Here is a 243,157-nt window from a genome sequence, read left to right as displayed (position 1 = left end):
TTCGTTTATCGGGTGCGGGATTACTGGAAAGCACCTCCAGATCTGTTTCTTTACATGGACTTATTGTGGACTTCTCGTGGACTTGAAGGACATTATGGATATTTGATGTTGTATGCTCCCTGCTTTAATAAATCTCGTTGGATCGTCCCTCGGCCTGTTGTCCCTTCCTGCTCTGCCGTACACCCCGTCACAATGACATAATTTCAGTTGTTTCACACTTTTTTTGTTCAGTATTTAATTCCACATGTGTTAATTCATAGTTTTGATGCCTTCAGTGTAAATGAACAATTTTCATAGTCATGAAAATACAGAAAAATCTTTAAATAAGGTGTGTCCAAACTTTTGGTCTGTACTGTATATACTGCATTTTGTTATTCTGCGTGACCGACAACTACTTTGCCTGAAGCTACACAGCATAGAGTCTGTCAGTCCAGCATTATGAGGCCAAGGGAGAGAGCTGGAGTGACTGACGCTTCAGATCTACAGTAGCTCTTCAGCCCAAATTCCATATTAATTCATACAGGAGGAATGGATTGGCCAAGTAAAGATGTACTGGGCTTGTGTATAAGGCTACTTTCACACTAGCGTCGGAATCTCCCCGTCGGAATGCGTTGGGCAGAGATTCCGACGCTAGCGTTTGACGCACTGCACAACGGGTGCAACGGATGCATTTCTCCGGCGCATCCGCTGCCCCATTGTGAGGTGCGGGGAGGTGGGGGCAGAGTTCCGGCCACGCATGTGCGGTCGGAAAAAGCGGTCCGCCACAACACGGCGCAACCGTCGCACGACGGTTGCGACGTGTGGCAAAGCGTCGCAATGCATTTCTAATGTTAATCTATGGGGCAAAAACGCATCCTGCAAACAACTTTGCAGGATGCGTTTTTTGCCATAAACGACGCATTGCGACGTATTGCAAAAAATGCCAGTGTGAAAGTCGCCTAATAGAGGTAAATGCACATATAAATAGGTTAGTGGGGGACATCCTGCTCACAGATTCCATTTAACTGAGCGTGCAAAGTGGATGCTTTCATGAAAGTCTAATGACCTTGCTGAAGTTGAACTGCGTGGTGTTGCTTCTTCCTGCCTCCTCTTCACTGAAAAAAATACATTAAAAAAAATATATAATAATTGCAAATGTGTTTTAAAGGGAATCTGTCCCCACATCTGACCTATTAATAAGGACATACAGGTGATAGAATGCTGAAAAAAGTGATATCTGTGTGTCTCATATCAGATGTGTTGTTAATAAATAATCTTTTATCACTTCATGTAAATTACCTCTTCCAGGGTTTGGGGCGTATGCTGCCCAGAAGATACCACTACCTCCTCTCTATTATCCTTTCTCCTCCCACATGATCATAATGTCCCTGTGACATCAGGTGCGCAACCAGAGATCTTGCGCTTTTGCTTTCTGACTGCGTCGCTCCTCTTCACTGTTCCGCCCCTCTATGAGCATTAGCTTCACTTTTGTTCTGCGCAGGCTCCGGAGAGTCACTGTAAGACCGGGGTCACACTACCGTAGAATACGGTCAAGTGCTATGCGAGAAAATATCACATAGCACTCAGCCCAGTGTTAATCTATGGGGAAGCTCACATCACCGTTTATTTTCTCAGGCGTATTCGGCGTGTGTGTAAAATTGCAGCATGCTGCGATTGCCACCGAGACCTGGCCCAGACCAATGCAAGACTATTGGTGCGAGGAAACAAAAAACGCACTCAGACCATGCGGTGCTGCCAAGTTTTATGCACCAGTGTCCTTTGAAAAGCCGGCAATTCCTGTGCCACATACAGTAAAATCACGCTGACAGGTTAGAGTAGAATAGATAGAATAGATATACCGTATATACTCGAGTATAAGCCGAGATTTTCAGCCCAAATTTTTGGGCTGAAAGTGCCCCTCTCGGCTTATACTCGAGTCACGGTGGGTGGCAGGGTTGGCGGGGGAGAGGGCGCTGAGGCATACTTACCTAGTCCCGGCGATCCTGGCGCTCCCCCTGCCCGTCACACGGTCTTCGGGTGCTGCAGCTCTTCCCCTGTTCAGCGGTCATGTGGGACCGCTCATTAGAAAAATGAATATGGACTCCACTCCCATAGGGGTGGAGCCGCATATTCATTTCTCTAATCAGCGGTAACAGTGACCGCTGATAGAGGAAGAGGCACCGAAGACCGTGGGACGGCAGGGGGAGCGCCAGGATTGCCGGGACTAGGTAAGTATGTCATAGTCACCTGTCCCCGTTCCACACGCCGGGCGTCGCTCCATCTTCCCAGTGCCACTCCATCTTCCCGGCGTCTCTCCGCTCTGATTGTTCAGGTCAGAGGGCGCGATGACGCATATAGTGTGCGCGGCGCCCTCTGCCTGATCAGTCAGTGCGGAGAGACGCCGGGACCGGACGCCGGGAGCTGCAAGCAAGAAAGGTGAGTATGGCTTTTTTTTTTTTTTTTTTTATTGCAGCAGCAGCAATGGCACAGATTTATATGGTACATCAATGGGGCAATAATGAACGGTGCAGAGCACTATATGGCACAGCTATGGGGCAATAATGAACGGTGCAGAGCACTATATGGTACATCAATGGGGCAATAATGAACGGTGCAGAGCACTATATGGCACAGCTATGGGGCAATAATGACCGGTACAGAGCACTATATGGCACAGCTATGGGACAATAATGAACGGTGCAGAGCACTATATGGCACAGCTATGGGACAAAAATGAACGGTGCAGAGCACTATATGGCACAGCTATCGGGCAATAATGAACGGTGCAGAGCACTATATGGCACAGCTATGGGACAATAATAAACGGTGCAGAGCACTATATGGCACAGCTATGGGGCAAAAATGAACGGTGCAGAGCACTATATGGCACAGCTGTGGGGCAATAATGAACGGTGCAGAGCACTATATGGCACAGCTATGGGGCAATAATGAACGGTGCAGAGCACTATATGGCACAGCTATGGGGCAATAATGAACGGTGCAGAGCAGGGCTGCCACTAGAGATTTCGGGGCCCCATACTGGCAAATTTTTGGGGCCCCCTTGAGACTCCGCCCAGGCTCCACCCCAGCCCCACCTCCACACTCCACCCCTCGAACTGTCCACAGTCCCACCGCTCTCTCTTGGAAAAACTCCACTTCTCACCTATCACACATTAACAGTTCCCATCACCAGATCACACATATAGCCGGCAGCTTTTGTTTTGGCCAAAAGATTTTTTAAGCCGCCACCACAACAGGGTAGACACTTTTGGCCGGGCCCTACTCTACTGTAACCTATTAAATATTTGTTAAAATATGCAATACAATTTAGGTATATTTTTATTTATTTTTCAATGTTTAAAATGACCAATAATATCACATACAAGGAACAAATACCACAACACCATGTCCAGACCACATATTACCACCACAGTGATCGAATAATATCACATACAAGGAACAAATACCACAACACCATGACCAGACCACATATTACCACCACAAAGTGACCGAATACTACAATTCTGATCAGTAATTAAAAAGAAAGCACCATACTATCACCATAAGTGCCATTATACACAGATCTGTACTTAGTATGCAGTGTCTGTGTACAGATAATACAGTGATCACTAATGAAATTATACACAGGAGCTCTGTATATAGTATACAGTGTATAGTGTCAGTGTATAGGTAACACACTGACTCACCAGTGACGTCTCTAGGTGAAGTCCTTCATCTTTCATCCAGCACAGACCGCCATCATTTCATCCAGCCAGGGCTCGTCTCTGCAGGAAATAACACAGTTATATCGAGCTCCGCTTGTAGAATACATTACTTAATTTTTCACAACTTCTACATTACACCACATGAAGAAAAAGAGGCAACATAGTATCACTCTATACAGTAACAGGACCGCCCCCTCATTTAAAACAGTATACTCAAAAAATAAAATAAATACATCACTGCAGTAATAATATCCCTAATTTAGCCCCTATGGTAATAATATTCCCCATCCTGGCCACCGTGTGTCTCATTCCTGGCGTCAGCCATATGTTCTCCCATCCTGCCCTCATGAGTATCCATTCTGCCCCATATGATCTCCCCATCCTGCCCCATATGATCGCCCCATGTGATCTCTCCATCCGGCCCCATCTGTCTCCATCATATCCATCCTGCCCCATGATCCTGCACGATCTGTCTCCAAATCTGCCCCCAGTGTCTCCAATCATGCCCCATGTCTCCATTCTGCCCCCTATGTCTCCAACCATGCCCCTGTTTCTGCAATTCTGCCACTTGTCTCCAATTATGCCCCCTGTGTCTCCATTCTGCCCCATCTGTCTCCAATCCTCCCCCATTTGTCTCCAGTCATGCCCCCATGTCTTTCATCCTGCCCCGTGTCTCCAATCATGCCCCATATCTCCATTCTGCCCCGTGTCTCGCATTCTGCCTTAATGTCCAGCATTCTGCCCCAATGTCCAGCATTCTGCCCCCGAGTCTCACAGTCTGCCCCTGTGTCCAGCATTCTGCCCCTGTCACTGTGTCCAGCATTCTGCCCCTGTCACTGTGTCCAGCATTCTGCCCCTGTCACTGTGTCCAGCATTCTGCCCCTGTCACTGTGTCCAGCATTCTGCCCCACTGTGTCCAGCATTTCTGCCCTTGTGTGTCGAGCATTTCTGCCCCACTGTGTCCAGCATTCTGCCCCACTGTGTGTCCAGCATTTCTGCCCCACTGTGTCCAGCATTCTGCCCCACTGTGTCCAGCATTTCTGCCCCACTGTGTGTCCAGCATTTCTGCCCCACTGTGTCCAGCATTCTGGCCCACTGTGTCCAGCATTCTGGCCCACTGTGTCCAGCATTTCTGCCCCTGTGTGTCCAGCATTTCTGCCCCACTGTGTCCAGCATTCTGCCCCACTGTGTCCAGCATTTCTGCCCCACTGTGTCCAGCATTTCTGCCCCACTGTGTCCAGCATTTCTGCCCCACTGTGTCCAGCATTTCTGCCCCACTGTGTCCACCATTCTGCCCCACTGTGTCCAGCATTTCTGCCCCACTGTGTCCAGCATTTCTGCCCCACTGTTTCCAGCATTCTGGCCCACTGTGTCCAGCATTCTGCCCCTGTGTGTCCAGCATTCTGCCCCACTGTGTCCAGCATTCTGGCCCACTGTGTCCAGCATTCTGCCCCTGTGTGTCCAGCATTTCTGCCCCTGTGTGTCCAGCATTTCTGCCCCACTGTGTCCAGAATTTCTGCCCCACTGTGTCCACCATTCTGCCCCACTGTGTCCAGCATTTCTGCCCCACTGTGTCCAGCATTTCTGCCCCACTGTTTCCAGCATTCTGGCCCACTGTGTCCAGCATTTCTGCCCCTGTGTGTCCGGCATTCTGCCCCACTGTGTATCTGGCATTTCTACCCCACTGTGTCCAGCATTTCTGCCCCACTGTGTCCAGCATTTCTGCCCCACTGTGTCCAGCATTCTGCCCCACTGTGTCCAGCATTTCTGCCCCACTGTGTCCAGCATTTCTGCCCCACTGTGTCCAGCATTTCTGCCCCTGTGTGTCCAGCATTCTGCCCCACTGTGTGTCCAGCATTTCTGCCCCACTGTGTGTCCAGCATTCTGCCCCACTGTGTCCAGCATTCTGCCCCACTGTGTGTCCAGCATTTCTGCCCCACTGTGTCCAGCATTCTGCCCCACTGTGTCCAGCATTTCTGCCCCACTGTGTCCAGCATTTCTGTCCCCCCCTCTGTCCAGCATTCTGGCCCCCGTGTCCAGCTTTCTGCCCCCCCCCCTGTGTCCAGCTTTCTGCCCCCCTGGGTCCAGCTTTCTGCCCCCCCTGTGTCCAGCTTTCTGCCCCCCCCCCTGTGTCCAGCTTTCTGCCCCCCCTGTGTCCAGCTTTCTGCCCCCCCGTGTCAAGCTTTCTGCCCCCCTGTGTCCAGCTTTCTGCCCTCCCTGTGTCCAGCTTTCTGCCCCCCTGTGTTCAGCTTTCTGCCCCCCCCTGCGTCCAGCTTTCTGCCCCCCGTGTCCAGCTTTCTGCCCCCCTGTGTCCAGCTTTCTGCCCTCCCTGTGTCCAGCTTTCTGCCCCCCCTGTGTCCAGCTTTCTGCCCCCCCTGTGTCCAGCTTTCTGCCCTCCCTGTGTCCAGCTTTCTGCCCCCCCTGTGTCCAGCTTTCTGCCCCCCCTGTGTCCAGCTTTCTGCCCTCCCTGTGTCCAGCTTCCTGCCCCCCGTGTCCAGCTTTCTGCCCCCTCTGTGTCCAGCTTTCTGCCCCCTCTGTGTCCAGCTTTCTGCCCCCCCTGTGTCCAGCCTTCTGCCCCCCCTGTGTCCAGCTTTCTGCCCCCTCTGTGTCCAGCTTTCTGCCCCCCTGTGTCCAGCTTTCTGCCCCCCCGTGTCCAGCTTTCTGCCCACGTGTCCAGCTTTCTGCCCCCCCTGTGTCCAGCTTTCTGCCCCCTCTGTGTCCAGCTTTCTGCCCCCTCTGTGTCCAGCTTTCTGCCCCCCCTGTGTCCAGCTTTCTGCCCCCTCTGTCCAGCTTTCTGCCCCTTCTGTGTCCAGCTTTCTGCCCCCTCTGTGTCCAGATTTCTGCCCCCTCTGTGTCCAGCTTTCTGCCCCCCTGTGTCCAGCTTTCTGCCCCCCCCTGTATCCAGCATTTCTGCCCCACTGTGTCCAGCATTTCTTCCCCACTGTGTCCAGCATTTCTGCCCCACTGTGTGCAGCATTCTGCCCCACTGTGTCCAGCATTTCTGCCCCTGTGTGTCCAGCATTCTGCCCCACTGTGTCCAGCATTTCTGCCCCTGTGTGTCCAGCATTCTGCCCCACTGTGTCCAGCATTCTGCCCCACTGTGCCCAGCATTTCTGCCCCACTGTGTGTCCAGCATTTCTGCCCCACTGTGTACAGCATTCTGCCCCACTGTGTCCAGCATTCTGCCCCACTGTGTGTCCAGCATTTCTGCCCCACTGTGTCGAGCATTCTGCTCCACTGTGTCCAGCATTTCTGCCCCACTGTGTCCAGCATTTCTGCCCCCCCCTGTGTCCAGCATTCTGGCCCACTGTGCCCAGCTTTCTGCCCCCCCCCGTGTCCAGCTTTCTGCCCCCCCCCCGTGTCCAGCTTCCTGCCCCCCCCGTGTCCAGCTTTCTGCCCCCCCCTGTGTCCAGCTTTCTGCCCCCCCCGTGTCCAGCTTTCTGCCCCCCCCGTGTCCAGCTTTCTGCCCCCCGTGTCCAGCTTTCTGCCCCCCCCCTGTGTCCAGCTTTCTGCCCCCCCTGTGTCCAGCTTTCTGCCCCCCCTGAGTCCAGCTTTCTGCCCCCCCCGTGTCCAGCTTTCTGCCCTCCCCTGTTTCCAGCTTTCTGCCCTCCCCTGTTTCCAGCTTTCTGCCCCCCCTGTGTCCAGCTTTCTGCCCCCCCTGTGTCCAGCTTTCTGCCCCCGTGTCCAGCTTTACTGCCCCACTATGTCCAGCTTTCTGCCCCCCCTGTGTCCAGCTTTCTGCTCCCTCTGTGTCCAGCTTTCTGCCCCCCCCCCCTGTGTCCAGCTTTCTGCCCCCTCTGTGTCCAGCTTTCTGCCCCCTCTGTGTCCAGCTTTCTGCCCCCCCTGTGTCCAGCCTTCTGCCCCCTCTGTGTCCAGCTTTCTGCCCCCCCCCGTGTCCAGCTTTACTGCCCTGGGCTCATACAGTAGGTAACAGGGAACTTTTGGCAATCAATTGGGATTTGAAGGATGGCGTGATTTCTTGGTGGGAGCAGTTCATCCGGTTATGGTGAACACGGATCATAAGAATCTTGTATGTTTAGAAGCTGCAAAATGTCTAACACCCCAGCAGGCAAGATGGGCATTGTTCTTCACCAGGTTTGACTTTTTGTAATTTATATGCCCGGGAACTAAAAAATTAAAGGCAGTTGCCTTATCTCATTGCTTTCCTGGGGGAGGAAATAATTGTGAACCACAAAAATACAAAAAAGGGTGGTTATAGCATCTATATGTTCCGATCTTGAAAAGAGATTGTTGACGCTCAGAGAGATGCCCCTGCTGCCTGTGCATTAGGGAAACTGATTATACCTGTGAATCTTCCTCTAAGAATCCTTAGTGAACATCACGATTCGGTCTTGGCCGGACATCCTGTAACAAAGCCACCACTGATATTCTTATGTGGTGTTACATCAGGATGTCCAGGAGTATGTAGCTGCCTGCATAGTCTGCATGCATTCTAAGACCTCTCGTACTCATCCGTCGGTGTCCGTTGGAGATTCCCAGTAAACTTTGGACTTACTTGTTGGTCGATTTTTCACGGATCTACCCGTTTCAGCGAGGAAAACTGTAATTTTGCTGGTGGTGGATAGATTCAGTCAGATGTCTCATTTTATTGTGGCAGGGGGTTACTAATAACTTGAGGAAGATAGGGTCAAAATATAACAGTGTGGCTGATTGGAGACGTTTGGTGTGTCCGGACATGTGTGTTGGTGACTTGGTGTGGTTGTCCTCTAGGAACATTAAGTTGAAGGTTCCATCTTGGAAACTGGGTCCCTGGTTTATCGGTCCTTATAAGTATAACACCCCAGGTAACCGGTTGTTACAGTGGTATTGCCTTCCTCACAGGGAGGGTGATGCCATACTTGGAAGCTTAGGAAGGATCCCTTTAGCAGGTAACAAGTACATGCAACACTGTTCTGACTCCAGGCCAGAAGGGGGAGCTCGAGACCCGATTCAGGGGAACTTCCTTATATATTCTGGCTGGAGGAGGAATTAGTTGGTTAGTCTGTGAGACGAGATTGTGAGAGGAGAGAGAAGGGAGAGGAAGCAGACAGAGAGTCAGAGAGGAAAGCTTGGGCCGTGCAGACCCGTGGATCTACAGCTGGAAGGAGAGAGAAACAGCATTCTGTAGGAGACTGAAAGGGGAAGAGAAGCACTGGAGAAGTAAAGAGCTGCAGGGAAGCTGCGACTGAGCTTAAGGCCGGGATCACACATACGCGAGATATGGCCGAGTCTTGCAGGTGAAAACCCAGCTCTAGCGCCTGCACTCCGGAGCGGAGCGTGCAGCCGCACAGCAATACATGGAGCTGCATGTTCTCCACTCCGGAGTGCCAGCACCAGAGCTTGGTTTTCACCTGCGAGACTCGGCCGTATCTTGCGGATGTGTGATCCCGGCCTAATCCACGCTGAAGCGCAGAATTCCGGTAGCCGTAAGACCGAGATTGTGGGGGTCTCTATGCCCCACGGCAGAAACCAGCAGACAGGAGATAGCAGGTCGTCTGCCCACCATTATCACCCGAAGGCACACTAGCACATGGAGCCCGGAGTCATCCTGAGAGACCCCTGTAAAAAGGCTTGCGCTGCTTGCCATGCGGGTAGTGTCCTACCAACAAGGGGGGCAGAGAGAAAGTGAGGACCTTGTGTGAGGCCTAAGGCAGCAAGGGACTACAACACAGCGCAGAGAGGAAGACTTCAAACCATCCCCCCCCCCCTCCCTGGCTAGGGGGATTCCGGAGTCGCTTCCTAGCCGGCCGGACCACACCAGCACCTGTGATCTGTACCCTGGACTGTGGCTGCCTTACAACAGTAAAAATGTAAAGAGACTGCAACCTCGTGTCCGCTAGTTCTTTCTGGCACTACACCATCTTTATCTACTACACCGGGAGCCCTCAGGACCCAGCTTCACCTGTGGGGAGCCATACCATCCCTACTGCCATAAAATCACCCCAGTGGACCCCTTTAAGCAGCGTTGGTCATCCCTGATCAAATACCAAACAAACGTTATTCTTTATTCAATAATCCCTTTAATTTGGATGCCCAGGGCCACGGAGCAGGTCGCTGACACCGTGACCACCCCTTTAACAATCCCTGGACCCAGTACTGAGTATCTCCTAGGCCCTGGCGAGCGCTCCATAAGAATGTAGCCATTTGTAGCATTCCGCCTTGCTTTGCCACCTACCTTTAGGATCCATAATGTATTTCATTGATCTCTCCTCAAAAAATATGTTGCGTCTTCAGTACCATCACTGCTACCACCATCTTCTGTCATTGTGGATGGAGACTTAAAATTTCAGATAGCAAAAATCATGGATTCTCTTTTAGTTCAACGGTCGCTTCAGTATCTGGTACATTGGAGGGGATACGGTCCTGAGGAGAGGATGTGGGTACCAGCATTTGACGTTTATGCAACCAGACTGATCCAGTCCTTTCACGTTGCACACCCCAATAAATACGGTCCTGAGGTTCTGGGAGTCCCTTCTAGAAGGGGGGTACAGTCACAGGATTGCCACAACAGGGAGGAGCCAGAAGACCGCAGCATCTGATTGTTCTTACTCCTGCACTGAAAAGAAGCACTACACCTTTTTAAATTGTGCTAATTTCTTTAGGCCGTATAGGGGTTAATCGGCCATGTTGGGTGCTCGGGGAGTCTGATCTCTCAGCTGAGCACGGTTAGCCACTCCTATCCCCAACTTAATCTGGATCCTGACTGACACACATCGTCAGAGATAGCTTATGCTGCATGGCTAGGAGGATAGTTCTTTGGTGGCTGTATGAGAAGGAATTTGGTGGATTTATCTGTGATTGTTGCCTGGGCTTGTAATAGTGATATTTCCTTTACCTTCTCCTACTTAGGTTTTTTCCCACCCTCCACTCCCTGGTGGATTCTTCTGTAATATGTGAGTGAATAATTGTATGCCTGGTATTTTCAGTTGCCCTTGTTCATGTTACCTTGTTCTTCTGGTTGGTGTACTGCGGTGCGCAGCTGCTCTTCTCTTCCTTGGGTGGGTGAAGGGAACAGGCGGAGGTCAGATACAGGAGATAAGGCAAGGTAAGTGGCCCCGGCATCTTCACCTTCAGAAGTAACTAGGGGAATAGGCTTAGCTAGGATGCCCCCTATTGTTAGGGACAGGGAAGGAGCCCCTGGTCCCGTGTCACCCGACAACCGAGTCGTGACATATGGTTTGTGGATGTACTGGTAATATGTAGGTGAAGAATTTGGGGCCTCACTTATTTTCTGCCTGGGGCCCCACTTTGTCTAAAATAGGCCCGATTTTAATTGGTTGCTGCATAGCCACAATTAAATTTAAAACACTAACCACACTTTAATTTTATTATGCCTTTATTGTATTTAGAAACAATATTTTAAGAGTGCTGAAAGGAACATGTGAGCAAAAAGATAGTAATCCAAACTGTGCAACTTACTTGTTAAAATGATTCTTCACCTAAATGTATTTCTAAAAAAATTCTATGTATCACTAGTCAATATAAAAATATTTTCTCTTTATTTTTCCTTTTAGTGCTATATAATAGGCTGTAGTATTCACTTTTCCTTTTGATATAGCAGCCATACTTTTGACATGATTTATATTGCTTATATAGAGGCTCCTGTAGAGTTGGTACTGTACGCACAAGCATGACGGTACAGCTTAACTGTCAAGCCATGTAATCATCCCATCTCAGCCCACCGTAGTTACCATCTTTTTAGTATTCAATTTACGTGAAGACCCTCTGTTAATGTTTTTAAGTCTAGACATGCTACAGTATGTGCATTGAGTGTTTACAACCAAGTAAAATCAACTCACTATAGGTATTAGGTGAAAGCAGTAAAATATATCTGCTCAGTTACGGCATAGAAGCAATAGCATTAATAAGTTCATTGCATAATTCTCATAATAATGATGATGAAATACAAATAGAAATGGAATGTTCATCCTGTGTGAGCCAGAGCTCCAGCACCTTGACCAAATCCAAAGCCTTTTGGACCAAAATTCTTGGCGTAACATCCTAAAAAGGAAAAATATGCAATTAATGGGTTTTTCCCAAGAAAACATGTTGTTAGGTGATAACTAGGGGGTCCAACACCTAAAACCCCCAGTGATCATCTTTGATCTATGCTCTAATCAATGTCTATAGGACTGTCGGAAATAGCAGAGCTCTGTACTAAGCAGTCCCATAAACAATGAATAGAGCGGACACTGAGCATTCATATTTCTTCTCCATTCAGGAAAAGGACAAGGTTTTAGCAGACTGGACTCCTAACAAACCGAAAATTAGCCAAAAAAAACCACCAAATTTTTTGTTGTTGCCTGTAAAACTTTTCATCCTCATTTAGACTTCTGTTTTTCTCTTGAATGTGATAAAAAATGGACAGATTTTCATCAGTGTTTGTCCATGCATCAGTTTTTATCATCATTGTTCATTCAATGTTTATTGTATGCAAAAGCAAACTAAGGCTACGTTCACACATTGCTCTTTTGCTGCATTTTTTGTTGATTTTTAATGCAAATTGTATCTGCGTTTTGCAGTACCAGCTAAAGCTACGAAATTTCAGAAGTCTGCACACACATTGGTCTCTTTTCTTGACTGAATGTGAAAACTGCTGCTGAAAATCTGCGGTCTGCAATCAGATGATATCTCATTCTCGTGCATTCACCCAATGCAAAAGAAGGAGAAATTTTGTTCTCCATCTGTTCCTCACAATGTGCTCTGCTTCTTTCATCTGAGAGAACGGACCACACTATGTTGATCAGAGTGCTTTGCAGAAACTTGGTCCGCAAAAAACAGATATCTGAAAATGTCCATAGACTATAATACATATGTGTTCTATTTGAATGAGGCGAAGTTCAAATGAGTGCATGAAAAATCATTTGTCTTTCAACCAAAATATTTAATTTATATTGTCACCCATATGTTGATGGTACAGTTTTTTTAAATTTTACTGCAAGAAGCATTTACATTGTCTTGGTAACCAGGGGTTAAAATTAGCCAAAGTAAATCTGTGTTGAGATCGGAATTGTTTAAAGAAAAAAATCATACATTAGTTACATAATTAGTGACCGAGCCAATTTTAACCTTAATGACCAGGCCAAATTTTTACAATTCTGACCAGTGTCACATTATGTGGTAATAACTCTGGAATGCTTCAACGTATCCCAGTGAGTCTGAGACTGTTATTTCATGACACATTGTACTTTCTTGACACATTTTACTTTGTTAATGGTAAAATTAGGGTTATATGTTTTGCATTTATTTCTGAAGATATTGGAATTTTGGCTAAAATTTTAAAAAATTCTCAATTTTCAAAACTTTCAATTTTTATATATTTAAGTCTGAGAATGCTGTGCAACATAAATAATAAATAACATTTCCCATATATCTCCTTTACATCTGCATACATTTTTAAACGTCATTTTATTTTGTTAGGATGCTACAATGGTTAAAAGTTTAGCAGCAATTTCTCATATTTTCAAGACATTTACATTTTACTGCTTCTTTGTAGATCTTTGCAGATTTAAGTGGACTTTGCGGTACCTATGTATTGGAAAGACCCCAAAAGTGATACCATTTTAAAAATCACAGCCCCTAAAATACTTCAAAACTGCTGTCAGGAAATTGTTTAACCCTTCAGGTTTTACACAGGAATTAATGCAAAGTTGAATGAAAAAAATATATTTATTGGAATTTTTCCTCTAAGGGTGGTTTCACACTTGCGTTTTTGTCTGCAGCGTTTTTCTGCAAAAAAAAGCATGCGTTTTTTTTCCCTATACTTAACATTGAAAACGCATGCGTTTTTTTGTGTACGCGTTTGGTCGCGTTTTCAATCGCATGCGGTTTTTTTACTGCATGCGTTCATTTTCCAAAATGCAACTTGTAGTATTTTTGAGAGGCGTTTTTTGGACCCAAAAAAACGCATGCGTTTTCATGCGTTTTTTTTTGGACCAAAAATGCATTGGCGTCAATGGGGACGCATGCGTTTTTTTGTACATGTGTTTGCATGCGTTTTTTTGACGCATGCTTTTTTTTAACAAAGGTTGAATAGACTGTAGATAAGGTTGTCTAGACACTCATAAGCCTCCCCCATAGCAGCAGGGTTATAAAAGGAAGGTTGGGGGAAGTTTTTGGTCACTTCTCATCAGACTCCAAAGAAGACAAGACACTGCTCGGACGCATTGGTGGACAAGACCCAGAGCAATGTGAGTATATCCTAGCCAATGCATTTTTTTTTAATTTTTTGGATCTACATGTCCTAATTCCTTTTTTTTTTTATTTCAACATGCATCAGAATGTCTTCTGCGGAGTCTTCATCTGATGAGGAGTTTGAGCCACGTCAGTCAGAAGTGGATCATGTCAGTGAGGTTAGTTTTTTGTCCTTCAGCTTGGTAAGTATTGACTGTCACATCGACACAATTTGATTTTTTTTTTTTTATAGAGCACTTCAACTGAGGGACAGACGGAGCAGCGGAGTCAAGGTCCGGTGGGAAGACGTCAGCGGGTATGTATACAAGGCAGACTGTCCTCATTGTAATATTCTTGAATCTTCCTTTCTGTACCCTTGATTTTCTTTTAATTTTTCTTGTATGATCCTTTTCTGAAAGTTGACTTTCATATTCCTGCCCTTTCTCATCTTCTTTTTTTTTTCTTTTTTCCCAATGTGATTGAGCAAACTTATATGATTTTCTTTTACTTTTAGGTTTCACAACGGGACGACGACCGGATCGATAATGACCTCCTGATCACCCTGGTCCAGGAGCGAGTCCCGTTGTGGGACGGCCGGGATCCACAGCACGCAGTCAATAGTACGCTACGTCGGTTGTGGAGTGAGGTGGCCCAAGCGTTGTGGGATGGCTGGGAGAATGCCCCACCACGGGTCCGTAATGCATTTGGTAAGTATTGCACTGCAGTGTGAAGCAGCAGAAACCTTGGCCGGGCTCTCTTGACTGTGTGTGATGAAAGAAACTTTTTGGAGTTTCTGTCATCACACACAGTCAAGAGAGCACAGCCCAAAGTACTTTTTCTGACCATTATATGTTTTTGTTATTTCACAGTGGACAAAATAAGAACACGTTGGCGTTCCATGAAGGACCGCTTCAACAAGGACCTGCGTGCAGAGAAGAGTGCAGCTAGTGGTTCCGGAGCAAGGCACCGGCTCTACAAATATCACCGTGTGCTGGCCTTTTTAAGACCGGTCCTTCTCATGAGAATGTAAGTATTTCTTACATGCTTCCGGTTGTATTGCATTGACATAATCTGTGATTTTAAATTCCACAGGATGTACCGTCTTGTAATATTTTGGTATTAATTTTCTGTGCTCTTTTTTCACAGCACACACTGCACGACTGTCGCAACAGGTTCTGGAGCAGTCCTTCAGCCGGCAGCCACGGACCCGTCCCAGCCATCCAGCAGCGCAGCAGCAGGTGGGTCTTCCACACTCACTGGAGACCAGGGGGCTGGCCCATCAGGTCTTCCCCTTTCGCAGTCCTCTTTCACTGCACCCATATTTGCGGGCTCATCCCAGCAGCGACAGAGGGCTTCGGATAGGTCCCTCATGCCCGAGTTTTTGCACTTGAGCTCGGTTTTACACGAAGCAATCAAGGCTTTAGGTGACAGAATGGATGTGTCCCATAATCTCTTGGATTGCCGCATCCAGGATGTCGCCAAAAGCATTGATCAAGTTAAAGCCGACCTCCAGAAGCCAGCTCATCATTTTTTTAATCAAATTCAACAGGGCATGTCGGAACACCTTAGCCCTGATCTCCAGCTGAGTGTGATGCAGGCCTGCAATGTTGCTTTTGTGCAGGCTATGCAGCAGAGTCAGAGTTGTAATGTGGCGGCATATCCAACTGTGCCGTCACTGTCATGATTAACCAACATTCCTACCTCTGCTGCATACCACTGCACGGCCACCTCTATTCCCTCCACAGGTGTACTCCACTACAGCGCCAACACGATGACGAGTGCTGTTGGACATCCCACCGCCACCACCGTGACAACCGCTGCTCCGGCTTGGACCTCCTCCGCTGACACCACGATGATGCAGGACCCTGGCGTGGCTTATCGGCCCGGCCCCCTCCCGATGCAGCAGGAGCCAGGCATGGCATATCGGACCGGCCCCCCCCCCCCCGATGCAGCAGGACCGAGGCATTGCTTTCCGGGCAGGACACCACCCGATGCAGCAGGACCCAGGCCAGGCGTATAGGACGGCCCCCACCCCCATGCAGCAGGACCCAGGCATGGCGTATCGCACTGCCCCCCCCGCGATGCAGCAGGACCAAGCCATGGCTTTCCGGGTAGGACCCACCCCGATGCCGCAGGACCCTGCCAGGGCTTTATGTTCCCCCCCACCAGCAATGCAGCAGGACCCTGGGAGGGGTTTCGGTCACCCCCCTCAACGATGCACCAGGACCCTGGTATGGGCTTATGTTCCCCCCCAATGATGCACCAGGACCCTGGGAGGGTTTTATGTTCCCCCCCCCCCAAACAATGCACCAGGACCCTGGGAGGGTTTTATGTTCCCCCCCCCCCCCAACGAGGCACCAGGACCCTGGCAGGGCTTTATCTTTCCCCCCCACTGCGATGCAGTTGGACTCTGACATTGCCGAGCGCTCCACAATGGAGACGGACTGTGTTATTGTGGAGCCGGATCCTGACGTGTCTCCCGCCAACACTCAACAGCCAATTACCCAAAGAAGACATCCCCCTCCAAAAAAACCCAAAAGAAAACCCCCAAAACACACAAAAAACAAAAAACTCTGAGTATTCCTCCCCCATCACCTACCGATGTGTCTGTATTGTCTGTTGTGTCTCACCCTTCCAGTGTGTCTCAAGCCCCTCATGTGTTAAGCCCCATCCCCGAACTGCCAGACCCTTCCAGTTTTATTGCCCCTTCTCCTGCCACCTCTGCCTCCTCCACGGTGAGCCAGGCTTCAGTTCTCAACACCCCCCGGTTACGTCACTCAACCCCAAGCCGTCGCGGTACAACCCGGCGCGGTACCAAAAAATAAATTTGGTTGTTAAAACTCAATAAAAAAAAAAGTTTATTTGCAACAATTATGTTTGGTTTATTGTGTCTTTCACCGCTCTCAATACACACCAATAAACTTCGCCACACACTTATTCTTTTGGCCAAAACATATCTCCAGTAGTATAAAATACAAGACTACATCTATATGTGTTTCTTCAGTATACAGATATGAGTTGGCCAAAAAAATATTAGTTATTTCCATACTCTTATTATTGTACCTAGTGTAGTGTCACTGTACAAAGAGAAAATGGTGGAAATCAAGTTCAGTACTCAACTGAACCGGTCAGATGTCAAAATAGACACCTGACCTATTTAGTTGATTACTGACTTGTATATTCACCATATTCTATATAGCACATTATGTGACAATGGTTGTCAAACTGATGGGACAATGGTTGTCACACGCTACATATCTATGCTCACCTGGACAGGTGTAAGAAATTGTGAATTAATGAGCATGTATATGTTTATCATGAATTCATTATTTCTTACACTTGACTTGATGGGTATAGATAGCGTGACAGTCTTGACGCAATGATGTCAAGAAGATTACCAATAAATCAACATTTTTTTCCATTATTATAAGTATGCGGCCTGTGTTTTATATCATTATTTGTAAACCAAAATAGGGAGTGCAACAAGAGGTCAATTATGAAAAAAAAAAAATTACCTCATCATCTATCACCCACTCCTGGTTTTGGATTACAAAATATGTTATACATATCTACTGCCCATCTTTGGTCAACCTTTGTTTATAGAGGAAAAAGATAGGAGACATGGTCAACACAACCAACACTTAAGTTTATTAATTTGTAAAATTTGTATCTGTATTTAATAATTTGTAAAGATAAACATACAACAGGACATTTACACAACATTGTCCTGCCATGACACCCGTCCAATATCGGACACAAAATAGGCCGCAAATTGGTCCCGCATAAGACCAACGGCTGCAGTTGACCGCATCGGGTGATGCTGAAAATCAGGCAATGGGTGTGAAACTGGTTCATCAAGTTCAATGTGGGGTCGCTCCTTAGCCATTATATAATTGTGTAGAACCACACAGGCTTTGACCACCTCGTCCACTGTTTCAACGTTTAGATTGATGGCTGTTGCAAGAATGCGCCATTTAGCAACCAGAATGCCAAAGGCGCACTCTACGGTTCTTCTGGCCCTGGTCAGTCTGTAGTTGAATATTCTTCTAGTGTGGTCCAAGTCCCTACTAGAATATGGCTTAAGGAGATTTTCACACATCTGGAAGGCCTCATCCCCAACCATAACAAATGGCAGCGGTGGGCCTTGAGTGTTGGGGAGAGGCTGTGGAGGGGGAAAATTAAAATTGTTGCCATACACACGACGACCCATATCCGAGCTCTTAAAAGTCTGGGAATCATTGCCACGGCCAAAAGCTCCAATGTCCACGGCGATGAAGCGACACTCCGCATCCGCTATTGCCATGAGAACTACCGAAAAATATTTTTTGTAGTTAAAAAAACTCAGATCCGGTTCTGGCAGGTTTTATAATGCGGATGTGCTTTCCATCCACCGCCCCTATACAGTTGGGGAAATCACACACGTTGAAAAATTATTCAGAAATTTCCCGCCACATGTCCACGGTGGGTACTGGTATAAACTCCTCACGGAGTACATTCCATAACGCACGACAAGTGTCCACAACAATTCCGGACAGGGTTGAGATTCCAAGGCGGTATTGGAAGTGGAGGGAAGATAAACTCTCTCCTGTGGCAAGAAATCTAGAAGAAAAAGAAACAAAAAAAAACATTTAAAAATCGGCTCTTTTAATGGTGTGTTTAAAAAACAAAAAAGAAAAAAACAACATAAAAAACATGTCATAACCAAAAATTTGACGGTCATTGGTTTAGTTTGGGAACGTACCGTAATGTCACTAACAGACGTTCCTTAGGTGGAATCGCTCTACGGAGCCGTGTGTCCTGTCGCCGTATGGATCCTTCGACACGAGACAGTAAATCCCGGAAAGAATTTTGAGACATTCTCGTGTAATCCTGGAATTTCTCCGGGTTGCCATTCAGCTCCGCATAGAGCGTGTGATATGCTCCACGGCTCTCACGCACTTCAATGATGGGGTGCCTCCAAAAACGCCGACGCTGTCTCCTTCTCCATCTTTGGCGGTTTCGGTCTTGCTCCCAAGCAAAAACACAGGCAAGGAAAATCTTGAAGCTGAACTCCAGTTTGAAATAAAAGTTCTCCATTGAAAGATCCATCTTGACACCGGAAACAGTAGCAAGCTCTGAACATTTCTGTACCCCTAGGGTCTATATATTGAGAGACAATCATATACGCCCTCTGTATTCCCATTGGTTGTGTCTGGTAACCTTTTTTTTGCATTTTTTTTTTTTTTTTTTTGGAAACTGCTCAAAAAAACGCAAACGCATGCAAAAACGCATGTAAGGCTACGTTCACACTAGCGTTGTGCGCCGCTGCGTCGGCGACGCAACGCACAACGCACGCAAAAACGCGGCAAAACGCACGCAAAAACGCTGCGTTTTGCGACGCATGCGTCGTTTTTTGCCGAAAATCGGACGCAAGAAAAATGCAAGTTGTTGCGTTTTCTTGGTCCGAAGCTTGCGGCAAAAAAGACGCATGCGTCGCACAACGCAACAAACAAAAACGCATGCGTCCCCCATGCTAAACATAGGGGCGCATGACGCGTGCGTCGCCGCTGCGTCGCCCGATGCTAACCCGACGCACACTAGCATAACGCTAGTGTGAACGTTACCTTTACGCGTGTAAACGCTGCGTTTTTTTGACGCACGCGTTTAACGCGTGCGTCAAAAAAACGCAGCGTTTACACACGTTTACATGCGTTTTTGCACCATGCTTTTTTTTAAAAAAACGCATGAGTTCAAAAACGCAAGTGTGAAACCAGCCTAAAATGTTGCTTTTGTCCCAAATTCTTTCACTTTTACAAGAAATAGCATGACAAAAATGGACCATTCAATTTGTTACCCACTTTCTTCTGTGATCGCTGATACCCCATATGTGGTCAGAAACCTTTAGACAAATGGCAGGGCTCAGAAGGAAAGGAGCACCATTTGAATTTTGGTAATCAAATTTGGGTGAAATAGATTGTGGGCACCATGTTGCATTTGCAGGACCCCTAAGGTGCCTAAACAGCAGAAATCCCCCACAACTGACCATATTTTGAAAACTACACCCCCGAAGGAATTTTTTCCATGGGTATAGTGAACATTTTGGACTCCACAGGTACTACATAGAGTTTGTTAACCCCTTCCCGACCTTTGACGCCATGTAGGCGTCATGAAAGTCGGTGCCAATCCGACCCATGACGCCTATGCGGCGTCATGGAAAGATCGCGTCCCTGCAGACCGGGTGAAAGGGTTAACTCCCATTTCACCCGATCTGCAGGGACAGGGGGAGTGGTAGTTTAGCCCAGGGGGGGTGGCTTCACCCCCTCGTGGCTACGATCGCTCTGATTGGCTGTTGAAAGTGAAACTGCCAATCAGAGCGATTTGTAATATTTCACCCATTATAATGGGTGAAATATTACAATCCAGCCATGGCCGATGCTGCAATATCATCGGCCATGGCTGGAAATACTAGTGTGCCCCCACCCCACCCCTCCGATCGCCCCCCCCACCCCCCCGATCTGGCCGGTACACTGCTCCGGCTCCCCTCCGTCCAGTGCTCCGCTCCCCCCCGTGCTCGTGTCCGCTCCCCCCGTGCTCCAATCACCCCCCCGTGCTCCAATCACCCCCCCTGCACTCCGATCCACCCCCCCGTGCTCCGTTCCACCCCCCCCGTGCTCCGTTCCACCCCCCCCGTGCTCCGTTCCAGCCCCCCCGTGCTCCGTTCCACGCCCCCGCGCTCCGTTCCACCCCTCCCGCGCTCCGATTCCCCCCCCCGTGCTCCGATCCCCCCCCCCGTGGTCCCCCCCCACCCTATCATACTTACCGATCCAGCCGTGGTCCCGTCCGTCTTCTCCCGGGCGCCGCCATCTTCCAAAATGGCGGGCGCATGCGCAGTGCGCCCGCCGAATCTGCCGGCCGGCAGATTCGTTCCAAAGTGCATTTTGATCACTGAGATATAATCTATCTCAGTGATCAAAATAAAAAAAATAATAAATGACCCCCCCCCTTTGTCACCCCCATAGGTAGGGACAATAAAAAAATAAAGAAATTTTTTTTTTTCCACTAATGTTAGAATAGGGTTAGGGTTAGGGGTAGGGTTAGGGTTAGGGGTAGGGTTAGGGTTAGGGTTAGGGGTAGGGTTAGGGGTAGGGTTAGGGTTAGGGTTAGGGGTAGGGTTAGGGTTAGGGTTAGGGGTAGGGTTAGGGGTAGGGTTAGGGATAGGGTTAGGGTTAGGGGTAGGGTTAGGGCTAGGGTTAGGGCTAGGGTTAGGGTTAGGGTTAGGGTTAGGAATGTGCACACGTATTCTGGTCCTCTGCGGATTTTTCCGCTGCGGATTTGATAAATCCGCAGTGCTAAACCGCTGCGGATTTATGGCGGATTTACCGCGTTTTTTTCTGCGCATTTCACTGCGGTTTTACAATTGCGATTTTCTATTGGAGCAGTTGTAAAACCGCTGCGGAATCCGCACAAAGAAGTGACATGCTGCGGAATGTAAACCGCTGCGTTTCTGTGCAGTTTTTCCGCAGCATGTGTACAGCGATTTTTGTTTCCCATAGGTTTACATTGAACTGTACACTCATGGGAAACTGCTGCGGATCCGCAGCGTTTTCCGCAGCGTGTGCACATACCTTTAGAATTAGGCTATGTGCACACGGTGCTGATTTGGCTGCGGATTCGCAGCAGTGTTCCATCAGGTTTACAGTACCATGTAAACATATGAAAAACCAAATCCGCTGTGCCCATGGTGCGGAAAATACAGCGCTGAAACGCTGCGTTGTATTTTCCGCAGCATGTCAATTCTTTGTGCGGATTCCGCAGCGTTTTACACCTGTTCCTCAATAGGAATCCGCAGGTGAAATCCGCACAAAAAACACTGGAAATCCGCGGAAAATCCGCAGGTAAAACACAGTGCCTTTTACCCGCAGATTTTTCAAAAATGGTGCGGAAATATCTCACACGAATCCGCAACGTGGGCACATAGCCTTAGGGTTAGGGTTGGAATTAGGGTTGTGGTTAGGGTTAGGGGTGTGTTGGGGTTAGTGTTGTGGTTAGGGGTGTGTTGGGGTTAGGGTTGTGATTAGGATTATGGCTACAGTTGGGATTAGGGTTAGGGGTGTGTTGGGGTTAGTGTTGGAGTTAGAATTGAGGGGTTACCACTGTTTAGGCACATCAGGGGTCTCCAAACGCAACATGGCGCCACCATTGATTCCAGCCAATCTCGTATTCAAAAAGTCAAATGGTGCTCCCTCACTTCCGAGCCCTGACGTGTGCCCAAACAGTGGTTTACCCCCACATATGGGGTACCAGCATACTCAGGACAAACTGCGCAACAATTACTGGGGTCCAATTTCTCCTGTTACCCTTGTGAATCTAAAAAATGCTTGCTAAAACATAATTTTTGAGGAAAGAAAAATGATTTTTTATTTTCACGGCTCTGCGTTGTAAACGTCTGTGAAGCACTTGGGGGTTCAAAGTGCTCACCACATATCTAGATAAGTTCCTTGGGGGGTCTAGTTTCTAAAATGGGTTCACTTGTGGGGGGTTTCTACTGTTTAGGCACACCAGGGGCTCTGCAAACGCAACGTGACACCCGCAGACCATTCCATCAAAGTCTGCATTTCAAAACGTCACTACTTCAATTCCAAGCCCCGGCATGTGCCCAAACAGTAGTTTACCCCCACATATGGGGTATCACCGTACTCAGGAGAAACTGGACAACAAATATTGGGGTCAAATTTCTCCTGTTACCCTTGGGAAAATAAAAAATTCTGGGCTAAATAATTATTTTTGAGGAAAGAAAACGTATTTATTATTTTCACGGCTCTGCATTATAAACTTCTATGAAGCACTTGGGGGTTCAAAGTGCTCACCACACATCTAGATAAGTTCCTTTGGGGGTCTAGTTTCCAAAATGGGGTCACTTGTGGGGGGTTTCTACTGTTAAGCCACATCGGGGCTCTGCAAACGCAACGTGACGCCCACAGAGCATTCCATCAAAGTCTGCATTTCAAAACGTCACTACTTCACTTCCGAGCCCCGGCATGTGCCCAAACAGTGATTTACCCCCACATATGGGGTATCAGCGTACTCAGGAGAAACTGGACAACAACTTTTGGGGTCAAATTTCTCCTGTTACTCTTGGGAAAATAAAAAATTGCAGGCTAAAAGATCATTTTTGAGAAAATAATTTTTTTTTTTATTTTCATGGCTCTGCGTTATAAACTTCTGTGAAGCACTTGGGGGTTCAAAGTCCTCACCACACATCTAGATTAGTTCCTTTGGGGGTCTAGTTTCTAAAATGGTGTCATTTCTGGGGGATCTCCAATGTTTAGGCACACAGGGGCTCTCCAAACGTGACATGGTGTCCGCTAATGATTGGAGCTAATTTTCCATTTAAAAAGCCAAATGGCGTGCCATCCCTTCCGAGCCCTGCCGTGCGCCCAAACAGTGGTTTACCCCCACATATGGGGTATCAGCGTACTCAGGACAAACTGGACAACAATATTTGGGGTCCAATTTCTCCTATTATCCTTGGCAAAATAGGAAATTCCAGGCTAAAAAATCATTTTTGAGGAAAGAAAAATTATTTTTTATTTTCATGGCTCTGCGTTATAAACTTCTGTGAAGCACCTGGGGGTTTAAAGTGCTCAATATGCATCTAGATAAGTTCCCTGGGGGGTCTAGTTTCCAAAATGGGGTCACTTGTGCGGGAGCTCCAATGTTTAGGCACACAGGGGCTCTCCAAACGCGACATGGTGTCCGCTAACAATTGGAGCTAATTTTCCATTCAAAAAGTCAAATGGCGCGCCTTCTCTTCCGAGCCCTGCCGAGTGCCCAAACAGTGGTTTACCCCCACATATGAGGTATCGGCGTACTCGGGAGAAATTGCCCAACAAATTTTATGATCCATTTTATCCTACTGCCCATGTGAAAATGAAAAAATTGAGGCGAAAATAATTTTTTTGTGAAAAAAAATTACTTTTTCATTTTTACAGATCAATTTGTGAAGCACCTGAGGGTTTAAAGTGCTCACTAGGCATCTAAATTAGTTCCTTGGGGGGTCTAGTTTCCAAAATGGGGTCACTTGTGGGGGAGCGCCAATGTTTAGGCACACAGGAGCTATCCAAACGCGACATGGTGTCCGCTAACGATGGAAATAATTTTTCATTCAAAAAGTCAAATGGCGCTCCTTCCCTTCCGAGCCTTACCATGTGCCCAAACAGTGGTTTACCTCCACATGTGAGGTATTGGTGTACTCAGGAGAAATTGCCCAACACATTTTAGGATCCATTTTATCCTGTTGCCCATGTGAAAATGAAAAAATTGAGGCTAAAAGAATTTTTTTGTGAAAAAAAAGTACTTTTTCATTTTTACGGATCAATTTGTGAAGCACCTGGGGGTTCAAAGTGCTCACTATGCATCTAGATAAGTTCCTTGGGGCGTCTAGTTTCCAAAATGGGGTCACTTGTGGGGGAGCTCCAATTTTTAGGCACACGGGGGCTCTCCAAACGTGACATGGTGTCCGCTAAAGAGTGGAGCCAATTTTTGATTCAAAAAGTCAAATGGCGCTCCTTCCCTTCCAAGCCCTGCCGTGCGCCAAAACAGTGGTTTACCCCCACATATGAGGTATCAGCGTACTCAGAACAAATTGGACAACAACTTTCGTGGTTCAGTTTCTCCTTTTACCATTGGGAAAATAAAAAAATTGTTGCTAAAAGATAATTTTTGTGACTAAAAAGTTAAATGTTCATTTTTTCCTTCCATGTTGCTTCTGCTGCTGTGAAGCACCTGAAGGGTTAATAAACTTCTTGAATGTGGTTTTGAGTACCTTGAGGGGTGCAGTTTTTAGAATGGTGTCACTTTTGGGTATTTTCAGCCAAATAGACCCCTCAAACTGACTTCAAATGTGAGGTGGTCCCTAAAAAAAATGGTTTTGTAAATTTCGTTGTAAAAATGACAAATCGCTGGTCGAATTTTAACCCTTATAACTTCCTAACAAAAAAAAATTTTGTTTCCAAAATTGTGCTGATGTAAAGTAAACATGTGGGAAATGTTATTTATTAACTATTTTGTGTCACATATCTCTCTGGTTTAACAGAATAAAAATTCAAAATGTGAAAATTGCGAAATTTTCAAAATTTTCGCCAAATTTCCGTGTTTATCACAAATAAATGCAGAATTTATTGACCTAAATTTACCACTAACATGAAGCCCAATATGTCACGAAAAAACAATCTCAGAACCGCTAGGATCCGTTGAAGCGTTCCTGAGTTATTACCTCATAAAGGGACACTGGTCAGAATTGCAAAAAACGGCAAGGTCTTTAAGGTCAAAATAGGCTGGGTCTTGAAGGGGTTAACATTAGGTCGTCATACTGAATTTTTTTTTTCACAAAATGTTGCTTTAGCTCCAAATTTGTAATTTTCACAATTTCTCCCATACATGAAGATATCCCATATGGTCAAAACTACTGTTTGGGCACATGGCAGGGCTTGGAAAGGAAAGACTGCCATTTTGATGTTTGGAGCATAAATACGTATAACTTTCTCCATGGCTCCACCAGCCTCCACATCTTCCTGCTGCTCCGTGTTTAAAACCTGTTACTAGCACCTGAGGGGAGGACTGTGGAGCCGGAAGGAGGAGTCACTTAGGTACCCTCTATGCACACTGCGTCTGCCAAAGCCAAGCTGCCTCTGTTCAAGTTGTCCTTTGGGGCATTACTCATCAGATCCAGGGTTGGAGCCCCAGAAATAAGTGCCTAGTGATGCCCCTGGAACTATGTGTAGGAGTGCAGCTTCATCCTGGGCACTTTGTTGTGTTTAATTATAATTTTTCAAAGCAGAGTCGGGACATGAGATAACAGATGAGTGTCAGATGGGGAGAAGGGATTTATCCATAGTGATGTTAAAGTACCCCAACATGAGAGTGGAAATTTCACAGGATAGAAAGTATGGAAGACAGGTTGCAAACTGATCGAGTAACTGACAAGAGGGCGATACACTACGCGCAGCAAGAAAAGTGTGGAACTCAAAAGAAGGTAAGAAAAGCGAGGGTACTTTGGGGATAACATGAAATGCATATTTTTTTAAAGGAGCAGACTAACAACTCATCTGGTTTGTTCTAAGGTCTGGGAGTACGGGAAAAATGTAGGACCCCATATGAGAGAGCAGCAGTGGTGGTGTCCGACTGCTGGATCCTGGATTAAGAAAGAGCTAGAAAGTTGAGGGAATTTGAAAGGAAAAAGTAATGGATGTAGGAGAGTTTGTTATATACTGATAGTTAGTCCACAGAGCACAATTAAGGGAGAAGGCAAAAGGCATGCAAAGAATATTACTGAGATTAGCAGGGTTTCTGAGTTCAGCAGTGAAGGAGTTAAACCTAATATTACAAGAAGGGCCTGGGTTAGGAGTGATATCTCTTGATACTAGGAGAAGGAAAATAGAGAGAGAGTGAGCAGATGGTTCAGTGATTTGTGAGAGATTGTCTTGTGTTGTACAATGGGAGTGAAAGGGCAATAGATACGAGTGACTGCAGTAGCCAGGACATAACTGATACAAATATGAAGCGTGAATACATTTTGCAGCACAAATGAACTGGGAACATGTTTGTTTGAATGTGTTGCATGTCTTAGGCCGGTTTCACATTAGCGGCCTGCATGTTACCTGCGTACCTATCTTTAACATATGGTACGCAGGTCGTGCGGCTGTATGCGGATGCTTCCGCATGCATCGTTTTGACGATACGGAGAAAAAAAAAATTGCAACCAGCTGCGTCCTACGCTGATTGCTGCATCGTCAAAACGACGCATGCGGAAGCATCCGCATACAGCCACACGACCTGCGTACCTAATGTTAAAGATAGGTACGCAGGCCGCATGCAGAATTAGACGGAGCTAGTGGCGGAGGTGCGGCAGAGGGCGGGGCTTCACGGAGGAAGTCCGCAGCCCTCCGCAGCTCTTCAAAACGCTAGTGTGAAACTAGGCTACTTTCACACTAGCGTTAACTGCAATCCGCCGCAATGCGTCGTTTTGCAGAAAAACGCATCCTGCAAAAGTGCTTGCAGGATGCGTTTTTTCCCCATAGACTTGTATTGACGACGCATTGCGACGGATTGCCACACGTCGCATCCATCATGCAACGGATGCGTCGTGCTTCTGTGGACCGTCGGGAGCAAAAAACGCTACATGTAACGTTTTTTGCTCCAGACGGACCGCTTTTTCCGACCGCGCATGCGCGGCCGGATCTCCGCCCCCACCTTTCCGCACCTTACAATGGGGCAGCGGATGCGCCGGAGAAATGCATCCGCTGCCTCCATTGTGCAATGCGTTAAACGCTAGCGTCGGAATCTCTCCCCGACGCATTGCGACGGGGAGATTCTGACGCTAGTGTCTCATGCCCTGTCCAAATTCCATACTTAACTTCCCTGGCACTTCGATAAAATCTGCACAAGTGCCCCTACTACACAAATGATCAACTTTATATTCAGCAATGGCTTAAGTGAGATAGCCTTTGGTGACAAGTTATCAACATGGTACATTGTGAATCATGATAGCCTTTGCTACATCTGTAGTTCCACACAGCTGGGGCCATATTAGCTCTTGGTTGAACCGATAGGATTTCAGGTATTTTGGTTTCACAATGACACTTCACACTTTCAAACCACTACAACTTTGTTTTCTAAGGGTGCAGACTGACGGCCATATAAATCGGATAGAACCACAATGTATGGACGAGCCGGAGGCTCTTGCAACCCGAGTGTGACAGCTTCGTAGAAATGTATGACGCTGTCATGCTTAGAGCGGGAGATTGTCCAGCCAGTCTGTGCATTGCAATCAATTTTCCGTCTGATTTATATGGCTGTCTGACTATGCCCTTACAAAGAGCATTTGTCAGTTACGGTAAATCAGTGTGCACTTTTTTTTCAAATTAATAGGCACATGCTTGGGAAACAGAGTTTATGCTATCATATACAATTTCAGTATTCTCCCAGACAACAATACACAAACAATAATACTAGAACAGATATCAGTCATACAGACCATCAGAGTAAAGACCCTATACCTATAGGTTAAGATGCCTAATGTATTATGGACACTCCATAAATCCTAATCAAAACATCAAAAAATGTAGTAACCGTCCATTTAAAAAAATTTAACAAAGTTTTATTCAAAAGGCACATATAAATACAGGTAAATAAATATGTACATTATATGTATGAGGACAAGGTGATATGAAGGGCTCAGTGAGAACAGGGAGACGTTCTCATCCATAAAACTAGTATGGTGGATATGAGGAACGAACCATGGGAAAAATTATAACAATATCCTGCACCTGTCCTTCATTCTGTCTCACGCCGTAGTCCATGTCTGAGGGATAAACAGTTTTCAACCTGCACGGTGCCACTATGCCACTGTCCAGGCTGAGAACCAGTGGGGAATGAGCTGCTGTGAGTGCAGCATCAGTGACTAGCGGTGATATCATCGAGGTTACTGCCGCTCACTGAGGCTGCGTTCCAAACCGGGCCAATGAACTGTGGAAGGCGCAGGTTACAGTTCCTCTATTCTATGTTGTGCCCAAGAAGCTGGTTGTTGTCAGATATCTTCATTAGCCCCCATAATGTTTTGGCCTTGGGAATGAGGGTCCAGATACAAAACAGATGTCCTCAGTGATAGAATTCAAAGTCAATATTTGAAAATATGATCTGGCAGAGGAGAAATGTGCAGAATATTGTCTCAAACTGACGGTGTCACTGTTAGGCTGGCGACACACACAGCGTATGAAAATACGGTCCGTATATTACGACCGTAATACGCTGAAAAGTCCTGAAAATAGTGGTCCACAGCTCCTCCATAGGCAGGGTGTGTCACCGTTTTTTGCGCATGGCATCCTCCGTATGTAATCCGTATGGCATCCGTACTGCGTGTTTTTAGCGCAGGCTTGCAAAACCGACATACCGCTATACAAGGGATCCATGTGTTAAAAAAAAAAAAAAACCATATATACTGTATAATATATATATATATATATATATATATATATATATATATATATATATATATATATATATATATATATATATATATATGTATGTATGTGTGTATATATATATATATATATATATATATACACATACATACACACACACACACACACATACAGTAGACACATATATGTATATATATTATTGCTTCATACAGCGTGAGATAGCAGAAAGCCGGTAATTCAATTACCGGCTTTTGCTTTCTCCTTCCTAAACCCGACATTATATGAGACCTGGTTTACATACAGTAAACCATCTCATATCACCATTTTTTTTGCATATTCCACACTACTAATGTCAGTAGTGTGTATGTGCAAAATTTGGCTGTTCTAGCTAGTAAATTAAAGGGTTAAATGGCGGAAAAAATTGGCGTGGGCTCCCGCACAATTTTCTCCGCCAGAGTAGTAAAGCCAGTGACTGAGGGCAGATATTAATAGCCTGGAGAGGGTCCACGGTTATTGCCCCCCCCCCCCCCCTGGCTAAAAACATCTGCCCCCAGCCACCCCAGAAAAGGCGCATCTGCGCAAGCTTCATTTGCGGTGAGGCGCCCTCTGCTGGCTGTTCCTAGATCGTGGGAACTTTCCTAGAAAGCTCCCAGGCTCGAGATCATAAGAGGCGCCCTCTGCTGGTTGTCCTCATATGAACTCGAGCAAGGGAGCTTTCAAGGAAAGTTCCCACGATCTAGGAACAGCCAGCAGAGGGCGCCTCACCGCAAATGACGCTAAATATAGATCATTGACCTATATTTAGCTTCATTCGCCGGGGTATTGCAGACATGAGCAGCCTGCATTAGCGGAGCTCGTGTCTGCAAAATATTTTAACCCCTTCAGATGGATCTACATCGTTGGACCTTACAGATCCTCGGAAGGTATGTATATTGTTGGTTTATTATTATTTTTTATTTACAGATCGAGGGTCTTCAGTGAGTGGATTGAGAGTAGAATAAATTAATACAACAACCTTTGTGATTTTTTCATTAAATTAATTTTTAATAATGTGTGTGTGTTTTTTTATTTAACCCTTTACTAGTATAGCAAGGTGGCATTAACCCTTCATTACCCCATATCCCACCGCTACACGGGAATGGGAAGAGAGTGGCCAAGTGCCAGAATAGGCGCATCTTCCAGATGCGCCTTTTCTGGGGTGGCTGGGGGCAGATGTTTTTAGCCGGGGGGGGGGGGGGGGGCCAATAACCGTGGACCCTCTCCAGGCTATTAATATCTGCCCTCAGTCACTGGCTTTACTACTCTGGTGGAGAAAATTGTGCGGGAGCCCACGCCAATTTTTTCCGCCATTTAACCCCTTATTTTAATAGCTAGAACGGCCAAATTTTGCACATACACACTACTAACATTAGTAGTGTGGAATATGCAAAAAAATGGTGATATGAGATGGTTTACTGTATGTAAACCATGTCTCATATCATGTCGGGTTTAGGAAGGAGAAAGCAAAAGCCGGTAATTGAATTACCGGCTTTTCTCTCTAACAGCGCTGCGTATTCCTCGCAATTCACACTGCTGGTCCGTGTGTAATCCGTATTTTTGGGGCTTCCATAGACTTTCATTGACGTTTTATTTGTGCAATACGGTGACAAACGCAGCATGCTGCGATTTTCTACGGCCGTAGAAAGCTGTATAATACGGATCAGTTTAATACGGCAGATAGGAGCAGGGGCATATAGAATAATTGTGCCGTATTTTTTGCGAGTTTTACGGACGTAGTTTCTGCGCTCTTACGTCCGTAAAACTCGCAAGTGTGACGCCGGCCTTAAAGGTAGTATTATCCTGCTGTGACTTAGACGAGTGATGTTCCACTTATTTCATAATTTGGTAAATGTCTTCCAAACCAATATGTAAAGGAGAAAAATTGTGGACTACATTTGATAGTACTTCAATTCGGACAGCTTGTGTCATTGCTGGTGGTGCGTTATGTGACTTACCTATTTTTGGATGTCATTGTATGCTTTGTTTTTTGCATTCCACTGCCACTTTTTTACCATACATTTTTAATAAACTAGAATTAACTTTTATCTCTTTTCAACCACATTTGCGCTCAATAAATGACAGACCAAGAAATACTGGCTTCATGAAAAGGCCAAAAAGCAACAGTGGCAACAGACTGCAGTTGCAACAGCATTGGTGTAGCATGTGGAACACCCACCAGGGCCTTGGGGTACTTGGTACCGGGTCCAATACTCGGCGGCGGTGACCCAGTCCGTGGGCCTGGGCACCCATGTTAAAGGAAATGTCTTTAAAGGGGTTTGTTGAATAATAAAAGTTCATGATGCCACCTGTGGTAATAATAATAATAATCTTTATTTTTATATAGAGCTAACAAATTCTGCAGCGCTTTACAGTTCTGCACACATTATCATCACTGTCCCCATTGGGGCTCACAATCTAAATTCCCTATCAGTATGTCTTTGGAATGTGGGAGGAAACCGGAGAACCCAGAGGAAACCGACGCAAACACAGAAGAGAACATAAACTCTTTGAAGATGTTGTCCTTGGTGGGGTTTGAACCCAGGACTTTAGCGCTGCAAGGCTGTATTTGGTCAGGGATGACCGACGCTGTTTAAAGGGGTCCGCTGGGGGGATGTTATGGCAGCTGGGATGGTATGGCTTCCCACAGGTGAAGCTGGGTCCCCAGGGCTCCCGGTGTAGTAGAAACAGGTGGTAGGTGGTGCAGAAAGAAACGGAGGACACAGAGTTGCAGTCTCTTTACCTCTTTACTGTAGAGTTCAGGCAGCCACAGTCCAGGGTACCGGATCACAGGTGCTGGTGGTGGTCCGGCTGGCTTGGAAGAGAATTTGGAATCCCCCTTACCAGGTAGGGTTGGAAGCCTTTCACTACGCGCTGTGTTGTAGTCCCTTGCTGCCTTGGGCCTCATATTCTCTCTGTCCCCCAGGTTGGTAGGACACTACCTGTACGACAGGTAACTCAAGCCTTTTTACAGGATCTCAATCACGACCCGGTCTCTATCTGCTACTGTGTCCTTGGGTGTTAATGGTGAACAGGTGACTTGAAGTCCAGCCGTCTGCCGGTTTCTGCTGACATAATGTACTGCACAACCTCGGCCTTCCGGCTACTGGTATCTGCGCTCAGCGTGGAGGAAGCTCAGTTGCAGCTTCTCTCTCCAGCTCTTCTCTCCTGTGCTTCTCCTCCTTCTCGCTCTCTACAACGTATTCCGTCCTTCTCTCTCCCTTCCAGGAGCTGCAGCACCTCATGTGGCTGCACGGCCCCTCTGTCTTCCTGACTCTCTCTGTTCCTCTGACAGACTTTCTGACTAACTCTCCCTCCAGCCAGAATATATATATAGGGGAGCCACCCACAAGCTGGATCAGAGCTCCCCCTTCTGACCTGGAGTAAGAACATGTTGCATGTTTGTGAATACCTGATAAAGGGATCCTGTCTCGCTTCCAAGCATGACATCACTCTCCCTTTGAGGAAAGCAATGCCACTGTAACAACCAGGAACCTGGGGTGTTACACATGTACTTACAATAAATGACTTGTTAAAAAAAAGTTTAAGTACAAACGTGAATTAAAAAAAGGAATGTCTAACAAAATTCTCCTCTTATCCAAAAATATTGCATAAAAAAACAGTAGGATACAAAAAAAAACCCCAGCAGCATCAGGAGTGTGTGGTGTGCACGCATGTCAAGTTAGAGTAAAAGCTGTGCAAAAAAAGCTGCAGTTTCTGAAATGCACACTTTGTGACGCAGCCACAGTTATTTTTCTTCTTTCAGCGATATTGGTCACCTACTACTGCATGAAGCATGAAAAAATTGCAATTTAAATGCAGCCTAGGCACTCTAAAAATCATGATCTTCAATAACTGACAGCTCTCCTATCTCTCATTTACTGTGTTGACCTAGTGCTACATTCGCATGTAATACTATCGTTGTCCCTTTTCTCTCTGGTTTTGGGCAACCCACAGTTCATTCATGGGTTATATGATCCAGTATTCCAGTCATTGTTGTTTTTTGTGATATTTATTTGCGATCCAATATATAATGCTTTGGTCAGTAACTCAAACCTTCTCTAGATGTGCAGGCTGCATATAGGAGAAGGTTTTATGATACAGAAGCAGACGTGGCAAGGCAACATGATCGAATTAATGAGGTGCCTAACCTCTGAGGTCATGCCCCCTTGCCACTTGGACTTAGCTATTATACATGCTTCTCCTATATGCAGTCTTTATATCTTGAGAAGGTTTGAATTATTGACTGAAATATTATAGATTTGATTGCAAACCAATAAAACAGAAGACAGCAAACAAGATTTAAAGATGTATAAAAAGAGAATTAAAATGCTGTGATCCAAATGTATTGTTATCTCTCTAAATCACTTGTGAGGCCACATCTAGAATATGGGATCCATTTTTGGGCTCCCCATTTTAAAAAAGATATTTGGAAGTTAGAGTTAGTCCAAAGGTAGGGAACTAGATTACTACAAGCAGCAATGAGCAAACCTTTTAAGGTTCGGTTTGATTTGCCGAACCTTTAGACTGGAGTCACACACAACATATAAAAATACGGTCCATTTTTTTTACAGACCAAATACGCAGAAATGTTCCCTGAACAGTGATCCGTATGTCAACTGTAGGCTAGGTGTGGCTGCGTATTTTGCAAATGTCATCCTTCGTTTGGCATCCGCCGGCTTGCAAAATGGACATATCATGGATGCATGGGCTCAAATATTTATTATATATATATATATATATATATATATATATATATATATATCCCTTTTCCCCATAGTTTGTAAGCTTGCGAGCAGGGCCCTCATTCCTCCTGGTATCTGTTTTGAACTGTATTTCTGTTATGCTGTAATGTCTATTGTCTGTACAAGTCCCCTCTATAATTTGTAAAGCGCTGCGGAATATGTTGGCGCTATATAAATAAAAATTATATATATTGTTCTGTGGAAATTTGCATCGGATTATTTTTTCTACCATCTTTATTTGCTCATTATTGTTTTGGACTTATTTTTTGAGTACTTTTTGCTTTGTATATTTTCCAGTGTGGGCTATGGAAAAAGCTATGCCTGATTCGGGGTTTTTGGCATACACTAATGAAGATGGGGAAAGGATACTTGAGGGGGTGGAAAGTAATGCCACTTTCTTAAGTACACCATCGTTATATGACTTGAAAGTGAAATATGAAAATACTATAAGAAAATTAACTACAGCTCAATTACATCTGGTAACCCTTAGTGAATACTATAGGGTTAAAAAAATCCCTAGAGGTCTTCGCTCTAATATCCGTCCTAATCTTATGCTAAGTGATACGTCTTTTTGCGTTAAATTTGGTATGATCTCAAATAAATATGGCTTGGACATAATCCTCCTGAATATTGAGTATCTGCAGCAGGAAACAAAAAAATTGAAGTGTGATATATCATTGGTGGAAACGGAACTCAAAGGTCTGATGGGAGAGGAAGAATGGACTAATTTTAAAGATTCTGTAAATGTCAAAATTGACAAGTTGCGTCTTGAACTAGAGGATGTAAAACGTAGAAAATGGAACCGTGATATGGACGATTACAAAGATGGAAACATTTATAATTGGCAAAGAGATAATGCAGGCAATTGGAGGAAAAAAGGTTACTGGACATTGAAAAACGGACTGAATTGTTTTTATAATGAAAATTTGTTACCTCATGTTGATTTTTCTAGGAACGGACCCTATGAAAGAAAAAATGAAAATAGCAGGAAAAGGGGAGGAAAAAAGCATCGGCGACAACAGAAAAGAGAGAAAAGGGAAAAACAAGTCACCCGTAGAGAAACAGATGACAACAAGGAGCAAAGAACAGACTTAATTGTAAATATCTCAAGTAAGATCCTCACTGAAAATCAGGTATCAGTTTTGAATAAGGGGTTATCCTTTGGGCTAAGCACACATGTGGATTGGTTCCAACTTAATATGGACTTCCAGCAATTCTTCAGGTCTATCAAACTCAAAGAGTGGTTTTGGAATAAGCCTAATATAGAGAAACCTCTTAGCTGCAATTTAAGCTTACAACAACTAAATTTGAAGAAAACTAGTCACTTTATCCCACCAGATAATTCACCTGTTATTGAAGCCTTCATTTTGGCCGTCAATCATGATATAGAAAAGTTAAAAAAAGAATGTACTAACCAATTTTTGTACCCAAACATGACAGCAGGTGAAATGGAGGCTCTATATGAGTTGGCGCATGATGACGAAATAATCGTCAAAAGTGCAGATAAAGGTGGCGCGGTCGTCATCATGAATAAGAAAGATTATATTGATGAGATTGACAGTTGGCTGACCCGGAGGTGTACGAGAGACTTACTCATGACCCAAAATTTGACATTGCGAGGGACATTAAATCCATTTTGGATGGTGCCCTGAATATGCAAATTATTGACCAAGATATATTTGATTTTTTGACAGTTAAATTTCCCATCACTCCTGTGATGTACATACTACCTAAGATACATAAGTCTCTCGTGCATCCTCCGGGCAGGCCTATTGTTTCAGGCTGCGATTCCATTTTTTCCCACATTGGGATTTTTTTGGATAAGATCTTAAATCCAATCGCTAATCATACAGAGTCTTTTGTGAGGGATACCACAGATTTCCTTGAAAAGATTGGTGGGATTGAAGTGACGGGTGAAGTCATATTGGCTTCGTTCGACGTAATATCCTTATATACGTCGATTGAAAACAATAAAGGCTTGAAGGCAGTCAGTAGGAAGCTGCAGAACACCCAATATTCTGAGGGCACTAAAATGTTTGTTTTACAACTGCTTGAATTAATATTGACCAAGAACTACTTTTTGTTTGGAGATGTTTATTATTTTCAATTGCGAGGAGTTGCCATGGGCGCTAATATGGCGCCAGCTTATGCTAATATTGTCATGAGCACCCTCGAGGAGGATTTCGTCTATGTGTCTCCCCACTTCAGTTATGTTGCTGCGTGGTGGAGATACATAGACGATATCTTTCTGATTTGGACTGGCCCGGAGGATACACTGATTGAGTTCCATCAATACTTAAATACGGTTGATGACACAATCAAGTTCACCTTGGTACATTCAAATACAGATATTCAATTTTTGGATGTGAATGTGAAAATTGACAACAATAGATTGACCACTCAACTGTATTCTAAGATGACTGACAAAAATGACCTACTTCTCTTTAATAGTCAACATCCGAAAAAAACAAAAGAGTCGATCCCCTTGAGTCAACTAATTAGGGTCAAAAGAATTGAGAGTGGGGAGGAGTCTTTAAAAGAATCTATGGAAAATATCCTAAGAAAATTTTCAGATAGAGGTTATCCAAAAAACCTCTTAAAAATACAAAAAAGTAAAGTGGATTTATTAAAAAGAGATGACCTTCTTCAAAAAAAGCCCTCCAAAAAAGAACTGAAACGTATACCATTTGTGACGTCTTTCTGCGAAGAGAGTAACAAAATTTCAAAAATTATATATAAACATTGGGGAATGTTGTCCAAATGTTTACCACATGTGACAGAATTCTCCAATCCTCCAATATTCTCTTACAAACGTAACCGCACTATTGGTTCCACTATAGTTAAATCTGACATTGGACCCCTTAGAAAGTCCGGCCAAACAACTATATCCGGTCAAGATAGGAAAGGATGTTTCCCATGTCTATCATGCGTCAACTGTTCCCTGATGCTTAAAGGATCAAGTTTTCTTCATCCTATTACTCAAGAAAAATTTAAAATACAGTATTTCTTGACTTGCAATTCTGAATTTGTTGTGTACCTGTTGCAGTGCCCCTGTTCCTTATGGTATGTCGGTGAAACAACTTGTGATTTTAAAACTCGTATCAATCAACACCGACATACCATAAGGAAGGGGCGTATGGATTTGCCTGTTTCCAAGCACTTTGTAGAGAAATCGCACACAGAAAAACAACTACGATTTCGTATCATTGACATGATTCCTCCTCAGAGAAGAGGGGGAGATCGCGTGCGACTACTTAAAAGGAGGGAATTAGAATGGATCGTGAAACTCAATACACTAAAACCATATGGATTAAATGTAGATTTTAAAACGAATCAAGTCCTGTAAAATTTGGTAAATTTTCTCTTTTCATTTGTATGTGGGAAAATTGTTTTTAATTTTTTACATTTTTTTCAGATGTCCCAATCTATGAAGGGAAAGATACATCTTGCATGGAAAATGATGTCCCTTAGCAATTTTCCTGTTTCAAAATGAATACTCTGCAAAAAATTTCAATAAATTTTTGGATGGCACTCACCTGTCTTTATGGTTTATTGGTTGATAGTATCACGATAAATGTTTACTATGGTCTTAGCAATTAAGGGTATATGAGAACATTGGAGGATTTTTACCTCTTTATATTTGAGTCCTGACTTATAATATCCCTTGAGGTAAGGTGAATTGTTTGGATCCCTTGTGGACTTCTGTCCGGACCATTATGTAAATATGATACGATTAAGCCTTTTTTAGTAAGACATTGTGGGTGCGTCCTAATATACAGCCAATAGCACTTACTTTAACTCAACAAGTTTACATTGTGATCTTTAATATTGATATACTCATAAGACACTTATGTGGCTAGCGCTGTCTTGAATATAGAAATTCGCTATGAAATTGCAGAGTTCTCCTGTTTTCCTTTGAAATCAAGATTATTCCCTTTTCCAAAATGGCGCCGAGGTCCTCGGAGCACTAGTGCGCAGGCGCTGACCACAATGCGATGCGTCTTGGGTGAAATGCCATAGACATGCGCAGTGACTCCAGGAAGACGCCGAGAATTGTACACAAGCGGCGATTTGCCTGTAAGTGTGCTGTTTGCTTAATTATGTATTAGATTGGGACATCTGTGTAGGTCTAATTGCTTATTATGATATTTATGTGATATATATGGTGCACTGTACATGATGGTTATTGTCCAAATAGTATTTTGGAGAGATATGCACGTTGACACTGATGCACTTTATTTGGATATGAAACTCATTAGCACTATTGTCAGAAATGTAAATATTATTTTAATGATGATTAATAGAGAACATATGTATTATCTATATATACTCACTTCATTTGTATGTTCACTGCTTGAAAAAGGATTGGAAATCCGAAACGTTGCCACGCCGTCCAGGCATTAAAGCCCACTTTTTTCTATTTTTTTTGTGTGCTGTTTTCCTTTTTTTCATATATATATATATATACACACTGTATATATACCGTATATACTCGAGTATAAGCCGAGATTTTCAGCCCATTTTTTTGGGCTGAAAGTCCCCCTCTCGGCTTATACTCGAGTCATATACCCGGGTGTCGGCAGGGGAGGGAGAGCGGGGGCTGTGTAATCATACTTACCTGCTGCGGCGCGGTCCCTGCAGTCCCTGGCTTCTCCGGCGCTGCAGATTCTTCCTGCACTGAGCGGTCACATGGCACCGCTCATTACAGAAATGAATAGGCAGCTCCACCCCCATAGGGGAGGAGCCGCATATTCATTTCTGTAATGATCGGTGCCACGTGACCGCTCAATTACAGGAAGAAGCTGCAGTGCCGGAGAAGCCAGGGACTGCAGGGACCGCGCCGCAGCAGGTAAGGGGAGCGCAGCGCTATAATTACCTGCTCCTCGCTCCGGCTCCGTCTGCAGCGTCCTCTAGCAATGACGCTCAGGTCAGAGGGCGCGGTGACGTAGTCAGTGCGCGCCCTCTGCTGAGCGTCAGTGCTGGAGACGGAGCCGCAGAGGAGCAGGTAATTATTGAAAGCGCCGGCGTCCTGAGAAGAGAGGTGAGTATGTGATTTTTTTTTTTTTTTATGGCAGCACCAGCAGCATTCTAAGGAGCACCTATGGGGCCATAAAGGTGCAGAGCATATATGGGGCACAGCATTATAAGGAGCACCTATGGGGCCATAAAGGTGCAGAGCATATATGGGGCACAGCATTATAAGGAGCACCTATGGGGCCATAAAGGTGCAGAGCATATATGGGGCACAGCATTATAAGGAGCACCTATGGGGCCATAAAGGTGCAGAGCATATATGGGGCACAGCATTATAAGGAGCACCTATGGGGCCATAAAGGTGCAGAGCATATATGGGGCACAGCATTATAAGGAGCACCTATGGGGCCATAAAGGTGCAGAGCATATATGGGGCACAGCATTATAAGGAGCATCTATGGGGCCATAAAGGTGCAGAGCATATATGGGGCAGCATTCTAAGGAGCACCTATGGGGCCATAATGAAAGGTGCAGAGCATATATGGGGCAGCATTCTAAGGAGCACCTATGGGGCCATAATCAAAGGTGCAGAGCATATATGGCACAACATTATAAGGAGCACCTATGGGGCCATAATCAAAGGTGCAGAGCATATATGGGGCACAGCATTATAAGGAGCACCTATGGGGCCATAATCAAAGGTGCAGAGCATATATGGCACAGCATTATAAGGAGCATCTATGGGGCCATAATCAAAGGTGCAGAGCATATATGGCACAACATTATAAGGAGCACCTATGGGGCCATAATCAAAGGTGCAGAGCATATATGGCACAACATTATAAGGAGCACCTATGGGGCCATAATCAAAGGTGCAGAGCATATATGGCACAACATTATAAGGGGCATCTATGGGGCCATAATCAAAGGTGCAGAGCATATATGGCACAACATTATAAGGAGCACCTATGGGGCCATAATCAAAGGTGCAGAGCATATATGGGGCACAGCATTCTAAGGAGCATCTATGGGGCCATAATCAAAGGTGCAGAGCATATATGGGGCACAGCATTCTAAGGAGCATTTATGGGGCCATAATCAAAGGTGCAGAGCATATATGGGGCACAACATTATAAGGAGCACCTATGGGGCCATAATCAAAGGTGCAGAGCATATATGGGGCACAGCATTCTAAGGAGCATTTATGGGGCCATAATCAAAGGTGCAGAGCATATATGGCACAGCATTATAAGGAGCATCTATGGGGCCATAATCAACGGTGCAGAGCATTCTATATAGCACAGTTGTATATGGAGCAATAATGAACGGTATGGAGCATCTATTTTTATTTTTGAAATTCACCGGTAGCTGCTGCATTTTCTACCCTAGGCTTATACTCGAGTCAATAAGTTTTCCCAGTTTTTTGTGGCAAAATTAGGGGGGTCGGCTTATACTCGGGTCGGCTTATACGGGGTATATATATATATATATATATATATATATATATATATATATATATATATATATATATATATATATATATATATATATATATATATATATATATATATATATATATATATATATATATATATATATATATATATATATATATTATATATTTTTTTTTTTTTTCATAGATTTGCGGTGATGCGCCCCCTGGTGGCATAAACTTATATGAACTGTAACGTGGGACTTTTTCTGAATATTTTCCCATGCTAGAGTTCATATGAGTTTATGTCACCAGGGGGCGCATCACCGCAAGTCTACAAAGCTACGTTCCCCTGCATTCCATTCATTCCCCAGTTTTTACAGCCAGGGGCAGCTGCATTAGCAGGCTCCAGGATGGAAAATTATTTAACCCCTTCAGATGGGTTTACATCGTGGGACATGACTGTACGGCGAACAGGTATGGGATATTGTTGCTTTTTTATTTTCCCTTTTTTTCAGATGACAAGGGTCATCAGTTGGATTGAGAGTACAATAAAGATGTTAAAACCCCATGTGTATTTATTTCATTAAAGTACTTTATTCATAATGTGTGTGTGTTTTTAACCCTTTATTACTATTGGATTAATAATGGATAGGTGTCTTATTGACATCTCTCCATTATTAACCAAGCTTAATGTCACCTTACAATAGCAAGATGACATTAACCCTTTATTACCCCATATTCCACTGCTACAGGAGAGTGGGAGGAGAGTGGCTAAGTGCCAGAAGTGCCCTCTGGGGGAAGGGGGTGCTGGGGGCAGATGTTTTTAGCCAGGGGGGGGAGGGCCAGTATCCATGGTCCCTCTCTAGGCTATTAATATCGGGAGCCCACGCCAGTTTTTTCCATGATTTAACCCTTTATTTTAACACCTAGAGCTCCCAAAGTTTGCACACAGACACTTCTAACATTAGTAATAATAATAATAATCTTTATTTTTATATATCGCTAACATATTCCACAGCGCTTTACAGTTTGCACACGTTATCATCACTGTCCCCGATGGGGCTCACAATCTAAATTCCCTATCAGTATGTCTTTGAAATGTGGGAGGAAACTGGAGTATCTGGGGGAAACCCACGCAAATACAGGGAGAACATACAAACTCCTAGTGAGGAATATGTAAAAAATAAGGGATATGAAATGGTTTACTGTATGTAAACCATGTCTCATATCCTGTCGGGTTTGAGAAGGAGATAGCAAAAGCCGGAAATACCGACTTTTATGCTATCTAGCTCTGTAATATATATATATATATATATATATATATATATATATATATATATATATATATATATATATATATATATATTATATATATACACACACACATATATACACACATATATACACACATATATACACACATATATACACACACATATGCTATGTGTAGACATTTATTTTATCTATTCTATTCTAACCTGTCAATTTGATTTTACTGTACACATCACTGAATTACCGGCTTTTCTATGGAACACCGGTGTGTATTTCTTGCAAGTCACACGCATGGTTCGTGCGTAATCCGTATGTTCCTCGCCCTATAGACTTTCATTGTTGGAATGTTAGGGCATGTTAGGTTAGGCTATGGGTTGAACTAGATGGACTTAAAGTCTTCCTTCAACCTTAATAACTATGTTACTATGTTACTATGATTTTTTGCACAATAAGCTGACAAACGCAGCATGCTGCGATTTTCTATGCCAGTAAAATACAGCTGAGAAATATATGGCAGATAGGTGCTGCCCCATAGAGAAACATTGGTCAGTGTGCAATGCGTTGCTTTTGCGCCTCTCATATGTCCGTATTCCTCTCTAGTGTGACCCCGGCCTTAGACGTTCGCCGAACAGTTCCAATGAATGTACCCAAACCCCATTAAATTCAATGAAAGGCCAAACCAAATGTATATGTAACAACTTAAGGGTTGACAAATAGCGTCCCAAACAGCGGGATCCAAGAAGTATCGTTTCTCCTTGTGGAGAGTGACATGATAAGCATGTCGAGGTGAGGAGACTTAAAGCCGCAATGCTCCTCTGGGAACAAACAGCTAAAATTAGAGACAGACACCATGAAAAGTGGCATCAATTGACCCACAGTAGAAATTTGCAAATGGCACAGCAGTCAGCCATGAAAAAATGCATGAGGTATCAGACCCAGCATTTACAGCTCAGAATTGAAGTTTCAATGAGAACCAGGTGGTTAAAGGGAACCTATCAGCAGGATTTTGCACAGTAACCTACAGACAGTGTCAGGTCGGCGCCATTATACTGATTACAATGATACCTTGGTTGATGAAATCCTTCTTGTGGTTGTTTAATATTTATTTGCAGCTTTCAGTTAATGAGTTGCTCGTGTCTCAGGGCGGGCCTGTGGGGGGTTGGGGGGGGCGTTATTTCGTGCTCTGCTTACATATGCATCTGTATGGCTTATGACAAGTCACTGATCCCTCAATGACATGCCCCCTATTTTACATACTGAACATAATATGTATTTTTTAAAAATCACATTCTGCAGAGCACCACATGAAGGCCCCTGCCCACTGGCCGCCCCGAAGCACGAGCATCTCATTAACTGAAAATAAAGATTAAACAACAATCACAGGACGGATTTCATCAACTACAACTAAGCTATCATTGTAATCAGTATAGTTGCACCAACCTGGCACTGTCTGTAGGTTACTCAGCTCAATCCTGCTGACAGGTTCCCTTTAAGGGAATGGGGCTGCCCCCAGAAGAAGCGGATTGTGAAATGTGCTTTGGGATGAGGGAGAAAATGTCTGGTCTGTCCTGTATGTGATACCTCCTTGTTCTCACTAAGGTAACAGGTTTTCTATTTTTCCTATTTTTGCTTTAGTTATATGTGTACTGTATAACTGCGTTCCCGTGCGGTCGGCGATGAAAAAGAGGAAAGAAACCACTATAAGGTATGCACACCACCAGTATAAGTATTCTAAAAATAAAAAGCTTTATTGACAAAAATGATTAAAACAACCTAAAAACAGTACATCAAAAACCCTCATGAATCCCGCTTCTATATGAACCAATAAATGTGTAACAACTCACAACTAATTTCCACACAGAGTACTACGCATGGTAATCTTGTCTGCAGAATAAACTCAACACATAGTCACACAATAATGACAAGTGAAAATGAAATCACACCTGGGGATTTAAAAAGTGAATAAATAACCCCCAATGGTAAAGAGGTGTCAAATCAATTGTGCCAAGGTGTGTGTTGAAACCAGCCACACAAAATGTGTGTGCCATCCAAATGCCTATGCGTAAGTTTTTACGGTCCAACCCCTGGAGCAGGTGGGAGACACTGCTCACATGCATAGCAAGATGTCCTTTGGGAAAGATCCATGTTAGGAAGCCAGTGAGTGAGATTCAGGGTAAAACAGAGGGAAGAACCCAACGCGTGTCGCCGTTATCCGGTCGATGGGCACGTCAAGATCGTTACTCCATGCCAGCTGTCAATGTTTTTGCATTGGTTCAGTTCGCTCCTGGATCTCTCTGGTGACCTGCCTTCTCCCGCAGAAGCTAAGTTCCTGATAGTCATTATTTGTTCATTGTTTTCTTGTCCAGCTGGTTTTCATGATATTGTCTTGCTAGCTGGAAGCTCTGGGATGCAGAGTGGCCCCTCTGCACCGTGAGTCGGTGCGGAGGTCTTTTTTGCACACTCTGCGTGGTCTTTTGTAGGTTTTTGTGCTGATCGCAAAGTTACCTTTCCTATCCTCTGTCTATTTAGTAAGTCTGGCCTCCCTTTGCTGAAACCTGTTTCATTTCTGCGTTTGTGACTTTCTTCTTACTCACAGTCAATATATGTGGGGGGCTTCCTTTACCTTTGGGGAATTTCTCTGAGGCAAGGTAGGCTTTATTTTCTATCTCTAGGGCTAGATAGTTCTTAGGCTGTGACGAGGCGCCTAGGTCTGGTCAGGAGCGCTCCACGGCTATTTTTAGTGTGTGTGATAGGATTAGGGCTTGCGGTCAGCAGAGCTCCCACATCCCAGAGCTTGTCCTGTATGAGGTTTAACTATCATTAACTATATAACTGTCATTCCGGGTGCTCCTAACCACCAGGTCATAACATTTCACACACATCCGTCAGTACGGGGCCGTCGCAAACCGTCGGCCCGACGTACCGACTGACGTTGTGCTAATTAGCACAATGTGGGCAGCGGATGCAGTTTAACAACGCATCCGATGCCCATTATGAGTTGCGGGGAGGAGGGGGCGGAGTTTCAGCAACATGCGCGGTTGAAAATGGCGGACTCAACGCAAAAAAAAAAGTTACATGCAACTGTACGTGTGGCCATACGTTGCAATGCGTCGGCTAATGCTAGTCTATGGAAAAAAAAACGCATCCTGCGGGCAAATTTGCAGGATGCTTTTTTTCTCCAAAACGACACATTGCGACGTACGTCCAACGATGCTAGTGTGAAAGTAGCCTTAGTCGTGATGTCACTGTTACCCCAGCCATCAAACCAATGTGGATTGTGTTTACACCAGATCACGGCACCAATCACAGGCCGGCGGTCCGGCATTTGGTTTCAGGAGGTTTTTTTTATTTCCTTACAAATCCAGTTCCCTTAGGCAAATTTTTATTTTGGACAACCGCTTTAATACCACTTTAATCTTCAACTTTGGATTTATGTCCACTCTTATATTGATGTTACTTCTCCCAAATGTTCATGTATGCAGTAACTACGTTACAAAAATGTACCAAAATGTAGTATCTACTTACCTTTGCAGTAGATTTCCCCATCTTTATCTGCCAATGTTGTGGACTCCAAACCTTTCCCACACTTGGCACAACGGAAGCAGGCCTTATGCCATGACTGAAAGAGAAAGAATACCTTTAAGCCAAGTGAATTTTCTGAAGCAGATTTGTGACTAGCACAACCACGGCCACCACACTGTCAAGTTCATTGAAGGGAATCTGTCAGCTTGTTTTTACTCTGTAAGTTGAGAACAGCATGATATAGGGACAGAGACCCTGATTACAGCGATACTGTATATCACTTATTGGGCTGTATTTCGATTAAATTTGTGTTATCATTAGAGGACTAGTTGTCTTGTGACATGTATTCCTCCTACTTAACCATGCCCCTACGACTCATTTAAAGAAATCTACCAATGCTCAGTGTACACAGAAGCTGGCAATCATTGGTGTGGGTGGAATTTTACAAAGCTCAGTATTCAGAGAACTGCTAGATCTACAGCAGAAAACCAGTGATATAATCAAAATTACAACACACTTACTAGTAAGTGATACATCACTGGAATTAGGGTTTTTGTCCCTACATTATGCTACTCTCAAATTACATAGCAAAAACCTATTGACAGATTCCCTTTAAGCACTGCACACAGTAGTTATTGCAAGGTTTCAAAACTTCATCCGTCCTTTGAAAACCATTTATTCCTGTTTTCTCAGAAACCATATAAGTCATGTTAAGGGGTTGGTTCAGCAGTCTTGTATATGGTACAGACCCGTGGAAGCGCAGAGATAGCGCGAAACGGCCGTCGTCGTTACACTGCTCACATGAGCTCCTTGTTCACTCTCCCGGCCATGACATTTTAATGGATTTCCAATAAATAATAATTTTCTCTTGCAATAAGTTGATTTCCATGTGGTTTTCCGGAGGAGCACCCGGCAGCTTGAGGTGGAATTGGGACTGCGGTTCTGAATGAATGCACTTAATGTGCACAGAAGCTGAAGGTCTCTATGTGGAGGGTAGTGCCGTCCCCTTCTTTTTTTACTTTCCTTTCATGCTAAGAATCTCTTTAACCCCTTAACCCCCAGAGCTTTTTTTTATTTGACGTTTTGGTTTTTCACTCCCCTCCTTCCCAGAGCCATACCTTTTATTTTTCCGTCAATATGGCCATGTGAGGGCTTATTTTTTTATGGGACAAGTTGCACTTTTCAACGACACCATTGGTTTTACCATGTCGTGTACTAGAAAATGGGAACAAAATTCCAAGAGAGGTGAAATTGCAAAAAAAGTGCAATCCCACACTTGTTTTTTGATTGACTTTCTTGCTAGGTTCACTAAATGTTAATTTACAGAAAAAACCCATTCCTTAAAAAATTACCTTTTATTAATCATATATATAAAAACTGGTGCACACAAAACCATCACCAACACAAAGAAAACTTGATAAAAAAGCGAATGAGAAAAGCCTTAGGGGGTGCCTGTCCCTATAGCCTGATACTCACTGGCACCCTACCTAACAGCGGAGGTTGGCATCCTACAACCTACGTCGTGGCGCCCCCGCTCACCGTCGGCTGTCCCTTCTATTCTCAAGGTCCCTATAGGACAAGGGGTAGAAAAATAAAGAAATCCAATAGCAATAATGATAAATATGATGTATGCAAATTGTTAGGGGCCAGGTAAAGTAACACTAACCCTATATCCTGACCCTACCGCACAGCGGGGGTTGGCACCCTAAAATAGTCACGACATATGGCGCCCCCACTCCGACGGCTATCCCATGGCTCACCCTATAAGAAGAAGTAGAAAGTGCTGGAGTACAAGAAAATGTAGCACAGAGAGGGCCTATAATAGCAATATGGGTTGAGCTTCTAACTGCTATTTGTTGTAATTATAACAAAGTGCAATATTAGCAGTAATTCCTCAATGGGCCTATAACAGGGGAACTGATTGGCAATCTCGATATAAGGCCCCCCACCTCCAAAGGGACCCAGCCAAACAAAAGGATAGTTGTGTAGGAACAATGCCCCATAACATTTACCAACCCTGTTTTTCACATTCTTAAATCATCATAATACAATATGCCACACTATATGTATACATCAACATAACTCGACGCGTTTCCCCTCTTTTAAACTGAGGTTCATCAGGAGTATATACATATTATTAATGACTGCTACTTAGCTCCACAGGATTTGATGTCCATAGCATTAGTCATCTACACATAGGGCAGATCCCCTCCAGATAGTGTGCCTTGGCACAAACGCTTCGAGTTATGTTGACCACAGGGTGGCACTCATAGCAATCGTGCATCAACAACCATAGAGATCTCAAGGAGACCTCTGGTTGTCATGCTGACGCACTGATGACCCCGATCATTTGACAGGGGTTACCGGTGCGCGCATTTCTAGCTGGAAGCGCTTGTTAACTAGTTAATAGGCATGGGTGGATTGCGATTCTGCCCGCGCCTATTGCGGGCACAGGTCAGCTGTTCAAAACAGCTGACATGTCCTGGCTTTGATGCAAGCTCACTGCCAGAGCCCACATCAAAGCGGGGATGCTGCCATCGGACGTACTATTCCGTCCAATGGCAGAAAGGGGTTAAATTTCATATAAACCTCAAAAGAGCAGGTCATCTACCCTTGGATCCTTTCTCGTAGTTAATTTTCATGAGGCCTCAGTCACACATCCGTGTTAAACCAGGGCTTGGAAGGGAAGGAGCACCATTTCACTTTGGAGTGCAAAATTGGCTGCGAAAGATGGCAGACCCAATGTCGCATTTGCACAGCCCTTGAAGTGCTGAAACAGTGGAAACCCCCACAAATAACCACATTTTGTAAACTATACCCCACACGTAATTTATCCAGAGGTGTGGTTGTGGCACCCCAGGAGTTCGAGTACCACAGTAGTGCTGTCTTCCTCACGGGGAGGATAGTGCTATGTCTGGAGACAAGTGAGATTTCCTTTGGTAGGTTTACACACACACACACACACAACACCTTCCACTTCCAGGCCAGGAGGGGGAGCTCCAAGCCCTGTTTTAGGGCAGCTTACCTGACTAAAGATCTTGGTTTGGAGGCGGAGAGAGCTCAGTTTGTAGCAGGAGTCTGTGTGCGAGGACAGACAGGAGTGGAGCACAGAGGAAAGAGAGCGAGCTCCAGGAGGCCATGAGCAGGCCTCTGAAGAGTTACAGCGCAAGAATCCGGGTACCGGGAGCCCAAGGCATTTGTGGATTATAAAACACAGAGAAGAACCGGAGGGTATTGTTCTACAAGGACTTCGCCCATAATTACCTGTGGCACAGCAGCACCTAGGAGCCTGGAGTCACCGAGAACAGACCCCAGTTCACACGGCCCGAGCTGCCTGCCATACAGGTACCTGTCCTAGGACAGCAGAACGATTAAAGACCTTATTGAGACACTTGGTGGCAGCGGGGACCTAGAGACAGAAAGTGCAGAGTGGTAGGCTCCCACCTGACTTACCCAGGGGAACTTGCTTGTCTCTGGACTGCCCGGACTTCTCTGCCTGCCCTGTGGTCTGGTGCCCTGGATTGTGGCTACTGAAACCAACAGAAAACAAGGTAAAGAGACTGCAATCATGTGTCCTTGTTCTTCTCTGCATCTCTCACCATACCACCATCTACACACCGGGAGCCCTGGGGATATACTTCACCTGTGGATGGTATACCATCTAGCTGCCCTAACATCCCCCAGTGGACCCCCTAAAGCAGCGTCGGTCATCCTGACCGAATACCACAGGTGGCGTCATGAACATAAACTCTATCCCTTTAAAGACCTTTCCCTTTTACATGGCCGTCCTGGGCCACGGACCGGGTTGCTGCCACCGTGACATCCCCCCTGTGAACACCAGACCTGGTACCGAGTACCCCCTAACCCGCGGGGCGACTCATCTTGGCGTCATGAACAGGATCTACTGACCCTGAAAATTGGGTCATGTGCGCCTAAAGGACTGTGCTTAACAGTTTTGTGCCATAGTCTGTGTATTGTGAATTGCCGCCAAGATCCGCCATTGCCGCGCCACGTGGAGCGTGAGGAGGAGGGGGCGAGACCTTCGTGGGCGGAGCCAGCCAAAAAGAGCGTAAAGCAGGAAAACGGGTGCTGCGCTGCTGAGAAGAATGCTGGAAGTGAAGACGTCGCACAGCAAAGCCGGAAGAAAAGACGCTGCAAAGTGCCGAAAGGAGCACTGGAGGAACCGTCGCAGATTCTGGAGAGGAGATCCGAATTCTACCAGGTTAGCAAGGGGAAAGAGCCATGTCCTGTCCGGGAGGGGAGTTGGCGGCGGTTGCAGCCGCATACCTCATAGCACCCCCAGGCCCAGCAGCGGACGCACCTGCCGACCTAGTGATGCCCCTGGGTCCCGCGGAGAACGCAGCCGCTGTCACTGTACCGGTAATCGAGACCGCAGCTCTCATAAGCCGACTGGACACCACCACAGCTACAGCGGCCATCATGCCCTTGTCCATGCCATGCAGTCTGGCTCCCGCAATATTCTGGCGAACCACATATGTTCACCGATTTTAAAGAAAGACACTGTAGCCTGTTTGAAGTGTATCCCCTGACAGAGCATCAGAAGATTAATATTCTAACTGGCCAACTGTCTGGAGCGGCCCTGAGGGAGGTAAAATCCTGGCCGGATGTGGATGAAGGGACTGTGCAGCAGATCTTTGCTAAGCTCAAAGTTACTTTTGATACCCACACCGCTGCAGAAATAAAAATGAAGTTCTTCGGATGTAAGCAAAAAGCCCAAGACAGCATACGGGACTATGCTCTTAATTTGCAGGAGGCAACCCGGGCTGTTAATCAAGTAGACCCTAACAGCGTACAGGATGCAGATAAACTCTTGAAAGAGCAGTTCATTGAGGGGCTCCTGTCCCACACCCATAGGGCTCAATTACGTATCCTGGCTTTGCAGAACCCTAACCTAGACTTTGCGCAATTTAAGGACAATGCCATCCGGGTGTTACACAAATCTCCAACCAGACGCGCAATACCTCCTAGGCATCCAGCCCTCATGTACCACCAGGAGGTAGTGCCATATCCTCAAGTCCCTGCTGTGGCTGATGCCCAGGTCCTCGATGATGATTCTCCCGCAGGACTACATCTCCAGATGCAGGAGCTGACAAAGAACTTTGCAGCATTAGCCGGGACCGTGCAGTCCCTACAGGAGGCCCCCAGGAGAAGATCAAGCTGGCTTCCAGACCAGAAGATGTCCTCTGGCGACGACAGAAGAAGATCCCGCCGACCAGAGGAAGAGACGACGATCGCTATCATCAGGAGGGACGACCCATCTGCCGCCGCTGCAACCAGGCAGGCCACATTGCAAGGTACTTTCATTTAAACGATCAACCCCTGGGACAGAGGGCCAATCCCCAGGAGTAGGACGACCAGGCCCAAACAATTGGTGAGCCAAATACGTTGGAGGATGACCTGGTCTCCCCATTGTGATCGACGGTATCCCCATGAAAGCTTTGTTGGACACTGGTTCTCAGGTGACAACTATGCCTTACAAACATTACGCCTATATAAACGTTATTGGGCTGACACAGACATTACCCGTGGCCCTGATGATGATTTCACCATAGTAGCCAGTAACGGTCAGCCATTACCACAAGTGGGATACAAAGAGGTCACCATTAAAGTGGGACGGGTAGAGTTAAAGTCCCAAGGATTGTGATTGTTGATATTGATTGACGTGAATGTAACCCCATGATGACCATTGGCACTAATGTTATTGAAAATTGTCTGTCCAAGGTTATTGTCTTGTTACAGCAGGTGGCCGAAACAGCTGGTTCCAGTGAACAGAGAGTCTTACAGAAAGAAATCAGGGCTCTGTTACAAAGACAACAGGTACAACTGTCTGGTGGAGAAATTGGCAGAGTCACAGTGAGTGATCCAATCCCCATTGCAATACCCCCCAGAAGTGAAATGTTGATATGTTGTCGGGCATCAATAGGTATCAGAGGTAAAGACTACCAGGCGCTAGTAGAACCTGTGTATTCTGATAGTAGATCTACGATCCTGACAGCCATAGGGGTGGTTGAAGTCCACAAAGGGAGAGTACCAGTATGTGTTCTCAACTGCGGAGAGAAAGAGGTTCACTTAACCAGATATGTCACAATTGCCAAACTGTTTACTGTCAACAACAATGTAATACAGGTGGCAGAACCCTTGGTCCCGTCCACCCAGGCGGAGGACAATGGCTCTGCAGGTAGAATGGAAGATTGGTGTCAAAAATTAAACGTGGGCATTGATTCTACACCTGCACACGAGAAACAAGGGGCTTACAGAGTGGTTCAAGAGTATGAACGAGTCTTCAGTAAACACCCCCTAGATTTTGGGCAGGTATAAGGGGTACAATATCACATCCCCACGGGCAGTCAGCCACCCATTAAAGATGACTTTTAGCTTGTCAGCAACACACAGGAACCGTGGGGTTGAGCAGAGATTGGTAATGAGCTGGAGGTATAGGCTGGAACAGTGTGCCAAAAGTATGTTGCGAGAGATGAAGGAGGCTGGCGTAATCAGAGATAGTTGTAGCCCCTGGGCAGCTCCATTAGTCTTCGTCAGAAAGAAAGACGGCACCATGAGAATGTGTGTAGATTATAGGCAGATAAACCGCATTACACAGAAGGATGCATATCCGCTACCCAGAATAGAAGAATCCTTAGCTGCTTTAAAATCAGCTAACTACTTTTCTGCCTTGGATCTCACCAGTGGGTACTGGCAGTTTCCAGTAGCAGAGGCTGACAAGGAGAAGACAGCCTTCACAACACCGATGGGTCTCTCCGAGTTCAATTACATGCCGTTTGGACTGTGCAACGCCCCAGGAACGTTTCAGAGGATGATGGAATGCTATCTTGGACACAAGAACTTGGAAACTGTCTTGTTGTACCTGGACGACGTCATTGTCTTCTCCAAGACGTATGAGGATCATCTGAAGCACCTGGCCGAGGTGTTTGAAGCCTTGTCCAACTTTGGCTTGAAGGTAAAACCCTCAAAATGTCATCTGTCGAAATCCAAAGTGCAATACCTGGGCCATGTGGTGAGCTCAGAAGAAGTGGCCCCAGATCCAGACAAGATCACCGTCATCAAGAACTGGCCAAAACCCAGTAACCTCCATGAAGTCCGACAGTTCCTCGGGTTGGTAGGCTATTGCTGAAGATTTGTGAAAGACTTCTCTAAGATAGCTGCACCACTGCAAAACCTGTTAGTGGGCCAATCCAAGAAAACCAAGGGTAAGAATAGCCCATTTGACTGGGACGACGGGCTGGAGAGATCCTTCACTTGATTGAAGTTGGCTCTCACAGGAGAAGAAGTACTGGCCTACCCAGAATACGACCAACCGTTTGTGCTGTACACGGATGCCAGCAACGTGGGATTGGGAGCAGTATTGTCCCAAGTACAAAAAGGCAAAAAGAGAGTAATCGCGTACGCCAGCAGGAAGCTGCGCCCCACAGAAAGGAACCCCGAAAATTACAGCTCCTTTAAGCTGGAATTCCTCGCCATCATCTGGGCAGTGACAGAGAGATTTAAACATTATCTAGCCTCTGAAAAATTTACAGTCTACACGGATAACAACCCGCTGACCCACTTAGAGACTGGAAAACTCGGTGCTTTGGATCAGCGATGAATGGCTCGGTTGTCCAATTACGACTTCATCATCAAATACCGTGCAGGGCACAAGAATGCCAACGCAGATGCGTTGTCCAGAATGCCCAACCTACCAGACGTGGGAGAGGATCCAGAAGAACTTGAAGTAGAGCTGGCAGCGTTCCAACGCCCTGGGGCGACTCAATACTCTCATTATGTGAGAAAGACGGAAAAACAAATGCAAAGCCACGCTGAATCCGTTGCCCCACCATGGATGGGCAGAAACGCAGGATAGCGACCCCGTAATCCGTCTGGTGAAAGAACTTCTAACACAGGCAGACTCGCACCCTGGTCCAGATGATCCACAAGAGACACAGAGACTCTGGAAGGAAAAAGGAAAACTATTCATCTACGATGGTAAACTGTGCAGAAGAAACATTGATCCACGCACACACGAGCTAGTCTGCAGATAGTGGTCCCAAGACGAGATGCGCCCATGGTTCTAGAAGCGTACCACGACGGAGCAGGACACTTTGGATGGAAGAAATTGAAGAACCTGTTACATGGAAGATTCTACTGGCCTGGCATGAGGAAAACCATCGAAAAGTGGTGCCGTGAGTGTGGCCCATGTAACCTACGCAGAAAGCAACGTCACAGCCAAAGGGCTCCCCTACGGCCCATAGTCACCAAAAAGCCACTTGAACTGGTGGCCTTAGAACATGTGAAGCTGGATTTAACAGGGGGGGAATGTGGCACCCCAGGAGTTCGGGTTCCACAGTAGTGCTGTCTTCCTCACGGGGAGGATAGTGCTATGTCTGGAGACAAGGTAGATTTCCTTTGGTAGGTTTACACACACACACACACACAACACCTTCCACTTCCAGGCCAGGAGGGGGAGCTCCAAGCCCTGTTTTAGGGCAGCTTACCTGACTAAAGATCTTGGTTTGGAGGCGGAGAGAGCTCAGTTTGTAGCAGGAGTCTGTGTGTGAGGACAGACAGGAGTGGAGCACAGAGGAAAGAGAGAGCTCCAGGAGGCCATGAGCAGGCCTCTGAAGAGTTACAGCGCAAGAATCTGGGTACCGGGAGCCCGAGGCTTTTGTGGATTATAAAACACAGAGCAGAACCGGAGGGTATTGTTCTACAAGGACTTCGCCCATAATTACCTGTGGCACAGCAGCACCTAGGAGCCTGGAGCCACCGAGAACAGACCCCAGTTCACACGGCCCGAGCTGCCTGCCATACAGGTACCTGTCCTAGGACAGCAGAACGATTAAAGACCTTATTGAGACATTTAGTGGCAGCGGGGACTTAGAGACAGAAAGCGCAGAGTGGTAGGCTCCCACCTGACTTACCCAGGGGAACTGGCTTGTCTCTGGACTGCCCAGACTTATCTGCCTGCCCTGTGGTCTGGTGACCTGGACTGTGGCTGGGGGCCATAAACCTTTATGGAACAGCGTACAGGGCATACACTATGGAGCATCTTATTGGTGCCATAAACCTTTATGGAGCAGTGTACGGGGCATATACTATGGAGCATCTTATGGGGCCATAAACCATAATGGAGCAGTGTACGGGGGCATATACCATGGAGCATCTTATGGGGGCCATAAACCTTTATGGAACAGCGTACGGGGCATACACTATGGAGCATCTTATAAGGGCCATAAACCTTTATGGAGCAGTGTACGGGGGCATATACTATGGAGCATCTTATGGGGGCCATCAACCTTTATGGAGCAGTGTACGGGGCATATACTATGGAGCATTTTATGGGGGCCATAAACCTTTATGGAGCAGCGTATGGGGCATATGGATGGGAGCAGCAAATTAAAGAACGGGGGCGCAGGATGGGAGCAGCACATGACAGGATGGGGGCGCAGGATGAGAGCAGCACATGACAGGATGGGGACTGTTATGACCTGGTGGTTAGGAGCACCCGGAATGACCCGATAATTAAACCTCATACAGGACGCGCAGGATGGGTGCAGCACATGTCAGGATGGAGGCGCAGGATGGGTGCAGCACATGACAGGATGGGGACGCAGGATGGGAGCAGCACATGACAGGATGGGGACTGTTATGACCTGGTGGTTAGGAGCACCCGGAATGACCCGATAATTAAACCTCATACAGGACGAGCTCTGGGATGTGGGAGCTCTGCTGACCGCAAGCCCTAATCCTATCACACACACTAGAAATAGCCGTGGAGCGCTCCTGACCAGACCTAGGCGCCTCGTCACAGCCTAAGAACTATCTAGCCCTAGAGATAGAAAATAAAGCCTACCTTGCCTCGGAGAAATTCCCCAAAGGTAAAGGAAGCCCCCCACATATATTGACTGTGAGTAAGAAGAAAGTCACAAACGCAGAAATGAAACAGGTTTCAGCAAAGGGAGGCCAGACTTACTAAATAGAGGGAGGATAGGAAAGGTAACTTTGTGATCAGCACAAAAACCTACAAAGACCACGCAGAGTGTGCAAAAAAAGACCTCCGCACCGACTCACGGTGCGGAGGGGCCACTCTGCATCCCAGAGCTTCCAGCTAGCAAGACAAAATCATGAAAACCAGCTGGACAAGAAAACAGAACAAAATAAGACTATAAGGAACTTAGCTTCTGCAGGAGAAGGCAGGTCACCAGAGAGATCCAGGAGCGAACTGAACGAATGCAAAAACATTGACAGCTGGCATGGAGTAACGATCTGAGAGGAGTTAAATAGAGCAGCCAACCAAAGGATAAACCACGTCACCTGTGTAAGGAACCTCAGAAGCAGCAGCTTCACTCAAAGCCACCAGAGGGAGCCCATAGACAGAACTCGCCGAAGTACCATTCACGACCACAGGAGGGAGTTCGACAACAGAATTCACAACAGTACCCCCCCCTTGAGGAGGGGTCACCGAACCCTCACCAGAGCCCCCAGGCCGATCAGGATGAGCCAAATGAAAGGCACGAACCAGATCGGCAGCATGAACATCAGAGGCAAAAACCCAGGAATTATCTTCCTGACCATAACCCTTCCACTTGACCAGGTACTGGAGTTTCCGTCTCGAAACACGAGAATCCAAAATCTTCTCCACCACATACTCCAACTCCCCCTCAACCAACACCGGGGCAGGACGATCAACGGAGGGAACCATAGGCGCCACGTATCTCCGCAATAACGACCTATGGAACACATTATGGATGGCAAAAGAAGCTGGAAGGTCCAAACGAAATGACACAGGATTAAGAACTTCAGAAATCTTGTATGGCCCAATGAAACGAGGCTTAAACTTAGGAGAGGAAACCTTCATAGGAACGTGGCGAGATGACAACCAAACCAAATCCCCCACACGAAGTCGGGGACCAACACAACGCCGGCGGTTAGCGAAACGTTGAGCCTTCTCCTGGGACAATGCCAAATTGTCCACCACATGAGTCCAAATCTGCTGCAACCTGTCCACCACCGCATCCACACCAGGACAGTCCGAAGACTCAACCTGCCCTGAAGAGAAACGAGGATGGAAACCAGAATTACAGAAAAAAGGAGAAACTAAAGTAGCCGAGCTGGCCCGATTATTAAGGGCGAACTCAGCCAAAGGCAAGAAGGACACCCAATCATCCTGATCAGCAGAAACAAAGCATCTCAGATGTGTCTCCAAAGTCTGATTAGTTCATTCGGTTTGGCCATTAGTCTGAGGATGGAAAGCCAAAGAAAAAGACAAATCAATGCCCATCTTAGCACAAAAGGACCGCCAAAACCTCGAAACAAACTGGGAACCTCTGTCCGAGAAGATGTTCTCTGGAATGCCATGCAAACGAACCACATGCTGGAAAAACAATGGCACCAAATCAGAGGAGGAAGGCAATTTAGACAAGGGTACCAAATGGACCATCTTAGAGAAGCGATCACAAACCACCCAAATGACCGTCATCTTTTGAGAAACAGGGAGATCAGAAATAAAATCCATGGAAATATGCGTCCAGGGCCTCTTCGGGATCGGCAAAAGCAACCCACTGGCACGAGAACAGCAGGGCTTAGCCCGAGCACAAGTCCCACGGGACTGCACAAAAGAACGCACATCCCGTGACAAAGAAGGCCACCAAAAGGATCTAGCCACCAAATCTCTGGTACCAAAGATTCCAGGATGACCAGCCAACACTGAACAATGAATCTCAGAGATAACTCTACTAGTCCATCTATCAGGGACAAACAGTTTCTCCGTAGGACAACGGTCAGGTCTATCAGCCTGAAACTTTTGCAGCACACGCCGCAAATCAGGGGAAATGGCAGACAAAATTACCCCTTCTTTAAGAATACCCGCCGGCTCCGGAACACCCGGAGAGTCAGGCACAAAACTCCTTGACCGGGCGTCAGCCTTCACATTCTTAGATCCCGGAAGGTATGAAACCACAAAATCAAAACGGGAGAAAAAGAGCGACCATCGAGCCTGTCTAGGATTCAACCGTTTGGCAGACTCGATATAAGTCAAATTCTTGTGATCCGTCAAGACCACCACACGATGTTTAGCTCCTTCAAGCCAATGTCGCCACTCATCGAACGCCCACTTCATGGCCAACAACTCCCGATTGCCCACATAATAATTGCGCTCAGCAGGCGAGAATTTCCTAGAAAAGAAGGCAAAGGGTTTCATCACCGGGCCATCAGAACTTCTTTGCGACAAAACAGCCCCTGCTCCAATTTCAGAAGCATCAACCTCAACCTGAAAAGGGAGCGAAACATCTAGCTGACAACACAGGGGCAGAAGCAAAACGACAATTCAACTCCTGAAAAGCCTCTACAGCTGCAGAGGACCAATTGACCACATCAGCACCTTTCTTAGTCAAATCAGTCAACAATTTAGCAATACTGGAAAAATTAGCGATGAAGCGGCGATAAAAATTAGCAAAGCCCAGGAACTTCTGTAAGCTCTTCACAGATGTCGGCTGAGTCCAATCGTAAATGGCCTGGACTTTAACAGGGTCCATCTCGATAGTAGAAGGGGAAAAAATGAAACCCAAAAATGAAACCTTCTGAACTCCAAAGAGACACTTTGACCCCTTCACAAACAAGGAATTCGCACGAAGGACCTGGAACACCATTCTGACCTGCTTCACATGAGACTCCCAATCATCCGAAAAGACCAAAATGTCATCCAAATATACAATCATGAATCTATCCAGGTACTCTCGAAAGATGTCATGCATAAAGGACTGAAACACAGATGGAGCATTAGAAAGCCCGAATGGCATAACCAGGTACTCAAAATGGCCCTCGGGCGTATTAAATGCCGTTTTCCATTCATCACCCTGTTTAATTCGCACAAGATTATACGCACCACGAAGATCTATCTTGGTGAACCAACTAGCCCCCTTAATCCGAGCAAATAAATCAGACAGCAGCGGCAAAGGATACTGAAATTTGACTGTGATCTTACTAAGAAGGCGGTAATCAATACAAGGTCTCAAAGAACCATCCTTCTTGGCCACAAAGAAGAACCCTGCTCCCAATGGTGACGACGACGGACGAATATGACCCTTCTCCAAGGATTCCTTTATATAACTCCGCATAGCGGCGTGCTCTGGCACAGATAAATTAAACAGACGGCCCTTAGGAAACTTACCACCAGGAATTAAATTAATAGCACAGTCGCAATCCCTATGAGGAGGTAGGGCACCAGATTTGGGCTCTTCAAATACATCCCGGTAATCTGATAAAAACTCAGGGACTTCAGAAGGAGTAGATGGCGAAATTGACAGCAATGGAACATCACCATGTACCCCCTGACAACCCCAGCTGGACACAGACATAGATTTCCAATCCAACACTGGATTATGGACCTGTAGCCATGGCAACCCCAAAACGACCACATCATGCAGATTATGCAACACCAAAAAGCGAATATCCTCCTGATGTGCAGGAGCCATGCACATGGTCAATTGAGTCCAGTACTGAGGCTTATTCTTGGCCAAAGGCGTAGCATCAATTCCTCTCAATGGAATAGGATACTGCTAGGGCTCCAAGAAAAAACCACAGCGCCTGGCAAACTCCAAGTCCATCAAATTCAGGGCAGCGCCTGAATCCACAAATGCCATTACAGAATAGGACGACAGAGAGCAAATCAGAGTAACGGACAAAAGAAATTTAGACTGTACCGTACCAATGGTGGCAGACCTAGCGAACCGCTTAGTGCGCTTAGGACAATCGGAGATAGCATGAGTGGATTCACCACAGTAAAAACACAGCCCATTCCGACGTCTGTGTTCTTGCCGTTCAGCTCTGGTCAAAGTCCTATCACACTGCATAGGCTCAGGCCTATGCTCAGAGGATACCGCCATATGGTGCACAGCTTTGCGCTCACGCATGCGCCGATCAATCTGAATGGCCAAAGACATAGACTCATTCAGACCAGCAGGCGTGGGAAATCCCACCATGACATCCTTAAGGGCTTCAGAAAGACCCTTTCTGAAAATTGCCGCCAGGGCACATTCATACCACTGAGTAAGCACAGACCACTTTCTAAACTTCTGACAGTACATCCTGACCCTGACACAAAGCCAGCAAGATTTTCTCTGCCTGATCCACTGAATTTGGTTCATCATAAAGCAATCCAAGCGCCAGAAAAAACGCATCAACATCACGCAATGCAGGATCTCCTGGCGCAAGGGAAAATGCCCAGTCTTGAGGGTCACCACGTAACAAAGAAATAATGATTTTTACCTGTTGAACGGGGTCACCAGAGGAGCGGGGTTTCAAAGCTAGAAACAGTTTACAATTATTTTTGAAATTCAAGAACCTAGATCTATCCCCAGAAAATAAGTCAGGAATAGAAATTCTAGGCTCTAACATAGGATTCTGAACCACAAAATCTTGAATGTTTTGCACCCTTGCAGTGAGATGATCCAAACAAGAGGACAGACCTTGAATGTCCATATCTACACCTGTGTCCTGAACCACCCAAAGGTCTAGGGGAAAAGAAAGACAAAACACAGTGCAAAGAAAAAAAAATGGTCTCAGAAGTTCTCTTATCCCTCTATTGAGATGCATTAATACTTTTGGCCAGCTGTACTGTTATGACCTGGTGGTTAGGAGCACCCGGAATGACCCGATAATTAAACCTCATACAGGACGAGCTCTGGGATGTGGGAGCTCTGCTGACCGCAAACCCTAATCCTATCACACACACTAGAAATAGCCGTGGAGCGCTCCTGACCAGACCTAGGCGCCTCGTCACAGCCTAAGAACTATCTAGCCCTAGAGATAGAAAATAAAGCCTACCTTGCCTCGGAGAAATTCCCCAAAGGTAAAGGAAGCCCCCCACATATATTGACTGTGAGTAAGATGAAAGTCACAAACGCAGAAATGAAACAGGTTTCAGCAAAGGGAGGCCAGACTTACTAAATAGACAGAGGATAGGAAAGGTAACTTTGTGATCAGCACAAAAACCTACAAAAACCACGCAGAGTGTGCAAAAAAAGACCTCCGCACCGACTCACGGTGCGGAGGGGCCACTCTGCATCCCAGAGCTTCCAGCTAGCAAGACAAAATCATGAAAACCAGCTGGACAAGAAAACAGAACAAAATAAGACTATAAGGAACTTAGCTTCTGCAGGAGAAGGCAGGTCACCAGAGAGATCCAGGAGCGAACTGAACAAATGCAAAAACATTGACAGCTGGCATGGAGTAACGATCTGAGAGGAGTTAAATAGAGCAGCCAACCAAAGGATAAACCACGTCCCCTGTGTAAGGAACCTCAGAAGCAGCAGCTTCACTCAAAGCCACCAGAGGGAGCCTATAGACAGAACTCGCTGAAGTACCATTCACGACCACAGGAGGGAGTTCGACAACAGAATTCACAACAGGGGACGCAGGATGGGTGCAGCACATGACAGGATGAGGGCGCAGGATGGAGCAGCACATGACAGGATGAGGGCGCAGGATGGAGCAGCACATACCAGGATGGAGACCATATACCAATATAAATGCTCGCCACCCTGGCGTAGAACGGGTTCAATAGCTAGTACAAATATAGTCACACAAACAACAGAGGTAAACATCAGGGAGTGGAAGATTAGGAAGAAACAAGTAGGAGATGGAGGGGATTAGTACACAACCAAAACCTCATAACAGTCTCATATATATCCACCAAATGCCTTCTCAAACAACAACAAATCACCATCTCCTAAACTATGCAGCAATGATGCTACTCTGGCAATGAGTACTAGCCAGGCCCCAGAATATATAGGAGAGGGGAGTGGCTAACAGTGAACAGCTGAGATCCCCAGATCTACGTCCTTCTAAAGAACCTAATAACTGTAAGATACAATATTGTTCTGCTCCAGGAAGACACCCAGGCCTCTCTTGAACCCCTCGACTGAGTTCGCCATCACAACCTCCTCAGGCGAGGAATTCCAGATTCTCACTGCCCTGAATAAAATCCTCTTCTATGTTGGTGGAAAAACCTTCTCACCTCCAGATGCAGAGAATGCCCTCTTGCGTCTCTCACCTTCCTTGGTATAAACAGATCCTCGGCGAGATATTTGTATTGTCCCCTTATATACTTATACATGGTTATTAGATTGCCCCTCAGTCGTCTTTTTTCTAGACAAAATAATCCTAATTTCGCTAATCTATCTGGATATTGTAGTTCCCCCATCCCGTTTATTAATTTTGTTGCTCTCCTATGTACTCTTGTTCCATTATATTCTCCCTGAGCACTGGTGCCCAAAACTGTACACAGTACTCCATGTGCGGTCTAACCAGGGATTTGTACAGAGGCAGTATAATGCTCTCATCATGTGTTTCCAGACCTCTTTTAATGCACCTCATGATCCTGTTTGCCTTTGCAGCCGCTGCCTGGCACTGGCTGTTCCAGGTAAGTTTATCATTAACTAGAATCCCCCCAAGTCCTCCATGTCAGATTTACCCAGTGGTTTCCCGTTCAGTGCGTAATGGCGATATTGATTCCTTCTGTAAGGACTTGGACTGTACATCTGTTTCTGTCTGCTGTTGCCCTCAGTTCTGTTACTTTTGCCCTTATCTAAGATGGAGTCACTGGCCTCACAGGGGGCCATCTTGTTTCCTGTCAGATTTTCCTTGTTCCTGTCTGTGGTGTATTTAAGGGAGCTCTGTATAGATACTCATTGCTTGAGTATCTTGTTCCTGACTTGTGATCAAGCTGGAAGAACTGCTGTCTTGCTGGTTTATTCGTTACTTTGGGATACCCGTCTGTTTCCGGATCTATGTGTCTTCGCCGTAAGACTTGTTTCTCTGGATCTGTGCTGCACTAATCTCTGCTGCTGGACTGCTCCTTGCTAGGAGGCCTGCTCTGGTCTCCAGGTCTCTGACCTGACATACTTGGACTTCCACGGTCTGTACACGTGCTTACTGCCTATTCAGCTCTGTCTGCTACTAGCCTGCTGTGTCATAGCTGTTTACCTGCATACCATCATAAATATTCTTGAACTCGTAACCTGTTGTCTCTTGGCCTCTTTTCTGACCCATGATACTGATCTCCACTGCATTTATTACACCTTCTTCCTATGTGTATAACCTTACATTTATCATTGTTAAACCTCATCTGCCACCACTCGGCCCAAGTTTCCAACTTATCCAGATCCATCTGTACCAGAATACTATCTTCTCTTGTATTGACTTCTTTACATAGTTTTGTATCATCTGCAAATATCAATATTTTACTATGCAAACCTTCTACCAGATCGTTAATAAATATATTGAAGAGAATAGGTCTCAACACCGAACCCCAGTCACAGCGACCCAGTTAGAGAATATACCATTTAAAACCACCCTCTGCTTTCTATCACTAAGTCAGTTACTTACCTATTTACACACATTTTCCCCCAGACCCAGCATTCTCATTTTGTGTACCAACCTCTTGTGCGGCACGGTATCAAACGCTTTGGAAAAATCGAGATATACCACGTCCAATGACTCACCGTGGTCCAGCCTATAGCTTACCTCTTCATAAAAACTGATTAGATTGGTTTGACAGCAGCGAATCCTCATAAATCCATGCTGATATGGAGTTAAACAGTTATTCTCATTGAGGTAATCCAGAATAACATCCCTCAGAACCCCTTCAAATATGAGCTTCTAAGTACTTCAAATCAGTGAAGGAGTAGGAGAAATCGGATGCCGCTGTCTTTTCAGCTCCTCTCTCATGCGTTAATCCCGTGACACAGTATTTATCTAAAGGTTTTACTAAAGCAGCAAGAGCTGACTTTTAGTTGTACTTACATTTCCTCCTCCGATAACTTTTTCGGCAGCATACACAGACTTCGAGCAACGTGGACAAACATCAGCATGTGACGCTTTCTGAGCAAACTTAGAAGCATTTGGGTTGTTCGTCGGCTGGAAACTGGAAGCCCTGAAAAATTTACCAAATTTAAGTATTGAAATAAAGTAAAATTCCATTAATATAAAAGAATTTGAAGAGGACCTTTCACCAGTTTTAGCATGCTAAACTGGCCACATAGTACAATAGTGGCTGGAGTTCAGTAGCTGCAGAGATCAGGCCTTAGACCAGAGCTGGCTATCATTACATCTAACAGGAGAAAGTATGTCCTAATCTTCTTGGGACATATTATTTTTTCCCCTGCATGATACCTCACGCGTATGATTGGTGAATGCTGTGCATAGGACAAAGTATACGCCCTCAGATAAAAATTTATTCTAACATCGCCTTGGACTTATAATAAATTATAACATAAATTTTACAATCTAATATCTCTGCAACAGAGATGAGAAAAAAAAATGATGATTAAGGGGTTTTCCAGGTTTAACAATTTTTACTTCACAAAACAAGAAAATGAGCCTCTCTGCTGCTGCCCTTAGTGTTCCTTGATAAGGCTGCAAAATGTCAAAACTGATACATGTGACCACTACAGGCTCAGATTTCATGCAGTAGACCACTGAGCCCAGTAATTTTCTGCAACAGTCACAAGCCCAGGTCTTCCACTTGTCTCTTTGTTTACACTCCAAGAGGAAAAGGAGGAGTTAGTTAGTGGCCGCAGCATTGACCATTGTGTCACCATTGACATGTGATTTGTTTATTTTGGAACATATGACTTATATGTCTCATCATAACTAAGCTTTTATTGTTTATTTTGCCCTCCTTAATATTTGTTTTACATATACAAGTAATAAAAACATATCAAAAATAAAAAAAATTGCTATAAAAATGTTTGAAAGGGATGTCCCAGCTGTTTCATGTATGGCACATTAGCACCTATAAATATGATACACAACTGTAAAATAATTTAAACATTTTTTTATTGAATCTCAGAAACTCAAATACATGAAGGGAGAAAAAAATAAAGGGGAAGGCAAAATCAGGTAGAAAAATTTTGCAGGGAGGTGGGGGTAAATATGCACCAAACAATTACAATAACACCAATGATAACCAAAAATTATCCATACATAATTGATGATAGTAACAAATAGTAATCAATGAATATTATAATATAACAAAAAATTTATTCATCATGTAGGAACAATAAAACAATTTAAGGTGCAGAGTAATAAAAAATAAATAAATGGTAGACAATCAGATGCTGAAGCATAAAATACTCCCAACAATAAAATAACAATAAATAAATAAGGCTGGCGTGTACTGAAATAAAATATTTCCCTTTGGTAGCGACCCACAATGTCAAGGGAACTCAAAGCAAAGCAGTGCAATCAGTGAAAAGTGCCAATGCGTAATAGAAAGTGCATATGCAGGAAAATAAGCAGCAGAATACTGACCAGTAGTGAGACCCCACAGCAGACCAGACCTGCCCGACACCTGAGATTTGATGGTGACTGCACCGCCGTGTCACGCTGAGGATTGCCAGGCCTTTTGGCTCCACTTGGCTCTGTGTTACTTCACACAGGCTGAAGCTTTGCAGAGCCTCCTGCTCAGCAAGTTTGCAAACCAAGAATGACACACCCATCCCTTTACTGCAGGGTTTTTACAAGGAACCTGTGGCCATTTGTAAGACGTGGTCGGGAGAAAGCGGACAGCACCACTACCATCCCATAGTCCACTCCTTTTAACAGGTCAGTTAGGGGTGCTGATCTCCCCGCAAAAATGGGTATAAACCAGAGGTAGAACCCAATGTTGTTGAGGAACACCCTTACCTGTTTGGTACTTAACGGTTTGGGCCAGTTTTGGATGGCATCAATCTTATTTATTTGGGGTTTGATAACCTCGTGTCCAATCACATAACCTAAGTACCGGGCTTCCGTGAGTCCTATCGCACATTTCTTTGGGTTCGCTGTTAACCCTGTGATTCGGAGAGACTCCAGCACTGCTTGTACCTGGGACAGGCGGGTATTCCAGCCAGCACTAAAGATGACTGTCGTCTACCGATGAGTATTTATGATGAGGTTCTAACACTATGTCCATCAGGCTCTGGAATGTGGCCGGAGCCTCATGTAATCTGAAAGGCAAGATGACATAGTGATAGAGACCCTCTGGTGTTATAAAAGTGGTCTCTTCTTTCGCCGATTCTTTCACTGGGACCTGTCAGCAACCTTTGGTGAGATCAAGCGTGGTGAAGTACTGGGCCTCCCCCAGTCTCTCAATTAGCTCTTCCACCTGGGGCATTGATAGAGGTCAAATTTTGACACCTCATTTAATTTTCTGAAGTCATTACAAAATCGTAATGACTCATCTGGCTTTGGAATTAGCACAATTGGCTAGCCTACTCACTCCGGGACTCCTTGATGATTCCCAACTGAAGCATTTACTTCACTTTGGTGGCGATGGCTTGCCTCTGGGCTTCTGGTACTCGGCATAGTATCATCCATACCCTTACATGGGGCTTGGTGACAATGTCTTGCTGGATCACCGAGGTCCACCCCAGCAGCTCTGAGAATACATCCATATTCTGCTGCACCAGAACCCGAGTCTTCCGTAGCTGCTGTTTGCTGAGAGTCATTTATTTTAACCTTACCCCGGGTGCAACTTTGGGCGAGGCTAGAGGGTTCCCTGTTGGTACAACTGTAGTCACCTCTATGACCAAATATTCCTGATCCTTCAAGGCTTTTAACAGGTTTACATGGTACAGTTGTTCCGGGTTGGTACATTCTATAATTTATTTCTGCCACCTTCCCCTGTATCTAATATGGCCCTTGCCACTTGGCCATGAGTTTACTCTCTGTGGTGGGTAATATTATCAACACCCAGTCCCCTTCTTTAAGGGACCTGACCGTGGCCCTTTTATTATATGTGCAGCTCTGCGCAGCCTGGGCATCCATTAGATGCTCTTTTACTATGGGCCTGACTGCCGCAGTACGGTTCTGCATGCTTGCCACAGGCTCGATCACACTTCGATGCAGCATTGGCTCCTGTTCCCACGTCTCCTTAGCCACATTGAGCAGTCCTCTCGGATGCCTGCCATACAATAGCTCAAATGATGAAAAACCTGTGGACTCCTGTGGTACCTCGCAAATAGCGAACATTAGATAGGGTAATAAAATGTCCCAGTTTCTCCCCTCCTTGGAGACCACCTTTTAAGTATGGATTTAAGGGTCTTATTAAATCTCTACTAACCCATCGGTTTGTGGGTGGTACACGGTCGTGCGTAGCTGTTTGATCCATAGCAGCTTACATAGCTCCTTGGTCACCTTAGACATAAAAAGAGTCCCCTGATCTGTGAGGATCTCCTTTGATAGCTGAAGGCAACAAACCATGGCAAATAGCTTGCGTGCTATTAGTTTTGCCGAGGTGTGACAGAGAGGTATCGTCATTGGGTACCGTGGCATAGTCCACTTTGACCAAAATATGCTGATGGCCATGGGTGGATTTCATTATGGGTCCCACCAAATCCATTGCTATCCACTCAAATGGTACCTCTATGATGGGCAGAGGTACCAATAGACTCTGGTAGGTCGCGATGGATGAGATTAGTGGACACTCTGGACACGTGTCTCAGTGCCTCTGGACCTCCGCTGCAGTGTGCGCTCCTGCGTCTTTTTGGTCCCCAAGTGCCCTCCCAGCAGGTGGGTGTGAGCCATTTCGAGCACCGCCTGACAGTAGCATTGGGGCACTGTCAGTTGTTCCACCACCTCATCCCTGATTCTATACACCCTGTATAACAACTCCTGGTGTATAGCTATGTGGGGATAAACTGCCTCAGCACCCGGGTGCTTGGCCACTCCATTTATCTCTATCACCCTTTCTCGTGCCTGGGCCAGAGTGGATTCCTGGTAATTTCTAGGGCATTTCTGAAGGCAAGGAACAAGGATCGCTTTCAATTATTACAACCACACTAGCGTTGTACCTCCAAACCGCTTAGCATCCTTATCACCTACAATAATCAGTGGTAAGATGTTCGGGGTATTCTGTCCAAGTATTGGGGTATCCTACTCAATGAACCAAAATTAACACCTCATAATGCATTACAGGGTGCCTTGTGGCCAGAAAGGTGAAGTGTCTTAAGCAGAGATGTCAAACTGCATTCCTCGAGGGCTGCAAACAGGTCATGTTTTCAGGATTTCCTTAGTATTGCACAGGTGATGGAATCATTCTGTGCAGGTGAATAAATTATCACCTGTGCAACACAAGGAAATCCTGAAAACACGACCTGTTTGCAGCCCTCGAGGAATGCAGTTTGACACCTCTGGTCTTAAGGACAATCTCAGCCAGAGCCACTTTACATGGTCTACACAAAAACTCAATAGGGGGTTTCGTCTATGTGGCACTTTTCACTGTGGAGGCTGTAATATTTGCCCTTTTATTATTGGATCTAACAGGATTTCGTTATCTATTTTTCCCTTTCAGATTAAGTCTAAAACCTACTTCAACTGCAAATCTAGAAATTTGGTCTACACCTTGATTTGTGGATGTCCAAAGATCTACGTGGGACAGACCATGCACGAATTGAGAAAGAGGATACAACATTTCTCTAATATCACAAAAGCTAAGAAAGATAAGGACAAAAGGTAAAACCTTGACCCCAGTGGCAGCACACTTCTTATGCCAGCATGGTGGCAGCACAACTGGGGCCAGAATCTTGGGTTTGGATTCTATACGGACGCATATTAGAGGTGGCAATGTCACACTTGAATTATTGAAATGTGAGTCCAAATGGATTTATAATTCACGCAGTTTGACACCTTCAGGATTGATCGAAGATCTATTATTTACAGGTTTTTATAAGTAGCTGTAATATTGACCTGAATTTTAAAGTTCTCTTTGTTCTGTTTTTTCATACTAGATAAAAGAAGCAAGATATGAGAGACTATACTCCACATGAATCTTCTATGACCTTTTTGACCTTGTCTTTTCTAGATGCGACACTCTTATTCCTTCATGTCCACCATCTGATCAGCACATTGCAAAAAAATAGGCCTGGTAGTGTTATGGACGTTTGTTTGATCCTGTCGTTAATTTTGTGTCATACATCATGATTTGAGCGACAAATCTTAAAATGGTTGTGGCCCTTTTTATTTTTATTTTGAGGCCTATCTGTGGTTTTTGTGATCAGCATACCAAAAATAGTGTCATTTTTGGTCTATAGTATTGTTTTTGATTGTTTGGAGACCACTTGACTGCTCCCTCACATTTGTGAATATCTTGATATCATTGCTAAATGAGAACGATTCCTTACTATTGCTTGGATTTATTTATATTTGGCCATCATCAATACCTTACTCTGTACCTTCAGGTTTATTGGCATTTGTCCAAATTCACCATCTTGTCTCATTGAAATGAGATTCTGGAGCTTTGCAGTCATTCGGATGTTTCCCTGTATGGGACATACTTTAGGGCACATGCCAATCCGTGCCCATCTTCTCAATATCTGGTTCATTAGTTTGGCGGACTTATTGATTGATTTTTTTAATAAATATTTATATTGTATAACACATTTACTGCTGATTTAATTTTCTATTGAAATGTTCTATTTATTCAGCTTTTGAATTTTTTTCTATTTTTTTTTTAACGCCATTCACGTTACATTTACATTAGGCTGCTATGGTTCAATCGAGCACTGGTATCCTTTTGGTTGGGTTTATTATTGATACCCCGGCCTCGAGTGACATCTCTCACGTTTGTGCAACAGAGATATTACAAATAATTATGGTTTATCATTGAGTACTTTAACAATAAATTATACTTTTGGTACATCTTTTACTAAATTCTGACATGTGTGTCTACATGCTATCTGCTCTATGCCTATTGTGCCTGTGTATTGCCTATTTATTTATATCCAGTGCTGTGGTGCAGACGGGCTGGGCGTACATAGAGACTCTGCGCATTAACCCGCAGTCCATAGGTTCAGCTGTCAGGGGGCAGTTGGCAGCCACATGTCCGGGCCCTTGGCATCACCAACACCTTATAGCAGCTGCACTACTGGACCTCGGGGCCAGTTTAGGGGAAACAGGACTTTTGCCACCCTCGCTCTCAGTACAGGCTTGGATCTGATTAGCCCAAACAGAGGGTTGTAGACTTTTCCCCGGCCCCTGGCCTGTGGTGCCCGATGTGACAGCCAAAGTGGAGCAGTGTCCTCTATAAAGCCTTGAGTGGCCGTATACCGATCAACTAGTCCAATCACCTGGTCCAGAGTGCCTGGGTTGCCTTGCCTCACCCAACGCTGTATGGCTGCTGACAGAGCTCTCACCAACCAGTCAACACCACCCTCTCTACCATCTGGAACTGGGTTAAAGTCTCAGGCTGAAGACATTTTTTTACCAGCTGCAACAAGTCATAGGCCTGAGACCTGGCAGGGTGAGACTCAGCAAAGGACCACCCCTTGGGCCCTCAGATATGTATTAACCCCCAGTCAGGCAAGGATCTCACCTCTTAGTTTCTCATAGTCTAGGGCATCCTCCCGACTGAGGTCCAAGTAGGCCTTCTGGGCATCTCCCATCAGGAAGGGGGCCACCACTTCAGGCTCTCCCTCTCTGCTGTGCATTCAAACATGGTGAGGAAAGCCTCCAAATCATTCTCAGGACTTATCTTCCTCAGCTCTGACAGGACTTTTTACTGTGCCTCTGAACAGAAAGTGGTTGCTGGTGTGGACGACTCTCGCAGAGCCACGATCTGCTGCATCAGCAGGTGTTTTGTCTACTGCTGCTGCTGCTGCTATAACTGAAGCTGCTGCTGCTGCTCCTGCTGCAGTTGCTAAGTCAGGACCAACTGTTACAAAAGCTCCTCCATTTTGTCGGCAAGTTTGTGCTGTAGCATTGCAGGCTTAATCACTGGCATGCAGCATGCTTTGGAGTATGCCTCAGTTCACATTACCGGCATTCTCAAACCATATGTAGTGCAGCGGGGTTAGTGCAGTGTGACAGACAGGCAGTGACCACAGGAAAGTTCAAAACAAATGTCTTTAAATGTCCAAAGAAACAACTGGAAAATAAAAGTTATCCTCCGGATCGCAGCCGGGAAACAAGACAGCCAGTAACCGAGACCGGTTGCCGTGGGTGACTGCACCACCATGTCATGCTGAGGGGTGCCAGGCCTTTTGGCACTACTTGGCTCTTTGCTACATCACACAGGTTGAAGCTTTGCAGAGCCACCTGCTCTGCAAGTTTGCAAACCAAAACTGACACACCCAACCCTTTGCTGCAGGGTTTTACAATGAACCTGTGGCCATAGGCCACTTGTAAGAAATGGCCAGGAGACTCTAAATGTGCTCTAAATTTTGCTCAAAATTTTTGGCGAGAGGTTATCCTGGGAAAGATTTTCTTATAGGAGAGGTACACCTGTGCGTCAAATTATGTTGTGTATATGATTGTGTGCCCTTGTGGGCTCACCTATGTGGGCGAGACAACCATGGAGGTTAGGGCCCGCATTAGTAAGTACAAGAGTACTGTTAGGACGGGTTTAACGGAATTACCGGTACCAAAACATTTCCTTGAAGATAAACACTCAGTGAATCAGTTGAGGTTTAGGGTTATTGATAGTGTTCCATTACTTAGGAGGGGGGGGGGGGAGATAGACTGCAGTTACTTAAAAAGAAGGAATTAAGATGGATCTATATGTTGGGATCCCTACAACCTAGGGGCCTAAACATAGATTTTAATTAATATTATTATTATTTATTGTTATAGCGCCATTTATTCCATGGCGCTTTAGATGTAAGGAGGGGTATACATAATAAAAACAAGTACAATAATCTTAAACAATACAAGTCATAACTGGTACAGGAGGAGAGAGGACCCTGCCTGCGAAGGCTCACAATCTACAAGGGATGGATGAGAATACAGTAGGCGAGGGTAGAGCTGGTCATGCAGCGATTTGGTCAATCGGTGGTTACTGCAGGTTATATGCTTGTCGGAAGAGGTGGGTCTTCAGGCTCTTTTTGAAGGTTTCGATGGTAGGTGAGAGTCTGATATGTTGTAGTAGAGAGTTCCAGAGTAGGGGTGATGCGTGAGAGAAATCTTGTATGCGATTGTGGGAAGAGGAGATAAGAGGGGAGTAGAGAAGGAGGTCTTGTGAGGATCGGAGGTTGCGTGCAGGAAAGTACCGGGAGATGAGGTCACAGATGTATGGAGGAGAAAGGTTGTGGATGGTTTTGTATGTCATGGTTAGGGTTTTGTACTGGAGTCTCTGGGTAATGGGGAGCCAGTGAAGGGATTGACAGAGGGGAGAAGCTGGGGAATAGCGGGGGGACAGGGGGATTAGTCGGGCAGCAGAGTTTAGAATAGATTGGAGGGGTGCAAGAGTGTTCGAGGGGAGGCCACAGAGCAGGAGGTTGCAGTAGTCAAGGCGAGAGATGATGAGGGCATGGACTAGGGTTTTTGCAGATTCTTGGTTGAGGAATGAACGGATTTGTGAAATATTTTTGAGTTGAAGTCGCAGGAAGTGGAAAGGGCTTGGATATGTGGTTTGAAGGAGAGATCAGCGTCAAGGATTACCCCGAGGCAGCGAGCTTCTGGGACTGGGGAGAGTGGGCAGCAATTTACTGTAATGGATAGGTTCGTTGGGGGGGGGGGGGGTGTCACGTGAGATGGAGGACAGATGATGAATTCTGTTTTGTCCATGTTAAATTTCAGAATTCTAGCGGTGAAGAAGGATGAAATAGTGGACAGACATTGAAGGATTCTGGTTAGTAGGGAGGTGATATCTGGTCCAGAGATGTAGATCTGTGTGTCATCAGCACAGAGATGATACTGAAAGCCATGAGATTCTATGAGTTGTCCCAGGCCAAAGGTGCAAATGGAGAAGAGCAGGGGCCCTAGGACTGAACCTTATGGGACTCCGACAGATATGGGGCGAGGTGAGGAGGTGGTGGGTGAGTGGGAGATGCTGAATGTCCGGTCTGTTAGGTACGATGAGATCCAGGATAGGGCCAAGTCTGTGATGCCAAGGGATGAAAGGGTCGGTAATAATAGGGAATGGTCCACTGTATCAAAGGCTGCCGACAGGTCCAGGAGGAGGAGGAGGAGGACAGAATAGTGTCACTTGCTCTTGGCAGTTAAGAGGTCTGTTATGAACTGGTGATTCAGAACCACAATGGACCTAGTGGTTAAGAGCGACCTGATAGTTACTAACATAGGACGAGCTCTGAGACGTGGAAACTCTGCTGACCGCAATCCCTAATCCTATCATACCACACAAGAGGTAGCCGTGGAGCGCTCCTGATCAGACCTAGGCGCCTCGGGCACAGCCTGAGAAACTAGCTAGCCCTGAAGATAGAAAAATAAGCCTACCTTGCCTCAGAGAAATTCCCCAAAGGAAAAGGCAGCCCCCCACATATAATAACTGTGAGTAAAGATGAAAATACAAACACAGAGATGAAATAGATTTTAGCAAAGTGAGGCCAGACTTACTGAATAGACCGAGGATAGGAAAGATAGCTTTGCGGTCAGCACAAAAACCTACAAACAACCACGCAGAGGGCGCAAAAAGACCCTCCGCACCGACTAACGGTACGGAGGTACTCCCTCTGCGTCTCAGAGCTTCCAGCAAGCAAGAAAAACCAATATAGCAAGCTGGACAGAAAATATAGCAAACAAAAGTAACACAAGCAAAACTTAGCTTATGCAGGGCATACAGGCCACAAGAACGATCCAGGAGAGAGCAAGACCAATACTGGAACATTGACTGGAGGCCAGGAACAAAGAACTAGGTGGAGTTAAATAGAGCAGCACCTAACGACTTAACCTCGTCACCTGAGGAAGGAAACTCAGAAGCCGCAGCCCCACTCACATCCACCAGAGGAAACTCATAGACAGAACCAGCCGAAGTACCACTCATGACCACAGGAGGGAGCTTGACCACAGAATTCACAACAGAGGTCATTGGTGACCTTAGTAAGGGCAGTTTCAGTGGAGTGGTGTGACCGGAAGGCAGATTGTAAGCGGTCAAAGAGGGAGCAAGAAGAGAGATGGGGGGACAGTTCAAGGTAGACGTGTTGTTCCAGTAGCTTGGAGGCATAGGGGAGAAGTGATATAGGGCGATAGCTAGATACAGAGGATGGGTCAAGAGAGTGCTTTTTGAGGATAGGTGTGATGGAAACATGTTTAAAGCTTGAGGGGAAAACACCAGTTGTTAGTGATAGGTTGAAGAGATGGGTTAGGGTTGAGATGAAGACTGTGGTGAGGTTTGGGATGAAGTGGGATGGGTGTTGTGAATTCTGTTATCGAACTCCCTCCTGTGGTCATGAATGGTACTTCGGCGAGTTCTGTCCATGGACTCCCTCTGTTGGCTGTAAGTGGTGCTGCTGCTTCTGAGGTTCCTTCCACAGGTGACAGAGTTTATTCGTTGGCTGGCTGCTCTATTTAACTCCACTCAGATCGTTACTCCATGCCAGCTGTCAATGTTCTTGTACTGGTTCAGTTCGCTCTTGGATCTTTCTGGTGACCTGTCTACTCCAGCAGAAGCTAAGTCCCTGCTAGTTATTATTTGTTCATTGTTTTCTGGTCCAGCTTGCTATCATGATTTTGTTTTGCTAGCTGGAAGCTCTGGGATGCAGAGTGGCACCTCCGCACCGTGAGTCGGTGCGGAGGTCTTTTTGCACACTCTGCGTGGTCTTTTTGTAGTTTTTTGTGCTGACCACAAAGATACCTTTCCTATCCTCAGTCTGTTTAGTAAGTCTGGCCTCCCTTTGCTGAAACCTGTTTCATTTCTGTGTTTGTGACTTCATCTTTACTCACAGTCAATATATGTGGGGGGCTGCCTTTTCCTTTGGGGAATTTCTCTGAGGCAATGTAGGCTTTATTTTCTATTTCTAGGGCTAGTTAGCTCTTAGGCTGTGAAGAGGCGTCTAGGCCGTGTTAGGTACGCTCCACGGCTATTTCTAGTTGTGTGATAGGATTAGGGGTTGCGGTCAGCAGAGTTCCCACTTCCCAGAGCTTGTCTTGTGTGAGTTTAACCATCTGGTCGTTCCTGGTGCTCCTAACCACCAGGTCCATAACAGATGGGATCGGGTCAAGTGCACAGGTGGTGAGATGTGATTTTGAGAGTAGAGTGGAGAGTCGATCTTCTGAAATGGTGGAGAAGTTGGTTTTGGAGGTGGAGGGCTGGGAAGTCGGGATAAAGGGCTCTGGGGGTGATTGACCAAAACTGTCTCTGATGTTATCAATCTTCTGCTTGAAAAATGAGGCAAAGTCTTCAGCTGAGATGAGTGGGGAGGGAGGAGGTGCTGGGGGATGGAGGAGACAATTGAAGGTGTTGAATAACCTACTTAGGGTTGTGAGACAGGGAGGATATGAGAGATGAGAAGTAGGTTTGTATATCTGTAGCGAGTGTGGTCTTGAAAGTAGTGAGGGATTGTTTGAATGCGATGAAGTGCTCATTGGAGTGCGGTCTTTTCCATCTGCGCTCAGCAGCCCTGGAAGCTCGCCTCAGTTCTTTGGTCAGGCTGGTGTGCCAGGGCTGTCTGTTGATTTTGCGAGCTTTGGTATGTGTAAGTGGGGCAGCAGATTCCAAAGCTGCAGCTATTGTGGTGTTATATAGAGCGGCAGCGTCATCCGCATTGTGTAAGGAACTTATATCTGTGAGAGGGAGTAGGGATTCAGAGAATGAGTGTAGGTCAAGGTGTTTAAGATTTCTGCGAGGGTGTGAAAGTTTGTGGGGTGGGGATTGTAGACATAAAGTGGAGAGGGAAGAGAATGTGAGAAGGTTGTGGTCAGAGAGAGGAAGAGGTGAGTTAGAGAGGTTAGATAGGGAGCAGAGGCGGGTGAAGATGAGGTCCAGTGTGTGGCCATCATTGTGGGTGGCTGTAGAAGACCATTGAGTGAGGCCGAAGGAGGAAGTGAGAGATAGAAGTTTAGTGGCAGCTGAGAGGGAAGTGTCAATAGGGATGTTGAAGTCGCCCATGATGATAATAGGGATGTCCGCGGGAAGGAAATGAAGTAGCCAGGTGGTGAAGTGGTCAAAGAAGGTGGTGGCTGGCCCTGGGGGGCGGTAGATGACAGCTAGTTGGAGGTTGGAGGGGGAGTAGATGCGCACAGAGTGCACCTCAAAGGAAGGGAGGGTAACAGAGGTTGGCAGTGGGATTGGGGTGAAGGAGCAGGTATCTGACAGGAGAAAACCAACTCCTCCGCCATGTTTGCTGCTGGGGCGGGGGGTGTGAGATAGGTGGAAGCCACCATACGAAAGTGCAGCAGGAGAGGCTGTGTCAGAAGGGGTGAGCCAGGTTTCGGTGATGGCGAGGAAGGAAAGTTGGGTAGTAACAAAAAGATCATGGATGTAGGAAAGCTTGTTGCAGACTGAACGAGCGTTCCACAGAGCTCCTTTTAGTGGGACTGGGGAAGCGGGGGCTGGGTGAATGGGTATAAGGTTAGAGAGGTTACGGAAGGTTGTGATAGAGCGTGAATGGGAGGTAGAAATGACTGTGGGAATGTGGTGAGGAGGACCAGGATTTGGAGAGATATCACCAGCAGTGAGAAGGAGCAGAGAAAGTGTTAGCAGTTGGGGGCAGGAAAGGGTATGAGAGGCTGTCTGTGTTTGGAGACAGAGGATTGTATGTTAAGGAATAGTTTTGAGGAGGAGGTGAGGTGGATGGGGAGGATTGAAGAAGAGATGAACAGTTCTTTACTAGGAATAGGGATTAGGTGATTTTGCAGAAAGTGAAGAATTATAGGGGTGAAAGTGAAAACAAACAGAAACATTGTTTTCAGTGACTGGCCAGTTACCTTCAGTTCCCTTCGGGTTCAATTCTGGTTTTAATTCTAAAATTAATCTTCACACTTCTAGGACACACTTATAGGAATTACACTGCAGACTAAAGTCATTGCAGACTTTTGCTATGCAATATATGTACAACTAAGTGCATTCAGGTGTGAAGCAGAGGGGAGTGGTCTCTGCTCATCTTCGTCAGAGAATTAAGGGTGGACCAGATGCATACAATCAAGCATTGAGTAAACAAGCTCATAAATAACACAGGGTAAGCTGGGGTTAGCTGAAATGCATACCATGTGGAAGCTAGGAGCAGAGGGAAGTCTATGTGCAAAGCTGGGTGATGTACTATGTGCACTTCATAGACGGAGAGCAGGAGAGCTGGGTGGATGAACATACCATGTGAAAGCTAGGAGCAGAGGGAAGTCTATGTGCAAAGCTGGGTGATGTACTATGTGCATTTTAATTTACAGACCTGTGTTTTCTAGAATTACTTTTTCATGATCTGGGTAGTGTACATTGGTGGTTGTTTTTATTTGATTTTAAGTATCTCTTCCGCTGTTTGGGTTTTATATATTCACCTTATTTTTGTTTTTCAGGTGGTTATTGGTACAGTCGGCTGACAGAAGGACTGGGGCCCCTGAGGATGATTTACACAAAATATATATTATAATTGAGATACAGATGAAGGTGTAGATATAGGATCCACTCCTTGTGCCCTCCTACTGTTTTTTGCGGTTTCTTTTGAATTATATATAGCATAGGTTAAATGTGCGACATATGATGTAGTTCTATCCTTTTCCTGAGGTCTTTATATGCTTTGATTCCTTTAATATGTGGTTTATCATAGATCAGCAACGGTGTTTGCGGCTTTGTTGTTGTTTACCCATGTCACCTAGGTGATCCGTCATGGCCGTGGTCACGTGATGCTGCTGATAGGGATGTGGGCGAGCACTTTTGCTGGTCGAGTCCTCGCTGCGTTCATGCGATGCGGTCTCTTCCGGTTTAGTGTGCGCTTGAGCGCCCATGATGTGGCTTCTTTTTGACGTATGGCTGGTTGGCGGACCGCTGTAGATGACGTGGGGATGACGCTGATATATGTGGACATGAGGGAGGTATGATATGTGGTACCCTATTGGTGGGACTATGAACACCTTTCTGTATAGAGATCGGGGATAGGCATTTGATACATTTGGGCGCCGTATTGATATGAGACCCATTGGTTTGTCCTATTTTGAATAAATTAATATGGATCCCCACGGATTGGGTGACTATCTCTATGGAAACCGTTGATCCACTGTGCCGATTGGTTAGAGGGACTATAAATATGTTGTGAAACACCGAATGTATGTATATTATCTATATTATGTATATGGTGAATATATCAGCGGTTGTTGATTTTTATCTTATGTGTGTCTGCCGTTTGTTATTATATTTCTATATGTGATATGTTTATTGTGGGAGGTGGCTTGATAGTGATTGGTGCACTGTGTGGCATTCACACTATTTAAAGCTGGTCCTTCACACTGTATGTTATGCTTGAGAAAGACCTTTATGGTCGAAACTTTGCTCTGATATGGCAGAATAAACTTGCTCTTTAATTACTACACCTGGATGGAACGCTGGTCCTTTACTATTTCTGGTGGCCGGGAGGAAGCGGAACGCACCACTACCATGCTGTAGTCAGCTCAAAAAATAAAAGCACATGGCAGGCTTTCTTAAATCTGCCTTGGGCAAATAGTTTGCCCAAGACCAACACTTACTTTTATTTTGCACTGCAATCACAGCTATGCCTGTGACAGCAATGCACTCCTGCGGCCTCAGTATGCTTCTGTGCACATCCCGGGGGACATATAACACTAGTCACTGCCTCACAAGTGTGACTTTGCTTTTCAAAGTGCCTTGCAAAGGTTAACTTACTCTTCTGAAGTGATACCCAAGCTTTCTCCTCGGTCCATACTTAGGGTTCCGGCTCCTTGTCCAAATCCATATCCTTTGGGGCCATATTTCTTTCCATAGCATGATTTACAATATATTTCATTTCCATGAATAGCAACTGTAGTGCTGTCAAGATTCTTCTTGCATACCACTGCAAAGAAAAATAACAAAGATAGTGCCAAACTGATCTCAAATTTATATAATTCAAAAGTTATCATTTTAAGCAAATACATTTGCAAGGCAAAATATTATTTATTAAATATATGTGTTATGTATATGCAATGTGCGTTAGTTTAGATCACTGCTGAACTTATCTGACAAGTCAAGTCCGCAAATTGTGGATATGACTGACTTTGTGTGCAGTTCCATGTGCTCGTTTGCTTAGCACTCCCTAGAATTAACTAATTTGGCTCCACCTTTGATTTATATTATGGAGCATCTTATTGGAGCCATAAACCATAATGGAGCAGTGTACGGGGGCATATATTATGGAGCATCTTATGGGGCCATCAACCATAATGGAGCAGTGTACGGGGGCGTATACTATGGAGCATCTTATGGGGGCCATCAACCTTTATGGAGCAGTGTACGGGGCATATAATATGGAGCATCTTATGGGGGCCATAAACCTTTATGGAGCAGCGTATCATCAATATATCTTCCCATCCACACCAGATTATCTCTGAATGGATTTGAAGATATATAGATAAAATTCTCTTCCCAGGTTGCCATTACAATATTAGCGAGTGAAGGGGAGAATTTTTTCTCCCATACTTACACCACTAGTCTGTAAAAAATACCTATTGTCAAACATGCAATAATTATGACTCAAAAGAGGAATTTAGTTGCTTCAAGTATAAAGCTCACATAAAACCTCCGAATAACTGCTATATTTCCTGAGATAGAAGGATAAACATTTGAGAGCTACATTGTGGAGAATAGAGGGATACAGACTAATTACATCACACGAAAACCATGTCAAACCAGCATCCCACTTAAAGGGACTCTGTCACCTGAATTTGGAGGGAACAATCTTCAGCCATAGGGGCGGAGTTTTCGGGTGTTTGATTCACCCTTTCCTTACCCGCTGGCTGCAATATTGGCTACAATCTTCAGCCATAGGGGCGTAGTACACGCCAGCACAAGGCAATCTTGCCTTGGGCAGGCGTGTACTATTGAGGACAGAGAATGAACTTCAATCCAATATTGCAGCCAGCGGGTAAGGAAAGGGTGAATCAAACACCCAAAAACTCCGCCCCTATGGCTGAAGATTGTTCCCTCCAAATTCAGGTGACAGAGTCCCTTTAATCTGGTGTGGATGGGAAGATATATTGATGATCTGGTCTTTGTGCTGAAAAATATGGAGGATGATGCCCAATCTTTTCTCAAATATTTAACCCCTTAACGACCACCGATACGCCTTTTAACGGCGGCCGCTAAGGGTACTTAAACCACAGCGCCGTAAATTAACGGCGCTGTGGAAAAAGTAAATAGCGCCCCCCAGAGTCTGATTTTCTCAGGGGTCTAGCCGAGACCCCAGAGAACATGATTCGGGTCGGTTTTACCGACCCCGCTTTTGCGATCGTCGGTAATTAACCGTTTACCGGCGATCGCAAAAAAAAAAAAAAACGCGATTTCTTTTTAATTTCTCTGTCCTCCGATGTGATCGCACATCAGAGGACAGAGAAATGGGGTCCCAGGTAGCCCCCCAATATTTACCTGTCTCCCCCGGTGCTCCTCGTGGCTCCCGATGGGCGGCGCCATCTTTTTCCGGCAAAAAAATGGCGGGCGCATGCGCAGTGCGCCCGCCGGCCGGCACCGGGAGAATCTTTGGGGTCTTGGCTGTCGGGGGTAGCCGAGACCCCAAAGAACATGATCGGGGTCAGGTTTACCGAACCCTGTTTTGCGATCGCCAGTAATTAACTGTTTACCGGTGACCGCAAAAAAAAAAAGTAATGTGTAATTCTCTGTCCTCTGATGTGATTGCACATCAGAGGACAGAGAAATAGGGGGATTCGGGGATCATGCCATACTTACCGGTGTCCCTGGGTCCTCCTGCTGCTCCTCCTGGCCGCCGGCGTCTTCATGGCAAAAGAAAATGGTGGGCGCATGCGCAGTGCGCCCGACATCTGTCGCCATCTGCAGGCTGGCAGGAGAAGAGCAGTTGGGGCTAAAATTAGGGTTAGGGTTATGGTTAGGGTTAGGGCTAGGGTTAGGACTAGGGTTAGGGTTAAATTTAAGGTTAGGGTTGGGGCTAAATTTAGGGTTAGGGTCGGGGCTAAATTTAGGGTTAGGGTAGGGCTAAATTTAGGGTTAGGCTTCTTTCACACCTACGTTGGTACGGGGCCGTCGCAATGCGTCGGCCCGACATACCGACGCACGTTGTGAAAATTGTGCACAACGTGGGCAGCGGATGTAGTTTTTCAATGCATCCGCTGCCCAATCTATGTCCTGGGGAGGAGGGGGCGGAGTTACGGCCATGCAAGCGCAGTCAGAAATGGTGGACGCGACGTACAAAAAAACATTACATTGAACTTTTTTTGTGCCGACGGTCCGCCAAAACACAACTGATCCAGTGCACGATGGACGCGACATGTGCCCATCCGTCACGATCCGTCGGCAATACAAGTCTATGGGCAAAAAACGCATCCTGCGGGCATATTTGCAGGATCCATTTTTTGGCCAAAACGACGGATTGCGACGGATGCCAAACGACGCAAGTGGGAAAGTAGCCTTTGGGCTAGGGTTAGGGCTAAAGTTAGGGTTAGAGTTGGGATTAGGGTTAGGATTAGGGTTGGTATTAGGTTTAGGGTTGGCGTTAGGGTTACGCTTGGGATTAGGGTTAGGTTTGGGATTAGGGTTAAGGTTAGGGTTGTGATTAGGGGTGTATTGGGATTAGGGTTAGGTTTGAGGTTAGGGTTGAGATTAGGATTAGGGGTGTGTTGGATTTAGGGTTTTGATTAGGGTTTTGATTAGGGTTGACATTAGGGTTGTTTTGGGGTAAGGCTTGTGATTATCGTTAGGGTTAGTGATTAGGATTGTGGATCGGGTTGGGATTAGGGTTAGGGGTGTGTTGGGGTTAGGGTTGGAGCTAGAATTGGGGGGTTTCCACTGTTTAGGTACATCAGGGGGTCTCCAAACACGACAGCCAATTTTGCGCTCAAAAAGTCAAATGGTGCTCCCTCCCTTATGAGCTCTGCCGTGCGCCCAAACAAAGGGTTACCCCCACATATGGGGCATCAGCGTACTCGGGATAAATTGGACAACAACTTTTGTGGTCCAATTTCTCCTGTTACCCTTGTGAAAGTAAAAACTTGGGGGCTACAAAATCTTTTTTGTGGAAAAAAATATTTTTTATTTTCATGACTCTGCATTATAAACTTCTGTGAAGCACTTCGGCATTCAAAGTTCCCACCACACATCTAGATAAGTTCCTTGGGGGTCTAGTTTCCAAAACGGGGTCACTTGTGGGGGGTTACTACTGTTTAGGTACATCAGGGGCTCTGCAAACGCAACATAATGCCCACAGACCATTCTATCTAAGTCTGCATTCCAAAACGGCGCTCCTTCCCTTCCGAGCTTTGCCTTGCGCCCAAACAGTGGTTTACCCCCACATATGGGGCATCAGCGTACTCGGGATAAATTGGACAACAACTTTAGTGGTCCAATTTCTCCTGTTACCCTTGTGAAAATAAAAACTTGGGGGCTACAATATCTTTTTTGTGGAAAAAAAATATTTTTTTATTTTCACGACTCTGCATTCTAAACTTGTTATGATCTGGTGGTATAGGAGCAACATGAGACGAGCTCTGAAGGAAGTGGTACCTGTACTGACCGCAGTCCCTAAGCTCAACACAACACTAGAAGTAGCCGTTGGATGCTCCTAACACTCCCTAGGCACCTCGTCACAGCCTGAGAACTAACTACCCATAAAGATAGAAACAGGAAAACTATCTTGCCTCAGAGAAAATCCCCAAAGGATAGATAGCCCCCCACAAGTAATGACTGTGAGTGGAGAGGGAAAAGACATACACATAAAGAAACCATGATGAGCACAGGAGGCCAGTCTAGCTAGATAGGATGGAATACTGTGCGGTCAGTATAAATCACTACAAAAAATCCACACAGTTTACAAAAATCTCCACACCTGACTAAATGTGTGGAGGGTAAATCTGCTTCCCAGAGCTTCCAGCATCACTGAATTAATTCATACTGAGAAGCTGGACAAACATAGAAAGCACAGAACGTATAAGTCCACAACCTGTGGACAGAAAAGAGCAAGCAAGGACTTAGCTTTGCTGAACTGGTCAGGATAACAGGGAAATCCAAAGAGATGTGAATCCAACCAGGAACCATTGACAAGTGGCACAAGCTGAAGGAAAGAGCCAGCCTAAATAGCCGAGCAGAATAGACAATCAGTGGAAGCAGCTGCTGACTGCTAAATCCAAGGAGCAGCCATTCCACTTACAACCACCGGAGGGAGCCCGAGAGCGGAATTCACAACAAAACTTCTGTGAAGCACTTGGGCATTCAAAGTTCTCACCACACATCTAGATAAGTTCCTTGGGGGGTCTAGTTTCCAAAACGGGGTCACTTGTTGGGGGTTACTACTGTTTAGGTACATCAGGGGCTCTGCAATCGCAACATAACGCCCACAGACCATTCTATCAAAGTCTGCATTCCAAAACGGCGCTCCTTCCCTTCCGAGCTCTGCCGTGCGCCCAAACAGTGGTTTACCCCCACATATGGCACATCAGTGTACTCGGGATAAATTGGACAACAAATATTGTGGTCCAATTTCTCCTGTTACCCTTGTGAAAATAAAAACTTGTGGCTACAATATCTTTCTTGTGGAAAAAAAATATTTTTTATTTTCACGACTCTGCATTCTAAACTTCTGTGAAGCACGTGGGCATTCAAAGTTCTCACCACACATCTAGATAAGTTCCTTGGGGGGTCTAGTTTCCAAAATGGGGTCACTTGTGGAGGGTTTCTACTGTTTAGGTACATCAGGGGCTCTGCAAACGCAACATAACGCCAGCAGACCATTCTATCAAAGTCTGCATTCCAAAACGGCGCTCCTTCCTTCCGAGCTCTGCCGTGCGCCCAAACAGTGGTTTACCCCCACATATGAGGTACCAGCATACTCAGGACAAATTGGACAACAACTTTTGCGGTCCGATTTCTCTTGTTACCCTTGTGAAAATAAAAATTTGGGGGCAAAAATATCATTTTTGTAGAAAAAATGTGATTTTTTATTTTCACCGCTCTACGTTATAAACTTCTGTGAAGCACCTGGGGGTTTAAAGTGCTCACCACACATCTAAATAAGTTCCTTAACTGGTCTAGTTTCCAAAATGGGGTCACTTGTGGGGGGTTTCCACTGTTTAGGCACATCAGGGGCTCTCTAAACGTGACATGGCGTCCGATCTCAATTCCAGCCAATTCTGCATTGAAAAAGTCAAACGGCACTCCTTCAATTCCAAGTTCTGCGGTGCGCCCAAAAAGTGGTTTACCCCCACATATGGGATATTGGCGTATTCAGGAGAAATTGCATAACAAAATTTATGGTTACATTTCTGTTTTTACACTTGTGAAAATAAAAAAAATGGTTCTGAATTAAAATGTTTGTAAACAAAAAGTAAATGTTCATTTTTTCCTTCCACATTGTTTCAGTAACTATGAAGCACGTAAAGGGTTAATAAACTTCTTGAATGTGGTTTTGAGAACCTTGAGGGGTGTAGTTTTTAGAATGGTGTCACACTTTGTTATTTTCTATCATATAGACCCCTCAAAATGACTTCAAATGTGATGTGGTCCCTAAAAAAAATGGTGTTGTAAAAATGAGAAATTGCTGGTCAACTTTTAACCCTTATAACTCCCTAACAAAAAAAAATTTTGTTTCCAAAATTGTGCTGATGTAAAGTAGACATGTGGGAAATGTTATTTATTAACTATTTTTCGTGATATATCTCTCTGATTTAAGGGCATAAAAATACAAAGTTTGAAAATTGCAAAATTTTAAAAATTTTCACCATATTTCCATTTTTTTCATAAATAATCGCAAGTAATATCGAAGAAATGTTACCACTAACATGAAGTACAATATGTCACGAAAAAACTTTCTCAGAATCAGCGGGATCCGTTGAAGCTTTCCAGAGTTATAACCTCATAAAGTGACAGTGGTCAGAATTGTAAAAATTGGCTCGGTCATTAAGTACCAAATTGGCTCTGTCACTAAGGGGTTAAACAACAATGATTATAATATCCAATTTACTGGTTTTCCTGAGAAGTCACAGATTGATATTTTAGATGTAACATTTGTTTCTAGTATTGAGAAGAACAGGGTATTGGTACTCCCTTACCGAAAATCAACTGCTTCAAACAGTATACTGGCAGCTACATCTTGCCACCCCCCACATGTTATGAGAAACCTACCTGTGGGTGAACTCATCAGGACTAAACTCAATAGTTCGGATGATTCTATATATATATATAAGTGAAAGTAAAAAAGTTTGCAGCAGATTACAAAACCGAGGTTACCCTAAATGGTGTTTGGAAAGAGCCCATTCGATTGTCAGTAATATTAGCAGAGACTCTTTTCTTAAACATAAACGTAAGAAAAATAAAACTGATAATATTATTACATTCACCAAGGGGTACAGCCCACAATTTAACCAGATCACTGACATAATACGGAAGTACATACCTATTTTGCGACAAGATACAATTCTCAGAAATATCTTGGATAATCACATGGTCCGATTTGTGCCAAAAAGAGCAACTACATTAAAAAACCTTTTGTCTCCCAGCGTATTTGTGGATGTAGAACGAGATCAAAGGAAAAACTGGCTTAGTGCCGTTGGTTTCCACAAATGTGGAGCTAACGTGTGCAAATGTTGCCAGTATGCTACAAAGGATACATTTTTTTCCTCTTTTACAAACAAAAAAGTGTTTCCAATACGCAGTTTTATAAATTGCAATACGGACAATGTTATTTATCTAATTCAGTGCAATATTTGTCAACTTCAATATGTGGGTTGTACCATGAACCCTCTGAAAAAACGCATCCGTAAACATTTGTCCGATGTGGTTAATTTGCCTTCAGCAGGTTTCTCTGCAGTTTCACGACATTTCGCCAATAAGCATAATGGGGATCTAAAATCTTTTTCCTTCAAAGGAATAGAGAAGGTGTCTAAGCCCGTTAGGGGGAGCAATTTACATGAAAAAATCCTGGCAAGGGAAAGTAAGTGGATTGTTTTACTGGAAACTAGAGTGCCATGTGGTTTAAATAGCAGCATGGACTTGATAATGCAATATTAAATATATATTGAGATGTTATAATAGAAGCTCTATAGTCACAGTAATTTATTTAATATGAAATAATTCCACTATTTACCAACTTTTTTTCTTGTTTTGTGCTGTGAGCATCTAAATATTTAATATGAATTTTTTTGTATCCTATAGATATGGTTGATTTTAATTTGTATTTAATGTGGATTTTAATCATTTGTTTTTTTCATGTTGTTGAAATCCTTGGGGAAGGATCAATACCGCAAGGGGTTACTGTTGGCTATGGGGTTAACCGGGTTAAATCAAATCTATTGGAATTCTCTATACACACCTGTGACACCCAGCAACTCACATGGGCTTTTTTTTTTTTCTTTTGCTTCCCTATACTACATATGCGGTCTTGATTCAGTACTCATTTGGACCTGGAGGAAGACACATGTGGTGTCGAACACATGTCATCCATAAGGGATTGAATGTATGCAATATTGTATATTTTACTCTACCATTGGACTGATCGCTGGAGAAACAAAAAGTTTTTTCTCTTTCTCTCTCTCTCTCTATATATATATATATATATACATACAGTATACTGGATATATATATATATATATATATATATATATATATATATATAATTTTTTAATTCTTTTTGTGACATTGGATAACCCCTTGTAACACAAATACACTAATCCATGCCTTGCTACAACAGCTTACAATTGGTGCTTGTCAAATTATCACATTCTTTCTGGCGCCCTGTCATTCATTTCCTGCTACAATGTCACATGGTAGCAAAGGTAGAGCTGTAATGCATCAAGTCATATTACTTTACTGCAAACTCTGTCTGATGGGTAAGAGAGCTGTGTGAGCCTTCCCACTGCACTGACAGTATGAACTACTAGATGGTGGCCCGATTCTAACGCATCGGGTATTCTAGAATATGCATGTCCACATAGTATATTGCCCAGCCACGTAGTATATTGCCCAGCCATAGGCAGCATCAATAGTAAGTAGTTGGGGACATACAGGGTTAATAGCAGCAGTAACGGAGTGCGTTACACTGCGGGCCGTTACCGCTGCCATTAACCCTGTGTGAGTGGAGGGGATTATGGAGCGGGCGCCGGGCAGTGAGTGCAGGGGAGTAGGGAGGGACTAATCAGACTGTGGCTGTCGCTGATTGGTCGCGGCAGCCATGACAGGCAGCTGCCGTGACCAATCAGCGAACGAATAACAATGACAGAAAGAAAAACAGACAGACGGAAGTACCCCTTAGACAATTATGTATATAGATGTAATATGCAAATTGCCTCTTCTGAGAAAAAGAGGACTTAAACTCTATAGCGCCACCTGTTGGAAGTAGCGATCCTACAAGTCACAATCAACTCTTTAACGAGTCGTGCAATATAACTTAGGAGGCAATTTGCATATTATATTTCCCAGAGGAGCATTGCACGGCAAATAAGCCTCCTTACCTTGACAAGCCAGAGATGGTATGTCACTCTCCATAAGGAGAAACGATACCCCTTAGACCCTATGAACTATGTAGCAATTACAAGTTAGATATCTCTACTAATGTTATACTAAAAAAGATGTGCCTTTTATAATTTCTATGAATAGAACACAGATAAATAGTTAACCAATGCTGGCTTAGAATGCTAATATATACGGTACTTTGCAAACTAGGCCAATTGTTCACACAAATAGTATGATAGCTGTAAGTCTACAACTAAAGTAGTCTAGAACATTGTTTATCTCAATATTACTTTCCCAGCCAGTAAGCATTTAACTGCTGTTGGAATCAGGTAAAAGAGAGCATAGTATGACACTCCACTCGGTAGTGCTGGTACAGGTATTGGTAGCCTTAAACGGAACCTGTCACCTCCCCATGTGTTTTTAACAAAAAAGCCAACTTGTGCAGCACTAATGCTGCATTCTGTCAAGGTGGTTCTTTTAGTTCTGGTCCCTGCCAACGCTGCAATAATCGCTTTTATAATGTGCACCTCATACCTCAAATTAGACCTGGGGGCAGGTCTTTCTCCCGTAACACAGACGCACATTGAACGTTTTTTTGTGCCGACGCTCCGCCAAAACACAACTGATCCAGTGCACGACGGACGCGACGTGTGGCCATCCGTCACGATCCGTTGGCAATACAAGTCTATGGGCAAAAAAACGCATCCTGCGGGCACATTTGCAGGATCCGTTTCTTGTCCAAAACGACGGATTGCAACGGAATGCCAAACGACGCAAGTGTGAAAGTAGCCTTAGGGCTAGGGTTAGGGTTGGGGCTAAAGTTAGGGCTAAGGTTGGGGCTAAAGTTAGGGTTAGAGCTGGAATTAGGGTTAGGGTTTGGATTAGGGTTGGTATTAGGGTTAGGGTTGGCATTAGGGTTACGCTTGGGATTAGGGTTAGGTTTGGGATTAGGGTTAAGGTTGTGATTAGGGGTGTATTGGGATTAGGGTTAGGTTTGAGGTTAGGGTTGAGATTAGGATTAGGGGTGTGTTGGATTTAGGGTTATGGTTAGGGTTGACATTAGGGTTGTTTTGGGGTAAGGGTTGTGATTATGGTTAGGGTTAGTGATTAGGATTATGGATCAGGTTGGGATTAGGGTTAGGGGTGTGTTGGGGTTAGGGTTGGAGCTAGAATTGGGGGGTTTCCACTGTTTAGGTACATCAGGGGGTCTCCAAACACGACAGCCAATTTTGCGCTCAAAAAGTCAAATGATGCTCCCTCCCTTCTGAGCTCTGCGGTGCGCCCAAACAGTGGTTTACCCCCACATATTGGGTATCGACGTACTCAGGAGAAATTGCACAACAACTTTAGTGGTCTAATTTCTCCTGTTACCCTTGTGAAAATAAAAATTTGTGTGCAAAAAGATCATTTTTGTAGAAAAAATGCGATTTTTTTTTTTCACGGCTCTACGTTATAAACTTCTGTGAAGCACATGGGGGTTCAAAGTGCTCGCCACACATCTAGATAAGTTCCTTAAGGGGTCTAGTTTCCAAAATGGTGTCACTTGTGGGGGGTTTCCACTGTTTAGGCACATCAGGGGCTCTCCAAACGCGACATGGCGTCCAATCTCAATTCCAGCCAATTCAACATTGAAAAAGTAAAACGGCGCTCCTTCACTTCCAAGCTTTGTGGTGCGCCCAAACAGTGGTTTACCCTCACATATGGGGTATCGACGTATTCAGGAGAAATCGCACAACAACTTTTGTGGTCTAATTTCTCCTGTTACCCTTGTGAAAATAAGAATTTGTGGGCGAAAAGATCATTTTTGTGTAAACAAAAGCGATTTTTTATTTTCACGGCTCTACGTTATAAACTTCTGTGAAGCACTTGGGGGTTCAAAGTGCTCACCACACATCTAGATAAGTTCCTTAAGGTGTCTAGTTTCCAAAATGGTGTCACTTGTGGGGAGTTTCCACTGTTTAGGCACATCAGGGGCTCTCTAAACGTGACATGGCGTCCGATCTCAATTCCAGCCAATTCTGCATTGAAAAAGTCAAACGGCGCTCCTTCACTTCTAAGTTCTGCGGTGCGCCCTAACAGTGGTTTACCCCCACATATGGGGTATTGGCGTATTCAGGAGAAATTGCATAACAAAATTTATGGTTACATTTCTGTTTTTACACTTGTGAAAATTAAAAAAATGGTTCTGAATTAAGATGTTTGCAAAAAAAAGTTAAATGTTCATTTTTTCCTTCCACATTGTTTCAGTTCCTGTGAAGCACGTAAAGGGTTAATAAACTTCTTGAATGTGGTTTTGAGAACCTTGAGGGGTGTAGTTTTTAGAATGGTGTCACACTTCATTATTTTCTATCATATAGACCCCTCAAAATGACTTCAAATGTGATGTGGTCCCTAAAAAAAAATGGTGTTGTAAAAATGAGAAATTGATGGTCAACTTTTAACCCTTATAACTCCCTAACAAAAAAAAAATTTTGTTTCCAAAATTGTGCTGATGTAAAGTAGACATGTGGGAAATGTTATTTATTAACTATTTTTCGTGACATATCTCTCTGATTTAAGGGCATAAAAATACAAAGTTTGAAAATTGCAAAATTTTAAAAATTTTCGCCATATTTCCGTTTTTTTCATAAATAATCGCAAGTAATATCGAAGAAATGTTACCACTAACATGAAGTACAATATGTCACGAAAAAACATTCTCAGAATCAGCGGGATCCGTTGAAGCGTTCCAGAGTTATAACCTCATAAATTGACAGTGATCAGAATTGCAAAAATTGGCCTGGTCATTAAGTACCAAATTGGCTCTGTCACTAAGGGGTTAAGGTACCTTCACACTAAACGACGCTGCAGCGATCCAGACAACGATCCGGATCGCTGCAGCGTCGCTGTTTGGTCGCTGGAGAGCTGTCACACAGACAGCTCTCCAGCGACCAACGATGCCGGTAACCAGGGTAAACACCGGTTTACTAAGAGCAGGGCCGCGCTTAGTAACCCGATGTTTACCCTGGTTACCAGCGTAAAAGTAAAAAAAACAAACGCTTCATACTTACCTTCCGCTGTCTGTCCCCGGCGCTCTGCTTCTCTGTACTGGCTGTGAGCACAGCGGCCGGAAAGCAGAGCGGTGACGTCACCGCTCTGCTTTCCGGCCGCTGTGCTCACAGTGAGTGCAGGAAAGCACAGCGCCGGAGGACAGACAGCGGAAGGTAAGTATGAAGCGTTTGTTTTTTTAACTTTTACGCTGGTAACCAGGGTAAACATCGGGTTACTAAGCGCGGCCCTGCTCTTAGTAACCTGATGTTTACCCTGGTTACCAGCGAAGACATCGCTGAATCGGTGTCACACACGCCGATTCAGCGATGTCAGCGGGAGAGCCAGCGACCAAATAAAGTTCTGGCCTTCTAGCCCCGACCAACGACTTCACAGCAGGATTCTGATCGCTGCTGCGTGTCAAACTGAACGATATCGCTAGCCAGGACGCTGCAACATCACAGATCGCTAGCGATATCGTTTAGTGTGAAGGTACCTTTATGCAGTGGATCAACAGAGTGGCAACCCAGTAGTCAGCACTATTTCTAATGCTAACAATACGGTATTTTGTTGCAGATAGTGCAGCAAGAAGGTGCTCATGTGTCAGGTGCTTCTGCAGCACCCCAGGTGGCAAGCTGCTGCAGTGATTAAAAAAAAAAAAAAAAAAGTGGTTAGCACTCACCAAACCCGATGCTGTAAAAAGTCTTTATTTGGACATGGACATGGAGAACATGATGTCTGGAGGATGACAGCTGTTTCGCGCTACATGCGCTTCCACAAATCCCGATGTCAGAGGGGGGAAGTGAGGCAACTAATAAAGCAGCCCTAACACCTCCCCACTTCTGACACCACACCTGACACCTCCAATTGAACCAACTGTGAAACACCTAACACATTACTGGACAATATAGCAAACAAAGTGTATAATATAAATAAAACAAGGATACAGACGATTCATAAAACAGTATAAACAGTAATTGCAATAACGGCAGGAAAAAAAACTCACAAGAAGACCGACATGTCGATCTTCTCATTAACCCCTTAATCCCATATGACGTACTATCCCATCCAGGTGACCTGGGACTTAATTCCCAGTGACGGGATAGTACGTCATATGCGATCAGCCGCGCTCACGAGGGGAGCGCGGCCGATCGCGGCCAGGTGTCAGCTGCCTATCGCAGCTGACATCCGGCACTATGTGCCAGGAGCGGTCACGGACCGCTCCCGGCACATTAACCCCCGGCACACCGCTATCAAAGATGATCGCGGTGTGCCGGCGGTGCAGGGAAGCATCGCGCAGGGAGGGAGCGTGCTTCCCTGAGACCATCGGTACACGGTGATGTACTCACCGTGTACCGAGCGTCTTCTCCCTGCAGTCCCCGGATCCAAAATGGCCGCCGGGCTGCATCCGGGTCCTGCAGGGAGCAATTCCGGGTCAGGATCAGGCTGCAGCTGCAGCTCTAATCCTGCCCAGCTGTATGTCAGATCACCGAACTGACAGAGTGCTGTGCATACTGTCAGATCGGTGATCTGTGATGTCCCCCCCTGGGACAAAGTGAAAAAGTAAAAAAAAAAATTTCCACACTTGTAAAAAAAAAAAAAAAAAAAAATTCCTAAATAAAGCAGAAAAAAAAAATATTATTCCCATAAATACATTTCTTTACCTAAAAAAAAAACAATAAAAGTACACATATTTAGTATCGCCGCGTCCGTAACGACCCGACCTATAAAACTGGCCCACTAGTTAACCCCTTCAGTGAACACCGTAAGAAAAAAAAAAAAAAAACGAGCCAAAAAACAACGCTTTATTATCATAACGCTGAACAAAAAGTGGAATAACACGCGATCAAAAAGACGGATATAAATAACCATGGTACCTCTGAAAACGTCATCTTGTCCCGCAAAAAAAGAGCCTCAATACAGCATCATCCCGCAAAAAACGAGCTGCCACATAGCATCATAACCAAAAATTTTAAAAAGTTATAGTCCTCAGAATAAAGCAATGCCAAAATAATTATTTTTTCTATAAAATAGCTTTTATCGTATAAAAGCGCCAAAACATAAAAAAAATGATATAAATGAGGTATCGCTGTAATCGTACTGACCCGAAGAATAAAACTGCTTCATCAATTTTACCAAACGCGGAACGGTATAAACGCCTCCCCCAAAAGAAATTCATGAATAGCTGGTTTTTGGTCATTCTGCCTCACAAAAAATCGGAATAAAGAGCGATCAAAAACTGTCACGTGTCCGAAAATGTAACCGATAAAAACGTCAACTCGTCCCGCAAAAAACAAGACCTCACATGACTCTGTGGACCAAAATATGGAAAAATTATAGGTCTCAAAATGTGGAGACGCAAAAACTTTTTTGCTATAAAAAGCGTCTTTTAGTGTGTGACGGCTGCCAATCATAAAAATCCGATATAAAAAACGCTATAAAAGTAAATCAAACCCCCCTTCATCACCCCCTTAGTTAGGCTAGGTTCACATTGCGTTAATGGGTTAACGCTAACGGACAGCGTTGCACGGCGAAAATGTCACAATTAACGCCGTGCAACGGGTCCGTTAGCACAACCATTGACAGCAATGTGATTTTCGCGTGTAGCGCATCGCTAGAGCGTGCCATTTTCGGCTCGCGCTAGCAAGGTGCCATTCTTTTGTGGCGCGCCTCAGACGCTGCTTGCAGCGTCCGCGGCGCGCCCGAGGTCCGATCCCCGATCTTCCAGAGCGGGGACGTTAACGCGACCACTAAACACGACACCTAAAAAGACATTGCGTTAGCGCAATCCGCTAGTGCTAAACGGATTTCCCTAACGCAATGTGAACCTAGCCTTAGGGAAAAATAATAAAATTAAAAAAAATGTATTTATTTCCATTTTCCCATTAGGGTTAGGGCTAGGGTTAGGACTAGGGTTAGGGCTAGGGTTAGGGTTTGGATTACATTTACGGTTGGGATTAGGGTTGGGATTAGAATTAGGGGTGTGTCAGGGTTAGGTGTGTGGTTAGGGTTACAGTTGGGATTAGGGTTAGGGGTGCGTTTGGATTAGGGTTTCATTTATTATTGGGGGGTTTCCACTGTTTAGGCACATCAGGGGCTCTCCAAACACGACATGGCGTCCGATCTCAATTCCAGCCAATTCTGCATTGAAAAAGTAAAACAGTGCTCCTTCACTTCCGAGCTCTCCCGTGCGCCCAAACAGGGGTTTACCCCAACATATGGGGTATCATCGTACTCGAGACAAATTGGACAACAACTTTTTGGGTCCAAGTTCTCTTGTTATCCTTGGGAAAATAAAAATTTGGGGGGCTAAAAATCATTTTTGTGGGAAAAAAAAGCGTACTCAGGACAAATTGAACAACAACTTTTGGGGTCCAATTTATTCTGTTACCCTTGTAAAAATACAAAGCTGGGGGCTAAAAAATCATTTTTGTGAAAAAAAGAAGAATTTTTATTTTCACGGCTCTGCGTTATAAACTGTAGTGAAACACTTAGGGGTTCAAAGTTCTCACAACACATCTAGATAAGTTCCTTGGGAGGTCTAGTTTCTAATATGGGGTCACTTGTGGGGGGTTTGTACTGTTTGGGTACATCAGGGGCTCTGCAAATGCAACGTGACTCCTGCAGACCAATCCATCTAAGTCTGCATTCCAAATGGCGCTCCTTCCCTTCCGAGCTCTGCCATGCGCCCAAACAGTGGTTCCCCCCCACATATGGGGTATCAGCGTACTCAGGACAAATTGAACAACAACTTTTGGGGTCCAATTTATTCTGTTACCCTTGGGAAAATAAAAAATTGGGGGCGAAAAGATCATTTTTGTGAAAAAATAAGATTTTTTATTTTTACGGCTCTGCATTATAAACTTCTGTGAAGCACTTGTTGGGTCAAAGTGCTCACCACACATCTAGATAAGTTCCTTAAGGGGTCTACTTTTCAAAATGGTGTCACTTGTGAGGGGTTCCAATGTTTAGGCACATCAGGGGCTCTCCAAACACAACATGGCGTCCCATCTCAATTCCAGTCAATTTTGCATTGAAAAGTAAAATGGTGCTCCTTCCCTTCCGAGCTCTGCCATACGCCCAAACAATGGTTTACACCCATATATGGGGTATCAGCGTACTCAGGACAAATTGGCCAACAATTTTTGAGGTCCAATTTCTTCTCTTACTCTTGGGAAAATAAAAAATTGGGGGCGAAAAAATCATTTTTGTGAAAAAATATGATTTTTTATTTTTACGGCTCTGCATTATAAACTTCTGTGAAGCAATTGGTGGGTCAAAGTGGTCACCACACATCTAGATAAGTTCATTAGGGCGTCTACTTTCCAAAATGGTGTGACTTGTGGGGGGTTTCAATGTTTAGGCACATGAGGGGCTCTCCAAACGCAACATGGCGTCCCATCTCAATTCCTGTCAATTTTGCATTGAAAAGTCAAATGGCGCTCCTTTCCTTCCGAGCTCTGCCATGCGCCCAAACAGTGGTTTACCCCCACATATGGGGTATCAGCGTACTCAGTACAGATTGTACAACAATGTTTGGCATCCATTTTATCCTGTTACCCTTGGTAAAATAAAACAAATTGGAGCTGAAATAAATTTTGTGTGAAAAAAAGTTAAATATTCATTTTTATTTAAACATTCCAAAAATTCCTGTGAAACCCCTGAAGGGTTAATAAACTTCTTGAATGTGGTTTTGAGCACCTTGAGGGGTGCAGTTTTTAGAATGGTGTCACACTTGGGTATTTTCTATCATATAGACCCCTCAAAATGACATCAAATGAGATGTGGTCCCTAAAAAAAAATGGTGTTGTAAAAATGAGAAATTGCTTGTCAACTTTTAACCCTTATAACTTCCTAACAAAAAAAAATTTTGGTTCCAAAATTGTGCTGATGTAAAGTAGACATGTGGGAAATGTTACTTATTAAGTATTTTGCGTGACATATCTCTGTGATTTAAGGGCATAAAAATTTAAAGTTGGAATATTGCGAAATTTTCTAAATTTTCGCCAAATTTCCGTTTTTTTCACAAATAAACGCAAGTTATATCGAATAAATGTTACCACTAAAATGAAGTACAATATGTCACGAGAAAACAATGTCAGAATCGCCAAGATCCGTTGAAGCGTTCCAGAGTTATAACCTCATAAAGGGACAGTGGTCAGAATTGTAAAAATTGGCCCGGTCATTAACGTGCAAACCACCCTCGGGGCTTAAGGGGTTAAGTCCCAACGGTCCTTGTGCATTTGTGCGTATGATCCACATCGCTTCTTTTCTCAGAAGAGTCCTATTCAAGTCTCCGCCACCAGGTGGCAGTGAAACTCTTTCTAAACCTGCAAACGAAAGCAACTTAACCCCTTAAGCCCCGAGGGTGGTTTGCACGTTAATGACTGGGCCAATTTTTACAATTCTGACCACTGTCCCTTTATGAGGTTATAACTCTGGAATGCTTCAACAGATCCCAGTGATTCTGACACTGTTTTCTCGGGACATATTGTACTTCATGATAGTGGTACAAATTCTTTGATAGTACCTGCGTTTGTTTGTGAAAAAAACGGAAATTTGGCGAAAATTATGAAAATTTCGCAATTTTCCAAATTTGAATTTTTATGCAATTAAATCACAAAGATATGTCACACAAAATACTTAATAAGTAACATTTCCCACATGTTTACTTTACATCAGCACAATTTTGGAACCAAAATTTTTTTTTGTTAGGGAGTTATAAGGGTTAAAAGTTGACCAGCAATTTCTCATTTTTACAACACCATTTTATTTAGGGACCACATCACATTTGAAGTCATTTTGAGGGGTTTATATGATAGAAAATACCCAAGTGTGACACCATTCTAAAAACTGCACCCCTCAAGGTGCTCAAAACCATATTCAAGAAGTTTATTAACCCTTCTGGTGCTTCACAGGAATTTTTGGAATGTTTAAATAAAAATGAACAATTAACTTTTTTTCACAAAAAATTTACTTCAGCTCCAATTTGTTTTATTTTACCAAGGGTAACAGGAGAAAATGGACCCCAAAAGTTGTTGTACAATTTGTCCTGAGTACACCGATACCCCATATGTAGGGGTAAACCACTGTTTGGGCGCATGACAGAGCTCGGAAGCGAAGGAGCGCCATTTGACTTTTCAATGCAAAATTGACTGGAATCAAGATGGGACACCATGTTGCGTTTGGAGAGCCCCTGATGTGCCTAAACATTGAAACCCCCCATAAGTGACACCATTTTGGAAAGTAGACCCCCTAAGGAACTTATCTAGAGGTGTGGTGAGCACTTTGACCCACCAAGTGCTTCACAGAAGTTTATAATGCAGAACCGTAAGAATAAAAAATCATATTTTTTCACAAAAATTATCTTTTCGCCCCCAATTTTTTATTTTCCCAAGGGTAAGAGAAGAAATTAGACTCAAAAAGTTGTTGTCCAATTTGTCCTGAGTGCGCTGATACCCAATATGTGGGGGGTAACCACTGTTTGGCCGCATGGGAGGGCTCGGAAGGGAAGGAGCGCCATTTGGAATGCAGACTTAGATGGAATGGTCTGCAGGTGTCACATTGCGTTTGCAGAGCCCCTAATGTACCTAAACAGTAGAAACCCCCCACAAGTGACCCCACATTGGAAACTAGACCCCCCAGGGAACTCATCTAGATGTGTTGTGAGAACTTTTAACCCCCAAGTGTTTCACTACAGTTTATAACGCAGAGCCTTGAAAATAAAAAATCTTTTTTCCAGAACATCCCCCTGACAGCACATTGGAGGACGTCCTCCTCCTCCTTGCAGGGACAGGAAACACAACACGAGAGCTTTTCCTCAGTGTTTTTCCTGTCCCTGCATGGACGGACACACGAGAGAAGGAGCGCTATACTAGCGTGAAGACTCACCAGTCCGGAGGCTCGGGGGATCGTGCGGCTAACGCCAATATCCTTTCCCCGCTCCACTAAGCCCCAGGCAGAAACTTCCCGGTGGGGAGTCCCTCTGCCATAAAGACCAGTAGAGCGGATGAGCTCCTGGGTCGAACCGCTTCCTCCCGGTGGGGGGCTCTCGGTTCGGGCGCCAGGAGAAGAGGCGCCGCTAGAGGATCCGGCAGCAGCAGCAGCGTGCGTTCCACTGTGTGGAACGCGGAAGTAGGACTAATAAGACAGGCGCGATACTTCCGGTGTCAGGCGCAGGTAAGGTGACGTCACATCCGGGGTCGGGGCCATCTCGGCGTGCGTTCCACCTGGTGGAACGCGGAAATGAGCAGGCTTAAGAGCGCAAAGAGGGGCTCTCGCAGATATTATCCAATGCTTCCTCTGGTGGTAAGAAGCGCTAGAGGGCATCCCTGGAGAAATTGGCTACAGGACACAGTAAGGTCCGTACGACCAGATTGCTGCAGACATGCCGGAGTCTAAGGGTGAGTGCAGCAGTCGCTGCTATATCCCTTTTTTACATCTGTTACCATAAGGATCTCTTACTTATAGTGGCATTTCTCCACAGAAGATATGGAGAACAGGAATGAGGAAATGGGGGTAAGTGCGCAATGCGCAGAGTACTCAAATATACGCCTGCACACACTGAGCCATTCTTGTCCTTATTATTACATTTAGGATAAAGAGGCCAGTCAAGCTTCCCTCCCTCAGTCTAAAAAGTCTGGCAAGGTATTGACTAAATCTAAGAGGTGCTCTCTTTGTAACACAAAACTGTCAGAAACATACAAGAAGGATCTGTGCAGCTCTTGTATTAAGAAAATTGTCAGAGAAGAACAACCATCAATGTTGTCCGAAATGAGGAATATAATCCGGGAGGAGGTCCAGAATTCCTTAGCTTCAATGTCACAACGGGAAGTGTACAGTCCGGGCCCGGCTCGTAAAAGACCAAGGAAAGATCCAGAACAGGAGGATCAGGATGGTTCGTCGGAGGCGGAATTAGAATATAGAGGTTCTGATCAAGAAGAATGAGAACTGCCAGTAGAAGAACAAGAAGGGAAAAGGTACTACTTTCAAGTCGAAGAAACAGAAGAACTGGTCCAGGCGGTCAGACGTACTATGCAGGTGAAAGAAGATCCACAGCCGAGATCTAGACAAGATCAGATGTTCGGAGGGCTCACATATCAGGAACGGACGGTGTTCCCGGTGAGTGAACACATACGTAAGATGATCTCACAAGAATGGAAAGATGCGGAGCGAAGATTGGTGATGTCCAGAGAGTTTAAAAACCGTCTTCCGTTTGATTCAGAAGAGATCAAGACATGGGAAGAGATTCCGAAGGTAGATGTCCCTTTAGCCAAGGTGGCAAAGAAAACATCCATACCTTTCGAAGATTCATCTAGTCTTAAGGATGCAATGGATCGCAAGGCGGATATCCTTTTACGTCGAGCCTGGGAGACTTCAGCAGCTTTAATAAAAACTAACATCGCAGCTACTTCTGTAGCGAGATCCATGTTCCTGTGGATGGAACAGCTGGAAGAACATTTAATTAATAAGACTTCACGGGCGGATATAATTGCTTCTCTGCCTATCATTAAGTCAGCCACGGCCTTTATGGCAGATACATCAGCTGAATCTGTGAGATTTGCGGCTAGGAATAGCTCCTTGTCCAATGCAACACGAAGGGCTATTTGGCTTAGATCTTGGTCGGGGGATAATGCATCCAAAAATAAATTATGCGCCATTCCATTTTCAGGTTCCAGAATATTTGGTCAGGCTTTAGATGACATCCTAGAGTCAGCAGCTGATAGTAAAAGAGGGTTTCCCGAGGATAAACCCAAGAAGTTTCAGCCCTTTCGGAGGAGGCCTCTCCCCCCTCCCCCTCCCCCCCGCAGATTTCCAGAGTATAGAGAACAATGGAGATCAGGTAGAGGATCCTTTAGGAGTTCCTACGCTCAGAATAGAAGGGGTAGGAATTCCTTGTTCGGTTCTGGCTATAGACCAAGGAAACAATGACGCCATAGGGATAGGCGGGAGATTAAGTTTCTTCCTCAAACAATGGAGTCAGATCTCAGACAACGATTATGTCCTCAAGATAATCTCAGAGGGTTACAGAATAGAGTTAATATCCCGCGTACCTCAAAGGTGTATCTTACCAACAATGATAGCCAAAGATTCCCCTATGTTTCTAGACCTACAAAAACTGTTCGACTCCGGGGTTATAGTTCGGGTTCCTACTCCAGAAATAGGTTCAGGTCACTATTCCTCTCTTTTTTCTATTCCAAAACCGTCGGGGGAATCCCGTACAATAATAAATTTAAAACCTCTGAACGTTTTCGTCAAATACAAACGGTTCAGAATGGAGTCGATCAGGTCCATCATTCATCTTATAAACAAAGATTCGGTAATGTGCACTCTCGATCTGAAGAGTGCGTATTATCAGGTCCCGATACATCTCTCTTCTCAGGAGCTTCTGAGATTCTCGGTAAGTCTCCCGGACATGACCTGCCACTTCCAATTTCAATGCCTCCCTTTCGGTCTAGCATCCGCCCCAAGAATTTTCACCAAATTGGTAGCAGAGGTGGTGGCTTTCTTAAGAAACCAAGGAATAACAATAATTCCATACTTGGACGATTTTCTGGTTGTGGCACGATCAAGGGCCATTCTGCTACAACACAGAGATCGGGTCATAGCAGTATTAGAGGAAATAGGATGGGTGGTCAACAGGAAAAAGTCACATTTAAAGCCAGAATCCCAGAAGATATTTCTAGGAGTACTCTTGGATTCTACAACCAGGCAGTCCTTCTTACCAAGGGACAAACGAACCTCATTAAAAAAGATGATCTTAGAATTCCAAAGAAGTCCAGTGACGATAAGAGCAGCTATGAAAGTCTTGGGGAAGATGACAGCATGCATTCCGTGTGTCAGATGGGCTCAGGCTCATTCAAGGCCTTTACAAGAACAGATACTCATGGTATGGGATCGACGTCGTTCCACATTAGACAAGAGGCTAGAGCTATCAATGAAGACAAGAAGATCACTACGATGGTGGATCCAGGACTACAATCTAAAAAAGGGCATCCCTTGGATATCAACCCCTTGTGTGATAATCACCACAGATGCAAGTCAGTGGGGATGGGGAGCGCACCTGGAAGGAAAATTCTTTCAGGACAAGTGGCCCGAGGAGATCAGTCAGATGTCGTCAAATTACAGAGAATTATACGCAGTCTGGGAAGCTCTCAGAAGAAACCGTTCACGCCTAAAGGACAAACATGTAAAAATCCTATCCGACAATGTAACAGCGGTATCCTTTTTGAGGCATCAGGGAGGTTCCAAACACAAAGCGCTTCAAGGTCTAGCGCAGAGAATATTTGCCTGGGCAGAAGACGTTGTCTTATCTATAACAGCAGTACATCTAGAAGGGTCACAGAACATACTAGCCGACTATCTAAGCAGAAAGAAAGTTTCTCCAACCGAATGGGAACTAAGTCAAGAAATGTTCCAAATTCTTTGCCACCGTTGGGGAACGCCCAGGATAGATTTATTCGCCACAAGGAAATATTCAAAGGTTCCCAGATTTTATTCCCTCAACCCTCTAGACATGCCGGAAGCAGTCGACGCCTTAAGTCAAGCATGGAGCGAACCTCTGTATTACGCATTTCCACCAATAGCACTTATTCCAGTAGTGCTCAGGAAGATTCAGGAAGACCAGGCAACAGTGCTGACGATTGTACCATTCTGGCCAAAGAGAAGTTGGTTCCCATTGTTGGGGGCCATGGCAACGGAAGACCCTATCATACTCCCGTCATGGAAGGATATAATTCATCAAGGGCCTGTTTTACACCAAAACCCGGAGAGACTGCATCTATCAGCATGGATCCTGAGAGGGACATCTTGAAATCCAGAGGTCTTTCAGATGAAGTAATTACAACCATCCAGGCTAGTAGGAAGCCTGTCACCTCAGCCATCTACCACAAAATCTGGAAAAAATTTTGTATGGGAAGTGGCGGGTCAGCTGTGATTCCGGGGGTCTTAGATGTTCCTAGAGTCTTAAAATTCTTACAGGCAGGCTTTGACTTGGGGCTCAGGCCAGGTACAATTAAAGTCCAGATCTCGGCCCTTAGTACTTTTCTGGATTATCCATTAGCTTCCCACCCCTGGATAATCAGATTTGTGAGGGCTATCCAAAGATTACGGCCTACCTTGAGACAGCTAGCTCCCACATGGGACTTAAATTTAGTCCTTAGGGCTCTATGTAAAGATCCCTATTCTCTAGAGGAGGACATGCCTATTTCAGTTCGTACCTGGAAGACGGCCTTCCTAGTAGCGATTACAACAGCTAAACGCGTAGGGGAAATTCAGGCTCTATCAATTAAGGATCCATATCTTCAAGTCAGAGAGGATCATATAATCCTAAAATTAGACCCAGCTTTTATCCCAAAAATAGCTTCAGCAAAAAATCGAGATCAGGAAATAATTTTACCTTCCTTTTGTGAGAACCCTTCTAATGAAAAAGAACAGGCTTTACACTCCCTGGATGTTAGGCAGGCAGTATTAAACTATCTAGAGGCCACTAGCTCCTGGAGGAAGGATTCTAATCTTTTTATCCTATTTGGAGGTAAGAATAAAGGTAAAAAAGCTTCCAAGGCGTCTATAGCTAGATGGATTACTACTATAATTTCAAAAGCCTACGCATCAGAAGGGATAGCGTGCCCAACAGGGATTAAAGCTCACTCTACTAGGGCTGTTTCAGCATCATGGGCTGAGCGAGCAGGAGCGTCACTAGATCAGATTTGCAAGGCAGCAACTTGGGCCAGAGTAAACACGTTCTGTAAGCACTATAAGCTAGACGTAGTAGCAGCTCAGCAGACGTCTTATGGGAGGAAAGTTCTCCAAGCAGTTGTCTCACCCTAAACGTAGTTTTCTTTGGTATTCTCCAATGTGCTGTCAGGGGGACGTCCTGGAAAATGGGTATTATTACCTACCGATAATTCGGTTTCCAGGAGTCCATCCTGACAGCACCGTTATTTCCCCCCCTATGCATGCCAGTTCATATGCTGTAATATGTTTGGTCAAATAAAGTTTTCAAAAGTATATCTATCCATGGTGTGGTACTTGTCAAAACACTGAGGAAAAGGGGGTGGAGTGGGACCTTTTAACCTCTCGTGTTGTGTTTCCTGTCCCTGCAAGGAGGAGGACGTCCTCCAATGTGCTGTCAGGATGGACTCCTGGAAACCGAATTATCGGTAGGTAATAATACCCATTTTTTCCCACAAAAAATATTTTTTAGCCCCCAGTTTTGTATTTTCCCAAGGATAACAGGAGAAATTGGACACCAAAAGTTGTTGTCCAATTTGTCCTGAGTACGCTGATACCCCATATGTTGGGGTAAACCCCTGTTTGGGCACACGGGAGAGCTCGGAAGGGAAGGAGCACGGTTTTACTTTTTCAACGCAGAATTGGCTGGAATTGAGATCGGACGCCATGTCGCGTTTGGAGAGCCCCTGATGTGCCTAAACAGTGGAAACCCCTCAGTTATAACTGAAACCCTAATCCAAACACACCCCTAACCCTAATCCCAACAGTAATCCTAACCACACCTCTAACCCTGACACACCCCTAACCCTAATCCCAACCCTATTCCCAACTGTAAATGTAAATTAAACCCTAACCGTAACTTTAGCCCCAACCCTAACCCTAACTTTAACCCTAGCCCTAACCCTAGCCCTAACCCTAATGGGAAAATGGAAATAAATCCTTATTTTAATTTTTTTTTCCCTAACTAGGGGGGTGATGAAGGGGGGTTTGATTTACTTTTATAGCATGTTTTTTAGCGGATTTTTATGATTGGCAGCCGTCACACACTGAAAGACGCTTTTTATTGCGAAAAATAATTTTTGCGTTACCACATTTTGAGAGCTATAATTTTTCCATATTTTGGTCCACAGAGTCATGTGAGGTCTTGTTTTTTGCGGGGCGAGTTGACGTTTTTAATGATAACATTTTCGGGCACGTGACAATTTTAGATGGCTTTTTATTACGATTTTTGTGAGGCAGAATGAGCAAAAACCAGCTATTCATGAATTTCTTTTGGGGGGAGGCGTTTATACCGTTCCGCCTTTGGTAAAATTGATAAAGCAGTTTTATTCTTCGGGTCAGTACGATTACAGCGATACCTCATTTAAATCATTTTTTTATGTTTTGGCGCTTTTATACGATAAAAACTATTTTATAGAAAAATAATTATTTTTGCATCACTTTATTCTCAGGACTATAACTTTTTTATTTTTTTGCTGATGATGCTGTATTGAGGCTCTTTTTTTGCGGGACAAGATGACGCTTTCAGCGGTACCATGGTTATTTATATCGGTCTTTTTGATCGCGTGTTATTCCACTTTTTGTTCGGCGGTATGATAATAAAGCGTTGTTTTTTGCCTCGTTTTTTGCTTTTTTTCTTACGGTGTTTACTGAAGGGGTTAACTAGTGGGCGAGTTTTATAGGTCGGGTCGTTACGGACGCGGCGATACTAAATATGTGTACTTTTATTTTATTTTTTTATTATTATTTAGATAAAGAAATGTATTTATGGGAATAATATATATATATTTTTTTCATTATTTAGGAATATTTTTTTTAATTTTTTTTACACATTTGGGATTTTTTTTTTTTTACCTTTTTACTTTGTCCCAGGGGGTGACAGTACAGATCGGTGATCTGCCAGTTTGCACAGCACTCTGACAGATCACCGATCTGTCTGAGAGCAGTGCAGCTTTACCAAGTGCCTGCTCTGAGCAGCCACTTGGTAAGCCACCTCCCTCCCTGCAGGACCCGGATGCCGCAGCCATCTTGGATCCGGGTCCAGCAAGGCGGAAGGAGGTAGGAGACCCTCGCAGCAACACGATCACATCGCGTTGCTGCAGGGGGCTCAGGGAAGCCCCCTCCCTGCGCGATGCTTCCCTATACCGCCGACACGCCGCGATCATGTTTGATCGCGGTGTGCCGGGGGTTAATGTGCCGGGGGCGGTCCGTGACCGCTCCTGGCACATAGTGCCGGATGTCAGCTGCGATAGGCAGCTGACACTCGGCCGCGCTCCCCCCGTGAGCGCGGCCGATCGCCTATGACGTACTATCCCGTCGGTGGGAATTAAAGCCCACCCCACCTCGATGGGATAGTACGTCATATGGGATTAAGGGGTTAATATCAGCATTGTGAAACTGTCTGACATGATGAATGAGACCTGTTGGTGCACAATCGGAGACGCTCCCAGAGTAACAATTGGTTGTCTGAGAGCATTCTAAAAGGTAATTACAAGTGCGGGCACTGAAATTTTTGCCCCTACCATCTAACTTGAAAAACATGTAAAATAGGCCCTATCGACCATCGGGTATGGGATTTTCTCTTGCAGAAGCACACATGTAGTGTATGCAATATTTTGCCCTTGCGGCTTCTACTATATAGGTAAAACTTTTCGCCCACTTTTTGTGCGCATACGGGAACATTTTAACTCTGTACGAATCGGCAAAGGGGTCCCTCGTCTCATTCATCATGTCAGACAGTTTCACAATGCCGATATTAAAGGGACACTGTCACCTGAATTTGGAGAGAACAATCTTCAGCCATGGAGGCGGGGTTTGGGGGTTTTTGATTCACCCTTTCCTTACCTGCTGGCTGCATGCTGGCTGCAATATTGGATTGAAGTTCATTCTCTGTCCTCCTTAGTACACGCCTGAGCAAGGCAAGATTGCATTGTGCAGGCATGTACTACGGAGGACAGAGAATGAACTTCAATCCAATATTGCAGCCAGCATGCAGCCAGCGGGTAAGGAAAGGGTGAATCAAAAACCCCAAAACCCCGCCTCCATGGCTGAAGATTGTTCCCTCCAAATTCAGGTGATAGTGTCTCTTTAAGTTGCTTTCGTTTGCAGGTTTAGAAAGAGTTTCACTGCCACCTGGTGGCGGAGACTTGAATAGGACTCTTCTGAGAAAAGAAGCGATGTGGATCATACGCACAAATGCACAAGGACCGTTGAGACTTAATGAGAAGATCGACATGTCGGTCTTCTTGTGAGAGGTTTTTTTTCCTGCCGTTATTGCAATTACTGTTTATACTGTTTTATGAATCGTCTGTATCCTTGTTTTATTTATATTATACACTTTGTTTGCTATATTGTCCAGTAATGTGTTAGGTGTTTCACAGTTGGTTCAATGGGAGGTGTCAGGTGTGGTGTCAGAAGTGGGGAGGTGTTAGGGCTGCTTTATTAGTTGCCTCACTTCCCCCCTCTGACATCGGGATCTGTGGAAGTGCATGTACACTCGGAACCACTCGGATCACCAGGAACAGGGGATACAGACCTCCATATCACAACAAACGGATGAAACAACGCAAGTGATCCCGTCATCAACCAACAGTGATGGTGAGTCTGATGTTCGGGTTAAACATGATTCATTGCAGATTGTCAACTTGTCTCAACACCAACTAACACCTATTGAAACTGCAGTATTAAGCAGGGGTCTGACTTTCTCGCCGGCACAACGGGCTGATAATTTCACTTTGATCAAGGATCTTTTCTTATTCTGTAGGAAAATCGTCCTCCAGGTTTTGCACATACAACCACAGGCGATTTCCTCTCTTGATCAGACTGAACATGGAGTTTTTCAAGATCTGATGGAGCTCCTACAAGAGGGTGAATCTAACACAGGTAGGCGTAATTTTCCTCACAAGAACAAATCCACTGTGTGTCCACCCCTGTCCACTATACCAGCTGTCAAAATCTTCTTCGAGATGGTCAAACAAGATATTGAAGCACTCCCCCCTAGGATAGGCCTCATGCCTAATTTGACTACTCAGGAACGACGGGCTCTATCTGACCTACGGTCAAATAAAGAATTCTTGATCAGGGAGGCGGACAAGGGGGGTAATGTTGTCCTGTGGCCCCATAGCTTGTATCTCGAGGAAGCAAGTAGACAACTTGGTAACCAGCATTTTTATCGAAGACTCCCCTCCAATCCTACGGGGGTTTTCTCTACGAAATTGAGAGCTCTCTTGGATAGGGCTTTTGAACTGGGGGTTATCAGTGTTCAGGAACGGGACTTTATTTGGGTAGAGGAACCAACTACATCTACGTTCTATATGCTACCCAAGGTTCACAAAGATTTGAGTAAACCCCCAGGCCGACCTATCGTGTCTAGTATTGGGAGTCTGTGTGAGAAGGCGTGTATTTACATTGATTTTTTTCTACAGCCATTTGTGCTTAAATTGCCTTCTCACATTAGGGACTCCTCACACTTTATCAGCATATACAAAGGGTTGGATTTATCATCAGGGGAGATTATGGTTACCTGTGACGTGGAATCCCTTTATTCGAATATCAGTCACGATGATGGCCTACAGGCAGTCATGTTTTTCCTCGATCAACAAACCAATTCTGACAGAATGCATGACTCCTTCATTATTGATTTATTAGATTTTGTTTTGAGACACAATTTTTTCTTATTTGACAGAACCTTCTATATTCAAACATCAGGCGTGGCAATGGGAGCGCGCTGCGCCCCAGCTTTTGCAAACCTTTTTTTAGGGTGGTGGGAGCACACTGTCGTCTATGTCTCTAATTTCTTCATCAATAAGGTACGGCATTGGTCGCGATTCATAGACGACATTTTCTTTATTTGGTCAGGCTCTATTGAGGAATGTCTGGAATTTCTGGACGTCCTCAACCATAATCCTTTTAATATTTTTTTGACTCACCAGTTTTCTTCTGTTGCAGTGCAATTTCTGGATCTTGAGGTTAAATGTCAGAATGGCAAATTATCTACTTGTCTCTATCGCAAGCCCACAGCGGTTAATAGTCTGTTGGAGTATCGTAGCTTCCATCCAAAACATACGAGGGATGGCATTCCGAGGGGACAATTCCTCAGGGCACGACGAAATTGTACCGATGACGAGGATTTTCGTAGGGAAGCCCATGATCTTACGGAGAGATTTAGGAGGAGGAATTACCCCAAGAAATGTATCTCTCGGGCCTATCAGAGAGCAAAAATACAGACACAGGACACCTTACTGGTCCCTACAAAGAAGGAAACGGACAAATTTGTGCGCTTCATTACCGGATACCATACTCAGTGGAACCAGGTAAGGGACATCCTGAACAATCACTGGAGAATCCTGACTGCTGACACGCAAACAGCGCAGGTGATCAGCCCACGACCCTTAGTGACCGCAAAAAGGGCTCCCAATTTTAGGGACATACTTACGAGGAGCCATTATTCTAGGTCCATGCATTGCAGGACTGTCACCACATCTGCTCCCGGGAGCTGCGCTGTCATAAACACTTACGTTTCTTCAGGCTTTTTGCCTGTATCCATTCTGCTGTTTTGACCTTCCATTTGCACATGCTCAGTGTGTTATTCAGGACACTTTCATTTTCCCTTCTTCCTGGTGAGTCACTTCCGGTTTTCCGGCCCCCATGCTCTGCCAGCCATACCTGACCTGACCACACAATTGATTATAAGGTATTTAAGCGCTATTGGGGGTATTTGCACTACTTCCCCTGACGAAGCTGTCCTAGAACAGCGACACGCGTTGGGCTTCTCCTCCGGTCGCATTTGCCCTGTGACTATTCAGCCTCACAGCCTCCTGCAGCAGGATTTATCCTATGGTGCTTTCTCCAGCACTATTTTCACCTTTTGACCACTCCTAGGATCAGACTATGCAGGGTGTTTCAGGGTATATATTTGGACATCCTCCCCTGTCCCTTTCTCTGGATATCTAGGGCAGTTTATTTTATCTGCTCCTCTGGGTCCATAGGGGTTTTTTGCTGGAAGCTGCATATTGTGGTGGGGTGTTGCATGCTATTTGCATGCTGTGTGGCTTGTATTATGCTTGACTGTGTGCATAATTGTTGTTATATGGTTGTATACAGCGTGTTCATTCCAAATTTTGACTATATATAGTTACATTAATAATATTAAGTGCAGAGGGCAGGGACACGTCTGTAAGATTTCATACGTTTATATATCTATGTATATTTTGGCATACAGTGTTCACAGGGGCATCTGCACGGAGGTTATGTGTGATTTTAGATGTTTTTAATTATGTTCCCAATAAAGCTTATATTATTTTTATCATAACTTTGGTGGTGTGCAGATATTTTGATGGCTCTTGTTTCTTGTGCTTTTGTCAGTTTGCATTATTAGCCATCAGTCTTGCACCCCCTCTATATATCTGCATATTGCAGTGGTGCGTCAGCTATCCCATATGTTACAGTGCATGTACACATGTAGCGCGAAACAGCTGTCATTCTCCAGACATCATGTTCTCCCTGTCCATGTCCATGTCCAAATTAAGACTTTCTACAGCATCGGGTTTGGTGTTGTGAATTCTGTTGTCAAGCTCCCTCCTGTGGTCATGAATGGTACTTCGGCTGCGGCTTCTGGGTTTCCTTCCACAGGTGACGGGGTTGGTTCGTTGGCTGGCTGCTCTATTTGACTCCACTTAGATCATTGCTCCATGCCACCTGTCAATGTTCCAGTATTGGTCTAGTTCTCTCCTGGATCGTTCTTGTGACCTGTCTTCCCAGCAGAAGCTAAGTTCCTGCTTGTTTTTCTTTGTTTGCTATTTTTCTGTCCAGCTTGCTATTTTGATTTTTGTCTTGCTTGCTGGAAGCTCTGGGATGCAGAGGGAGCGCCTCCGCACCGTGAGTCTGTGCGGAGGGTCTTTGCGCCCTCTGCGTGGTCTTTTTGTAGTTTTTTGTGCTGACCGCAAAGTTACCTTTCCTATCCTCAGTCTGTTCAGTAAGTCGGGCCTCACTTTGCTAAATCTATTTCATCTCTGTGTTTGTATTTTCATCTTTACTCACAGTCATTATATGTGGGGGGCTGCCTTTTCCTTTGGGGAATTTCTCTGAGGCAAGGTAGGCTTTATTTTTCTATCTTCAGGGCTAGCTAGTTCCTTAGGCTGTGCCGAGTTGCATAGGGAGCGTTAGGAGCAATCCACGGCTATTTCTAGTGTGTGTGATAGGATTAGGGATTGCGGTCAGCAGAGTTCCCACGTCTCAGAGCTCGTCCTATAATATTTGTAACTATCAGGTCATTCCGTGTGCTCTTAACCACCAGGTCCATTATTGTCCTTACCACCAGGTCATAACAGTACAGGTGGCCCAAAGTATTAATGCATCTCAATAGAGGGATAAGAGAAGTTCTGAGACCATTTTTTTTTTCTTTGCAGTGTGTTTTGTCTCTCTTTTCCCCTTTACCTCTGGGTGGTTCAGGATACAGGTGTAGATATGGACATTCAAGGTCTGTCCTCTTGTGTGAATAATCTCACTGCAAGGGTACAAAACTTTCAAGATTTTGTGGTTCAGAATCCGATGTTAGAGCCTAGGATTCCAATTCCTGATTTGTTTTTTGGGGATAGATCTAAGTTTCTGAATTTCAAAAATAATTGTAAATTGTTTCTTGCTTTGAAACCTCGCTCCTCAGGTGACCCTGTTCAACAAGTGAAAATCATTATTTCTTTGTTACGGGGCGACCCTCAAGACAGGGCATTTTCCCTTGCGCCAGGAGATCTGGCATTGCGTGATGTTGATGCGTTTTTTCTGGCGCTCAGATTGCTTTATGATGAACCAAATTCAGTGGATCAGGCAGAGGAAATCTTGCTGGCTCTGTGTCAGGGTCAGGATGAGGTAGAGATATATTGTCAGAAGTTTAGGAAGTGGTCTGTACTCACTCAGTGGAATGAATGTGCCCTGGCAGCAATTTTCAGAAAGGGTCTCTCTGAAGCCCTTAAGGATGTCATGGTGGGATTTCCCATGCCTGCTGGTCTGAATGAGTCTATGTCTTTGGCCATTCAGATCGATCGACGCTTGCGTGAGCGTAAAGCTGTGCACCATTTGGCGGTATTATCTGAGCATAGACCTGAACCTATGCAATGTGATAGGACTTTGACCAGAGCTGAACGGCGAGAACACAGACGTCGGAATGGGCTGTGTTTTTACTGTGGTGATTCCACTCATGCTATCTCCGATTGTCCTAAGCGCACTAAGCGTTTTGCTAGGTCTGCCACCATTGGTACGGTACAGTCGAAATTTCTTTTGTCCGTTACTCTGATTTGCTCTTTGTCATCCTATTCTGTTATGGCATTTGTGGATTCAGGCGCTGCCCTGAATTTGATGGACTTGGAGTATGCTAGGCGCTGTGGTATTTTCTTGGAGCCCTTGCAGTATCCTATTCCATTGAGAGGAATTGATGCTACACCTTTGGCCAAGAATAAGCCTCAGTACTGGACCCAATTGACCATGTGCATGGCTCCTGCTCATCAGGAAAATATTCGCTTTTTGGTGTTGCATAATCTGCATGATGTGGTCGTTTTGGGGTTGCCATGGCTACAGGTCCATAATCCAGTATTGGATTGGAAATCTATGTCTGTGTCCAGCTGGGGTTGTCAGGGCGTACATGGTGATGTTCCATTTTTGTCTATTTCGTCATCCACCCCTTCTGAAGTCCCGGAGTTTTTGTCGGATTACAGGGATGTATTTGATGAGCCCAAATCCAGTGCCCTACCTCCTTATAGGGATTACGATTGTGCTATCAATTTGATTCCTGGTAGTAAGTTTCCTAAGGGCCGACTGTTCAATTTATCTGTGCCAGAGCACGCCGCTATGCGGAGTTATGTAAAGGAATCCTTGGAGAAGGGTCATATTCGCCCATCGTCGTCACCATTGGGAGCAGGGTTCTTTTTTGTGGCCAAGAAGGATGGTTCTTTGAGACCTTGTATTGATTACCGCCTTCTTAATAAGATCACAGTCAAATTTCAGTATCCTTTGCCGCTGCTGTCTGATTTATTTGCTCGGATTAAGGGGGCTTGTTGGTTCACCAAGATAGATCTTCGTGGTGCGTATAATCTTGTGCGTATTAAACAGGGCGATGAAAGGAAAACAGCATTTAATACACCCGAGGGCCATTTTGAGTACCTGGTTATGCCATTCGGGCTTTCCAATGCTCCATCAGTATTTCAGTCCTTTATGCATGACATCTTCCGAGAGTACCTGGATAAATTCCTGATTGTATATTTGGATGATATTTTGGTCTTTTCGGATGATTGGGAGTCTCACGTGAGACAGGTCAGAATGGTGTTCCAGGTCCTTCGTGCGAATTCTTTGTTTGTGAAGGGGTCAAAGTGTCTCTTTGGAGTTCAGAAGGTTTCATTTTTGGGTTTCATTTTTTCCCCTTCTACTATCGAGATGGACCCTGTTAAAGTCCAGGCCATTTATGATTGGACTCAGCCAACATCTGTGAAGAGTCTGCAAAAGTTCCTGGGCTTTGCTAATTTTTATCGTCGCTTCATCAGTAATTTTTCTAGTGTTTCTAAACCGTTGACTGATTTGACCAAGAAAGGTGCTGATGTGGTCAATTGGTCTTCTGCAGCTGTGGAAGCTTTTCAGGAGTTGAAGCATCGTTTTTCTTCTGCCCCTGTGTTGTGCCAGCCAGATGTTTCGCTCCCGTTTCAAGTCGAGGTTGATGCTTCTGAGATTGGAGCAGGGGCTGTTTTGTCGCAAAGAAGTTCTGATGGCTCGGTGATGAAACCATGTGCCTTCTTTTCTAGAAAGTTTTCACCTGCTGAGCGCAATTATGATGTTGGCAATCGAGAGTTGTTGGCCATGAAGTGGGCATTCGAAGAGTGGCGTCATTGGCTTGAAGGAGCCAAGCATCGCGTGGTGGTCTTGACGGATCACAAGAATTTGACTTATCTCGAGTCTGCCAAACGTTTGAATCCTAGCCAGGCTCGTTGGTCGCTGTTATGGCTGGCAATCAGGCAACACAGCGTGCAGTAATCAGCGCACATACAGAGATCTGGCAAAAACCAAAAACAATAGGACGAGCTCTGAGACGTGGAATCTCTGTAGACTGCAGTACCTGATCTATCCTCACACAACTATAAGCAGCAGTGGATTGCGCCTATCACTACCTATGCAACTCGGCACTGCCTGAGGAGCTGACTAGCCTGAAGATAGAAATACAAGCCTGACTTACCTCAGAGAAATACCCCAAAGGAATAGGCAGCCCCCCACATATAATGACTGTTAGCAAGATGAAAAGACAAACGTAGGAATGAAATAGATTCAGCAAAGTGAGGCCCGATATTCTAGACAGAGCGAGGATAGCAAAGAGAACTATGCAGTCTACAAAAAACCCTAAAACGAAAACCACGCAAAGGGGCAAAAAGACCCACCGTGCCGAACTAACAGCACGGCGGTGCACCCCTTTGCTTCTCAGAGCTTCCAGCAAAAGTTAATAGCAAGCTGGACAGAAAAAACAGAAAACAAACTAGAAGCACTTATCTAGCAGAGCAGCAGGCCCAAGGAAAGATGCAGTAGCTCAGATCCAACACTGGAACATTGACAAGGAGCAAGGAAGACAGACTCAGGTGGAGCTAAATAGCAAGGCAGCCAACGAGCTCACCAAAACACCTGAGGGAGGAAGCCCAGAGACTGCAATACCACTTGTGACCACAGAAGTGAACTCAGCCACAGAATTCACAACAGTACCCCCCCCTTGAGGAGGGGTCACCGAACCCTCACCAGAACCCCCAGGCCGACCAGGATGAGCCACATGGAAGGCACGAACAAGATCTGGGGCATGGACATCAGAGGCAAAAACCCAGGAATTATCTTCCTGAGCATAACCCTTCCATTTGACCAGATACTGGAGTTTCCGTCTAGAGACACGAGAATCCAAAATCTTCTCCACAATATACTCCAATTCCCCCTCCACCAAAACAGGGGCAGGAGGCTCCACAGATGGAACCATAGGTGCCACGTATCTCCTCAACAACGACCTATGGAATACATTATGTATGGAAAAGGAGTCTGGGAGGGTCAGACGAAAAGACACCGGATTGAGAATCTCAGAAATCCTATACGGACCAATAAAACGAGGTTTAAATTTAGGAGAGGAAACCTTCATAGGAATATGACGAGAAGATAACCAAACCAGATCCCCAACACGAAGTCGGGGTCCCACACGGCGTCTGCGATTAGCGAAAAGCTGAGCCTTCTCCTGGGACAAGGTCAAATTGTCCACTACCTGAGTCCAAATCTGCTGCAACCTGTCCACCACAGAATCCACACCAGGACAGTCCGAAGACTCAACCTGTCCTGAAGAGAAACGAGGATGGAACCCAGAATTGCAGAAAAATGGAGAGACCAAGGTAGCCGAGCTGGCCCGATTATTAAGGGCGAACTCAGCCAACGGCAAAAATGACACCCAATCATCCTGGTCAGCGGAAACAAAACATCTCAGATATGTTTCCAAGGTCTGATTGGTTCGTTCGGTCTGGCCATTAGTCTGAGGATGGAAGGCCGAGGAAAAAGATAGGTCAATGCCCATCCTACCACAAAAGGCTCGCCAGAACCTCGAGACAAACTGGGAACCTCTGTCAGAAACAATATTCTCAGGAATGCCATGTAAACGAACCACATGCTAGAAGAACAAAGGCACCAAATCAGAGGAGGAAGGCAATTTAACCAAGGGCACCAGATGGACCATTTTAGAAAAGCGATCACAGACCACCCAAATGACCGACATTTTTTGAGAAACGGGAAGGTCAGAAATGAAATCCATCGAAATATGTGTCCAAGGCCTCTTCGGGACCGGCAAGGGCAAAAGCAACCCACTGGCACGTGAACAGCAGGGCTTAGCCCTAGCACAAATTCCACAGGACTGCACAAAAGCACGCACATCCCGTGACAGAGATGGCCACCAGAAGGATCTAGCAACCAACTCCCTGGTACCAAAGATTCCTGGATGACCGGCCAGCACCGAACAATGAAGTTCAGAGATAACTTTACTAGTCCACCTATCAGGGACGAACAGTTTCTCGGCCGGACAACGATCAGGTTTATTAGCCTGAAATTTCTGCAACACTCTCCGCAAATCAGGGGAGATGGCAGACACAATGACTCCTTCCTTGAGGATACTCGCCGGCTCAGATAACCCCGGAGAGTCGGGCACAAAACTCCTAGACAGAGCATCCGCCTTCACATTTTTAGAGCCCGGAAGGTATGAAATCACAAAATCAAAACGAGCAAAAAATAACGACCAACGGGCCTGTCTAGGATTCAAACGCTTGGCAGACTCAAGATAAGTAAGGTTCTTATGATCAGTCAAAACCACCACGCGATGCTTAGCACCCTCAAGCCAATGACGCCACTCCTCGAATGCCCACTTCATGGCCAGCAACTCTCGGTTGCCCACATCATAATTACGCTCAGCAGCAGATAATTTCCTGGAAAAGAAAGCACATGGTTTGAACACTGAGCAACCAGAACCTCTCTGTGACAAAACCGCCCCTGCACCAATCTCAGAAGCATCAACCTCGACCTGGAACGGAAGAGAAACATCAGGTTGACACAACACAGGGGCACAGCAAAAACGACGCTTCAACTCCTGAAAAGCTTCCACGGCAGCAGAAGACCAATTAACCAAATCAGCACCCTTCTTGGTCAAATCGGTCAATGGTCTGGCAATGCTAGAAAAATTACAGATGAAGCGACGATAAAAATTAGCAAAGCCCAGGAATTTCTGCAGACTTTTTAGAGATGTCGGCTGAGTCCAATCCTGGATGGCCTGAACCTTAACCGGATCCATCTCGATAGTAGAAGGGGAAAAGATGAACCCCAAAAATGAAACTTTCTGCACACCGAAGAGACACTTTGATCCCTTCACGAACAAGGAATTAGCACGCAGTACCTGGAAAACCATTCTGACTTGCTTCACATGAGACTCCCAATCATCTGAGAAGATCAAAATGTCATCCAAGTAAACAATCAAGAATTTATCCAGATACTCACGGAAAATGTCATGCATAAAAGACTGAAAAACAGATGGAGCATTGGCAAGTCCGAACGGCATCACCAGATACTCAAAATGACCCTCGGGCGTATTAAATGCCGTTTTCCATTCATCTCCCTGCCTGATTCTCACCAGATTATACGCACCACGAAGAACAATCTTAGTAAACCAACTAGCCCCCTTAATCCGAGCAAACAAGTCAGAAATCAATGGCAAGGGATACTGAAACTTAACAGTGATCTTATTAAGAAGGCGGTAATCAATACACGGTCTTAGCGAACCATCCTTCTTGGCTACAAAAAAGAACCCTGCTCCCAATGGTGACGACGATGGGCGAATATGTCCCTTCTCCAGGGATTCCTTCACATAACTGCGCATAGCGGTGTGTTCAGGCACGGACAAATTAAATAAACGACCCTTAGGGAATTTACTACCAGGAATCAAATCGATAGCACAATCACAATTCCTATGCGGAGGTAGGGCATCAGACTTGGACTCTTCAAATACATCCTGAAAGTCCGACAAGAACTCTGGGATGTCAGAAGGAATGGATGACGAAATAGACAAAAATGGAACATCACCATGTACTCCCTGACAACCCCAGCTGGTTACCGACATAGAGTTCCAATCCAATACTGGATTATGGGTTTGTAGCCATGGCAACCCCAACACGACCACATCATGCAAATTATGCAGTACCAGAAAGCGAATAACTTCCTGATGTGCAGGAGCCATGCACATGGTCAGCTGGGCCCAGTACTGAGGCTTATTCTTGGCCAAAGGTGTAGCATCAATTCCTCTCAACGGAATAGGACACCGCAAAGGCTCCAAGAAAAATCCACAACGTTTAGCATAATCCAAATCCATCAGATTCAGGGCAGCGCCTGAATCCACAAACGCCATGACAGAATACGATGACAAAGAGCACATTAAGGTAATGGACAAAAGGAATTTGGACTGTACAGTACCAATAACGGCAGAGCTATCGAACCGCCTAGTGCGTTTAGGACAATTAGAAATAGCATGAGTAGAATCACCACAATAGAAACACAGTCTGTTCAGACGTCTGTGTTCGTGCCGTTCTACTTTAGTCATAGTCCTGTCGCACTGCATAGGCTCAGGTTTACTCTCAGATAATACCGCCAGATGGTGCACAGATTTACGCTCGCGCAAGCGACGACCGATCTGAATGGCCAAGGACATAGACTCATTCAAACCAGCAGGCATAGGAAATCCCACCATTACATCCTTAAGAGCTTCAGAGAGACCCTTTCTGAACAAAGCCGCTAGTGCAGATTCATTCCACAGAGTGAGTACTGACCACTTCCTAAATTTCTGACAATATACTTCTACATCATCCTGACCCTGGCATAAAGCCAGCAGATTTTTCTCAGCCTGATCCACTGAATTAGGCTCATCGTAAAGCAATCCCAGCGCCTGGAAAAATGCATCAACATTACTCAATGCAGAATCTCCTGGTGCAAGAGAAAACGCCCAGTCCTGTGGGTCGCCGCGCAAAAAAGAAATAATAATCAAAACCTGTTGAATAGGATTACCAGAAGAATGAGGTTTCAAGGCCAAAAATAGCTTACAATTATTTCTGAAGCTCAGGAACTTAGTTCTGTCACCAAAAAACAAATCAGGAATCGGAATTCTTGGTTCTAGCATCGATTTCTGATCAATAGTATCTTGAATCTTTTGTACATTTACAACGAGATTATCCATTGAGGAGCACAGAGCCTGAATATCCATGTCCACAGCTGTGTCCTGAAGCACTCTAATGTCTAGGGGAAAAAAAAGACTGAAGACAGAGCTAAGAAAAAAAAATGATGTCAGGATTTCTTTTTTCCCTCTATTGGGAATCATTGGTGTGGCTCCTTGTACTGTTATGGCCGGCAATCAGGCAACACAGCGTGCAGTAATCAGCGCACATACAGAGATCTGGCAATAACCAAAAACAATAGGACGAGCTCTGAGACGTGGAATCTCTGTAGACTGCAGTACCTGATCTATCCTCACACAACTATAAGCAGCAGTGGATTGCGCCTATCACTACCTATGCAACTCGGCACTGCCTGAGGAGCTGACTAGCCTGAAGATAGAAATACAAGCCTGACTTACCTCAGAGAAATACCCCAAAACTAATCCCAAACTGTTCTTCAACTATATCAATAGTAAAAGAATAAAAACTGAAAATGTAGGCCCCTTAAAAAATAGTGAGGAAAGAATGGTTGTAGATGACGAGGAAAAAGCTAACATATTAAACACCTTCTTCTCCACGGTATTCACGGTGGAAAATGAAATGCTAGGTGAAATCCCAAGAAACAATGAAAACCCTATATTAAGGGTCACCAATCTAACCCAAGAAGAGGTGCGAAACCGGCTAAATAAGATTAAAATAGATAAATCTCCGGGTCCGGATGGCATACACCCACGAGTACTAAGAGAACTAAGTAATGTAATAGATAAACCATTATTTCTTATTTTTAGTGACTCTATAGCGACAGGGTCTGTTCCGCAGGACTGGCGCATAGCAAATGTGGTGCCAATATTCAAAAAGGGCTCTAAAAGTGACCCTGGAAATTATAGGCCAGTAAGTCTAACCTCTATTGTTGGTAAAATATTTGAAGGGTTTCTGAGGGATGTTATTCTGGATTATCTCAATGAGAATAACTGTTTAACTCCATATCAGCATGGGTTTATGAGAAATCGCTCCTGTCAAACCAATCTAATCAGTTTTTATGAAGAGGTAAGCTATAGACTGGACCACGGTGAGTCATTGGACGTGGTATATCTCGATTTTTCCAAAGCGTTTGATACCGTGCCGCACAAGAGGTTGGTACACAAAATGAGAATGCTTGGTCTGGGGGAAAATGTGTGTAAATGGGTTAGTAACTGGCTTAGTGATAGAAAGCAGAGGGTGGTTATAAATGGTATAGTCTCTAACTGGGTCGCTGTGACCAGTGGGGTACCGCAGGGGTCAGTATTGGGACCTGTTCTCTTCAACATATTCATTAATGATCTGGTAGAAGGTTTACACAGTAAAATATCGATATTTGCAGATGATACAAAACTATGTAAAGCAGTTAATACAAGAGAAGATAGTATTCTGCTACAGATGGATCTGGATAAGTTGGAAACTTGGGCTGAAAGGTGGCAGATGAGGTTTAACAATGATAAATGTAAGGTTATACACATGGGAAGAGGGAATCAATATCACCATTACACACTGAACGGGAAACCACTGGGTAAATCTGACAGGGAGAAGGACTTGGGGATCCTAGTTAATGATAAACTTACCTGGAGCAGCCAGTGCCAGGCAGCAGCTGCCAAGGCAAACAGGATCATGGGGTGCATTAAAAGAGGTCTGGATACACATAATGAGAGCATTATACTGCCTCTGTACAAATCCCTAGTTAGACCGCACATGGAGTACTGTGTCCAGTTTTGGGCACCGGTGCTCAGGAAGGATATAATGGAACTAGAGAGAGTACAAAGGAGGGCAACAAAATTAATAAAGGGGATGGGAGAACTACAATACCCAGATAGATTAGCGAAATTAGGATTATTTAGTCTAGAAAAAAGACGACTGAGGGGCGATCTAATAACCATGTATAAGTATATAAGGGGACAATACAAATATCTCGCTGAGGATCTGTTTATACCAAGGAAGGTGACGGGCACAAGGGGGCATTCTTTGCGTCTGGAGGAGAGAAGGTTTTTCCACCAACATAGAAGAAGATTCTTTACTGTTAGGGCAGTGAGAATCTGGAATTGCTTGCCTGAGGAGGTGGTGATGGCGAACTCAGTCGAGGGGTTCAAGAGAGGCCTAGATGTCTTCCTGGAGCAGAACAATATTGTATCATACAATTATTAGGTTCTGTAGAAGGACGTAGATCTGGGTATTTATTTATTATGATGGAATATAGGCTGAACTGGATGGACAAATGTCTTTTTTCGGCCTTACTAACTATGTTACTATGTAAAGGAATAGGCAGCCCCCCACATATAATGACTGTTAGCAAGATGAAAAGACAAACGTAGGAATGAAATAGATTCAGCAAAGTGAGGCCCGATATTCTAGACAGAGCGAGGATAGCAAAGAGAACTATGCAGTCTACAAAAAACCCTAAAACGAAAACCACGCAAAGGGGCAAAAAGACCCACCGTGCCGAACTAACAGCACGGCGGTGCACCCCTTTGCTTCTCAGAGCTTCCAGCAAAAGTTAATAGCAAGCTGGACAGAAAAAACAGAAAACAAACTAGAAGCACTTATCTAGCAGAGCAGCAGGCCCAAGGAAAGATGCAGTAGCTCAGATCCAACACTGGAACATTGACAAGGAGCAAGGAAGACAGACTCAGGTGGAGCTAAATAGCAAGGCAGCCAACGAGCTCACCAAAACACCTGAGGGAGGAAGCCCAGAGACTGCAATACCACTTGTGACCACAGAAGTGAACTCAGCCACAGAATTCACAACAGGTCGCTATTTTTCTCCCGCTTTGATTTTGTGGTTTCGTACCTTCCAGGTTCTAAGAATGTGAAGGCTGATGCCCTGTCAAAGAGTTTTGTGCCCGACTCTCCGGGTGTTCCTGAGCCGGCGGGTATTCTCAAAGAGGGGGTAATTTTGTCTGCCATCTCCCCTGATTTGCGGCGGGTGCTGCAAAAATTTCAGGCTGATAGACCTGACTGTTGCCCAGCGGAGAAACTGTTTGTCCCTGATAAATGGACTAGTAGAGTTATCTCTGAGGTTCATTGTTCGGTGTTGGCTGGTCATCCTGGAATCTTTGGTACCAGAGATTTGGTGGCTAGATCCTTTTGGTGGCCGTCTTTGTCGCGGGATGTGCGTTCTTTTGTGCAGTCCTGTGGGACTTGTGCTCGGGCTAAGCCCTGCTGTTCTCGTGCCAGTGGGTTGCTTTTGCCCTTGCCGGTCCCGAAGAGGCCGTGGACGCATATCTCTATGGATTTTATTTCGGATCTACCTGTCTCTCAAAAGATGTCGGTAATTTGGGTGGTTTGTGATCGCTTTTCTAAGATGGTTCATTTGGTACCCTTGTCTAAATTGCCTTCCTCCTCTGATTTGGTGCCATTGTTTTTCCAGCATGTGGTTCGTTTACATGGCATTCCGGAGAACATCGTTTCAGACAGAGGTTCCCAGTTTGTTTCGAGGTTTTGGCGTGCCTTTTGTGCTAGGATGGGCATTGATTTGTCTTTTTCCTCGGCTTTCCATCCTCAGACAAATGGCCAGACCGAACGAACTAATCAGACTTTGGAAACATATCTGAGATGCTTTGTTTCTGCTGATCAGGATGATTGGGTGTCCTTTTTGCCATTGGCTGAGTTCGTCCTTAATAATTGGGCCAGCTCGGCTACTTTGGTTTCGCCGTTTTTCTGCAATTCTGGTTTCCATCCTCGTTTCTCTTCAGGGCAGGTTGAGTCTTCGGACTGTCCTGGTGTGGATACTGTGGTGGATAGGTTGCAGCAGATTTGGACTCATGTGGTGGACAATTTAACATTGTCCCAGGAGAGGGCTCAACGTTTCGCTAACCGCCGGCACTGTGTGGGTCCCCGACTTCGTGTTGGGGATTTGGTTTGGTTGTCGTCTCGTTATGTTCCTATGAAGGTTTCCTCTCCTAAGTTTAAGCCTCGTTTCCTTGGTCCGTATAGGATTTCTGAGGTTCTCAATCCTTTGTCGTTTCGTTTGACCCTTCCGGCTTCTTTTGCCATCCATAATGTATTCCATAGGTCGTTGTTGCGGAGGTATGTAGCGCCTGTGGTTCCATCCGTTGACTCTCCTGCCCCGGTGTTGGTTGAGGGGGAGTTGGAGTATGTGGTGGAGAAGATTTTGGATTCTCGTATTTCGAGACGGAAACTCCAGTACCTGGTCAAGTGGAAGGGTTATGGTCAGGAAGATAATTCCTGGGTCTTTGCCTCCGATGTTCATGCTGCCGATCTGGTTCGTGCCTTTCATTTGGCTCGTCCTGGTCGTCCTGGGGGCTCTGGTGAGGGTTCGGTGACCCCTCCTCAAGGGGGGGGTACTGTTGTGAATTCTGTTGTCAAGCTCCCTCCTGTGGTCATGAATGGTACTTCGGCTGCGGCTTCTGGGTTTCCTTCCACAGGTGACGGGGTTGGTTCATTGGCTGGCTGCTCTATTTGACTCCACTTAGATCATTGCTCCATGCCACCTGTCAATGTTCCAGTATTGGTCTAGTTCTCTCCTGGATCGTTCTTGTGACCTGTCTTCCCAGCAGAAGCTAAGTTCCTGCTTGTTTTTCTTTGTTTGCTATTTTTCTGTCCAGCTTGCTATTTTGATTTTTGTCTTGCTTGCTGGAAGCTCTGGGACGCAGAGGGAGCGCCTCCGCACCGTGAGTCTGTGCGGAGGGTCTTTGCGCCCTCTGCGTGGTCTTTTTGTAGTTTTTTGTGCTGACCGCAAAGTTACCTTTCCTATCCTCAGTCTGTTCAGTAAGTCGGGCCTCACTTTGCTAAATCTATTTCATCTCTGTGTTTGTATTTTCATCTTTACTCACAGTCATTATATGTGGGGGGCTGCCTTTTCCTTTGGGGAATTTCTCTGAGGCAAGGTAGGCTTTATTTTTCTATCTTCAGGGCTAGCTAGTTCCTTAGGCTGTGCCGAGTTGCATAGGGAACGTTAGGAGCAATCCACGGCTATTTCTAGTGTGTGTGATAGGATTAGGGATTGCGGTCAGCAGAGTTCCCACGTCTCAGAGCTCGTCCTATATTATTTGTAACTGTCAGGTCATTCCGTGTGCTCTTAACCACCAGGTCCATTATTGCCCTTACCACCAGGTCATAACAGTTTGGTGAGTGCTAACCACTTTTTTCTTTTGCTTTTGAACTATATATCTTTTTGGTTGAGCACCCCTTATGCCCATGCATTGAGTAGGAGGTATAGGGGCTGGTACAGCATATTGTAGCACGCCGATAGGTGATCGCGTATGACAGCAGTGCGGGTATACTTTGTTTCTTCTTTTTTAGGCTGCTGCAGTGATATTGCTTTTCCTTCGGGGAGGGTAATGTCATGCTCAGAAGCAATGGAGTTCTCTTCACCAGGTAAGGCACACACATGCAACACATTCCGAATTGAAGCCAGAAGAGGGAGCTCAGGACCCGGATTCAGGGGAGCTTCCCTAGGCTTTATGTATCCTGACCTGGAGGAGGAGCTAGTCAGTTGGTCCAGGGAGACCAAGCAGGACAGTCTGAGAGAGACACTAAAGTAGAAGGAAGTCTGGAACTGAGTTCAGATAAAGAGGCCTGGCAGCCACGAGGGAGCTGCAGCCTCTGGAAGGAGGGATAACCTGGAAGGGTTGAATGTGGAGTAGCCAGAAGGGAAGGAGCAAAGGAGAGAAACAGGACTCGGAGGGGAACTGTGACCATGCACCATCAGAGCTATAGTGCAGAAGCTGGGTACCGGGAGCCCAAGGCCTTAGTGGAACTGTACGACACTTGGCAGAACCAGAGGGCACGACACTACACGTTAACTGCCCGCACCATGCCTGAGACGCAGCAGCACCTGAGGAGCCCGGGGCATGATAGATTCCCTGTAAAAAAAGCACAAGCTGCCCGTCATGCAAGTACCTGTCTCAGGATGGGGGAATAGAGGAATCTGCAGAAAGCTTCAGGCAGAAGGGACTTCATTTACAGCAGGCGCTAGTTGGAAAGGCTCACGGACCTCTACTGGAACAAGGCAACTCTCAGTTGCCTTTGAGCTAGCCGGACCACCTTCACCCGTGCCTGGTGCCCTGGACTGTGGCCAGCAAACGACAGTAAACCAGGTAAAGACTTACAACTGTCTCCTCTATTTATTCATCGGCATATACCATCATCTGAGCCACTCACCATAGGACCCCTGGGGACCCAATTCACCTCTGGGAAGCATAACACCCATGCTGCTACAACATCCCCCAGGGGACCCCTCTAACGCAGCGTCTGTCCCACTACTGACCAAACACCACAGGTGGCATCACTTTCAACATTTTCCCCTTTAAAGATCGTTCCCCTTTAGCGTTGAGCTCCAGGGCCACAGACCGGGTCACAGCCACCGTGACATCCCCTTTAGTAGCCGACCGGACCCAGTACCGAGTACCCCTCTGCCCTGGCTGGGCGACTCACTTTCATGAGCTCCAAGTCCATGGTGTGTTAGTGGCAGGGTAACACTCAAGCTTGCTTCCTCCATCCCCTCCCGCCAACCACCGACAACAGAGGGGTATTATTATCCTTTTCATTTCCTGACTGTTGCGCACCCATCACCTCTTCCTCCTGATACTCTTCCATTTGTTGCTCGGCTCCAGCAACTTCACACACAGTTTTTCTGGTACCATGAGACCCCCTCCATCACTGTAATCCACCCTCCCATGGCACCCGACTGTGTGACAACAGTCTGGAACTTAGAAATATTGTTATCCCTTCTGCAACCTCCTCTGCTTCCACCTCTTCCTCTGGGACCAACACCTCCCCCTGCAGACTGTTCAAAGTGTGCTCCAGCATGCTGATGACTGGAATAATGATGATGATGATGGCATCATCAGTGCTAACTATCTTAATAGCCATTTTGAAACTGTACAGAAGGATGCAAAGGTCCTTCATGTGTACTCACTCTGCAAGCGTTATTTGCACCTCGTGTGTAGTATGTTGTCCCAGGCTATGCAAAAGGACATATTACACCAGGGCTTGTCACTATTGCCACAGTCGATGCAACATGTGGTCAATGGAAATCCACCATGTCGGCACATCACATATCAAATGGTCAACTGGTATGCCGAAAGACCTCTGTAGCGATGCAAGTCGATGACCTGTGGGATGCAAACAGCAGAATTGAAAACACAGCGACCACGCTTTTTGCAGCAGCGCACCCAGGCCAGGAAAGTGGCAGAATGTGGTGAGCCCTGGCTGCACAGTACATAGGTGGGGGGATATTCTCTGCACTGTTGGAACATGGCTCTAATTAAAGGAGAGGTTGAGGGGGCAGGTGGAGGCCCTAGAGGAGATGGAGGAGGCAGAACAAGTAAAGGAACTGTTAGATGCAGAGGTTTGTCCCACAAGCCTTGGGGATTCTAAAACTTGCGGAGTAGACCCTTGCCCCCGTCCCCCCACAGCGACCAGAGTCAGGCAGTGCCCAGTTAAAAAATGTAATGTCCCTGGCCATGTTTGCTCTTCCAAGGTTCATTGATGAAATGCACCCTGGCAGACATAGATTTTTTAAGGAACAGGTGATGTTGTCAGTGACATGCTGTCGTAGCGCAGGAACAGCTTTCTTAGAGAAGTAATGGCAACTGGTACTGGGGGACTACAATGTCCATCATCTTTTAGAAACCGCCTGTATCCACCAGATGGAAAGGCAGCATTTCCATGGCCAACAAATTGGAGATGGTGGAATTCAAGCTCTTAGTTTTGGTATGTGTAGGAGGAAACTTTTACGTATCCACAAGTGCAGGACCGAGGGCTGGCTGCTGTGCTGAGAGTGGGTGAAGCAGGGTGAACACAGCAAACTGCTGGACTGTGAGTGCGGTGCAGGCAGAGATGTTGTTGTGGATTGAGAAAGACGTTGTGTGAAACAAAAATAGCAGGCATGTTCACTTCCGCAAAAGTTGACAGGCTTTCACTCACCCCAACTGTAGGGGATAAACAAGTGGATGTTCTGCAGCCCGAGTCCGGTGTGAGTACACTTGCAATGATGACGGAGGAAGAAGCAGCAGAAGCAGTTGATGGGATGGGCGCTGGGTGGCGAGGCCCTCTAGCCTGCCTTTTTGCACCATATGGTTCCTAAAAGTATCACATGTTGATCGCGCATGTGCCCGTTCATGCATGTAGTAGTCAAATTATTGCATTTTTTGCCTCTACTGAGTCGTTTTTTTTCAAAGGTCGCAGATAGTGTTAGTTGGGTCATACTATGTGGTCTCATAAAAGGCCCAGGCTAGGCAACCCTTACCGCCCCTGTGAACTGCAGACTCATGACCTCTGCTGGCCACAGCCAGAGTTGTGGCTGAGGATGCAGCGCTTGTCTTGGTTGTATCATTCCTTGTCTGTGCAGCATCTTCCTCCTCCTCCATCTCCTCTGCTAAGCTGTTCAACTGTGTGGCTCTGGGTTCACACCAAGTGGGATCTATAACATCATCAACAGCTCTGTTCTCCCACTCCTTGCCCTAAGAGTCATCCTCCTCCTCTTCCTGCCCTGACAACACAGTGCAGTACACGTGTATCTGAGTCTCATCAGGATCCCTTCCACCCCAGGGGTTATCGTCTGGTATGAGGGTCTGGATTCTGCTCTGACCCTACTTTGTCCAGCCCCTAATCCAAAAAAAAAAATTGGGGCATCAGTGCAAATGCTTTCCTCCTCTGGATTCTGTGAATCTTTGGAGCAGACCTCTGTTGCCCATGGAATGTGTGAACACCTCTGCAGACTCACCCATCTGTTGTTCACCAGTCAATTGGCTGGTGGGAGAGTTGTGACACAGGAGGGAATCGGGGTAATTGGGGCGCCACCTCTGAGGATTGTACTGTGTGTGATGTTAAGCTAGAGGAAGAGGAGATGCCATTTGATGCAGCACTTGCTATCCACTGGAGCACATGCTCTTTCTGGTCCTCGTCTACAATGCACACTGCTGTGCGGCTGTCAAAGAAAGGGAGTCAAGTAGCCTGTCTAGTAACAGATCTTGACAGTTGTCTTTGGATAGGACGAGACGGTGTTTGCTTAGAAGAGCTTTCAGTAGTATTACCAGTAGTGTTGAGCATTCCGATACCGCAAGTATCGGGTATCGGCCGATACTTGCGGTATCGGAATTCCGATACCGAGATCCGATACTTTTGTGGTATCGGGTATCGGTATCGGATACATAGAGATGTGTAAAATAAAGAATTAAAATAAAAAATATTGATATATTTACCTCTCCGGCGGCCCCTGGACTCAGCGCGGGTAACCGGCAGGCTTCGTTGTTCAAAATCAGCACTTTTAGGACCTGAGAATCACGTCCCGGCTTCTGATTGGTCGCGGGCCGCCCATGTGACCGCCACGCGACCAATCACAAGCCGCTACGTCTTTGAAAGTCATTAACGCGCTCATTTTTAAAAATGAGCGCGTTAATAGCTTGCGGTGATGTCGCGGCTTGTGATTGGTCGCGTGGCCGCGACCAATCACAAGCCGCTACGTCTTTGAAAGCCATTAACGTGCTCATTTTTAAAAATGAGCGCGTTAATAGCTTGCGGTGACGTCGCGGCTTGTGATTGGTCGCGTGGCGGTCACATGGGCGGCCCGCGACCAATCAGAAGCCGGGACGTGATTCTCAGGTCCTAAAAGCGCTGATTTTGAACAACGAAACCTGCCGGTTACCCGCGCTGAGTTCAGGGGCCGCCGGAGAGGTAAATATATCAATATTTTTTATTTTAATTGTTTATTTTACACATCCCTATGGATCCCAGGGCCTGAAGGAGAGTTTCCTCTCCTTCAGACCCTGGGAACCATGAGAATACCTTCCGATACTTGATGTCCCATTGACTTGTATTGGTATCGGATATCGGTATCGGCGATATCCGATATTTTTCGGGTATCGGCCGATACTATCCGATACCGATACTTTCAAGTATCGGACGGTATCGCTCAACACTAATTACCAGCTAACCCACGTACATGTCGAACATGAAGCCTATTCCCCCTTCCACCACAACCTCATATTTTCCCTTCATGTTGTATGCACCTTTCTAGGCAGCTGTTTCACAATGAAAAGTGTAAGAAAATCCACGTTCCAGCTCCTTAAAATAATTAGCTTCTATAATCAATCCATTAAAACTTGTTAGTGAACATACAATCCTTGCACATCCAGGATGCAAACAGAGAAGACAACAGGATAGAGCGGCACGTTTGATCAAAAAGATCTTAATCCATGCTTAGTTCTATGTCCGCAAAAGAATGTCTTTTTCTAATGTCCATAAGCCTATCATGACGGCTCAATTGGACACATGATCCACCGCAGGTCCTGCATTTGATCAAACCAAATTAAGTTCCGGACTCATTATTTATACGAAAAAACAATACTGAATACATTCAAAATCATGTATCACTATTGATAATATAAAGTTTAGGATGTTTATCCTAAACTTTAAATTATCAATAGTGATACATGATTTTGTTTCTCTTATTAAGGCCATTTGGAAATCTAATCTGCAGATTGTATATCCAAAACGCCTCCCTAGTTAGGAGGCGTCTCTTAATGTCACCTCCCCATTGGGGATTCTTTACTACCTCTGGCGCAGTGGTTAGCACAGCAGCCTTGCAGCGCTGGAGTCCTGGGTTCAAACCCCACCAAGGACAACATCTGCAAAGAGTTTGTATGTTCTCTCCGTGTTTGCGTGGGTTTCCTCCGGGCACTCCGGTTTCCTCCCACATTCCAAAGACATACTGATAGGGAATTTAGATTGTGAGCCCCATCAGGGACAGCAATGATAATGTGTGCAAAATGTAAAGCGCTGCGGAATATGTTAGCGCTATATAAAAATAAAGATTATTATTATTACTACCTCTATCCCTTGAATTGTCATAGCTGATATCAGTCCTTCATGGTGGGTAACAAAATGTTTCGCCACCATTGAAATATTCCTATTACTACTGTTATGATTATTCATATCTCTTAGGCTACGTTCACATTAGCGTTGTGCGCCGCTGCGTCGGCGACGCAACGCACGCAAAAACACACCAAAACGCACGCAAAAACGCTGCGTTTTGCGACGCATGCGTAGTTTTTTGCCAAAATTTGGATGCAAGAAAAATGCAACTTGCTGCGTTTTCTTGGTCCGACACTTGCGGCAAAAAAGACGCATGCGTCGCACAACGCAACAAACAAAAACGCATGCGTCCCCCATGTTAAATATAGGGGCGCATGACGCATGCGTCGCCGCTGCGTCGCCCGACGCAAACCCGACGCAAACTAGCATAACACTAGTGTGAACGTAGCCTTATGGTACCTCTGCCTGCACCCCAATATTAGCCCCTGCACCCCAATATTAGCCCAAATGATTTTGATTAGGAAATGGGGTCTGGTACCTGCACAACCATATTAGCCCAAATTATTTTGATTAGGAAATCTTGCCTTGTGCATGTACAACAATATTAGCCCAACAATTTTAATTAAGAAATTGCGACTCCTGCTTGCACCTAAGTTTTAGCCCAAACTATTTTTATTAGGAAAAAACGATTTTGATCAGGAAATGGGGCCTGGTGCTTGCACCTCAATATTAGCCAAAATGATTTTGATTAGGAAATGTGATCTGACTGCAAGACAGTATTAACCAAACAAATTTTATCAGGAAATGAGGCCTGGTGCCTGCACTCCTTTATTAGCCCAAATTATTTTGATTAGGAAATGTGGACTCCTGCCTGAACAACACTATAAGCACAAACTAGTTAGATGCTGGAATGTAGATTTCACACAGGATCCTATCAAACTATATGACAACTTGCAGCAGGAGCAGCCTCTCTGTGCTGTTACACTGAGAAAATTACACCAACAAAACCACATGTACATGTTTTTATATGGAGAGGGACATGTGACTACGGCAGCCAATAATAGAAGGCCTTGTGTCTGGACGTTGTAGATTGTTCCGCCTCCCTGATTGGCTGCCAAACTCTACATACATTAAGTTAAAAAAATACAATCTGCTGCTCCTCTTACCTATACTCACCCCTCCTTTCATAAAACACATTCCCCCGCTTAGCATATATCACCACTATCCTAGCCTGTGAAGATGTGAGGGTTTTGGGTTGTAATAATCACCTGGGCAGGTTAACGATGCAACTATTTTTTATTCCTAATGTCCATGGTTGTACAACAAATCCAGGTAGATGGCCAAAATACAATGTTCTAAGTCCACAAGTGCACTACCTGGGATTTGTAGTGCCACTACCCCATACCAGGCGATACACAATGTCTCCCACAGCTTTGGTATTTCCAGCCTGTATAGTGCCCAGTCACAGCCTATGTTCCTCCAGATGATGGATATCATGACCATAGCTCATGGATACCCCTTCAGCCAACAACAGATCTCTAAACTCCATAGGCCACCCAGCCATGTCCTAAAGGATGCCATCCTGGAGTCTCTCCCTTTGAAGCCACTCTCCCCTCCCTGACTAAACATGTGGCTTCTTCCTCCCACCTTGGGATCAGCCCCCTGTATGGGCAGAAGTGTACACAACCTCTCCCTTAAAAATTTGCTTTTAGCTCAAAGAATGAAGTATATTCCATAAACCAGTCACTTGGGACTGCATGTGAGACCCCTGTAGTGATGGCTCCCCTGGGTCTACTATCCCCATCCACACAATTGTTGGAAGCACAATGGCTTGAGACCCTGAGATACAGATGAGATTAACAGAATATTATATGTAAATGTAAAGCAATCTCCCGTCTGGCCTTAGGTACACATAAGATCCAGCCTGCATGCCTTCTTCTGCTTGCTGTCACTGAATGGAAACATTGATTCCTGAAGATAAACTGATGAGCAAGTAAATCACTAATAAAACACAGCAAGTAAATAGCTAACAAAACACAACAATAGTGGCCCGTGCTGGAAAAGTTTGCATCCCAGAGAGCTGTGGACTCCACTCTAGGGGCATTGGTCCAATAGTGTTTAATCCATGGCCAGTTCCCTACAGCAGTAGAAGCAGCCTCTCTGCACTGTTAGGCCGGCCTCACCCTAGCGAGTTTTACGGACGTAAGAGAGGTGCAGAAAATACGGATTGCACAAGGTACAATGCATCTCTATGGCCAAGCTTCTACCTGCCGTATTTTACGGATCCGTATTGTAGGGGCTTCTACGGCCGTAGAAAATCGCAGCATGCTGCGTTTGTCACCGTATTGCGCAAAAAAAATCGCCAATGAAAGTCTATGGGGGCGAGAAATATACGGATTACACACGGACCAACAGTGTGACTTGCGTGAAATATGCCAGACATCTCCAGACATCGCCAGGTGCAAGGAATTGAGCCAAGCCCTCAATCATGAATCTCAGACATGCTAATTAGCTCAAAAAGCCACACAGACATCCCGGAAGTCTGGTGCTCGCCTCCACAGAGTTCCAAGCAGCATGGCATCCATCATTAACGTGGATATGCTCCTCATCCTGGTCCAAGAAAGGCCAGAAATATGGGACCAGCGGGATCCCAACTACTCCAACCGGGCCAGGAAAGAGGCAGCTTGGAGGGCCATCTGTGGGCTCCTATTCCCCAATTATGCCCAACGGCCACGTGCGGAGCAGACAAGTCTATACACTCATGTATTCACAAGATTGAACTTTACAAGATGCTTTCCCTACATGATTACTTGAGCAATCATTTTTATCTTTATATGTCATTTATGGCCATTTTTGGCATTTTCTAAAGCTGAGTAACATGCAGAAGTGTTTCTGGACATAGGTAATCTGGATCTTGCCCTGCTAAATATTTTATGGGCCTCATACCCCGTCCAGAGGGTTGTTGTCCCTTGTCTTATTTTGACATAATTTCGCACATTAGGCTCATTATTGCACAAGGCATTTTCCTTTCCTATCCTATCTTACCTAATGTCTGTTTGCAAGAACAGGGTTCTCTCCCCTCTCTACCAGTTTACTGTCAAGTTATTAACTGTGTGGACCTCTGCATGTAACCCCTTTATCATCTGCATCACCATGGAAATTATTGTGCTATAACAAATTTTTACACAAAAATACAAAATATGACTGACAACTGGAATAAGCTATGTTCAGAATGATATTGAACAATATTTCTGACCATGTAATTGCAGTGGATGATGTTATGACACGATGGCGCAGCATCCGGGACCAATACCAGCGGGAAAGACAGCAGCGAGCAAGAAGTGGGTCAGCAGCCCCTCTGAAGAAGCGCAAATATATATATTATGACCGTCTTTCCTTTTTGGATGTCAGTATGGATCTTAGGCAGTAAGTAAAAACCTCTCAACACATTTGCAATGAAACTAAATCTTAGTCTGTTTTGTGGTTTAGGGTTATAACATTGCGAATTCCATGTAAGGATGTGTCAATATAGTGCAAACAATAATGTAAACAAGCATAAATTCCAAAAGGGTCCTGGAGGAGAGAGGACCCTGTCCGCCAAGCATCCCAAGCTCCAACAAGGGATGGGTGAGAATGTAGTATGCGAGTTTAGAGATGTTCAGGCAGTGTTTTGTGGGATGGGTTGTTACTGCATGTTATCTGATTGTTTGAAGAGGTGGGTCTTCATGGTTTTGGTCTAGCTTGAAATGGTATGCCATATTATGATGTGTTGTGATAGTGTTTGATACATTTGTGGGGATCCACAAGACAAATCTTGTATATTCTTGTGTGAATATGAGATAAGAGGGGAGTAGAGAAGGAGATGTTGTGCTGATCTGAGGTTGTGTTTTTTGTGTGTTAATATTGCTCACAGATGTGTAATTAAACAATGTCCACAAAATAATTACCTTTTATTGTTTTATTAACAGAACACAGTCTAACCTCACAGAGAGGGAAACCGGATCAGAATCTGAGGCTCTCATAGATCCTGTAAGTGTGGAGGAAGAGGTTGCAGGACCATCTTTGGCTTCATCAGCATCCATCCTTGAGGACCCATCAGCATCATCAACACTGCAGGCAGCAGCAAGTGAGGAAGATGCAGCACCACCACCCTCAGCAGCACATGATGCGGAAAGGCTTGAGGAACATGGCCAGAGCAGCAGCCCTACAGGCCCACTGGTGTCATCCCCACAGGCAGCTGGGCCTTTACAGAGATCCCGCCGAAGGAGAGAGCTGGAAGCCAGAAGAAGTGATGTTGATGCCGGGGTCCTCAATTATTTGGCCAGGGCAGCCACGGATGATGGCGAGGAGGCCTTTGCCCGCAGCCTTTCCCCTTATCTTAGACCCCTTCCCCGTGAGGTGAGGCTACGTGTGAGAGGGTGTATGCAAATCCTGATTGATTTAAGCACCCCTCCAAATAACCCTTTTGAGGTTTTTGAATATCTGGAGCGAAGGCAGCTTGGCCAAACCAACCTCTTGCGCCTTCAATTCCCTCAACAGGAGCACAATCAATCAGGATTTGCAGCACCTACTCCACGTATGCCTCCACTTCAACCCCTCCCACCCCAAAATCTACAAAGGCCATCAGACTACCAAATGGCAGGCTACAACCCCCAATCCCAATATGGCCACTTTTCCAGACCCAGTGATGTTGGCTGGTCCCAACCTGGGTTTGGACAGCATGGCCATTTTGGGTTGGGGTATGATGCAAGGCAATCTGTACGTCAGCATGATGCAAAGAGACAATTGGCTTATGGTCACCACACAACTGGCCAATATGGACAAGGCCAGTATTCTGGGCCACAAGCCACTGCATCCTCACAGGATGAACTCCCATCGGCCCAACAAAGGCCCCCTAACCAGCTGTCAACATCTCCCCCACCAACTTACAGGGATCTGTAATTGTTTTGTGTTTTTGCAGTTTTTTTATTTTATTTTGGTAGCTGGCTACCATGTTAATTTTGTGTTTGGCCACCATTTCCCCTTTGTCGTTGATCCTTGTTAGAAAGCAACCCATAAAAAAGGGTTATACAAACCATATGCCTAAAATATGGTTTAAAGATAAAAAAAAAGGGTTGCTATGTTAGTAAAAACTTATCACCAAAGCCAATTGATGTTTGTGGATTAACCCCTTACCGGCATCGGACGTACTATACCGTCCGATGCCGGCTCCCCTGCTTTGATGCAGGGCTCCGCGGTGAGCCCGCACCAAAGCCGGGACATGTCAGCTGTTTTGAACAGCTGACATGTGCCCGTAATAAGCGCGGGCAGAATCGCGATCTGCCCGCACCTATTAACTATTGGTAAATGCCGCTGTCAAACGCAGACAGCGGCATTTAACTACCGCTTCCGGCCGGGCGGCCGGAAATGACGTCATCGCCGACCCCCGTCACATGATCGGGGGTCGGCGATGCTTGTGAATGGTAACCATAGAGGTCCTTGAGACCTCTATGGTTACTGATTGCCCGTCGCTGTGAGCGCCACCCTGTGGTCGGCGCTCACAGCACACGTGCAATTCTGCTACATAGCAGCGATCAGCAGATCGCTGCTATGTAGCAGAGCCGATCGTGCTATGCCTGCTTCTAGCCTCCCATGGAGGCTATTGAAGCATGGCAAAAGTTAAAAAAAAAAGTTTAAAAAAATGTGAAAAAAATAAAAAAACATAAAAGTTTAAATCACCCCCCTTTCGCCCCAATCAAAATAAATCAATAAAAAAAATATCAAATCTACGCATATTTGGTATCGCCGCGCTCAGAATCGCCCGATCTATCAATTAAAAAAAAGTATTAACCTGATCGCTAAACAGCGTAGCGGGAAAAAAATTCGAAACGCCAGAATTACGTTTTTTTGGTCGCCGTGACATTGCATTAAAATGCAATAACGGGCGATCAAAAGAACGTATCTGCACCGAAATGCTATCATTAAAAACGTCATCTCGGCACGCAAAAAATAAGCCCTCAACCGACCCCAGATGATGAAAAATGGAGACGCTACGAGTATCGGAAAATGGCGCAATTTTTTTTTTTTTTAGCAAAGTTTGGAATTTTTTTTCACCACTTAGATAAAAAATAACTTAGTCATGTTTGGTGTCTATGAACTCGTAATGACCTGGAGAATCATAATGGCAGGTCAGTTTTAGCATTTAGTGAACCTAGCAAAAAAGCCAAACAAAAAACCAATGTGGGATTGCACTTTTTTTGCAATTTCACCGCACTTGGAATTTTTTTCCCGTTTTCTAGTACACGACATGCTAAAACCAATGATGTCGTTCAAAAGTACAACTTGTCCCGCAAAAAATAAGCCCTCACATGGCCAAATTGACAGAAAAATAAAAAAGTTATGGCTCTGGGAAGGAGGGGAGCGAAAAACGAACACGGAAAAACGAAAAATCTCCCGGTCATGAAGGGGTTAATCATTTTTGCATCACACACATATTCAGAAAACATAAACATATGGTCAGTAAGGAAACAAAACACACACACAGTACTGTTTCAGTGGATGAAAATAGTATATTTCCCAAACATATCTTTAAAATAATGAAATCACAACTGAGAAACAGCATAATCTTGCCAGGGAGTAGAACCCTGAGGAGAAACAAAAAAATTGGTCAATACATCCCTAACTTTTATGCCAGAAAGGGGACGGCGCGGAGGAGGGCCATGTGGTGTTGGCCTAATTACACTACGCAATATGTGTTCATCACTACCATCTGAGAAGCAATCATGTATGCGGGTATAGTTGTGCAAAATTACTGATGCTTTGATAATTTCATTTACTGTAGCCTCACTGAGCTGTATGGCAGTCTGCAGGACACGCCATTTGGCCACCAGAATACCAAAGGCGCACTCCACCAGTCTGCGCGCCCTAGAAAGGCGCAAATTAAATATCCTCCGACAGTGCTCCAGGTTGCGCCGGGGATAAGGCCTCATGACGTGTCTGGTGAGTTGGAACGCCTCATCTCCAACCAAAAAAAAAGGCAGTGCTTCTGCAGTGGAGCCTGGGAGTTGTTGTGGTGGTGGGAGGTCTAACTGGTTGTCACGTAGCCGCCGACCCATTATAGACGAATTGAAGACCCTAGAGTCTCCACTTCGGCCATAGGCCCCAATGTCTACAATTATAAACCTGTAGTTACTGTCAACTACAGCTAACAGAACTACAGAGAAAAACTGCTTATAGTTGTAGAATTGGGAGCCAGAGTTCGGCGGCTTACGTACCCTAATATGTTTCCCATCCACCGCTCCAATGCAGTTTGGGAAGTCACAATTGACCTGGAACCCACGGGCTATTTTGAGCCAATCAGCCTGTTTTGGCTCAGGCATCACAAGGTCCTTAAGTCTATCCCATATTTGGTGACAGGCTAACCGCACAATGCCAGAAATGGTGGAGCGGCCAATCAAAAATTCAAGGTGGAGACCCGCAAAGGACAATCCAGTGGACAGGAATCTGTAAGTGAAAAAAAAAAAATAAGGTATGTTTCAAGAGTGAGCACAAAACATGAATAAGCACAATCATATTTGCATTTGTCTGATACTAGATTAATGCTGGAAAGGAAAAAATGTCCTTAAGGGGCTTAACTATAACAGTTACGTCACTTTGTCACATCTGCTTGGGACATAATGTACACATATTCCGGCAAAAAAACAGATTAAAACCAAAAAAAAAAAAAAAAAAAAAGATCATCAACATACAGTATGTGAGGATGTAGAATACATACCGTAACGTGAGGAGAAGACGCTCCTCAGCGGAGATAGCTTTGCGTAGCCTTGTATCCTGAAATGTTATTCCTGGGCGTAATATCTCCAACAATCTGTCAAATGTTTGTATTGTCATGCGACAGTAGAGATAAAACTTTTCAGGATGTTCCCGCAGAGCTGTATATAGCCGATGAAAATGGCCTTTAGTGAGGCGTTTAGTAAGAAGAGGATGCACCCACATTCTTCTGCTCCTCCTTCGCGGATCCACAATCACAGGGTATGAGTGCCCAAACCGACGAGACAATAGCCAGTTAAACAAAACCCGCTGCGTTGGGGTGAACTGCAGGTGGTCAGACATAGTACAAATGTTACCACAACACTACAACAGTTGACAAACCACAAAATGACCATATGGGAGTGAGCCACCTGTTGTAGAGGCCTTAAATAGGGTTGATGAGGGTAATTTAAATCAATTTTAGCCTCCAAAACCGTTAAATGTCCATTTTGTCAGGTTGCGTGAAAAATACGCATTACGGTGGGCATACGGATTACATACGCAACATTACATACGCAAAATACGTGACCACACCTTGCCTACGGAGTTCTTACGGATCACCGTATTTCTAATTTTGAGGCGTATTACGGCCGTAAAATACGGACCGTATTTTTCAACGCTGAGTGTAAGGCCGGCCTTATACTGACAAAATGGCGCCAGCAAAACAACATGTCCGCTTCTTATATGGAGAGGAACTTATGACTTCAGCAGTCAATGACAGAAGCTCTTGTGTCTGGACGTTGTGGATGGTTTTTGCGCCCTGATTGACTGTTAGACTCTACACACATTGAGTTAAAAAAGAAAAAATTATAGTCCACGGCTCCTTTGACCTATACCCACCCCCTCCTTTCATAAAACACGTTGTTCCAGCTCATCATACAGCACCACTCTCCTAGCCAAAGTCCTAACAAAAGCATAGGTGGAAACGCGATCATTTACAGGACTGCGTCCGAATTTAGCCGACTTTGAGGAAGAATGCTTGGTAAGTCGAACATGGATTCAAATGAGCTACGTGCTGAATTTGAGATTGGCGAATGTTTTCCGAACAAGTTCCCTCATCTTTAATTTTTACCATCAGCATGTTGAACTTTCCTATACATCCATTGTTGATACTTTTTATACTGTATGCATTTTCATCTTCAACATTTCTGATGCGATCAGTAGTCAAGGGTGGACCACTTCAATTTAGTCAAAGTATATCTAGCTCACAGGTAGGAGATCGATATAGAAACAACAGGAGATAGGGTATGAGACATGGGTATCTCCCATCATTAATGGTAACACCATGGTAGAGGGAAGTAGACAGAAAACCCTGGCATTTTAGGGGCAGGTAGTAGGGTTCTCTAGGGATACATCATTTATAAAAGAGGGACATACTTTTTCAACTATAACATAAACCAGAGTTAATGCTTTTAATTGAAAGCAAGGACAATTTATGCCGTTAAATGGAAATGAGAAGCTGCAGAGGAGTGTTTTTCTTATGTTTCAAGAATAAGAAGAGTACATTTTGTGCAATCTGGATGTCTTCAACTATGTTGTGTGACCTGAATGATAAGTCAAACTATAATGAGTGAAATCATAATGTAAATTATATAAAAACCTTTCTTCAGTCTAATAAAGTGGGACACTTTTATACCAGACTCTGTGTGGATTCTGTCCAAAGGGCTCATGAGCTCTTATTAACACATCAGGAATTCTCCATGATATATGCTATCCATGGAGTAGCCAAAATTCCTATGACAGACTCTAAAGGTACCTTCACACTGAACAACTTAAGAACGATATCGCTAGCGATCCGTGACGTTGCAGCGTCCTGGATAGCGATATCGTTGTGTTTGACACGCAGCAGCGATCAGGATCCTGCTGTGACATCGTTGGTCGGAGCAGAAAGGCCAGAACTTTATTTCGTCGCTGGATCTCCTGCAGACATCGCTGAATCGGCGTGTGTGACGCCGATTCAGCGATGTCTTCACTGGTAACTAGGGTAAACATCGGGTTACTAAGTGCAGGGGCGCACTTAGTAACCCGATGTTTACCCTGGTTACCGGTGTAAATGTAAAAAAACAAACACTACATACTTACATTCCGGTGTCTGTCCCCCGGCGCTCTGCTTCCCTGCACTGTCAGCGCTGGCCGGCCGTAAAGCACAGCGGTGACATCACCGCTTTGCTTTACGGCCAGCCAGCGCTCACAGTCAGTGCAGGGAAGCAGAGCGCTGGGGGACAGACACCGGAATGTAAGTATGTAGTGTTTGTTTTTTTTTTTTTACATTTACACTGGTAACCAGGGTAAACATCGGGTTACTAAGCGCGGCCCTGCGCTTAGTAACCCGATGTTTACCCTGGTTACCAGGGGACTTCGCATAGTTGGTCGCTGGAGAGCTGTCTGTGTGACAGCTCTCCAGCGACCACAAAGCCGCTGCAGCGATCGCCATCGTTGTCTAGATCGCTGCAGTGTCGCTAAATGTGACGGTACCTTAAGTGGAATGACCTGGCCATTCACAATCAGTTCTGTACATCTCTTTCTGACTAAATTAAGAATAATTTAGTACAGGTACCAACTCTAGTCTCCCTTGAATCATCCATGTCCATGGTAAGCTGTCCTAATAAGTGGCTGCATGATTGCAAACAGAAATGCAGTGCTCTTTCAACACCTAAACCTAAGACTTCCGTACACACCATACATACTGAGGAGCCCATGCAGATTGGGTTACTCAGTCTCATCAACAAGGAGTCAATTGACGATAGTTCGATCTTTGTTGCTACTATAGAGTCTCGACATCAGATATGTGCCTACCCGAGACAACAGCCCCCAGTAAACTATTTTTTTTTAAATATAAAATTTCAAATCACCCCCCCCACACACACACACACACACACACACACACTCATCCCATTCAAAATAAAGCAAATAAAGAATAAATAAATAATACACATACAGCTCTGGACAAAACCAGCTAGACTCTCAAATAAACAGAACCAGAAAAGACTCAGATTGAAACAAGCAGGTTCCTATAAATCACTAAAATATAACTTTTAATAGTAACTAGTTAAAAAATAGAGCAAACATATAGTGCTAACATAAGTGAAAGGTGCAAACGTACAACACGAAAACACATATAAAAACACAAATAAGCATATCACCACCAGGGCAAAAAAACCATCTAGTACCTCAGTTAGTAACTAGTGTCTCATACAGGTTAAGCCGGAAACTGTGAATCCGTATCTGTCTAGACCCCACAGTTTTGGGCCTCCACCTATATAGTACAATGGGATAATGCACCAGAAGATACTATATCACAAACTCCAGGTAACTGCTGTTGCAGTGAACATCTATCCCTAAAAAGGCGGTGTCCTCATATATTATTGCTCATATACCAACAGTGACCCTGTGGCCATATAGATGCCCTTAGTAACAAAACATTTTAGGCATAATACCACTAATGTCACGTGCGTATTATCAAGCATAGTACTCATCTGCTCTCTGCCGATCACCCTCTGGACCTGGTGCAGTGCTGAGTATGAGTGGCCCGTCGGATCGGTTTTCCTGTTCACGACAGCATTATTTCCTCTGCGTCCACCTCACTGTAAAGTGCCTCCCGGCGCGTTTCTTATCCACTATATTCATCAGGGGATTATGTCACCTTTACATTTCTTGGCTGAGCATGACGCTCATACAGCTCTGGCAAAAATTAAGAGACCACTGCAAAATGTTCAGTTTGTCTGATTTTTCTCTTTATAGGTATATTTTGGAGTAAAATGTAAGTTGTCCTTTTAGTCTATAAACTTCTGACAACATGTCTCTGAATTTCCAAGCAATACATTTTGTATTTTTTTTCTGACAAAGAAAAATGGTCAAAATAAAAAAAAACCAGTGCTTTGAGATCTCAAATAATGCAAAGGAAACAAGTTCATAATCATTTAGAAACAACAATACTAATGTTTTAACGCAGGAAGAGTTCAGAAATCAATATTTTGTGGAATAACCATGATTTTTAATCACAGCTTTCATGCGTCTTGGCATGCTTTCCACCAGTCTTTCACACTGCTTCTGGCGCAAAAACGTAAGCAGTTCTTTGTTTGATGGCTTGTGACTATCCATCATCCTCCTGATTACATTCCAGAGGTTTTCAATGGGGTTCAGGTCTGGAGAAAAAAAAGTCAAAACACCACAAATACGTTTTTTGGGTCGCTGCAACTTTGCATTAAAATGCAAAAATGGGCGACCATATCTTTCACAGAATGGTATTAATGAAAACCTCAGCTCATGGCACAAAAAATAAGAGCTCACCCAGCCCCAGATCACGAAAAATGGAGACAGTAGAGGTCTCGGAAAATGACGCAATTTTCTTTAACAAACTTTGGTTTTTTTTTCACAATTTAAATAAAAACAACCTATACATGTTTGGTATCTACAAACTTGTAATGGCCTGGAGAATCATAATGGTCAGTTTTAGCATTTGGTGAACATGATAAAAAAAAATCTAAAAAACTGTTGTGGAATTGCACTTTTTTGCAATTTCACCGCGCTTGGAATGTTTTTCCTGTTTACAGTACAAGATATGGTAAAACCAATGTTGTCTTTCAAAAGCAAAACTCGTCTCACAAAAAACAAGCCTTCACATGTCCATATCGACAAAAAAATAAAAAAGTTACGGCTCTGTCAAGAAGGGGAGCAAAAAACAGAAACGCAAAAATGAAAAAGGGCTGCGGCGTGAAGGGATTAAACATGTACAGAACACAGATACCAACAGTGTGCTGTACGTGTTTTTCATGGCCCTTGTCATCTGGGCTGATGGATATATGAAGATCATCATAGGTTATATTGGGTATGTGTATTATCCATGAAAAAAACAGATGCTACACGTACCAGAAACACATATATGTGAAGGGGGCCGAAGCAACAAACTTATTGTTCCATATGAAATAACTGTGGTCATTAACCCAGTAGCCTTCCACTTGAAACTTCCTACATTCTTCCGGATAGAAAATGTGTTTCACAAATCCCTGCTGTAATGAGCTTGGTGCTGTGGGCTTTTGGCAGGGCCACATCCTATTTACACTCTCAGCAACTGTGATATATATATATATAGCAAAAGTTCATTTAAACTTTTCAGACCCGTGGTATCTCCTTATTCATAACATAATACACAGTGGTACTCTTAAAGTGTGAGAACGAATAATCACTGATTAAAACCAGCTATCATGATACTTTTGCAGTTGTGGAACAGTATGGACACGTGAAGCTCTTAAGTTGAAGCCAAGGTTGGAAGGCTGTCAGGACACACCATTAGTTTGCCCAGTCTAAAATTCTCAGCTGTGCTTAAACCATTTGAACAACATATACATGAAATTACATGAATTCATAATCATAATATATTTTTACTGGTATATTGTGGAATTTGAATTCCACAAACAGCACGTCATTATTCATTACAATACGAACTAATGACTGTATAACTTATTTATTGATTGTACAATAATTGAAACAGCTAAAGAAAAGATATATCTCGCAGGGTTATACAGAAAAGATATGAATAATTTCTAATATACAGCAGTTGATAGTACGTATAGTTTATATGATTATAAAAAATCCGAGATGAATAAGTGAAAGATGGATATTGATAGTGTGTGACCCCAACATGCTCAGAAATAATTTTTAGGGTAACAAAAACAATCGACAACTGTGAGTAGAAACACAGCAAATACATTTTTCACTAGTTAAATTCAAAGTGAGCACATGAACTTCGCTGACATTTCCTATATAAAGATCACAATGGAGGAGTTGCAGACTACCAGATGTCAGACCAATTGTGACAAACAGCCTCCTGAATAACGAGAGGCGGGCGGTGATTGGAAAAACTTCTACTCTAAAAAGTGTGCAGATAGTTTCATTGTCTATGATCTTTACAAGAGAAGAAAATGTCCAGCTTCACCGAATCCGTCAAAAAAAAGTCTTCTTTATTCACAAACTTAAACATGGAGGATACAAACTTCAGCACAAACCATATGGGTAAGAATCTCAATGCGTTTCTGGAGACTAAGCTCCCTTAATCATAACATGTCTCCAGAAATGCATTGAGATTCTTAACCATATGGTTGTGCTGAAGTAATGTAATTATGTAGTGGTTTTTTTTTTTTACATTTACACTGGTAACCAGGGTAAACATCGGGTTACTAAGCACAGCCCTGTGCTTAGTAACCTGATGTTTACCCTGGTTACCAGTGAAGACATCGCTGAATCGGCGTCACATGCCGATTCAGCGATGTCTGCAGGAGATCCAGCTGTTGCGTGTCAAACACAATGATATCGCTATCCAGGACGCTGCAACGTCACGGATCGCTAGCAATATCGTTGTGAAGTTGGTAAGTGTGACGGTACCTTAACTAACATGAATGTTGTTCAAGGTGCCAACTGGGCGCATTCACATACGTTTTCTATGCAACTGCGTTATATTATGTAACTAAGTAAGCATTATTTGAATGGGTGCATGCCGAGAACATTGAACTGGTGCCCACAGAGTTTGTTCTTGCCTATTGTTTTCTATTAGTTGGGCATTATCCCTAACAGGAATGTTGTGCATGGCACAGATTGGATGCATGCAAATATTTTCACTGCTGATATGGCAAACACTAAGCACCAGTCCTTTGTAATATTCATCTCCATTTTTGTGGAATAACATGTTGCTTATTACATATGTTCATTTAACAGTGAGAGGTATATGTATATAGTACTCTCCTAGTGCGCAACATGGGGCCACATTAGTGTTATTTTCATTGAATTGTTAAGTGTGAGTGGGCATTACTGTGGGAGTCTGTGATTTAATGGCATTTGAGCACTGGTGAGAGCTGGTTGGCTTAGGCTACTTTCACACTTGCATCAGTACGGGTCCATCGCTAAGCGTCGGGCCGACGTACCGACGCACGTTGTGAAATTTGTGCACGACGTGGGCAGCGGATGTTTTTCAATGCATCCGCTGCCCATTCTGAAGTCCGGGGAGGAGGGGGCGGAGTTCCAGCCGCGCACGCGCGGTCAAAAATGGCAGACGCGACGTAAGAACGTTTTTTTGTGACGACGGTCCGCCAAAACATGACGGATCCGTTGCACGATGGACGCGACGTGTGGCCATCCGTCGCGATCCGTCGCTAATACAAGTCTATGGGGAAAAAACGCATCTTGCAGGCACTTTTGCAGGATCCGTTTTTTTCCCAAAACTACGGATTGTGACGGATGCCAAATGACGCAAGTGTGAAAGAAGCCTTAGTCCAACCACTGGAGCCAGGTACATTTGTGCTCAAAAGTTTACATACACCGGCAGAATTTTTGCTTTCTTGGCCTTTGGATATTTGGGCTGTCATTATGATTTAAAAAGAGATAACATAGTAGTTTGACAATAAATAAATGGCTTCACTCAACTACTAACCATGAGTGGAGAAAAAGTTTTGGTGTTTACATTCATATTCTCTGGAAAAAGGCGAAGAAAGCAAACATTCTGACAGGGTGTGTAAACTTTATGCTGGCATTTTGTTCATAACATAATCTGCATTAAAACTAAAAAAGCTATCCTGCAATTTTTACACTGGCCACTGTGTTTTTTTTACACTCTAATGCCACGTTGAGTATTTGGTGAGTTTTTTTTTACCTCAGTATTTGTAAGCCAAAATGCTGAGAAGGTGCTAAATACAGAAGTGGTGCACTTGTTTCTATTATACTTTTCCTCTGACTATTCCACTCCTTGTTTGGGCTTACAAATAGTGAGGTAAACTCACCAGATACTAAACCTGTGCACGTGGCCTAATTGTTTCAGAAGATCCATATGTACATTAGAAGCAATGAAAAGACTCTAAACATATAATGAATGGAATACGTTTGTGACAAATTTTGCAACTTTTCAAAAAGTCACAAATGGTAAATCAGGCCCAAACATCTGAAAACCTTAAACTCCACCTAAAGTTGCTGTAGCATGGCTAAAGGGTTTGTAGTCGATGGGAGGTATGTGCCACCTAAGTGCCTGGTTGCTGTAATGTAGCCCGGAGTATTCCTTTCTTGCACATAATCTTGTATATGTGTTTCAGGACCTGTGGTAATGTCAGACCACATGGCTAATCATGTGATGGGTTACTGGGTGGGGTTAGCTCTTTATAAGACTGGCTAATCCTTTACACAGCAGATATGTGTGGAGGTGAAACCCTCCTGAGTGTGTTACGGCTTCCGGACTGAGCCGGATGAACTGGACACTTGCTTTTCTTTGCCTGAACCAAAGGCCCATTTTGCTTTCTGTTATTTGCCACATGGTTTATGAAGCAATAAACCCAGTGAACTTTAAAGGAACACGTCTCCTGAGTGTCAGCCGTCGCAGCTGAGTGAGTGAAATCCTTATAATTGGTGGAGAATGCGGGCAGCGTTCCCAGCGGAGACGTGAGTTTATTTTTGAATGTCCTGGGTCAAGGCTGTTGCAAGCCAGCAAGCATTGCCGGAGAAAATGGAGGACCTGCTGAAACACTTGGTCCAGATGCAGTCACAGCAGGAGAAAAGGCAGAGCCAGCAGGAGCAAAGGCAGCAAGAGACCAACAGGCTGTTGATGCAGCAGATACAACAGAGCCAGCAGGAGCAACGGCAGAGTCAGCAGGAGCAACGGCAGCAGAGCCAGCAGGAGCATCAGCAGCAGATGCAGCTTCTGGCAACCGCCATCCAGGGCAAGGCGAGCGCCCCAACCCCAGGTTTGGCTGATGACACCCACGTCCGGAAGACGGTAAGACGCGCATTGCAGAAAATGACTCCCGGGGATGATGTTGAGGCCTTCCTGACGGTGTTTGAGAGGGTCACTGAGAGGGAAAAACTTCCGCCAGAGCAGTGGGCAGAGTTACTTGCGCCATACCTGACGGGAGAACCCCAGAAGGCGTACTATGATTTGACCTTGCAGGATGCCAAAGAGTATCACAAATTGAAAGCCGAGATTCTCGCACGTTTGGGGGTGACACTGACTGTCAGGGCACAGCGAGTTCACTCCTGGGGCTATCACCGGGACAAACCACCTCGTTCCCAAATGTTTGATCTGTTGCACCTGGTCCAGAAATGGCTGCAGCCAGAATCCTCTGCGCCTGCACAGATGGTAGAACGGGTGATGATGGATCGGTTTGTCCATTCCCTCCCGAGGCCTATACAGTCTTGGGTTGCCAAGGGTGATCCCCAGAATGCCGACGAGCTGATCGGACTGGTTGAGAGATACCAAGGGTTGGAAGGCTCCTTCGGGAGGCAGCCCATGCCGTACTGGGGGTCCCAGAAGGCAGCTGAGTCCCAAAAAGGGGTGGTGCGTCCAAGGTCACAAAGGGCGGGGGAGGTGGTGCCCAAGGTCCCCACGGGTGATATTATTTGTTGGAGGTGCCACAAGCCAGGACATATAGCTGCCCGTTGTTCCCAAACCACTGAGCAGATGGACTGCAGCATGGGACGCCGTTGTTCATACTATGCGTATCCAGCCTGTAGCGTGAACTCTCCATCCAACGAGGGACCTCAAGCGTGTCCCATAAAGGTGAACGGTCGAGCAGTAACGGCACTGTTAGACTCGGGGAGCCTAGTGACCCTGGTGAGGGCCACTTTTCCTCTCCACCTGCTCCCAGGAAAGAAGGTCGGAGTGCGGTGCATACATGGTGATGCAAAGGACTACCCTATGGCCAGGGTGGACATTGAAACGGCATGTGGCACTGAGTCCCACATAGTCGGCGTGGTTCAGGACTTGTTGCACCCTATAATTATTGGCCGGGATTTCTGTTTGTTTTGGGATTTGTGGGGAAATGGTTCTGAGCTCCCTGGCAGGGAACCAGTGAACCCTGGAAGGGTATCGCCACACCCAGAGGCAGACAGTTTTCCTTTTTGTGTTCTGGTTGGGGATGAGGAGGAAGTATCCCCTACATCTGACATTCTGGAGTTAGAAGTTACCGGTGAAAATTTTGGGACTGCCCAACATAGGGACCCCACTCTGAGGGAAGCCTTTAATAATGTCACAGTTATTGACGGAGTGGTACAGGAGCCGGGGGCAGACACAAGATTTCCCCATTTTCTGTTGAGGGGGGAGTTGTTGTACCGTGTCACGAAAATACGGGAGGAGTTGGTAGAGCAGTTGATAGTGCCGGGTCCGTATAGACGGAAAGTGTTGGACATGGCCCATTCACACATCTTGGGTGGACACCTGGGGGTGGAAAAAACGCAGGAACGGGTTGTGCAGAGGTTCTATTGGCCTGGGTGTCACCGGGAAATAGTGAACTATTGCAGGTCCTGCCCTACATGTCAGCTAACTGCTCCTACTCCTCATTTCCGGAACCCCCTTGTGCCACTGCCCATTATTGAGGTACCGTTCGAGAGAATTGCCATGGACTTGGTCGGTCCCTTAGTTAAATCAGCTCGGGGCCATCAGTATATATTAGTCATCCTGGACTATGCCACACGCTATCCTGAGGCAATTCCCTTGAGAAATTCTTCCTCAAAAAGCATAGCCCGCGAGTTGGTCCATGTCTTTTCCCGGACAGGTCTGCCAAAGGAGATCCTGACTGACCAGGGTACACCTTTCATGAGCAAGGTGATGAGGGAGTTATGCAAAGCCCTGAAGATCTCCCAGTTGAGGACCTCGGTGTACCATCCCCAGTCAGATGGCCTTGTTGAGAGGTTTAACAAGACACTAAAGAGCATGCTGAGAAAAGCTATAGAGAAAGACGGTAGAGACTGGGATTGTCTCTTACCCTATCTGATGTTTTCCATTCGTGAAGTTCCACAGGCCTCCACAGGGTTCTCACCGTTTGAGCTTCTATATGGCCGACATCCACGAGGACTCCTGGATATAGCCAAGGAAACCTGGGAGGCCGAAGTCACACCCCACAGAAGCGTCATTGAGCATGTGGCCCTGATGCAGCAGAGGATTGCAAAGGTGATGCCTATCGTGAAAGAACACCTCCAAGCACAAGAAGCTCAAGCCAGGGTCTACAACCGGTCTGCAAGAGTGAGGCAGTTCAATCCGGGAGACCGAGTTCTTGTGTTAGTTCCAACGGTGGAAAGCAAGTTCTTGGCCAAATGGCAAGGGCCATATGAGGTTGTCGAGAAACTTGGTGAGGTAAATTATAAAATTCACCAACCAGGAAGACGGAAACCATTCCAAGTTTACCATGTCAACCTCATCAAGCCATGGCAAGATAGAGAGCCGACAGCAACTCCATCATTGTTAAGCAACCCAGAAGGTGAGGTTGGAGCGGTTACTATAGCAGAGACGCTATCAAAGACCCAGAAACAGCAGTGCCGGGAGTTACTCCAGAAAAACAGGGACCTGTTTTCAGAATTGCCAGGATACACGAAGGTCATAGAGCACGAGGTCCTAACAGAGCCACATGTGCGGGTGAATGTGAAACCTTATCATATTCCTGAGGCTCGTCGAGAAGTTATCTCCAAGGAAGTGGAGCGTATGTTGAGGCTTGGGGTCATTGAGGAATCCAAGAGCGGTTGGTCGAGCCCAATTGTCCTGGTCCCAAAACCTGATGGAGAGTGGAGGTTTTGCAACGACTATCGGAAGTTGAATGAAGTCTCCAAGTTCGACGCTTATCCCATGCCCCGTATTGATGAGCTCATCGAAAGGCTTGGGCACGCCAGATATATATCCACCTTGGATTTGACAAAGGGGTATTGGCAGATCCCCATGGCACAGGAAGCCAAGGAGAAGACGGCCTTTTCGACACCTGATGGATGCTTCCAATATGCCCGGATGCCGTTTGGCCTACAGGGAGCTCCGGCGACCTTCCAGAGGGCTATGGATAGAGTCCTTGCACCCCATAAGGCCTACGCTGCTGCGTACCTAGATGATATCGTCATCTTTAGCCCGGACTGGGAGAGTCATCTGGAGAAAGTCCAAGCGGTGTTGGATGCTATAAGAGAGGCCGGATTTACTATAAACCCGAAGAAGTGCGCCTTGGGTAAAGAAGAAGCTAAGTACCTTGGATACATAGTGGGTCATGGAGAAATAAAACCCCAAATCAATAAAGTGGAGGCAATCCAAACATGGCCAAAACCAGTTTCCAAGAAACAAGTTAAAGCCTTCCTGGGAATCGTGGGATATTACAGGAGGTTCATCCCAAACTTCGCCACGATGGCTGCGCCTCTGACTGACCTGCTAAAAGGGACAAAATCAGTAATGGTTAAGTGGTCCGAAGAAACAGAGTCAGCCTTCCAAGAAATGAAAAACGCTTTGTGTAAGCAACCCGTTCTGATGGCCCCAAACTTCAAGAAAGAGTTTATTCTTCAGACAGATGCCTCAGATGTTGGGGTGGGAGCAGTCCTTTCCCAAGAACTACATGGGGAGGAGCATCCTGTTCTCTATCTGAGTAGGAAGCTGTCCTCATCTGAAAAGAACTACTCAGTCGTTGAGAAGGAGTGCTTGGCCATAAAATGGGCAGTGGACACATTGCGGTACTATCTGCTGGGACGTAAATTTAGACTGGTATCTGACCATGCCCCGCTTAGGTGGATGAGAGAAACGAAAGGAAGAAATGCTAGAGTCACCCGTTGGTTCTTAGCCCTGCAGGACTTCAGTTTCCATGTGGAACATAGGGCCGGAAAGCTGCACGGTAATGCGGATGCCCTATCGAGAATCCCTTGTTTAGTGGGGGAAAGTGCCAAGCCCCACGGCTTTAGGCAGAGGGGGGAGGTATGTAGCATGGCTAAAGGGTTTGTAGTCGATGGGAGGTATGTGCCACATAAGTGCCTGGTTGCTGTAATGTAGCCCGGAGTATTCCTTTCTTGCACATAATCTTGTATATGTGTTTCAGGACCTGTGGTAATGTCAGACCACATGGCTAATCATGTGATGGGTTACTGGGTGGGGTTAGCTCTTTATAAGACTGGCTAATCCTTTACACAGCAGATATGTGTGGAGGTGAAACCCTCCTGAGTGTGTTACGGCTTCCGGACTGAGCCGGATGAACTGGACACTTGCTTTTCTTTGCCTGAACCAAAGGCCCATTTTGCTTTCTGTTATTTGCCACATGGTTTATGAAGCAATAAACCCAGTGAACTTTAAAGGAACACGTCTCCTGAGTGTCAGCCGTCGCAGCTGAGTGAGTGAAATCCTTACATTGCAAATCTGTTGAATTAAATTAAACTTAGAAAAGTTTGCAAATAAAAAGATGAATTTAGCACAAAAAAAGGCACAAAACACTAAAAACTAGACCAAAAGATAGGAGAGAATGCAATAATGAATTGGACCTTGTTTTTGTTTTTTAAGACATCCAAGACACAGCATAACAGTGACAAGCGGTGACGTCACTGAAGCTCCGCTCCCAGAGTTTCAATCATTCACACTGATAATTCCCCTAGATATGGATTACTGTGTGGCACTGACTGTACGCCGGACAGGTATGGATATATTGGTTGGTTTATTTTTTTACTTTTTTCCAGGAGATCGAGGGCTTTATTTCATTAAAATACTTTTTTCTTACTGTGTGTGGTGTTTGATTAACCCTTTAACAACTATAGGATTAGTAATTGATAGTTGTCACGGTGGCGCAGTGGTTAGCACTGCAGCACTGGAGTCCTGGGTTCAAACCCCACCAAGGACAACATCTGCAAAGAGTTTGTATGTTCTCTCAATGTTTGCGTGGGTTTCCTCTGGGCACTCTGGTTTCCTCCCACATTCCAAAGACATACTGATAGAGAATTTAGATTGTGAGCCCCATCGGGGACAGTGATGATAATGTGTGCTAACTGTAAAGCGCTGTGGAATATGTTAGCGCTATATAAAAATAAAGATTATTACTAAGGCGGCTTAATGTCACCTTACAATAGGAAGGTGACATTAACCTCTCATTACCCCACTTGACACCGCTACAGGGCAAGTGGGAAGAATCGGGCAAAGCTCCAGAATTGGCGCATCTAATAGCTGCGCTTTTTCTGGACAGCTGCAGGCTGCTTTTTATTAGGATGTGGTGCCCATATCCCTTACCAGCCTGAGAATAGTAGCCTGCACCTGTGAGTTTTGCCGGGTTGGTTGTAAAATATAGGGGGGACCCCACGTCGTTTTTTTTCTTTCATTCATTGTGTCCTGCTCGTGCTGCTCGCTGGCACAGCAGGGGACAAAAAAAAGGGAGATATGACATGGTTTACTGTATGTAAAAACCATGTCTCATATCATGTCGGGTTTTGGCAGGAGAAATGAAAAGCTGGTAATTGAATTACCGACTTTTCTGCTATATCGCCCTGAAGTAAAAAAAAAAAAAATATATATATATATATATATATATATATATATATCTATGTTTCGGGTCGGATTTCACGAAACCCGACTTTGCTAAAAGTCGGCGACTTTTGAAAAGTGCTGATCTGTTTCGCTCAACCCTAACTGTCAGCACACGTACCGGAGGCACTGACGTGTGAAACCGGCCTAATAAAGGTTCCTAAGCAACTATGAGTGTTTATTGTGATTGCAAACCTGCTTCTTATCAATTATGGCGTAAAATCATTTTCACTTCCTGATCAGAACAGAATCTCCAGGGTGTTAGATCACTTTGAGTATGTTAAGAAAAAGTTATACTTTAATAATCTTAGTAATTTTCTTATTTCAGAAAATCTATGGTATTCTACTCATTGTAACGTGAAAACTTCAATTACTGCAATAAATATTATAATTACAACAGGAAACATTTTTTAAAGAAAAAATAGTAATTAATGTGCATGGCAATGGTTTTAATCTCTTTGTCAATTAACTTCTATTCTAAAAAGAAAATTAAATATAGCAATATTTCCTTGTAGATAGTAAGCTTGCGAGCAGGGACCTCACTCCTAATGTCACTGTTTAAATTGTCTGAAAGGAAACCTGTCACCCCCAAAATCGAAGATGAGGTAAGCCCACCGGCATCAGGGGCTTATCCCTTTAACTTGTATTGAATTTATTGTCTGTACATGTCCCCGCTTAATTGTAAAGTGCTGCGAAATATGTAGGTGTTATATAAATTAAAATTATTATAATTATTAATATAATAGAAGACAACTTACTGCACAAAAAGCAAGATTTGTGGAAACTTCCACCTTCACATTGTACTTCCTCTGCAAAGTAGACAGATGTATTGCACACTGAACATTTCTTTCCTCCACCCCAGTTGGGCATTTTTCTGTAAGAAATATATTTGATAACAGTGATAAAATGTTACTTAAAGCTTGCTTACAAACTTTCATGCATACTGTTCCATTTGACAATTTAAGGAAAAAGTAAAAAAAAAAAAGATTTCTTACTATATAAAAGTAACCAAACACAAAAATATACATGTTTGCTGTAACCATACATATAAAAGCCAGTGTTAGCAGGATTATTCCATACTTAAAAACTCCTTTTGAATTGCGCTAATGTAATGTAAAATTAATAAACAGGATGCTCACATCCTGACTGTTCAAACTTAGCACTTAGTCCCCTGTCAGTCTCCTGGTATCAACAGCTAGCAGGGGCAAGTAAAAAAAACCCTAGTGTTTATACAATGCTCTTCAATTCCTTACTTTGCTCTCTGGCTCTATATGGGGGCTTGATCTTGTGGGAGTTGCTTTGCGTGTGACAAATGTACTCATTGCATTGATTCCTCATTACATAAATTGCACAACCTAAGCTATACCATAATTCATGCCCTTGAGGACTCACTGCACATACAGCAGTGTGAAAAAATGTTTGTCCCTTTCCTAATTTCTTATTCTTTTGAATATTTGTCACACTATTTCAGATCACGGAATGAATGTAAATATTAGACATAGATAGAAGAAGTAAACACAAAAGGAAGTTTTTAAATTAAGGTCTTATTTATTATTAAGGTAAAATGAAATCCAAACCTACAGGACCCTGTGTGAAAAGTGATTAGTTAATTGGGAAGTGTCTTTGGGAAGCTGAATTCAAATTCCCAAACCACACCCAGGCCTGATTACTGCCAATCATGAAATTACGTAAATAGGACCTGCTTGACAAAGTAAAGAAGAGCAATAGATCTTCAAAAGCTAGACATCATGCCACGATCCAAAGACATTCTGGAACAAATGAGAAACAAAGCACCATCTATTGCGGCAGTCCCAAACATTTAATCTGCTCCTGTCCAGAAAAAACGTGAAGTCCATTGGGGAGGCTACCTTATGCAAGGATTACTTCTTTCCTCCCATGACTCTATATCTGTTTCGTGTGGCAACATCGATTTAATTGAACTGGCTTATCTGGATTCTGGTTTCATAGGAATTTTATTCAACAAGCCACAGTGGAGTAGTATTCCCATTCAATGTCTGTAGAATCCTTTGGTGTTATAATTCGTGAATGGGAGACCTCTTTCTGAGACCATGCTTTTAGTTACCGAGCCTGTGGAACTTCATGTAGGAATGCTATTGGAGAAGATTCCTCTCTATGTGCTGTCAGGTTTGTCTCATACTCTTCTTGTCAGTCTGCCAAGGCTACGAACACAAGAGCCTATCTTGGATTGAAAATCTGGAAAAGTTCCCCTTTGGGGTTAGGAGTTCCATTAGAGTTTTCTAGTTCCAAATCATCCTTCTCGACCTCCTGCTACTCTATTAAATTTATGTAGCTTGCCTTCTGCTTATTGGATGTATGCTGATGTCTTTGACAAAAAGGAAGCTGAGATGCTAACACCTCATAGGCCGTACAACTGCTCTATTGACCTTCTTCTTGGTTCTTCTCCTCCACGAGGCCAAATCTACCCCCTGAATCAGGCTGAGACCCAAGCCATGTCCAAGTATATCAAAAAGAATATTGACGAGATTTATCTGGAAGTCTTCCTCCCTGGCTGGAGAATCTTCTTTGTAAAGAAAAAGGACAGGTAACTGACTCTGTATCGATTTATAAGGGACTCAATCAGATGATGATCAAGAATAAATATCCTCTGCCCATCATTTCAGAGTTGTTTTATCTTCTCAAAGGCTCCAGAGTCTTCACAAAACTTGACCTACTGGGGGGGGGGGGGGTCATGTGACCGCTCACGCGACCAATCACAAGCCGCGACGTCATCGAAGGTCCTTAATGCACTCATTCTTAGGGACGGAAGCATGGCGGTTGCAGCGGTGACAACCAGGGCGCGTCCGAGGGTAAGTATATCAATATTTTTTAGTTTTATTCTTTATTTTACACATGAATCTTAATCCCGATACCGATTCCCGATATCACAAAAATATCAGAACTCGGTATCGGAATTCCGATACCGCAAATATCGTCCGATACCCAATACTTGCGGTATCGGAATGCTCAACACTACTGGTGAACGATAGCTTCCAGGACCTCCCTTCATGTGCGAGGTAGTTTACTTGGACAATGTTTTGGTGTTTTCTCCTGGTCTGCTTACTCACAGGAAGGATGTTCACCAGGCTCTGCAGAAATTAAGGAAGAACCATCTGTACACGAAGTATGAAGTTGATCTTCGAGCAGACCTATTTTCCATTTTCTAGGGCATTAAATTTCTGATGCCGATCTGGATCTCAAGAAGGTGTCCACCATACTGAAGTCTCCCTGTCTTGACGGTCTGAAAGCTATCCAGTAGTTTCTCGGATTCACTAATTATTACCACCAGTTCATTCTGCATTTCTCCTCTTGGACTGCTCCTATTTATGCCCTGACCTGCAATGGGGTCAACCCTAAGGTATGGACTCCATATGCAGAGAACGTCTTTGTCTCATTAAAACAGGCCTTCTCCTCAGCTCCTGTGCTGCATCAACCAGACAATAATAAGCAATTATTTTTGGAAGTGTATACTTCTTCCTCTGAGGCCGGCTGCATAGTGACCTGTTTTTTTTTCCGCAAATCTTATCAGTTTCTGAATGCAACTACTCGGTAGGCTATTGAGAACTGTTGGCAATAAAACTTGCGCTGGAGGAGTGGCGATTTTTTTTTTTTTCCTTAAATGAGCAATGCATCTGGTGGTTATTTACTCTCTGTATACCAGCTATTCCTGCCTCCACCTGCCATGCCAGTCTGTATACCAGCCATACCTACCTGTTCCTGTCATGCCAGTCTGTTTACCAACAGTACCAGCATGTTCCTGCCGTGCCAGTCTGTACAGCAGTCGTACCTAAAGGTACCGTCACACTGGACGATATCGCTAGCGATCCGTGGCGTTGCAGCATCCTGGCTAGCGATATCGTCCAGTGTGACACGCAGCAGTGATCAGGCCCCTGCTGTGATATCGCTGGTCGGGGCAGAAAGGCCAGGACTTTATTTCGTCGCTGGCTCTCCCGCTGACATCGCTGGATCAGCGTGTGTGACGCCGATTCAGCGATGTCTTCGCTGGTAACCAGGGTAAACATCGTGTTACTAAGCGCAGGGCCGCGCTTAGTAACCCGATGTTTACCCTGGTTACCATCGTTAAAGTAAAAAAAACAACCACTACATACTTACCTACCGCTGTCTGTCCTCGGCGCTCTGCTTCTCTGCTCTGGCTGTGAGCGCCGGGCAGCCGGAAAGCAGAGCGGTGACGTCACCGCTCTGCTTTCCGGCCGCTGTGCTTACACAGTGCAGAGAAGCACAGCGCCAGGGACAGACAGCGGTAGGTAAGTATGTAGTGTTTGGTTTTTTTTACTTTAACGATGGTAACCAGGGTAAACATCGGGTTACTAAGCGCGGCCCTGCGCTTAGTAACCCGATGTTTACCCTGGTTACCGGCATCGTTGGTCGCTGGAGAGCTGTCTGTGTGACAGCTCTCCAGCGACCAAACAGTGACGCTGCAGCGATCCGGATCGTTGTCGGTATCGCTACAGCGTCACTTAGTGTGACGGTACCTTTACTAAAACTGCCGCGTTTCCCAGTATTTCTGTTGTGACTGCCTGTACCTATCAAGTCCATCTAGTCTTGGCTGTTCCATCTGCTTGCCCCTTTGGGGGTCAGCTGCCGTGCATCCAAAGTCAGTCCTGGAGTAGCACCTGGCATCCATCTGAAGCTAAGTATAACCTCACCATAGATAGCAGATGCCATGTCGTGTTTTCAGAGCTCATGAAGTGCCTAAACTATGGAAATCCCTAACAAGTGAGCCAATTTTGGAAACTATACCCCTTGAGGAATTTATCTACAGGTGTGGTGAACACGTTGAATTCACAGGAGCTTCAAAATGTTTTTATAACATTAAGCCATGAAAATTAAAATTAAGATTTTTCCCCAAAAAATGTTGCTTTAGTCCCACATTTTTCATTTTTACAAGGGTAACAGGAGAAAATGAATACAATACATTTTGTTGTGCACTTTCTCCTGAGTACAATGATGCCCCATATGTGGTGGAAATTTACTGTTTGGGGACATCACAGTGCTCAAAAGGGAAAGAGCATCATTTTACTTTTGGCTCAAAAATGGCCTGTAATCCATTGAGGATGCCATGTCGAGTTTGCAGAGCCCCTGATGTGCCTAAACAGTGGAAACCCCCCACAAATGACACCATTTTAGAAACTGCACCTCTTAAAGAATTTAACTAGAGGTATAATGAGCATTTTTATCTTTCAGACAATTCACGGAATTATATACCAGTGTGCTGAGTAAATAAAAATTATGATTATTTCCACTAAAATGTTCTAATTTTTAATTTTCAAAAGAGATAACAGGAGAAAACGAACAAGTTGTTACACAAATTCTCCTGAGTACACAAATTCCCCAAATGTGGTCAAAAACTACTTTCAAGGCACAATACAAAGCTCAGAAACGAAGGAGCGCCATATTACAGTGCAGATTTTCCTGTTATAGTTTGTGTGTGGCACATTGGTAGAGAAAAGCAAAAAAAAACCGTCATAAGTAACCCCATTTTAAAAATTACCTCTCATTGAATTCATGTAAATGTGCAGTGATCATTTTGACACTACAGGTGTGTCACAAAAATAAAGCAATAAAGAAAAAATAATTTCATTTTTACTCCAAAATGTTGTTTTAGCCCCAGATTTTACATTTTAACACATGGAAATGGGTAAAAATGGAACCAAAATTTGTCACACAATTTCTGCTGAACGTAGCAACACCCCATATGCAGGGCCGGACTGGGACTAAAATTCAGCCCTGACATTTGAAGTTACACAGGCCCACTTGTCACATGGTGACTGTATAATATCTTTGTACACTTGTAGGCAGCTCCGGTTTTAGGCAAAGTGGGGCCCTAGGCAAAGTTTAGAATGAGGCCCCAAATGCTAACATATTGCACATCACACAAAAGCATTTCGGTTGTATTTACAAGCGCTGAGTTCAGGCCGCTAAATGAGTTTGATCAACAATACTGAAGTTGTTCAACGCTTGTTTCCCAGCCTCTTTCCACCTGCTGAGGAATAATGATGGGACAGAACGATCACTAATAGATCACTAACAGATCACCATACAGTATTATGTTGTCAGCAGCACATCTACAGTTTACACAGGCGATGTGTTGCTGAGACAATTGTTTTTGCTGAAACAAAAATCATCTGAATATGCAGTATTTTACTTGTTTAGTAAAATACACCCCATAGTCCTCCATATATTATAATGTGCACCACAGTCCTCCATATAGTATAATACACTCCCTATAGTCCTCGATATATTAAAATACACTGCTCAGTAGGGTTGAGCGACTTTTACTTTTATAGGATCGGGTCGGGTTTCACGAAACCCGACTTTTTCAAAAGTCGGGTCGAGTGAAATCGGCTGATCCTATAAAAAAGTCGGGGTCGGCCGAAACACAAAACCCAATGCAGCGCATTGGGTTTCCAATGGTTCCCAGGGTCTGAAGGAGAGGAAACTCGGTATCGGAATTCCGAGACCAGATTCAGAAGATCGCCGACCTCATGGCCGACCCCACACAGGGGTCAGTGTTGTGAATTCCGCTCTTGGGCTCCCTCCGGTGGTTGTAAGTGGCACTTTTGTGAGTTCTGCTCTTGGGCTCCCTCTTGTGGTTTCTAGTGGTATGGCTGCTCCTTGGAGTTAGCTGTCATCAGCTGCCTCCACTTATCGTCTCTTCTGCTCGGCTATTTAAGTCTGGCTCTATCTTCAGCCAGTGCCGCTTGTAAATGGTTCCTGGTTGAATTCACATCTCTTTGGTGTTCCCTGTTATCCTGACCAGTTCAGCTAAGCTAAAGGTACCGTCACACTAAGCGACGCTGCAGCGATACCGACAAGGATCCGGATCATTGCAGCGTCGTTGTTTGGTCGCTGGAGAGCTGTCACACAAACAGCTCTCCAGCGACCAACGATGCCGGTAACCAGGGTAAACATCGGGTTACTAAGAGCAGGGCCGCGCTTAGTAACCTGATGTTTACCCTGGTTACCATCGTTAAAGTAAAAATAACAACCACTACATACTTACCTACCGCTGTCTGTCCCCGGCGCTGTGCTTCTCTGCCCTGTGTAAGCACAGCGGCCGGAAAGCAGAGCGGTGACGTCACCGCTCTGCTTTCCGGCTGCCCGGCGCTCACAGCCAGAGCAGAGAAGCACAGCGCCAGGGACAGACAGCGGTAGGTAAGTATGTAGTGGTTGTTTTTTTTACTTTAACGATGGTAACCAGGGTAAACATCGGGTTACTAAGCGCGGCCCTGCGCTTAGTAACCCGATGTTTACCCTGGTTACCAGCGAAGACATCGCTGAATCGGCGTCACACACGCCGATTCAGCAATGTCAGCGGGAGAGCCAGCGACGAAATAAAGTCCTGGCCTTTCTGCCCCGACCAGCGATATCACAGCAGGGGCCTGATCGCTGCTGCGTGTCACACTGGACGATATCGCTATCCAGGACGCTGCAACTTCACGGTGTGACGGTACCTTAAGTTTTTGCTTGCCCTTTTCTGTCCATAGATTGTGGACTTATCCATTCTGTGCTTTCTATGTTTGTCCAGCTTATCAGTGTGAATTAATTCTGTCTTGCTGGAAGCTCTGGGAGGCAGATTTGCCCTCCACACCTTTAGTCAGGTGTGGAGATTTTTTGTAAACTCTGCGTGGATTTTTGTAGTGTTTTATACTGACCGCACAGTATTCCATCCTGTCCTATCTATTTAGTTAGACTGGCCTCCTGTGCTCATCCTGGTTTCATTCTGTGTATGTCTTTTCCCTCTCCACTCACAGTCATTATTTGTGGGGGGCTAATCTATCCTTTGGGGATTTTCTCTGAGGCAAGATAGCTTTCCTGCTTCTATCTTTAGGGGTAGTTAGCTCTTTGGCTGTGACGAGATAGGGAGAGTTAGGAGCATTCCACGGCTACTTCTAGTGTTGTGTTGAGCTTAGGGACTGCGGTCAGTACAGTTACCACTTCCTTCAGAGCTCGTTCCATGTTGCTCCTAGACCACCGTATCATAACAGGTCGGGTCGGGTTTCATTAAACCCAACTTTGCCAAAAGTCGGCGACTTCTGAAAATGGCCGACCCGTTTAGCTCAACCCTACTGCTCAGTCCTCCGCATAGCATAATACACTCCTCATAGTCCTCCATATAGCATTTCAGTCCTCAGAGTGCTCCATATAGTATAATGCACCGCCATAGTCATCCATGTAGTACAATTCACTTCCCACAGTATAATGCACACCATAGTTCTTCATATAGTATAATGCATTCCCCATAATCCTTGATACAGTATAATGCAGCCCACATATAGTATAATGCAGCCACCACCCTACGGAATATAATGCAGCCACCCCAGAGTATAATGCAGCCACCCCATAGAATATAATACAGTCCACCTCCCCATAATATATAATGTAGCCCCCATAGAATATAATGCAGCCCCCCCATAGTATAACACAGCTTCCCCCATAGAATATATACTATTGTGGGGGTATATTATAACAGCCACATAGTATATAACACGGCCTCCCCTATAGAATATAATATACCCCCATAGTATATAGCACAACCCGCATAGCAGATAACACAGCCAACGTAGCAGTATACAGCACAGCCCATGTAGCAGTATACAGCACTGCCCACATCGTAGTATACAGCACTGCCCACATAGTAGTATACAGCACTGCCCACATAGTAGTATACAGCAGAGCCCAGATAGTAGTATATAGCACAGCCCACATAGTAGTATACAGCAGAGCCCAAACAGTAGTATACAGCACTGCCCACATAGTAGTATATAGCACAGCCCACATAGTAGTATACAGCAGAGCCCACACAGTAGTATATAGCACAGTCCACATAGTAGTATACAGCACTGCCCACATAGTAGTATACAGCACTGCCCACATAGTAGTATACAGCACTGCCCACACAGTAGTAAACAGCACTGCCCACACAGTAGTGTATAGCACAGCCCACATAGTAGTATACAGCAGAGCCCACATAGTAGTGTATAGCACAGCCCACAAAGTAGTATACAGCAAAGCCCACATAGTAGTGTATAGCACAGCCCACATAGCAGTGTACAGCAGAGCCTAGATAGTAGTGTATAGCACAGCCCACATAGTAGTATACAGCAGAGCCCACATAGTAATGTACAGCAGAGCCCACATAGCAGTATACAGCAGAGCCCACATAGCAGTATACAGCAGAGCCCACATAGCAGTATACAGCAGAACCCACATCTCTCCTCCCCCCCTAGAATGGCCCCACAGACCAGTAAAAAAAAAAAACACTCCTCACCTCCCCTCGTGCCTGCGGTGCTCCCTGCTCCTGTCTCGGCGGCTGCCACTGCACTGCCTTGCACACAGTGAGTACGCGCGCACCCGCAGTGTCAGAGGCAGAGCGGGGAATGATGGGAGAGGGAGTGTCAGGTGACGCTCTCTCTTCCATCATTGCATTCAACTGTACCGGCGTCATAGACGCCGGTATAGTTGAATGCGGCAGCGGCGGCGCTGCGGGAGGGGAAGGGTGAGTCGGCGCGCAGCGGCCCACTACTGGCACCGGCCCTTCTGGCATTTGCCAGAACTGCCCAATGGCCAGTCCGGCCCTGCCCATATGTGTCTGTCCAGTACTGCTTAGCAACACAGCAAGACTTGCAAAGGAAAGAGCACTACTCTTGGAGTACAGACAGAATCCCCCCTTAAGTGACCCCATTTTTTAAATTACACCCCTCTGAGAATTTATCTACAGGTACAGCAATCATTTTGCTTCCATTGGTATTTTACAGAAACAAGCGTCAATGGATGTTGCTGAGTGAAAATTGCAAATCTGCCATCATAGCACCAAGTACATTGTAGAGCCCATTCATTGTAGTGCTCATAGATTGTGCCCAGGTCATGCTTCTGGAGACACACATGCCGAAAATTAAGCGGGCTCTCCTCACTACAGTAATGCCAAACATGTGGATGCTAAATGTGGTTGAGGCACATTGTGTGGCTTATAAGGAGGGGGCCATTTGGATTTGGGAGAGCAGAGTTTTCTGCATTTCTTTTGGAGGAAGCCATTTAACTTTTATTTCACTTTTTTGGCACAGCATGTTGAAAAAATTTATTTTATTTATTTGTTTTACAGCATTCACTGAAGGGGTTATCTAGTGTGACAGTTTTCTAAAGTAGATTAGGCCGTTCTGGGTGCAGAAATTCCAGATATGTGTACTTTTTTGTTTTACACTAATATATGCATTTATTGAGGTAATTTTTTTTTCATTTTTTTTTTTTTCTTGATTTTGTGATTTTGTAAACAATGTTTTTACAATTTTTTAAAACTTTTTTTTTTAACTTTTTTACCTTGTCCTAGGATGGATCATCATCTTTTCCTGCCCTCATCACTGATCTAATACTCTTCAGTGCTTTTGCATTGCAGGGAGGCGTGTCACCTCCTGCTCTCGGCAGTAACTTATAGTCCACCGTATATAATAATGAAGGGGTTAAATATGAGGGGATGTTGCTGTGGCATCCCAGGAGTCTGGTTGCCACAGTGGCATTGCCTACCTCACAGGGGGGTGATGACATGCCTGGAAGCAAAAAGGGTTTCCCTAACCAGATGACACTTACATCCAACAGTTTCCTGACTCCAGACCAGAAGGGGGAGCTCTAAACCCAGTTTCAGGGGAGCTTCTCTATTAATTCTGGAGGAGGAGTGCGTCAGTCAAAGTGAAGAGAGGAGAAGTAAAAGAGAACCTGGGGGGTGGAGCTGGGAGCAAGCTCACCCCAGAGTACAGCGCTAGAAGCCGGATGCCGGAGTCAGTGGCTGACGGGTACAGTAGTCCCAGCAGCTAAATCCAGAGGGCAGGCATTGCAGTAGATCAGAGCCCGGAGCCATAAAGGAGCAACACCTGCAATTGGCCTAAGCTGCCTGCCATATCGGCAAGTACTTCAGAACAATAAGGTACAGAGGACTGAGCATAGCTTTAGGCAGTAAGGAGGCCTTGAAATCTATCTGGCTTAGTGAATCCTAAGTTGCTTCCAGGCTCCAGGGACCTCCATTGTCATCTGTAACTAGTGCCCCGGCCTGCACTTCATACCGTGAGTAGAAGTGTGGAAACTGCACCCTTCTGTGTCCTCAGAGTTATTTACTGCGCCATTCACCCTGCACTACATCCATCACCACCATCTTTAACATTATAAATGCCCAGGAACTAAGCTCCACCTGTGGAGTCACTGCTGCCGTGACACATCTCTTTAAGAACCGGCCCGGTACTGAGTATCCCCACGGCCTTGGCGGGCGCTCCATTACCAATGTTTATTTAAAGACTCCATAATAACAGGGTCTGTACCACATTACTGGCATATAGCAAATGTGGTGCCAATATTCAAAAAGGGGACAAAAACTGAACTCGGAAATTATAGGCCAGTAACCTTAACCTCTACTGTGGGTAAAATCCTGGAGGGCATTCTAAGGGATGCTATACTGGAGTATCTGAAGAGGAATAACCTCATGACCCAGTATCAGCACGGGTTTACTAGGGACCGTTCATGTCAGACTAATTTGATCAGTTTCTATGAAGAGGTAAGTTCCGGATTGGACCAAGGGAACCCAGTGGATGTAGTGTATATGGACTTTTCAAAAGCTTTTGATACGGTGCCACACAAAAGGTTGATACATAAAATGAGAATAATGGGGATAGGGGAAAATATGTGCAAGTGGGTTGAGAGCTGGCTCAGGGATAGGAAACAAAGGGTGTTAGTCAATGGAGCACACTCGTACTGGGTAGCGGTTAGCAGTGGGGTACCACAGGGGTCAGTATTGGGCCCTCTTCTTTTTAACATATTTATTAATGACCTTGTAGGGGGCTTTCAGAGTAGAATTTCAATATTTGCAGATAACACTAAACTCTGCAGGGTAATCAATACAGAAGAGGACAATTTTATATTACAGGATGATTTATGTAAACTAGAAGCTTGGGCTGATAAATGGCAAATGAGCTTTAATGGGGATAAATGTAAGGTCATGCACTTGGGTAGAAGTAATAAGATGTATAATTATGTGCTTAATTCTAAAACTCTGGGCAAAACCGTCAATGAAAAAGACCTGGGTGTATGGGTGGATGACAAACTCATATTCAGTGGCCAGTGTCAGGCAGCTGCTACAAAGGCAAATAAAATAATGGGATGCATTAAAAGAGGCATAGATGCTCATGAGGAGAACATAATTTTACCTCTATACAAGTCACTAGTTCGACCACACTTAGAATACTGTGCACAGTTCTGGTCTCCGGTGTATAAGAAAGACATAGCTGAACTAGAGCGAGTGCAGAGAAGGGCCACCAAGGTTATTAGAGTACTGGGGGGGTCTGCAATACCAAGATAGATTATTACACTTGGGGCTATTTAGTTTGGAAAAACGAAGACTAAGGGGTGATCTTATTTTAATGTATAAATATATGAGGGGACAGTACAAAGACCTTTCTGATGATCTTTTTAATCATAGACCTGAAACCAGGACAAGGGGGCATCCTCTGCGTTTGGAGGAAAAAAGGTTTAAGCATAATAACAGACGCGGATTCTTTACTGTAAGAGCAGTGAGACTATGGAACTCTCTGCCGTATGATGTTGTAATGAGTGAGTCATTACTTAAATTTAAGAGGGGACTGGATACCTTTCTGGAAAAGTATAATGTTACAGGGTATATACACTAGATTCCTTGATAGGGCGTTGATCCAGGGAACTAGTCTGATTGCCGTATGTGGAGTCGGGAAGGATTTTTTTTCCCCAATGTGGAGCTTACGCTTTGCCACATGGGTTTTTTTTTGCCTTCCTCTGGATCAACATGTTAGGGCATGTTAGGTTAGGCTATGGGTTGAACTAGATGGACTTATAGTCTTCCTTCAACCTTAATAACTATGTAATGTGATGTGTTATGGCCTCTCTGCTCTGACTGCAGAACTCTGTGTGATTTATAATGGACACATCTGCAGATTCATCTCAGGGCTTCAGCTTCCATCTAACAGGCAGGCAGGGTTGCAATATTGTTACAATTCAGAAGAGCTCAGGAGCTGCAAAAAATGTGCTTGCAAGAAGACAAATTTAATTCCTCCTGTTCTATGTTAGCTACTTGTCTCACACTGGTAACTCTCCCTTTTTATTTAAAATAAAGTCTGGAGGCAGAGTCTCATGCAGATCAGCGTTCGGCCCATAGCCTGGCATAGCTCATATACATGTAAGAAAACTGTGGATTTATCTGTAATAAAACATCAGATTGCAGATATTAAGGTATCATTTCATTCAGCTTCCTATGACCTACATGCCCATACAGATGGCTTAAGCTACTTTCACACTAGCGTTGTGTGACGTACGTCGCAATTAGGGTTGAGCGAAACGAATCTTTCATTTTCAAAAGTCACCGACTTTTGGCACCGTCGGGTTTCATGAAACCCGACCCGATCCCTGTGTGGGGTCGGCCATGCGGTACGCGACTTTCGCGCCAAAGTCACGTTTCAATGACGCGAAAAGCGCCATTTCTCAGCCAATGAAGGTGGACGCAGAGTGTGGGCAGCCTGATGACATAGGTCCTGGTCCCCACCATCTTACAGAAGGGCATTGCAGTGATTGGCTTGCTGTCTGCGGCATCACAGGGGCTATAAAGGAGTGTTCCCGCCGACCGCCATGTTACTGCTGCTGATCTGAGCATAGGGAGAGGTTGCTGCCGCTTCGTCAGAAGCAGGGATAGCATTAGGCAGGGTCCATTAACCCCCAAACCGCTTGTGCTGTAGCGATTTCCACTGTCCAACACCACCTTTTGTTTGCAGGGACAGTGGAAGCTACATTTTTTACCTCAGCGCTGAAGCTCATTGGGCTGCCCTAGAAGGCTCCCTGATAGCAGCATTGCTGTGTGTACGCCGCTGTGCAAACCAACTGCTTTTTTCAAAGCACAAATCCTGTCGTTCCTTCCTTTCTGCACAGCTATCTTGTTTGTTTGTCCACACTTTTGATTTAATTTTTGCAGCAGTCCACTCCTTGTTATTGCTGCCTGCCATACCTTGCTGAGATTACTGCAGGGAGATAGTAATTGTAGGACAGTCCCTGTTTTTTTTTTTTTTTTTAATTCTCCCTGAAAAATAATAAATAGTGGGAGATTAATCTTGGCATTTCTGCTAGAGTGCCAGTCCTGTGTGTGCCATCTCTCTCCAATTTTGGGACACAGAAAGCCTAGTGTGTAATACTGTCCCTGATTTCTTGGCAATTCTCCCTAACAAAAAAAAGTAGTGGGAGATTAAGATTGGCATTTCTGCTAGAGTGCCAGTCCTGTGTTTGCCATCTTTCTCCAATTTTGGGGCACAGAAAACCTAGTGTGTAATACTGGCCCTGATTTCTTGGCAATTCTCCCTAACAAAAAAAGTAGTGGGAGATTAAGATTGGCATTTCTGCTAGAGTGCCAGTCCTGTGTGTGCCATCTCTCTCCTATTTTGGGGCACAGAAAGCCTAGTGTGTAATACTGGCCCTGATTTCTTGGCAATTCTTCCTAACAAAAAAAAGTAGTGGGAGATTAAGATTGGCATTTCTGCTAGAGTGCCAGTCCTGTGTGTGCCATCTCTCTCCAATTTTGGGGCACAGAAAGCCTAGTGTGTAATACAGGGCCTGATTTCTTGACAATTCTCCCAGAAACAAAAAAAAAGTGGGAGATTAAGATTGGCATTTGTGCTTGAGTGACAGTCCTGCGTGTGTGGCATCTCTCTCAAATTGTGGGCCACAGAAAGCCTAGTGTCTGCAATACTGTTTTTTTGGTTTTTAATTCTCCCTTAAAAAAAAAAAATGGGAGATTAATATTGGCATTTGTGCTTGAGTGCCAGTCGTGTGTGCCATCTCCCTCAAATTGTTGGCCACAGAAAGCCTTGTGTCTGTTTTTTTTTTTAAATTCTCCCTGAAAACAAAAAAAATAGTGGGAGATTAATATTGGCATTTGTGCTTCAGTGCCAGTCGTGTGTGCCATCTCTCTCAAATTGTTGGCCACAGAAAGCCTAGTGTATGTTTTTTTTTTTTTTGGAGGGGGGGGGGTTTAAATTCTCCCTGAAAAAAAATAAATAGTGGGAGATTAATATTGGCATTTGTGCTTGAGTGCCAGTCGTGTGTGCAATCTCTCTCAAATTGTGGGCCACAGAAAGCCTAGTGCCTTTTTTTTTTCAGGGAGAATTTAAAAACCCAAAAAAAAAAAAAATTGTGGATGATTAACCCCTTCATGACCCAGCCTATTTTGACCTTAAAGACCTTGCCGTTTTTTGCAATTCAGACCAGTGTCCCTTTATGAGGTAATAACTCAGGAACGCTTCAACGATCCTAGCGGTTCTGAGATTGTTTTTTCGTGACATATTGGGCTTCATGTTAGTGGTAAATTTAGGTCAATAGATTCTGTATTTATTTGTGATAAAAACGGAAATTTGGCGAAAATTTTGAAAATTTCTCAATTTTCACATTTTGAATTTTTATTCTGTTAAACCAGAGAGTTATGTGACACAAAATAGTTAATAAATAACATTTACCACATGTATACTTTACATCAGCACAATTTTGGAAACAAAATTTTTTTTTGCTAGGAAGTTATAAGGGTTAAAATTTGACCAGCAATTTCTCATTTTTACAACAAAATTTACAAAACCATTTTTTTAGGGACCACCTCACATTTGAAGTCAGTTTGTGGGGTCTATATGGCTGAAAATACCCAAAAGTGACACCATTCTAAAAACTGCACCCCTCAAGGTGCACAAAACCACATTCAAGAAGTTTATTAACCCTTCAGGTGCTTCACAGCAGCAGAAGCAACATGGAAGGAAAAAATGAACATTTAACTTTTTAGTCACAAAAATGATTTTTCAGCAACAATTTTTTAATTTTCCCAATGGTAAAAGGAGAAACTGAACAACGAAAGTTGTTGTCCAATTTGTCCTGAGTACGCTGATACCTCATATGTGGGGGTAAACCACTGTTTGGGCGCACGGCAGGGCTTGGAAGGGAAGGAGCGCCATTTGACTTTTTGAATGAAAAATTGGCTGCACTCTTTAGCGGACACCATGTCACGTTTGGAGAGCCCCCGTGTGCCTAAAAATTGGAGCTCCCCCACAAGTGACCCCATTTTGGAAACTAGACGCCCCAAGGAACTTATCTAGATGCATAGTGAGCCCTTTAAACCCCCAGGTGCTTCACAAATTGATCCGTAAAAATGAAAAAGTACTTTTTTTTCACAAAAAAATTCTTTTAGCCTCAATTTTTTCATTTTCACATGGACAACAGGATAAAATGGATCCTAAAATTTGTTGGGCAATTTCTCCTGAGTACACCGATACCTCATATGTGGGGGTAAACCACTGTTTGGGCACATGGTAAGGCTCGGAAGGGAAGGAGCGCCATTTGACTTTTTGAATGAAAAATTATCTCCATCGTTAGCGGACACCATATCGCGTTTGGAGAGACCCTGTGTGCCTAAACATTGGAGCTCCCCCACAAGTGACCCCATTTTGGAAACTGGACCCCCCAAGGAACTTATCTAGATGCCTAGTGAGCACTTTAAACCCTCAGATGTTTCACAAATTGATCCGTAAAAATGAAAAAGTACTTTTTTTTCACAAAAAATTAATTTTTGCCTACATTTTTTCATTTTTACATGAGCAATAGGATAAAATGGATCCTAAAATTTGTTGAGCAATTTCTCCCGAGTACGCCGATACCTCATATGTGGGGGTAAACCACTGTTTGGGCACACGGCAGGGCTCGGAAGGGAAGGCGCGCCTTTTGACTTTTTGAATGGAAAATTAGCTCCAATTGTTAGCGGACACCATGTCGCGTTTGGAGAGCCCCTGTGTGCCTATGCATTGGAGCTCCCCCACAAGTGACCCCATTTTGGAAACTAGACCCCCCAAGGAACTTATCTAGATGCATACTGAGCACTTTAAATCCCCAGGTGCTTCACAGAAGTTTATAATGCAGAGCCATGAAAATAAAAAATAATTTTTCTTTTCTCAAAAATGATTTTTTAGCCTGGAATTTCCTATTTTGCCAATGGTAATAGGAGAAATTGGAACACAAATGTTGTTGTCCAGTTTGTCCTGAGTATGCAGATACCCCATATGTGGGGGTAAACCACTGTTTGGGCGCACGGCAGGGCTCAGAAGGGAAGGCACGCCATTTGGCTTTTTAAATGGAAAATTAGCTCCAATCATTAGCGGACACCATGTCGCGTTTGGAGAGCCCCTGTGTGCCTAAACATTGGAGATCCCCCACAAATGACCCTATTTGGAAACTAGACCCCCAAAGGAACTAATCTAGATGTGTGGTGAGCACTTTGAACCCTCAAGTGCTTCACAGAAGTTTATAACGCAGAGCCATGAAAATAAAAAAAAAATTTCTTTTCTCAAAAATGATTTTTTAGCCCGCAATTTTTTATTTTCCCAAGGGTAACAGGAGAAATTTGACCCCAAAAGTTGTTGTCCAGTTTCTCCTGAGTACGCTGATACCCCATATGTGGGGGTAAACCACTGTTTAGGCACATGCTGGGGCTCGGAAGTGAAGTAGTGACGTTTTGAAATGCAGACTTTGATGGAATGCTCTGCGGGCGTCACGTTGCGTTTGCAGAGCCCCTGATGTGGCTAAACAGTAGAAACCCCCCACAAGTGACCCCATTTTGGAAACTAGACCCCGAAAGGAACTTATCTAGATGTGAGGTGAGCACTTTCAACCCCCAAGTGCTTCACAGAAGTTCATAACACAGAGCAGTGAAAATAATAAATACGTTTTCTTTCCTCAAAAATAATACTTTAGCCCAGAATTTTTTATTTTCCCAAGGGTTACAGGAGAAATTGGACCCCAAAAGTTGTTGTCCAGTTTCTCCTGAGTACGCTGATACCCCATGTGTGGGGGTAAACCACTGTTTGGGCACACGTCGGGGCTCAGAAGGGAAGTAGTGACTTTTGAAATGCAGACTTTGATGGAATGGTATGCGGACGTCACGTTGCGTTTGCAGAGCCCCTGGTGTGCCTAAACAGTAGAAACCCCCCACAAGTGACCCCATTTTGGAAACTAGACCCCCAAAGGAATTTATCTAGATATGTGGTGAGCACTTTCAACCCCCAAGTGCTTTACAGAAGTTTATAACGCAGAGCCGTGAAAATAATAAATACGTTTTCTTTCCTCAAAAATAATTTTTTAGCCCAGAATTTTTTATTTTACCAAGGGTTACAGGAGAAATTGGACCCCAAAAGTTGTTGTCCAGTTTCTCCTGAGTACGCTGATACCCCATGTGTGGGGGTAAACCACTGTTTGGGCACACGTCGGGGCTCAGAAGGGAAGTAGTGACTTTTGAAATGCAGACTTTGATGGAATGGTATGCGGACGTCACGTTGCGTTTGCAGAGCCTCTGGTGTGCCTAAACAGTAGAAACCCCCCACAAGTGACCCCATTTTGGAAACTAGACCCCCAAAGGAATTTATCTAGATATGTGGTGAGCACTTTCAACCCCCAAGTGCTTTACAGAAGTTTATAACGCAGAGCCGTGAAAATAATAAATACGTTTTCTTTCCTCAAAAATAATTTTTTAGCCCAGAATTTTTTATTTTACCAAGGGTTACAGGAGAAATTGGACCCCAAAAGTTGTTGTCCAGTTTCTCCTGAGTACGCTGATACCCCATGTGTGGGGGTAAACCACTGTTTGGGCACACGTCGGGGCTCAGAAGGGAAGTAGTGACTTTTGAAATGCAGACTTTGATGGAATGGTATGCGGACGTCACGTTGCGTTTGCAGAGCCTCTGGTGTGCCTAAACAGTAGAAACCCCCCACAAGTGACCCCATTTTGGAAACTAGACCCCCAAAGGAATTTATCTAGATATGTGGTGAGCACTTTCAACCCCCAAGTGCTTTACAGAAGTTTATAACGCAGAGCCGTGAAAATAATAAATACGTTTTCTTTCCTCAAAAATAATTTTTTAGCCCAGAATTTTTTATTTTACCAAGGGTTACAGGAGAAATTGGACCCCAAAAGTTGTTGTCCAGTTTCTCCTGAGTACGCTGATACCCCATGTGTGGGGGTAAACCACTGTTTGGGCACACGTCGGGGCTCAGAAGGGAAGTAGTGACTTTTGAAATGCAGACTTTGATGGAATGGTATGCGGACGTCACGTTGCGTTTGCAGAGCCTCTGGTGTGCCTAAACAGTAGAAACCCCCCACAAGTGACCCCATTTTGGAAACTAGACCCCCAAAGGAATTTATCTAGATATGTGGTGAGCACTTTCAACCCCCAAGTGCTTTACAGAAGTTTATAACGCAGAGCCGTGAAAATAATAAATACGTTTTCTTTCCTCAAAAATAATTTTTTAGCCCAGAATTTTTTATTTTACCAAGGGTTACAGGAGAAATTGGACCCCAAAAGTTGTTGTCCAGTTTCTCCTGAGTACGCTGATACCCCATGTGTGGGGGTAAACCACTGTTTGGGCACACGTCGGGGCTCAGAAGGGAAGTAGTGACTTTTGAAATGCAGACTTTGATGGAATGGTATGCGGACGTCACGTTGCGTTTGCAGAGCCCCTGGTGTGCCTAAACAGTAGAAACCCCCCACAAGTGACCCCATTTTGGAAACTAGACCCCGCAAGGAACTTATCTAGATATGTGGTGAGCACTTTGAACCCCCAAGTGCTTCACAGACGTTTACAACGCAGAGCCGTGAAAATAAAAAATCATTTTTCTTTCCTCAAAAATGATGTTTTAGCAAGCAATTTTTTATTTTCTCAAGGGTAACAGGAGAAATTGGACCCCAGTAATTGTTGCGCAGTTTGTCCTGAGTATGCTGGTACCCCATATGTGGGGGTAAACCACTGTTTGGGCACACGTCGGGGCTCGAAAGTGAGGGAGCACCATTTGACTTTTTGAATACAAGATTGGCTGGAATCAATGGTGGCGCCATATTGCGTTTGGAGACCCCCTGATGTGCCTAAACAGTGGAAACCCCTCAATTCTAACTCCAACACACCCCTAACCCTTATCCCAACTGTAGCCGCAACCCTAATCACAACCCTAACCCCAACACACCCCTAACCACAACCCTAACCCCAACACACCCCTAACCACAACCCTAATTCCAACCCTAACCCTAAGGCTATGTGCCAACGTTGCGGATTCGTATGAGATTTTTCAGCACCATTTTTGAAAAATCCGCGGGTAAAAGGCACTGCGTTTTACCTGCGGATTTACCGCGGATTGCCAGTGTTTTTTGTGCGGATTTCACCTGTGGATTCCTATTGAGGAACAGGTGTAAAACGCTGCGGAATCCGCACAAAGAATTGACATGCTGCGGAAAATACAACGCAGCGTTTCCACGTGGTATTTTCCGCACCATGGGCACAGCGGATTTGGTTTTCCATAGGTTTACATGGTACTGTAAACCTGATGGAACACTGCTGCGGATCCGCAGCCAAATCCGCACTGTGTGCACATAGCCTAATTCTAAAGGTATGTGCACACACTGCGGAAAACGCTGCGGATCCGCAGCAGTTTCCCATGAGTTTACAGTTCAATGTAAACCTATGGGAAACAAAAATCGCTGTACACATGCTGCAGAAAAACTGCACGGAAACGCAGCGGTTTACATTCCGCAGCATGTCACTTCTTTCTGCGGATTCCGCAGCGGTTTTACAACTGCTCCAATAGAAAATCTCAGTTGTAAAACCGCAGTGAAATGCACAGAAAAACCGCGGTAAATCCACAGCGGTTTAGCACTGCGGATTTATCAAATCCTCTGCAGAAAAATCCGCAGAGGACCAGAATACGTGTGCACATCCCGAACCCTAAACCCTACCCCTACCCCTAACCCTAACCCTACCCCTAACCCTAACCCTACCCCTAACCCTACCCCTAACCCTAACCCTACCCCTAACCCTACCCCTAACCCTACCCCTAACCCTAACCCTAGTTCTTACCCCAACCTTAGTGGAAAAAAAAAAAATTATTTCTTTTTTTTATTGTCCCTACCTATGGGGGTGACAAAGGGGGGGGTCATTTACTATTTTTTTTATTTTGATCACTGAGATAGGTTATATCTCAGTGATCAAAATTCACTCTGGAACGAATCTGCCGGCCGGAAGATGGCGGCGCCCAGGAAAGAAGACGGACGGACCCCGGGAGGCCAGGTAAGTATAAGGGGGAGAGATCAGGGCACGGGGGGGGGGGCGTCGGAGCACGGGGGGGTGGATCGGAACACGGGGGGTGGATTGGAGCACGGGGTGGGGGATCGATGTGCGGGGGGGTGGATCGGAGCATGGGGGGGATCGCTGTGCGGGTGGGGGATCGCTGTGCGGGGGGGGGATCGGAGTGCGGGGGGGGTTGGATTGGAGCACGGGGGGTGTGATTGGAGCACGGGGGGAGCGGACAGGAGGACGGAGGGGAGCGGACCACAGATCGGGGGGCTGGGGGGGCGATCGGTGGGGTGGGGGCACATTAGTGTTTCCAGCCATGGCCGATGATATTGCAGCATCGGCCATGGCTGGATTGTAATATTTCACCAGTTTTTTAGGTGAAATATTACAAATCGCTCTGATTGGCAGTTTCACTTTCAACAGCCAATCAGAGCGATAGTAGCCACGTGGGGGCAAAGCCACCCCCCCGGGCTAAACTACCACTCCCCCTGTCCCTGCAGATCGGGCGAAATGGGAGTTAACCCTTTCACCGGATCTGCAGGGACGCGATCTTTCCATGACGCATACGCTGCGTCATGGGTCGGAATGGCACCGACTTTCATGACGCAGCGTATGCGTCAAAGGTCGGGAAGGGGTTAATATTGGCATTTGTGCTTCAGTGCCAGTCGTGTGTGCCATCTCTCTCAAATTGTTGGCCACAGAAAGCCTAGTGTCTGTTTTTTTTATTTTGGTTTTTAAATTCTCCCTGAAAAAAAATAAATAGTGGGAGATTAATATTGGCATTTGTGCTTCAGTGCAAGTCGTGTGTGCCATCTCTCTCAAATTGTGGGCCACAGAAAGCCTAGTGTCTGTTTTTTTGGGGGGGTTTTAAATTCTCCCTGAAAATAAATAAATAGTGGGAGATTAATATTGGCATTTGTGCTTCTGTGCCAGTCGTGTGTGCCATCTCTCTCAAATTGTGGGCCACAGAAAGCCTAGTGTCTGGTTTTTTTTTTGGGGGGGGTTTTTATATTCTCCCTGAAAAAAATAAATAGTGGGAGATTAATATTGGCATTTGTGCTTCAGTGCCAGTCGTGTGTGCCATCTCTCTCAAATTGTGGGCCACAGAAAGCCTAGTGTCTGTTTTTTTGTTTTTAAATTCTCCCTGAAAAAAAAAAAATAGTGGGAGATTAATATTGGCATTTGTGCTTGAGTGACAGTCCTGCGTGTGTGGCATCTCTCTCATTTTGTGCCACAGAAAACCGAGTGTGTAACATTGTGCCTGATTTTCCTTGCAGTCTCACCCACCTATAAAGGGATATCTAAATCCTACAAAAGTTTGAGTTCACCTTGTAAGTTGTTTTACAGTAACAAATACCATTACTTTGGTTACGTTTTTAAAACAATGAAGAAGTCTGGTGGAAGAGGTCGTGGCCGTGGGCGTTCATTGCCAGCTGGTAATGATGGTAGTGGTGGTGGAGCATCAGGTGGTCGTGGGAAAAACAATAATGCACCTAAGTCTCGAGTTGTGGAGCCAGGTTCGTCGTCTGGCTACACAAGGCCTCGAACGCTCCCTTTTCTGGGAGTAGGAAAACCGCTTTTAAAGCCGGAGCAGCAAGAGCAAGTTTTGGCTTTCCTTGCGGATTCAGCCTCTAGCTCTTTTGCCTCCTCTTCTGAAACTGGTAAATGTAAAAGCAGCGCGTCGTTAGTGGATGTTCACGCTCAGGGACAAGTCGCTCCATTTTCCTGTTCAGCAAAAACAACAACAGAGAAGGATGCGTCAGGCGACACAACGGGTTACTCCATGGAGCTCTTTACACATACCGTTCCTGGGTTAGAAAGTGAAACAGTTAACAGGCCATGAAAATTACAAGTTGAAGCGGACATGGAGGGCACAGATGCACAGCCACAGCCAGATTACTATGCTGTTCCTTTGACTCAGACCACCACATTGCCCTCGCAGTGTACTGATCCAGAATCAGACCCTGATGAGACTTTGGTGCCCCGTCACAAATAGGGTTGAGCGAAACGGATCGTTCATTTTCAAAAGTCGCCAACTTTTAGCTAAGTCGATTTCATGAAACCCGACCCGATCCCTGTGTGGGGTCGGCCATGCGGTACGCGACTTTCGCGCCAAAGTCGCGTTTCGTATGACGCGCTTGGCGCCATTTTTTTCAGCCAATGAAGGGGCGTGGGCAGAGTGATGACATAGGCCTTAGGGGCATGGACGCCTATCGCCATGTTGTCGCTTGTGCGCTGTAGCGATTTGCACTGTGTAACCCCAGCTTTTCAGTTCAGGGACGGACGGAGGGGGGAGAGGGAGAGAGAGAAGAGAGAGAGAGAGAGAAAAAAAAAAATTCCCATTGGCTTTGCATTGGGTTTCGTGTTTCGGTCGATCCTCGACTTTTCGCCATAATCGGCCGATTTCACTCGAGTCGACTTTTGAGATAGTCGGGATTCGCGAAACCCGGCTCGACCCTAAAAAAGTCAAGGTCGCTCAACCCTAGTCACAAACGCTATACCACCGGCTTACACGGTAACACAGACGAAGTTGCACATGAGATGGAAGAGGAGGTCATAGATGACCCAGTTGTTGACCCCGATTGGCAGCCATTGGGGGAACAGGGTGCAGGCGGCAGTAGTTCTGAAGCGGAAGAGGAGGGGCCGCAGCAGGCATCAACATCGCAGCAGGTTCCATCTGCTTGGCCCGTATCTGGCCCAAAACGCGTGGCAAAGCCAAAACCAGTTGGAGGACAGCGTGGCCATCCGGTTAAAGAAGCTCAGTCTGCAATGCCTGAAAAGGTATCCGATGCTAGAAAGAGTGCAGTCTGGCATTTTTTTTAAACAACATCCAAATGATCAGCGCAAAGTCATCTGTCAAAAATGTTCAACTACCTTAAGCAGAGGTCAGAATCTGAAAAGTCTAAATACAAGTTACATGCATAGACATTTAACCACCATGCATTTGCAAGCCTGGACTAACTACCAAACGTCCCTTAAGGTTGTAGCACCCTCGGCCAATGAAGCTAGTCAGCAACGCTACATCCCTTCCGTCACTGTAAGGCCACCATTTTCTGCACCACCTGCAGAATCTGTGCAGGTTTCGTTGTCAGGCCAAAGCAGTCAGGGTCAGGGAATCACCAGTTTCGTAGTAGGAAACACTGCATCTAGGGCACCGGCAAGAATACCGTCTTCAACCGTCTCTCAGTCTGCCATGTCCACTGGCACCCCCGCTAGTTCCACGATCTCCAGCTCTCCAGTCCAGCTCACCCTACATGAGACTCTCGTTAGAAAAAGGAAGTACTCATCCTCGCATCCGCGTACACAGGGTTTGAACGCCCACATAGCTAGACTAATCTCGTTAGAGATGATGCCCTACCGGTTAGTTGAAAGCGAAGCTTTCAAAGCCCTGATGGACTACGCTGAACCACGCTACGAGCTACCCAGTCGACACTTCTTTTCGAGAAAAGCCATCCCAGCCCTCCACCAGCATGTTAAAGAGCGCATCGTCCATGCACTCAGGCAATCTGTGAGTACAAAGGTGCACCTGACAACAGATGCATGGACCAGTAGGCATGGCCAGGGACGTTACGTGTCCATCACAGCACACTGGGTGAATGTGGTGGATGCAGGGTCCACAGGGGACAGCAATATTGGGACAGTTCTGCCTAGCCCACGGTCTAGGAAACAGTTGGCTGTAGCCGTTCGCCCCCCCTCCTCCTCGTCCTCTTGCAGAAGCGAGAGCTCGTCCACAGACCGCAGTCGCACAAAAACTCCATCCGCAGCTGCCACTGTTGCACACCAGGTGTCCCATTATGGGGCAGCTACTGGCAAGCGTCAGCAGGCTGTATGGGCTATGAAGTGTTTGGGCGACAACAGATACACCGCGGAAGTTCTGTCCGAGTTCTTGCAGAAAGAAACGCAGTCGTAGCTGGGCACTGTAGATCTTGAGGCAGGCAAGGTAGTGAGTGATAACGGAAGGAATTTCATGGCTGCCATCGAACTTTCCTAACTGAAACACATTCCTTGCCTGGCTCACACCTTAAACCTGGTGGTGCAGTGCTTCCTGAAAAATTATCCGGGGTTATCCGACCTGCTCCTCAAAGTGCGCGGACTCTGCTCTCATATCCGCCGTTCGCCCGTACACTCCAGCCGTATGCAGACCTATCAGCGGTCTTTGAACCTTCCCCAGCATCGCCTAATCATCGACGTTGCAACAAGGTGGAACTCAACACTGCACATGCTTCAGAGACTGTGCGAACAGAGGCGGGCTGTTATGTATTTGTGGGAGGATACACACACACGGGCAGGCAGTAGGATGGCAGACATGGAGTTGTCAGGTGTGCAGTGGTCGAAGGTACAAGACATGTGTCAAGTCCTTCAGTGTTTTGAGGAATGCACACGGCTGGTAAGTGCAGATAACGCCATAATAAGCATGAGCATCCCCCTAATGTGTCTGCTGATGCAAAGTTTGACGCACATAAAGGAGCAGACGTCTGCAGCAGAGGAAGAGGAAAGCCTTGATGACAGTCAGCCATTGTCTCGTCAGGCAGTGTACAGGACGAGGTAGCGGGCGAACAGGAGGAGGAGGAGGATGATGGGGATGAGTATTTTTTTAATGAGGAAGCTTCTCCGTGGCCACTGGAAATTGGTGGCGTGGCAAGGCCGGGTTCTGGTTTTTTGAGGGACACAAGTGACGTAGATTTGCCTGAAACTGCCCCTCAACCCAGCACAACCGCAAATTTGACAACTGGAACTTTGGCCCACATGGCGGATTATGCCTTACGTATCCTCAAAAGGGACACACGCATTATTAAAATGATGACCGATGACGATTACTGGTTGGCCTGCCTCCTTGATCCTCGCTATAAAGGCAAATTGCTAAATATTATGCCACATGAGAACTTGGAACAAATATTAGCAACCAAACAATCAACTCTTGTTCACCGTTTGATTCAGGCATTCCCAGCACACAGCGCCGGTGATCGTTCTCACACGAGCTGCAGGGGGCAGCAGACCACAGGTGTTAGAGGTGCACAAATCAGAAGTGGCGTTGGACAGAGGGGTTTTCTGACCAGGTTTTGGAGTGATTTTGCTATGACCGCAGACAGGACAGGTACTGCAGCATCAATTCAAAGTGACAGGAGACAACATTTGTCCAGTATGGTTACTAACTATTTTTCATCCCTTATCGATGTTCTCCCTCAACCGTCATTCCCATTTGATTACTGGGCATCCAAATTAGACACCTGGCCAGAATTGGCAGAATATGCATTGCAGGAGCTTGATTGCCCAGCAGCTAGTGTCCTATCAGAAAGAATATTCAGTGCTGCTGGTTCAATATTAACCGAAAAAAGGAATCGTCTGGCTACTCAAAATGTTGATGATCTAACCTTCATTAAAATGAACCACTACTGGATTTCGAATTATTTTGCCCCAACTTTCCCGGCTGACACCTAGCATTCCAATGAAAAGGTCTTGCTTCTGGACTGCTCTGACTGAGTTTTCCAATCTCATAATTTGCAGCAGCTGTTTGTCTAGCATACGACATGTTTACACCTCCCTAAATGGCCAAACTCCCCCCACGGGGCCGTGGTCTCGCCACTTGGCGCAAGCACCCGTGAGAGTGCCGTTTGTCTGAAGAGGTGGGTGTGCACGCTTTTGGTCGACGGCACTGCCACTGGGTCCCTCATAGTACAATAAAGTGTCTCTGGCGGTGGTGGCGCGCAACCAACGTCAGACACACCGTTGTAACATGAGGGGCCCAGGGCCTGTACTGCCGGCCACAAGACAGTTTCCCCCCCCCCCAGCTCAAATAGTGCTCTACGATTTGCAAAATTATCTCTCACAGCTCCACCAATGTTTAGTCTATACGCTGACATCCTTCAATGCCTGGCACTGACAATACCAATGTGTTGACATGTATGATGCTACTTAAAATAGTCTGGGGCAGTGTCCTATATTTACACCAGTAAATACTTTGTGCCAAATACTAGGTCAGAAACACAACAGAGGAACCCACCCCTGTACCTAAGTATGCCACCCTTTTGTTTTTTGTTTTTGTTGTATTGCGAGACATTAACATCTATTTATTTTTTGGGAGTACTAACTGTCAGACACTCATTACAATCGGCCTCCGCTGACAACACCAATGCTGCCTGTGTACCCCTGCAAGATAATTCCAAGTGTATAGAGCCTACTTTTGTTATGTTAGGCCTACTAAGCCTGTCTGCGGTCCCTCCTTCCAATAGTCCTCCACTGACCACACCACTGCTGCCCGTGTACCCCTGGAAGCTATTTTTAAGGGCCTACAGCCTACTTTTGTTATGTTAGGCCTACTAAGCCTGTCTGAGGTCCCTCCTTCCAATAGTCCTCCACTGACCAGACCAATGCTGCCCATGTACCCCTGGAACCTATTTTAAATTGCATTGAGCCAAATTTTTTGTTTAAGGCCTACTACCTGTGTCTGTCTGTGCCACTCAATCCAACTGTCTTCCTCTGAAAAAAGCTGAGCGTCAATAGTCTGGTTTTCAGCCTATAGGAATTTGAAAACTGCATTGGGGCTACTACTTCAGTAGGGCCTACTAACGGTGTCTGCCGCTCCAAGGTGTTCTCCAGGTTGCCTCTCCACAGCTTCGATCTTCTAGCTCTCGTTTAGTAGTTGTTGAAACAACATTGCATTAGGCCTACAAGTTGGGTCTGGGTTGTAGAGACGGTGTCTTCCGCTCCAAGGTGTTCTCCAGGTTGCCTCTCCATAGCTTCTATCTTCTAGCTCTCGTTCAGTAGTTCTTGAAACAACACTGCATTGGGCCTACAAGTTGGGTCTAGGTTGTAGAGACGGTGTCTGCCGCTCCAAGGTGTTCCCCAGGTTGCCTCTCCATAGCTTCGATCTTCTAGTTCTCGTTAAGTAGTTGTTGAAACAACACTGCATTAGGCCTACAAGTTGGGTCTGGGTTGTAGAGACGGTGTCTTCCGCTCCAAGGTGTTCTCCAGGTTGCCTCTCCATAGCTTCGATCTTCTAGCTCTCGTTAAGTAGTTGTTGAAACAACACTGCATTAGGCCTACAAGTTGGGTCTGGGTTGTAGAGACGGTGTCTGCCGCTCCAAGGTGTTCTCCAGGTTGCCTCTTCATAGCTTCTATCTTCTAGCTCTCGTTCAGTAGTTGTTAAAACAACACTGCATTAGGCCTACAAGTTGGCTCTGGGTTGTAGAGATGGTGTCTTCCGCTCCAAGGTGTTCTCCAGGTTGCCTCTCCATAGCTTCGATCTTCTAGCTCTACTTAAGTAGTTGTTGAAACAACACTGCATTAGGCCTACAAGTTGGGTCTGGGTTGTAGAGACGGTGTCTGCCGCTCCAAGGTGTTCTCCAGGTTGCCTCTCCATAGCTTCGATCTTCTAGCTCTCGTTAAGTAGTTGTTGAAACAACACTGCATTAGGCCTACAAGTTGGGTCTGGGTTGTAGAGACGGTGTCTGCCGCTCCAAGGTGTTCTCCAGGTTGCCTCTCCATAGCTTCGATCTTCTAGCTCTCGTTCAGTAGTTGTTGAAACAACACTGCATTAGGCCTACAAGTTGGGTCTGGGTTGTAGAGACGGTGTCTGCCGCTCCAAGGTGTTCTCCAGGTTTCCTCTCCATGCTTCGATCTTCTAGCTCTCGTTAAGTAGTTGTTGAAACAACACTGCATTAGGCCTACAAGTTGGGTCTGGGTTGTAGAGACGGTGTCTTCCGCTCCAAGGTGTTCTCCAGGTTGCCTTTCCTGAGCTTCTATCTTCAGGCTCTTGTTAAATAGTTGTTAAATGGAACAACTGCATTTGGCCTACTAGTTGGGTTGGGGCCTACTAACAGTGTCTGCCGCTCCTTGCTGTTCTCCTGGTTTCCTGTCCTGAAATTCCATTTTCAGGCTCTCGTTAAGTAGTTGTTAATGTTAGACTGCATTTGGCCTACTAGTTGGGTTGGGGCCTACTATCGGTGTCTGCCGCTCCTTGCTGTTCTCCTCCACTGAACAAAGCTGTGCCGCCTGTTTACTACTGTTGCCAATTTTGAACTGCATTTAGACTACTTACTGATTTGGGCCTACTCTCTGTGTCAGCCTCTCATTACAGTTGTCCTCCACTGCAATGCCCCCTGGTTAGCCCTGTTACCAATTTTGAACTGCATTTAGCCCACTTTATTCTTTGGGCCTATATCTGTGTTTCCTCCTCATCCTGACCATTGCCCAGCCAGTGATAGATGAGTCTGCTGGTACATTGACCCATAATGCAACATTCCCCGTGCACGCTACACAGCAAGATTGTGACCCTGCTGAAAGTCAGGTTCCTCTTCCCTCATACCATACCACCTTACACGGGGACAAAGAGGAAGGTGCAGATGAAAGTGCAGGTTCCTTCATCAGGTGGGGGGAGGAATACTAGTTGGCGACGTCACTGGCACAGGGCCCTTCATAGTACGCAAAAGTGTCGCTGCCGGTGGGAGGCGCCCCCGCCGTGCAAACACACCGCCGTACTTTGAGGGGCCCTGTGCCCGTGCCAATGCCAACGAGTGGGCCCCCTCTGCTTGCTCAGGATCACAGCACTTGCAAAGTTGAAATACTTACCTCTCCCTGCTCCACTGCCGTGACGTGGTCCAGATTTCCTGGGCCCACTAAATACTTGAACCAGCCCTACCCCCCACAACTTTAGCAAAATGACCCCCAATTTCCAATGCTTTACTATTATTATAAGGTAAATTAAGATTGACAAGCTTCAGTAACAAGAATCGATGTTTTTGCCATTAAAATGGGCACTGTACATGTTTTCCTGGCCTCCAATCACTGCCGACTATGCTCCCCCATTGACTTGCATTGGGTTTCGTGTTTCGGTCGATCCCCGACTTTTCGCGATAATCGGCCGATTCCACTCGACTCGACCGTTGAGATAGTCGGGTTTTGCGAAACCCGACTCGACCCTAAAAAACTAAAAGTCGCTCAACTCTAGTCGCAATGTGTCGTTTTGGAGAAAAAACGCATCCTGCAAATATGCCCGCAGGATGCATTTTTTTTTCCATAGACTAGCATTAGCCGACGCATTGCGACGTATGGCCACACATCGCATCCGTCGTGCGACGGATGTGTCATGTTTGGATGGACCGTCGGCACAAAAAAAGTTACATGTAACGTTTTATTGTGCGTCGTGTCCGCCATTTCCGACCGCCCATGCGTGACCAGAACTCCGCCCCCTCCTCCCCGGACATTACAATGGGGCAGCGGATGCGTTGAAAAACTGCATCCGCTGCCCCTGTTGTTCATTTATTTCACAACGTGCGTTGGTACGTCGGCCCGACGCATTGCGATGGGCCCGTACCGACGCAAGCGTGAAAATAGCCTTAGCAGGGTTGATCCTATTGAAAGATTCCATTTAAGGCTGCATCTATAAGAGAGCAGGCTCATTTGAGGTGAGGTGCAGACATGCGAGCCTCCCCATAATTATTTTCAAATATCACATCACTTGGTGTAGCACAGCAAAACAGGTGGGAAAATCACAGCCACTATAAAAGATGAGGGGGAGGAAAGCAGTGGCGATTTTAGAGATTTACAGATTGGCCTAAATAAAGGTATGGTCTACTACTGCAGGATTGAATATCATAGAAAATGTGATTGGTATTCTGACTCTGCGAATAATATTACATAGATGCAAGTGATAATGTGCAGGATCTGAGGTGTACCATTCATAGCAGCAGACCATGTGGCTACTAAGAGGTCCTTGAGCTATGGGAGCCCAGTGCTCAGCGGCATTGGCCCCCCGTTTTATCCTTAGGAAGCAGATACCATTGCTTGCTCCCTGCTACACCATTCAACCTGTGCAGCTGAGATTCAGCACAACAAGCATGATGATGCCACTAGATTATGCCTGCTGCGAAAGGCCTCAGTCCACACACTTCACATACCAGCACTGCAATCTTATATTCCTCCCAGCATATGCCCCATAGCCTGGAAGAATTAACATAAAGCAATAAAAGATGATTTTTACTGAGTAAGGCATCATCCAGGAGTCATACAGGTATGACTAACTTCAGCTGAATTCAACCTGTATGCCCATATCAATAGCTGAAAACTCAAATGGGGTAACAGATTCCCTTTAAAAGCTTGGACCTTGGAAAAAAATGTAAAACAGCTTGTGCATTGCTTAACAAAAAAAAACATCACAAGATACTCATAGTGACTCTTAGTTGTGTTAAATGCTGTGTTTATTGATCCGCTTCACTGACACATATAAGTCCCCCAGTGATCAAATTTGGTAAACCAGTAGGCTCTCAATAGCTGGTTATAGAGATCAGAGATGAGTGGCAAAGTTTAATGGTCTTTTACAGTCCCCGGTATTCAACTACATGTTATTTTTTTTAATGTTTAATCACACACAGGATTATGAGAATTACATCAGATATGGGGCCACAGTTAAAGACAGGTTGACAGTGTAAAGCATTGTAATAAAGATAACATGCAAAATATCATATATATAAAGGAGCATGACCAAGGTATATACTGTGTATGTATATATATATATATATATATACATATATATATATATATATATATATATATACTTAGTGTAAGCAGTGTAAAATAATTCATCTCAAACATAACAAGTAAAAGAGCCATTGTAAATACACCGATAAAGAATAATAATGTTAGTGGAAATATATCACAGACATAGCTGGACCTCCCTAGGAGAAGAGCTGCCACTCTGACGCACGTTGGGCCTGAACTTTCTCAGGAAGTCCTTGAGGTTGTAGTGTTTTGTTTTTAGGTTACTAACTGTTCCCGGCAGTCAATACATGGTCTAAGATCTTCATCGATCAACAAAAGAGAAAACTGTGCCTACTGATGACTTGGAAGGTTTGTTTGATGAACCATTTTTACAAACTGGTATGTAATCTTTCATGGTCTGACATTCTGGATACATTTTACCCTTGGAGAGATGGGAATTTGATCTCCGATAAATAAAACAATCATATGTTTTTTCAGATTTGGGCCATTAAAATAGATCAGCTAAATTTCAAAATGTATCAGGTAAACCACTGGGTATAGCTGTAGAGAGATTCTCAAATAAAGACATGCATTAGTTCTGACTCTTATTGCTTCAGCATACAATATCACCCAGTTAATAACAGCTCATGCTTATGTAATCAAGGTATGCCCTATACCACGGTTGCGGACAGATTTTCAATAATGAAAAATGACATACAGTACAGACCAAAAGTTTGGACACACCTTCTCACTTAAAGATTTTTCTGTATTTTCGTGACTATGAAAATTGTAAATTCACACTGAAGGCATCAAAACTATGAATTAACACATGTGGATTTATATACTTAACAAAAAAGTGTGAAGCAACTGAAGTTATGTCTTATATTCTAGGTTTTTCAAAGAAGCCACCTTTTGCTTTGATGACTGCTTTGCACACTCTTGGCATTCTCTTGATCAGCTTCAAGAGGTAGTCCCGAGAAATGGTTTTCACTTCACAGGTGTGCCCTGTCAGGTTTAATAAGTGTTATTTCTTGCCTTATAAATGGGGTTGCAACCATCAGTTGTGTTGAGCAGAAGTCAAGAAGATACACAGCTGATAGTTCTACTGAATAGACTGTTAAGCTGCTTTTTTCTTGCCATAATACAAATTCTAAGTAAAGAAAAACGAGTGGCTATCATTACTTTAAGAAATGAAGGTCAGTCAGTCCGAAAAATTGGGAAAACTTTGAAAGTGTCCCCAAGTGCAGTTGCAAAAACCATCAAGCGCTACAGTTCTATCAGCAGACACATCTTTACAACAACTGTTAAGAGGAGACTTTGTGCAGCAGGCCTTCATGGTAAAATAGCTGCTAGGAAACCACTGCTAAGGACAGGCAACAAGCAGAAGAGACTTGTTTGGGCTAAAGAACACAAGGAATGGACATTAGACCAGTGGAAATCTGTGCTTTGGTTTGATGAGTCCAAATTTGAGATCTTTGGTTCCAACCACTGTGTCTTTTTTTGATGCAGAAAAGGTGAACGGATGGACTCTACATGCCTGGTTCCCACTATGAAGCATGGACGAGGAGGTGTGATGGTGTGGGGGTGCTTTGCTGGTGACACTGTTGGGGATTTATTCCAAATTGAAGGCACACTGAACCAGCATGGCTGCCACAGCATCTTGCAGCGGCATGCTATTCCCTCCGGTTTGTGTTTAGTTGAACCAACATTTTTTTTTCAACAGGACAATGACCCCAAACACACCTCCAGGCTGTGTAAGGGCTATTTGACCAAGGAGGAGAGTGATTGGGTGCTACGCCAGATGACCTGGCCTCCACAGTCACCAGACCTGAACCCAATCGAGATGGTTTGAGGTGAGCTGGACCACAGAGTGAAGGCAAAAGGGCCAACAAGTGCTAAGCATCTCTGGGAACTCCTTCAAGATTGTTGGAAGACCATTTCTGGTGACTACCTCTTGAAGCTCATCAAAAGAATGCCAAGAGTGTGCAAAGCAGTCATCAAAGCAAAAGGTGGCTACTTTGAAGAACCTAGAATATAAGACATATTTTCAGTTGTTTCATACTTTTTGTTAAGTATATAATGTCACATATGTTAATTCACAGTTTTGATGCCTTCAGTGTGAATTTACAATTTTCATAGTCATGAAAATACAGAAAAATCTTTAAATGAGAAGGTGTCTCCAAACTCTTGGTCTGTACTGTAGATTAAAAATGTAAAGCACCAAAAATCAAGAACATCTCCTTAGTTATATACTTCATTAAACCCTAGGCTACTGAACAATGTATAAACAATAGCAATGATATTCTTAGGATATAATTTTAACAAGAGTAAGCCAAGATGCTTTGCCTCCTTGGCATCAACAAAATATGCTCCAGAACTGCAATCATTAAAGGCCTCATGCCACATTGTTTATCTTACCTAGATAAATCTTTACTAACAGGGAGCAATAATTTTGCAGAATCATAGGGAAATACCAGTCACCTTATTTTCCATGGGCTCCGCATTAAGGATAATAGGTAGAGATGAGCAAATATTTAAATGTTCGGTTCGGTTTACGATCTCTGAATTTGCAATATTTGCCGATTAACTCTATGTCAATGGGAGACAAAAACAAGCGCATGCAGAGCACCTTGTAACAGCCCCAAATGCTGCCAAAAACATGAAATGAAGGACATACAACAGGAAAGTGGCCTCAATTCACCCACAGTACAAACTGTAGCATGGCACTGCAGCAATCAGACAGGCATGGGGTATCAGAGTCTGGGACAGCATTTACAGCTTTCAATTGAAAGTCACAGTAAGACAAGGTGGGTGAGGGATTGGTGTAGGCCTCCTTTGCTTGCAGCCCTGATACCACATGCAACCCCTCTACCTGCTTTCATGCTCAGCCACATGCAGGTGGCACAAATATCACTTTTGTAGATGTAAGCAGGTTGCGGTATGCAGTGACAGACAGAAGGCAGAGCAAACGTTAACAAATTTAACAGTTTTAATTTAACAGGGAGTTAACTCCTCGCAGGAAGATGAAGGGTTAAACAGAGGAATAGCAGTCCAAATGTGGGGAATATGCAGGGTAAATAAACAAAGTAACAGTTCTGTGATGCACTTATCGGATCAGAAGTTCTTCAAAATGTAGGTACCACTTGGCGGTTGGTAGCGCTGTCAACGGCTGGCTCGGTGTTTGTCCAAGAAGATTCAGCAGGTAATAGCGGTCTGTCCTCTGGCAGCAGCGGTCGGTCTCTGGCACCTTTCACTGACCCCCTAGTCCATGAACAAGCCCGCAGCATGATCAGAGACCCGTGTGGGCGGGAAGATATATGCTGGTAAGGTGGGCCGCAAATGTCTGTCCAGTAACCGGTTCTCTCTCTGCGGCACGTGCGCTGTACTCACGGTCACAAATCGCACGACACCTTGCTTACTGCCAGCTACCAGGCCCGCTGCACTTCTCCCTCTGAAATCCATGATGGCGATGGCAGGAGTACACGGATGTGGGCCGGCGCAGACCCGGTGCTCAGGGGCCAGAGCACTTCTCTCTCTGTGCAGCACGCTGCCTGTTCCCACCAAGACTGACTGCTTCCGCACGCGCTGTGACTGTTGCCACCTAGTCACACCCCCTATTTCTGAGTGCAAAGGTCTGTCCAGTCTCTTACTCCTTCCCCCAGACAACAGAGGAGACAGTCCCGACAGTTCCGGACCTGGCATAGGATAGGTACCCGCGGCCCGGTTCTCCTCTTTACATAGACTACTATTGTCAGGAAAACTTAAGGATAGTAACACAGTTAGTTGAGTCCAAGGAAGTGGAGGCCTGCCGGTCTCGAAGGCATACTGATACAGGCAACATGCACCAACCAGGAGTGTTCATATTTCCAAACATTATTGGCAGACACCACCATAGTGGCATCAATTTCACCACAGTAGATATAGTATAATAGGGACCGACAGGTCTTCCAGTACGCTGAATCCAGCAGATGCACACCCAACCAGGCGTGTTCACATTTAAACAAATGAGGGCCTTATACCACAGAAGTGGCATAAACTTCACGAGAGTAGAAATAGCAAAATAAGGACCGACAGGTCTTCCACTACACCCAATCAAGCAGATGGACACCCAAACATGAGTGTTCACATTTCCAAAAATTATTGTCAGACTACAGATAACTGTTTGTTTGTTATCACCAGCCCTCCTCGATCGCAGTAATCCACCCTCCCTTGGCACCCGCCTGTGTGACGACAGTCTGGAACTTAGATACAATATTATCCCTTCTGCATCCTCCTCTGCCTCCTCCTATTCTTCTGGGACCACCATCTCGTCCCGCAGGCTTTTCAAAGCCTACTCCAGCATATACATGACCGGAATAGTGATGCTAATGACAGCGTCATCAGTGCTAACCATCATAGTAGCTATTTCAAAACTATGCAAAAGGGTGCAGAGGTCCTTAATCTGTGCCCACTCCGTAAACTTGGTATGCGCCCCATCCGTACTGCATTGGCACAGGCTATATGACATGAAATACTATGTCAGGGCTTGTTGCCGCTGTCAAAGTCGCTGCAACATGTGCAGAGTAGAATTCTACAGTGTTGGAACATCGCATATCAACCTATTAACTGGCATGGACAATGACGTCTGTATGTATGCAAGTCGATAACCTAAGGGTTGCAAATGGCGGAAATGAGCACACTGCTTATGTGCTTTCTGGAACAGCTCACCCAGATCAGGACAGTGGCAGAGAAAACGCTGTACCACCAGGTTGAGGATGTGAGCCATGCAAGACACGTGTGTGAGCTTGCCTCACCGTAGGGCCGCCACCAGGGTCGCATTGTTAATGGACACAGCCTTCCCTGTATGCAGGTTCAGCGGAGACAGCCATTGATCAAACTCAGCCTGGAGAGCTGTCCACAATTCTTTAGCTGTATGACTGCGATCTCCAAGGCACATCAATTTTAACACTGCTTGATTGTTGTGAGCCCTAGCCACGCAGTACAGAGGTGGTAGGGATTCGCTCTGCACTGTTGGAAAGCGTGTCTCATTAAGGTAGAGGTTGAGGGTGCAGGTGGAAGCCCTAGAGGAGATAGAGGAGGAGGCAGAAGCAGTGGAGGAAGTGTTAAATGTAGAGGTTTGTCCTGCAAGCCTTGGGGATTACAAGACTTGTGGAGCAGCGCCTGCCACACAGCCAACAGTCACCCAGTGCCCAGTCAGCAAAATGTAATGCCCTTGGCCATGCTTACTCGTCCAAGTGTCTGTGGTGAAATTCACCCTGGCAGACATAGATTTAGTTAAGGAATGGGTGATGTCTGTGACATGCTGGTGTAGCGCAGGCACAACTTTCTTAGAAAAGTAATGGCAACTGGGCAATGGATACTGTGGGACTGCGATGGCCATCAGCTTTCAGAAGTCATCTGTACCTACCAAGCGAAAAGGCAGTATTTCCATGGCTAACAGATTGGAGATAGTGGAGTTTAACCTCTTAGCTTTCTCATGCGCAGGAGGAAACAATATTTTCCGTGACCACAACTGCGATACCGTGAGCTGACAGCAGTGCTGAGAGAGAGCGGAGTACAGTGAATCGGACAAACTGCTGGACCGTGAGAGAGGTGCAGGAGGAGATGTTATGGTGGATTGCGAAAGTTGTGGTGTGCTTGTTCTCTGAGATGGATCTAAACCAGCAGGCATGTCCGCATCTATTACAGCTGACGGCTCTCAGTCAGCATGACTGGAGCGGGTAAAGAACCCTAAGTTCTGCAGTCAAAGACCTGCGTCTCAATAGTTGGCACGGGTACAGAGAAGGAAGAAGCAGCAGATGTGATTGATGGGGCAGCTAACTGTTGCTGAGGTCCAGTGGGATTCTGAGAGTAACGCATGTTGATTGCGCATGTGAAGGCTCATACATGTAGTAGTCAAATTATTGCACTTTTTAAAGAGTTAGGACGTGGGAAGAAGCAAGGAGAATTTGTTTGCCACCTCTGTGGACTGTACTGGGTGTGATGTTGAGGTGGAGGAAGAGGAGGAGAGGCCACTTGCTCTTTCTGGGCTTCATCAACAAGGCATAATGCTGTGTGTCTGCCAAAGAAATGTAGGGGAGTAGCCCATCATGTAACAGAATTTGTCAGTAGTCTTTGCATAGAACGTGACGTTGGTTCACTAGTGCTTACACAAATATTACCACCTAACCCATGTACACCTTGAACACCAAGCCTAATTCCCCTTACACCAGGGCTTCTCTTTTTCCAAGGCATGTTGCTCAGATACTGTGGTAGAAGCTGTTATGCTCCCGCATACCTCGCCGCTTGTGTCTTATACTTACCACGCTGCGGCGTTCCGGCGCGTCCCTGCTCGCTCCCGGTCTTCTCCTCTTCCTGCGCGCTCGGCTCCTGGTCATCCTCGGGTGCGCATGCACTGGGGTCGGTGGCGCACGCGAACATTCTCCTCGCTGATCCCGGGCCGCTCTCTCTGGTAAGCTCTGTGCTCTGGAGGACTTCCACCCGTAAGCTATTCCTCCATCTTCCTTAGCAGGCTACCTCTTCTCCCTGGCATTGCCTGATTGTCATGTGAGTTTCCATGTGACTCTGGCCCCACGTAGTCTTGTTGCTCCGTTCGCTGTCTTCCTGTATCAGCTGCCTTGCTGTACTGCTGTACTTTCGTTCCCTTGTGTTTTCCCTCCGCCTTCCTGATACCTGTCTCCCTTTCATTTTTCCCTTCCAGAGCATGCCAACCTGTGTCTCCTGTTTTGTTCCTTACTGCCTTGCCTTCGTCGTGTCAACCAGTCTGCGCTCCGAATCCCACTTGTCTGGTTCCCAGTAGCCTCTGTTACTCCCTGGTCCGTGTTTCCTTCATCTCATCCTGCCTGCAGTTTGTATCACTCCCTGAGTCGGATATTACTGCCTTCTTTACCATTTATGTCTGCATCTCGGTCCCGTCGGTCTCTCTGGTGCTCCTTCTGATGTTACCTGTTTTTCTGCTCTGTCCGTATTTCTGTGCTCCAGCTGTGTTACTCTCTTTCCCACACTTCTCCTTCAGGTACTAACTGCCGCAGCAGTAGTCTTCCTTGAACCTGCCCCAAACACTCCCTGTATAGGGGGTGGTCCACCGGGTCCACTCGCCCTTGGGGGGTTCGCTGTCGCGGTCTAGCGGGTCCACCTTTTGGAGTTCCTCGAGCGTTCTCATAGGAGCACAGTATTTGCAACAAAAAATTTGATTTTAAACTCTGCACCACCTCTGCATATAGCTGAATTTCAGTGACAGTAAATTACAAGGTGAAATATGGTGTGCTGTATTGCGTTAGTCACAGAAGAAAGAACTGTTTCAGTGTGAATGAGGCCTGTATGACAAAGAAGATATGCTACAAACAATTTTAAAGTTAGATGTCCCCTACTGTATGACGTTAAGAACACAAAGATGTTTTAGAGGCCTTTAGATCAAGCTTGTATAACACACTAGATGCTACAAACTATTTGAAAGTCAGGTCCTCTACTGTATGACAGTAGGAACATAATTTTTGGTGGCCTCTGGATCAGGCCTCTATAACACACTAGATTCTACAAAATATTTTAAAGTCAGGTTCCCTACTGTATGACACTAGAAACAGAAGAATTTTTTTGGTGGCCTCTGAATGAGGCCTCTTTAACACACTAGATGCTGCAAATTATTTTAAAGTCAGGTCCCCTACTATATGACGTTTAGCAACAGAAAAAATGTTTTGGTTATGTGCGCGAGATCTGCAGACAGCTTAATTTCAACCCAATAAAATGACGAAGTGAGATACGGCAGACTGTCAAACTTTTTGCAACAGAAAAATTCAATTTTTTTTCCATTTATCTTAGGTCTGCAGACAGTTTGATATCACCACAGCACTAAATGACAAGGAGAAATACAGCAGGCGGTTTCACATTTAGCTAGTGAAAAATTATTATTTAGAATGCTATATTCGTGCATGGAACACAATAGCAGCAGTGCACAACACACTTGTAGCACATGCATCCTGCAGGCTTTATCTGTGGCCAACAAAAAAAATGCTGGAAGGTAAATTTAACAGCCACACTGGACACTAGCTAGCTACACTATGTGACTGATATACAACCGCCTAGATAACTAGCTAAAATCTTACTGCTAAAAGTGCCAGTGTCAGGAGCAGCCTCTCTGCGCTGTTGCAGTGTCAAAATGGCACTAAAACAAGTTGTCCCCAATTTATATGGAGAGGGACATGTGATTTCAGCAGCCAATGAAACAAGCCGTGGTGTCAGGACATTGGGGATATTTCCTGTACCCTAATTGGCTAGCTGCAATATACACAAATAAAGTTAGGGGAAAAATCTTTACAAGAACGCCATGCCTCTGAGCTCTGCAAACCCCCTCCCCTCATCACCCACGTGCCAAACGCTCATGATACACCACCATTATCTTTGCTAAACCTTGGGTTTCAGAAACTTTTCAGGGAGATAATGCAGTAACTGGGCAGGAGCAGTTTCATGACCATGAAACTGCTTTGCCAGATGCTGGACTGACTGGGCCAAGTCTTGCATCTGATTCACCACCTTTTGGGGAGTATTCATATGTGGAGTAAGATACACTTTAACGTGAGTCTTTCCGTGGTCACATGGCAGATTCAAAAATGGCTTTCATGGGTAAGCTTAGCACAGGCCATACAGTTTACCAGATCCAAAAGGTTGATCTGTCATTCTCCATTTAACACTGTATAGAAATCTGGGCTTACACCGTGGTCTCTGGGTTGGGGACAATGAGTCAACTGCTGTCTGATGGCGCAAGCTGGCAGAAGTGATCAGTTAGCTGGGTCAAAAGGACTGTTACGGTACAAAATCAGAAGACATTAGACTAGTCAAGGAATGGGTCATGGTCTTTAACAAGAAAAAGCACTGAATCTACACAAACTGAAATATAGACACATAAATTAGACTTGCATAACTATATCTCACAGCTAACAGCAGTAAGCTGAAAGAAATAGTGGGGTGTGGTGCTGTACTATTGACCAAGGGAAGGACCAGACTCCAGCTGGATAATACACTCTGCCAGACTAGATGGCACTACAGGTCCTAGCCATTCCAGCCTCTGTGGCTGGTCAGAGCAGGAGCAGGTTTCAAAGGAGATGTGACAGCTATGATATGAAGTAGCTACACATACATTCACAAACAAAAACAAACATGTGATAACAGGATGCAGTTTGATCACAGAGTGTTTAGTTGCTAAATTGCACTAATAATACACCTATAAATAGGTATTTAAAACTAAAATGTGCCCTTATTAAAAAGATCTATAAGAAAAATAATAACACCCCCGGCATGGGTGGACATACCGCATGTGTAGCGTGTGCGGCTGCATCGAGGCCTGGAGGTGGAGAGGGGCCCCTGCAGGGTGGCTAATAATGAGGGCAATCTGGCCTGTTTATCCAGCTCTGAGGCTCTGGGGGTCCCTGGCCAGATTGCCCTCATGTGCGGCGGGCAAGGAGTGATTCCTGCAGCTCCACTGCCTACAAGAGAGAATAGCAGCAGAGCAGAGCTGCAGGGATCTGTCCTGCTTCCTGCTCGTGCTTCCTCTCACACAGACAGCAGCGGCGCTGGATGACATAAGAGAGGAATCTGCCGACGGTGATGCTTCAGCTGCGGGAAAGCGTGCGGACAAGTGAGAGGTGCTGTGTGTGTGTGTTTTTTTGTATGTATGTGTGTTGTGTGTGTAGAAATGAGTGGTGGTGTGCATGCATGCATAGCGCTGCAGGGAATTGTGCAGAGAGGTGAAGGGTGTTGTGTGTATAGGCAGAGGAGAGGGCAATGATGAGGGTAATGGGGAGAAGGCAATGATGGGGTGATGGAGAAGGCAATGATGGGGATGTGGGGGAAGAGGAAATGATGGAAGTGGTAGAATGGGCAAGGATGGGGATGGTGGGGAAGGAGGAAATGATGGAGATGGTGGACAGGGCAATAATTGGGGTAGAGGGAGAGGACATGTTGGAGGTGGTGGAATGGGTAAGGATGGGGATGTGGAGGAGGAGGAAATGATGGAGGTGGTGGGAAGAACAGTAATGGGGTGGTGGGGGAGAATGCAATGATGGTGGTGGTGGAAAGGGCAATGGTGGGGTGATGGGGAGAAGGCAATGATGATGGTAGTGGAAAGGACAATGATGGGAGTGGAGGGGAAGAAGGCAATGATGGAAGTGGTGGAGGAGAAGGCAATTATGGAGGTTGTGAAAAGGGCAATGATGGAAGTGATGGAGAGGGCAATAATGGGGAGGTAGAGAAGAAAGCAAAGATGGAGGTGGTGGAAAAACCAATGATGAGGTGGTGGGGGAGAATGCAATGATGGTGGTGATGGAAAGGACAATGACGGGATGGTGGGGGAGAATGCAATGATGGTGGTAGTGGAAAGGACAATTGTGGTGGTGGAAAGGGCAATAATGGCGGTGGTGGGGGAGGAGGAAATGATGGAGGTGGGGTAGGTCACGAAGTTGATTCACTATAATGTCACACATCTGTGCTTTTATTGTCAGTTAGTGCTTTGATACGCACTGTATATGCCTCTGTATGTTTGCACATTTGCACTGCACTTTATGTGATTTATGCTGACCTGTATAATGCTCTGCACTTTTTGTATTTCACATATTGAAGGGCAATGTACCCTTTTTTTTTTACTAACGTTGTTAAATATTTCTAATTATGCACATGCTTTAAATATATCTCCTTGCTCCCTTAAACTACATTGCTGCTCTTGTGTACCAACTCCTTGGCTATCCCTGACTATACTGCATTGCTGCTCTTGTGTACCAACTTCTTGGCTATCTCTGACTATGCTACCTGCCAGTGCTGCCCCTACTGATTGCAATACCACTACTCCAACCCAGGTCAGTCCATAACAAAATAATCTTGCGCACAAAATTGAGTCTTTTGCATCTCAACCGAGGCAACAAGTTGCTGAACTTCTGAGTTTTGGGGCCACATACCAAGAAAAATTTTCTAAGTTGTAAACTCAGTTGTTGGGTCAGCAAAAAGAAATTACTGAGTTAGGCTGGCGTCACACTATCAGTATTTGGTCAGTATTTTACATCAGTATTTGTAAGCCAAAACCAGGAGTGGAACAAATAGAGGAAAAGTATAATAGAAACATATGCACCACTTCTGCATTTTTCACCCACTCCTGGTTTTGGCTTACAAATACTGAGGTAAAATACTGACCAAATACTGCTAGTGTGACGGCAGCCTTAAAGAGGCAACTTCTGGATTTGCGCAACTGTGGCCTGGAATCAAACACACACATGCCACTGCTCGCAAAGTTCAGTGGGGATCGTTATCAATACCATGGGTTCCTTAATCAATGCCATATGTATTTTCAGATGCAACCTTCTCCATTTTCCAATATAAACAGATATAAGTGGGCACCATCGAACAAAAATATAATTATTCAGGGATCTCCTGATGCATGTCAAGGAAAGTCATGTGAACAAGAAGGAAAAAAAGTACATGCATACAAACAGGTATCACCCAGATATTTTAAATATAGATACAATTTTTTTAATTTCAAGACCAAAAAATACACACACTTGTGATAATTTACACACAAAACAATGATCCATAATGAGGAGTTAAATACTCTCAAATACCCATAGACCAAATTTGAATATAGTTAAATGACAAAATCAATACAAATGAGGACTATCTACTGAGCTGATGCTTGAATATATTGAGGGGTGCTGTTTTTAAAAGGGTATCACATTTGCAGGTTTTCCAATATATAGGGCCCCCAAAGTCACTTCAAAACTGAGTAGGTCCCTAAAAAATATATTTTGTAAATTTTCTTTTAAAAAATTAAAAATCACTTCTACATTTTTAAACATTCTAAAATGCTAACAAAATAAACAAACATTTCACAAATGGTGCTGATGTAAAGCAGGCACGAAAAAATGTTATTTATTAATGTTTTTCTGCTATATGATTATCTGGATTAAAGGGATAATCATTCAAAGTTTGAAAATTGCAAATATTTAGAAATATCTGTTTTGTGTTTATTTAAAAAAAAAAATCAAACTAAATTTACCATTATGATAAAACATAATGTGTCACGAAAAAACAATCTCAAAATCACCATTCCAGAGTTATTAACACGTAAAGTGACACTGGTCAGATTTAAAAAATTTGGCAAAGTGACCAAAAAGCGAATCAAGTCAGAAAAAACACTCTTTTCAGCATTAGTAATGCAAAATAGCTGACTACTAAAATACTGAATCCATATTATATTCCAAGTGTTCCTTCCCACAAAGCTGTAACCATTGACAGCTGTATTGTATCAGTATACGCACACGCTAGAGGCATCCACAGCCCCATTCCTATGTACTCTGTTTCCTTCTTGGACAGTTCTTTCCTACTATGCTGATAGGCTCCGGAAACTCCACGCCTATTCAGGAAGGCTTCAGAACCTCTTACTATGTCTATAAAAGGTAGCCTACATTCCACTGGAGTAGCTGGTTTACACAATCCCCAGTCCTTTCACGCCCAACTAGGAAACTAAGAATTTAGCAGCCTGCTACAACTGAGCATGAAAATGTTTCCTACATTTTATTACTATGCCATAATTTCTATTTGTTAAAACCTCAAGGAAAAAGTAACCGTTACAGCCAGTAAAATGCTATAATTCAGCCGTGGAGCAACTCCGCTTTTGCAAGCTATCATAACATGCACACATGACATATCATCTCTGTATCTATATCTGTCTGACTTATCGAGCAATAATCAAATATGTAAGGTTATGATACGTACCTGACTGTGAATGGCTTCTTAGGTTGTCTTGATCACTTTGCTGCCTTTGTTACAAAGGAGTGACTTGTCTCCTTTTAAATAGTGTAGTCCACAAACTGGTTGTGACCTTATAGGGGAAGAAAGGGGAAAAAAAATCAGACAGAAATGTACCGGAGGAGGGAGGTCAGACGAGACAGACACATCCTACACTGGCATTGCAGCAAGACGTAATTCTGCATTTATTATTGCAGATTATATCACAGCAGGTCTGTCAAATCTGAGTAAAAATAAAGTGCAGCACACAGCCCTATCCTACCTGCCAAAACTACAGAGACCATGGTCAGGATACGTTCCCACTAGGCATTTTTTTTCAGCATTTTTTTTTGCAGCAGAATCTGATCTCTAGGCAGGAAAGAAGCTGCAGAAAAAAGCATGGTTTTTCTTGTATTTTTTTTATACTTTTTTGTACGTGTTTTGTGGTGGTTTTGTCATGCTAGATCTGTCTCTTGTACATGCTGATAAAGTTTAGTGTTGAAAAAAAAAGTCCTATTACATAGAATCAGGTTTTGGCACAAAAAACGAAGCAAGGCATGATATCTGCGTTTTTGGTGCATTTTTTCACCACCCATTCAAGTCAATGGATGAAAAGCGCTGAAAGAACTGACACGCTCTATGTGCAAAAAGCCATGCAAAGCACAAAATACTGATGACAAAAAAACAATGAGAAATCTCATAGGCTTTGCTGGTACTGTAATATGGACCTGAAAATTAGCAGAAAAAAAACGCAGCAAAAACATCTAGTGTGACTTTGCCTTCAACCTAAACTTGAAAAATCCTTTATAAGTTAGTGGAGCCAACCACGCATTGGAACTCTAAACTGCAGATGTTGGAAAGGATTTATGAGCAGAAGAGGGTAGTTGTTGACTATCAGCATCAACAAGGCCGTCGGCATTCAATTCAGACTCCACACATAAGACCTCAGGAGTGGACATGGATGTCAGACATATGTACCATCCTCCAAAACTTTGAGGACTCCACTAAGATGGTAAGTGGCGATGATGCCATAATTAGCATCACCATCCTACTTCTCTGTGTCCTGAAATGCTCTCTGCTCACTATCAAAGAGGATGCATTGCAGGTGGAGATTGATGAGATGGAGCAAGGAATCATACATGGTGACTGCACAGAGCCAAGCCTCATATCATCCCAATGTGGATTGGGTGACAATGGGGAAGAGGAGGAAGAGGAAGAACAGGAGCTATTTTCATGCTCTATAGATGGTACTACAAGCACAACTGTCATACCGTTTGTTTAGCGGGGATGGCCTGAGGACAGGGAGGAGGAGGAGGACAGCATGGTCAGTCGTTCTCTTGGTGAGGAAACGGAAGTCTTGCCTGGTAGCAGTCTGGCATGCATGGCTGAGGGGGGTACTCTCACATGGACTGCAAAGTTTTGGAAGATGCTGAGGGAGTACCTTGATGATCGTACCAAAGTCTCCGTGATTCCTCTGTGCCTTATAATTATTGGGTATCCAAGCTGGACACGTGGCATGAACTAGCTCTGTACGCTTTGGAGGTCCTGACCTGCCCTGCCACCAGCTTTTGTCAGAGCAGGTAATTAGTGCCGCTGGTGGAATGCTAACTGATAAGCACATCCGCCTGTCAACTGAAAATGCTGACAGGCTGACTCATAAAAATAAACAAGAGCTGGGCCAGACTTCTGTACACCACCAACATAAACTCTACTCCAGTGTCTTTTTTTTTTGGTAACTCTATTGCCCTGCAGCTCTTCACACTCACACGTGGGTATACGCTTCCTGATTTCACCTATTTGCTGTTATCGTCCTCCACCTTCTCCTCATCCTAATCTTCCACCACCACTATGTCACCATGGTGACCGTGTTTCGTGATGCAACAGCCAAGTTATTGTGTTAAAGGGTGTTTTTGATGCCCGTAAAAAAAATGTTTACACAGTATGTTGATATGTTTGTCAGCCCATACACATAGTGTATGGGCATTACAAGTATAGGAGACCCACTTCTTTAAATTGGGAAAATAATATTTAGGAGGCCACACTCTTTGTCTCTTCAGACACCACCACTAGATCACCAGGGTGAACATGTTCCATGATGCATCAGCCACATTATTGTGTTAAAGGGTGTTTATGATGCCTGTAAAAAAATGTTTACACACTATGTTGATGTGTACCTCCCAGGGGCAAATTTTTTATGAGGCCCTCCTCCACGTTTTTTCCAAGGGAGATTGGAATGAGTCCAAATTTGGGGCAGGCCTTGCATTCACTGCATAGCCAAACAGTATGGGAGACCCAGTTCCTAATAATGAGAACTGTAGGGGTTTGCCAAATAGTATGGGAGTACCAACTTCCTAATAATGGGAACTTTGGTTTCATGTGGCCATCCACTACGTCGGTTCAAAGGGTTATTGGGGTGCGTGTAACTTTGGGGCAGGGCAGGCCTTGCATTCAATCCATAGGCAAACAGTATGGCAGTACCAAATTTCTAATAATGGGCACTTTGGTTTCATGTGGCCATCCACTACGTTGGGTCAAAAGGTTTTTGGAGTGCGTGTATCTTTGAGGCAGGGCAGGCCTTGCATTAAATGCATATTCAAACAGTATGGGAGTACCAAATTTCTAATAATGGGAATTTTGGTTTCAAGGGGCCTTCCAGGACGTCTGTTTTTTGAGGTTTTGGGGTGCGTCCAAATGTGGGGCAGGACTTGCATTCAATGCATAGGCAATAACAGTATAGAAGACCCACTGGTTAATATTGGAAACTACAAAGCATAGCTGATGGCTCTCTAAGAATAGTGAGGAACAACTGCTGTCCCTTTAAGAATATTAAAGTCCGCCTGATGACCCTCCTCCTTTAACAGTCCCTCCTTTGTAAATTAAGCAGGATGTGTCTGATGATGTGTCACACTCCACATGGCCAACTAAAGTTGTAAAATGTTAAAATAACATTTGCCAGTGAATGCATTTGTCTGGTTGAAAGCAATGCTAAAGTTGAAAAATGCATCACAAACGCTACATCTGAACATAGCCCAAGTGGTTAAGGAACATTTATTTTGGGGGTAATTTTTTTTGCCTTACATGCAAATCATTACTGTGGAAAGGATGTCCCTGAACATATGTCCCAGGAAAATCCATTTTGGCTTAGTTTTTGTATGTTTATTGTGAGCCTGGAAAAGTGGCATAGGACTCTGACAACATTGTTCAGAGCAGTGACCTGGGAGTTAGTCAGAAATGCTTCCAGGGGTCTTCCCCATGATGTTCCCATGTCTTTTGAGCACTTTTTTCATCAATTTTTTTTAGAACCTAAAAAGACCCCCAAGGGTCGCGGCAAAAATGCCCGTATGTCCCATAGAAAAATATTTAGAATTGAGAGTCCTCAGTGGTTGATACCTTTTAATGGCTAACTGAAAAGATGGTAACAAATTGCAAGCTTTCGAGATTACTCAGGTCCCTTCATTAGGCATAGACTAAGGTCGGAGTCACACATGCGAGAAACACGTCCGTGTCTCGCACGTGAAAAGCAAGCTCTGGCGTCGGCACTTGGGAGCGGAGCGTGCAGCTCCATGTGTTGCTATGCGGCCGCACGCTCTGCTCTGGAGTGCCGGCACCAGAGCTTGCTTTTCACATGCGACGTGTTTCTCGCATGTGTGACTCCGGCCTAATAGAAATTCTGAAGAATCACATATTTATACACAACACAGCACAGAAATAATGCCATAGATAAAACAGGTGACATGAAGCAGAACTACCATTATGTGAGTGATAAACAGTTTTGTCTAGGGTTGAGCGAAACGGATCGGTCATTTTCATAAGTCGCCGACTTTTGGCAAAGTCGGGTTTCATGAAACCTGACCCGATCCCTGTGTGGGGATGTCCACGCGGTCGGCGACCTTCGCGCCAAAGTCGCGTTTCATATTCAGCAGTTCAGCACCATTTCTCAGCCAATGAAGGTGGACGCAGAGTGTGGGCAGCGTGATGACATAGTTCTCGGTCCCCACCATCTTAGAGAAGGGTATGGCAGTGATAGGCTTGCTTTCTGTGACGTCACAGGGGCTATAAAGGGGCGTGAACGCCGACCGCCATCTTACTGCTGCTGATCTGAGCATAGGGAGAGGTTGCTGCCGCTTCGTCAGAAGCAGGGATAGTGTTAGGCAGGGAATATAAACCCCCAAACCGCTTGTGCTGTAGCGATTTCCACTGTCCAACACCACCTTTTCCTTGCAGGGACAGTGGAGGCTAGATTTCTGTGCATCAGCTCTGTAGCTTATAAGGCTGCCTTATAAGGCTCCCTGATAGCTGCATTGCTGTGTGTACGCCGCTGTGCAAACCAACTGCTTTTTTCAAAGCACAAATCCTGTTGTTCCTTCCTTTCTGCACAGCTATCTTGTTTGTTTGTGTGCAGCAGTCCTTTTTATTGCTGCCTGCCATACTTTTCTGAGATTACTGTAGGGAGATAGTAATTGTAATACAGTCCCTTTTTTTTTTAATACATCTTCAAGCCACTTTCTGCCCCTGAAACTGTGTAGTGTAAAACAGTGGGCCTGTATTTTTTCTGCACTGTCCCACACCTAAAAAGGGAGATTTATATTGCCAATCTGTGCATCTGTGCCAGTCCGGTCTGTGGTATCGGTCTGTCATTTTGTGCCACTGAAACAATACTGTAAAACAGTGGGCCAGATTTATTCACTAGTCTTCCATATAAAAACAAAAAGGGGAGATTAATTTTGGCAAATCTGTGCATCTGTGCCAGTCCAGTCTGTGGTATCTGGCTGTCATTTTCTGCCACAGAAACAATACTGTAAAACAGTGGGCCAGATTTATTCACTAGTCTTCCATATAAAAACAAAAAGGGGAGATTAATATTGGCAAATCTGTGCATCTGTGCCAGTCCAGTCTGTGGTATCTGTCTGTCATTTTCTGCAAACAGAAAATATACTGTAATACAGTGGGCCAGATTTATTCACTAGTCTTCCATATAAAAAAAAAGAAGGGGAGATTTTTATTTCCAGTGTGTGCATCTGTGTCAGTCCTGTTAGTGGCATATCTGTCAGCCACTGAAACTGTGTACTGTAATACAGTGGGCCTGATTTTCCCTGCAGTCTCACACACCTATAAAGGGAGATTTAAATTCACAACAATTTTGCGTCCACCTTGTAACTGGTTTTACAGTACCAAATACCGTTTGTTAGTTTGGTTACATATTTCCAAGAATGAGGAAGTCTGGTGGAAGAGGTCGTGGCCGTGGGCGGTCATTGCCAGCTGGTAATGATGGTAGTGGTGGTGGAGCATCAGGTGGTCGTGGGAAAAGCAATATAGCACCTAAGTCTTGAGTTGTTCAGCCACCGTCATCGTCTGGCTACACAAGGCCTCAAACGCTCCCTTTTCTGGGAGTAGGAAAACCGCTTTTAAAGCCGGAGCAGCAGGAACAAGTTTTGGCTTTCCTTGCTGACTCTGCCTCTAGGTCTTTTGCCTCCTCTTCGGAAAGTGCAAAATGTAAAAGCAGCGCGTCGTCAGTGGATGTTCCCGGTCAGGGACAAGTCGCTTCCTTGCGTTCTTCACCCAGAACAACAGAGAAGGATGCGTCAGGCAACACAACGGGTTACTCCATGGAGCTCTTTACACATACCGTTCCTGGGTTAGAAAAGGAAACAGTTAACAGGCCATGCCCATTACAAGATGAATCGGACATGGAGTGCACAGATGCATAGCCACAGCCAGATTATTATGCTGTTCCTTTTACTCAGATCACAACATTGCCCTTGCAGTGTACTGATCCAGAATCTGACCCAGATGAGACTATGGGGCCCCGTCACGAATGCTATAGCACCGACATACACGGTGACACAGAGGAAGGTGCACAGGACATAGAAGAGGAGGCAGTCCCTAAGCTCAACACAACACTAGAAGTAGCCATGGGATGCTCCTGACACTCCCTAGGCACCTCGTCACAGCCTAAGAGCTAACTACCCCTAAAGATAGAAGCAGGAAAGCTATCTTGCCTCAGAGAAAATCCCCAAAGGATAGATTAGCCCCCCACAATTAATGACTGTGAGTGGAGAGGGAAAAGACATACACAGAATGAAACCAGGATGAGCACAGGAGGCCAGTCTAGCTTGATAGATAGGACAGGATGGAATACTGTGCGGTCAGTATAAAACACTACAAAAATCCACGCTGAGTTTACTAAAAATCTCCACACCTGACTAAAGGTGTGGAGGGTAAATCTGCTTCCCAGAGCTTCCAGCAAGACAGAATCAATTCATACTGATAACGCTGGACAAACAAAGAAAGCACAGAACGGATAAGTTCACAATCTGTGAACAGAAAAGAGCAAGCAAAAAACTTAGCTTTGCTGAACTGGTCAGGATAACAGGGAAATCCAAAGGAGATGTGAATCCAACCAGGAACAATTTACAAGTGGCACTAGCTGAAGGACAGAGCAGGCATAAATAGTCAAGCAGAATAGACGATCAGTGAAAGCAGCTGCTGACAGCTAACTCCAAGGAGCAGCCATACCACTTGAAACCACAAGAAGGAGCCCAAGAGCAGAACTCACAAAAGTGTCACTTACAACCACCGGAGGGAGCCCAAGAGCGGAATTCACAACAGTGCCCATAGGGAGTGTCCTTGCAGGGGTTCCACCAATGCCCACAGCATCCCCATTAATGTTAGCATTCCCGCCATTGCTGTCTGCTGCCTCCATCTTGGTGACAGTACCCTGCTCGCAGCGCCACTTGAAGCGATGGCCGGGGGACCACCACAGTGCAGGAAGACTACTGTACACAAGATGAGGTGCAAACAACAAAGGATAGATTTATTGGGAGACAGGGAATGGAAGGGACAAGGAAGGTGCAAACAGGGGTTTACAATAACAAAAGATAATGCACATGAGTTATCTTGTCTGTAGAATAGCACAGTGCTTCAACAATTACAAACTCAGAGTCTGTCTAACAAGCAACTTTACACAACAAAACAAATATCAATGCTACTCTGCATATAACCTCCCTGGCCTTTACTACGCAGGCCACACGGCTACCGTGCTCTAACTACTGAAGCCTGCACTAGGCCCTAACAGGTGCACCAAACAGGAACAAACTCACGGTGATGTTGGGGACACAGGTCCAGTCCCAGGGGCCCCCCAAAATCCAAAACGGTGGTGCGCACGGATTCCTGTCAGCTCTGCAAAGCGTGGTCTTCTCCTTGCTTCTGGATCCTGGGGATGCTCCTGGAAGCTGTAAGTTCCCTTCTCAGTATCTTCGTGGCTTCACAAACTAGCACAGAACAGCCACCCTTTGCTGTAACCGGGAAAGTCTATTTAACAAACGCAGTTCGTCTCAAGCTGTGTAATCTTTCTTGCAGCCAAAGTTCTTTCTTGCGGCAGAACAGCACAAAGTTCTCTCAGTCTTCTCTAGAAACTTCCTCTCTCCACGCTGCTTTCAGTTCCACCCCTGCACACAGCACCAACCAGCTCATAACAACCATAAGAGTAGGGGAGAAAAGCAGAACATACCATCACACCAGACAAGAGGATGCAGCCTCTTAAAGTGATAGCGTGTTTCTTATTGTCCATAACAGCACCACCCTCTTACAACTACACTCTTCCTACTATGGAACACCTTTTCGGGCATTGCACGCTGTGCTACTTTCACTGGATGGCCACGCTGTCATAAAACTGTTTTTGTTTGACAAACGTTTTTGGCCAGATACAGGCCTGCCAGATGAAAGCTGTTGCGATGTAGATGGCTGCTGCGGATCATCCTCCTCTGCTTCTGAGCTACTGGCAGGGGCTCCCTCTTCCCCCAATGGCTGCCAATCTGGGTCAACAACTGGGTCATCTATCACCTCCTCTTCAATGTCATGTGCACCTTCCTCTGTGTCACCATGTAAGGTGCTATAGCTGTCGGGACGGGGCACCATAGTCTCATCAGGGTCAGATTCTGGCTCAGTACACTGCAAAGGCAATGTAGTGATCTGAGTCAATGGAACAGCGTAATAATCTAGCTGTGGCTGTGCATCAGTGCACTCCATGTCCGATTCATCTTGTAATGGGCTGTTAACAATTTCCCTTTCTGTAGTGTCGCCTGCCGCATCCTTCACTTTTGGTTTGGGTGAAGGACACAAGGAAGCGTCTTGTTCCTGACCGGGAGCATCCACTGACGACTCGCTGCTTTTATATTTGGAACTTTCTGAAGAGGCGAAAGAGCTAGAGGCTGAGTCAGCAAGGAGAGCCAAACTTTTTCCTGCTGCTCCAGCTTTAAAAGCGGTTTTCCTACTCCCAGATAAGGGAGCCTTCGAGGCCTTGTGTAGCCAGACGATGACGCTGGCTCAACACCTCGAGCCTTAGGTGCTATTTTGCTTTTCCCACTACCACCATATGCTCCACCACCACTATCAGTACCAGCTGGCAACGACCGCCCATGGCCGCTTCCATCAGACTTCCTCATTTTTGGGAAAATCTAACCAAAATAACAATCGTTATATGGAACTGTAAAACAAGGTAGAATGTGTATATAAACTTGTTGAGATTTTAAATCTCCCTTTTTTGGGGGGTGGAACTGAACCAAAACTCAGGCTCAGTGTATAACACTACACAATGTAAGTGGCAGAACGTGGCTGGCTGATGTACGATAAACTAACAGAACTGACGTAGATCCACTTTGTGACAATTTAAATCTCCCTTTTTGGGGGGAGACTGCACCAAAACTCAGGCCCAGTGTATAACACTACACAATTTAAGTGGCAGAACGTGGCTGGCTGATGTACGACAAACTAACAGAACGGACGTAGATCCACTTTGTGACAATTTAAATCTCCCTTTTTTGGGGGGGAGACTGCACCAAAACTCAGGCCCAGTGTATAACACTACACACTTTAAGTGGCAGAACGTGGCTGGCTGATATACAACAAACTAACAGAACTGACGTAGATCCACTTTGTGACAATTTAAATCTCCCTTTTTTGGGGGGGAGACTGCACCAAAACTCAGGCTCAGTGTATAACACTACAAAATGTAATTGGCAGAACGTGGCTGGAAGATATACGACAAATTAACAGAACTGACGTAGATCCAATTTGTGACAATTTGAATCTCCTTTTTTGGGGGGGAGAATGCACCAAAACTCAGGCCCAGTGTATAACACTACACAATGTAAGTGGCAGAACGTGGCTGGAAGATATATAAAAAAATACAAGGACTGTAGTGGAATCTCAATCTCCCTACAATGATCTCAGGACAAGTATGGCAGCAATAAAATGACAGCTGCACACAAAAGTGTGGTCAAATAAACAAGATAACTGTGCAGAAAGGAGCAACAGGATTTTTGCTTTTAAAAAAGCAGTTGGTTTGCACAGCAGCAAACAAACAGCAATCCAGCTATCAGGGAGCCTTATAAGGCAGCCTAATAAGCTACAGAGCTGATGCATAAAAATATAGCCTCCACTGTCCCTGCAAAGAAAAGGTGGCCACATGCCCCCGGAAGAACTTATCGAAACGCACGTAGAGGTTTCTTGCTGGTTCCGTGTGAGTGCACAGGAGGTAACTATGACTTTATGAATATACCGCAGTTGCATTCTGCTTTTGACCGTTTGATTAGCATTTACAACTTGGGTGCCAATTAGTATTTTAGTATCTTATGGTTTGGCTATATTATAATGGATTAACCTTGGTATATATGAGTATACAAGCTGTGCAGGTTGTCTTAACTTAATATCTATATATGTATGCACATGGGCACTTGAATATATAGTTGGACCATATTTGTAATGGATTAGCTGGTATATATCATTATACAAGCCTTATAGGCTGTTGGAGAAAACAGTTATATATCTATGCACATTGGTACTTTAGTATGGTCTATTCCTTCCTTTTTTAGGCAAATCATTTGGCCTGATGCCCATCAATCGGGCAAACAATAACTGGGGAATAAGCTACTTTAGACTTACCTCATTATTTACCATAATTGGGTTATTGTTTTTTGCACTCTACATGGAACTAGTTTTTGTTTTGGAGGCATTCTGTATATTATGAAAAATGTATTTTATGAAAATTGTACATGTTAAATAATGAACTTTTATCTCCGTTGTGTATAATAAATTATTTGGTTGAACTGAACATTCTGTGGCCCAATTAATTATCTTTGTAGGCCTCTTTTTGGTGTATCATTGTTCTGAATGTGTTCTATATAATTTTTGGACTAATATGTATAAAAGAAAAGGTGGTGTTGGACAGTGGAAATCACTACAGCACAAGCGGTTTGGGGGTTAATCTTCCCTCCCTAACTATATCCCTTCTTCTGATGAAGCTGCAGCAACCTCTCCCTATGCTACGATCGGCAGAAGTAAAATAGCGGTCGGCGTGCACGCCCCTTTATAGCCCCTGTGACGCCGCAGAAAGCAAGCCAATCACTGTCATGCCCTTCTCTAAGATGGTGGGGACCGAGACCTATGTCATCACGCTGCCCACACTCTGCATCCTCCTTCATTGGCTGAAAAATGGCGCTGAACGCGTCATACGAAACGCGACTTTGGCGCAAAGATCGCCGACCTCGTGGCTGATCCCACACTAGGATCGGGTCGGGTTTCATGAAACCCGACTTTGCCGAAAGTCGGCGATTTTTGAATTTGTCCGATCCGTTTCGCTCAACCCTAGTCATCGGATCCAATAAATACGCGCCTTGATTAGGTTTTTATTCATTTCAGGCCATTGAGCCATTTATTTTAATGTGGAAAGTCAGTGAGAAATGCAAAGCTATACGCATGACTTACGGATGTCATATGGAGACATAAATGTGAGAAAATCGCATCGCACACAGATGACCATACGGAGAACACTTGAGCGACTCTTGGCAGGTAGACTTGGACCGATTTTTCTGCACAGCAAGTCGTTCCTATGTAGCAGAGCCGATCGAGTTGTGCCAGCTTCTAGCCTCCCATGGAGGCAATTGAAGCATGGCAAAAAAAAAAAAAAAGGTTTAAAAATTATGAAAAAAATAAAAAATATATAAAAGTTTAACTCCTTAATCCCATTTGAAGTACTATCCCGTCAAGGTGACCTGGCACTTAATTCCCAGTGATGGGATAGTACGTCCAGCGCGATCAGCTGCGCTCACGGGGAGAGCGCAGCCGATCGTTGCCAGGTGGCAGCTGACTATCGCAGCTGACATCCGGCACTATGTGCCAGGAGCGGTCACGGACCGCCCCTGGCACATTAACCACTGGCACACTGCGATCAAACATGATCACAGCATTCCAGGGGCATAGGGAAGCATTACGCAGGGAAGTGGCTCACCTTGTACCGAGTGTCTCCTCCCTGCAGGCCCCGGATCCAAAATGGCCGCGGGGCTGAATCTGGGTCCTGCAGGGAGGTGGCTTACCAGCGCCTGCTGAGAGCAAGCGCTGGTAAGCCTGCAGCCCTGCATCTCAGATCGCTGATCTGGCACAGTGCTCTGCAAAGTGTCAGATCAGCGATCTGACCCTACAACATGATGTCCCACCCCCTGGGGCAATGTTATAAAGTAAAAAAATATATATATTCACATGTGTAAAAAAAAAAAAAAAAAAAAAATGTCCTAAATAAAGAAAAAAAAAATATTGTTCCCATAAATACATTCCTTTATCTAAATAAAAAAAAAAACAATAAAAGTACACATATTTAGTATCACCGATTACGTAACGACCCGACCTATAAAACTGTCCCACTAGTTAACCCCTTCAGTGAACACCATAAAAAATAAAAATAAAAAAATGAGGCAAAAAACAACGCTTTATTATTATACCGCCTAACAAAAAGTGGAATAGCATGCAATAAAAAAGACGGATATAAATAACCATGGTACCGCTGAAAACGTCATCTTGTCCCGCAAAAAACGAGCCACCATACAGCATGATCAGCGAAAAAATAAAAAAGTTATAGTCCTCAGAATAAAGCGATGCAAAAATAATCTAAATGAGGTATCGCTGTAATCGTACTGACCTGAAGAATAAAACTGCTTTATCAATTTTACCAAAAGCAGAACGGTATAAATGCCCCCTCCTCAAAAGAAATTCATAAATAGCTGGTTTTTGGTCATACTGCCTCACAAAAATCGGAATAAAAAGCAATCAAAAAATGTCATGAGCCTGAAAATGTTACCAATAAAAACGTCAACTCGTTCCGCAAAAAGCAAGACCTCACATGACACTGAATCCAAAATATATAGCTCTCAAAATGTGGTAACGCAAAAAAATATTTTTTGCAATAAAAAGCGTCTTTTAGTGTGTGACAGCTGCCAATCATAAAAATCCGCTAAAAAACCCGCTATAAAAGTAAATCAAACCCCCCTTCATAACTCCCTTAGTTAGGGAAAAATTAAAAAATGTTAAAAAATGTATTTATTTCCATTTTCCGATTAGGGTTAGTGCTAGGGTTCGGGTTAGGGCTAGGATTACATTTACGGTTGGGATTAAGGTTAGGGGTGTGTCAGGGTTAGGGTTGTGGTTAGGGTTATGGTTGGGATTTGGGTTAGGGGTGTGTTGGAGTTAGGGGTGTGGTTAGGGTTGGGATTAGGGATGTGGTTGGTATTAGGGGTGTGTTTGGGTTAGGGTTTCAGTCAGAATTGGGAGTTTCCACTGTTTAGTCACATCAGGGCTCTCCAAATGCGACATGGCATCCGATCTCAATTCCAGCCAATTCTGCTTTGAAAAAGTAAAACAGTGCTCCTTCCCTTCCAAGCTCTCCCGTGTGCCCAAACAGGGGTTTACCTCAACATATGGGGTATCAGCGTAATAAGGACAAATTGGAAAACAACTTCTGGGGTCCAATTTCTCTTGTTACCCTTGGGAAAGTAAAAATTTGGGGGGCTAAAAAAAACATTTTTGTGGGACAAAAATGCTTTTTTATTTTCACGGCTCTGCATTGTAAACTGTAGTGAAATACTTGGGGGTTCAAAGTTCTCACAATACATCTAGATAAGTTCCTTGGGGATCTAGATTCCAATATGGGGGTCACTTGTGGGAGGTTTCTACTTTTTAGGTACATCAGGGGCCCTGCAAATGCAACGTGACGCCTGCAGACCAATACATCTAAGTCTGTATTCCAAATAGCGCTTGTTCCCTTCCGAGCTCTGCCATGCACCCAAACGGTGGTTCCCCCCACATATGGGATATCAGCATACTCAGGACAAATTGGACAACAACACCTGGGGACCAATTTCTCCTGTTACCCTTGGGAAAATACAAAACTGGGTGTTAAAGATAATTTTTGTGGAAAAAAAAGATTTTTTTATTTTCACAGCTCTGCGTTATTAACTGTAGTGAAACACTTGGGGGTTCAAAGTTCTCACAACACATTTATATAAGTTCTTTGGGGGGTCTAGTTTCCAATATGGGGTTACTTATGGGGGGTTTCACTATTTAGGTACATTAGAGGCTCTGCAAACGCAATGTGACGCCTGCAGACCATTCCATCTAAGTCTGCATTCCAAATGGCGCTCCTTTCCTTCCGAACTCTGCCATGCGCCCAAATGGTGGTTACCCCCCACATATGGGGTATCAGCGTACTCAGGAAAAATTGCACAACAACTTTTGGGGTCCAATTTCTCCTGTCAACCTTGGGAAAATACAAATCTGGGGGCTAAAAAATAATTTTGTGGAAAAAAAAAAGAATTTTTATTTTCACGGCTCTGCGTTATAAACTGTAGTGAAACACTTGGGGGTTCAAAGCTCTCACAGCACACCTAGATAAGATCTTTAGGGGGACTACTTTCCAAAATGGTGTCGCTTGTGGGGCGGTTTCAATGTTTAGGCACATCAGGGGCTCTCCAAACGCAACATGGCGTCCTGTTGTGAATTCTGTTGTCGGGCTCCCTCCTGTGGTCATGAATGGTATTTCGGCTGGTTCTGTCCATGGAATTCCTCTGGTGGCTGTGGGTGATTCTGAGTTTCCTTCCACAGGTGACGAGGTTAATTCGTTAGCTGGCTACTCTATTTAACTCCACTTAGATCTTTGCTCCATGCCACCTGTCAATGTTCCAGTATTGGTCTAGTTCACTCCTGGATCGTTCTTGTGACCTGTCTTCCCAGCAGAAGCTAAGTGCCTGCTTGTTTTTCTCTGGTTTGCTATTTTTCGGTCCAGCTTGCTATTTTGATTGTTGTCTTGCTTGCTGTAAGCTCTGGGACGCAGAGGGAGCGCCTCCGCACCGTGAGTCGGTGCAGAGGGTCTTTTTGCGCCCTCTGCGTGGTCTTTTTGTAGGTTTTTGTGCTGACCGCAAAGCTACCTTTCCTATCCTCAGTCTGTTCAGTAAGTCGGGCCTCACTTTGCTAAATCTATTTCATCTCTGTGTTTGTATTTTCATCTTTACTCACAGTCATTATATGTGGGGGGCTGCCTTTTCCTTTGGGGAATTTCTCTGAGGCAAGGTAGGCTTTATTTTTCTATCTTCAGGGCTAGCTAGTTTCTTAGGCTGTGCCGAGTTGCATAGGGAGCGTTAGGAGCAATCCACGGCTATTTCTAGTGTGTGTGATAGGATTAGGGATTGCGGTCAGCAGAGTTCCCACGTCCCAGAGCTCGTCCTATATTATCAGTAACTATCAGGTCATTCCGTGTGCTCTTAACCACCAGGTCCATTATTGTCCTGACCACCAGGTCATAACAGTACAGGTGGCCCAAAGTACTAATGCATCTCAATAGAGGGATAAGAGAAGTTCTGAGACCATTTTTTTTTCTTTACAGTGTGTTTTATCTCTCTTTTCCCCTTTACATCTGGGTGGTTCAGAACACAGGTGTAGACATGGACATTCAAGGTCTGTCCTCTTTGATGGATAATCTCACTATAAGTGTACAAAACATTCAAGATTTTGTGGTTCAGAATCCGATGTCAGAGCCTAGGATTCCAATTCCTGATTTGTTTTTTGGTGATAGATCTAAGTTCTTGAATTTCAAAAATAATTGTAAATTGTTTCTTGCGTTGAAACCTCGCTCCTCAGGTGACCCTGTTCAACAAGTAAAGATCATTATTTCTTTGTTACGTGGTGACCCTCAAGACTGGGCATTTTCCCTTGCGCCAGCAGATCCGGCATTGCGTGATGTTGATGCGTTTTTCCTGGCGCTTGGATTGCTTTATGACGGACCTAATTCAGTGGATCAGGCAGAGAAAATCTTGCTGGCTCTGTGTCAGGGTCAGGATGAAGCGGAGATATATTGTCAGAAGTTTAGAAAGTGGTCTGTGCTCAATCAGTGGAATGAATGTGCCCTGGCAGCAATCTTCAGAAAGGGTCTCTCTGAAGCCCTTAAGGATGTCATGGTGGGATTTCCCATGCCTGCTGGTCTGAATGAGTCTATGTCTTTGGCCATTCAGATCGATCGACGTTTGCGTGGGCGTAAAGCTGTGTACCATTTGGCGGTACTATCTGAGCATTGGCCTGAGCCTATGCAATGTGATAGGACTTTGACCAGAGCTGAACGGCAAGAACACAGACGTCGGAATGGGCTATGTTTTTACTGTGGTGATTCCACTCATGCTATCTCCGATTGTCCTAAGCGCACTAAGCGGTTCGCTAGGTCTGCCACCATTGGTACGTACAGTCTAAATTTCTATTGTCCGTTACTCTGATTTGCTCTTTGTCATCCTATTCTGTTATGGCATTTGTGGATTCAGGCGCTGCCCTGAATTTGATGGACTTGGAGTATGCTAGGCGCTGTGGTTTTTTCTTGGAGCCCTTGCAGTATCCTATTCCATTGAGAGGAATTGATGCTACGCCTTTGGCCAAGAATAAGCCTCAGTACTGGACCCAATTGACCATGTGCATGGCTCCTGCACATCAGGAGGATATCCGCTTTCTGGTGTTGCATAATCTGCATGATGTGGTCGTTTTGGGGATGCCATGGCTACAGGTTCATAATCCAGTATTGGACTGGAAATCTATGTCTGTGTCCAGCTGGGGTTGCCAGGGGGTACATGGTGATGTTCCATTTTTGTCTATTTCGTCTTCCACTGCTTCTGAAGTTCCAGAGTTTTTGTCGGATTATCGGGATGTATTTGATGAGCCCAAAGCCAGTGCCCTACCTCCTCATAGGGATTGCGATTGTGCAATTAATTTGATTCCTGGTAGTAAGTTTCCTAAGGGCCGATTGTTCAATTTATCTGTGCCAGAACACGCCGCTATGCGGAGTTATATAATGGAATCCTTGGAGAAAGGCCATATTCGTCCGTCGTCATCACCGTTAGGAGCAGGGTTCTTTTTTGTGGCCAAGAAGGATAGTTCTTTGAGACCTTGTATTGATTACCACCTTCTCAATAAAATTACAGTCAAATTTCAGTATCCTTTGCCGTTGCTGTCTGATTTGTTTGCTCGTATTAAAGGGGCTAGTTGGTTCACCAAGATAGATCTTCGAGGGGCGTATAATCTTGTGCGTATTAAACAAGGCGATGAATGGAAAACAGCATTTAATACGCCCGAGGGCCATTTTGAGTACCTGGTTATGCCATTCGGGCTTTCCAATGCTCCATCAGTATTTCAGTCCTTTATGCATGACATCTTCCGAGAGTACCTGGATAAATTCCTGATTGTGTATTTGGATGATATTTTGGTCTTTTCGGATGATTGGGAGTCTCATGTGAAGCAGGTCAGAATGGTGTTCCAGGTCCTTCGTGCGAATTCCTTGTTTGTGAAGGGGTCAAAGTGTCTCTTTGGAGTTCAGAAGGTTTCATTTTTGGGGTTCATTTTTTCCCCTTCTACTATCGAGATGGACCCTGTTAAAGTCCAGGCCATTTACGATTGGACTCAGCCGAATCTGTGAAGAGCCTGCAAAAGTTCCTGGGCTTTGCTAATTTTTATCGGCACTTCATCGCTAATTTTTCTAGTGTTGCTAAACCGTTGACTGATTTGACCAAGAAGGGTGCTGATGTGGTCAATTGGTCTTCTGCAGCTGTAGAGGCTTTTCAGGAGTTGAAGCGTTGTTTTTTTTCTGCCCCTGTGTTGTGCCAGCCAGATGTTTCGCTCCCGTTTCAGGTTGAGGTTGATGCTTCTGAGATTGGAGCTGGGGCTGTTTTGTCGCAAAGAAGTTCTGATGGCTCGGTGATGAAGCCATGTGCTTTCTTTTCTAGAAAGTTTTCGCCTGCTGAGCGCAATTATGATGTTGGTAATCAAGAGTTGGTGGCCATGAAGTGGGCATTCGAGGAGTGGCGTCATTGGCTTGAAGGAGCCAAGCATCGCGTGGTGGTCTTGACAGATCACAAGAATTTGATTTATCTTGAGTCTGCCAAGCGGTTGAATCCGAGACAGGTCGATGGTCGTTATTTTTCTCCCGTTTTGATTTTGTGGTTTCGTACCTTCCGGGCTCTAAGAATGTGAAGGCTGATGCCCTGTCAAGGAGTTTTGTGCCTGACTCTCCGGGTGTTCCTGAGCCGGCGGGTATTCTCAAAGATGGGGTAATTTTGTCTGCCATCTCCCCTGATTTGCGGCGGGTGGTGCAAAAATTTCAGGCTGATAGACCTGACCGTTGCCCAGCGGAGAAACTGTTTGTCCCTGATAGATGGACTAGTAGAGTTATCTCTGAGATTCATTGTTCAGTGTTGGCTGGGCATCCTGGAATCTTTGGTACCAGAGATTTGGTGGCTAGATCCTTTTGGTGGCTGTCTTTGTCACGGGATGTGCGTTCTTTTGTGCAGTCCTGTGGGACTTGTGCTCGGGCTAAGCCCTGCTGTTCTCGTGCCAGTGGGTTGCTTTTGCCCTTGCCGGTCCCGAAGAGGCCCTGGACACATATTTCTATGGATTTTATTTCGGATCTCCCCGTCTCTCAAAAGATGTCTGTCATTTGGGTGGTTTGTGATCGCTTTTCTAAGATGGTCCATTTGGTACCTTTGTCTAAATTGCCTTCCTCCTCTGATTTGGTGCCATTATTTTTCCAGCATGTGGTTCGTTTACATGGTATCCCGGAGAACATCGTTTCTGACAGAGGTTCCCAGTTTGTTTCGAGGTTTTGGCGATCTTTATGTGCTAGGATGGGCATTGATTTGTCTTTTTCCTCGGCTTTCCATCCTCAGACAAATGGCCAAACCGAACGAACTAATCAGACTTTGGAAACATATCTGAGATGCTTTGTTTCTGCTGATTAGGATGATTGGGTGTCCTTTTTGCCGTTGGCTGAGTTCGCCCTTAATAATCGGGCCATCTCGGCTACTTTGGTTTCACCGTTTTTCTGCAATTCTGGTTTCCATCCGCGTTTCTCTTCAGGGCAGGTTGAGTCTTCGGACTGTCCTGGTGTAGATACTGTGGTGGATAGGTTGCAGCAGATTTGGACTCATGTGGTGGACAGTTTGACATTGTCCCAGGAGAGGGCTCAATGTTTCGCTAACCGCCGGCGCTGTGTGGGTCCCCGACTTCGTGTTGGGGATTTGGTTTGGTTGTCGTCTCGTTATGTTCCTATAGTAACATAGTAACATAGTTAGTAAGGCCGAAAAAAGACATTTGTCCATCCAGTTCAGCCTATATTCCATCATAATAAATACCCAGATCTACGTCCTTCTACAGAACCTAATAATTGTATGATACAATATTGTTCTGCTCCAGGAAGACATCCAGGCCTCTCTTGAACCCCTCGACTGAGTTCGCCATCACCACCTCCTCAGGCAAGCAATTCCAGATTATCACTGCCCTAACAGTAAAGAATCCTCTTCTATGTTGGTGGAAAAACCTTCTCTCCTCCAGACGCAAAGAATGCCCCCTTGTGCCCGTCACCTTCCTTGGTATAAACAGATCCTCAGCGAGATATTTGTATTGTCCCCTTATATACTTATACATGGTTATTAGATCGCCCCTCAGTCGTCTTTTTTCTAGACTAAATAATCCTAATTTCGCTAATCTATCTGGGTATTGTAGTTCTCCCATCCCCTTTATTAATTTTGTTGCCCTCCTTTGTACTCTCTCTAGTTCCATTATATCCTTCCTGAGCACCGGTGCCCAAAACTGGACACAGTACTCCATGTGCGGTCTAACTAGGGATTTGTACAGAGGCAGTATAATGCTCTCATCATGTGTATCCAGACCTCTTTTAATGCACCCCATGATCCTGTTTGCCTTGGCAGCTGCTGCCTGGCACTGGCTGCTCCAGGTAAGTTTATCATTAACTAGGATCCCCAAGTCCTTCTCCCTGTCAGATTTACCCAGTGGTTTCCCGTTCAGTGTGTAATGGTGATATTGATTCCCTCTTCCCATGTGTATAACCTTACATTTATCATTGTTAAACCTCATCTGCCACCTTTCAGCCCAAGTTTCCAACTTATCCAGATCCATCTGTAGCAGAATACTATCTTCTCTTGTATTAACTGCTTTACATAGTTTTGTATCATCTGCAAATATCGATATTTTACTGTGTAAACCTTCTACCAGATCATTAATGAATATGTTGAAGAGAACAGGTCCCAATACTGACCCCTGCGGTACCCCACTGGTCACAGCGACCCAGTTAGAGACTATACCATTTATAACCACCCTCTGCTTTCTATCACTAAGCCAGTTACTAACCCATTTACACACATTTTCCCCCAGACCAAGCATTCTCATTTTGTGTACCAACCTCTTGTGCGGCACGGTATCAAACGCTTTGGAAAAATCGAGATATACCACGTCCAATGACTCACCTTGGTCCAGTCTATAGCTTACCTCTTCATAAAAACTGATTAGATTGGTTTGACAGGAGCGATTTCTCATAAACCCATGCTGATATGGAGTTAAACAGTTATTCTCATTGAGATAATCCAGAATAACATCCCTCAGAAACCCTTCAAATATTTTACCAACAATAGAGGTTAGACATACTGGCCTATAATTTCCAGGTTCACTTTTAGAGCCCTTTTTGAATATTGGCACCACATTTGCTATGCGCCAGTCCTGCGGAACAGACCCTGTCGCTATAGAGTCACTAAAAATAAGAAATAATGGTTTATCTATTACATTACTTAGTTCTCTTAGTACTCGTGGGTGTATGCCATCCGGACCCGGAGATTTATCTATTTTAATCTTATTTAGCCGGTTTCGCACCTCTTCTTGGGTTAGATTGGTGACCCTTAATATAGGGTTTTCATTGTTTCTTGGGATTTCACCTAGCATTTCATTTTCCACCGTGAATACCGTGGAGAAGAAGGTGTTTAATATGTTAGCTTTTTCCTCGTCATCTACAACCATTCTTTCCTCACTATTTTTTAAGGGGCCTACATTTTCAGTTTTTATTCTTTTACTATTGATATAGTTGAAGAACAGTTTGGGATTAGTTTTACTCTCCTTAGCAATGTGCTTCTCTGTTTCCTTTTTGGCAGCTTTAATTAGTTTTTTAGATAAAGTATTTTTCTCCCTATAGTTTTTTAGAGCTTCAATGGTGCCATCCTGCTTTAGTAGTGCAAATGCTTTCTTTTTACTGTTAATTGCCTGTCTTACTTCTTTGTTTAGCCACATTGGGTTTTTCCTATTTCTAGTCCTTTTATTCCCACAAGGTATAAACCGCTTACACTGCCTATTTAGGATGTTCTTAAACATTTCCCATTTATTATCTGTATTCTCATTTCTGAGGATATTGTCCCAGTCTACCAGATTAAGGGCATCTCTAAGCTGTTCAAACTTTGCCTTCCTAAAGTTCAATGTTTTTGTGACTCCTTGACAAGTCCCCCTAGTGAAAGACAGGTGAAACTGCACAATATTGTGGTCGCTATTTCCTAAATGCCCAACCACCTGCAGATTTGTTATTCTGTCAGGTCTATTAGATAGTATTAGGTCTAAAAGTGCTGCTCCTCTGGTTGGATTCTGCACCAATTGTGAAAGATAATTTTTCTTGGTTATTAGCAGAAACCTGTTGCCTTTATGGGTTTCACAGGTTTCTGTTTCCCAGTTAATATCCGGGTAGTTAAAGTCCCCCATAACCAGGACCTCATTATGGGTTGCAGCTTCATCTATCTGCTTTAGAAGTAGACTTTCCATGCTTTCTGTTATATTTGGGGGTTTGTAACAGACCCCAATGAGAATTTTGTTACCATTTTTCCCTCCATGAATTTCAACCCATATGGACTCGACATCCTCATTCCCTTCGCTAATATCCTCCCTTAAAGTGGATTTTAGACAAGACTTTACATAGAGACAAACCCCTCCTCCTCTCCGATTTTTACGATCCTTTCTAAACAGACTGTAACCCTGTAAGTTAACTGCCCAGTCATAGCTTTCATCTAACCATGTCTCGGTTATTCCCACTATGTCAAAGTTACCTGTAGATATTTCTGCTTCTAGTTCTTCCATCTTGTTTGTCAGGCTTCTGGCGTTTGCGAGCATGCAGTTTAGAGGATTTTGTTTTGTTCCAATCTCCTCACTGTGGATTGTTTTAGAAATGTTCTTACCTCCCTTCTGAGTATGTTTTCCTGGGTCGTCTTTGTTCGAGTCTAATGTTTTTCTTCCCGTCCCCTCTTCTTCTAGTTTAACGCCCTCCTGATGAGTGTAGCGAGTCTTCTGGCGAATGTGTGTTTCCCAGGTTTGTTGAGGTGTAGTCCGTCTCTGGCGAGGAGTCCATCATACCAGTAATTCACACCGTGGTCCAGGAATCCAAATCCTTGTTGTCTGCACCATCGTCTTAGCCAGTTGTTTGCATCAAGGATCCTGTTCCATCTCCTGGTGCCATGCCCGTCTACTGGAAGGATAGAAGAAAAAACTACCTGTGCATCCAGTTCCTTTACTTTCTTCCCCAACTCTTCAAAGTCCTTGCAGATTGTCGGTAGGTCCTTCCTTGCCGTGTCATTGGTGCCAACATGTATCAGAAGAAATGGGTGGACGTCCTTGGAGCTGAAGAGCTTTGGTATCCTATCGGTCACATCCTTGATCATCGCACCTGGAAGGCAGCATACTTCTCTTGCAGTTATGTCCGGTCTGCAGATGGCTGCTTCGGTGCCTCTCAGTAGTGAGTCTCCCACCACCACCACTCTTCGTTGCTTCTTGGCTGTACTTTTTGCTGTCACTTGTTGCTGTGTGCCCTTTTCTTTTTTGCTTGCTGGTATTGCTTCATTCTTAGGTGTGCCATCTTCATCCTCTACAAAGATTTGATATCGGTTCTTCAGTTGTGTGGTTGGTGATTTCTCCATGGTCTTCTTGCTTCTTTTGGTCACATGCTTCCACTCATCTGCTTTTGGAGGTTCTCTGACACTTTTTGCACCTTCTGTGACCAGTAGAGATGCTTCTGTTCTGTCTAGAAAGTCTTCATTCTCTTTGATGAGTTTCAAAGTTGCTATTCTTTCTTCCAGACCCCGCACCTTTTCTTCTAAAAGGGCCACTAGTCTACACTTCTGACAGGTGAAATTGGATTCTTCTTCTGGTCGATCTGTGAACATGTAGCACATGCTGCAGCTCACCATGTAGGTTGTCACATCTGCCATGTTGCTCCTAGATCCTGCTAAATTGCTGTGTGTTTTCCTTCTTGTGTAATCTACTCAGCCAAGCTCTCTTGCAATAATGTCCTACAGGCAAAAATTTTTGGTTTGGTGATGCTTTCGAAGCAGCTGGTCCCGGCTGTACCCAACGATCTTCTAGCTTAGGGAGACTTCGCTTCTCCCAGAAGGCACCTGGAATATGCAAATTAGCCTCCTGAAGCTTGAATCCCTGGTTTGGTGATGCTTTCGAAGCAGCTGGTCCCGGCTGTACCCAACGATCTTCTAGCTTAGGGAGACTTCGCTTCTCCCAGAAGGCACCTGGAATATGCAAATTAGCCTCCTGAAGCTTGAATCCCTGGTTTGGTGATGCTTTCGAAGCAGCTGGTCCCGGCTGTACTCAACGATCTTCTAGCTTAGGGAGACTTCGCTTCTCCCAGAAGGCACCTGGAATATGCAAATTAGCCTCCTGAAGCTTGAATCCCTGGTTTGGTGATGCTTTCGAAGCAGCTGGTCCCGGTTGTACCCAACGATCTTCTAGCTTAGGGAGACTTCGCTTCTCCCAGAAGGCACCTGGAATATGCAAATTAGCCTCCTGAAGCTTGAATCCCTGGTTTGGTGATGCTTTCGAAGCAGCTGGTCCCGGCTGTACCCAACGATCTTCTAGCTTAGGGAGACTTCGCTTCTCCCAGAAGGCACCTGGAATATGCAAATTAGCCTCCTGAAGCTTGAATCCCTGGTTTGGTGATGCTTTCGAAGCAGCTGGTCCCGGCTGTACCCAACGATCTTCTAGCTTAGGGAGACTATGAAGGTTTCCTCTCCTAAGTTTAAGCCTCGTCTCATTGGTCCGTATAGGATTTCTGAGGTTCTCAATCCTTTGTCGTTTCGTTTGACCCTTCCGGCTTCTTTTGCCATCCATAATGTGTTCCATAGGTCGTTGTTGCGGAGGTACGTAGCGCCTGTGGTTCCATCCGTTGACCCTCCTGCCCCGGTGTTGGTTGAGGGGGAGTTGGAGTATGTGGTGGAGAAGATTTTGGATTCTCGTATTTCGAGACGGAAACTCCAGTACCTGGTCAAGTGGAAGGGTTATGGTCAGGAAGATAATTCCTGGGTTTTTGCCTCTGATGTTCATGCTGCCGATCTGGTTCATGCCTTTCATTTGGCTCATCCTGGTCGGCCTGGGGGCTCTGGTGAGGGTTCGGTGACCCCTCCTCAAGGGGGGGTACTGTTGTGAATTCTGTTGTCGGGCTCCCTCCTGTGGTCATGAATGGTACTTCGGCTGGTTCTGTCCATGGAATTCCTCTGGTGGCTGTGGGTGTTTCTGAGTTTCCTTCCACAGGTGACGAGGTTAATTCGTTAGCTGGCTGCTCTATTTAACTCCACTTAGATCTTTGCTCCATGCCACCTGTCAATGTTCCAGTATTGGTCTAGTTCACTCCTGGATCGTTCTTGTGACCTGTCTTCCCAGCAGAAGCTAAGTGCCTGCTTGTTTTTCTCTGGTTTGCTATTTTTCTGTCCAGCTTGCTATTTTGATTGTTGTCTTGCTTGCTGGAAGCTCTGGGACGCAGAGGGAGCGCCTCCGCACCGTGAGTCGGTGCGGAGGGTCTTTTTGCGCCCTCTGCGTGGCCTTTTTGTAGCTTTTTGTGCTGACCGCAAAGCTACCTTTCCTATCCTCAGTCTGTTCAGTAAGTCGGGCCTCACTTTGCTAAATCTATTTCATCTCTGTGTTTGTATTTTCATCTTTACTCACAGTCATTATATGTGGGGGGCTGCCTTTTCCTTTGGGGAATTTCTCTGAGGCAAGGTAGGCTTTATTTTTCTATCTTCAGGGCTAGCTAGTTCCTTAGGCTGTGCCGAGTTGCATAGGGAGCGTTAGGAGCAATCCACGGCTATTTCTAGTGTGTGTGATAGGATTAGGGATTGCGGTCAGCAGAGTTCCCACGTCCCAGAGCTCGTCCTATATTATCAGTAACTATCAGGTCATTCCGTGAGCTCTTAACCACCAGGTCCATTATTGTCCTGACCACCAGGTCATAACAGTACAGGTGGCCCAAAGTACTAATGCATCTCAACAGAGGGATAAGGCTGGGTTCACATTGCGCTAGGTGTGTCCGTCTAACGGACTCGTTTTTAAGTAGTAAAAACGCAATGTAACGCACATACTAACGCGCCCATAGACTTGCATTGTCTGACACATCGTGACGCATCCCTAAATTGGTATGCGTTTGTCACATAACGTTTTTTTTCTGACGGACCTTCAACGCGGCTTGCAGCGTTCTCGGGTCCGGCCAAGCTAACGCACTACTAACGGAAGCGTTCATTCTGCCATAGAAAGCTATGGCAAACGCAGTCAGACGCAAATCATGAAAAATTTCCAAATAGGACCACACGTTTTAATAGCGTTTGAGGGTGGTCACATGTGGTCATGTGACAGGAAATGTGATTTCGGCCATTAAAGGAGGAATATCCCACTCACACTAAAAAAGTCTCCTGCACATGACAGAGTGTTTTGCCGTAGCTCTTCTAAAATGTAAGTACATTTCTGTATATATATCTCAGTATACATCATGGGAGTCTGTAATGTCCGTCGGATGTGTGTGTACTAAAAATGTATTGCTTTGTTGCACACAGATGTCGGATACAGATGTCAGCAGCAGCAGCGTGTCTGCGATTTTTTCTTCTGAGTCGGTAGGCTTGCACTTTAAAAAACCATGTTGTGTGAATCTCCATTGTATTGAGCTAGGCATAACAATCCTGTTTATTCTTTTATTGTGAATAGGAGTCTTCTGAGCCCGTGGCTGCTAGACCTCCCCCCAAAAAACACGCTAAAACAACAAAGGTACATAGCACACATGTTGAATTTTTCAGGCATACATTTATTGATCCAATGAATGTTAACATTATTTAATGTTAAAATATTTTTTTTTACATTTTACATACACAATAGGTTGTGGCACACGGAGGACAAAAAAGAAAAAAGGTCCCTAGACGTCTGTCGTCGCCACAACTGCCAGAGGTAAATATAAAACTAGAAATATTCTATCCAATATTTACCAACAATCTATCTATTCACTTTCTATCTACTATACCTATAAACTATCTATCAACTATCTATCGCTCCATCTATTTGTCTATCTATAATCTATGTATCTATCTATCAATATCTATGTATCTATCTATCTGTATCTATCTATCTATATCTATCTATATCTATGTATCTATCTATCTATATCTATCTATCAATCAATATCTATGTATCTATCTATCTATATCTATCTATCTATATCTATGTATCTATCTATCTATATCTATCTATGTATCTATCTATCTATATCTATCAATATCTATGTATCTATCTATCTATATCTATCTATCAATATCTATGTATCTATCTATCTATGTATCTATCTATATCTATGTATCTATATCTATGTATCTATCTATATATCTATCTATTGCTATATCTATGTATCTATCTATCTCTGTATATATGAATATGGCCATCCAGTGAAATTGACACTATCAACATAACGTTTTGTGTTTACATAGTCCAAGTCAGCGACTAAAAAAAAAAAGATTGTCGTTGACGAAGAGCCATTGACTATCCACAATGAGACACTTATTAACCTTGTGGAAGCCAACCCCTCCATATGGGACCAGAGCGACAGCTCCCACCATGACATTGTGAAGAACCGCAAGTTGTGGGATCAAATAATCTGTCACTTTGAACACCCCCATACATGGAGAGGTCGACAACCTCAAAGAAAAAAATTGGTAAATATTGGTGACGTAACATCTGAAAATGTTTAAAAAAAAAAAAAATTTCTATCCTATCAACCTATCCACTTGTTGTCTGCTATCTATCTCTCAATTATCAACTATCTGTACACTATATATCTATCTATCTATACACTATTTCTAAACTATTTCTTATCTAACAACTATCTATCTACTATTTATATATCAACTATCGTAGCAAACTATGAACAATTTTTCCTATATCTTAAAACTATCTATGTACTATTTTTATATATATATATATATATATATATTTTTTTTTTTTTTTTTTTAATTTAAAGCCGATGCTGTCCATACCCGTTGGAAGTCCATCCGCGATCGCTTTGTCCGTGACTACCGGAACAGTCAGAATGCACCAAGCGGATCAAGTGGCAAACGGGTGACACCGTATGTGCATTATGACCAACTGCTCTTTCTTCAGAAAACAGTGTCTCAGCGCTCGTAAGTACAAAAAGGTCTGTGTGCGAGACTAAATTGTTTAACCCCTTAGCGACCGCCGATACGCCTTTTAACGGCGGCCGCTAAGGGTACTTAAACCACAGCGCCGTTAATTAACGGCGATGTGGAAAAAGTGTATAGCGCCCCCCACAGGCCGATTTTCTCCGGGGTCTCGGCTGCCGAGGGTAGCCGAGACCCCAGAGAACATGATTCGGGGGGTTTTTAACCCTCCCCGCATTTGCGATCGCCGGTAATTAACCGTTTACCGGCGATCGCAAAAAAAAAAAAAAAAAAAAAAAAAAAAAGCGATCTCTTTTTAATTTCTCTGTCCTCCGATGTGATCGCACATCGGAGGACAGAGAAAAGGGGTCCCAGGTGGCCCCCCAATACTCACCTAGCTCCCCCGATGCTCCTCGTGTCTCCCGGTGGGCGCCGCCATCTTCAAAATGGCGGGCGCATGCGCAGTGCGCCCGCCGGCCGGCACCGGGAGAATCTTTGGGGTCTCGGTTGCCTGGGGTAGCCGAGACCCCAAAGAGCATGATCGGGGGTCGGTTTTAGCGACCCCTGTTTTGCGATCGCCGGTAATTAACTGTTTACCGGCGACCGCAAAAAAAAAAAAAAAAAAAAAAGTAAAGTGTAATTCTCTGTCCTCTGATGTGATCGCACATCAGAGGACAGAGAAATAGGGGGATTCGGGGACCCTAGCATACTCACCTAGGTCCCTGGATCCTCTTGCTGCTCCTCCTGGCCGCCGGCAGCAGAACATGGCGGACGCATGCCCAGTGCGCCCGCCATCTGTCTCCATCTGCCGGCCGGCAGGAGAACAGCGGTTAGGGCTAAAATTAGGGTTAGGGTTAGGGGTAGGGTTAGGGTTAGGGGTAGGGTTAGGGTTAGGGGTAGGGTTAGGGGTAGGGTAGGGTTAGGGTTAGGGGTAGGGTTAGGGTTAGGGGTAGGGGTAGGGCTAGGGTTAGGGTTAGGGGTAGGGTTAGGGTTAGGGGTAGGGTTAGGGTAGGGGTAGGGTTAGGGCTAGGGTTAGGTTAGGGGTAGGGTTACGGCTAGGGTTAGGTTAGGGGTAGGGTTAGGTTAGGGGTAGGGTTACGGCTAGGGTTAGGTTAGGGGTAGGGTTAGGTTAGGGTTAGGGGTAGGGTTAGGTTAGGGGTAGGGTTGGGGCTAAATTTATCGTTAGGGTTGGGGCTAAATTTAGGGTTAGGGTTGGGGCTAAATTTAGGGTTAGGCTTCTTTCACACTTACGTCGGTACGGGGCCGTCGCAATGCGTCGGCCCGACATACCGACGCACGTTGTGAAAATTGTGCACAACGTGGGCAGCAGCTGTAGTTTTTCAACGCATCCGCTGCCCAATCTATGTCCTGGGGAGGAGGGGGCGGAGTTACGGCCACGCATGCGCGGTCAGAAATGGCGGATGCGACGTACAAAAAAACGTTTCATTGAACGTTTTTTTGTGCCGACGCTCCGCCAAAACACACCTGATCCAGTGCACGACGGACGCGACGTGTGGCCATCCGTCACGATCCGTCGGCAATACTATGGGCAAAAAACGCATCCTGCGGGCACATTTGCAGGATCCGTTTCTTGTCCAAAACGACGGATTGCGACGGAATGCCAAACAACGCAAGTGTGAAAGTAGCCTTAGGGCTAGGGTCAGGGTTGGGGCTAAAGTTAGGGCTAGGGTTGGGGCTAAAGTTAGGGTTAGAGCTGGGATTAGGTTTAGGGTTTGGATTAGGGTTGGTATTAGGGTTAGGGTTGGCATTAGGGTTACGCTTGGGATTAGGGTTAGGTTTGGGATTAGGGTTAAGGTTAGGGTTGTGATTAGGGGTGTATTGGGATTAGGGTTAGGTTTGAGGTTAGGGTTGAGATTAGGATTAGGGGTGTGTTGGATTTAGGGTTTTGATTAGGGTTATGGTTAGGGTTGACATTAGGGTTGTTTTGGGGTAAGGGTTGTGATTATGGTTAGGGTTAGTGATTAGGATTATGGATCAGGTTGGGATTAGGGTTAGGGGTTGGAGCTAGAATTGGGGGGTTTCCACTGTTTAGGTACATCAGGGGGTCTCCAAACACGACAGCCAATTTTGCGCTCAAAAAGTCAAATGGTGCTCCCTCCCTTCTGAGCTCTGCCGTGCGCCCAAACAGTGGGTTACCCCCACATATGGGGCATCAGCGTACTCGGGATAAATTGGACAACAACTTCTGGGGTCCAATTTCTCTTGTTACCCTTGTGAAAATAAAAACTTGGGGGCTACAAAATCTTTTTTGTGAAAAAAAAAAATATTTTTTATTTTCACGACTCTGCATTCTAAACTTCTGTGAAGCACTTGGGCATTCAAAGTTATCACCACACATCTAGATAAGTTCCTTGGGGGGTCTAGTTTCCAAAATGGGGTCACTTGTGGGGGGTTACTACAGTTTAGGTATATCAGGGGCTCTGCAATCGCAACATAATGCCCACAGACCATTCTATCAAAGTCTGCATTCCAAAAAGGCGCTCCTTCCCTTCCGAGCTCTGCCGTGCGCCCAAACAGTGGTTTACCCCCACATATGGCACATCAGCGTACTCGGGATAAATTGGACAACAACTATTGCAGTCCAATTTCTCCTGTTACCCTTGTGAAAATAAAAACTTGGGGGCTACAAAATCTTTTTTGTGAAAAAAAAAATATTTTTTATTTTCACGACTCTGCATTCTAAACTTCTGTGAAGCACTTGGGCATTCAAAGTTCTCACCACACATCTAGATAAGTTCCTTGGGGGGTCTAGTTTCCAAAATGGGGTCACTTGTGGAGGGTTTCTACTGGTTAGGTACATCAGGGGCTCTGCAAATGCAACATAATACCCGCAGACCATTCTATCAAAGTCTGCATTCCAAAACGGCGCTCCTTCCTTCCGAGCTCTGCCGTGCGCCCAAACAGTGGTTTACCCCCACATATGGGGTACCAGCATACTCAAGACAAATTGGACAACAACTTTTGGGGTCCAATTTCTCTTGTTACCCTTGTAAAAATAAAAACTTGGGGGCTACAATATCTTTTTTGTGTAAAAAAAAAAAATTTTTTATTTTCACGGCTCTGCATTATAAACTTCTGTGAAGCACTTGGGCATTCAAGGTTCTCACCACACATCTAGATAAGTTCCATGGGGGGTCTAGTTTCCAAAATGGGGTCACTTGTGGGGGATTTCTACTGTTTAGGCACATCAGGGGCTCTCCAAACGCGACATGGCGTCCGATCTCAATTCCAGCCAATTCTACATTGAAAAAGTAAAACGGCACTCCTTCTCTTCCAAGCTCTGCGGTGCGCCCTAACAGTGGTTTACCCCCACATATTGGGTATCAGCGTACTCAGGAGAAATTGCACAACAACTTTTGTGGTCTAATTTCTCCTGTTACCCTTGTGAAAATAAAAATTTGTGGGCAAAAAGATCATTTTTGTAGAAAAAATGCGATTTTTTTTTTTTCACGGCTCTACGTTATAAACTTCTGTGAAGCACATGGGGGTTCAAAGTGCTCGCCACACATCTAGATAAGTTCCTTAAGGGGTCTAGTTTCCAAAATGGTGTCACTTGTGGGGGGTTTCCACTGTTTAGGCACATCAGGGGCTCTCCAAACGCGACATGGCGTCCAATCTCAATTCCAGCCAATTCTACATTGAAAAAGTAAAACGGCGCTCCTTCACTTCCAAGCTCTGCGGTGCGCCCAAACAGTGGTTTACCCTCACATATGGGGTATCGACGTATTCAGGAGAAATCGCACAACAACTTTTGTTGTCTAATTTCTCCTGTTACCCTTGTGAAAATAAGAATTTGTGGGCAAAAAGATCATTTTTGTGTAAACAAAAGCGATTTTTTTATTTTCACGGCTCTACGTTATAAACTTCTGTGAAGCACTTGGGGGTTCAAAGTGCTCGCCACACATCTAGATAAGTTCCTTAAGGGGTCTAGTTTCCAAAATGGTGTCACTTGTGGGGGGTTTCCACTGTTTAGGCACATCAGGGGCTCTCTAAACGTGACATGGCGTCCGATCTCAATTCCAGCCAATTCTGCATTGAAAAAGTCAAACGGCGCTCCTTCACTTCTAAGTTCTGCGGTGCGCCCTAACAGTTGTTTACCCCCACATATGGGGTATTGGCGTATTCAGGAGAAATTGCATAACAAAATTTATGGTTACATTTCTGTTTTTACACTTGTGAAAATAAAAAAAATGGTTCTGAATTAAGATGTTTGCAAAAAAAAGTTAAATGTTCATTTTTTCCTTCCACATTGTTTCAGTTGCTGTGAAGCACGTAAAGGGTTAATAAACTTCTTGAATGTGGTTTTGAGAACCTTGAGGGGTGTAGTTTTTAGAATGGTGTCACACTTCATTATTTTCTATCATATAGACCCCTCAAAATGACTTCAAATGTGATGTGGTCCCTAAAAAAAAATGGTGTTGTAAAAATGAGAAATTGCTGGTCAACTTTTAACCCTAATAACTCCCTAACAAAAAAAAATTTTGTTTCCAAAATTGTGCTGATGTAAAGTAGACATGTGGGAAATGTTATTTATTAACTATTTTTTGTGACATATCTCTCTGATTTAAGGGCATAAAAATACAAAGTTTGAAAATTGCTAAATTTTAAAAATTTTCGCCATATTTCCGTTTTTTTCATAAATAATCGCAAGTAATATCGAAGAATTGTTACCACTAACATGAAGTACAATATGTCACGAAAAAACAATCTCAGAATCAGCGGGATCCGTTGAAGCGTTCCAGAGTTATAACCTCATAAAGTGACAGTGGTCAGAATTGCAAAAATTGGCTCGGTCATTAAGTACCAAATTGGCTCTGTCACTAAGGGGTTAAAGGAAAATAATTAATTTTTGTTTTTGGGTTACAGCATGATATGCAGTACTGCTGCTCCTAGACCAGCAGAGGAACTTGAGCCTTCTCCAGTGGAACCAACGCAACCTGAAGATGTGTCTGGCATCAGCGAGCCACGATCTGCGGATAGAAGCACTGTTGCTGCAGGTGTGAGTGCCCGGTTGCAATCACAGCGTGGACGCAAGCGAGCATCTCAAAAAGATGAAGCAGATGCAATTATCGTGGATGGACTCCAACGGGTAGAGGACATGTGTCGCAGTGAGCTCAAAGACCTGAGACGAGAAATTACCGAGCTGCAAGCATGCGAGTCTGTATACTCTGCTAATGAGTGGAAGCTACTTTTCTTATCCTATGTGCCTGTAGCACAAAATATCCCGGCACATAGAAACCTTATGTTTCGACAAAGACTGAACAAGCTTCTAGAGGAATTTGTGGGCCCCCAGGAACCCGCTCCATCGGGAAGAAGAAGACTGGACATGCCGGCCTGCAACCCTCAATATAGAGGCCGGGGTGAAACGAGCGTGGAACCTGAAAGACAATGTAGCAGTCCATCATATAGTTGGGCAGACAATACTCCCGTGCAGAACCAAAGTCTTTAGTACCGTTCACTGTCCACAGCCAGGTGCAATTACCGCGTTGCAATTTTTTTTTTTTTTTTGGGGGGGTTTTTGTTGTTAAGTTCTATTTTCCTTTTTTTTTTCATCCCTATGGGATATCATATGTTACACCTGTGTACCAACAGTTTGTTGGAAAAATACAAAAACATTTAGTAAACTGTTTCAAAGTTCAGATTCTTGTATGACTTTAACTTTTACTTTTTACACGACATAAGGTAACTTTTTACACGACATCAGGTTAAACAACATAACTTTTTACACTACGTAACTTTTTACACGACATCAGGTTAAACATCATAACTTTTTACACTACGTAACTTTTTACACGACATCAGGAAGACTTTAAATTATTTTCACACGTGTCTGTCTTGCCATGGAACCTGGCCTTCATGTGTGAAGTAGTGTGCAAATTGATCACGAATCCTCAATACTATAGAAAAGTATTTCTTATAGTTATAGTAGAGGGAACCACTATGCGCAGGTTTCTGAATCCGAATGTGCTTTCCGTCCACGGCACCAATACAATTGGGGAAATTAGCCACATCCTCGAACTGTTGGGAAATTGCTAGCCACATTTCTGATGTTGGTGTTGGTAGCACAAGTGGTTGCAAGTTGTTCCAAATGGCATCACAAGTTTCCCGAACCAGTTGACAAATTGTTGACTTCCCAAGTCGAAACTGGTAATGCAGTGACGCAAAAGTTTCTCCGGTAGCCAGATATCTGTCGACATTCAAAAACAAACAAAAAATTAGGATTTTAATGATCATCTAAAGGCTAGTTTACAATAGAATATACAATTGCTAAATGAACGTTAGGCAACACGATACCGAGATCTAGTCTTTGTCAATAGAATGATAAAAACAAATTTATAATTACCTCACAGTCACTACTAAACGTTGCTCCGCACTGATGCTTTCACGAAAAGTGCTGCGATGATGATGTGTATCATCCTTCACATGTGTGAGCAGAACATCAAAGGTCTCAATGGACATCCGTAGATAGCGTTGGAATTTGAAGGGATGATCCCGAAGCTGCACATACAGGGTGTGAAAGGCACCATATGTACTCCGCAAGAAATTCACTTCGTGGATCCAATATCTCCTTTGCGAACTACGCTTTCTCTGCCGAAGTCGCAACCGCATCAAGCGAAATCTGACGAGCTCAGACACAAACATCTTGCTAGCAGAAGTTCACTCAATGCTTTCAAAATGGAGAATGAGTCTGTGCCCACACCCGACAATGACAAAAGGGAAAAAAAAAAAAAATAGAACAACTTTATTGACAGTGACAAACGCAGACAAACGGATACTTCGTAAACAGACATCAAAATGAAAAAACGCGATCACATGCGTTAACGCTAGCGTTACCGTGACGACGAATTTCACATATTTTTGCTCCGTTTCTGTACATGCGTTTAACGCATCCGTTTAACGCCATGTACTTGACGCAATGTGAACCTAGCCTAAGAGAAGTTCTGAGACCATTTTTTTTTCTTTGCAGTGTGTTTGGTCTCTCTTTTCCCCTTTACCTCTGGGTGGTTCAGGATACAGGTGTACATATGGACATTCAAGGTCTATCCTCTTGTATGGATAATCTCACTGCAAGGGTACAAAACATTCAAGATTTTGTGGTTCAGAATCCAATGTTAGAGCCTAGGATTCCAATTCCTGATTTGTTTTTTGGGGATAGATCTAAGTTTCTGAATTTCAAAAATAATTGTAAATTGTTTCTTGCTTTGAAACCTTGCTCCTCAGGTGACCCTGTTCAACAAGTAAAGATCATTATTTCTTTGTTACGTGGCGACCCTCAAGACTGGGCATTTTCCCTTGCACCAGGAGATCCGGCATTGCGTGATGTTGATGCGTTTTTTCTGGCGCTCGGATTGCTTTATGATGAACCTAATTCAGTGGATCAGGCAGAGAAAATCTTGCTGGCTCTGTGTCAGGGTCAGGATGAGGTAGAGATATATTGTCAAGTTTAGGAAGTGGTCTGTACTCACTCAGTGGAATGAATGTGCCCTGGCAGCAATTTTCAGAAAGGGTCTCTCTGAAGCCCTTAAGGATGTCATGGTGGGATTTCCCATGCCTGCTGGTCTGAATGAGTCTATGTCTTTGGCCATTCAGATCGATCGACGCTTGCGTGAGCGTAAAGCTGTGCACCATTTGGCGGTATTATCTGAGCATAGACCAGAGCCTATGCAATGTGATAGGACTTTGACCAGAGCTGAACGGCAAGAACACAGACGTCGGAATGGGCTGTGTTTTTACTGTGGTGATTCCACTCATGCTATTTCCGATTTTATATTTCTATCTTTAGGGCTAGCTAGTTTCTTAGGCTGTGACGAGTTGCATAGGGAGCGTTAGGAGCAATCCACGGCTATTTCTAGTGTGTGTGATAGTGTCGGGGTCGTCACGACAATACCCTTCATCCACCAGTCATTCCAAATCAGATTTAAAGCAGTGGTACCGGAGTGAAGAATGAGTCAGACAAAAGCTGGTTCAAACTCAGAGTCTGCTTATGCTTCCACACGTAGTGGTAACCTCACAGCAACTACTGAACTTTATTTCCTAAAACACAATATTACATGGTCCATTGGGGGAAGGTGTGCAGAGGGCGGGGATAGGCGGGGGTTAAGCAATGTATCTAGTATTCAGTCCTTCTGATTGGCTCTGACATCATCTGATGAATCTTCCTTTGTCCACATCTTGTCCACATCGCTTTAAGTATCATTTCCAGAGAAATGATACTTGTCCTTCTGGAATGTGAAACTTGTTTCTTCAGCCTGAAAGTGGGGCAAAGGTGAATACTGGCAGCCATCTTAAATACAGTTAAATTTGCATTAGCAAGCGAAGGGGAAAAACTTATTGTTTCACAGCATAAGAATATATAAAAGTACAAAAGTGTATAAAGACGTATATTTTTACCTTGACAATCCCCCCTAAACACTAAGTTTTTCCCTAAAAAGAAAGATCCTTTGAGACTGTCCATGTGATGGGGAAAGGGGAGGTGGATTTCTTCATCCAGACACCTCAGAAGCTCTCCCCTTGTGAGAGGCCTCCAGGCAGCTGAACCCTTCACTAGCTTCACATGGAGTTCTCCCGCTGTCCCTAAACTAACTCTCTTTGCATCATCTGAGAATTGGGGGTATTGTCTAACTTCTTGAGGGGGACATACTTAGGGATCTCCCCTGGATCAGTACCATCGTACTCAGGTGGGTCTACTTCTTGGTTAAGGAAGGTGCCAGTCGGAGTTGCCTCAGTGATAACCTTTTTATACAGGGGAATAACACAACAGAGGATTATCGATCCAACTACAAGGAGAGCAATCAGTACTAGACAAGCTTATTGAAGAAATCCTTTGAGCCCACCCAATCAACCGGAAAAGAAAGATGTATCTACTCCTGCATTAGTTTTTAATTCTGCTGCTAACCCATTTATCTTTTTAAGGGCTATCATGATCTTTCCATTTACCCCAGAGTTCTGAGGGATATAGGTACAACACTCCTCTCCCACCATCCCACAGACTCCTCCTTTCTCAGCTAAGATCATATCAAAGGCTAGTCGGTTTTGGAGGGTCATTCTAGTGTTAGGGCCCAATTCCTCAACTATACCTTGGAAAGCATCACAGGTAAAATTGACAAACCTTTGTTCACTGTAATATATGTAATTGATCCAATCAACATTTTTATTAATCTGCACCTGTGGATTAAAGAAGCAAAGCCAGCATAGATCTGGTTCTGGGCTTTAAATTGGTCAGGCACCCCCCTTGGCACTCCAATAGCATCGACATATACCAATGGATTTTCTTCATAACTCATGTGGAGCTGATCGAGACTTCTCCTCTTTCTGGTATATTCATCAGATGTCTCTGGATCTCAAGGTAAAATCTTAAACTGCATGGCTAGTTTAACAAGGGTGCATTGACCAGTCCAGGCATTAGGCAACCTAGGACGGAGCTTACCATCTCCACATAACCAATAAATGTCGTACATATACTGTGTATGATTAACTAGCAAGTCAGTATCTAGGGAACTGTTCTCTTTGCAGAAACCTGTCTCGAAGACCCCTACTGGTGTACCTGTAGTGTCGTGGGAATTATAGCAGGTATAGTTATCAGCTAATACGGTTATCCCCCCTGGGACCTTTAGTGTGGGTTCTTCATGAATTAGTGGGACATAATCTGAGCAATCAGTGGACTTTAAACCCTTCAACAGATTCATAACACAGGCAGTAGTATTGTCATCAGTAAAAAACAATGCATGTGTGTATAGATGTGTATTCGCTGCAGCACAAGCAATACATCCTACAGAGATATTCTGGACTCGTACATTGTATCTTACCCATTCTAACCATAAATTTGTCCTTGGGGCTGTTTGTGTTTCTATGGAGAAGACTTCTTGCCAACTAAGACCTGGAATGGGGATTACTTCGTTAACTATATTTTGCAAACATTCACCTGGGCCTGTTTTAGCTGTACTGGTAACGGGGGCCTTGGTTGGTCTGAAGCTAATATCCTGGAGCTGTATATGGCCTAAATTCCCATAGTATCCACTATTAAACACATTATGAAAATATCTTCCCAGTACAATTGTTATCTCTGGTAACACATATATAATACTGGATGATTCCCTCTACCACCCGCTGAGTCTCGGGGCACTTGACTACATTGCAGAAATCAAATCACCAGATATTTACCGGGGCCGTTAGATTTACCCAGAGAATAGTGGCACCGGAATTCTTATTTACAATAGGGGCCGGGGAGGTAGGGGCGAAGATGGCCCCCAGCCTCAGGACCAAAAACAACAGCAACATTTTCCTTCGATCACCACTGTGACTAAGCACTGGTTCGGTCTCTTTTGCAGTGTGAAGCGTAGATCCAGGTGCTCTTTCCTTCGAGTTTTACTGACATAGCTTTTCACGACCATAAAACCACCAGGCTTCAAATTGTGACCAATATCGGTTTCTGCTGAATCTGGAAGGGAAAAAGAAACTAAAACATGGGTGTTAGCAACATTTTTACTAAGCTGAATAACATATTGAACAGCACGGTCAATTTCTTCTGACAACTACTGAGACTGAAAATTTACAACTGAGAACCTAGCACCAAACAATATCTCCTATGGGGACAGGCTATGTTTTGAAATAGGGGTAGTACGAAAGTGTAAGAGCCCTGGCCATGGAGCCGTAGTCTCCTGCATCATTTTGGTCAATTGTCCCTTCAGTGTGCCGTTCAGCCTCTTAACTTTCCCACTAGACTGTGGATGGTACAGAGTATGGAGGGCTACAGTGGATCCAAGCATTGTCAGAACCTCCTGATACACATGAGAAGAAAAGACCGGGCCTTGGTCACTTTCAACAACTTCTGGAACACCATATCTGCATATAACTTCCATCACCAGTTTCTTTGCTGTGGTCTTTGCAGTCACGTTGGTAATGGGGAATGCTTCTGGCAAACTGGAGAACATATCGACAACCACCAGACAATATTCATACCTTCCAGACTTAGGCAACGTGATATGTTCCACCTGGAGCCTTTGGAAAGGATAGTCGGGCTTAGCAAGATACTTCGGGGGTACACGTTGAAGTTGACCGGGATTGCAGATCTGACAGATACCTCGATATGTGGGCCCATGCGCCCACGTGGCAATAGCAGGGTACATCCGCTTAGGGAGACACACAAGTTGGTCCTTTTTCCAGCGACCATTGTCCATACGTGCTCCATCAGCTTTCCACTGCTTCACTTCTTCCTTTGGGGACATTCTCGGCATCGTCATTAAGCGGTCTTGCGGGGTCCGGCAGAAAACCTCAGTCTGGCATAGATCATCAGGTTCCTGTAGAGTCAATGTTTCTTGTAACTGTTTACGCTGAGAGCGTGTGGTCACCATAGCTGGTATGGTCAGTTCAACGGGTAGGAGAGCAGCGGCTTTTGCTTGCATATCTGCAGAGGCGTTACCAACAGTCTGTGGACTGTTCTTAGGGCCGTGCTCCTTAACTTTGATAATGGCCACCTGAGTAGGTAATTCGATTGAGTCCATGAGGGTTTTAACAGCTTCAGCATTCTTCACTGGAGTCCCGGCGGTAGTAACAAATCCTCGATTGGTCCATAGAGCTCCGAAATCATGAGCAATACCAAATGCATACTGTGAGTCCGTGTATATATTAGCCCGCCTGTCTTTGGCCAGAACACATGCAGTAGACAGATCCCGAAATTCTGCTTCTTGTGCTGATAGGGAGGGAGGGAGTGAGTGCAGCTCCATGCACTACAGTGTCTTCCATAGTAACAGCGTATCCTGTGTGGAGTCTGCCAAAATCATCACCATATCTTGAACCGTCTTTCAGGGCTTTGTAGAGAAATTGCATTATGCGGGATGCGTCCGGTATCCACTGACAACAATAAGTACATAGTCCAAGGAAACGCTGGAGCTCAGTCTCATCTTTTGTAGCTGACGGCTATTTTTCTTTCTTCTGTGAGGTGTCTGGCACCCTGAAGGAGACAGTGACCCAAAAATATCACTTGACCAAGGCAGAACCGAAGTTTCGAGGCCGAAACCTGCCAGTTCAGATCTGCCAGATACTTGCGAAAACTAACAGTGGCAACAATGGCTTCCTGCTCTGTCTGTGTACACAACAAAAAACAAAAAAAAAATTACCCACATACTGAAGCAGCATAACATAAGGATAATCTAACTGCCAGGGTTAGAGACACTATCCCCCCTATTTTTTTTTTTTTTTTAACACATCTCATTATACTCATCTACATAGGGGTTATATAACATAAATACCATCTGACCATCATCTTGGCTCACCAACTCTCTAGGTCTGCTCAGGTGCACTTATACATCCATCATATTGTCTTTGTCTGTAAAATGGGAAAGGTTTGTTCTCAGGGTCAGCCAATTATTTTAGCGTAGCTAGCTAGTCAGAGGGCTTCCAGGGATAATACTCCTGTATCTGTCTTACACTACCTGATGTGGTTGGTTCTCTGGTGGTGGGGGTGACTAGATGACCGGTTGGGGGTGACATGACATGCTGGTCTACAGCTCCTTCCCAAAAGGATTACTGTCAGCTTACTCCCAAAATTAATGTCCCCACTACCCACTATCCTGTGTCAGCTTATCACTACATGTGATCTTATCTGGACAGGATTCAGCGTAATTCACTTAGGTTTGGTTGCAGCACAGATTATACAAGTATTTCTCCAGTCTCAGATTTCCAGACACAGGGTTAAAATGGATATTGGAGCGTAAGACTGGATTTGTGTAAAGGCCCCTTCACATTAAGCGACGCTGCAGCGATACCGACAACGATCCGGATCGCTGCAGCGTCGCTGTTTGGTCGCTGGAGAGCTGTCACACAGACCGCTCTCCAGCGACCAACGATGCCGGTAACCAGGGTAAACATCGGGTAACTAAGCATAGGGCCGCGCTTAGTAACCCGATGTTTACCCTGGTTACAATGCTAAAAGTAAAAAAAAACAAACACTAGATACTTACCTACCGCTGTCTGTCCTCCAGCGCTGCGCTCTGCTTCTCTGCTCTCCTCCTGTACTGTCTGTGAGCTGGAAAGCAGAGCGGTGACGTCACCGCTCTGCTTTCCGGCTCACAGCCAGTACAAGAGGAGTGCAGAGCACAGCGCCGGGGACAGACATCGGTAGGTAAGTATCTAGTTTGTTTTTTTTTACTTTTAGCATGGTAACCAGGGTAAACATCGGGTTACTAAGCGCGGCCCTGCGCTTAGTTACCCGATGTTTACCCTGGTTACCAGTGAAGACATCGCTGGATCGGTGTCACACACGCCGATCCAACGATGTCAGCAGGAGTCCAGCGACGAAATAAAGTTCTGGACTTTATTCAGCGACCAACGATCTCCCAGCAGGGGCCTGATCGTTGGTCGCTGTCACACATAACGATTTCATTAACGATATCGTTGCTACGTCACAAATAGCAACGATATCGTTAACAATATCGTTATGTGTGAAGGTACCTTAAGGGAGGGGGCTGGAGCTGGAATCTGTTTCTTGGGCCACTGATAAGGAACCGAGCTACGTGCCGTGTCCTTGAAGCTGCGGGGGCTAGAGAGCGAGTGAGTGAGCGAGTGAGGATTGCTGCAGCTGCTGATACAGACAGGGTTAAGTTCTTCTGGAAACTTTGGCCCCCCTTTCTCTGGCCCGCAGCACAAAGAGGAGAAATCAGAAAAACAATTCGCGCAGGGGTTCACCCCTCCCATCGGCTTTAAACACAGAAATAAGAATTTACAGCATTCCTCAACACAAAAGAAAACAATAACGCAGCTATTTGACTCCCCCCCTCCCATGGGGTGTTTTGGAAAACCACAGTAACGGAATACAGCAATTCTCAGACTCAATTCATTTTTACAAAACCTTCACACAATTCATATACCAAAACACCTTAGAAAAACCAATGATTGAGGTATTTTATAGCCAAACACGGGCTCTGCTGTTGTGAATTCTGTGGCTGAATTCACTCCTGTGGTCATAAGTGGTACTGCAGCTTCTGAGCTTCCTCCCTCAGGTGTTCTGGTGAGCTCGTTAACTGCTTCATTACTTAACTCCGCCTGATGCTGCTATCCTTGCTCCTTGTCAATGTTTCAGTGTTGGATCTGAGCTTCTCCTGATTGTTCCTGTGACCTGCTGCTCTGTATAGCTAAGTGCTTTTTGCTTTTTTGTTGCTTTTTTTCTGTCCAGCTTGTCTTTTGTTTTGCTGGAAGCTCTGAGACGCAAAGGGTGTACCGCCGTGCCGTTAGTTCGGCACGGTGGGTTTTTTTTTGCCCCCTTTGCGTGGTTTTGCTTTAGGGTTTTTTGTAGACTGCAAAGTTCGCTTTACTGTCCTCGCTCTGTCCTAGAATATCGGGCCCCACTTTGCTGAATCTATTTCATCCCTACGTTTTGTCTTTTCATCTTACTCACAGTCATTATATGTGGGGGGCTGCCTTTTCCTTTGGGGAATTTCTCTGGGGCAAGTCAGGCCTATTTTTCTATCTTCAGGCTAGCTAGTTTCTTAGGCTGTGCCGAGTTGCCTAGGTAGTTGTTAGGCGCAATTCACAGCCGCTTTTAGTTGTGTTTAGGATAGGATCAGGTGTGCAGTCTACAGAGTTTCCACGTCTCAGAGCTCGTTCTTGTATTTTTGGGTATTTGTCAGATCACTGTGTGCGCTCTGATCGCTAAGCACACTGTGTTTCTGGATTGCCTTCATAACACCTGTCATTAGCAAACATAACAGTACAAGGAGCCGGCTAATGATTCTCAATAGAGGGAAAGAAAAAGTTCTGACATCATTTTTTTTTTTCTGCTCTGTGTTCACCTTTTTTTTTTTCCCCTAGACATTTGGGTGATTCTGGACACAGGTGTGGACATGGATATTCAGGGTCTGTGCTCTTCAATGGATAATCTCGTTATAAATGTACAAAAAATTCAAGATACTATTGATCAGAAATCTATGTTAGAACCAAGAATTCCTATTCCTGATTTGTTTTTTGGAGATAGAACTAAGTTTCTAAGTTTCAAAAATAATTGTAAGCTATTTCTGACCTTTAAACCTCATTCTTCTGGTAATCCTATTCAACAGGTTTTGATCATTATTTCTTTTTTGCGCGGCGACCCTCAAGACTGGGCATTTTCTCTTGCGCCAGGAGACCCTGCATTGAGTAGTGTCGATGCGTTTTTCCTGGCGCTCGGATTGCTGTACGATGAGCCTAATTCAGTGGATCAGGCTGAGAAAAATTTGCTGGCTTTGTGCCAGGGTCAGGATGATATAGAAGTATATTGTCAGAAATTTAGGAAATGGTCAGTACTCACTCAGTGGAATGAATCTGCGCTGGCAGCTTTGTTCAGAAAGGGTCTCTCTGAGGCTCTTAAGGATGTCATGGTGGGATTTCCTATGCCTGCTGGTTTGAATGAGTCTTTGTCTTTGGCCATTCAGATCGGTCGACGCTTGCGCGAGCGTAAATCTGTGCACCATTTGGCGGTACTGCCTGAGGTTAAACCTGAGCCTATGCAGTGCGATAGGACTATGACTAGAGTTGAACGGCAGGAATACAGACGTCTGAATGGTCTGTGTTTCTACTGTGGTGATTCCACTCATGCTATTTCTGATTGTCCTAAGCGCACTAAGCGGTCCGCTAGGTCTGCCGTCATTGGTACTGTACAGTCCAAATTCCTTCTGTCCATTACCTTGATATGCTCTTTGTCGTCGTTTTCTGTCATGGCGTTTGTGGATTCGGGCGCTGCCCTGAATCTGATGGATTTGGATTATGCTAAACGTTGTGGGTTTTTCTTGGAGCCTTTGCGGTGTCCTATTCCATTGAGAGGAATTGATGCTACACCTTTGGCCAAGAATAAACCTCAGTACTGGGCCCAGCTGACCATGTGCATGGCTCCTGCACATCAGGAAGTTATTCGCTTTCTGGTGCTACATAATCTGCATGATGTGGTCGTGTTGGGGTTGCCATGGCTGCAAACCCATAATCCAGTATTGGATTGGAATTCCATGTCGGTATCCAGCTGGGGTTGTCAGGGGGTACATGGTGATGTTCCATTTTTGTCGATTTCGTCATCCACCCCTTCTGAGGTCCCAGAGTTCTTGTCTGATTATCAGGATGTATTTGAAGAGCCCAAGTCCGATGCTCTACCTCCGCATAGGGATTGTGATTGTGCTATCAATTTGATTCCTGGTAGTAAATTCCCTAAAGGTCGATTATTTAATTTATCCGTGCCCGAACACGCCGCTATGCGCAGTTATGTGAAGGAATCCCTGGAGAAGGGACATATTCGCCCATCGTCATCACCACTGGGAGCAGGGTTCTTCTTTGTAGCCAAGAAGGATGGTTCGCTGAGACCGTGTATTGATTACCGCCTTCTTAATAAGATCACTGTTAAATTTCAGTATCCCTTGCCATTGTTATCTGACTTGTTTGCTCGGATTAAGGGGGCTAGTTGGTTCACTAAGATAGATCTTCGTGGTGTGTATAATCTGGTGAGAATCAGGCAAGGAGATGAATGGAAAACTGCATTCAATACGCCCGAGGGTCATTTTGAGTATCTAGTGATGCCGTTCGGACTTGCCAATGCTCCATCTGTGTTTCAGTCTTTTATGCATGACATCTTCCGTGAGTATCTGGATAAATTCCTTATTGTTTACTTGGATGACATTTTGATCTTCTCAGATGATTGGGAGTCTCATGTGAAGCAGGTCAGAATGGTTTTTCAGGTCCTGCGTGCTAACTCTTTGTTTGTGAAGGGATCAAAGTGTCTCTTCGGTGTGCAGAAAGTTTCATTTTTGGGGTTCATCTTTACCCCTTCTACTATCGAGATGGATCCAGTTAAGGTCCAAGCCATCCAGGATTGGATTCAGCCGACATCTCTGAAAAGTCTGCAAAAGTTCCTGGGCTTTGCTAATTTTTATCGTCGCTTCATCTGTAATTTTTCTAGCATTGCCAAACCATTGACCGATTTGACCAAGAAGGGTGCTGATTTGGTTAATTGGTCTTCTGCTTCTGTGGAAGCTTTTCAGGAGTTGAAGCGTCGTTTTTGTTCTGCCCCTGTGTTGTGTCAGCCAGATGTTTCTCTTCCGTTCCAGGTCGAGGTTGATGCTTCTGAGATTGGAGCAGGGGCGGTTTTGTCACAGAGAGGTTCTGATTGTTCAGTGATGAAACCATGTGCTTTCTTTTCCAGGAAGTTTTCGCCCGCTGAGCGTAATTATGATGTGGGCAATCGAGAGTTGCTGGCCATGAAGTGGGCATTCGAGGAGTGGCGTCATTGGCTTGAAGGAGCTAAGCATCGCATGGTGGTATTGACTGATCATAAGAACTTGACTTATCTCGAGTCTGCCAAGCGCTTGTATCCTAGACAGGCCCGTTGGTCGTTATTTTTTGCCCGCTTCGACTTTGTGATTTCGTACCTTCCGGACTCTAAAAATGTGAAGGCGGACGCTCTGTCTAGGAGTTTTGTGCCCGACTCTCCGGGTTTATCTGAGCCAGCGGGAATCCTCAAGGAAGGAGTCATTGTGTCTGCCATCTCCCCTGATTTGCGGCGGGTGCTGCAAAAATTTCAGGCGAATAAACCTGATCGTTGTCCAGCAGAGAAACTGTTCGTCCCTGATAGGTGGACTAATAAACTTATCTCTGAACTTCATTGTTCGGTGTTGGCTGGTCATCCTGGAATCTTTGGTACCAGAGAGTTAGTGGCTAGATCCTTCTGGTGGCCATCTCTGTCACGGGATGTATGTACTTTTGTGCAGTCCTGTGGGATTTGTGCTAGGGCTAAGCCCTGCTGTTCTCGTGCCAGTGGGTTGCTTTTGCCCTTGCCCGTCCCAAAGAGGCCTTGGACACATATTTCAATGGATTTCATTTCTGACCTTCCCGTTTCTCAAAAGATGTCAGTCATTTGGGTGGTCTGTGATCGCTTTTCTAAAATGGTCCATCTGGTGCCCTTGGCTAAATTGCCTTCCTCCTCTGATTTGGTACCTTTGTTCTTTCAGCATGTGGTTCGGTTGCATGGCATTCCTGAGAATATTGTTTCTGACAGAGGTTCCCAGTTTGTTTCAAGGTTTTGGCGAGCCTTTTGTGGTAGGATGGGCATTGACCTATCCTTTTCCTCGGCTTTCCATCCTCAGACTAATGGCCAGACCGAACGAACCAATCAGACCTTGGAAACATATCTGAGATGTTTTGTTTCTGCAGACCAGGATGATTGGGTGTCCTTTTTGCCGTTGGCTGAGTTCGCCCTTAATAATCGGGCCAGCTCGGCTACCTTGGTTTCTCCATTTTTTTGCAATTCTGGGTTCCATCCTCGTTTCTCTTCAGGACAGGTTGAGTCTTCGGACTGTCCTGGTGTGGATTCTGTGTTGGATAGGTTGCAGCAGATCTGGACTCAGGTAGTGGACAATTTGATCTTGTCCCAGGAGAAAGCTCAACTTTTCGCTAATCGCAGACGCCGTGTGGGTCCCCGACTTCGTGTTGGGGATCTGGTTTGGTTATCTTCTCGTCATATTCCTATGAAGGTTTCCTCTCCTAAATTTAAACCTCGTTTTATTGGTCCGTATAGGATTTCTGAGGTTCTCAATCCTGTGTCTTTTCGTTTGACCCTCCCAGACTCCTTTTCCATACATAATGTATTCCATAGGTCGTTGTTGCGGAGATACGTGGCACCTATGGTTCCATCTGTTGAGCCTCCTGCCCCGGTTTTGGTGGAGGGGGAATTGGAGTATATTGTGGAGAAGATTTTGGATTCTCGTGTTTCTAGACGGAAACTCCAGTATCTGGTTAAATGGAAGGGTTATGCTCAGGAAGATAATTCCTGGGTTTTTGCCTCTGATGTTCATGCTTCCGATCTTGTTCGTGCCTTTCATGCGGCTCATCCTGGTCGGCCTGGGGGCTCTGGTGAGGGTTCGGTGACCCCTCCTCAAGGGGGGGGTACTGTTGTGAATTCTGTGGCTGAATTCACTCCTGTAGTCACAAGTGGTACTGCAGCTTCTGAGCTTCCTCCCTCAGGTGTTCTGGTGAGCTCGTTAACTGCTTCATTACTTAACTCCGCCTGATGCTGCTATCCTTGCTCCTTGTCAATGTTTCAGTGTTGGATCTGAGCTTCTCCTGATTGTTCCTGTGACCTGCTGCTCTGTATAGCTAAGTGCTTTTTGCTTTTTTGTTGCTTTTTTTCTGTCCAGCTTGTCTTTTGTTTTGCTGGAAGCTCTGAGACGCAAAGGGTGTACCGCCGTGCCGTTAGTTCGGCACGGTGGGTTTTTTTTTGCCCCCTTTGCGTGGTTTTGCTTTAGGGTTTTTTGTAGACTGCAAAGTTCGCTTTACTGTCCTCGCTCTGTCCTAGAATATCGGGCCCCACTTTGCTGAATCTATTTCATCCCTACGTTTTGTCTTTTCATCTTACTCACAGTCATTATATGTGGGGGGCTGCCTTTTCCTTTGGGGAATTTCTCTGGGGCAAGTCAGGCCTATTTTTCTATCTTCAGGCTAGCTAGTTTCTTAGGCTGTGCCGAGTTGCCTAGGTAGTTGTTAGGCGCAATCCACAGCCGCTTTTAGTTGTGTTTAGGATAGGATCAGGTGTGCAGTCTACAGAGTTTCCACGTCTCAGAGCTCGTTCTTGTATTTTTGGGTATTTGTCAGATCACTGTGTGCGCTCTGATCGCTAAGCACACTGTGTTTCTGGATTGCCTTCATAACACCTGTCATTAGCAAACATAACACTCTGCATCCTTTCATCTTTCCTCTCCATCAACCTTTTTCCTCGTTCTTTAAACCTCGCGCAACTCGCAGATGAGCTTGCACTTGTTCTAACAGTCCTTTATCTTTCAATATTCTTGACTGCCTTCTTGCCCTCCCGTGACTCTACTATTGTCTTGACTTCCACAGCATCCTCACTTAACTCATGGGGCACGGACTTCTTTTTAAGAGACGCAACATGACTCACAGAATACTACGCCCTTCTGCAGCAGGCCGCTGACAGCGACAGCAACACTTGTGTCCTAACACGGAGCCTCACGCTCGACGTGCTATGAATAAAGAGCCTCGCGCTCAATATTTTTCCCTAACCTGAACACCAGTGATTACAGTCTGCCCTGTCACGATATTCTAAACGTTGGGAGGCGGTCTCCTAGTGAGACCCCTCCACTGAGATTCTGGTGGTCCCCCCACTTGGGACGTCTTAATTACCAATGTGATTCTGGTGGTCCCCCCACTTGGGACGTCTTAATTACCAATGTGATTCTGGTGGTCCCCCCACTTGGGACGTCTTAATTACCAATGTGATTCTGGTGGTCCCCCCACTTGGGACGTCTTAATTACCAATGTGATTCTGGTGGTCCCCCCACTTGGGACGTCTTAATTACCAATGTGTGCAAGTAAGTGATTCTGGTGGTCCCCCTCTTGGGACGTCTTAATTACCAATGTGATTCTGGTGGTCCCCCCACTTGGGACGTCTTAATTACCAATGTGATTCTTGACAATAGGATTAGGGATTGCGGTCAGCAGAGTTCCCACGTCCCAGAGCTCGTCCTATATTATCAGTAACTATCAGGTCATTCCGTGTGCTCTTAACCATTAGGTCCATTATTGTCCTGACCACCAGGTCATAACAGCGTCCCATCTCAATTCCAGCCAATTTTGCATTGAAAAGTCAAATGGCGCTCCTTCCCTTCTGAGCTCTGCCATGCACCCAAACAGTGGTTTACCCCCACATATGGGGTATCCGGGTACTCTGGACAAATTGTACAACAACGTTTGGGGTCCATTTTCTCCTGTTACCCTTGAAAAAAATGTTCTTTTTTTTTAAACATTACAAAAATTCCTGTGAAACACCTGAAGGGTTAATAAACTTCTTTAATGTGGTTTTGAGCACCTTCACACTTAGGCATTTTCTATCATAGAGACCCTTCAAAATGACTTCAAATGTGACGTGGTCCCTAAAAAAAAATGGTGTTGTAAAAATGAGAAATTGCTTGTCAAATTTAACCCTTATAACTCCCTAACAAAAAAATTTTGGTTCCAAAATTGTGCTGATGTAAAGTAGACATGTGGGAAATGTTACTTATTAAATATTTTGTGTGACATATCTCTGTGATTTAAGGGCATAAAAATTCAAAGTTGCAAAATTTTCACCAAATTTCTGTTTTTTTCACAAATAAATGCAGGTAATATCAAAGAAATTTTTACCACTGTCATGAAGTACAATATGTCTTGAGAAAACAATGTCAGAATCATCGGGATCCGTTGAAGCGTTCCAGAGTTATAACCTCATAAAGGGACAATGGTCAGAATTGAAAAAATTGGCCCGGTCATTAACGTGCAAACTACCCTCGGGGCTTAAGGGGTTAAGTCACTCCCCTTTTGCCCCATTCAAGATAAAACAATAAAAAGAAAAATCAAGCCTACACATATTTGCTATCACCGTGTTCAGAATAGGCCGATCTATCAACAAAAAAAGATTTAACCTTATCGCTAAATGGCATAGCAAGAAAAAAATTTGAAACGCCAGAATTACGTTTTTTTGGTTGCCACAACATTGCATTAAAATGCAATAACAAGCGATCAAAAGAACATATCTGCACCAAAATTATATAATTAAAAACGGCAGCTTGGCACGCAAAAAATAAGCCCTCACCTGACCCGAGATCACGAAAAATGGAGACGCTACGGGTATCAGAAATTTTTTTTTTAGCAAAGTTTGGAATTTTTTTTTACCACTTGGATAAAAAATAACCTAGACATGTTTGGTGTCTATGAACTCGTAATGACCTGGAGAATCATAATGGCAGGTCAGTTTTATCATTTGAACATAGCAAAAAAGCCAAACAAAAAACAAGTGTGGGTTTGCACCTTTTTTGCAATTTCCCCTCACTTGGAATTTTTTTCTCGTTTTCTAGTACACAACAAGCTAAAACCAATGATATTGTTCAAAAGTACAAATTGTCCCACAAAAGATAAGCCCTCACATGGCCAAATTGACAGAAAAATAAAAAGTTATGGCTCTGGGATGGAGGGGAGCGAAAAACGCAAAACCGAAAAAAGCTGGGGTCATGAATGGGTTAAATAAGTTATTGTTTTTTGGTGAATTTAAAAAAACAAATTGAAAAAAAAAGAGTAGAACAAGGATAGCACACAGAACTATGCCACGTATGCCTGCAAAACTATGATTTTTCAAACACAGATACACCATGCCTCAGCCTGACATAACAGACTGTATTACATTTTTTTTGCTTTTTGGTGAATTAACCCCTTCACCCCCGGAGCTTTTTCCGCTTTTTCATTTTCATTTTTTGCTCCCCTCCTTCCCAGAGCCATAACTTTTTTATTTTTTCGTCAATATGGCCATGTGAGGGCTTATTTTTTGCGGGACGAGATGTACTTTTGAATGATACCATTGGTTTTACCATGCCATGTAACAGAAAACGGGAAAAAAATTCCAAGTGTGATGAAATTGCAAAAAAAGTGCAATCTCACACTTGTTTTTTGTTTGGCTTTTTTGCTAGGTTCACTAAATGCTAAAACTAATCTGCCATTATGATTCTCCAGGTCATTACGAGTTCATATGCATGTAAAGTAAGCTGCGGAGACACCATCACATGTTTCTCAACGCAAGCAATGAATAGCCAGGCATTACCCCTGGAAGGAACAACCACGGGAAGGGCAGCATCCAATAAAGGAAAACATCCAATAAAGGAAAACCACCTATGCCAAGCATGGTATACATCCACAGACAGCTGTTCCGGGGTTTTTGCCCCTCATCAGTGTGGAGTAGGAAACTGGCTATTAGGAGCAGTGCCTGGTAGAAAGTCTATAAAGGCACGGATGATTGACCTCGTGGAGACCAAAACATCCAACACCGCGGAGACACCATCACGTGTTTCTCAACGCAGTGATCCAGAACACTGCCCCCATCCCTTATGAGAAATATGCAAATGCATGTAAAGTAAGCTGCGGAGACACCATCACGTGTTTCTCAATGCAAGCAATGAATAGCCAGGCCTTTTCCCGGGAAGGAACAACCACGGGAAGGGCAGCATCCAATAAAGGAAAACATCCGATAAAGGAAAACCACCTATGCCAAGCATGGTATACATCCACAGACAGCTGTTCCGGGGTTTTTGCCCCTCATCAGTGTGGAGTAGGAAACTGGCTATTAGGAGCAGTGCCTGGTAGAAAGTCTATAAAGGCACGGATGATTGACCTCGTGGAGACCAAAACATCCAACACCGCGGAGACACCATCACGTGTTTCTCAACGCAGTGATCCAGAACACTGCCCCCATCCCTTATGAGAAATATGCAAATGCATGTAAAGTAAGCTGCGGAGACACAATCACGTGTTTCTCAACGCACGCAATGAATAGCCAGGCCTTTCCCCGGGAAGGAACAACCACGGGAAGGGCAGCATCCAATAAAGGAAAACATCCAATAAAGGAAAACCACCTATGCCAAGCATATACCATTCCTGATCTGTTCCTGAGTACAGGACTGGTATGGGCTCATTTTCCTATGGAGGGAAATGAGGAATGCAGTATAATCTATGGAGGACCATGGGCAGTGCATTACAATCTATGGAAGGAAATGAGGAATGCAGTATAATCTATGGAGGACCATGGGCAGTGCATTATAATCTATG

General features: G+C 44.9%; 1 protein-coding gene and 1 long non-coding RNA gene across 2 annotated transcripts; one reads left to right on the top strand and one right to left on the bottom strand.

The window, feature by feature from the left end:
* Nucleotides 1-11,022: 11,022 nt before the first annotated feature.
* CSRP1 (cysteine and glycine rich protein 1) lies at nt 11,023-193,065 on the bottom strand. The gene is made up of 6 exons (XM_069756471.1): nt 192,924-193,065; nt 149,273-149,388; nt 77,376-77,544; nt 62,636-62,765; nt 44,825-44,918; nt 11,023-11,705 (listed from the first exon to the last, which is right to left on the bottom strand). The coding sequence occupies exons 2-6, from the start codon at nt 149,382-149,384 to the stop codon at nt 11,629-11,631; spliced, it is 582 nt and encodes a 193-aa protein (XP_069612572.1). The 5' UTR covers nt 149,385-149,388; nt 192,924-193,065; the 3' UTR covers nt 11,023-11,628.
* Nucleotides 104,430-106,362, top strand: LOC138669747 (uncharacterized). The gene is made up of 3 exons (XR_011319223.1): nt 104,430-104,513; nt 104,680-104,798; nt 105,601-106,362. It is a non-coding gene; the product is annotated as an uncharacterized lncRNA (long non-coding RNA).
* Nucleotides 193,066-243,157: the final 50,092 nt, after the last annotated feature.

Source organism: Ranitomeya imitator, chromosome 3 (genome assembly GCF_032444005.1).
Source record: "Ranitomeya imitator isolate aRanImi1 chromosome 3, aRanImi1.pri, whole genome shotgun sequence".
In the NCBI taxonomy this organism is placed as follows: Eukaryota; Metazoa; Chordata; class Amphibia; order Anura; family Dendrobatidae; genus Ranitomeya; species Ranitomeya imitator.
Note: the sequence above shows the minus strand (reverse complement) of the source record. Positions and strands in the feature narration are given on the sequence as shown.

Excerpts from the sequence above, each read along its gene's own strand:
- CSRP1 (XM_069756471.1), bottom strand. The coding sequence starts at position 149,384 with ATGCCCAACTGGGGTGGAGGAAAGAAATGTTCAGTGTGCAATACATCT. Across the intron at positions 44,919-62,635 it reads AAGTTATCGGAGGAGGAAAT|TCATGGCATAAGGCCTGCTT; the intron begins GTAAGTACAACT and ends TTTCTCTTTCAG. Across the intron at positions 11,706-44,824 it reads TGGGGAAATCTACTGCAAAG|GATGTTACGCCAAGAATTTT; the intron begins GTAAGTAGATAC and ends TTTCCTTTTTAG.